Source organism: Labrus bergylta, chromosome 7, assembly GCF_963930695.1.
Source record: "Labrus bergylta chromosome 7, fLabBer1.1, whole genome shotgun sequence".
NCBI classification, from domain to species: Eukaryota; Metazoa; Chordata; class Actinopteri; order Labriformes; family Labridae; genus Labrus; species Labrus bergylta.
The window spans coordinates 21,347,048-21,587,915 of NC_089201.1; the positions used below are offsets into that span (position 1 = coordinate 21,347,048).

The 240,868-nt window shown below is 40.1% G+C and overlaps 12 protein-coding genes and 1 non-coding gene across 30 annotated transcripts; 7 read left to right on the top strand and 6 right to left on the bottom strand.

Annotated features, from left to right (window-relative positions):
- Positions 1–918: 918 nt before the first annotated feature.
- mrps35 (mitochondrial ribosomal protein S35) lies at positions 919–9,215 on the top strand. The gene is made up of 8 exons (XM_020660245.3): positions 919–1,077; positions 1,891–1,940; positions 2,648–2,815; positions 4,299–4,359; positions 4,464–4,603; positions 6,168–6,277; positions 6,365–6,434; positions 8,722–9,215. Exons 1-8 carry the CDS (start codon positions 945–947, stop codon positions 8,986–8,988), a joined length of 999 nt encoding a protein of 332 aa, XP_020515901.2. The 5' UTR covers positions 919–944; the 3' UTR covers positions 8,989–9,215.
- An 831-nt stretch (positions 9,216–10,046) lies between these two features.
- On the bottom strand, positions 10,047–14,108 carry LOC110004634 (MANSC domain-containing protein 4). The gene is made up of 3 exons (XM_020660149.3): positions 12,285–14,108; positions 12,048–12,182; positions 10,047–11,300 (listed from the first exon to the last, which is right to left on the bottom strand). The coding sequence occupies exons 1-3, from the start codon at positions 12,502–12,504 to the stop codon at positions 10,438–10,440; spliced, it is 1,218 nt and encodes a 405-aa protein (XP_020515805.2). The 5' UTR covers positions 12,505–14,108; the 3' UTR covers positions 10,047–10,437.
- A 141-nt stretch (positions 14,109–14,249) lies between these two features.
- Positions 14,250–44,064, bottom strand: LOC110005202 (transcriptional enhancer factor TEF-3). Of its 3 annotated transcripts, none has more exons than XM_029282846.2 (11): positions 43,930–44,064; positions 29,304–29,368; positions 28,279–28,341; positions 26,594–26,728; positions 26,132–26,175; positions 25,804–25,865; positions 25,493–25,623; positions 24,112–24,285; positions 19,045–19,185; positions 17,597–17,749; positions 14,250–15,172 (listed from the first exon to the last, which is right to left on the bottom strand). In XM_029282846.2, the coding sequence occupies exons 1-11, from the start codon at positions 43,934–43,936 to the stop codon at positions 15,059–15,061; spliced, it is 1,089 nt and encodes a 362-aa protein (XP_029138679.2). In that variant the 5' UTR covers positions 43,937–44,064; the 3' UTR covers positions 14,250–15,058. The 3 variants fall into 3 exon arrangements, with proteins under 3 accessions (XP_029138679.2, XP_065813077.1, XP_065813078.1); XM_065957005.1 differs by having other exon boundaries at positions 28,270–28,341; XM_065957006.1 differs by lacking the exons at positions 29,304–29,368; positions 43,930–44,064 and adding an exon at positions 28,945–28,968 and having other exon boundaries at positions 28,270–28,341.
- Positions 44,065–55,043: 10,979 nt separating this feature from the next.
- On the bottom strand, positions 55,044–90,569 carry si:dkey-82f1.1 (DENN domain-containing protein 2A). Its single transcript, XM_020660628.3, has 20 exons — positions 90,130–90,569; positions 72,999–73,085; positions 69,752–70,798; positions 66,896–67,023; positions 65,418–65,530; positions 65,131–65,328; positions 64,758–64,851; positions 64,025–64,075; positions 63,547–63,734; positions 62,808–62,917; positions 62,015–62,084; positions 61,665–61,742; positions 60,162–60,302; positions 59,882–60,030; positions 58,449–58,626; positions 58,284–58,325; positions 58,019–58,124; positions 57,036–57,344; positions 56,823–56,909; positions 55,044–55,989 (listed from the first exon to the last, which is right to left on the bottom strand). The coding sequence occupies exons 2-20, from the start codon at positions 73,082–73,084 to the stop codon at positions 55,958–55,960; spliced, it is 3,207 nt and encodes a 1,068-aa protein (XP_020516284.2). The 5' UTR covers position 73,085; positions 90,130–90,569; the 3' UTR covers positions 55,044–55,957.
- Positions 90,570–93,227: 2,658 nt separating this feature from the next.
- Positions 93,228–97,879, top strand: adck2 (aarF domain containing kinase 2). Its single transcript, XM_020660153.3, has 8 exons — positions 93,228–94,465; positions 94,566–94,712; positions 94,944–95,072; positions 95,246–95,341; positions 95,514–95,792; positions 95,887–96,015; positions 96,283–96,336; positions 96,825–97,879. Exons 1-8 carry the CDS (start codon positions 93,584–93,586, stop codon positions 96,963–96,965), a joined length of 1,857 nt encoding a protein of 618 aa, XP_020515809.2. The 5' UTR covers positions 93,228–93,583; the 3' UTR covers positions 96,966–97,879.
- Positions 97,880–98,495: 616 nt separating this feature from the next.
- On the bottom strand, positions 98,496–173,484 carry srpk2 (SRSF protein kinase 2). 9 transcript variants are annotated; one of them, XM_065957014.1, is made up of 16 exons: positions 173,384–173,484; positions 173,040–173,106; positions 124,255–124,406; positions 121,216–121,324; positions 118,724–118,811; positions 118,065–118,152; positions 117,770–117,876; positions 116,703–116,868; positions 113,993–114,018; positions 112,557–112,872; positions 109,451–110,476; positions 108,435–108,535; positions 107,136–107,243; positions 106,960–107,029; positions 104,133–104,225; positions 98,496–100,370 (listed from the first exon to the last, which is right to left on the bottom strand). In XM_065957014.1, exons 1-16 carry the CDS (start codon positions 173,397–173,399, stop codon positions 100,186–100,188), a joined length of 2,718 nt encoding a protein of 905 aa, XP_065813086.1. In that variant the 5' UTR covers positions 173,400–173,484; the 3' UTR covers positions 98,496–100,185. The 9 variants fall into 9 exon arrangements, with proteins under 9 accessions (XP_065813086.1, XP_065813084.1, XP_065813083.1 ...); XM_065957012.1 differs by lacking the exon at positions 104,133–104,225 and adding an exon at positions 104,553–104,645 and having other exon boundaries at positions 173,384–173,483; XM_065957011.1 differs by lacking the exon at positions 104,133–104,225 and adding an exon at positions 104,553–104,645 and having other exon boundaries at positions 113,978–114,018; positions 173,384–173,482.
- A 2,709-nt stretch (positions 173,485–176,193) lies between these two features.
- trnat-agu (transfer RNA threonine (anticodon AGU)) lies at positions 176,194–176,267 on the bottom strand. The gene has a single exon. It is a non-coding gene; the product is annotated as a tRNA-Thr (tRNA).
- Positions 176,268–176,600: 333 nt separating this feature from the next.
- Positions 176,601–186,104, top strand: pus7 (pseudouridine synthase 7). 2 transcript variants are annotated; one of them, XM_065957016.1, is made up of 18 exons: positions 176,601–176,722; positions 176,935–177,030; positions 178,470–178,772; positions 178,863–178,947; positions 179,780–179,896; positions 180,133–180,277; positions 180,753–180,770; positions 181,086–181,197; positions 181,288–181,365; positions 181,546–181,674; positions 182,161–182,286; positions 182,392–182,453; positions 182,556–182,716; positions 183,021–183,147; positions 183,445–183,546; positions 183,842–183,971; positions 184,189–184,280; positions 185,122–186,104. In XM_065957016.1, the coding sequence occupies exons 3-18, from the start codon at positions 178,480–178,482 to the stop codon at positions 185,256–185,258; spliced, it is 1,914 nt and encodes a 637-aa protein (XP_065813088.1). In that variant the 5' UTR covers positions 176,601–176,722; positions 176,935–177,030; positions 178,470–178,479; the 3' UTR covers positions 185,259–186,104. The 2 variants fall into 2 exon arrangements, with proteins under 2 accessions (XP_065813088.1, XP_029135546.2); XM_029279713.2 differs by lacking the exon at positions 180,753–180,770.
- LOC109993102 (endonuclease domain-containing 1 protein-like) lies at positions 186,101–189,863 on the bottom strand. Its single transcript, XM_020645899.3, has 2 exons — positions 188,825–189,863; positions 186,101–188,693 (listed from the first exon to the last, which is right to left on the bottom strand). Exons 1-2 carry the CDS (start codon positions 189,116–189,118, stop codon positions 188,112–188,114), a joined length of 876 nt encoding a protein of 291 aa, XP_020501555.1. The 5' UTR covers positions 189,119–189,863; the 3' UTR covers positions 186,101–188,111.
- Positions 189,864–191,668: 1,805 nt separating this feature from the next.
- On the top strand, positions 191,669–194,937 carry aplnr2 (apelin receptor 2). Its single transcript, XM_020645891.3, has 2 exons — positions 191,669–191,920; positions 192,917–194,937. Exon 2 carries the CDS (start codon positions 193,119–193,121, stop codon positions 194,556–194,558), a length of 1,440 nt encoding a protein of 479 aa, XP_020501547.2. The 5' UTR covers positions 191,669–191,920; positions 192,917–193,118; the 3' UTR covers positions 194,559–194,937.
- Positions 194,938–195,429: 492 nt separating this feature from the next.
- Positions 195,430–203,593, top strand: hdac10 (histone deacetylase 10). Of its 3 annotated transcripts, none has more exons than XM_020645905.3 (20): positions 195,430–195,713; positions 196,383–196,517; positions 196,631–196,727; positions 196,860–196,957; positions 197,193–197,297; positions 197,397–197,465; positions 197,557–197,683; positions 198,341–198,406; positions 198,492–198,551; positions 199,063–199,152; positions 199,289–199,395; positions 199,493–199,560; positions 200,414–200,651; positions 200,815–200,905; positions 201,040–201,125; positions 202,250–202,306; positions 202,427–202,508; positions 202,917–203,105; positions 203,199–203,358; positions 203,466–203,593. In XM_020645905.3, the coding sequence occupies exons 1-20, from the start codon at positions 195,649–195,651 to the stop codon at positions 203,498–203,500; spliced, it is 2,025 nt and encodes a 674-aa protein (XP_020501561.2). In that variant the 5' UTR covers positions 195,430–195,648; the 3' UTR covers positions 203,501–203,593. The 3 variants fall into 3 exon arrangements, with proteins under 3 accessions (XP_020501561.2, XP_065813089.1, XP_065813090.1); XM_065957017.1 differs by having other exon boundaries at positions 195,431–195,713; positions 203,469–203,593; XM_065957018.1 differs by having other exon boundaries at positions 195,704–195,816; positions 196,383–196,727.
- Positions 203,594–204,059: 466 nt separating this feature from the next.
- parvb (parvin, beta) lies at positions 204,060–222,215 on the top strand. Of its 3 annotated transcripts, none has more exons than XM_020645894.3 (13): positions 204,060–204,404; positions 211,784–211,873; positions 213,246–213,316; positions 213,423–213,525; positions 214,721–214,861; positions 216,416–216,531; positions 217,005–217,063; positions 217,219–217,238; positions 217,690–217,751; positions 217,846–217,914; positions 218,126–218,227; positions 218,316–218,388; positions 220,294–222,215. In XM_020645894.3, the coding sequence occupies exons 1-13, from the start codon at positions 204,290–204,292 to the stop codon at positions 220,368–220,370; spliced, it is 1,098 nt and encodes a 365-aa protein (XP_020501550.1). In that variant the 5' UTR covers positions 204,060–204,289; the 3' UTR covers positions 220,371–222,215. The 3 variants fall into 3 exon arrangements, with proteins under 3 accessions (XP_020501550.1, XP_020501551.1, XP_020501552.2); XM_020645895.3 differs by lacking the exon at positions 204,060–204,404 and adding an exon at positions 207,943–209,133; XM_020645896.3 differs by lacking the exon at positions 204,060–204,404 and adding an exon at positions 209,212–209,263.
- Positions 222,216–222,828: 613 nt separating this feature from the next.
- parvg (parvin, gamma) lies at positions 222,829–236,346 on the top strand. Of its 3 annotated transcripts, XM_020645879.3 has the most exons (14): positions 222,829–223,094; positions 223,238–223,268; positions 223,845–223,939; positions 224,886–224,950; positions 225,609–225,711; positions 226,650–226,793; positions 228,093–228,208; positions 228,295–228,350; positions 228,442–228,476; positions 228,588–228,649; positions 229,485–229,553; positions 229,636–229,737; positions 230,646–230,718; positions 233,638–236,346. In XM_020645879.3, exons 3-14 carry the CDS (start codon positions 223,876–223,878, stop codon positions 233,709–233,711), a joined length of 963 nt encoding a protein of 320 aa, XP_020501535.1. In that variant the 5' UTR covers positions 222,829–223,094; positions 223,238–223,268; positions 223,845–223,875; the 3' UTR covers positions 233,712–236,346. The 3 variants fall into 3 exon arrangements, with proteins under 3 accessions (XP_020501535.1, XP_020501534.1, XP_020501531.1); XM_020645878.3 differs by lacking the exon at positions 223,238–223,268 and having other exon boundaries at positions 223,827–223,939; XM_020645875.3 differs by lacking the exon at positions 223,238–223,268 and having other exon boundaries at positions 222,830–223,094.
- The last annotated feature ends 4,522 nt before the right edge of the window (positions 236,347–240,868 follow it).

A 240,868-nucleotide genomic window follows, 5' to 3' on the forward strand; every position in this document is an offset into this window, starting at 1 on the left:
TTTGTATCAGTTAGGGTTAGGGTAACTTACCCTAATTTACCCTAACCCCTAATGTGGGAACACAGGACTGTGGGACCATTGGGCTGTGGGAACATAGGGCTGTGGGAACATAGGGCTGCGGGACCATTGGGCTGTGGGAACATAGGGCTGTGGGACCATAGGGCTGTGGGACCATTGGGCTGTGGGAACATAGGGCTGTGGGACCATAGGGCTGTGGGACCATTGGGCTGTGGGCTGACCCTGTGTGGGTAGCTAGCTTTTGCACAAGCTGGCTGCTAATAAAACCACAACAAGTGAAAAAAGTATGATAAGCATACATACCCCACATGCAGGCTCTTCTCCTTTCATGCTCGGTCAGGTTAATGTCATTTTATCGCCACAGAGATTCATGTAGCCTACATTGTCCAATGTTTCTGCTACTCCTTCAGTTTACATTTGAAGTTGATATTGACATAGCCAACAACAACAACAACAACAACAACAACAACAACAACACAGAGCAAATACATTTCGGTGTAACTGTGTTGAAACTGGTTCCAAACAAAAACTAGACCTCACCTGTTTTAGCCACTGGACATGTTGGACAACTTGTAACTTAGGAATCCCGGTTTTACAGACACATTTGAACGCGACACATCTTCTTAAAAAAGAAGCAGCTGATCGAGGTGCACCTGCTAAAACACCACCAGGGTCCCTCAGTTGATGAAAATGCCCCTCGAGGGAAAAAAGATGCGTTTCCATTCATTTAACAACACATTTCTAAGGTTACTTTTTAAAGTATTACCTCGGCTTGAATCAAGCCCCACAATTTTACATCTCTCCCGAGCTGTGTCCAGAAACGTGTTCACCTATAGGGGGCACTAAACTCAGACTGTGTGCTGCAATAAACGTCTCGCGAGCCTCTTAGTTTGACCCTCCCTGTTTTCCGTAGACTCCGAGAAAACATGGCTTCACACACAAGCAAGGCATTTCTGTCTCTAGGTCGACTTAATATTGCTGGTCTTGGACTAAATAACTCAGCGAGCAGGGTCACATATGCAGCGGCATTGTCTACAAATTCGCCTAAAGGGGATAAAGGTAAGTTTCTCTATCTCATGAAAGTAGTTCAACCATTCAGAGCCACATTTGCAGGCGAAGCTACCTGCTTCAAATGCTGTAACAGAGGACAGTACACAACCTCCTGTCATTTGACAGTCATATAATTAACTAGTTAGGGTGTTTAAACAGGACAAACAAGTGAATCTATACATTGATATTACCGATTCCTAATTGCATTAATTTGTCTTTATTTATTTAAAGGCTATTTGTTTAGTTATTTATTATGACACTTTTAAGGATGGTGTTTTCTACCCCACAACCAGTCAAACAAAAAATTAAAACAGACAAACAAGCAATTAAGAATAATATCAAAGAAAGTGTGATGGTGCACTGCTGTCATAAACCATCTACTTCATGTCACGGCAGCAAAACATTTTAAGCAATAATCTGAAAACAGACGTGTAAAACAAATATTGTCAGGTCAATTTTGATTTTGTTGTTGTATGCATTCATCTTTTGGTACAATACATAAATGATTACTGTAAAAATGATGATACAAGGCAAAGGCAGGAAATACAAACACCTTCAAATACACCGGTTGTATATGAGCATCGTTTCTTTTGATTAAAAAAAAAAAAAAAGGAGACATAATGCTTTAGAAAACATATTATTTTGTTGAAGTTTAAGTGTCTTTGCAGATAACAGAAAAGCAGTACACAAACGCTGTTTCCACAAAGTGAATGCTGATGCTGCTTATTCAGGATCTTTTCACATTTAAAAAAAGGTGTGTGTGTGTGTGTGTGTGTGTGTGTGTGTGTGTGTGTGACTTAACAAATATTAACAATTTTGTAGGTTTTCCTCAGAGAAATGGAAGAGGACCCGTGAGAAAGCCTAGAAGAGAGGTGAGTGTGCAGCCTTCATATCGTTTTTTTTAATGGCAGTATAAAAATACATGTATTTAAATGAGGCCAAACATTTATCAAAACACTGGGTGAAGTCTGTATTGAACAGATTAGTGTTCAGTGCTTTCAGTTAGAGCCCGACCGATTCATCTGCCAGCCGATAATATCAGCCTATATTAGCAAGGTGTGTATGTAAGGTGACTACGACATCGACTTTTTTTTTTTTATCTCTGATATTACTAGATTTATTAACCGACCAAATAGCATTCAATTTCAGTTTCATTGTATTACACTAGCAGTTCTCTTTCACCAGCAGAGTGTGTATAGAGTACAACAAGCATTAGCACTCCAGATTGTCAAGTGATGGTGCACGTACATGTGCAGTTACTTTCCAGTTGAGTGACCATATCCATGTCAATATTTTGAATCTTTTCCACGAGTGTTTGATAACTGCATTTTAGGGATCAATGCCATAAATGTGTGTCTGTATCTATATATTTCTCTCTTTGGATTGAAGATTGATATAAGAAAAATATCAGCCAATATATCTTTATCTGATATCGATATCATCCCCAAAAATTCCATAATGGTCGGGCACTACTTTTAAACACATGAGAGTTGTCATGGTTCTACAAAAACATGGGTAGCCTCACACAGTTTCCTGAAAAAAAAAACGTGTTTTTTTGGTCTCCGGTGTTTTGTTTCAGCCAGGGGAGCCTAGGACAGAAAAGATGCCGCTGGATCAGGACTGGACTGCAGTCTATCCAGCAGCTGCACCCTTCAGGCCGAGCTCCGTCCCGCTGCCTGTGAGGATGGGCTACCCTGTGAAGGGAGGCGTCCCACCAGAGAAGAAGGGCAACTTGGAGCTGATCAAGGTCAGACCTCACTTCTTAAATGTGACCACCCCATAAGGATAGACTTTAAAAACACACGGTGGCTATAGCTTTGTTGAAAACGGGTGAGATGATGCTGCATGGCTCTGTGGAGTCTATCTCTGTTGCTGGATTACTGAGCTGCTGATTCCAGACACCAGCTGCTCCATCTGGACTTGAGCCACTTGCAGATCCACTACTTTTCACCGTCACTGCTGGAGCTCTGCTGTGCATCCCAACCACACTGATTTATTTCTCTCAGTGTGCCACGAGGAGCTAAATGTTATGCATCCTTTGCTTAAGTTTGATGCAAGATTTTATTTTTTAAGCACTGCCTTATAGATGCATCACTCTGGCGACAAGCGAATTATCTAACCTGCGACAATCAGATTTTAATGTCAATTAAACATTAATGACAGAATTATGTGTTGTAGATGAATTATTGACTTAAAGGAGAAACAGAATATATGAGGTTTTCCAATCTGTTTTTAGCCCCCTTAAAAATTAGAATATTTTTAAATTAAAAGACTTTTGAAAAGTCATAAAGTATGTGATGTGAAATCTCTTGGAGATGTCAGACAGCCCATAGAAACAATTTATTAAATAAAAAATGGAAAAAAGTGATTCACCGAGGGAATTCCCCGCTTGTACTCCCATAAATGTAAAATAATATAGCTGCATGTTAGCCTATAAGCGTTCTGTGCATCGCGTAGAAGCAGTGAGTTCTGCAGGGACATTCTGGAAATCAAATTCAAAAGTGCACATTCCAACAGTCAAATACATACAGAAACAAAACCACAATCATATTAGCCTACATACATGTGAGAGAGTAACTGCTGACAATGTTTCCAACACAAACTGACCAGAGAGACAGAGCCGAGGTCAGATAGATAGATAGATAGATAGATAGATAGATACTTTATTGATCCCGAGGGAAATTCAAAGCATCCAGTAGCAGGTTACAAAGACGTACGTGACATGAAACATTTGTTACAAATTAAACCACAAAACCGAAGATACAAACTGAAACAACGACGGCATCGGCATCATTGCTTCCAACACCACTATCTCTCTCAACCTGACATGAATTAAGGAGGGAAATGGAAACAGGGGACACTTATGTTGACATATTGTCCTCATGACAAGCAAGAAATAGAATAAAAAAGTACAATTCAGCCAAATGGTACTCTTCCTAAAGGATGTCTTAGTGTTCAGAAATCATATTTCTAAGAAGATTAGCCCAGTAAATATGACTATAAATGTAAGAGTAGTTTCTGTGACTCAACTTGCCTTAAATTTTTGGTAAATCAAGTTTTTGGTGAGCAAACCTAAACCATCATTCTCGTTTAAAAAAAAAAAAATAAAAATAAAAAACTTTTTCGACTTAGCTTGCACCGTGGTTTGGAGAGAAACCTTTTTTCAATTTTTCTAAATGTATGGAAAAAAGTGACAATAAAGATGACTTTGACTTTTTTGACTTTTTCAGATCCCAAACTTTCTGCATTTGACGCCGGCAGCCATCAAGAAACACTGTGAAGCCCTGAAACGTAATACATTTTTTGAAATTGAAAAGCTATTTCTTAATGTGTTTTGCTTACTTAAACATAAATGTGCTCATTTTGCATTTAAACACGTCTCTGTGTATTCTCAGCCTTCTGCACAGAGTGGCCCTCTGCCCTGGACTCCGATGCCAAATGTGACGAGCTCTTCCCCATCAAAGTAGAAAGCACGGACTTCGTGTCAGCCGGCCAGTCTGTTAGAAACCCTTCAGCTCGCATTGTTCATCTCAAAGTGAGTGCTCCCGCTGTCTGACCTCCGCTTATACCCGATGATCTCTAGCTTTAGCTGTGTTTCATGGATGTATATATCGGAGGGAGTGTGGAGAAACCCGACATGAAAAATGAGATTAGAGATTTACACAGATTCATAATCACCAGCTGACATCATGTTGCTGTGACTCATCCAGACAGACGATCTTCGTCCAGTGACCTCAAACCCAAGAAATGAAGCCGTCAAGTCTAAAACGAGAGAGATTACAGAGATGTGGTTTTCTCTTTAAGCATGTGCTGACACTCTGATGATGTCATGTGTTAATTTAATTCTGCAGATATTCAGGAAAAGTGTTTTGTTTTTTATCAGCTTCTTGTTTGTTCAGAAGAAAGTAAGAGAAACCCGTTTATCATCGACATATTTGTTGGTACATTTTCATATATCTCTTAATCCCTTCACCACCACAACCATCACTAATCCATCAATATACAATCCTCCTCACAGAGCAGAGCCATAATGGAAACATGAAACAACACATAACACCCACAATCCATCTGTAAGGAGATTTACACTTAAGGTTCTATCAGTGAACGAAGAGGGAAAGAAATGCAGGAGAAGTTATGACCTCAGTGTGAAGGCGTTGTTGTTGTTGTTTGACAGTTTCACTTGTGTCTGTGTGTTTACAAAGATCAGTTGCCAACCAGCTATTGTTACCCAAAAAGACAAATGATGCCTCACAACATTATAGAGACACATCAGAATTCACATATGTGTCGTCTCTGCAGGTGAAAATGTGTCTTTTTTTAGACCGTGAGCCGTGAGCCGTCAGCTCCACAGACACTTTGCCTCAGATTATATCAGCGTGGAAGGAATTATCCAGACATTAATCCAGGTGGATTAGGCAGAAAGACAGATTGGCGAGCAAATCTCACACAATTAGGTTCCAAATCCAGAGCAAGTGGAACAAGACCCCATTTTCAGCACAACAAGAATTAATTCAGCATTTAGACCGGGGTTGTATATAGTGGGCTCTCCTTTAAATTATATTTTATCTTAGTGGGGTAAAAGCAGTGAGGGAAACCTGCAAACTAAATCTGTGGTAACGAGTCCCAGAGGCAACAAATGTATCCTTCTCATTGTCTCTGCACGTCACAAAATAAAACACATCTGACCTCATGCTGTCCGTGCACGAGCTAAAGCAACCAGAAAACAAGTTTACAGGCGTTTTGTTGCTTTCTAACAATTTTCTAAAAAAAGATCCTTAACAATGTATCAAGAAATAATCTCTTATCTTCTACTTCTTTCCAATGTGAAAGAGGCTTAGAGGTCTGCTGCACTATAGCATACATGCTCTGATTTCATCTATGGAAAGTAAAGTAATCTCCACAGTCAGAGCTCTGAACAGGTTAAAAACAAACATTGTTCTCTCTTTAAGTTGAGGTTTTCAATTTAAAGAGCTTCAGACAGAAGGTGCAAAACACCATGAAAGGACATCTGTTTCTCTCTTTAAAATGCAAACTGAATGTCTCAACTGTAGCGCCTCTCTCTTGTTCCTCTAACTGTGTCACTGTCATTTCTCTTTCAGGTCAAGTTGTCCAGTTTTAACCTGGACAAACATGCACAGAGAAAAATGCTCAAACTTGTCGGGGAGAGATACAACAAAGACACGGATACCCTCACCATCAGAGCTGACAGGTAAACAACCCGTCGACAGGGTCAAACATGAATTAGAATCAGTGAGGAGATCAAACAAATGCACTTATCGCTCCCTCCCTTTACCAGCTGCCCACTGAGACAGCAGAACCAGGACTACGCCATGTACCTGCTGACTGTGCTTTACCACGAGTCCTGGGTGAGTTCCTCTACTCTGCTGAACTGAATTTAGTTTTGCTGAATATGATATCAAAGAGCGATGTATCAGTCATAGTGATCATAAGAAGAAAAAAAAACAGTTCTCCCTGTCAGTCTGTGTAAAAGTGTACTTACTTTGCAGGCTGGTTTCATGATAGAGATAAGTCAAAATCATCTGATAACAGAGGCATAGTGAGCAGAGAGATTCTTATTATATATTTGCTCTTATCTGCTTTGGCAATATCTTCTCATTCATGCCGACAAAGCTTCCTGAATTGAGTTGAAGTTGACCTGAGAGGTTTTAACATTGTTTCATTGTTTTTGATAACATTCATTTAGTCATGTCTTTATTAACGACTCCTTTTTATTTAGAGCTTATGTCTTTTTTTTAAATGTTTTGTATCAGCTGCTGTGGGAGTAAACTGCTGCAAACATTCACGTCTACCGGTTTATCAAAGTTGGTGACATTTCTGTACGCCCGGAGGAACACTCCACTACCGTTTTACTTTAAATTCTCATCCATCTCGCTCTGTGATCTGAGGGCCTGAGCCCATTAGGGAGGTATCAGACTTGAATGGGCAGAGGGACAGCAAACAGCCACATTGTCCAGTTGACATTTCCCTGCTGATGGGGGGACACAGACTCCCCTTTCAGGTGTTGACCCTGATACTCATTCACATCAAGCCAAGCATCAGAGAAGTCTGCCACCTGGTCATTACCGGAGGCGCTGTTCAAATGAGTTTACAGCCATGCACATGAAAGAACCTTTGCCATCTAAGAGTTTTTCTCGTCATGGCTGGTGCAAATAAAAATAGGAAAAAAAAAAAAAAAAATCTCTTAGTTTGGGGAAGGCGTCCAAGCCAGAGAGCAGAACAGTGTAGTGCCCTTTTGGACACACAATGAAAGGCACAGTGCTTGTCCAGCAGGCTCAGGGAAGCTGTGAGAGTGGCGTAACGTTCAGGTTGAAATGCTAGCCCACAAAGGAGCCAATTGTTATCCGCCGCTGAAAAGATTTTATCTCCCCACTCAGTGCGACAGACCCTCAATACTAATTCTAGTGTGTGCTAATCCAGGCATGGAGGGGAGTCCGCCACTAGAGGCACTGCATACACTGTGTGCGTGTGTGTGTGTGCGTGTGCGTGTGCGTGTGCGCCTTCCCGCCAAACACCTGTCCTGTCCCTGAACTGAAAACAAATGTTAATGTAGCAAGTACTCAAACTTTATCCAGATAACAGGTGGGCATTTGTCTCCTGACAAGTTATCAGATACTCTCCGAACCACTTAGTGATGGATGCACGGAGAGACACACTGCCAGACCTGTCAACACTTGAGCATGATTCATTTAGCATACTGTAGAGTAGCTGCAATAGCATCACAAAGGTTGACATTTTGCCAGGTCAAACTTTGACTGTACAGAACAAGAGCGTTACGTTTAGACTGACTTGACATGCGCTCTAAAATCCTCCAAATATGAGCCATCCAGCGATTTCTGTTTTGCATAAGCCCCCCTTGGACTCTTTTACGCTTTACAGCAGAGCAAACAGCAGACTTCTGTTGCTTGCACAAGTTCCCCTGGAGTCAGTCGGTTTGACCTGATGGTACTCAGAGGCTTCAAGGCAAAGCACCTTCAGATTTGTCCTTGTAAATACCTTTTTAAAAAACCATGTAATAGCCACCCTTCCTCCAATTTAAAGTTGACTCTTTGTGTAAATTCTTTTAATGCAAACTCAATAAAAGCCCCTTTCATTTGTGATCATAACTATAGAAAAGTTACAGAAGAGGGTTGAATAGGAACGCACCGTATCTGCAGGTCCTTTTTCTTTTTGCAGCGTCACACACCGCAGAGGACCTTCTGATCGAAAACTAAGCTATTGATCTATTCCCCCCGAGTATCTGATGCTCCTCACTAAACCTGTTCCAGATGTGATGTAATGTGGATCAGATATGTTTGGAGGTAATGATGGTTATTAACCTCAAACACCTGGAGAGTAAGAGAGCTGAGGCTCACTGCACTGCTTTAAAGCTGCTGCACAGTGGGATGTATTGTTCTCAAGAGAAGGTGATGACAGCCAGAGGATGGAGACCTACATATGGAGAAATACTATCTCTGTGAGAGGAGCATCCAAGGAAGGGGCTGAGGGGAGGAGAGGACCCCCATATTTGACACCTGTTGCCATATTGGAAATCAATCCCTCGACTGATTTGCTTTAAAAAAAAAAAAGTGTGTTGGATTAGTGTGACGCATTTGCTGATGTAAAATGGAATGTGTTCTGTTCTTTTTCTTTTAGAAAACGGAGGCGTGGGAGGATGAGAAGACGGTGGCAGACATGGAGGAGTACAGCTGGGAGGACAGTCCGTCTCAAAAGAATATGCTGAATGTTCTGGTACGCATGAAAGTGGCCGGGGAAGGCAAAGGCGAGGTGCGAGAGCAGCTGCTGGGGATAAAAGAGGTGCAGGAGTATAAGGACTCTGTCACGAGGTTGAAGAATGAGGGAGAGAGTGAGAGCACCATGCTGCAGTACAAAGAGGCTGTGAAGAAAGTACTCGACCTGTAATACAACTTCATTTACATGCTGATATCTCAAACAGTTTTCAATATTTGTACATTATTCTGGACTCCAGTTACACAATCAAGAGTCAAAAAAATCTGTTCCAACATAAACCCAGATATTCCAACTTTAAGGGTCTCAACTGATGTATTTATTTTCCAAAACAATGTCCTGCCATGTCAACTGTATGATGCTGTCTTCCACACACAAATAAAAGTCGAATGAATCCTGTTGCTAAGAGAGTTCTATCTTTGAAGTTTGCACACATGAAAGTTAAAGCCTTTACAATACAAAAAAAAAAAAGCCCACTTCAGTCAGTTCCAAGCTTCAGCTCCCGTTCCGCTCTCATCACTGTCCGGTGTCAGCGAGCGCTGGCTCCCCTTGTGAAAAGGATGCTTTCAGCAGCAGGTTGTTGAAAAGTACTTCACCCCCCTCTTAGAGATTTTTTTTTTTTTTTTTTTTTTTTTTGGTCTGTGGTTTGTGAACTCTAAGATCAAGAGGAATCGGATTCACTGAGAAGATGAGTGCTGGAGTGCACCAGGGTTCAAAGACCGAAGGCAGAAAGTGGTCCCATCATCACACGCTGCTGAAGATGTGAACAACCCCCTTTAACTGAAGTCTGGAGTCTTGAAAATGTCAAGTACCACTTAAGACCAGCAAAGACAACAACTGGCCAAGGTCCTTGAGGTTTGGCATCAACATCAGCATCAACTCATTGAAGTGCTTAAAAAAAAAAAAAAATGGATGTGTTTTAGAGGCAAAATTCTGTTAACTAATATTGGCTGTGTCTACTTCTTCTGACGACTATTCTTGCATTGTAAGTCAAACCAAAGTCATAGTAACTATAATTTATTTCTTCATGTATAAAACAACATGATCTGTAGTTATAGGACCAGACATTGGTATTAAAAGTGCTCTGTTTTTTTTTTTTTTTTTGGATTTAGTCTAAATATTATCATCCACTAGTGTTTCAGCAGCCGCTGTCTGTATGGAGTCAAACAGTCTGTGTGGAAAGCCAAAGAAGTAGAATTCAATCTGTCTGTACTCCCAGAACCAATCAGCAGTCATCTTACAACATTTAGCTTTAATCGCCTATAAAACTGATCTCAGCATACAAGTGCAGCTAATAATCCTCTCGTCGATTCTCTCCTGCAACACCTGGATGTAAACAATGTAAACAAAGTCCTTCCAAGCTAACAACAAGCTGCACTGCAAGCCCAAAATAAAAGTTAAAAGCTCCCAGAAGCGTCATCAGATGATTGCAGATGTTTTCCAAGATTGTAAAATAGCTTCATTGCTATCTGTTAGCCTAAAGCAATTTAAAGATATGTCCTTGCCATTAATTAAAAGTAGACAAAAAATTATGTGTATTAAATGCCAGCTAATCCAGGATGCATTCTTTAAAACACTGTAAACGTGAAAAATAAATCTCTGCGCCATCGTTTTGTTTCACCCTCAGGTGTTTTCTCTGACCAGCACATACTTTATCAGACGCATGGAGCCTCTTTTCCCTCTCCATGACGTCCGATATCTTCCCATCCTCTTCCTCTGACCCCTCCAGCTCACCACCAGCAGAAAGGAGCAGCAGCAGCTCAGCAGCACTGTGATGCAGACAACAACCGCAACCAGCAGGGTGTGCGTAGCTACATGCCAACCTGGTCCCAAACCCTCTAAAGTGTCTCCCCCACTAACACCCTGCCCGCCCTCACTGCCTGCAGTGTGGTTCCTCCCCAGGCTGCCCTTGGTGTCGTTGGGGTTTTGCTTGCTGCTCTCTATATTTCCCATTTGAGCTGTGGTGGGCTTCTGTGAGGCAGTGGTGCTGCGGTGAAGCGTGGGTGACACGGTGGAGGGCTGTGAAGTTGTGGTGAAAAAGGCAGGAGTGGTTTTGGGGATGTGATGGCTGTGGGTGGTTGCTGAGGTAGATGAAGGAGAAGTAGAAAAGCTGGGTACAGAGGATGAGATGGAGATGGTCGGGGTCGTTGTTTGCACATCATTTCCTGCAGGTAGCAGAGTCTCTGGAGTTGAAAAGAAAGCAGGTGTAGTTGTAGGAACTGTAGACGGCCGACTTGTTCTCTGCAGAGTGGTGGAGATAATGGATTTGGTGGATTTGGCAGTGGTAGTCGTAAACACTCTGCTTGTTGGGAGTTTAACAGTAGTAGCAGCAGTCGGGGGCACTGCAGCGGGTGGAGGTGGGTGATTGAACTGTCTTTTGTCCGAAGACAGCGGCTCTGAGGCGTTCACTCGACTGTAGTGGTGGGGTAACACTCGAACATTTGAGGTGAAGTATTTTCCAAACACCAACAGGTCAGGATCCACACCTAAGAAACAAAAACAACATCATCAAGGGGCGCTGGATAGCCTTATGTCGCACGCTCCATGTACAGAGGCTCTAGTCCTTGTCGCAGGAACTGTGGGTTCGGATCCGACCTGAGCCCTTTGCCGCATGTCATCCCCCGCTCTCTCTCCCCCCCCCCCCCCACACGTCCTGTCTCTCTAGCAAGCTGTCCTACACAAAGAAGGCCCCTATTCACTTTGTTTGTTTCTTTACTTTTTGCCAATAAAGTTAAACATACAGGTGTTTAAAAAAAAAAAAAAAAGTGTCAACAATTTTATCAAGAAGGAAACCAGTGGATTTATACTTTTTACATTTGTTCAAGAATTTAACATTTAACTTTGATTTAAGAATAAGAAGTACTAGGCCTCATTTTAATGTTGTATTTTGACAAAGTTTTTAATTGTCATCGTTGGAATAGACACAAATGTTAAACCTGCAATGTAACAGGAAACCTTTGCTTTTAAAGTGCTGTAAGTAAGAAAATGAGAATACTCAAAATCACCTTTAAACTAGTCTTTAAATATTCAAGTAAGGGCAGATCTCACTTTTGATTTCAGACTGGTATGTCTACAGTCTATGCTTGTTATGGAGCTGCAGCATTAGTATTTTTATTATAGGGATTTTTACATATATATGAATCTGAAATTCTTTGGTTTAAGTCCATCTGTAAACAAGGAGAGTTTCCAGTAAAGGAAAGTTATCAAAGATATTTTTCTTATTCCTTACTTACCGTTCGTGATGTTGTAGAGAACAACGTTTCCTCTGTGGCTGAGGATGCAGCTCTCCAGGGTTGGACAGTGCAGGTGGAAGCAGTTCACGTTTTCTTGAGAGGTTTCGAAGTGAAAAATTGCCAGATTACAGGAAACTGCGAGAGAGGAAAGGCGACAAATCAATGAGATACGTCTGTGGAAGGGCGAAACTTTTCCACTGAACGGTCGATAGCTGCTGATTCAGAAGCATTACTCACAGTTTCTCGTAAGGCAGCAGGTGCGGCTGCATTTGAGCGCGGTCTCCTCCTGGTAAGACTGTAAAAGCTGAGCTCCTCTCCTCTGAGACTCCTCGATGTTAATAAAAATCCCCGGAAAGCGTCTGATCCAGCAGTTCTTGTAGTAAGAAGTCGGTGAGCACCTCGACTCGGTGTGGCACACCAGACCCAGAACCGTCAGCAAACCCCATGTGACATTCATCGCGCGTGATGTAAATCAGACCATGTAAACTTACAATCTCCACGGAGCATCGTCATATCTGTGAGGCTGATTACTTGGACTAGACTGACATGAAGTGGAGCCAGCAGTGGTCTGTTTTTTTTGTTTTTTTTTACTGGTGCCAGTCCCTCTCCAGGTGTGCCAAAGCTGACCAACCTGCAGGAGGAGCAGACCCCGCCCTGCGTAAAATGTCCAGACTGTTCCACTGGAGAAAACTTTATGTAAGACTTCTTAAAAATGTATAAATTGATTAAATATGAATTAAAAAGATTCAAATTCTACAAAGTCACTTGAGTCATAGAGGCCACGTCAGTTTGATCCATACAGGTTAAGGTACATCATAAGAATATACAGGGCACAATAACACACCTGACTAGTCCTATACTTTAATGTAAATGCAAATGTCCCTCAACAACACCTTCTTTTACCCAACTTGATCATGTCACACAATCTTCTTCCTCTGCAGTTATGATCACCTTGTACATGTAAACTTTTCATTTTTTTTGTCAACTTTGAGAAATGTTTTTGGCCAATTTTGCTAACAACATGATTATATACACACAATACAATATTTATTTTATATTTCTGCAATATCTATTTATATTCTGTTATGCTACTACATGTAAATAACTCCTACCATACATTGCCCATCTTACCTGAATGAGAGTTCCTTTTTTTTCTCTCTCTCTTCTTTTGTTGTTTTTAGCTGTGGATGCTTGTATGTGTGTGCACTTTAAGGTGACGCCAAATAATTTCGTTGTACAATTGTATAATGACAATAAAGACATTCTATTCTATTCTATAACAACATGATTACATCAAAGAAGAAAAAAATAACATTTTCAGATTTCAGTACGAATGAAGAGTAAACTATTCTGGTTTGTAATAAAAGATAATTAGAAAAACAAACATTATTCTACAGTTCCTACAACATTATTTTTGGTTTGGAAAAGTCTCATGGATTTTATGGGATTATTTGCACTCATGTTGTCACCTCCTGTAAGATTGTAATGATGTCTCATCACCACCAGATGGCAGAGGTCGCTTTCAAACACCATACGTATGTTATGTGGTCTTTTTTTTTGTGCATTCAAGATATTAGAGTACTTTTGTACAAACATAATGTTTCAAGATGTACTCTAACTCCAAAATGTGAAACACGATGAGGAGGGAAAGTAGAATATTCTTTTAGATATTAAAATGTAAATTATTGATTGATTAACATTCTGCCAGTATTAAAAATTATTTATTTTTCATGCTAATCTTTTCTTGCTCCAGCCTATCAAATGTGTCAAAACTTTTGCTTTTGATGCAGTTATTTTTTGTATTCTATTGTATAATCTTAATTTTCTGTAATTTCCTGGTTGATTTCTTTATATTTCAATGTCTATACAAAATATCGTAATTTAAAAAAAAGTCACATTTAACCCTTGAAACATTTCTAGAGACCTTTTTGTTTTCTTTCTTTTTTATTTTATATTTAAGCACTTCTAACTGAACCCTCATCCATTTTTTTAAATTTTAAATGTACCATATTTAGTTAACATAATTCAACTTCAAGATTTCCAAAATATGTGTTTGAAATCAACAAAATGATCACTTTCCTGAGTTTAAAGAATCATAAACAGTAGATTTACCCTATAATCTGGGATTATGTATATACGACTATTATGTGCTGTTGATTTGAATGTCTTGCACTATTCATAACAAACTCAGCGACAGTGGAGCTTTGTAAGAAACACTTGTATTTTCATCTGACACTTTAGGGCAAGTTACAGTTTCAGACAACCTCTGTAATCAGTTTACAGATCTAAATGTGGTTCAAGTTAGCAGTGTTATTATGTGCCTTTCTTTGTAGTCAGATCATTTTCAATCAAAAACATTAAGACAATACAAGAAACATTTAACATTAAACATCAAACAAAGTCAATAGGATAACTTTTTCAATCATTTTAGCCTCTTTTCTTCATAACTCAGTTTAGAGGAGGAGTATCTGACTCTGTACATAATTACTCAAATTCTCAAATAACACAAGAAACAGTGATATTTTTATGGATGTGCAAAGGAGGAATTCTCTCACCTACTTGTATTATTTTTCCAGGTTGTCAGTTATATTTAAGCCACTAGGTGGCAGCCTGAGGCAGACAAACTCCTCTGTAGCAAACATCCCCTGCACATGCACGTGTATGAAAGACTCTAAATCAAAAACAAGCACAAGTAAAACGAGATGAAAAACACCAACGACTTTCAACAACCTTGTCATGCAGGTCTTGCTCGGCTCCTTTGGCATAGAGACCACAGAGTATTATGGTCCTCTTTTTTTCCCCTGCTACTTCTCACACAAAGCCAGTTTCAGCTTCCACAATCCCAAATCCTCCTCTTCCTCAGCAGTAGTGTTTCTGGGCGTGCTAACAAAGAACTCCTGACCGACTTGTGTGCTTTCAGCTTTAAGCTTATGGAGGAAGTAGTCCGTTGTTTACTGTAGTTGCTCACTGAGGTGCTACAATGGGTCTAAAGCAGGTAAGGTCCAAATGTGTCAGTCTTTGACCAGCCTGTAAATATGATGCTGTGCGCCGTGCTCGCTGGTAGACACCTCAAAGACGTATGCTATGCACAGGAGCGTCTCCAGTGTGTCCCTGTTAGTCACCACCTGTGGACAAGCAAAAGGTCATTTTCAGTCATGCTTTGAAGGGGATCAATATATACCGAACCGTAGTCACCCATGTTTTTAATGATAAAATGTAATCAATACATATTTGAAGTTATCAGATTAGTCTGCAGTCCTTTGGAGAGCCAATGAGCCTTTATAGAACATAAACAAGCCAAAGTCTCTACTGAAATCCACTGAAACTGTAGGGAGAAACATGCTGCCTTTAAGTTAAATAGTCACAGTAATACAAACAGTATAAAACTTCATTTTAACACTCAAATTGAACAATTGTCCATATAATCAACAATTATACAATATTAGAAATAAAGATAAGGGTATTTCCTTCATGAAACAGTTTATATCTTGTTAATTTCTTATTATTTCCAATGGTTGGGGTTAAGTAAGAGTCATGGTTTGGTGTGTGTCAATATATTTCTTTAAATTGTTCTCAAATGAATAAATTAAAGTGAATATAACAAAAAAAACTATTAAAAAAATCTAATGTAAGTATCATAGGGTTCAGTGTGTCTGCTCTTAATGAAGTCACCTCTCTATTGAATGTACGGAAGTTATCTAAAAGCATGATCCTTCTCTTTTTGTATGATCTTTCTCTTGAATTGACTTTAATGACAATAAGACATACAGCTAAGTAGAACTGAAAAAGTAAAAAGAAATGTCAGGTCTACTAAAACACCACTAAATATAAAACAAAAATGATGTGACTACTAAATAATAAATGTCTGCAGTTATAAGGTTCTGTTAAAGAATAAGATATAAGACCCTTATGTCTGCAAACACAGGACATAGAGTGTAGCAACAAACAAGAACACATCTTCACAAATTCATTATGCATTGAACACAGCACTTGTTACATGAGGCATATCGATCCCTTGTGCTTAGCCTTGCGATGTATAATCTGTGGGTGCGTGCATCTGTTGTCTGTGTGTGTGCCTGTGTTGTGCATGTCTGTTAATGAGCTGTTCATGGCTAATATGAGCTAAATCAGCCCATTTATAAACCTAATGACATGCTGCCATGTAGTCGTCAGTGTGGGCTCAATATGGTCATTGTCCCTTGACGAGTAGGAATGCAGCCGCTGATGGAAGGGACACCAATGTCTTTGAACCCTGGTGTTGAGGACCAATGTTGCCATGGGGATAAACTCCACTCTATTCACTTCCCTCTCTGAGGAGCACACGGGCTCATTGACAAAAGTCCAACTTGCAGTGGAGTGGACAAAATGTTTCAACTCTGCAAGAAACTGTACAAATTGCTTTTCATAGGAAAGGAAATATCGCTGCCAGCTGTTAATGGTCTGTCACCCACTGGGATATCACTGCACATCCCTATTCATTGTGACAGCAAGTACTTTTTTTTTTTTTTTTTTTACTCTTTCACACCGTTTACATTAGTTATACGCCTGCAAAAAGCACATTGAATTTTCAAAAAATATCTGCACTTATGTGGCCCTGTGTTCTTATCACCTCTCTGTGGTATGAGTGGAACTACATGAATGAAGGGTGATGAGTGTGTTTGAAATCATAATAGTGATGCAGTTAATAACACATATTTAAATAAGTTTTGAGTTAGAATAAGCTCTTTCATCTGTCTTAAACACAAGCAACATTATAATGTTAACAGGCAATGGGATACAATTATATCTAGTCCTACTTAAACCAAAACATTTGTTTGAAATCCAGAGAAAAATTGATATTATTAATAAGTTAATTAACTAATATTGAGTCTGCTTTATTTGGATTCTTACTAAGAGTAACAATGAAGACCTTTTTCATATCATGACCTTAATTTGAAGCTACCACCAACAGCAGGTTAGCTGAACTTAAACAGCTCGCCTGGTTCTTTACAAAGGTTGAGAAAAAAATACGTACAGCACTTCTAAAGTGGAATAAATGCAATTTTGGGAAAATGGGGAAAAAAAACAATTTCCAAATATTGAGTGCTGATTCCAAAGTTATTAGTTTGAAGTCGCACTAGACAAATAAGCGCCTTTATTATGTAGTGTGTATGTAGAGTTTTGTTTAAAATACCTTCAATTTTAAATGTTAGGGAGCAAGTTATAGAGGTGCTGAAAGTTAGATTTTCTTGTTCAAGGCTGGCTGTTCCCCCCGGTTTTCTAGTAATTATGCAAAGCCAAGCTAACCACCTGCTAGCTTTAGCTTGGCTTATAGTTATGAGAGTGGTAAGAGCTATGTAACTCTCAGCAACAGGGGAGAATAAGTGCACTTCTCAAACTACTGAAATATTCCTTGATTATGTAACAAATACCTACCAGTTTATATCCATGTATATGCAGGTATACAGATTTGCAGAGGAGTTTTATGCCTACAAACAGACTTAAACTGAAATCCCAGCCTCTTTACACACACACGCACCGTACAGTACATCCCTGCTCCGTGTGTGTACCTGTAGGATAGTGAAGTTCTCCAGTACGCTGTTCATCATGTACTTCTCCGGCAGGTGTTTCAGCTTGTGTATGAAGTTGATCATGTATTCACATAAAGGTGAGCGGTGAATCCGAAACACGTAGCGCCCATTCTCAAAACGTGCATACTCCGTCTAAGAAAAAAAGACAACAGACGATTAAAACATGCAGTAAAAAGAAATTATGAGAACATATACCATGTGTTAAGAGATTGTGAAACACATTACAGGACAAAATGTGAAATTTACTGTAGGAAAATTGTGATTGCATATTCCAAAGAAACTCAGAAACAACCACTGGATATTAAGATTTATAACACAGGCTGTTATGTGTGTAACATAATACACCTAATGTAGCATATGGCATGCCAAAAAGGACAATAAACATATTTCTTGTGACAACAATAATCAAATAATAAAACCATTACATATCATGTTGCTGCTGAGGCAGATGGCTCTATGTGTGGCTGTGTGTGTGTGTTTATATTGTACAATCAATCAGCAGCATTTGGGGCAGGGCTTCTATTGTGTCCAGTTAACGGGAAGCATAACAGTTAGTCATGCTGGGGAGATTTGAGTATCATGTCAGTTTTCTGACCACAGATCAGTGTTAATTGACTGGAATCCCTCCCAACCAACGGCACATATTCACTCCTCTGGGTGTTGTTTGACACGGTCATGACCTCTTTATGTTGAAATATCACACATTCATCAAGCAATCAGTGATGCAAGCATCTTTAGCTGTGAGTGTTTAAATTTCACAGATTATTATTCTCGGAAAAAACACTGGATCTTCTGAAAAACTGAAAACTAAATCTATGTTTTAATTGAATTAATAAGCATAGACGATTTCATCACCTTGAGGGAAAAAAAGGTATTAAAAAAAATTAGAATTAAGGCAAATTATAGCTTTCTTCCAACAAAGAACTAAAATGTTTCCCAATGGTGTTATACGGACAAGTACAATTTTAAATTATAAAGTTTTGTTTTGTTGTGAATGTCAGATTTTTTGGGGGAAATCATTAGAGAGCTAAGAAATGCTTGTGTCATATTTGCCACCATTTGATAAAACCACTGTGTCTGACAAGTCACATACTAATGTTTAAATTAACATGTAAAAAATGATATTTTGATTTTGATATTTTTTATTTATCCTTTATTTCAGCAGGGAGCACCCACTGAGACCGAGGTCTCTTTTCCAGGGGTGCCCTGCAGCAATACGAAAATAGAGACAGCACAAATATAAACATAATTTAACAGTCAACAATAAAGGCATAAACACAGAAATACATACTCATACATGCAAACCAGGACCATTTCAATGATTTCACATTGTGAAACAGTTGCAAATTCTTTCCTGAGGTAGTTCGGATACTAGATCTGTGTGAAACTATATATACTATATACAGTACTTAGTGTCCTCGTCTTACCTCCACTTTCTCCACCACCTGCTTGCCAAAGGAGCAGACTTTGGTGGATGAGGTGATAATCATGTTCTCAGAGCTCTCATACTGACTGGAAACTCCATAGAAGAAGCTGCTGTCATCCTGCAGGTTTATGCTGAGGTCCGCCTAGAGATTAGAAAACAGACAACATGTTCAGGTCAATTTACATCTGTCTGACCTAAAAGGAACCTTCACTGCAGCCTTGTGGTGTGAGCATGTAAGGGGAATGGCAGCCCTTCTTTATCTGGAGACATGCTAAACCCTACTCTGCTCTCCACAGACCTTCCAGAGTCTCTAGGATATACAGTACCAGCTCCATAATCTATAACAAAATATCAGGTGCTTCTCACAGATATGGATCTCAAGTAATGTGTGTGTCAGTCTGACAAAGACATCACCAAGAGTGTTACAGCTCAACAAAGCTTCAGAGTGATTCTCTGTAAAGCCAAGAGGTATCCAATGGTCGGATCCTTGTTAACCCAGCAAAGTGTGTTTGTGTTTGTGTTTGTATGCGAGACCATAATAACATAGGTGAATTATGTGTGATTTTGCAGAGCTGGAAAAAAAAATAGAATTTGTTTGCTAGCTGGCCACTTTCACAGGATCGGTACTGTCTTCTAGTTTTGAAGTAAGCCTACAATAAATTTAGCATATCTAAAATATTAAATCAATCCTCCAGTTCTTGTTAATCTGCAAATGAAACGACATTCAAGAGCGGAAATTGGGAAAGAGATCAGGCATTATCACAAGTTTTAACAACTATAGAAAAGTAGGTAGCTACAGTAAGAATATAGCCAACAGAAAGATTCAGCTAGCTGCTAGATAATACAGTCTAACGCTAGCTAAACAGTTAAGCTAATATTGCTGTTAGTGAGATCTAGAAGATAGAAGAGGAATAGCTTAAACACTAGAAAACTGCATTCTTCGCTAAGAAATAGTAATCTCCATTTACAGATCGTGTGAAAAAAAAAAAAAAAACAGAGTTGTCCAGTAGCATTTTAGCAGGCTTTGGTGGTATTCAGGAAAACAGACCATGTGGAGAGCAAAGAAGGGGCTGACCCAATCCACAGTAATGCAATCCCTAAATACAAAAACAGACACACATTTATATGTTGGACCTTTTTGGCTTTATTTGATAGGACAGCTGAAGAGGGACAGAAAATGTTGAGTGGGGGTTGACATGCAGCAAAGAGCCAAGGTTGGATTCAAACCCACAGCTGCCCCAAACAAGGACTGTAGCCTCGGTACATGCAACGGGCAACATAACCGCTAGGCTATCCAGTGCCCTATCAGCAGCCATACGTTGAGGTTTAATCCGATTTTTGATCAGGCTGAGGTACCGTCTCAACAGTCAGACAGCTCTGCTGTTTTACCTTTCCCCTATTGGGCTCTTTTCTCCTAATGGGCCATTGAGACACCGCTCAGCCCCCTCTCATCTCTTCATCACCCCGTTCATCTTCATCCCTTGCTCATGTAATTCCTCTATTTGTCTTCATCCCTGGGGCCTAGTGACCCTCACCAAACCGCCATTCCCTGCTTCCCTAACAGCCTGCGAGGGAATTCATCCAATTACAATCAGCAGCAAGCAATTGGCTGATTAGATCACGCCGGGCAGGCTGGCTGTGTAACAATTTAGCAGAGGCGGCTCAAATCGGATTCCCTCGGCACTTCAAAGGCGCGAGACAATCCGTTAGGACAGGGCCACGGGCGCAGAGGGCCGAGGAGTAAGGTGGGGAGAGGGGCAGGGCAGCCAGCGGCCAACAAGGAGGTTTGCTGGAAATTTAATCTTGAATGCCATAGCTTTGGAGGATAGCCGGCCGCCTGTCACCGTCACCATGCCAACCTGCACCTCAGCACACCCCCGAGTCATGACCTGCAACATCACCCAGGATCTTCTGGTCTTTTATGATGGTTTAAATAAAGTTATTGTATTTTTAGATGTGTTGAGGATTTCATTTAGGTTATTTTCATGGCCACAAGCGTCTTCGTTTTTTCCTTTTTTTTCCCAGCATTGGTTTGCAGTGGTTTTGTAGCATTTCTATATTTTTTCATGGATGCCTTGAGAATTGCAGGAACCCCTTGGGATATAATAAGATGAACAGGCCGATGGGGGACAGTGTTATGAGCTTGTTTTCCTCTAGCGCGGACTAGCACATGTCATAACTGTTGACTCCACTGGGCTCCGACATGAATCAAGAGAGTATAATATTTCACTGATGATTTGTTGGTTCCATGCCACCCACCATTTCTCCTGCCATCCCTATCTCTTGTTCACACCGGCAGTGTCTCTATTTCTAACTCGTGCTCTTTATTGCTGTCTTGCTCTATTTTTCTTTATGATGTACAGTGAGGCAACTCGTCCCCCTCCTTTCCCCTCACCCCATGAATCAAATGCCATGCTGACCAGCTGCTCTTTCCAAGGACCAGTGAAGACTACTTCCAAAATGGTGTCACTCACCAGTGCCTTTTATCTGTCCACAATAAATAATGTGACAGTCAAACATGTGAGAGGGGTAATGTCATACATACATACCATGGCATGAGATTTCAATGGCGGCACTTTGAACTTGACATTCACAGTCTTTGGCACTCAGACGTACAGCACTTAAAAGCTATATTATAAATCTACTTTACAAGTCCAAGTGGTCTCAGTTCAACACACTATTGACAAAGTGAATCAGAGTGTGACGGCCTTCATGTGTCAGGATGTTGAGAAAGTGGTGAAATTACCGTTTGAAATCATTATTTAGTGAGTCAGCAGCATGCATCTACATTGTCAGCTTCCAAACTCCGGATGTATTTTACCAAACTAAAGAAGTTCAAGGATTTTTAGTTGTGCGTGCGTTTGTGCCGCCTTGCAGAACATAATGACTCATGTGCTACTGAAACATCACTCTCAGTACTTGACAAGGACATTGTAGTAGACAAGGAGCATTACAGAAATTCTTAACCTCAATCAACATCTAAAAGTTCTCATGGCTCTGAGTCAGAACACACATGTTGTTTCTACATGAAAATGTGCCCAGAAGTCAAGGTTCAAGTTGTCGGGGGGGTCGGAGAAGGATCCTCAGGAGTGATGATGTCCGCCACTTGCACGTCCATTTCAACCACTTCTTGTGTTTAAATGTGCCACCTAATAAATGTGTTACCTTGTGTTTCGATGGCAAGGAATTAAACATGCAAATCCTGGAATTTTTTTTGCCTTTTATAAACTTATTGTAGGACTGTGCTCAGGTTAACTTGGAAAATGTGAGAGTTTGTTTCCACCCTTCTCTATTTTGAATATGAGAAAGATGGGTGAGAAATGGTTTTCCCCAAACTTGTGCTTTGTAGTTAGAAAGTGGATAGCTATAGTATGTGTATAATGTTCGATTAAATAAAATATTTGTTCTATGCAAAAGGTTCCATTTGTTAAAGAATACCACTTTCTTTGATTACTGTACCTTATCTTACCTGTGATGACACTTTTTCTTCGAGAATATGAGAACAGGGAGGGCAGAAAAGGGTAGTAATGTCCAAATATTGAGAAGACTTTATTAACCAGAGTTAAGGTTTATAGACAAACTGCATATTTGTTAAAGAAAGGGTAAAACAAAAAAAAACATGAGATTGCTTTTTTGTGTGTGCTCTTTTAGTCCTGTCATGATGAATGAACATACTTCCAATGTGTGCTTACTGCAAATTAAATTAAATAATATGACCACTGGAGTCAACACTGCTGTTTATGCCATGGATATGTTTTTAACTTTATTTTTGCTAATGCTAATCATGCTGATTATTAACTGTTTATAGTTGCTCCAAGCACACAGACATTATGGCAGAAGCTCGAAGTTGCAGAGCTGCATATTTAATAAGAGGAGGAATCTCAGACATTCTCTAACTGTATTAAGTCTCAGCATGAATTACAGAGTTTTTTTTAATCTCATATACTCACTAATCATGCTTAATCTCTTGTAAAGCAAAGAAAGATCAGTACAACTTTTGAATGAAATACCATGGATTATTTAAAGTCACTTGTGTACAGAGTGAATGTATTGTATGTGTAGTGGGAGGGGCCTGCGGTAAAGCAGAGGGTGGGGCGTTTAAGTGTGTACGTGTTGTACATGGTCCAAATACCAAAGGTCTTGTCAGGGGGAAAGCAAGCTCGCCAGATCCACTGCTACATAGTGGGCATGTCCAACTGCAGCCTGGAACCCCACTTTTATCAGTGTCTCCATTTTCTCCCTGTATGTCATTATCAGGTTTATAATGTCTATATTTTTAACTATTTTAAATTTACATCATAACATTCTTTACCATAAGTCATTGTTCATTGTCTTTGTCGTCAACGCTTTACCTCTGTGTGCGTGTGCGTGTGTGTGTGTGTGTTTTGGGGAGCTCATCTATAAATAAGTATATGAGGAGGGGGAATATGGGTTGGACTGAGTCTAATGGCACAGAAACAGGTGCCTGGGCTCACATTTCCCCTAGTGAAAGATCAGGCCTGCCACTCTCCCCAAGGCTTCTGTCACACAGTCACACACAAACACACACAAACACACACACACACACACACACACACACACACACACACACGATCAGACACAGACAGGCACACGTACGCCCATGCCTGATGCATGCTGTGCAGCACTGCCTTTTTTTGCTGGCACACAAATGACAAATGACCAATCAGGTCATGGGTCCGATGACTTTCCTTTCATTCAAGGTTCAACTTGCACTTAAGTTCTTTTAACTCCAAATCTAAAGCTATCATAGCACAGTTAACACCGCTAGGCCTATAACGGCCAACAGGTGCTTCAAAACATTAACATGAGTATTGACTGAACCTGCATGACTTTGGGAAGATTAGATTCTGTGATGATGGATGGTATTTACCACACACCGAGAATTTTACCTCGGATTACGTTCGTTTAAATTGAAATTAGTGATTTATCAGCTGAAATATACGATCAATAATTGAAAGTAACTAAACTAAACTAATAGAGTGGGTTTGGGCCGGTTGTAACTGGAAAGAATGTGCGAAAAAAAAAAAAACAGTTCAAACTGTGTTACCCAGAACTTGACGAGGAAGAAGGCGTTGTGCGGTCCTTTGTCAAACAACTCCTTCAGGCCTCCTTTCTTCTCGGGGAACTTGTCGTAGATCTGTCGGACGTCCACAGACTCCAGATAGGGGTCGCTGTAGCTGGGGTTGGACTGGCCGATGTGCACAAACAGGTGCTTGTTGAACTGCAGAGACAGGAGTGCTAATCAAGAAATGAACCGAGCCAAAAATGACATGTGTCTTTTTTGATGAAGTGCCAATAATGCCAGGTGCTGTAAGCATCTGTCCCGTTGAGTCTGCTGTACCATTGAACCATGCTAATTGTAATCTCCCATCACCTGTCTCCTGGTTCTCACCCTTTTTTTTTTTTACACTTTCAGCATTCGTGATAATGGGATGAACATTATTTACCTATGCAGATCATCCTTTCACATTTGTCATTTTTTTGTGTCAAACATTTACAATAAAAACTTAAAATGTGAAGTAATAAACTGCAATATCATGAGACATTCTTTTCATGAGACCTCTGCCACATCTTTCTGTTAAAGAAATGTCATAACCAGCGAAACCGGGTAGCACAAAATTATTAATAAAACTACAATTTCTTGCCTAATTTTAGAATTGTCTCTCAATAAAGGCATAGAAAAGTCCCAAAATAAACTAAAAGGTAAATTAATAAATACAACTGTTTGGTGAGTAAAAAGCCCTAATGGACTAAATATAAGTAGGGATAGGAATCTTAGGTTAGTTAACTCACAATGTGATGCGATGCGATGCAATAACAAGATAAGATATCAATCAATCAATCTTTATTTGTATAAAGCCAGTTCACAACAAAACGTTATCTCGAGACACTTTACAAAAGAGGAGTTAAAATACCTTACTCTTTGTTATCTTATCCACAAAGATGCTAATGTTAATCCATCATGAGCACAGCACTAAGCAACATTTAGCAAAGTTACAGTGGCAAGGAAAAACTTCCTCTAAGAGATATGATGCGATGCAGAGCGATAAGATCAATATGATATGTGATGTGTGGCCCTTGACAATGATAATATAACAATACAGCTCGTCTGTGATAATTCATATATTGCAAGTTCATCATATGGTATATCACAACATCTGATTAACCGAAGAAAATATTATGCCCTTAAAAAGTAAAGTGCAGGATCAGTATACCTACTCAACCCTTATCATGCTTCATGTCTTAACTACTTTTAATGCTGACATTATCTTGCTTGGTTATTCTTCTTTTATCCTGCTCTCTACTTCCCAATTTACTACTGTTTACATTACCCTCATTCATGTCAAAAATGCCACCGTGAGGAGTCATCCATATATTATGTCCCACCCACACATATAGGACTGTTATATTGTGTTTTGTCTGCTCACAGTCTCTGGGTCTTGAGGTTGCTCCAGAAATGAAGAGAACTCGAGCATCCTCAGCCTGGAGCCGGCAATACTTCTTCCTTGCCAAGGGGGGGCACCAGGAGACATCTGTAGCCCCGCTGGGCTTTCATAACCTGCGAGGAGAGAGGCCAACGAGTGTGCAAATGTGTGCGACAATGTAAAAACAACAAGAAAATGCAGCGATATTGCAGCTATTTCTCTGAGCTCTTCATCACGAGCTAGGTATTCTCAACACATCACACTGAATGACAGCCCTCTGTCAACACAGTGGGGGCGGGGGATAGGGCACCCACCTGTTATGGGGGTCGGGCCGGAGGCTTGCATGGCGTAACTCTGCTGGGAGAAGGGCTTAATGCTGCAGGAAGAGACAGACAAGAGAGGGAGAGGCATGTAATGCACCATCTAGGCCTCATGACCCCTCCTCATGTACTAATTGGACCGCCTGACCTCGAAAGATGGGGGGGGGGGGGGGGGGGTGTGTGCAGACAGCTGGAGACTTCTCTGTATAGTTGCACTGATATGTATTCATTTGTTCTGAGATTCAGTTCCTAACTGAAATGTATCTGATATTAAGCTGATCACAGAAATGACGGATGCAGAGCAGAAAGGACGGATACTCACTCTTCATGGCCTCCTGGCTGTCCTGGGAGAGCCCCGTGCCAAAACTGGGGAAAAATAAAAGAATGCAAACTATTGAATGCAGCTTCATCTTCTTCACATAGTCAAGGATGTTGTGAGAGGAAAGAAAAAAGAAAGAAAGAATGTGTCTTTGTTTAAAGATAAAACTAGATATTTGTAACTATTTTTTTGACACATGTCTTTAAAAAAAAAAGGAACAACTCTGTATCAAAACTAGTAGAAATCACTGAGAATAGAAGTCACATAAATGGTAAGCTCACAGTTTTCAAAAAGAGTGAATAGTCCCTAGAGAAATTAAACCAACATCTAGAGACTGATCGGCACACAGTGATGAAGAATGCTGCTAACGTGGCAACAATAAATTAATTTGATTAATAAATGGGCCAACTTCTCAGCTAGTTAATCTGACTTAAGTTGTGCATGGGGCACATGTCAGGAACTCACCCCACCAGACGTGGGGTAGGCCGGCCTGGACAGGCCCTGGAGAGCCATCTTGTTCTGGAAAGCGGTGGGTGAGATGATCTGTGCTGAGGACATGGAGGCCATACTCTGCAAGGCCTTGTCTTTGGCAGCCTGGTCCTGTGGAAGGGGAAGAGGGAGACAGACAGACAGACAGTCATGCAAAGGGAAAGAAATCATCACACTCCATTTAAGTCTGCGCCCTACTTCACCAGTAAGCAGAGCCCTAAAATGGGAAATAAAGAGTCGAGGCCAGCTTGCATCATGGGTGAATCCCTGCCAGGTGGAGAGCTGAAGAGAAGCTGATATTACAGTCAAGGACCTTTGGGTCAAGAGTTAAGTTTATTGCTTTGGCAGGGGCACGCCAGTGATGACATGTAGCTACTGTTGGAGGTCAAACTGGAAGTCAAGTCAGGATACAAGGGTGATATGTTAATCTGAAGACAATTGTATCAGAAATGCTTAGAGCTGTGCAGTTTTATTAATCTACTTGGCTAGACAGATATAAAACTGTATTTCCTGTGCTATACTGTAAAGTGATACACCTCTTGTTTTTTTAAATCCACTCCTTCAGCAGTTTCCAAACCACACAGGACTACAAGCACTTGCCGCCCAGCCCTAATGGGCAAGGCCACAGGGTGCATTCTTCTTCCCAGAACTGGCGAACACAAGGGCATAGCTGAAATATGGGGGGGGTACATGTGGCAGGGAGCTCAGTTACACCAAAGACGTATTTAAAAGGGTCTGTCACAGGGGCCAACCCTGTGACCGATGCCGGGCTCTGCCAGCTGAACCCTCGTGGCCGCCATCCAAGGTGAGGGAGCGCCCTGCGAGTGTGCGGGCGTATGTGGATGAGAAATGTAAACTGAGAAAGTACTGGGGGGACAGGGATGTGTTAGATCTCAGCGTAGCACACAGTAAAACTTTTATTGAAGTACTTAGCAAATATAATACCTGGAAGGAATAATGCAGGGATTAATGTGTTGCCTGAATATTGAGTTTGGTTCGTCTTATTCATAATTGTGTGTGCTACAGTAAGTCCCCCGGGGCTTCTTGAAACATGTTCACACTTCATGAAAACGTGTCGGCCTCCCATTTTAAACTAGCATCAATTAGACTGCGCAATCTAAATAGCCTATTGTTTGTGCCTTTGTGTTAATGGAATGTGAATAAAAGGCAGTGGCGGGGCCATGTATGTCAGAATAGTTTATACATTACAGAGACTTTATCAAGAGAAAGAATAATAAAAGGGAAATCATGTTTCCAGCCTCTTTTCTTTTGTTGTGGCTAAACTGGAATACAATCACGATAGTAACCCCATTCCAACGCAGGCACTAAGGTCTGATTATGATCCAAAAAACCTTCCCAACAGTACCATCTCAACTATTTAAAAAAAAAAAAAAAAAACGAAAACATTAGCGATTTCAATCATCATACCCTTGACTAAGCTTTGACATTTTTTCCTCTGGCTGTGTGCAAAGAGCAACTATGATTAGCAAACCTGTGAAATAGGGTTCAGACACATGGAGTTTCATTAGTTTAATTGAATCACCATTCACCATTCTTTTCATAAAGAACATTCATAAAGAACTTGTAAAGTCTTCATAAGGATTGAATGAATCTGAAAAAGGAAAAAAAAAAAAAGAAAAAGGTTGACTCACATAGCGTACCTTCAGCTTCACCTGGATCTCTCTGGCCTTCCGTCGGGCGAGGACCTGAATATGACTGGAAACCTGAAAGATACAGAAGAAACACAGCAGAGGTAAGCTTTGCTTCCATGTGTTTCCAGTGTTTAAATGACATGTTTCCAGTTTAAATGTTGTGTGTCATAAAAGAGAAGCGGTTAAAACTGTTGCTTCACACTGTTGCTCAATGTTCACGGCTCAAACCTGACCAGGCTGGACTGGTGACGTCGACCCATTCAACCTTTTGCGTTCACATAGATTATAAATAAAAATTAAATACATTTCAGAGAAAAGACTTTGTCCTTTGCTTTTTGGTTCCTTATTTGTCTCTGAATTGACTATTACAGTTGATTTGAGGGTTATTACTGTTTTTTTTATAATATGATGTATAATTGTATTTTCTGTCTCTGTCCGAGCAGCAATTGTAAAAGCTGAATTTAAATACAACAGTCGATCTGCTTCTTGCTCTTGGACCAGAAGATGTCCCTCTATCCCTCGTACTTGTCCCCACCATCCATCTCTGATCCCCAACAGCCCCCCCCCCCCCCCCCACCCTCCTCTCATCTCCACTCATCTCTTCTCATTCCCACTTTGACTCTGCCAGATGACTTAGCAGGGACGCTCTCTCTGCACATCCATCACTGCCCATACATCAGTCCTTCCATATCAGATGCCGTAGTGAGGATAGAGTTCCAAATCCCTCGCCCGTCCCGCCTCAGTCTCCAATCCAGATAGACATATTCCCCCGGCTTCTTTCCCCGTCTAACAAGCCCCGGATCCACGAGGTGCTGAAGAAACAACACCGACACATGATCCTATAGCATCTGTGCATTGGGCCCTGGCCCTAAATCAATCGTCATGTCCAGCCATCCACGTAAGAGGGACACAGAAGCCAGGGAAGGGGGACCCAGAGTGTCGGTGGGTGGGGGGGATCACTCAGCAGGAGAGGACTTTCTGCAGGGGTCCAAAAATAGGGGTCGCTTCAAGTGGCAGTTTTTGAGAGAACTTACCTGCTTCCTTGTCCGCGTCTTCCCTGTGCGCAGTTTGATGTACCGTGCAATCAACTCGTTCCGTCCTGTAGGGGAGCAGAAAACAGTGTTTTAGTTTAAAAAGAATAAAATAACACAACAGGCATCTTAACTTCCACTTGTTATGAACAGCTAAATAAGAATTCATAAGGAGAATAAATAAGACCAAGTTTTATATTTCTAATTTGGAGAAAATGTAGTATGCATTCAAAAACTCAAAACTCTTTTCCTACAGGTTAGCTAGCCTTGATCCTCTCATTCTTCTGTTCTTCATAAAAGTGTTTTTAATGCTTTTTTTTTTTTTTTCTTCTTCAGGGTTGGAGTTGGTCAAGCAGATGTTTTACTGATGAAAGCTGCTAATTTATTGTTTTTTAACCTTTGCTTCAACCTTTTTTTTAAGATTTATTTTTGGGCTTTTTATTTTGGAGACAAGAGAGTGGATAGTGTCAGAAAATAGGGAGGGAAAGAGAGTCGGGAATGACATGCCGGAAAGGGGTCACAGGTCGGATTTGAACCCGGGTCACATGCTTCTAGTGCTACAGCCTCTGTACAAAGGGTGTAAACCAAGTATGAGAGGCAGGCATGACAGACTGTATGCACCGTATATGTCTGTCCACATTTTCATACAGATGCCTGTGTGCTGAAGTCACTGTATAATTATCTTAATTAAGCACTGAAGTATGTTTGTATTTATCTGTGTTTGAATATTTAGAAGAGCTTGCATGCATGCAAGTGAAGATGCAAACATTGATGTCCAAAGCAAGACTCGAGGCTGTCAGGAGTGTCATCGCAAGAAAACCGCATGCGTAAGTTTACGACTAACTGTATACTTCTGTGTGTGTGAGAGCTTGCATCAGTCTCGGCCTGGTGTGTGTCTGCGCGCCGCTGACAGACGGGTCACATTGGCAGAGCAGGTGAAGGCTGCAGGCATGAGATCCTCCGACGGGACTCAGGACAGACACGGAGCACGCAGGCCAGTGACCAAAGAGGGGGACTAGTCTGGTGGGGCAGCCAAGCAGCTGGTGTGTGTGTCAATGTTTATGGAATATGCTTTTATGCCTGCAGTAAATCTTGGGCTTGTTCCCCTCCCCCCCCCCCACCATCCAGAGTCTCCGGTTACAGCAGGGGGCAATGGTCAGGTGGCCTCCTTCACCCTCATCTCCACAACTAAAGCTGTGGTTTAATGACTCAGATTGTAAAAACACACAAATAGATCCAATAAGGCCTGGAAGATATCGGATAAAGTGTGATGTGTGGTCATGCTGTTAATTTTTGCCTGGGCAAAACGAGGTACAGTACTTTATTAACAAACATTAGCATGTGTATGTTGGCTGGAACCACACAGCTTCTATGTCTTTGTCATCTTTAACTATGTAAATACAGTATGTCCAGAGTCCAAATCATTAAGACAAGTGCTGTCTTTTTAACCACAAGGGTTTTTCATCAACCACATTTTTAGCGCTCGTCCTAAGCTAGCTGGCTAACGTCACAGTAACCTCCATTAGACAGGGACTGAAGGCTTTGGGTTTATGTGATTGGCTAAATATTGTGGACGCATGACCCATGTCTGTTTGGCTTCATAACGCCAATTGGAGACGTCACTGAGACTACATCCATGTTTTGTGCATTCTATGGTATCAAGCTGCCTTTTGTCATACATCGATTGCCCATGTTCATATCATGATGACAAAATGTGTTTCATTGTGCAGCCCTCACATCCGAGTACAATTTGAAGAGTGAAACCAAGCGGGGCAACCTCCAGTGTTGAAAAATGAAGTCAATGCGGAAGTGCAGAATCCTGCAGTACGCAGAGGTTCCACCTGAGGCTGTCAGCAGAAGCACCAAATTTCACATACACATCCATTCAAAAAAGCTGTTTTTACAACAGACATTAACATGTTTACAGCCTGGTTCAAAGGCTGTAACAGTTTGTCAAGAGGCTTAAAACCAGCCTCAGCTCCAGATTTGAGCCTGTCGTTAGGTTGCATTTCCAGCAAGGTGACAGCCACCGATGGCTTGCAATAACAGATGGGTGACATCATTCCGGCTTCGTCCATTTATATTTCCAGTCTACGAGTGTAGCTGAGGAATAGGATGTTGTAGAGCAGCCTTTCCCAAACTAAAGACTGCCGCCGACCGCTTTGAAATACAAAATTACTCCGGGGCCCTTTATAAAATAAAAGTTATGACTACAGCTATCACTTTCAGTAAGGGTAAATTACTGGACATGACAACATGACATTATGGCACGATAGACACAAAGTTTACTAAACAGATAAATATTATGGAATATTATGTCCATGAATAGTCATGACAGGCCTTACTAATCACTTAAAAGGTTGACTCATGGTAAATCATCATTATTGTGATATTTCTTTTATTTCTATACTTGGTGGAGGGCTTTTCGCACACTTTAGGAAGCACTGTTGTAGAGTTTGCATTCTGACTATTGTGAATCTGAATGACTATGCACTAAAGCCACGCAAGTCCATGCTATATAAGATGGACTATAATTATGGTGCTACTTTGTATACAAGGAACTAACAATATTAATAACACAACACAAAATGTCATGTATTTTATTCATCAAAAATGTTGAACTCACACTGGTTGCAGTCTCTTGAATTGGAGCATTTACAGTTTTTAACGCTACGACCTGAATATTTATAGTCTTAGAATAGTGCTTTTGTGAAGCATTATTGGTTTTTGAACTTTGGGTCTGTTGCCGCCCCGAATGCTTGCCAAAAAATCTATAAATGACTGATGTTACTGTCAGATTAATTAAAAATTAAAATATTCTTACTATAAAGAACAGCACATTTACAAGAAGATACTTATAAGAGGGAGGATACACACATCAAGGTCAGTTACAGTTATTCACACAACGTTTGCAGTCAAAGGAAATTTCTCCCACTCCCACTCCCACACACACCAGACCAGACACACACACACACACACACAAACATAGTCATACAAGAGTTTACAGGGTTTGCGCCACCTCTTAAACACAGTCATTTTTCCCCTGGCACCACATCTTCATGTGAATTAGCACACAGATCAGTCACGACACACAACCTGGTACGAACTCGTCACATTTTCCCTTACATAGTGACGCCGGGGTCAGACCTCACAACGCTCCACCAAGCGGCCAATCAGGTGACCTCGGACGCTGAAAAGAGGAAACTTGATGCTTGGCTGAACTGCCATTAGAAATATTTGTCAGCCAATAAAAGTGATCCGATTTTTTCTCGGAATGCACAACACAGTTTCCTCGCTGTTTAGTCATCAGTTTTCACTATGTGCTTTTTCTGTTTTGTTGCTAAGTCCTTACAGCAGCAACTTAGATTTCCTCTGCTTAGTGCCCAAATTATCAACCAACCAGCCAGAAGTCTTCCTCTATAAAATGTAGGGTACAACCGTTTTAAGGCAGTGAGAAAAGTATAGACTCATTCATTTAATACATGTCATGTGATTGCATTTTTCAGGTAAAATGCAGATTTTAACTTAACTTTTACTTTCACATTTTCACAACTTTAAATTGTATTTTTAATTTTAAAAAATGTCAACATTAAACTGGACTCAGTTAGAAGGCATGTCTTGGTTTTATGATTGTGTGTATCATGTGTTTCCATCATGCTCAAGGTAATAATGACAATAATAGCCTAACTTTCAGTTAAACGCCTACAGAGCTGAGGTGAGTTTTAAGCCTGCTGACAAACTGTTACATCACGCCCACCTGTCAATCATGTCAGAAAAGTGATATTTATCACACCTATCGTTCGTAAAATCTAAACGGAGCCACTTTAAAATAATTCCCTCATACAGTGTGCGCCGATGATGACAATTACTAATCAGACCTAATCGTTTTTTGTACCAGGCTGTAAACATGTTAATTTCTACTGTAAAATGGGCTTCTTTGATTGTGGTGTGTATGTGACTTCCGGGGCTCTTGAAGCCAGCCTCAAGCGGACACTTGATGAAATGCAGGATTTTGCACCTCCGGATTGGCTTTATTTTTCAAAAGTGAGGTTGCCGCTTAAACTTAACATGTTTTATTCTTTAAGGTAAAATGTGTCATGTGCCAGCTATTAGCAACATATACAGTATGTGTTTAACATGTTTACAATACATATCAATTAATTATTTACTATGATAATACACTTATTGATTGGAGGAAATAATGAGAAAAGTAGTAAATCCAAATTCTTGTAAAGTTCTAGGCCCTTACGCACGCGCACGCACGCACGCACGCACGCACGCACGCACGCACGCACGCACGCACGCACGCACGCACGCACGCACGCACGCACGCACGCACGCACGCACGCACGCACGCACGCACGCACGCACGCACGCACGCACGCACGCACGCACGCACGCACGCACACACACACACACACACACACACACACACACACACACACACACACACACACACACACACACACACACACACAGAGAACTGCCTTTGTGTAAAGCTTTTGTGGACTAAACCCTTCTCTAAAATACTGTCTCCTCTGGTTAATACACACAGGCGCACACATGGATATAAACTAACACACAATTCAACCTCAGTCGTAGCATTCATTCTGTCACAATCTTATTTTCCTTTCAGGGCTGTAACTCCTCAACCGTTTAGTATTTATCGGGAGGTGCACTCGCCGGGCAATTGTTCAAGCCCTTAAATGCATATTCTCTTAATTCCTTGAGGATTAAGAAAGTGCTCTACGTTTCCTCGCAATCAAACTCTTAAAAGAGCGAACAGAGAGCTTTGTCAAAGTCCTCACAGCACTTGACCTCAAATGAACATAACGTTGCCCGTATCCAGTTCCTGACATTACAGCAGAAAATTCTTCCAGTTCCTGGCATTTTATCTTCTAAGGACTTCAAAGTACAGTGAGATGTACAATAGGGATTTTTCCATGAAGACACAGACGCGTGAGCATGTCTCGTCTTTTGAATTAAAGTTTTTCATGAATTCAGAAGAAGAGTTCATCTTTTCAGTCTGTTAGTCAAACACTTTTCAAAACTTTTATGGATTTGGAAGAATTGTCTCAATTAAAGCTGTTGCCAAACTTCCATCTATAACAATATCTTTACTCCTTGTCGGGTTAGGGGTTTTGGGGGAGCTGGAGCCTATCCCAGCTTACATTAGGCAAAAGGTGGGTTGCACACTGGACTGGTCGCCAGGCAATCACAGGGCTGACAAACATTCATGCTCACACTCACGGGCAATTTAGGGTGACCAATTATCCTAGCGAGCATGTTTTTGGACTGTGGGAGGAAGCTGGAGTACCCAGAGGGAACCCACGCATGCACAGGAAGAACATGCAAACCCCTCACAGAAAGGCCCTCTCCAACTGGGGATGCCAATCAGTAACCTTCTTGCTGTGAGGCGACATCCATAACACCTGCACCGTGCAGATTTTGTTGCAGAGGACGCTATCTTGTGACTCTTTGGACAATCATGGGCATTTACTGGTTATGTTGTTATGAGGATTATTTTCCAGCGAAGATGCCCCCACAATGTGTTCTTTCAAATTGTCTCTGTTTAAATGTGAAAATGAATTAAAGGTCAATAAATAAAAGGGTATTTTAAATAATTTATTATTTGTCCTTTAAAATTAAAGCTACTGTGTGGAACATTCAGTTTGTGTTGTTTTTGGCGCCCCCTGTAGACAGAGAGGTGACCACATTCACAGGCATTTAAAGTGACTTGGTAGAAATCTCATTCCTGATATTCTCATTTGCCTTTGTTGGTCATATAGAGATATCTGTATTAATTAATTAAATTAATACCAGTTATAAACTCCTCATGGTAAGCTTTAAATTCAAGGTTTTCTTGTGATTAAAGAGGCTTTTTTCTTCATGCTCTCATATCATATGCCCTGCCACTCCTTGCGTGAGGGCTTGGGGAAGGGCCCCATCAAAAATACCCTCCAACACACCCATGAGATCAGAGAGGGGACTCAGTCACACAGCGATGAGATCATGATATCCAACGGGAGCAGCACAGACTGAGAACCTGTGCCAGGCAGCCAGCCGAGGCTGCAGCAGAGTCAGAGGGAACTTTATACCATAACCCAACGGCCCACCGTTTGACGTTGTTCATCACACTGCTGCACTTACGGTTCAAATATGGAAATATGAATCTAGAAACATTTATTTAGAGCATAAAAAGTGAGTGATCCCAGCAGAAACAAAATCGGAGTAACCCGGAGTCCAGTGGTTCAATTTTTAAAACATTATGTTTGTGAGGTTATAGAGAATATTTGTTTTCAAAATAAAAAAAAGGGTTGAATCCAAACAGCAAGTAAAGTACTCTCTAAAGTACAAACCTTCAAAATAAAAGCCCAACAATTTTGTTTTTATATATAAATGGGATATAACGGAATTTCAAACATGCAATAAACTATTAGAATTTAGCGATTCATTTCATCATTTGACAGCCCTACATTAAATATTATCCAGTGGTGATACAAAAATAAGTAATATAGATTGTTTTGTAAAGATACACATAATCAGCTCTGCAGATCTATGCAGAGAGGGAAATTTGGTTACACAAATGTAATGAGTATCAGAAGCGCATATTTCCAACATGTAGCCCTGCCAATTCAAGACTTTAGGCCTGAAGACACCTCGAGAGCAATAAAGTTGAAGACAAATGAAGTTTATGCTTTTCTTCCTCTAACAACTGAATTGTCCTGCCTCTTAGTAAAAATGACAGTACACTGAATCCAACTACAAACATACAGACATTCAGATTCCTGGAGCCATTATGATCTTTAAAAGTCTTCAAAACAATTTCAGCAGTTTTCCTTCAGAGAAGCGGACACCTTGACTGACCCTGACCTAATCAGGCCTGTTGGTGGAGGACAGGGAGAGGTGGATGGGGTCAGTGCAGGAAACCTACAGAGGCCATTCCAAAGTCGACGCCGGGGCCTGGCAAGTCATAAATCTGCCCTTCCCCAGCAGAACTGCGGTCATCACTGGCCTGGTCCGATCTCTCTCTCTCTCTTCAACTCAGTGCATTCCTCACATTCCTACAAACTGACTGGTCTACACCGAGTCCTGAATATGCTACTCCCACATCACCCCATGGGCCCATGTCGTATTAGTGCAACAACACCAGTTTGGACAACAAGTTTATCCTCTTAAGTGTGTAGAAGACTGATAAACAACAATCACTTTTTTTAGGTCAAAATCAAATAACACCTTTTATTTTATGATCTTCAGAACAAAACTGGTTGTGTGTGCAGCTTTATAAAAGCTACAATGTTCATACATTATCACCTAGAATCTGTGGTTAAAGTCTTTTAGAGTATATTCTACTATCAGAGGTCATTGTGCTCATTGTGGACATTGGGGCCTGTAGTTTTAACTATATACAAGCTGCCATCCTCTCCGGAGACACAGCAGTACATATCCCTCAACAGCACATATGCCCCGATGTGTCTGCTGAGGAAAACAAAGGTCACATTTAGGCTGCAGGAATGTCTTGGCTGGGTGTTATTTCCCCTCCGATAGAGCCTGGATGAAGCCGACTGAGCTCTGAAAAGACCTCTGTCAGGCCCCGGCGTAAACATGGAGTACAGTTATACATTAGCCCCGCAGCTCCAGCATGAAGACAGCTTAAAAACATGTGAGGAGATTGATAACACGACAACTACTGACAAATGATTTGTAGGATGGAAAAAAAAAAAGATTGGCTTTGCTTGTGATCATCATGGGGTTGATAATTAGGTCACTTGATAAAGAACATCTACAGTATACACAGCGAGAATGAAGCAGATAAAGCAAGATGCTACAGTCAGGCAGGTGGATGCTGTAATGGGAAAATGATTTTTACTGTCGAGGACACGTTTTACTCACAGCTCGCGTGAGATATGCAACAACAGTTTAATAAGTAATATTCTTGTTTTGTCTATACCGCGTGCATGAAGGTTTCTCACAAATAGTGAAATATCAGAGATACTCAGACTTGAAGAAGCAACATGTTGAAATGTATGACAAAATGATTGATATTTCTGACTGTGCCTACATCGACGCTCCTTATAGGCATGAAGGTTTTTCTGTGAAGCTTGTATATAAAAACCCAAGCATATTGTGCTGACGTTGAGCTTTCCTTCAGACTGTCTTGACACTCAGAAGCTTTGTTCCTTCTACTTTCAAGAAGAATAAAACTAAACAAAGACATTGATTGACTCAATATCCTTTCTTTTGCAAACTAAGATAAGACATTAAACTCATAAACAATGTTTTTTATTTGACAAATACAGGACAACTCCCCCCCCTCTTATTTACCATAATTTCTGAACTTTCCCATGAGCTCTCTGGTATTCAGGTTGTTGTGGTCGCTCTGTAGTACCTTTTGTGTTCTGGCTGTGGTTTTTAATGTACCGGTAAGCTATTTACAGCTTTCTACCACATTGCAGATGGGATTTTGTTTTTGTGGGGCATTGCGTGTGTCTGTTTTGTATTCTGGTATGAAAAACAACATACACAATAAACAAAAACCTAAACCTAAGACCTAAAGTTCATCAGAGCAATGAAGATGAGCTAAATGTGCAATTAATAAATAGTGACTGATATTAGTTCTTTCCATGTCTGAGTAACAGAAAATTATTACCTAAATGAAATTAAGCTATGCTTCCCCTCCTTGGTTTACCATTTTAACTTCATTTCTGTGAGTTGATATCTGAGTACAAGAAAAACTTTTTTTTTTTGTTAACCATGAATGAGACCTGTGAGAGATAATCAGTCATGTACTTGTCAGCGTGTTAACCAGTTGCACTTACATCAGAACTAAATCTTCTGACAGATATAGTGTTTCTAGCACAGTAATAAATTAATCAGATGTCATGTTATATCAACACACCTGCCAATTACAGTGATGCATGTTGTTTATGCAAGCCTCAGTGTAAGTAAATCACATCAACAGATTAACAGATGTCTGGCCTGTTTGCATCCATACTGATCTGAGATGTCTTGAGAAAGTGACAGTGACATCTTAAAGGCTTAATATGCGATTTTTCACACTTAGATGTAATACAAATCAAGTATATCCTCTGAAAATAACTCTGTGAGTCATGACTGTCTACAATGGGTGTAACACCCGAGTCCCACTGTCTGTGATGCTTTCTGAGTCCTATCTTCAGACATCGCCGGGAAGGGCCGGCTGACTCCTCCCCTCGCGTATAAAAGTTGTTTTATTGAGGGACTAGAGAAAAGAAGAATAACAAACTGTACTCACTGCTTAATTGAATGTCATGTAAGCGTTTCTAGATCACGGTCATTTCGGGTAAATTTACATGCAGTGGATCTGCATGATCAAAAAAATCGCATATAAAGCCTTTAATGGTTGTATGTTAGAAGAAGAAATTAAAAGTACCCTTGTCTACTGACTGTCTTGATTGAAATAGTTCATATCCAAATATACTGTATTAGATTTGAATGCATCTGTGCCAAAACATTCAAAAAGACGGAGCTTTACCTCAGTTAAATTGAATGCAAAATGGGGCGGCAGTAGCTCAGTCTGTGGGGACTTGGCTTGGGAGCCGGAGGGTTAACTCCCGAAAAGTATGGAAGTTGGTCTGGTTGCTGGAGAGATACCGGGTCACTTTTTGAGTACTGCTGAGCTGACCTTGAGCAAGACACTGAACCTCAAACAGCTCGGGTTCGCTCGCTGTGCAGCAACCCCACTCTGACATCTCTCCGTCAATGAATACCTATAGGTCCTGTTTGTGCACGTGTCTTTCTCAGGCCTGTGTGTGTGAGTTGCATGTCTCTCAATAACAGAGTGTAAACCAGAATTTCCCCTTGAGGATTAATAAAGTATATATAAAAAAAATAAAAAATAAAATGTGGTATGAGTGGATTTTCTCCCCTTGAATCAAAGGCTTCTGGATCTCAAAAATGTCACATTTGTTCAGCACCAGTTTACATGACACAGCCTAAATTAGGAGTTTTTGTAAGCCAATGCAGAACATCAGAAGTATATACCTGTCATGCAGTTTTTTGGACACCAGGCTAACATCAACGACTGAATATCATAAATGTTAAAACCGTTTGAAGACTCACTGCATATGATCAAAACTTCATTCAAGAGCAAGTTCAACAAAACTCAACAAAGCAGCCATCAACAAAATGATTTCTTGATTTAATATTGGAATGCACTAGTTCAAGATACATTACATGTACTTAAACTGACGACTGAGTGCATTTCAATATGAGAGAAGAAACTTAATCTACCAATTTCATCCTTATTATCCAGCCTTACCATGACATAAAATCAAAAAGCACTGCTGCAGACAAAGAACTGAGTCATGGTTAGAAAGAAAAAACACTTGATCATGCAAACACACACTTCTTCAAAAGGTCAACGGGTCAAGGTCATTGGTGAATCTCTCACTTTACTGTCTGTAACCGGGTGTGGACTCTCTTCTGCTGCTCGCTGACCTTTACATCCCAATCGTAATGAGATTGACTCAAGATGAAACCATATTTGCATCGCCTCACAGAAACCACAATGTGTTTACATGTTGCACAAGCAAAGCTTAGTGACAGAATGATTCATTGTGTGGGTTTCCTTTGTTCTGAGCTGACGGAAAAAGAATATGCCACATCTGATGGAGACTGTTAATTTGATCATCGATGTGGTGTTTTTTTCACAGGAAGCGGAACCCTTCAAAATGTGAAAAAAAAGTGCTCCTCACACAGATGTTAGGAAACCAAGTGTGACAAAACCAGACAGCTGCACAAAACATGATGGGATGCATGATTTAAAGCTGCCAAATAAAAAAAATGGTCAAAAGATATTGTAAAATAAAACAATTACTATTGCAAAAGCAGCGCGTAAATAAATGATGGCAGTTTTATGGCAGTAAATAAAAAGGGGAGAACATCATACTCATCCTGTGCCACATTCTCACATGCATCTTGGGATAGCTGTCAGCACATTCACTTTCCACTGCACTTTAACTTTGGGACTGTTTTTCCATTATTCCAGCATGAGGCCTCCGGTCAGACCACGGGGCATGTCTCTTGCTGAGAGCCACACAAGGCAGGAAATGTTTTCCTTGGCAGATGCATGTCGAATTACCGCTGGAGCACATAAGCGCCACAATATCCGTGACACCGGCCCTAATAAGCGAGCTAATATGTCTGTTGAGTAATGGGCGCGAGGGCTGGCGCTATGCACAGCATTATGGGAAAAAATGTGGTGAATGTATGAGCAATATGGGGTAAAAACATTCCAGCTAATTTCGGAATTTATAGTAGATAAAGGCACACATTCCCGTTGTTTTGCTTCTCGAAGACTCAATATCAAATTGTTTTGCAAAGAATGGCATTCTTTCCTCAGAGGGGAATTCAACCTAAAATTCAGAGTATGTCGCTCTCAGCTAACAAGACACTTCTCCTGCTAGTTTGTTTTGGCTCTGTAGCCAAATTTAGCCCATACAAGAAGAATAAAGAACATCTCTTAAACTATCAAGTCATAACTCAACCATTACATGTATGCCTCTAAAGATATTCCCAGCGGATATTTGATTTGGCTACCTGATTTAAGACCACCCATCAGCGCTTTAACAGCATTAACAACACTAAAGACCTTCAAAGTGGCTTTGCATTGATTGTGGTTGCTTGAATGACTTGAGTTGTTGGCCACTTGTGACCCCAGGGATGGTGATAAAAGGGGAGGATAGGCGGCTGGAAGGGATGGGCCAGCCAGGCTCTTTAGTGGCAATGGAGGCACAGTGGGCCGAGAGCGGGCTCAGTCTTGCCTCATTTCTCAAGTCATGAATCTGGAATTTTCCGCAAGGCTGTCAGGTTGAATTCAGAGGGCAGCTGGAGGTGAACTGGAAGGTGGATACCAACAAATATGGGGTAGAGGAGTTTGTTCATAAAGGACAAAAAGAGTCAGAGTCATGTTCACACACTGAGAACAGGTGTGAAACAGTTTAAAGGCCCGAGGCCACGCAAGACACCACAGCCCACCTTGGTGTTTATTTGTCCACCAGTCCCCCTCCCCCCTAGGCGCTCAAAGGGTAAACGTCTATTCTGGTTTAGGGTAACAGCCGAGCTGCCTTGAACCCCCCAGCTCCTGAGCGCACATGCCATTCCTGGCGGGCCAACGCGCTCCCTGGCGCGCATCACCTGCCCATGACCTCGTTGGGAGGAAGGGGCACCTCAGTGCCTTCCCTGCCAAAACCTCTGCTATAACCACCTTTACCCATCGGGTCCCCCCATCTCTGTGGCACCGAATGAGCCACATGCCCCCCTCCAACTATTATTACAGGCTTTATAAGGGTTTTTAGTGCCGATCAGACGGTGGACATGACCTCGATAAGCTAGCCTCTGAAAAGCTAACAGTTAAAGGAGCTGTCTGGCTCTGTGACAAAACAGGGTGATGACAGCGGCTGTCTGTCTGCACCAAAACCTGTATCCACCCCTTTTCCACTGACCAGATCCACTATCCACTATCAAACCGCAGAAGGAGCCACGACTGCCAAGCCACCTGTTACCAAACATCTTTCAGAAAAATGTGATAGAGGAACGTCACCTCCTCTAAACCTGTTTGGCAAGACCTTATAAAATATTTTTTAAAAGGCCTGCGTTTTTTTTTTTGGGGGGGGGGGGGGGGGGGGTTTGGAGGGCGGGTGGGGAGATTTGATATTTTAGTTAAAGAAAAGAGAAAATAGGTTTTCTACGGCCAAATGGCATCAACTAAGTATCAATTCATGTTACAGCTAGCGTGAAAAGAGAGTAGACAAACAGGAGAAAACTGCAGGATACAACAGACAAAGACAGCATCCAAGCCATGTAATTAATAGTAGTGTACCAGGAAGTGAGAGCTATCCCCGCCTCTCTACACCTGTTTGGGGTGAGTGATTTGGGGCTAATTTTGGTAACAGGAACTGTATAAAGTGCTCTCCACTATCATCACCAGAATTACAATGTGACAGGTCTAGCCTAAGTAACTCACTGCTCCCCACATCAGGCAACTTTCTTAAGTAAAAACAACATAAGGCTACTTAACCCTTTTGCTTCCGTCAGAAAATAGTCTACCCCTCTCCAAGATGGTGGCCACAAATGCGCATCTCAGGAGCCTGAAAGCGGCATATGTGTTTATACTGTATATCAACAACAATCTTCCTTGCTGATCTCACGTTAGCTATGACACTGTTTTCTATATAACATTACATTATCAAGGAAAGGAACCCAAGCTAATTATACTTGATTTTAAGCTTTCCTATAATGCTACCAAATGGTAAAGTAGCTTACAGCCATCTCCCAAGGGAAATATAAAATAGCAGGTCTGAATCTATTTAGTAATCTAATTAGTTATTTAAACTTACATGACCAGATTTTACTGCTGTATACTGTCCTTTCCATTTAGAAGAGATATAGAAGTGCCCTTTTTTTTTTTTTTTACAGGCACATGACTTTATAACAGCATCAGTGCTTTCCACCCTGACCATTCTTGATGTAGAATAATGAGTGACTGGACAGTGAGCATATGTTTATGATTCATCATGCCATCATATGGGAACAAGTGTAGTCGACAGCTGTGCAGGAAACAGGAGTGATGTGAAACATGAACATGAGGAGTGGTGATGAACGGGTGTTTGTGTGTCTGTGGGAGAGAGAATGTGTAACAAATGTCCGTCCCATCAATACAGAAGACGTGTGTTATATTGTGCGTGATGTGGTGGTGATGTTCATATGACGAGTAGTTCACAGCCTTTTTCAATCAGGCGTTCAGCTTTACAGAGTTATTTTTTTATTACAAATTAAGAAGCAGAAAAACGATTTTCTGTTATTTCTAATTTCCTTTACAAACAACCTTAAACATGTGTACATTTTAGAATATCTATTCAGTATCTCCCTAATAAGCAGCAAAGCAAATAATAATTTATTTGGCTACCACAGCTTCTCTCTAATTTCTCTGACTTCTCCCTTGGATTTAGTTCAACATTACAAACTTTTTTGTTCAGTAAGAGCTCCTGATAAAAGAAAAGACATTTCTCTAATCTAACCAGTCCTCTTAACAGTCAGCAAGCTGACCCCATTTTATGTGTTTTCATGTTGTAGCCTATCATGATTTCACCTTGGATAACGGTTCCCGTTTTATGAAACAATCTTTCCTCTGTCAGATGAGGTTTGATAAGACTGAGTGTTGGAACACTGCTGACATGCTAGGGTGGCTTTAGTTTTTTTAAATGTACCCTGCTGTGAGTGACCAGACAGTCTTTTTCTGCTCACACATGCACCCCCTGGAAAATGTTGGGAAATGTTCAGGAGAGCAGTGCATGTGTGATGGGGTTAAAGGTGTGCTATGAAGAGCTGCAGGTCTTACAGGGGAGCTTTTTGAATCATTTATTCTTATTTTGGTGATAAGAATTCCTCTTTCATAACAAATTATGTGATGGAATAAAGTGACTAAGAAAAAACAGCCTACATTTTTAAAATGATTTCATCCTAATATGCAAAATTGCATTTCCATCACCCTGGCCAGCATGTCACCTGAATCTCAGGTAGACTGTGTTTAACATCCCATTCAAGAAGAAAAGGGTAGATGAAAGAATGAGGAGAAAGGTGGGCGTACCGTACATCTTGCCCTCGTCAGAGAGGATGATCTTCCTGCGGCCACAGGGCGGATAGATGGCCAGGGCTTCTTGGAAGCTCTGCTCGATGTCTGGGCTCCACACACCCTCTGCATCGTTCTCAAGGGGTTTATCGAGTGCATCCCCCAGCTCCTCACTCCCACCCCTGGGGGAGGGAGCCTGCACCCACTCCGCAGACGTGGTGGGAGGACAGGAAGGAGACCACAGGGCAGGTGGTGACGGCTCTTGGTTGTGGCGGTAGGTGAGGTGGGTAGGAGAAAGGGAGGAGGCTGCAGGGAGCAGGCCTTACTGTATGAAATCCACTGATGTGTTGATGATGATGTCACAGTGCAGTCCTAAGAAAGAAAGAAAATGGTGATCAAATTGAACAAGGTGTGATGTGAAGAATTTTAACAAGTCCACAGTTGAGTTTTTTTAATTCAGTAATTCATAAAAAAAAAATGTTTTACCTTAATACAAACACTGGAGATTGCAGACAGCGCAAACATTTTTGAGATTCTCTAATGGTGTTCGACTGGTTTTAACATTTCTTCAAGAAATTCTAAATAAAGTTTTTAATACTGTGTATTGAACAACTTAAGAAATTGACATCTTATAACTAAAAAAAAAAAAAAAAAAGATGAAAAAACATTTCTTTTGATGCAACAAACTTTATCAGGGACATTTTAACCACTGAACGTGGACATAAGAGAGACGGTTTAAAGGTAAATCAACATGCATGGACTTTGCATGTTTGAGCAACCTAGCTTCTACATCAAGGCTGTCATATCAAGCTCATGTTGTACCACAGTACAGGATCGGCCTTAAATCTGCTAATCCTCATGTTGAAAAACCTCGGCGGTCATTAATACGCAAAGTGAAATCAAATACATGGCACCTAAGTAAGTTGAGATAACATTGGGAGAAGGAAGAGGATGGTGTGTGCAGAAAGGGCCTACAGACAACAAATGAGAAGACACATTAAAGAGGGATCAGCGTCCTCAGACACACTTCGACACACATGCCAAGGAGGATCATACCAGGATATGAATGCCAGGAGGCTTTTTAGGCTGCCTGTTGCTTCATCAGCGACACAGATGACTGGTTATTAAAAGGAAGATATTGTCAGCTGAGAATCTAATCTATGTGTTTGTGCACTGTTTTGGTTTAACAAACAGACTGATCAATAAGATTCATTTGACATTCCATCTGCTTCTTAAAAGAGAAATAAAAGCAGCCTGTAAACAGTTGTGAGATCCAGGAAAGAGTGACAGCACTTTAATATCCTGTTTACACTACACATCTTATTTTGAAGGATGTTTGCGTTTACATTATGGGGGGGGGGGGGGGGGGGGGAATATGAGACATATGAAGCTCAGCCTCTTCCTGTCGACGGACATGCAGGAAAAATGAAAACAGGCACAGATGCTCGTACACAACGAAGAGAAACTCATGAGTCAGTACAGACAGAGCTCTGTGTGTTCCTGTCATCCGGAAAGTTAGAGACCTTCACATCCATTTAGGGCAGAAAAATAAAGAAAAGCAGTGACCGTTACGTCAGAAATAATCCCAAACATGAGTGTGTGTGTGTGTGTGTGTGTGTGTGTGTGTGTGTGTGTGTGTGTGTGTGTGTGTGTGTGTGTGTGTGTGTGTGTGTGTGTGTGTGTGTGTGTGTGTGTGTCATGTGGAGGAGGTACAGGAGTCCTGAATTGTAAGGCTTGATTGAAAATGGTCAGAGAGACCTGGTGAGTGAGTGAGTCAGTGTGTTGAATGGAGTGAGTAAGACTCTCTAGCCCGTTCCCCACCAGCCCCCCCTCACACTTCCTCTGAGCCCCCTGATGTCCACATCACTTCCTGTAAAAGTCTCGCTGGTCAGCCCTTCTCCAAATCTCGCTTATTGTCACACACACACACACACACACACACACACACACACACACACACACACACACACACATGAACACACACATAAACAGGTGAGGACGAACGAACAAAAGGATAATGAGATAAACTCACATAACCAAAACATTCACGCACTAACAAACAGAATTAAACAAAGTAGGCTCGTCATCTTAATATAATTATTATAAGTTTCCGGACACATAACTCAAAGTCTTTTATTGGACTATGATACTGTGCTGTATGTGTATTACATTATGGACCAGTATGTGACAGCCTAACCTGTTATTCTCAACTGTTTTGATATGTAACTTTCCGTTTTCTCTAACCCCTAATAAAAGATTTGATCATTTAAAGAAAAGGCTGCAGACTTGGAAATATTCTCCATAAATGACTTTTGAGAAAAATAACTATCGAATGTTTGAAGTCTGTGCGACACCGACACCATAAAGGAAGTCTAAGCGACACTGAGAAAAACCACATAGTGAGTGTGACATTGTTCTAAATCAACTAGTTAACAGGCCCTCTCTTGTGAGGCTGTGAAGGTTTTAGTTACTGATTGACTTTACAGATTATGACGTTAACAAATATTATTCCATTCCTCAGAAAGTCTGAAACAAAATGTGCATTCAGGAAAGTCACCTTCTAAACTCATAACTCTCAGGGCAGGGCAGATTTATTTACTAAAGATAACATGATGGAGCAGCGTTCCCGATGGCTGCATTTGAACCCAAAAAAAAATCCACATCGATGTAAAATAGTAGATTTTAAGCTACAACAGAGCTCAGCTAATCTAAAACAACTTTTCAGATTTACATCATGCATTTAAAATCCAAAAATAGAAAATAAATCTTTCTGCGGCAAAATCCTTAAACCCCTAATCTTGATCACGAGTCGACCAGCTGTGTTAGACAATGGCTGCATTTAATCACAACAAACACAACTTTCTGAAGTCAACCACAGACACAAAGTTTGACTTCTGTTGTTTTTTGTAACTGATTTCAAACTGACTGCAGCTCCAGCTCAGGGCGGCTGTTTGTCACTGTGAGATTTGTTGAGACCATAAAACCATTAGTGTGCTGCTCAGTGCGCCAGTCAAATGTCCAGGAGGTTAATTAACTTAAGCCATGCTTTAAAACACCCCCCCCCGCCCCCCCCACTCTCTCTCCTATTAGCTTCCTCTCTCCCTCCCTCACACGTCCAGTCGCCTGTCCTACCTCAACCAGCCCCAGCGAGGCCCCCCTTCCATGGATCAGCTCAACAGGATAATCCCCCAGCTGGTGCTGTGGTCAGGGGGCCATGTAACCCCCCCCCCCCCCCCCCCCCCCGACTGCCCCCATCCCTTTACACAACTGCACACACCACCCAACCAAATGAGAAAAAACAAATGGACACAATTTAAGAGGAAATAAACACTGAGCAAACATGAGCTTTGAAAACTCGAAGACAACACACACACGCACACACACACACACACACACACACACGACAACCTCTAAAAGTTTCAGGTAGCTGGGTCTTTGCCATGCATTGTTGTGTGCCAGCAAGGTGAGCAGGTTACTAGTAGGTATGGTCCATGGATACGATAATCAATGTCATTATTCGAGTAATGTTTTACTTTTTAAACACCTGCACTTTAGGCTACAATAGTTCAACTCAGTCAGCGTTACATATATATGTCAGCAAGGAAAAGTCATACAACAATAACATGTAGTGCAATATGTGTTGCAACAATCATGCATATCATATATTTCCTAGTTTGATACTTAACCAGCAGAGAGAAACCAGCAGAGACAGACATCAGGAAGTGCAGCATCACATCCTTTGCTAGCCCTATTAGCACATGCCATTATGATGATACCAGCAAACAATGCAAAAAAATTTAGCAGACTTTGAAGAAGCTTTGAAAAGTGACGTAAACTGGTTCTTACTGTCAGACAATAACAATATCCTGAAAAAATACCTATGAATTCTAGATTTCATGTCAGACTATAAATGCTTCTTTACCGTGCACACTTGTGCAGCATCTCAAAATGACTCGATTCCAGGTAGACAGCCGTCATTATCAGCAGTCAAAAGAAGCACAAAGGTCAGAGAGTGCACCAGTGTGGGTCAATATGAAGGAAGAGTCAAACAGTTAAAGTGTGAAAATTCTGTGGTGTCCAAAACTTCACTAAACTCCAGCACCTGTTTCCGGTATTGCACGTCTTGCGTCTGTCTGTGCATTTGTGTGTGTTTTTGGTTGGTATTGTGTGTTGTTTGTGAGCGTGTGTGAGTACTCAACGGGTCACAATCTCCACTAATCAGGCCCGGAATGTAAAGGCAGGAAACACAGTCTGAAAGTAAGGCAGGCTATGCGATGGAAAGTCACAGAGAGAGCCGGTGGAAACTAACAGGATTGTTTTGTTGGGCTTTTTTGATGAAGCACATGTTCTCTGGCACCGAGTCCCACTGGGCTGAAACAGCAGGAGCCTCCAAGCTCTGCATAAATGTACAGACATAACAATCACATGCATATAACACACTGTGGGTTTTTTTTTACATCTCTGACTTAACATGTTCACGTTTAAATCTGATAACTTACCCGTCATAATGTATCTGGACTTTGAAAGCTTATCAGCATAAAAAAAAAAACATTTCGTATCTGTAATATTGTTACAAAAATATTTATAGGATAAATTAATATCCTAATATTAATAGGATAAAGTAGGGTTAGGGTTAGAGTTAGGGTTAGTGTCCTGCAGTATCCGACCCAGAGGGATGAGTACAACACTGTGTTCATAATAGACCTGAATGGGGATTGACTCTCTATGAGCCAGCCTCCAGTGGTCACTCAAAGAACTGCAGAATTAGGTAGTGATTCAATTGTACTTATTTGTGAGAATGAATCGTCAAGGTTTCACAGAAATATAGTCTGTGACCATGACATGCACTGGAATTGCTTACTTATTTTTCCAATCATTATTGAAATCCTACAGCTGTAACTCCTTATCCAGAGTGGACAGAGTCTGTCAAATCAGCCCCAGATAATAACAATCCAACAGAGAGATTCATCAGACTGGATGACATCAATGGGCTAAACAGTCACACACACACACACACACACACACACACACACACACACACACACACACACACACACACACACACACACACACACACACACACACAGTGTAGACCTCTGTGTGTATAATAAGGAAGGGGGGGGGGGAAGTCTTTGTTCTTGGAGGCTCATATCTGAGGCATTATTCGTTTCGCTCTTGTGCGAGCAGAGAAGATATGATCGCTATGTGAGATGAGCAAAAAAACTCCACAGTGAAGAGGACCTGTCTCAAGGCAACTCCACAAAAACACATTCACACACGCACACACACAAACACACACACACACAGTGCACACAGTGACTCCCTGTTAGTTAGTTCAAATACACTTCTTTTTGCCTCCATTCTTATTGGCACTGCTCATTCACCCACACATACACATCCACCTCCAGGCCCAGTTACATCCACCTACACACACATCAACCCACACACACACACACATCAACCCACACACACACACACACACACACACACACACACACAACAATCTTAGAGTTCACATTACAATATAACTCATCCGTCTGGGGCAATAGTGAACCCAAGGCCTTGAAAACAAAAAAACCCAAACTCCTCTGGCTGTCAGACACTTAAGAGGAAGCTTTGACAGGTGTGTTTTTCACAACCCGCCCTCCCCCTCTACAGACTGTCAGCCTGCTCCATTCCACCTGTTGCCCCTCTGGAAAACCCAGTCCGCGCACGCACGCACGCACGCACGCACGCACGCACACGCACACACACACACACACACCTCAGCAATCTGTTTCTGTTAGCCGCATAAAATCCTGAGCAAAAACACTCTCACATACAGACTTATCCACTCTGCAGGAAGACAGACAGGATCTCTTGAAATATCTTATATCACAAATTCTGTCACACACAGACCTACACGCGTCACATAATTTCAGTCACAATGGAAGTTTCATTACTGTCGTGGTTTGTAGAAACACTTGTGGTCGGGGTGCTGGTATAGCTCAGAGCAGGCGCACCATGTACAGAGGCTGCAGTCCTTAGTCGCAGGGTCAACTCCGCGGTCCTGCCGCTGTAAGGTGCATGTCATCCCCCACTCTCTCACCCTACACCTTTCTCTCTTCAGCTGTCCAATCAGATAAAGGCCAGAAAAGCCCATAATAATAATAATAATAATAATGAAAAAATATGCACTTATGGTAAAGCTGAATATTTTGTTGAGTCTGTCACGGTATCCAAAAGTTGTCTATTAACAAACAAACATGTGTTTCAAATGCTCAAATGTTAACATATGTTGATTTTCTGGTGTGTTATGATGGTAACTTGAATACATTTAGACTTTTTGACAGTCGGTCATTTAAAATGATGCTACTCCATGTTATTCCAATGCATCACTGCAGCATTGGGTGGCTTGCAGTAGCTGTTTTCCAACACTTTTGATAAATATTTAAATATTTAACCCATTACATTAGAAAACTAGTAGCACATTTATTCAGAATGAAAGTCATCTCTGGCAGCCTCCCTGAATATTACTTCATGTTTCTTTAGACACAAAAATATCAGTCTTCCAATCAAAACTACATCACTTTAAAAATTATGAAATGCTGCACTCTATCTTCTTCTATATCTCCATCTTAAACTTTACTTGATATATTTAATGAAAACAAAACCTTTACTAAGAATGTAATACATACGTGTATCACAAGGAAAATAAACATTTAACTTTTCTCTGTTCTCTGTTGGATTTCTCTTTTTTTAATCCTCATTTTCTAGACACCTGAATAAAATGGATTAATAGACTTTTACTCACAGACACCTCTTATGATCAATAATGACTCATTTTAAGTTGTAAAAGAAGCTTTTAGACATTATTCTTAAAAAGCAGCAGTATGATAGGAAATACTCTGCTACATTTAATCTTCTGCATTTTCAGTTTTGGACCTGCTGTAAACAAAATGAAGTTAACGCATCAAAAGTAAAAGTTTCATAATGAAGATAAACAACGTTTGTAACTGTCATTATATTATATTATTATATATTACAGCATGATATGCAAAATATCTAAGAGGTAGGTTGCTCTACTGAAAACGCTTTAAGGCATTTGTTTTTTCTGTTTAACACAACCCATAATTTAAGGTGAATTCATGGATTAACTCTCTTACTCTACTTGTGCTACATTTTGCTTTTGTTTGTTGTGTTTGCTCTGACAGCAGAATATTTATGAGTTGCTTATCTGCTTGTGCCTCGGTGTTGAACAGGACTACTTGAGATAGAGATCTTGAATCTTAAAAGGTTTTTTTATGTTTAAAACAAACAAAAAAACTTGTTATCATGACTAGAAAGTAAAACATGTATCAGGGAATAAATATGTGATAAAAAGTACAGCATAATAACTTGGACTTAGTAACTTTACACTCCATTCAAAGAAGACGAAAGACACTTGTAATGCAGCAGTGACCACTTTTTAGGTGCAGACTTTTAGACCAATAATAACAGGAAAAATAATTTCTAAAGAGGCAACATTATGCTTGTCTTTATAGTATTTATAAAATATTTATATATTTATATATTTTTCACAACTTATTTATGATTTAATATTTCACAGATAAATCTAGTTTTTCACTGTGCCTTATTTATCTGTTATTCATAGTTATTCTTAGCATATACTTAAAAACACTAAAGACAGAGAGAATATTAGCATGCTTTGTGACTACTCCTGTAGCCTACTTTGCTCTGAAATTGATTCTCTTACAAATTACTTTACTGTATTTTCAGTGCACAACATTGACATTGAGCTGAACTTAATATCCTGCAGCCTACCAGTTTGTTTGACATAATGACGTGCACGTTTTAAAGAGGGTTATTATAGAGGGTTTTAAACATCATATTCTATCTTCTTTTACTTTGTTGAAAAGTTCTTTGACACTGAAACCAGGTGTCATCAAACACATTTTTTTGGAGTTATCCTTAAAGACATTAAGATGATGTCATAGGCAGAGAAATATAGAGGCAACATCGCAGCTTTCAGGCTACTTTCAGTCTTCTCACACTTGTTGATAGAGGAGAGAAAAAAAACTCTCTGAATTAAAGCTGCGAGTTAATAAATACACTATGAATGAGCTCCGTTTCAGGTGTAAAACTTTAAACAGACACGCTAATGTGATAATGTTTCACAGCTCGACTGTGACGTTATTCCTTTTCAAAAACATGGAAAAAAAAAAAAAAAGTTCCGGCTGAAGTCACAGGAAGTCAAACAATCACAAATACACACACTGCAGCTGTGGAGATACAGCAAAAAAATGTCGGAATTTGAGCGAAGAAATGTGAGATATTTGAGGAATGTAAACTTCGGACAGTGAGTGAGAATGATTCAGAGGGAGAGTGGAGTGAAATACCGACTTCACATCCACAAAATCCAACTAAGTGAAAGTTTACTCTCCGACTTAATACGCAGTTTTAAGTCTGGACATGAGAGGGGGAAACATTCAAACAGAGAAATAGTAAAACACTTGCAGGAGCTTACCTGGTGAAGCTCTGGCAGCCAGGCAGGCAGGTGGAGGAATATTTTATTATTTAAAAGAAGAAAAAAAAAAAAATCAGGAGTTATTCTGTTTCTTGTTTTTTTTTCTTTGTTTTCTGCAGCCTGGTCTCCTTCCCTGAAGCCGTTTTGTTTGAAGCGAGAGGTGGGCAGGAATTTCAGGAATTAGCCGTGGTATGACATGAAGACTGGTAAAAGCCAGAGAAAAAGAGACCAAGAGAGAGAAGGAGGAGGAGGAGAGGAGGAGGAGGAGGAGGGAGGCAGGTCTGACCGCTCAACACCACGTAATGACGAAGGGCGGGGGAGGAGAAAGGGGGGGGGATCCTAAAGGAAAGGGGGGTGTTGCAAAGGAAATATCATTAATATTAAAAAAATAGAGTTACAGTCAGGGGAAGCTGTCACTGGTTGACCGGTCACTGGCTGAAACACAAACAACTTTAAAACAAAAAGTGCCTTAATATAAGGGCACTTGTAAGGCCTACCTGGTGTAGCCTACAATTTACCATGTAGACTATAGGCTACATGACAGGAATTAACTGTATATTGAGTACAAGCCTGAATTTGTTTGACTTTAAGTCTTTTTTTTTTCCATTGGGAAGTTTATCTAGACCTAACGATACAATGGCTGAAAACAAACAACTTTACTTTTAGTGTAGCCTGTTGTGTTGTCTATTTATGTAATGTGCTGTCCCTTTGTGTTGTCTTTTATCTGGACCTTTAGTCTGTAAAAAAAACTTTTGAACTGATTATTCCAATTTTAGACCCAAAAACTGAATTATTTCCCAAATGTGCAAAACTGGGTTGCATTTTGTCTAATATTGGATTTATGTTTATTTTCTAAAAGTAGGTAGCCTAGGGTTTTTATTATATCAACTTTTCTTTGTTCATACCACGTAAGTTTTACTGTAGACTGATGTATAAGAAAAATCTATCTTGTCATTATTTTCTTTTGTCAGGTGTTCTAGTTAAAAGAAGATAGTCTAAATAAAACGTTTTTTTTGTTCCTTATTTAGGTTCCTCTGCGTATACTCTCACATAAGCAGACAAAGCAGTCATTGCTGTTAGTCTTGGTCATGTTGTGCAGGTCATTACCGGCCTGCAGGTTGATCGTCTGTGTGATCTGTTCAGATGTGATTCTGAGCTTAGGACTCTGAGTGACAAGAGAACAAAAACTTGGTAACAGATCCCTCTCGTGGATATTTTGGGTATTACATGTAGCTGATAAAATTGCAAAACCTACTTCCAAATTGATACTGGAAATAAAAGTAATATGTAATTAAAAAAATTTAATTTGTTTTTGTTAAATGACTGCAACAATGAAGTTGCTGCAGCTCCACACAAATATAAACGTTCAGACACACACAGACATCACCTGTGTGTCTGTTTATTACATTTTGTATATCCGATCAGTGCAACGGTCTACACATGGAGATTACTTGGTTACAATAAATTACTCAAATAATGTCTTTTTTGGCTCATGTATTGTTCTGAAGTCAGTTTTTGGATAGGCCCAGAAGTGTGTGTGTCCTGCTGAGCACAAGGTTACATTCTTTATCCACCTCCAGGGACAGTGGGGGGGGGGTCCCCCAATCTCTGGCATCCCGTATTTTGAGGGTCGCAGGCCAAAAAGTTTGGGAACCCTTTATAGGCTACTGAAAAGATAGAGGAGAAACACAGTAGACTCGAATTGATTTCACTTAAGATATAAAAGAATGTTAATATAAAGTGAAATAATATAAATTCATTTTTTTCAGTCAAGCAGACCCAATATCAAACATATTTTATTTAATTCCTACGGTTTACCCTGTCAGTGGAGCCTGATATCTTACACCCTACATCTTTAAATCTTTGTCATCCATCAATTCAAGTCCACAAGATGTCTGCAGGGATTCATGTTTACATGTTGTTGCTGCTGTTTTCTTTTTTTCTATTTTTCCATTTTCTTTGCTGTTGGTTTTGTTATTATATTATTTAGAATCTGTAGATCATTTATATATTTATTTATAACTTGAAATTGAAAAGATACATATATAATCTATAAAAAATACATTTTCATATTATATTATATTAAAGTCAGAATTTACAAATATAATACAAACTAGCTGAATAGATGGAGAGGGAGTGGGATTCAATAAGTGTTTACTTCTTCCCACTCCTTTGTGGACATGTAACTTAAAATAGCTCAAGTGTTTTGTTTTTCTTCTGAATTATACCTTACACTGTTTGTAATTATTCTTTTTTGTCTGTTTTTTTATGTTCACCTTTGTCTTGTGTTACATGTTCGGAATAAACAAATCAAATCAAATCAAACTGAAAACTAACCTTCACCCATATAAACCCACATAATCAATTCTAAATAATTCATTAAAGCCAGACAGTGTAACCTCAAAAACGGAATAATTTGGCATCATATGTAAACTAATGCGCTCTTGTTATATTGTGGTTGTCATCTCAAACCTTACTTGCTCTGCTCTCATAGTACAGTAATTGTAGAAGTGCTGACAAGAGTTCATATAAACAACATCTCCATGTGAGTCATTTCAAAATGGTAAAACAAGCAGTTATCACACTGCTAGAGTTCCTCGGCCTCACTTTGATAATTAAAGAGACATTTCTTATTCAAAAAATGAATCACTTTATTCATAAACTTTCATCACATTCTCAATCAAGTTTAAGGCAAACCGAGTTGCTTTTGTGAGACACAATGATACAGATTAGCCTAACATGCACATCCTCCGTCAACTTCCAAACCTTTTACTCAGACCAAAGTGTGACACACATTCACATTGTTTTTCTTCCATCTTTACATTGTCCTCATTCTTCCTTTTTTTTTTATGCTTGTTTCTTTTGTCCAATCAAAGAAGATTTACTCAAACAGTGGTACATTTACCCAACAACCCAAAGTGGTCTACAAACAGTCTGCTCTAGACTCTGTTAAATTAAGCCTATTACAAACTACAGGACATTTATTTGCACTCATTTAAAATAAAACATTTGAGATTAAGTTTATCTAAAGAAAAAAAGAATATAAATTAACTTAAAAGCCTCCTGCTGATGAAGAAGTTGTACTACTGTATTTATAAAAGCTCCTATAGAAAATACTTGGAATGTATAGGAAAGTTTTGTACACAATGAGACACTCCTCCTTACAGGTTTTCCAGGTGAAGTCGATGATGGAAAAAAAGGAGAACACTGATCCTAAAATAAACATTTACACTGACTGGTGCTGCACAGAAACACACTGCAGGGAATGATGAGAATCTGTAAAACATCAACGCTCTGTTGGATATCACTACGTTGTGTTGGAGGGGTCTTTGGTCCAAGCTGAGTTAACCCCTCCCAACATTATTGGATAATTCCCCAGAATCCTTCGAGTTCACTACCTCCAGGTCCAGTTCAAGTTTGCCTTTCTCAAACATCCACGTAGTACGTTCTCCACGTCCAGGGAGCGCATCCTCTAGTCTTTATGTTGTCTTAACAACTCTTTTTTTCATACTTTCGACCACGCCTTCCTGGATCCAGAAATCATTTCTTGGAGAGGAATTTCATCTTGTTTCCTGGAATTACAAAAAAAGTTGAATGAGATTATAAAAGGTAGTTTGGGCAGAGTACTTGATGAACACTTGTATTCGCTTATACAGCAATAAGCTTTGTAGTTATTTGAATATTGACAGCTGTGTAGTAAGGCTGAATCTTATTACTGCAGGTGTAAAGCAGGGACATTTTAAACATATCATTTATTAATGTTAGGGCATGGACAAAACTAAGGCTCCTGTTCACCTCAGCATCATTTACACTTTAGTCTGTTATAACTGCTTTTGTATTTTATCATTATATTTAATAAATATCTAATGAACTGTTTGTCGTAGTTTGTTGATTAAGTTATTTTTGTTGAGCTTGTTGACTATTTCTATGGAGTTACATTTGAGAGCAATGTAAAAACAGAGTTGAATTCCTTGGATGTGTACACATAGCTGGTCCAAACATAATTTTTAGCCATGTGCACGGCTGTGACTTGGCTTGTCAAAGTTCTCTAAAATTGGTCTTCAGAGAAATGCACAGGAGAAGATTTTAATCTATACACAAGACATAAAGCCCTTCCTCTATAGATCATTCTACTTTTTTAAACTAGATTTTTCCAAAACGTTCTCCTGCAGTATAACACAAGATCGATGTTCATGTAGCCTATGTGGAATTGAATTTGGTAATGACCACTACTCACTGCTTTTAATGATAGTTCCTTTACAAAAATGGTGGCCTTCCTGCCAAATGCAGTCTTTGAAATGGGGAAAATATTTGCCCTCAGTCTCTTATTGATCTGGCTTTGAAAGGCTGATGCGATAGTTCTGAAATGACTGACTGAAGGATAATTAAATACATTAAATCTCACCTAGACCCTTGAGGAACTTGTTGACTCCTCGTTGCTCGCTCCCAGGCAGTGAGTCCAGATACTCCTGTGCTCTCACTTCAAATAGACCTGGGAATAAAATAAGTCAAACAGATGTCATAATCATACAGCAGGTATGTGTGTTAAACCAGCTTTTTTTTTTTTTTTTAAAGATAATAAAGTTGAACACTTTTGAAGGTCATCATATCTCAGTACCTCTGAGGCCCTGACGGCGCAGATCTCTCTCCTGGATGAAGCCGGTGAACATCTGCGTCTCCATGAACACCTCCAAGAACCTCCTCAAGCTCTTGGACGTGACCGCTTTGCGAAAGGCATCACGCTGAAAGGACGAGACGGGGGAGGAGGAGGAGGATGACGAGGAAGACGAGGGGCTGGGCAACGTCGGGGAGGAGACAGACTCGTCGTCTCGCTCTGCTCCGCCCATGAAGAGAGAGTAGTGACCCACCATCTCCACAAAGAAACGCACAAAGGCCTCTGACACCACTGTGCTGAGGGAGCTGGAGTCTGGGTGGGGGTAGAGGAGGTGAGAATAAAATATGAATGATTAAATCACAGGAAAATGACTGTCCATACACCAGGATGACTAATACATGTTGTATAAGAGAAGCAAGTCCCCTTCTTTGCGTTGACATATATCACAGCGTCACTCGGCTTTCTGTTCTATAGATGCTGTAGATTTTTATTGTCCGATCATGAAGATTCACTTTGTAATGGTCACTGCCTTAGCTTTATAATCACTCTTCTACTAACTGGTTCTGTCTCCCTTATTCCTAGAGGAATCAGCTTGTCTAATTTAGAGCACCTAGGCCTGTTGCTCTCAGGGCAAGAAAAGCCCAACCCCAATGTGGCTCTCTCTATCATGGACTCATCCCAATCATCATTTGCACATTTGGATCTTTATTATATTTTGCTTCACAGTATATTATGTGTATATATACAGACAGTATCTTCCTACAATATATTCTCTGTACATGGGGGACATGTCAAAACTGTCAGTCTATCTGGTGCCCTAAAAATAATTATTTTAAAAATGTGGAAACCATGCTGTGGATCATACCTCTAAACATTTTACAACAGTGTCTTTAGAGAATTATTGGTATTTATAAAAAAAATAATAATGTTATTATTATATAAGACATCTTGACAGAGACAATATTGTAAAAAGTGTGATGAGTTACCACTGGGTAGATCTCCTTTCTCAGAGGCCAGCTCCCTCCTCTTATCGAGCACGTGCTCGAGAGCCGCCTGCAGCTTGTGAGGAAGAATGGAGTCCTCATCATCCAGCTGAGGAGGGAAATTCACAGATTTTAAAAAACAGTCCATGCGTCGTAGAGAATAAACATAAAGTACTCACATAGCATCTTCTAGAATCACTCCATGTTAAACTGAGTTTAAGGATGGCTCTATGTGTCACTGTTTTCTCTACATTTCTATGATTTCTACCTGTCGTAGGAAGCGGCTGTTGCAGAGGTCAACCACCAGGACCTGGGGGAGGAGCAGAGGGAGAGTGATGTCATTTCCTGCAGCTATTGTTCAGAGGAGGAAAGGTCCAGAGTCAAGGGCGCTAAAGTCAGTACATCGCAAACAAAGAAAAAAAGCTGATCTTACTTCTTCTATGGGCAGCTCCTTGAGTCGAGGCAGAGAGCTGGAGAGGAGGCCGACTATGAAGGGGGTGGGGGTGCACACGATATCCAACATGGAGGGTGGGAGTACGGGGATGTACGTGTGCTGCCAGGTGAAAGGGTAGAGCAGAGCCACTACTGCATGACAACACTGAGACAAGGTGCTGTGGAAAGAGAGATTTTAATCAGTGAAAACTGTAGAAAAGTTTTTTTTAAAAAGCCCACACACACTGCCTATTACAACGCCCTCAGATATCATAAATACTGGTTATCACATTATTAGTTTAATATCACGAGCAAGCCTACCACAAAGTCTATTCAGTTGTTATTCTGGAGCTATAAAGAATATAACCAAGTTGTTAAAATTAAGATAGCTAAAATATTGTGCACTTCCAATGCATATCCTTAAAATATGGTACTCATGACTGAATTTTTCTGTGGTTCAGAAATTAACAAGTCTAGTTTTGACCACAAGAGGGCACTGAACAACCCCTGAAAACAATAACCTCTCCTCCACCTTCTACCTAATTTGGAACATAATGTTAAAAGTTCACTCCTGTTGCTCTAACAAGCCCATTGTTACCATGAGAAGATTTTTTTAATGCACCTCTTGGAGGAGGGTGATGTAATGCCTATAAAAAAAACTATACAGCAGTAGCAAGCACACTTAACCCCATGCTGTTTACTTAATGTCTCCCGGGTGTGCCTATGCTCACGGTTAATTCATTAAAAAATTAATTGACGAGGCCAAGTTTCCACTCTAGGGTAGAAAATGTGCAACTACGACGTGATCTGCTCATGAGCTCTGAGCTCTGGTGAGAAACGCTTCCAAGGCTAATTTCTGCACGACAGTAGAAAGGCGGGAACATAAACGAGGAGGGAAAAAAAGCAAGATTGTATTTCAGTTAAGGCGCCAAAAGTATAAGCAAATCGAGACCAAATAAAACTGATTGTGCTAAGCCCACATGTTGACCAGGTGTATTACAACAGTAAGAAACAGTCAGGGGGGGCTTAAGTGGACTGTGTGGGTGTGATGACGTCATTGTGCACACGTGTTAGCTCTTGAGTCATCCTCTGAAAGCTCACTCCTTCTGTCTGGTGTCTATGACAGTTTTTCCAGAGGAGAAGTGATTGTTCCCCAGGCGACTGTATAACGCAACAGCATTCCTTCCTCTCATACTCTGTCAGGATCTTCTTTTTGCTCAGGCTGTTTGTCTCTCCGCCACATCCAAACTCTTTACAAGTTTGTCCTTCCAACATCAAAACCCTTCCTCAAAGAATCTGATCGCAACTGATGAAATGAAAACTCTGCAATGAACCCACCTAAACGATACTTAATGCAAGACTTAACATATGATCTTGATATCAGGGAGCAGACTAAACACACACACTCTCTAGCAGTATGTTGCTGGAGTCTACCTGAGTTTGTCAGCAGTGAAGATGACCCTGCGCTCCAGAAGCAGAGAGGCAAACACTCGCAGGAGGAGACGTAGACTCAGGGAGGAAAAGAGACATTCAAAGTCCACGTGTTCCAGACGGGAATCTGAGGGCCGACACAACTCTATCACCTGTAAGATAAAGAATGAGAAAGTGAGTGTGACAAAGACAGTTAGATTGCATTGTTTGCACTTCATGTGTACAAATGAAGACACTGATGCGGTCTCATTGTTTCTAGAAAATGTTCATGTACTAGGTTCACCTCTGTCCCAGAACCAGGTAGGAAGTTTTTGACAGTGATGGTTCTTCCTGGAGCAGGAAAAGGAGCCTCCATTATGCCTCTCATGAAAGGTTGCACAAGAGCAGGAGAGATAGCCCTCCTTTTCTCTACTTCATCCAAGATCTGAAAAAAAAACCCACAAAGAACATGGCTCTGCGCTTTAAACACCAGAAATCACGGAGTGCCATGTGCAGAGGCTATGGTCCTTGTCATAGCTTTAAACATCAATATGATATTTAATGTAAGTATTTATTTAAAATGTATTCACATATTATACTAAATCCTCTTAAATTTTAAACAAGTCGCAGAGTTCCCAAAAACATGCCTTTGAAGTTTCTTGCCGAAAATTCACTCGGATCCTGTATTTGATCATGACTATAAAGCCCTGTTTTTCAGAGCAGGCTGTTTCTGTGTCTGTAGCTTTAAATACAAATGAGCTGTGTCTGACCATGCCTCTCTCTGGAAGGGGATGTGGCTCAGGCTTTCTGGCACCATGACTAATTGTTTATGGTGAGAAGGCAGACTCAGAGGGCAGAACAAACAACTCGCTTTGGAAGTGTCACCCACATGGGGGAGGGGTTACTGCCCTTTGTGATGTCATGAAGGGAAAATCTCCAAACGGCCTGTTTGAGCACACATTTTCTGAATAGTGGAGCAGGTACGAAATGGAGAGGATGGACTTTTCACATCATTTTGGGGGTTGTCGACAGGCTAGGGACACATATTAGTGTTAGTGTTTGTGACCTTTAACCTTTATAAAGGCAGGTTAGTCCCATTGTAATGTGATAGAAGAGGGAATACGTATCCGATAACAATCAGTAATCTTAATGGGATTGATATTTAAAATGGCTATGGATTTAGTTACCATCAGAAATAAATGAATGGTGCGTGGGAAGTGGAGAAAGTCAAACATTGTCAAAAGTGGATACAACAAATAGCTAACAGCCTGAACCCATGATGTGTACCCCTCTAAACACACACTGTACACATCTGTACCACATAAAACTTTTGTGTAGTGATTGATAGTGAGTCATCAGCACTGAGTGCATGCAATGCAGATGGAACTATCTTTCTATTTACAAAGTCCTGTGAGAACAGATATACTGTTTTTTTGTGTTTTCTTGCCCATGTTTGAATCTTAACAAACCAAGTTTTAGTGAAGGCATATGTACACTGCACAGATATTTACGTAAATGGGTCGACATGCATATAAATCTCAGGCTCTGTACAGGGAACTTTTCTCAACTGCAGAAACCACATCAGCTGCAGTTCACATGTGTCTCTGAACTGGAGCCAGGACTCGAGGATTTGTGGGAAAGTAGAGCGGACAGGGGGTGGGTGTGGCTCTGTGGGCAATGAGGGTGGTACTGCTCTGTACTCTCACAGTGTGGGTGGGGTTATGTATATGAAGAACACATTTCATTCTGTGCAACCTTGTTTAAGTGTACAAAGCATTTGTGTTCAAACTTAAATGACTGTATCTACCTTGGAAAAGAGGTCGAAGCAGCCCAGGCGGCTGACGATGCAGTAAACCTCAGGGAGCCTTCTGCCTTTACCACTGGGCTGAGAAGAGATGGCAAAATAAAAAAAAAAAAAGACAGATCAAAAACACTGGAGTGTCACAAGACTGCTCACCCAAGCACAACCCCAGGATTAGACCAGTGTAGCAGAGCAAAGCCTTTGTTTCACAGACACTTTGAGGAAAAAAATCAGGTAAAAAATGTACTAGCAGAATTCAAGAGATGTGCAGGAAAAAATGTCAGACAAGATAAAAATGGTTACAGGAACAGTGGAAATTGGGTCGGCATTATCGTTAAGGTTTATAAGAAGCGTACCAGCAACCGGCGACAGTATCCAAACCGCCTGCTCCCATCCTCACCAGTCAGGACAAATGAGAATGTCTCACTTTGGATAAAAAAAGAAAAATACAACAATAATTCAAACATGCTGGTAAATATTAAATATTTAGAGCTTTTTAAACTACAACACCCCCCCCCCCCCCCTTCCCCTTCTGAACTGGACTTGTGGTTTGTGTAAACAAAGGTATGTCTTTGTACTTGAGAGGAAAAACCCTCAGGACAGGTTTACTCTGCAAATATCCACACAAAACCTCCTTAGCAGTAGCTGACAGGTATTCATTGACCTGTGAGGACCTCACTGACAGGAAAGAGTGCCAACAAGTTCAATGTAGGTGTGTGTTGGGCGGCCCCGAACCCGTCAAACATTTGACTCCAGGTAATAATTAGCCATAGCTGTCAGGACACTCATCATCACTTCCCAGTACAATGTCTGCATTGAGAGGCTAAGCTAGGAGGTATGGGGGTAATAATGCCAATTATAAACAGAAAAAAACAGAGAGGCGATTTTGTAATAACAAAACAGGTGTGTCAAGTGCTAAATCCAAAATTTCTCCCTGTAATTATTTGTCAGCGTCGGTGCTTTAAAGAAATGACCGACATATTAACAAGACACAAGGTCATTTCTATTTTGAGCCGCTTCTCTAACAAGTGGTTATTAGCCAGGGAAACAGCTGAGCTATTAGCACTCTGTGGGGAAATTCCTGTGTCCCTGTTGTGTTTCTTTTTTCAAGTCAAAGTGCTGCGGCAAGCTAATCAGACAAAGCCTGACCTGGGGAAGTTGTCGACAGGCGCCCAGTCTTTGGCGTCAGGGAAACAGAACTGAGGGATGACCTTCAGCTGGTCCTCAGTTTCCCGCATAAACTTAAAGCTCCTCTCCAGCTGAATGAAAAGAGACAGGAGATTTGTTAACAAATGTATTTAAATGCAAACAGTAAAGTCCCTAACCCAAAGTAGGAAAAGAAAACAGAGAACATCAGCCTGCTAAAAGGAATAAATAATGAAGCATGTAAAGAATCCCTGTGTGTGTGTTTATCTTCTTTTTCTCATTGCTATAACATCAGCGGGTGTCTTGATTTTAAGAAACGATTGACTATAGCCAGTAAGACAGTAAGATTATGGGAAGTCTTGACATTGTTAACATCCCTTTTGGAGTTTGGAACATACAAGGCTACATTGCTGCAGTCGTTATTGATGAACGATGAGTTCTGCTCCGTCTTTTCTTTAGTCCGTGGAAAAGCAGTAGCACTATTCAAAAACAACTTGGCTTTTTCTTTTTTTAATTGGATAACACCTGCTGTTGCAGTGCCGACAAGTGTGAAAGTTCCTGTGGTTTTCCAAGAAAAGTCCATACCAGGATGCTCATAAACTTTACGCTGAATTATCACTCTTACTCAGTCAGACAGCTACAGTTGTGGTGCATTGCAGATGTTTCTTTGTCTTCGTATAATATTCTTGGTTTGTCAGTACAAGTGCTTTGGACAGGTACTCTGCCACATCGTTTCTTTTACCTTCAGGGGGAACTGCTGTGTGACTTCTGGCAGGTATGGGACTCCAGCTTTGGTCTTGTGGAGTGCAACAACTATGAAATACTCAAATAGATTCCTCTCCTGCAACTCCATCAGATCCCTTTCCAACGTCCGGTACCGCCCTGTCTGCCTCAGCATGGATTGGACCGACACCAGGCGCTGACTGTGTGCTAAGAACAGCGGTGTAGAAAAAAAACAATTCATGTAATATTCCATGTTGTGGAAAAACATATAGATGAACAAAGGGTCGCTGTGAGGCTGTGTAAGGCTATCAGTTTCATCAGTGTTTATGTTTAAAGTGGACTATACAATCAAACAATGGACAAAAAGGAAATACTATGATATTAATCAGTTTCATAATCTAATAAAATGATTTGCTGTACATCATAAAATATGTGATCCTAATAGTGCTGGGTCTGTGTAGCTACAGAATGAATCAGCATTTATTTTCTGTTCTCACCTTTTAGTTTCTCCTCCGTGTCACTCTCTGACTCACTGTTCTCATCAGTCACTTCAAAAAAAGAGAAGAAAGAGTGAAAAAGAAAAACAGGATATGAGACGACTGAAAATAAAATATCACAGAATAACTCACAGAGCACATCTGAATCTGCTCAGAGTGATTTCAATCCTGTGTGGATCATCCTCTTATTATCTTCTTAGCCTCTGCCGATATATCTACATCGTCTTAAGTTATTAATCCAGACAATGTGCCAGGAGTTTTTGTATCGTATGGCTTTTGTTGTTGTACGTGTTGAAAGCTTCATGCTAAATAAATCTTATACCAAAAAACAACTTAGTAAAGTAACCTGATAGAAACTTTTTGGATTCAGACCAGTATTCTTATTCTTGATGGTAAACTTGAAATCATTGATGATCATAATGACCAATAAAACTGTCTAGTTGTACATTGGTTAATCTACATATTCTTTACTTATTTTTTTCTTTTCAAGTGATACTTAAGGGTTAGGGAAATGCATTTCTTGTTTTCTTCCATAGCCAAATCATAATCAGTTAATCAGTGCTAAAACACAAACAAGTCACAAACTCATTGGTGGTGGCTTTGCAGAGATGGAGAATACATATTTTTCCAGGTTTTTTTTTCCACTTTATTGACAGTGGATGAGTAGCTAAATGAAAAGTGAAAACAGATAACAGTGTGTGTTCAAGACATGCTTTCATATTTGGAGCCTCACCTCTCCCTGAGCTGTACTCTGTGGACTGAGACACCCTCTTCATGCGTTTCTTCCCTCTCCTTGCCTCAAAGATGCCATTGATTTTCAGCACCATCTGGAGGTAAGGGGAAAGAAATGTCCATCTTTAACTCCTTAAACTAATAAACAAGATCTGCCAGACTAGATTGTTTCAATACAAGCTTCTGGGAGGCCATCCACACTAAAGCACACTTCTCACAGGAAATATCCATCAGGAAATTTTTCCTCTGCCTTACTCATCCCGAGCCGGCAGCATGAGTGGACCAGCTCTGAACCTTCATGAGAAACACACTGGACCATAAATCAAAGACAGAGCAGCGCAAGCTTTGTTAGAGACGTCTCAAGACTCCCATACCTTTGGGATTTTCCTCCGCCTGCGATTGTACGGGTCTCCAGAGAGACAGGGGGTGTCGTCTGGGCTGCTGGGTGTAGAAGGGGGGCTGATACGGGAGGGAGACGAGATGCCAGTGTCCCTGCTGGCCTTGCGTAGTTCAAGAAGTTTGAAGCTTCGCCGTTCTGAATTTTGTCTGAAGAAACCGGGCTTTGAGGAGAGCTGGGGGGAAATAAGAAGCCAATTTTAGTACATCAATAAGTTGCCTTTAATCTATTATATTTTGTATTGATGTATTTGTGATCAGGTACCTTAGATGGTGTGTCAGGTATGGGAGATGGGGAGGCAGGTGAAACACATTTGCTTCCCAAACAACTTCTCTCCAGCTCTATATCTTCATAAGGGTTTTCCTTGGATGGAGGATCTGAAGGAGAAAAAACAATTACAAAACAAAAGTTACATGTAAGATGCAAACGCTTTTCCCAAGATTTTCAAAGAGAAGATAAAGTACTTTTTTTCTAGATCTGTTATGACTGTTTTTAAACAATTCTACTCCAGATGTGCAGAGAGCTACCAAAGTCAGCCATCCAGCTCATATTTCCCTGTGAGACGAAGCTTGCACAGCTAAAGCAAAATAACTTCTAGACACCAATCCTCCCCTGCAGATAAGAAATGAGGATGTTTCATTTTCAAAAAACCTGTTCCTCCTTCTCTCTCAGTCTCTTTGTATCCCCTCTGCTCTATCAATCCATCCACCAGATGTGAGCTGTATGAGTAGGAGGATAAAGACGAACGTTCCCGGTTTCTTCTCCCTCCGAGGAAAACAAGGGATCAGTGTGCTGTTTTTCACATTGCTGGCCGCTGAAAGCGTCACACGTCAGCTGTGCACATGTGAGTTTGCATCAGTCATCGAAACGTGCATCTGAATACGTGTGGTGGTGACAGTAGCTTTCTTCTCGATCTGAAAACAATATCAGTCATGTGGATGGCGTGTTTAAAGTGTGTTGATGAGAGGCAGGTTTCTGTGAGGAGGTTGTTGACAAGACTAGGAGGATATCACAACTAATCATCACTATCTATACCTGTTTTTTAGGAGATAACAAAAGTGATTCTGAGAAACATAGACGCTGACGATTACTAGGGAACAAAGTCTGAGCATTTTATAGAACAATACTACTATATAGGAATAGAAAACATATCTAAGAAAAGCTGAGGAATCACTCAGATAGATTGAGTCATTGTAGCGAGCAAGAAGCCCTGATAATACAACCAGTATCAAGGAGGAGAGCAAAAGACACACTGATGCAATTGCCAGTAATATGCCATGGCTCTATGCCATCTTCATGTCATGATATTGCACTGATTATTACAGTAGCCAGCCTCAGCTATAGTACAACCTCACACAAAGCTGCTATTGTACCTGATGAAATTAAACTGGCTCTAGGTGGGGTTGGCACAACACTGCAGATAATGAGGTAGCAACTAAGGTTAGGTTTCTATGTAGAAAAAATGTAATAAAAGTGAAGCTGCATGGCTCCTAAATTAAAATTGGAGCAGTAAAAACAAAGTAGAGGAAAGACAGCCTGGCCTCCTCATCACCTCTATTACTAACTGCAACACTATGACTGATATGTGAAATGAAACCAGCGGGTCATGCAGAGTGTGACGGGTACAGGAAAGAAGACAACATGCTACCTACATTATGGTATTAAACAATGCTATTCATCTTAGTAATACAAATCCAATTATAGCATATGTAACTAGATTTAAACTCTTTGATATGTTTTACCTATTATGTCCTCGTAGACATTCTCTTCTGATAAAGTGCGTGTAAGGCCCAGTCTGGACTGAGCATACCAGTCCACCCGGCCGCTTTCTGAAGACGACTGGAGCAGATCCTCAAATTCGTAGGACTTCCTGGTGGACAGAACATCACAAAGCTTTAGGAGAGTTGCATGACAAATACAAAGACAGGAGATGAAGGAAGGATATTTGACGGATCTCTCTAAGTCAATGCGAGCTCACATTGATGCTTTTAAACTAATGTTGCATTTTGCTGCCACATCGAAATGACCACATCTGTGTTTCATCACAGGCAATGATTAAAGCCCAGCAGAATAAAGTGCACACAAGCAAACACCGTTGCGTGCATCCCTTCATGCGTGCACATACTTCAAATACTATAAGAGTAAGTTGTCACTTTATTAGGCACAGCTTGCCACGTGGATTGGAATTCAATCCAACAGCCCTGCAAGTCTCCGTCTTATTTTATTCGGTTTTCTTGGTTGACAGGTTCACCAAGTAGTGGACTTGTAAATCGCAGGAAGCAATGCCCTGAAGCTTAGCCTCCTTCATCATCATCTTTCTCTAAATGGACAAGATTAGCATCATGCTGCTTTAACAATACTTCACTCTAGTGAATTCAACTCATTAAGAAAATGTCATAAAGTAATAGATCATAGGACCATTTTCTTACTGACTTCAATGCAATCAGAACTATTTTTTGGAACAAGTGGAGTTGCCCCCTGCTGGCCATTAGATATAAAAACAGTATTAAGGCACTTTGGCAAAATCTAGAGCATTTTTCCACTTATACACAGTCTAGAAGTTGAATTAAGGTTTTACATAAAAGAGCATTTAATACCATGCAGAAAGCTAAGTGTTCCTTCTTAACTTGCAACCCCGTGTATTTCTTCACACTCAGAAAATGCACACTGCAGAAGACACAGAGACAGCCTTGCCAAACTAAGGGCTTGAACCAGCACACATGTGCTGAGTGAGGCCTCCACATATGGTATGGAATGTAACAAATCCAAGCCAAGCTTCGAACAAGACCACCGGAGAAAGTGAACAATAGATGCACTCCAATACTGCAGAGTTCACATTTTTTTGGTTTCCCTACAGAGCTTTGTTTGTTTGATTGTAACCATCACAATGTGAGCACTACTCTAACATGTTAATTGCTCTTGACAGAAGAGAGTGACTCAGCTTCTGATTCACACTTTACTAGTAGACACATGTTACATTTAGAAATTCAAACTCTGCAAACTGATCACCTCACACACTATTTGTGATGGCAAAAAGCCTGGCACAACCCTTTTTAATGTCAATGCTAAAAATCTTGAAAAAGCAAGGGGCCTCCTTGACATTACTCACACAAATCTGCATGTTAGTCTCCCCTTTTTTGCAGTAGTTTTGGAGAGACGAATGGGTCTACTTAATCTGTTCATTCCTGAGATCCAACCAATGAGCTCATTCTTTGGGATATTTCGAAACAGAATGATGTCATCGGTGGTTGTGATTTACAGCAGATGTGGGAAATGTTTTTACCTCATTTTTAGGTTGACAGTGGTGGAGGGGAAGGGTTATAAGACACCCTGCACCATCAATGGTTAATACAGATTCCACTAGAGCATGTCAGACTTTCATTAAGTAAAATTTTTGGTTAGGACAAAACAAGACGGCTTGACCATCTGACAGTACATGTCATGTTTAAGCTCTGGGAATAGAATGATCTGATTTTTGGTTGGGTTGGTTGGTAACTTTGGTCCAGGCTGAATTATCTCCACCAAACCTATGAAATTTGTTTCAGGCTTACAAGGTCCATGGATGATTTAAACAAGTTATATTGTTTCACTACGGACTGTTCAACTGGACTGGTCTTACAAAAATATTTGAAGACCAGGCTTTCTGTATACAGATGTTTGAGCTGTTTATTTAAGGGTTTTCTTTAACTTAGCACGTAACTTTAATTGTTGGTTTGTTTTTTTCTTTGTTGGAACTAGAGATAAAACTAGTGACATCATTTCAAAGTGGGTGAAACACACATTTAAATTCAGATTAGTTAGCTAGTCCAAAGTTAAGAAAACACTCATAAAACAGTCAATATTGAGAACACCTTATTTAACACAACTGAAGACGGGATCACAACTGAAGACGGGATCACAGCGTCGGCGGGTTTAAGATGTCAAATTGGTTAGCAAAGTGTGGCTAAGGACAGCAGTGCTAACACTGCCAGCCTTTCGTCCTCCTTGGAGGTCCACATGCCTGTGCTGTTTATGCATTTCTCAATGCAGTCGAGTAGATAGATGCCAATTTTTTTTTACCTGATGAAGTCTACATACTCGTTATCTCCATTTTCTCATTTAAAATACTACAAACCGTGCTGCTCCTACAAGATGCTATCCATCTACTTTGCTTGTTTACCTCTGGGTAGTAGAGCAGTATGGCAGCATAGCAGTAACCAGTAGGAGCTACAGCCCCAGCTAGTGGTAATGCGGCTGCGCTACATCTTAGACACATCATTTGATCAGCAGCGAAGGCCTGAATTCATACAAAAGTTGATTACTAGTTTAACCAACTCTTAATTCTGGTGCGGCTAGAGAGGGTGCAGACTTGAATCATTGATCTTTGATATCAATGGGACAAATATGGCTTAAAAAGGGTTGAACAAAAATAAAGTAAAATCGTAGCTTATAAGTAAATGGTAACACCTCAAACTAAAGTGTTGGACATGCAGAACAATATACATATCAAATAATAATGTGTTAGCTTTGTTATTGTGAACATATAAGCATAATGACATAAGCACTTAATTCAAATAACAGCTGTGTGAATTTCTGCCATCAAGGTCGCATTCTCTCACCTATTATTGCTGTCCCTGGGTCTGTCTGCCCAGGGTCTTCTGCAAACTCCAGGGGGTGGGCATGTAGGTAAAGGTGGGGGAGGAATTGAGGGCAGAGGAGGCAAGTTCCTCCGTCCCTTCCCCGAGCCTGGTCCTGAAGTTGGAGTAGTGGGGGGTGTGTGGTGCTGGAAGGTTCTTTGAGGTTTAGGTAAAGGGTTTATAGAAGGTGCACCTGGTTCACTGTACACATTCTCTGGATCCCCCTCCCTCCTCCTCCGAGACCCTCCATGCCGAGCCACATCAAAAGTCCCAAAAATGGGCTCATTGGCCTTTTTTTCGGTTTCTTCCAGTTCCTCCTTTGAGGGAGGACAGAAGTAATTCCCTGGAAATGCCAGCGAAGGTCTGTCAGGAACCTCCTTTGTTGCCTTCTCCAGTTTCTTAACATGAGTTAAAACAGTTTTCTTGTCTTGGGGTTGTTCTGTTGGCTTTGAAGCCAAACATCCCCTCTCTAAGATTACTTCTCTGTCCTTGTTTGTTTGGCCCTCTGGAGACTTAGGCCTTGAATCCCCCAGCTTTCCAACGTTCTCCTTCCCTGAGTCCTGTCTGTCCCAGCTGACAAATTTCTTGCTGTCTGTCCTTTGAAACTCTGAAGCTTTGGAGTCCTTTTTCCTCACTGTCTCAACGTCCTTCTGTGTCATGCTCAGTGGACATGTCCCTGAAGAAGTAAGAGGGGGGGACTCCTTTTTGCCCTCCCATTGTGAAATCTTATCGCGGATGCTGGCAGTCTTGACTCCTGCTGGGCTCTTATTGTTGTTCAGCTTGCCACACAGGCCATTCTCCATGTTGGGAGTCCGCTGGTCACTGGTGGTGGTGGTGGTTCTCCTTTGAGCCAGCATGGTGTCAGGAGGACCCGGGCTGTCGGTCAGGCTTAGTGAGGGGGAGAGGGGACGCTTGGTGGACGCAGGGATGTCCTTCCTGTCTTTGTCCCCTGGTGACCCGCACACCTCTTGGCGCTGGGGCACCGAAAGCGACGGAGCCTCCCCGACCTTCAAGCCACAGCACTGGAGCCTGGAAAAAAAAACACAGCAGGAAGATTAACAAACACATTTAAAATACTTTTTTAAATGCAAACAAAAAAACATGAATAAACCCAAACATGAAGGGAATCATACAAAGACTCATCTCTTGATAATGGGGCTGTGCCAACCCATGGAAAAACTCTAAATTCACTCTTAATTCAACAAAAGAAATAGAGGCGTAAGTACATTACAATGTTTCAACTCTCATAATTTATTGGGCAGTTATACTATTTTAGCTTAAATGTCAACTGATGCCTAGGTGTACAAAGCCAAGCATCATGTTCCAAATCTGGCAATTCAGCGTTAGCACTTAGCTTCACTCACAATAGATCTTTGTCTTATGGGGAAAACAATAATTGTCATTAAAGATGCAGAGACATCTATTTGTTGCCTCTATTTCTGCAGTGAGTCACTCCTGGAAGATTACTGGGTCATGACCATTTGAACTTTGGGTTTGAGGGTCAAAGTTTACTAGCTTTACACACAGCTATTTCTGGAGAGGAGATGAAAGTATACACAGAAGAGGAGGGGCCACCAAATGTAGACGTGCATCTTTTCATTCCTTCTCCTGACCCCAGAAGCTGAGTTTTGGCCTATGGACCATACATCACATGACAGAAATTTCCAACAAACGGAGGAAACGCTGCCTTTCTGGGCGACATCTGATGACATCGCTGTGGATGTGAAAACCAACAGTCATGCAATTCAGAGAAAATCTCTGGGGGAGATTGCTCAAGAATCAAGTTTCCTCAGAGACCTTTAAAGAAAACAAAATAAAGTGATGTTGTAACTATGGCCAATGAGGAAACCAAATAATGATCCTCCAAATTGCTTTAAGTTTTATTAGCTTGACCCCTTTCACCCTTCCCCCCTTCTTTCTTGTTTTTCGTCCCTTGCAAGAAACAGCAGTGTCTATTAAGCATGAGGCACGAGAGAGGAAAAAAGTAGGTCACATAGAGAAGCCAAGTGAAGGAGAAAAGGCGTATGAAGGGGTGAAGGGGTGTGGGGGTGAAGGAGCAGATGGACGAGGAATCAATAATATGCTTCTCTGTTTAAAAACAAACGGTTGTTGCTGATTAAGTGTGAAGAAGAGATTGTGAGAAAGTAATTATAAAAATGGACAGTATGTAATGTCAAGCCGAGGATGGGTGGAGCATAGAGATGAAAAAAGAAAGAGAAAAAGGGGGTATGAGGGCACAACAGTATCTCTGACCAGCAGAGCTAACATAGGATGAGACAATTAAAGAAAGATCGAAATAAAGAAGAAAAAGATATACACAGCTAACTTATTTGAATAGTATTCCTTTAGATAAACATTTAACAAATCCCTAAGATACATATGTTATTGAGCGATCGTAAAATGGCAGATCATCAAAACATTCAAATCTTGCAGTCCTTCTTCTTACAGGCACCATCCAAAATCCCTTCATTATAATCTAAATAGGACTAATGAATATTGCAAGGGCGACAGAAGGGACCATGGAAAGTGGTCAAAGAGGCATCAGACAATGGCAGCAGGGGGGCAGTAACAGTATCCAGATGCCAGATGGCCAACTCTGCCCTGCTCTGCATTCTAGTCCTGCTGTTGTTTCCCTGCTGACCCAAATGGAAAGAGGTGTTTCCAGTGTGCTTAACAGCAGCACAGACCCTTTTTATAGTTATGGGAAAAAGTGCATTTGAGGTCAGAAAACATGTTTTGGAAAACTTGAAGAGGTATAGGATGGTAGAGGAAACTGAACTTCTTTACTGTCTTAAAATTGTTGTTACATTTTGCCGCAATAACAGGATCTACTTCACTGAAAGTTGAAGACGGTTTAAACCCCTTAACGTCCATAATGCAACGCAATTGAAACCTCAGACCTCAAACCTCAGGTCCATAACTATTCATTCTTCAATAATAAGCCGTTAACAGCAAAGAACAGGATAAACTGTTGATCTTCCTCAAATAAAGGAAATCTGACAGAAATATACAACGGAAAGCAGCAGCATGAGGAATCTCACAATAAAGACCAGTGGTACAAGCTGTACCAAGCAGCCAGTGTTGTGAGCTTCATGTGATATACTGTCTTCACCAGTGTGTCATTTCACAATAAGATGTCCAGAAACATGCATACAATTTAGTATGCTAGGTATTTACTACTGTGAGACAAAGAATAAGACAAAGTACTAATGGGGTTTGAGGCACCTACCCGTTAACTGATTGGTAGATACAGTTGTCAGTGTTAGTACAGAGCAGCAGGGCCCTCCCACCAGTCATGGTGCTAGCAGCTGGCATCCTGTACAGACACACAAAAAAGGACAGTGATGAGCATGATTGTACATTGAGATGTGTATCCTGTAAAAACATTGTTAAAACACATGGACCAATATTTCAACATATCGGTCATGAAGTTGCACAGAAAAGCATTTATAAGACAACTTGTTGAGCACAAATTCAGACAGCTGGAAATACTTCAGCCTGTATCTTTTCTTTTCATGTTAGTTCAACGTATACACAAAAACAGGCAGATGAACAAACACAAAGAAGAGAGCCGGGGGAAAAGAAGAGCTGCTGACCCAGGACTCCTTCAGGAAAGTTTTTTTTTCTAACTCTAGTGCGTGAATGTAAACTTCTGTATGGCTAAAACCTCTCATTTCTGTGGCAAGCCAGACTCAATTCTGAACCAAGCTGCAGAGCATCGGACCTCACAGGTTGCACAGCATCCCTCCAAACCAGAGTAATTGGAGGATACAGCTGAAAGAAAGCTTCAACATTTCCTAACACGAAACACACATTGGATTCCTTCAGCCATGTGGCATCATGGAAAACTTAAGGAGTACTTCAAACTCCAAATTGTCTTAAAGTAATTGTCTTTATTAAATCATCAATGGGGGCACTAAGACAGAGAAGAGCCCCCATTTGTACTTACTTGGTTATCAGTACGTGTCTCATTTTTACACTTTCCAAAACAGATTATTGTAGCCAAGACACTAACACTAAACACTACAAATCCCATTGTTGCATCCACCAAAGTGCTCTGTGGATGGAAAGTATAGCAGCAACTTGAGTTACGAGAACATCAAATCAACTGAAGAGACAGCACACAATGTGTAAGAGTCTGTATAGCAGTCTGAGTTTCCACTGGTCCTGGGTCAGAAAACAGTCCTAAAGCAACATTTTTTTTTCAAACAGACAAAGCAAGTTTATTTAAAACTAAAACAACAGGTACTCAACATAAGCATATCCCTACACATATTTGTCCTCACATTTTTAAATCCTCCTCGTAAACTCCTCTTTAATCCTACGTATTAACTTCCTTAATGTGTTGAGTGTCTTCCACAATGCTACATATTTCCCTCTGTTCTACAGCCAAGAAGTGCCAGGGCGAGTGAAAGAGGACATGCTCGGCGCGTTTGAAGAGTATAATGAAACCATCCATGTAACATTAAGCAAGAATCGCTGGTGCAAAGTGTTCATGACTTGGACTGGAAAATCTGGTGGAGAGCTGGCATGAGGAAGAAGGGCTAGGCCGCTACGTGGCACAGATGTGGCTAACATGAGAAAGGAGGACAGGTCAGGGCTCAATCCTATTGGCAGATATTTACATTAACATTAAGTTACATTTAATTAATGCTTATAAATGCTATACAACTCATCCGCACACTCACACAAAGCCTCATAAACAAACACAAAGACATACATAAACACATCCTGCCAGACATCCCACTCCAAACCAACGTAATGTACATGTGTGCATATGCGGCTTCAACCAGATGTGCTGGGATACTTTAGGGTATCTGTATGCCGTTAAACATTTCCTGAGCATTGTTCGGCCCAATCCCCCACTTCATTCCTCTGTCAATAAACATGCATTACTTGACCCTTTTTTTTTTTTTTTTTTTTTTGCACCTTTACTATGAAGGGAATCTGCGACTAACTCAGCCAAATTCCACAAATTGTTGTCCCAACTGGCATTGAGGCAAGTCAGAAAAAAAGCCATAATTTCTGCAGATTACGTAAACATTTGCAGCCACATAGCTGAACTCTTCCGTGAGCTAACAACATAATTGGCCCTTTGGGTCCAGTGTTTTGGAATGATTCAGGGCTTGTACTTTTTTCTTCCAGGATGAAGAACAAATTGACACGATGGAATAGTTTAATTTGACAAGAAGAAGACAAAAAGTACGATCCATTGATTTTTTTTTGCCTCTAGTTTTGCTCACAGCTTAATTTTCAACCCCCACTTTGACCAGGACCAAGCTCCCCCAGCGAGGGGAGAGTAGGGAGGAGTGTTTGCGTCAGCCGTCCACTGGCCTGTAGGCCTAAATTATTTTCAGCTGTGAGGCGAGCAGAGGTCACATGTTTGAAGGGAAACATCAACCATTTTTTCCCCTTCCTCCCCCCTGATTCTTTTCGCCTTACTAAAACCAAAAACAGAAATGAAGGCCAGAAATCCTGCATGGAAAGGAGGGAGGGGGTGGGCAAAGGGGGACCATAAAGAATGTATAGAGCCTTCTAGTTTTACAGTTACATTTTTCTTGGTTTTGAAGGGTGTTGCATATCCCAGAGGGAGAGGAATGATGGGAGATGTGAAGGAGGAGCATATTGAAGAGAAGATGGGGGGATGGGATGACAGAGGCTGTCAAAACTAAAGAGGAAAGTGGGTATTGCAAAGAATAATACAAGTATACTGTTGCACTATATAAACAGTGTGGGCTGTCCCGCTTCTCTGATTGGAGTCCTAAGGCTTAAAGTGAAAAAGTGCAGAACTTAGTGCCTTAAAAGGTCATTTGGTATTTTCACACAATTCTTGCTTAGGCTTGACCCTTTCTCAGACCTGACTCCTGCATGCAAGACAGTTCCTCCCAGCATTCCCCTTAGCCTGACTAGCACTAATGACTTTTACATCTCATAAAAGTAGTAGATTTGACAGCAGTTTGTAAGTTTTACAACCTTGGGTTACTGAGGAAACTCTCTTTGGGAGCCTTGAAGGCTTTTGTCTCCTACAGCTATTGGCAACTATTGTTAACCCTGACCCTCAGAGCAAGATGGCTACCACAACAATGCAGAGGCTGAGGGAAGCCATCTGCTGAGTCCAATAAAAACATCACGGGAAACTGCGACCTCAGAGACCTCAACTTGCCCAGCCCCCTTCAGCCTCAGCCGCGCGAGGTGTGACAGACTGAGGACACTGGGGCAAAGGAAGTGGAAGTGGTATTGATTTTGTGATCAGAAGTCTGGTGAAGATGAAGGTTAATGAAAGTGTACTGCATAGGAAAACAAATATGAACAAATCTACTGACACTTTTGATTGATATTCAATCACATATGTATACCTTTCTATAAGTCCTGTTAATTAATCCAATGGTTTAAGATTCTTTTAACATGCTGTTCACATTATCACCTGTTGAAACTCTGTAATTGTTAGCTTTAGCTTATTGACTTTCAAATAAAAGGTATTACAAAGATATAGTTCATGAGGGATAACCCTCAGTCCTTGCATCAGATGAAAAAAGATTTGTATTCAGTGAATGCACACAATCCCAAATTCCTTTGAGGCTTTACGAGATAGCTGCAGCCGGAGACAGAGCAAAGCATCAGTTGCATAACAAACTGCAGGAGATGTCTATCAGTGGATGCACACTCGGTATGTGGCCACCATTTTTCTGAGCATGTAACTCCATATATCATCGAGACAGGACAGTAGTTATTTTCTGAAACATGTTGGTGTCTTTCTGTAATATCTTGATCAAGCAGTCAGTCAGCTTTGGTCACAGCTACTTTGCCAACTTTTGACTAAGAATAATTCTAACTGTTTAATTATTAACATTATGTGTTTCTGTTAACATTGAACATATTCATGTGCACATTATACCTGATTTAAGTTCAATTCTTGAGTCTCAAAGGTGTTTTGTCATACTGAAAGAACTGTAGTGAACTGAAATGTTTGAACCAGGATTGAAGTCTGCCTATAGCAGTGAAGTAAATAGAAAATCTAATATACAGTATTTGACAACTGTTAAGATAAGAGAGGTTACAAGTTGTCATTCCAGTCAAGAGGGCCATTTGGATCAAATCTAGATGCCTGACACTCTTTTCCAGTTGGCTCACAGACCGAGGGTTCCCCAGAAGTCAGGTTGGTATTTGGACTCTCTCCACAGAAGAGGTCATTTTAATGACCAAAGATCTACACACATGTAGAACCCTGTGTAAACCAAATATGATGTTTTCATATTCTAGTCATAGAGTTGTAAATGAATACTGGATTCCCAAAGACCTGACACACTTAAGTACAGTGTGTTAGCCAGCACAGTCAGGAGTCATCCTGGCAATGGTAGCACACACTTTCCTCGACAAATGGTCCTCAAGCTGCGTCAGTTATGAGCTGGCTTTTACTAGGTCTGTTAGCAGGACTAGTCAGTGATACACTTTAGAAGTAAAAGGTCATATTTCTTTCACTCATATTTTTCACACTGGGAGGTGTGGACAATATCAACTATTGTACGTTTTTGAGCTTGTAAAACTTCCATTTGTTATCTCTTTCAGACTTGGTGATATTCAAAGCTTTGCTATTGCAGTTATCATTATATGCGGGTGGTGTTGTCATCGTTTCATAGCCAGCTTTATCAGGCCTCTGACTTGTTGTCAGTGAGCTTTTGGCAGGCTGCTGCTTTAGTGCTCTGGAAAGCTGCCTGCCTGCTTCTCCCCAACAGCTGCTTCTCATAAAGATTTCATCCCCCCCCTCTATCCCTGTGTCCCTCCATACCTTTGTCCAGCCCTGCAGAAACAACTAATGCCATGACATCATCATCCCATGCTTGTTCTTCCCAAAATCCCACAGTTTCTCACTTTAATTTCAGAATACCTAAAAAGGGGGGTGGGGGGATGGGGGGGGGGGGAGCCCACGCTGCATTTCAGTTATCAGGACACAGATTCACAAAAATGACATGGGAGAAACCAAAAAGAGGCAGCCCCTAAACCACTTGTCATCCTTATGAGTGAGGTTTTACTTAATAACTGGGGCAGTCGGGAGCATGAAAGCTCAGAATGGGAATGATATACTACCAAGTAAAAAGATTATTTATTTTCTTCCTTTTCTGCACCCACGCTGAGTTGGGGACCCATAAACCCTACATGATGTGGCTTATTATAGCATGTGCCAAAGCCTTTGCCTGCAATCAATTCTATGCACCACTGCACATTTAGCCAGCTCTTTCTGGAATGGATAAACTTGGCTGCTTTTTCCCTCCATGTCGGTCACTTTCATTTCTCCCCTTTATTCTCACTCTTATTCATTCCTGTTCAGTCTACCAAGTTGTAGGGACAAAGTATGATAGAGGAGAAGGACACGAAGGAATGAGGGAAGGACAGAGGTGACTGATTTATTTAGGCTCATTCTGATAGCCTCTTGCTCACTTTTATACTGCAATTGTTCCTCATCTTAACTTCTGCAGATCTGGAGCAGAGACTGTTCATGTGCAGCCCATTTCAGGCACTCCAGGGTTGCCATATCTTCAAGCAGTATTTGGTTTAAATAAGATATGGATTTTTTCCAATGACTGACATGCTTCCTTGACCTGGTAGGCTTTTACAGAGTTTTTGCAAAGTTCCTGAAAAAGTTGAAAGAGAGGGTTGATGATGAATGAAGGGATGTATGGAGAGGGGGAGGGAAGGAGAGGGTTGGGCAAATAAACAATGGAATTTTATCTGGGCTCGGCAGTCTCCCTCTCTCTTTTTCTCTCTCTGTTTCTATCTCTCTGTCCTGTTCAGGGCCCCTGCTGCTTTCCCAAGCTGATTTCATAGCAGCAGGGCCTTGGATATGAGCCAAACAGGCCAACTCTGACAGTGGGCCTGAGTCTCTGCATGTATCACCCAATACATGCTTTAACCAGCCAGAAAGTGTCTTACAAGCCTGTAAACCACACACTCATTAAGTTTTTAAATATTTCTCCATGTCAGTTTACCTCGATATCTTCATCTTGTTATCTCGTTATATCACACACATTATGTTCTGCTCTAAACACAAACACAGGCTAATACTTACTTAATTAAAACTAACTACTGGCCTGTTAGGGGTTGGTGACATCAGAGGTCTAAACTGCAGTCTGATCTCTATTTATCTACATGTGAAGGGCAGAGTCTGTTTGGACAGCCCTTTGAAGGAGCCTAATTTCCACTGCATTTTATTTTGGGAAAGACCCAAAAAACACCAAATAAGCTAATAATACAGTTAAACATTTCATACATACATCGATTTCATTAACATGTTATGACAAAATATAGTTGTGCTGTGTTATATTTTGGATAGGGGTATCTCAGTGGTTAATCCACTACTGTAGAAGGATCTGTACTCTATGATGAACACTTGTAAGGATGAATCAGAATCTGGCATTTCAGGAACAAAAACAAGCAAAACACAGTTAAACTGCATGAACAGTACAAGTCATTCCACTCAACAGTGTCCAGTCCGAGCCCATAGATAGTCCGCCTGCCCTGCTGTGCTGTCCTCTTGCCCCTGCACTTTCCCCCCTGCTCTCTCCATTGTTAGAAGAGGATGGATGTGAGACAGCATTGAAACTGGGTTAGCCGCAGAACCAGACAGGAACCAACGGAGGGATACCACAAACAATCGATTTCTCCCTGCATGCATTTTTGCTTATCAATCTACTCTAAATATAACACGAGTATCCATTGTTGTATTTCTAACGCTGCACATAAAGCATTTCTTGTAATTGTGGTTGCATTTATAACTGAGATTCCTGACGGCCTGGGTCTCAACAGTCTTACCTCCAGAGACATGGAAGAATGGGCCACAATAACCTTCACAAAAAGTAAACACAAACCTTAATTATAATCGTGACCACAGAGAAAGCCACTATGGACGTAATTATAGTGCACAGGCACAACCAAGGGGCAGAATGCTACACCATTCTGAAGGCTTCTTATGTATGATAAGAGTAGTAATTTTCTTGTTTTTGTCTGTGCGCAAATGCAGACAGGACGGGTGATTTGACTTGAAGGTAGAGGAAGTAGAACTGACCTCCTGACTGTGTCTCCTGAAACTAAATTAGAAGGCTTTTTGCAAAGCAAGTTCTCTTCTCAAATTTCGCAAATTCTCCTCGTATAATAGGAGCTTGAGTTTGTTGTTGATAAATGGGATAGCTGTCTAACACAAGGTCAAATTGGAAGTGAACGGAAGGAAAACTCCAGACAAACTCAGCAAAATCCAACTTAAAAGTCCTACTCACTTGTTCCACCTGTCAGAGTTTATAAATTACCATCCTGCAAGAGTTTAACCACAGGCTTTTAATGGGGAAGGTCTCCCTTTTCCTTTGGAGTTTGTGGTTTTCATTCCACATTCTGCTGACTGCAAATGGAGCGGCCTGCAGGCTAATGATGCATTAAAGTCTTCAAGTGATAAGCCCTTCTCAAAATTGACATTGGAAGCGGGAGATTTTTTACATTTTTGGCCTGATAAAATGGTGAACAAAACCTGGACTGACCTGTTGGAAATTATTAAGAAATACCTCCATCTCAACTACACTTTTTTTAACATATTGCCCAACAAATACAAAGAGGCCTTAACAATGAGAAGAGAAGTCTCTCGATGAAAAAAATAATCCCAACAAGAAGAGAGAAAGAAGTGAAGGAGTATTAATCCGCCTTGGAGGCAGAGCAAACACATCTCTCTCAATCCCCCCCATCTGGGAAAGGGTGTCATGTTACATCTCATTGCAGAGTTGGAGCATCTGTCCTTCAACTCCCTCCCACAGATTTGTCAGCCCCTCCTCCCCAAATACAGAACGCTCTCATCAGCATAGCTCCTGAGTCACCTCCAGTCTGCAACCAATTCCACCACTGGCAATACAGACCAGTGCCAATGCCAACTCATCCCATGGCCTGTTTTTAAACGTATCTCCCTTTGGACTACTCATCCCCATCCAACATGGCTTCTGTTAAATAAAATCCACATTAGGTACACCTGGAGCTGAGGCACTCCTGAGCCAATTTGTAAGATTCAATAAAGCTAAAGACCTCTGCATGCCACAAACAGAAGTGCTAGTTGAATCATCTCACAGCATCTGAATCATTTTCTATGAAGCAATACGGGTGGGTTTATAACTTACAACACAGACAATGCAGCAGTCACACCAACTTTATGGAACTTGCCATTGGTCAATGTTGAGAAAGTATGAGGTTTGAACTGTACTTCCAAAGAACTGTACTTCCAAAGCATTTGAGTTGTCCAACAACCTGACTGCTTGGAAGATGTTTCCCATCACTACAACTCTCATTACGCCATATGAAATCAAGCTTTCCATCCCATCTCTGAATGTGGCCATTCAGAACAAATATTAACAGAAATTGAAATTGAGGAAGAGATTCATGCTCTGTTTAACTGTCACATCTATGATGGCATAAGGTATGTACTTTTTAGTAAAATGTCCATTAATGCTGATTTCTTCTGATTGGACGATTACGGAAAGCTCAAGTTCTGCTGTAAAAGGAACTTGCAACCTTATATTGACTTGTAATGAATTTTCAGATCACTGCAACTATATTTCTGGTGTCTTTTAAACCCATGAGGATTGGGTGCTCTGTAGTAAGACACGTAAATAAAATAAAATCAATCAATCAATAGTAATGTATTTCGATGAGGCTGGCTGACTCAACATGCAAACTTTTCTTTGTACATTGGGATCAGCTGAATCATGATTAGATGCAAGAAGATAGGATAATTGATTTTATTTAACCCACATCCTCTACACGAGGCAGATAACTTTCTCTCCCATTTTCATATACTTAAATATCTGGTACCTCTGCTCTTGCACAGCCATATTGTTTTAGCAATGCAATAACAGACTATGGCAGTGTCTGCCTTTTGCTAGGTCAATCCATTGCATTGTTGTGGGGTGAAAATAACTTGATTACCATTGCATTGATTATTATGGACATTTCCACAGATATCCAACTATCCTACCTGAGGTATTCTAAAAACGTTGCAGATCATCTGATGCTTGCAGAGTATTGCAAAAATGTGGTTATTTCAACAGTTAATCAAATGCGCTTAACTATGATTCTTAACATTTAAAACATACTGGTTAAACATCAGCATTAGCATGCCAGCCTTAACTGCTTAAACCACTTACTTGCCAAAGCACAGATTCTCAGAGCCATTAGCAGAGTTAGAAACTCCAAGTCAAAGACAAATCTCCATCCATTCATGTTGAAAAAAAAGAGCATTTCAAAAACGTAAAAGTCTGCTATCCCTTTAAATATTGATGTTCTCCTCTGCCTTCCTTCAAAGGACAAATAAGTTCACATCATTGGCTCATTCTGCAGTAAAACATAAGACCTAGGTGTAGATGCACCTGTGGTTTGTGCACTGTGGTTGAGCAAGCGTAAATTATCACTGACAGAGTAAGTAAGGCCATTTACAGGAAAGCTCGCCAAACAAAAGAAGCTATGGAGCCCTTCCTGGCAATGAGCTTTACTGTTTGGCAAGCAGTGATGAAAGTCAAAGTATGAGGTTTATAAGGGTAGTAGACACACAAAACCTCTGTCATCCACAACCACAGCTGTACTGTGTTTCACCATGCCCTTAGACACAGGAGACAGACATGGCATGTCTTACACCTCAGACAATACCTGTCTCTGCTGTTAACAACACCCAGAGGGCCTGGGTTTTACACACACGAGGAAGTGTCATTGAATATTCACAGTGAAAAAAAAGACTGCCTACAGTGAGCAGTATTTATAGCTATCTGATATTACATTGTGCTGACACAAAATGTGAGCCTAATGGCAAAACCTTCCCTCTTTAAAACCGGCTCAGCCACAGTGAATGTGCAGCAGTGAGTGGACCTACAGATCCTTTCAACAATAACCTGGCTGCTTGAGCACACTAACATTATTCACAGGGGCCTGGATCAGATTTCTCCTCCAAGACGCAGTATTTGAGCTGAGCTGCAACGCCAAAATCCTCTACTTTCCTACTCTTTCCTGTTTTCTCCCTCTTTCACATCTTAGGGGATCCGTTTGCAAATTCCCACCAGAGCTCTCCCATCCCGTCAGCTCCTCAGCTTCTCCGCATGCCTGTACAGAAACAGATTTTTATAATTCACCCGTCAATCCCCGAGGGAGAAAAGCAAGGCGAGAGCTTGGGAAAGTGCTCTTCCGGAGTGTAAACTCCAGAGTCAGAGTCAGAGCTGACGACTTTGACCTCCACACACCCCGTGACCGACAACTGTGGGCCTGGGCCAAGACCGCCAGCGGACGAAGAAATGAGTGAGCAACCTAAACTTAACTCGAGGAAAAAATGTACCAAACACATGACCTCTATGCTTTGTTGTTGGAAATTAAAAAGTTACAGTGCTTAAGGAACAACAATTGGGGAGCCCATTTTTGCAGTGGCAAAAAGTTAAATGGTTGAACACTCAGATTTAGTCAGCCTAATCTAATGATCAGTTTTTCTCATTTAGTTTCAGTTTCTTTAAATTAAACGCCTGAGACATACAAGATATTTTTTATATTATTAAAAAACCCACAGTAATACTAAATGGCAGTAAACAAAAGCAAGTCTTACTTCTAACATATCTGAAACTGCAAAGACAACAACAACACAGTTGCTTATCAGCTAATTGCTTAATATATTTCAGTAAAATGTATGAAAACTGAAAAGTACAAGGAAAGAAATAATGTATGCAAAAAACGTATAGTTCTGTCATTGGCCTGTCCATATCCAAACAATAAAGGAATATACCAAGCTTGACTACAGAGGCAACAGGAAGCTATATAACTGTTAAAAAGGAGGATATAATTGGAACCGTCATTACACTGGAGACAGACAATGACATAACTACTGCTTTCCCTTCTCTGGAACTTAACAAGACAGTGTTTAGAAATGATTTGGCATGATCAAAGCTCCTCTGTGTCTGCAGAGTGTCTGGAGTATCCACTCATTAAGTTGTTACACTTGGATGAAGCTCTAGACATTTTTTAAATTCTCATTATAGACTGAATCCCTTAATTAACAGGTAAACAAAATTCCTCTCATTCTCAGCCATAGCTGCCAACGTAGAGAATAGAAGAGAAGAAAAGAAACGAAAAGATCGGAGAAGTAGACTGGAACACTTCCACGCAAAAATTATTAGACGATCATTGCTCTTACAGTTTTTCCATCTCGAATATTTCACACACGCTGCACATAGCTAAACTAACAAAGCATGCGGTAACCTTTCCCATTTTGCTTGGAATGCTCATTATAACATGGCAATCCAAGCCTAAATCAATGAGCTGCAAAGCCACATAAGAGTCACACTTTGAACCCAGATGGACACATTCCTTTCCCGTCGGCAGCACTCGCCACATACAAATTCTTTTTCCAAGCTGGGGATGTTAAGCAAATGGAAAATACATGTTCAATTCCACGAACAGTATGTCCCTGGATGTTGAAGTATGTTTGGGTATGTGCTTGTGCATATTCTGGTCTTCAAGTCCATGTTTGTGTTGAAGTCTGCCTGCATATGTTTGCTTCAAGGCAATGCTAGGGAAGCATATTCCCAGATTGGCTCAAGTTGCAAAAGCCAAACCGAGTTTGGGATGGTCCTCATCAGGCTCGCTTTGCAGTGAACCCTGCTCTGTTTTTTCCCCTCTCTATGTGAAACCTGCTAGGGAATCTGCACCTGTATAGCCAACACAGCAGGACAAAGATTCAGCCTGTACTGTGTCCTAATCAGAGCTGTTGAATCTTCTTTCAGCTCATATACAAAGCATAGTGAAAATGCCGGACAGAGCAACAGCTTGCAAGCGACACATTGCGAGAGTGTTTGCATGAAAATGCGTCTGGGCAGGGTTAAAGTTGCATTCAATGAAAATACTGTGGCCAGCTGCAAGATGCCTCCAACATCCAGTGTGATGGTATGCATTATCCATGCATGCATGTATATTCATGTGTTAGTTTGACTCTGACAAGGAACAGGTTAATGCACTATAAGATGGTATGCATTATCCATGGATTGGAGTGTGTGTATGTGTGAGTGAGGCGGGGGGGGGTGAGGGAGGTTTTTGATCATGACTTCAGCTCATGGCCATCCACCATCACCAGAGACAATACACCCCCCCCCCCCCCCCCCCCCCCCGCAACTTTGAAACAAGAGGAATTCTTTTACCATCGCCACAGGACACATTCCTTCTGAGCATGTCCCTGTGGCAACAGCAGAAGCTCAGGGATGGCAGGAGATTGACCCGGTGGGGTCTTTAAGTTGCAGGCCGTCCTGCAGAGTGCCTGTCAAAAGCCAGTTCCTGTAAGAGGAGGGGTATAGGGGCTGTAACGTCCTAAAGTCCTGCTGTCACTTTACTGAGCAGAAAAGAATAGAGAAGAAAAATCTCACTGGCTCCATCCATTACCAGACACACACACACACACACACACACACACACACACACACACACATACACACACACAAACTTACACTTACACACACTTAATACATCAGTGGACTATTAGTCAACAAAGTGTAGGCCTTTTTGTGTGGTAATGTGCATCAACAAACAAATTGCATTCTTACAAGTGAAGACTGAGAAGCATCTAAAAACCATGGGTGGGACAACTGAACTGGAAAATATTTTAGGATTGAACATTTTGAAAGTAAAGTTAAAGTACGCTCATATTGTCTCAAGACTAGTAAGGTTAAAAAAAAAAAGAGGGTTTCTGAAACACGCTTTTGCACAAGTATGACCTATTGGGTACCTTAAATTTGCCCCCCTCTTTGTTGGTCCCCTGTAGCTGAATGTGGAACAAAGAAGAAGTCAACTATTTTTAGGTATGCAAGCACGCCCACAAACACCCACACACCCACCCACGTACCACCACACACACAAGTCAACTAAACAGTTAAACATCTACCTTGTATGTCGGCACCAGAATAATTAGTCACTTAAACAAAGTTTTAAAATAGTTTGATGAATTCATGCCTGCAATAGCGATCAAATGTTGTGTCTAAGCTGAAGCTCTGGTTAATGGCTATTGCAGTATTGCCATAATGCTCTCCTACCCAGATATATATACCAGCGCAGTTCACAGACAGCAGCTTGTCAGAACTGCTTGGAAGTATTTTGATTCAGATAAAGTAGTATGGCGGCTTAGTCAGGTGAGTTGAGCTGGTATGTAACCACTCGACAGGAGCCATACATAACAGCCATGTGGACAACAACATACAAGGCTTGTGGTGCTAGCACTGCTAATGAAAGCCACACTTAGCAAACCAATGACAATGTTCGACAGCAGACACCTTGATCCTGTTTAGCCGTGCAATATATTCTTTGACAGCCAGTCTATTTATGGCTTTGGAAAAAAAAAACTTAACATGTCTTTAATTTTGTATTTATCACATAAAATCGAGCATTTACAATTGCATTTGAGTTTAAAATATGAATGTTGGTAGCATCAATCAATGCTGATGAAAGCTAGATATTTGTTCCTTTGATTACATAATAAGTAATCATAGTTGTCTACTTAAGAGTGTCCTACAATTTCGGCCCTCTGGCAGGGTGATTGAGGCCCTCTCTTTGACACAAAGTTGCCCATCCCTGTTTAACGTATTCATTAAAAGTCAGTGTAAGTTGTGGCTACATTTGAAACAGGCATCTAATAGTTAACTTTTTGTAAATCAAACCCATAGTGTCAGTCTGGAGCTGAGCTCTGTTTTCCTGGATGAAACATGCTCTCAAGTGACTCATACCAATCATCAAGACCGATTCCTCCACCTCAGCAAACTTCCAAGGGGAAAAGAAAATGCTGATTCAGTTGTGAGAGATGACAGGCTTGTCATGATACTCAAGATCTGGTGTTTGAGTTTTCAGGACTTGACTTTTTTCCTCCTTACAAAGCATGCTTAGAAAAGGAAAAAAAAAAAACCCACCGAGTAAAGTTTTAAGTCCCCCGTGTGTTGCATGTGTTGCATGTGTTGCGGGTGTTTATGCCAGTGAGTGTGCGAGAAGTCCTGAGTCACAGAGTGTGAAAGACATTCACTAAGAGAGAATGCCATGAGTATGAGTGTGTCAGTGATTTGGTTTGGAATGAAAGAAAAAGGAAACAGAAACATGAGGAAAACATAAAACTATTTAAGACGGTGCCTTGAGAATAAATGAGTGTATTTCTGAGGGTAAAATGAATCACAGGGGGGAGAACGATTGAGTGATGCACCCAAGGTCACAAATACCCTCTCCTCCGCCACAGTGCACATTGTCTCGCACAGCAGTCATGCAGACAGTTAGCCTCTGCCCCTGACTCAGAATGTAAACAACTGACCCAATCTGACAGAACATTATGTGTGTGATGGCAACACTGGTAACACACACCAGAGCCCCCTTTACAAGATTGCAGCCTGCTTATTACAACCGTGCTGACTTGCAGACAGCCAGTCCCTGTCTCTTTATCTCCAACTCTATAAACCTTCTCTACACAGCGCCAGAGAGTCAGCCAGGCTAAATTCAATAAACTCTCAACCTTGCCCAGTTGAGTAAATACAACCTAAGGACAGACAGACACAGGAGAGCAGAGGAATGTTGATTTGTGGTCGGTAAAACTCCTAATAACCTGCTGAAGCTGTTCATTTATACCAACATGAAAATAACACTGCATTTAAGAGGCCGTAAATAAAGCACAATTCTTCAGCGTCTATCACATTAAAAAAAAAACAACAATGCAATCAAATGTCCCAGTGTGGATGTGCATGTTCAATGGATCCCTCTTTTGGGTTTAATCATTGCCAAGCAAACTGAACTTAAAGGCCTGAGGAACTGCTGAGATGGATTACGGAGGCTGAATGATAACCATCTCTTAAGGGTCACTGCCTATAGGACACAGCAGACATTCCTGCTGGACTCTGGTATGGCAATTCAACAGAGCAGCATTCGACTCAAATGAAGAGATTCAAAACACACGGGTAAAAAAAACTAAACCGATCCATGGATTTGCTTCAAGCTCTAAGGTGTCTGGTGGTGTTTCTGACCATTGGTAGAACATCTGACATACATAATATGACATCCTTTCTTCCTTTCCGCCTGCATTTTTAACACTTATACGATGTACCTTGTTTGTATGTGGTGTAACCGCGATCATTGTTGCAATGGCCTTGCTCAACTCGCTGAAGGAGTCTTACATTTAAACAAGCTCGGCAGAAGAGGCTGAGCTCGCTCAAGCTGCAGCCTAGCTCAAGGCCTCTCCTGAAGTCCTGCATGTGAGCACATGAATAGATGATAAATGCGGAATTGTTTTCTTTTGCTTCAACTGCTTTATTTCACGTTGTTACTGCGATTAAAAAGCCTCACTTTAACCTTAAAATAGTACAGCCACTACGTTTGAGATCATTAATCAATGACTGGTTACATTTTGTCAGCTTTGACCACCTCAACACTCTACATGCTTACACTGTGCTTTTGTTGTTTGCTGTCATCGTGACAAAATAAATTATATTAGTTTCTTTGCCCATTTTAAACAGCAGCTTCTAGTGGCAGCCATAATAAATATTAAAGCTGTGTTTTTTTTTTAGATGATAGGAGATGGCTAACTAGCTAAAGCAACAATGTTGGAAACATTTCCTATAAGGTACTACAATCCTACAGCAGTTGTAAAACATCAGTTAGCACTCAGGCCGGTATATTAACTTTCCCAATGTGTTGGCAAACAAAACTGCAGTTGACCTCGTAAATAAGCCACGTCTAATAATGCTAACTGTAAAAACTGTCCCTGCAGCTCGACATGTTGTCAGAAATGTAACAATGCAGCCCTAGAGAGGAGAAGACAATGGGTTTGCAAATTTCACAATCTTTCTGGACATTATGAAAACATCAAAAATATTTTATGAGATAAGAAATGTATTCCAGATGTTTGGTTGGCTGTTAGGGTGCATTCTGCCGAAAAATCCAAACACAATTGTAATTGTTTACAATAAAAACTCCACTCACTAGTCATGCAATTGCTTGTGATTAAAGGATGTGAATCATTGTCCTTCTTTTTCTCTTGGAACATAATATTCTAACTGTAACGTACAATCAAACAGTCACTCAGGGTGTTTTTTTTTTGTTTTTTTTTTCCATTTTTAGCAATTGGTCTTTGCTTTTATTGTCGTTTACTTCAATATATTGGCCAGGCATCACAAGGCTTACCGGTAATTGTGTTTTTTTTTCATTCATTCATTAGTTTAAAAATACTTGACATGAACTCAGTGTCCATTAAGCCACTGTTTCTGTCACTATTTATGCTTTTTTATCCATTTTTTCTGCATACTACAAAAACCTCCTGCATGTCCTGCTAATTCAATGTTCAAAATGTAACCATCAGGAACTAACCAAAGACTTAAATGCAATGTTTTCAAAAAAAAAATCTTTGACACCCATTCTGTCTTTCATAACCCTTCTAGGATTTTTTTTTTTTCACTTAAGAGTTGCATGGTCAGTCATGAATCTATTAACACATGTCTACGTCTAATCTCTGAAAAGTTGACGTTTCTGTGCCACCTGAGGCTGAACTCCCATGTCCTCCCTGGGGAGGTTTCCGCCCTTGCCCTGCCTCCTCACAACAATGCAGGCCCTGGACCTCCGCATGAAGAGGTGCCTTTGTTCACGAAGAATGCTCATCTCACTTATCCTCTCTCCTTTTCTCTCGTCCCCTCAAAAAGCCGGTTTGGAATGTGATGGTTTGAGTTTGCACTGTGACTGTAATCCAAGAAGCCGCCAAACCATCTATCTACACATTTGTTTTCATTTAATAAGCAGATGAGAGCTGACAGCCATTCAGTGTGTGTGTGTGTGTGTGCGCGCGTGTGTGTGTTTGTGTGTTTGTGCTCACGTGTGCTCAGAGACTTCAGTGAGTCTCTTGTGGGCAACCGTAATGGACTTGGTGCAGACAGTTTGAGAGCGGCTCCTTGAGCAACACTTAGATATCCTTTAACTGGAGCCAAAGCAGCCAGTACTGAAATACGGCCCAAATAAACACAGAAAAAAAAACACATCCATGTCCATAGTGCTTTCAACAGGCAACAGATGTACCTTCTGTACATGGACACACACACACACACACACGCTTGCTGAACAATCAAGGTCATACACAATGATGTACATCTATGCTGCACATAAGTGGATGCACATGCCCTAAGTATTATGAAAACCTTCAGACTGAGCAGACAACTTGGGTTGATTGCTGTCTAAAGTCAGAAAGTGTATCAACTACATTTCTTTGTGCTCAACAGGCTGAACAAAAAACAAACATCTCTTTTACAACAACTTTGCTGCCTTTGTTTTTGTGGGCATTTTAAAGAGAATCAGAAACACATTACCTCTCTGAGCTGGCTGAGCCCTGATGATGTGCTCCTAGAGTAGTTTCTCATTTTGTGTAATCTGATCCTGCAGAAGACAGCATCCACTTGCATGGTTCTTTTCTTGCAGGGTAGCTCCTTTTCTCTTTCCTCTCTCTCTCTCTCTGTCACTCTCTCTCTCTCTCTCTCTCTTTCCACGGTTTGCAAACCCCTACCCCTGCCTCTGACTTCTTTTACTTTGCATAGCCCCTGCCTGTACCTCCCACACAGAAGAAGACACAGCTCCGCAAGGGCACAAAAAAAAAAGTTTGCAAAGGGCACAAAGTCAGGGAAATCCCTCCTCCTGTCCAGCCTCAGGGTTTAAAATGTTTACAGCTCTTTCTCCACTCTCAAGCACACTCACTCATTTCGGACTCCTATCTCTCACTGACGCTAGTGGCTCCTTCTCTTCCTCTCTCCCCTCCTCAAACTTTTCCCACCCCCCTCTCTCCTGCTCCCTTCTCTCTCTCTCTCTCTCTCTCTCTCTCTCCCTCTCCATTTTCCATCATCACCCCCCTTCACATCTCCTCCCACCCACCACAACCCCCCCCCCACCACTGAACTAATCTGCAGCTGGCCGGGGCGATTGGAGCCCTAGTTGCCGAGGAAACCGAGTGTCCTGCTCAACAAAAAAAAAGAAGGAAGGCACGGAGCAGGAAGGGGCAAAGCTGAGCACAACTGAACACATAAATAAAAGCCTCCTGTGGGAGCCAATTAAAAGCCCAAGGTCCCCCTCCTTCTGTCTCAATGAGGGGACAACATGTTCATCTATTTTATCTCGGTAACATTTTTGTTTATTTGTTGACATGTGCTTGTCAACAACATCTACAGAAGTGTAGAAGCACCAGTGCAGTGTGCTGAATGCTGTGTCAGAAAATGGTTTGGCAGTGTTTGGGTTGATTACCACTGACTTCTGCTCAGGGAAAACAAACTGTTGGCTCTAGCTTAGCAGCAGGCCCAGGGCTGCCGAGGCACTCAATGTTTCAGAGGAAAGAGTAAAGGGAAAAAAAGAGAGAGAGCAGGAAACTAGACTGGACATGCTTACTGATGACCAGTGGGATAATCATTAACCTGCTCAACCCCACAGGACCTCGCGGGCAAGTCTATTATTACACATCTATGCTTTTACAGACAAACTGTTTTCCAATCCTGAATTATTTATAGAGAACATGTCATTCATAAAGATGTGGCTAGTGGATTATGTTTTATGTTATGACATTAAGCCTAGAGAATGCACTTTTATGTTGAAGTGCAGCCAATAAAGTGACTTATCAGACTGAAATGTTTTCCTCAATATGATGTGATCTACAATAGTAAACTAATGTTGGGGCATGGAGGTTGAAAATAAATTGATTGGTTTATGAATTGGTTGGGTTAAAATAAAATCAGTCAGCAACTATTTCAACAATTAGGGACATTTATTTGTAAAATGCCAAACATGCTAGTACAGGTTTGTCACTTGTTAGGATAGGCTTCTTTTCTCTGTAGTCTATGACTGCCAACTGGATAACTCTGGATTTTGTCATTAAAAATGCAATATGAAGATCGTGATTATAATGTTTAGACAAAATAAGTTATCAAGTAACTAATTACTTGTAGTCCCAGAACAGCCAAGTAACTCGTGCAACAATTTGTAAGAAAATTCAGTGTGAAAAGTTTAAAAAAAAAATCTATTTGTACGTCTGGAAGTGTGTAAATACTCCAGCAGTTCTAAATTATATTCAGCTGTTAAAATATTCCTGACTGATAATGTATCCCGGTTTGGTTGCCTTGTGATTTAATAGAGCGACACATAGATGTACTTCACAGCTAAGCATCATTATGCAAAAGAATGTGGCTGCCTCTCTGTTGCATCATTTCACTGAGCAGCCTACATAAAGTTTTTTTTTTACCAGCATCACTTCAGCAGAGCAACCATCCTGCTGACCTCTGAGCCCAAACCCTGACCTCTCTTTGAAATGCAAGAGAGATCTGAAAGGCCTGGCTTGTCGATCAATGGTTGTTGGGGGGGGGGGGGCAGAGAGAGAGGTGGGGGCTAGTAACATCTGTTTGGCGTTTATCCTACCTTATTGTGTAGCTTAGTCCTCTATCAGGCCTACAGCTGGGATCCTGGGAGCGTACTGAGCCTAGTGTCCAGGGCACTCACACCGTGACTGGGAACGGGGCTGGGACACGTTCTCAGTCCTTGATGGTGCATGGCCGGCTATTTGCAACACCTACGGCTTTAGCAGAGGAAACGACAATAAAAATCAAACCCAGGCTGTCTTTTGTTTCCTGCCTCCTCCTTTCCTTTATGAGCCAGACACTGCCTTAGACATCCCTACCAAAAATAATAAAACTGCTCTGAGATCACCTGGGAAACTTTGTTCAGGAAAACACAAAGCAACCCAACCAGGAAGTACCTTTAAGTGCCACTTCCATTAATGCAAAGACCACATACTGTAAACTTCACTCTGCCTGTCAACAACAAATCAACAGCACAACTAGAATGTGTAGGTGTTTCATTTCCTGTCGTTTACAGCCGACATGCTATCGAAACCAAGAGTCCACTTTTTAATGGCTAATAGTAGGCTATTTCTTTATGTATTGTGGAAAAACTTCAATAAGTCTCGATTTAATTCCCCAAATAGGTTATTTCCCAATCCATACCTTTGGCTTTCTTTAGGAGGTGAACCTTGTCGAGCACAGCGAATACTTTGGGATATGTCTCCATCTGCAGGGCAGTTGCCGTCACTGCATGTATTTAAAAAAAAAAGTTTTATTTTTTTTTTATTTTTAGTATACTGTTTATGTGCAGTCTAGTTGTAGTAGGAGATAGTAGTTCAGCATTTAGTTAACTTAAACTACTCCAGGGACCAACTAAGTGTTCATTGCAGCTTCGCTTGGTCTCCTCTCTAAAATAAATGCTTTTCTGTAAATCTTAAACACACATTATGACACACAGCTAGTGAGCACACACGAACAAACAAACCCGTCTTGAATTGGCGGATAACCAGCTGTTTTTGTTTTCTTGTTTCCCCTCCCCACTGCTAAGTTTCTTTCTTTTCTTTAACGCTCGCCTTTAAGACGTAGTCACGTGACCTAGTCGGTACTACGTCACACCCGGAAGTGAAGCGGCTGTCATTCTAATGTTTTCATGTTCTTGTCTTCAATGCCAATGGATGGTGTTTTTACGATTATTGCGCCTGCTAAACGATGAATCATCTCAATTCTGGACTATGTGAAAAAGAGCAATGCAAGACGATTGAAGTAGCTGCATGGATTCGTAGATGAATGTTGTTTATTGATGTAGCATCAGTCGAGAATATTTCTTTCTTGTTATGGTTGGTCCTGCATGCGTGGAGAAAACATATCTTCATAAGCTTCACTGATGATTTTGCTGAAGACAGGCACATGTGGACCAATTCACCTCCTGGACTGAGCTATAACACACATCATGACTATGATGGCCTTCGGGGCAAAAGCAGTCCTCTTCAGCCTGAGGTGCACTATCCAAAGAGCTGGCTTCTTTAACAGAACCAGACTCCTCCAGAGCTCCAAGACATTGTTACAGAAACGAGGGCAGATTTTAACCCAGGTACCAAGGGTTGCATTCCTGTGCTTGGGAGCAGTCAGTGCATCATCCTGTGCAGCAAGATGCCAAGAAGCAACTCTTCCACCTCAAAGAGTGGAGAGAAAGTCTGTGGCTAGAGTCCAAGTGCACAAGTTAATTTTCTTCCTCCGCCTCAGCCTCCGTGCATTGGTGCTGCTCCTAAAATTTGGCCCTCTCCTTCTCCTTTCCCCCTTGGCTCTGGTGTCCGCTCGCTGGGCCTCACACTGGCTGGACGCTCTCCTGTGGGTGACTGAAACATCCGGTCCTACCTTCATCAAGCTGGGACAGTGGGCCAGCACCAGGCGGGACATCTTCTCCCGGGAGTTTTGCGAACGCTTCTCCAGGCTCCACGTGAAGGTGCGCCCTCACCCCTGGTCCCACACCAAGCAGTGTCTCCGCAGGGCTTTTGGAGAGGACTGGAGGAGGGCTTTAGTGTTTGAGAGCAAAGAGCCAGTGGGTTCGGGGTGCGTGGCCCAGGTGTACAGAGGCTGGGCGAACGCGCACCAAGTGGAGGACCCTGCCTTCCAGTCGCTGGTTGAGCAGATGGATAAGGAAGACTTGCTAGAAGCGTGGGAGATCCCCGGGCTGGGAGGAGTGGTGAGGTCTCTGAGGCAGCTTTTGAGCTGCGGTAAGGAGGAGGAAGGCCATGAAGAACGAGGTCATCCAGAGGGTTGGCATGAAGAGAGAATGGCAGTGAAGGAGCATCTGATACCTGTGGCTATCAAGGTGTGTGAAAAGCACATAATAGTCTCACTAATTGGTGGATCGAGTGTTCTTTTTCACGCCTTTCATTAGGTGTTTATAAACTGTTTCCGATGTTTTGCAGGTGGTGCATCCCGGTGTCAGAAGGCAGGTGGAAATTGACCTACTGCTGATGAAAACAGGCAGTTGGCTTCTGCACTGCCTGCCTGGACTCAAGTGGCTCAGTTTGTGTGAGATAGTTGAGGAATTCGAGAAGCTCATGACCAAACAGGTAGGACCATTCAGTTCTCCACGTTTAAAATGTCATTAGTTTGATCACACTTTTTCGACTTATTAATCCCTTTTCATCAGTTGAATGGGGGCCACATTTTTTTTTTTGGACTGAAGCGTTGGACTATACTGTAGTATATTTTATCAAATAAATTAAAAAAAAGCACTTGAGCGTTTAGAAGGCTTCAATAGTCGGATTATTTCAGTGATCTAACTGGACTTTTAATTACAGATTGATCTGCGTTTTGAGGCCACAAACATGGAGCGTTTTCAGGAGAATTTCCGTGACGTGAAATATGTCAAATTCCCAACTCCGTTACGACCCTTTGTCACCAGGACCATTTTAGTGGAAACTTTTGAAGTGAGTAGAGGGATCACAATGACTGAACGATTAAGGAATTATTGGTTTTTTTTTCAAACCTACTTTACAAAATTCCAGTGGCTTCTTCTGCAAAATGAAATCAAAAAGATTGGATACGTCAGAAATGTAGCCCCATTTGTTTCGTTTCTGTTGATGTGTTTTTTTCTGTTCAGGAGAGTGAGCCCATATCCAACTACCTGGGCTCTGAGGTTCCTCAGGAGGTGAAGCAGAGGATAGCCAGGATGGGCGTAGACACCATGCTGAAGATGGTAAGATACGTCACCTGTAATAAAAATCTTTGCTTTCAACTCTTTCATGTGTGTTCTGATGTACTAAAAGACATTATACTTGTTGGTCTTAATATATTTAGGCGTCAGATTGTATCCTTACTTCATCCTTTCTGTTGTGACCTTGTCTCCATCATTATGTCTTGTCTTCAAGGTTTTTATTGACAACTTTGTCCACGCTGATCTCCATCCTGGGAACATTCTTGTCCAGTGTTTGGGGCCTCTTCCCGGTTCCAGCGACAGTTCTGGTACATCAGCAGAGACCCATGGTAAGACGACCCTGACTGACTTGTGGGACACGGTGGTGGTGAGCGTCAGGCCCGAGCCATATCCTCTCCAGCTGGTTCTGCTGGACGCTGGTATCATAGCCCAGCTCAGTGACCATGATCTTGCCAACTTCAGATCGGTCTTCACTGCTGTGGTGCTACGACAGGTAATGAAGGAGGTGCAAACAGGTGTTTATCTGATGACAAAGAAAGCATCCAGCTGGGAATCACTGCTGCTGCGGTTTTGTTTTGTTTGCTCAGGGTGAACGAGTGGCAGAGTTGATCCTGAATCATGCTCGAGCTAATGATTGTCAAGACGTGCCACAGTTTAAGAAGGAGATGGCCCTGCTGGTGGATCATGCCCTTAGCAACTCCCTCTCTCTGGGAAAGGTACCAACTGAGAATTTTGCTGTGTCATTTATTTGTGTCTGGTTGGTATCTTTTAGGATGGTGACCATACTTTCATGTCTTTCGTGTTGCTAGAGTTTGCTGAAATGGACATTAATTAGGGAACTGATTTTTTTTTTTCTGTGATTATTATTGCAACAATTTACAATACATTTCCAACAATCCATCTGCAGGAGGTATCTGACCATTGGAAGTTGTCATTAACTTTGATGATGTCATTTTATGTCTGGATTTTTCCTGCCTTTTTAGATCCAAGTGGGTGACTTGCTCTCTAGAGTCTTTGGTCTACTCATCAAACACAAGGTAGAACATCTGGAGGTTACATTTCTTTTGTGCATTATTATCTTTTGTGTTGTTGAGGGGATCTAGCTTATGTAGCTGATGGACCACACTTTTTTTTTTAAATTTAAGTATTTTAAATGCCATTCTTGAGTTCTTTGTCTCGGCTTTATGTTTGAAAACAGTTTTCATTTTGTAAGTAAAACCAGCATGAACATCACCATTAAATGTGTTGTACTGTGAGACTGATATCGGAACTCACTGTACCTAATTTTACTACAATTTTCAGGGTTCAAAAAGGATTCCCCCAGTATGTATGCTAGTTTATACATAAGGATACAATCTTGGTGGTGAAAGCAGCTGAAATAATCATGATCTAACAACTAATTTAGCTTTTAACCTCACAAACAGGGCTTGTTAACCCCACAGCAGACAGTGAACTTGGACAATAAAAATGATCTCTGTACAGTATGTCTATAACTTACCTATGTTGTTACTAATTGTTTTCCTAGGTGAAGCTGGAGAGTAATTTTGCATCTATCGTGTTTGCCATCATGGTGCTGGAGGGTCTGGGCAGGTCACTCGATCCCAACTTGGACATCCTGGATTTGGCCAAACCCCTGCTGCTAAAGAACTGTGCATCACTGCTCTGACACACACACACACATATACAGCTAAAGCACAGCTAATCACACACAATACTGTAAGGCATCTATTACCACGTAGTATAGCTGAAGTATACATACACCTGTCAGGCATTCATCTTAGTGACAAGAAAAGGAGTTCACATTGTTGACTTTACCAGATCTCAGCTACATAGATGATCAGTGGGATCTACTGACACATGTTAGATCTTTGGTTGCCCCACCTGGAAATAAAAAGATCTGTTGCGAAGACTTCTTGAAGACAGATAACACAAAACACCTTCAGGGGTTGTTTTTTTTGGAGTCCCCGCTGCAAGAGGTCAGAGTTGTATTATAAGATCTCTACAAGTGTACAACTGAAGATGTGGTTTCAAGATCCCTGTCCTATCACTTCATTTTAACAGCGTAGAAGACGTAAATACCTCAGTGAGTTTTACATTTTTGCCGATTCCACTTTTATCATTTGTGGCGTTGAATTGTAATTTCTTCTTGTACGTTGTGGCAGAAACATTTGACATACAGATATAAACTTGAAGAGAGAGTGTGCATGCTTTACATGAGGCACCACTTGTTTATCGAGTTCTAATGGAGTCAGACACATTGGCAGACACACAGATGGCATCAGAGAGCATTTGTTGTGATTTAAGATCTAAAAGAGAATACAGCCAAAATCCCTAGTGGATTCTCAAAAGCATATTTACTTTTAATATTGATCTCAGGGTGTGTTTTATCACTCCTTTATTTGCATTATAGATAACGTTGTCTAATGGACCAGACTTGCTTTAGTGTGTGAGACACAATGTACTTTATGTAACATTGACAGCCTTTAGCTAATGATACTCACGACTGACCTGTGTATTTTCATTCTCGTTACACTTTTATGATTTTGACATTTCAATAAAGAAAAAATGGATCTACCATAACTAATCTTTATCTTTCCTTTGTTGGGCCTTTGTCTAAATTTGTATTTCATCATGATCAGGTTTACTGATGCAACTTTCAAAGCAGAAAACTCACTACATCAAGGGCACAGGATCCATTAATTTACAATTTTATTAAATCTGTCAATGAAAAACACAGACAAGAGACGCAATTCTGTCAATGTCATCAGGAAGAACAGTCAGCATGGCTGAAAGAGTGAGATCAGGAGGTTTTGGTGCAAAAAAAAAACTCATCACATACCCTTTATTGCAAAACTGTTGATTTCTTTTAATCACCATCTAGAGCCCAGACAGAGCAGCACTGTTCAAGTAAGGAGGGAGGGAGAGGTGACAACTGTGTAAAAAAACCTTTCAATAATATTAATTAATAATAATAATGACAAAAGAAATAAAAACATCTCTAATAGACAAACACAATCACCTCAGTATAAGACAAGTTTCTGTCACGGTCACAACAACCAGAGAAAAGTTGTTTTCTTTTTTTCCTTTTTTTTTAAATGAATTAAATAGTTTTTAAAAATATCTCACCATTTACTTATATTCATCTTTTTTCATTTATTGCGAAAAATAGGCAACTGGACTAATTGTGATGATGCGCTTTTCTTTGTGTGTGTGTGTGTGTGTGTGTGTGTGTGTGTGTGTGTGTGTGTGTGTGTGTGTGTGTGTGTGTGTGTGTGTGTGTGTGTGTGTGTGTGTGCGTGTCTGAGTGAGACAGAAATAGAGAAGTGGAGAGATCCAGTGGAGCATTGGCACTGAGAGCAGCAGCAGTGTGTGGTAATGCAGTACTCTCATTTGCCATCAGGTGGCACAGTTCAGTCTGAACATTCCTCAAGGGCCGGAGCTATGGCGGCTGTATCAAGAGGAAGTCAAGTTATGCTGACAGCAGCCTCTGATTTTTGGAATGATGCTTGTGTGTTGAAACGTTGTCCACTTATCTGCGTTGCCAGATCTCAGTTCTATGTACAAAGATTTCAAATCCCTGAAGGACATCTACAAAGACAAGTGCAACCTCCGTGCGACCATCCCCCTTCTGGAGACGCTCAGGGATCAAAAGGTTCCTCTATAGGGGAAACATGAGGGAATAGTACCAAACAGATCAGGTAAACGTGACACAGCAGGACTCAACAGAATTGCTCTTAGGAATAAAAGTCAGGAATTATGGACCAAGATTTAGGAATGTCAAAAGTTGAAGAAGAAGGGGTTGTAACTTCCTCACACGGGGCACCAAAATAACCTAATGCAATTCTTTCTAACACAAGGTCCAAGAGGGGAAAAAACAAGAAAGAAACCAGCTTAATGCACTAATAAAATGATGCATCCATCTTCCATTTGTTATATCCGCTCATGCTGATCCATCAGTCCCTCCATGCATTTAAAAAAAGTCTTAAGAGACCAAACAGTCCTCCTCTGTGTTTAACTGATTGTATTCTAGTTTTTGTTTTTCTGCTCATCCCACACTGTCAGAGTGGCAACTGTCAATGTGGTGCCCCCTGGAGGACTGGCTGACCTCCAGTTCTCTGCGGTGGCCCCCTGGTAGGAGCATGCGGTTTATTTTGGAAGGAAGGTAAAGGGGGGACCAAAATGGGAAAAGGGTTTTGATTTGTTGAAGAAATAAGGGTGTAAACTTTTAGTCCCATGTGGGTGCTTCTTCCATAGCAGAGTGAGGGGGAAGAAGGGGTACCTGGGCTGGAAATAGAGAGGAGAAGTCTCTGTAGGCAGATCTTGAGCACAGGCACATGTGCTCATTCTCTCTGCCAAAAACAAACACTCTTGTCTGTCTATAAGGCCCTGGCTATGTAAAGGTCATGGCAGATGGAGCTCTAGGCTCTTACTTTTCTTTCCCTTCAATGAAAAGATCAGCAGCTGTTAGTGGCCCATGACTGGATCCAAACAGGTTGAAAATGTGAATCACGTTGAAGGGAAAACATATGAGGGGGTTGGCTGACATCTTGACAACAGAAGAGAAGAAGAAAAGTCATCTCTCTTAGCATCCATCTATAAATTATCTTATTCTTTTTGGGAGATGTTTCGGAAGACACAGCTACCATGTCATGTTATCTCCATAAGCTTGTATTAACATTCCTTTTGGGAAAAATGTGGGGCTTTTGTTGGATTTAAGCCTACTAAGATAAGCATTGATGGATGTGTTGGACAGGGTAGAAAGGTTAAGTTTGTCTTTTATCTTCTCTCTATGCTGTTGTTCCTGGAGCTGCCACCAGGGGATGATGTTTGGGCTAACTGTTGGTGGGACATGGGGGAGGAGGAGGGCTTATGATCAGAGTTTGTGGCTACGAGTTAATCCAGGGGTGGTTGAGGCATTCGCCGGCAGAGGCCCTCTTCTCAGGCACCATCTCCAACATGGGCAGAAGGAAGTGGGTGAAGTGGCCGGCGTCTTCGTGCGCCCAGCCGTACTTTTCCACCAACACGTCAAACAGGGACCACGGCTTAAGCTTGGTGATGTGCCGCAGCTCACCTGCAGGGGGACGACAGGGAGACAAGTAAATTAAAGTACAAAAAAGTAAAGGGAACAGAGTGTGGCAAAACTGAAAGAGTTGGGTCCACCAAAAAACATGATTTTATTTCTGGGACATGACAGTAGATATTCTGTATCCTACTTTTTTAAAGAAATTCCAAGAAATTACCATTTATCATGGGTCCGACTCTCAAATATTCTGTGCTGTAGCCTGATATAGGGTTATTTTGTTGTGCTTTTTTATTAGCCAAAAATAGTCAGAAGAAGTCAGAAAAGAACAAGAGACAGATAGTTATATTGTTTTCTGGTTTTCTCTTGGAATTTGTTAAAATAAGAACAATATAGATAACAGCCTTAGTATTATACTCTCATGATATCTAGCCTTGACAATATTTTTGACCTGACTTGTCTTAAATTTTCACTCATTAAGACATTATAGGTTCTTGCATCAACCTGAACAAATTTAATTCAGGCTGCACACAATGAAATCGGCAACGTCTTTTTTTCAGAAATGGGGTCATCCTTGTTACTCAGAATACAGAATACTACACAAAACACACACTGCGCAGTGTTCACACACAGAGACTATTTCTTTTGTAGATAACAGTTTCATAAAAGAATCATAATGAAGTGTGCAGATGGTCCAGAATAGAGGTGGTAGACGCCACAAAGTTTTGTTTAAACTTTGGCGTGATATCAAATAATACCAAGGCCAGAATTACAGATGGAGAGTATTACATTACTACATGTATTAATAATGTAGTAAGTACTGTTTTAATTAGCTATTAACTACATTTTGATCACCTAGGTGCTAAATATTAGGCTTTCCTGTAGACTTTTCTTTGTAATAAATTTATTCATATTTATCACAAAAAAATGCACCTTTTAACTGTAAAAAGAACAAAAGCCTACATAAAACAGAGGCCCTTTTCTTGAATATAAAGATTAAAGCTTGTTTCAATACTACAGCCAAGATGTGGTATTATTGGCAGCCGTTTATCTAGAGTAACAGGGACATCATTTAAAAAAAAAGATGTTGCTATGCTGCTGCTTTTCCACGTTTAGAACACACACACAAAAATGCAAATCAAATATCCAAATGTTCTGTTCCAAAAACTGTGTGCATGGCTGGATTCCACCAGAGAGGAGCAAGTTATTCTTAGAGGGTCATTCAGGTGGAGTGACCTTTTAATAAGATGTCTTTGACCATATTTAAATAACAGCCATTTTCCTCTGATGTCACGCTGAGCGTTGGCAGTTGAAATGTTGTTATGCAAAACTTATAAACAGTGGGAATCTGACAAATTGTCATCATATCACTACTCCCCGATTGGTTAGAAACTGAATGGACAATGGATAGAAAAACAGTGGGCCATATTCTAATTGAAAACAAAATATTGGATAATAAGCTAACGTGACTGTTAACAGTGATAGAAGTTAGACTCTGAAAGGTGTGAACTCCTAGCTAACAGTTTTGTGCTACCTAACAATAATGTTGACGAGCTAACAAAACTGTCAGTTCGGACTAGGCTCAACGTTAATGATGGCATATGGTGATTAGCAGCTCAGCCTTCTGCAGATTAGCTCCCCCTCAAAGACTGAAATCGAACGCATTAGTGAAATGCTGTCACACTACTGTGAGTAAAAAGCTGTGGAGTTTTTGACCAAAACCAACAAGAACAGACATCAGGAGAGAAAGACAGGAAGAAAGAGGTGATTTAATGGAAACGGCCGAGCAGAGGAAGGTGTTCATTATTTAGGAGAGGAAGAAAATGATTTGCTGGGGGCACAAGACTGACAGAGAAGAAAAAAGTATGAGAGAATGATTAATGATAGTCCAGCACAGAACATGGTTGTAACAAGATGGGAGAAAGGAACCCCCTTCTTTTAAAGACTTAACAGCTGTTTCTTTAGCATTAGGTCTTGCAATAAAATGCTGTTTTTAACAATCGTTTGAAGTTAAATTTAAAACTGTTTGGATTCTAATTAGTGTATCCTCTTTTCCCCTGGATGTTTCAGGGAAAATCAGAACAAGGCTACAAGGTAACGAGGCCGCTAGATTGCAACGCGCGGCCGAAGGCAGCACGGCAGACAGGAGGAGCCCAGAGAGACGGAGCGAGAAAGTCGGAGCAGATTAACAGAGCGCCAAGAGATAAAAGGGAGAACATTGAGACATCAAGTGCAGGCTCAGACCTCGGATAGAGACAACATCAAAGGCAGAATATTCAGGTCTCATGACACATTATGAAGAATATATGAGCAGAAAAGGGAGGGAGACCAGGAGGAAGAAAAAGGGAGAACAAATGTGAGAGTGCAGGGGTTATCAGCTGTACCAATCACAGATCCATACACTTACCAGGCTCACAAAGAGCAGAGGCAGTGAGGTGCATGACACACTTAAGACCTGAGACTTGCTGTTCTGTGTTCAGGATGAACTACAACTCATCTTTCCTTTGCTTTTTCCAGCGTTATCAGAGACTATTATTGATTGCACTTTGATCCATTTAAATTGACAGTTTTCTCCCCAAAGCTTGAATTTTACAAAGAGCCTAAAACCCGACTATGATTTGTTTTGTCAACAATAAGTGGGTTTGCCAAAGTCTCTCCTAACAGAATGCATTCATATTTCTTCATTTGACTCTAGACTATTCTGAAGTATTGCTGATCGAACGACCCTTCTGCTCACTGTATGTCAGACGATTAAGACAATCACAGCAAAGTATTTGGATGTTTATAGAGTAGGGACGTGCAATAACAGAACAGAATATCATATGCAGCATATTTATCAGATACTATGGTTGTAACAATTCATTAATATCCATGGGTATAACTTTAAATTCTTGTTAATGAAGTCCTCTTTTAAATCTCCTTTTCTTTTCTGTTGGCTTTGTTGCACTTTTGTACTGGGTTTTTATTGATATATGGGTTTTTCTTGCTGTATTGGGTCTTATTTCTCTGTTTATCTGCTTTAATTTATTTGTGTTTGACTTTATTATTTTGCCTTGTTTTGACTGTAAAGTATTTTATAACTTGTTTTTGTAAAGTGATATACAAACATAATTGTTATTATGATCATTTTAATTAATATCACTTCACTGATCAACAATTCAGCATAATTACAAATACATACAAAGTGAAGACGTCGATCTACGTCGTCATCTTTAAGATATGTTGAGCGACCTACTGTTCAAGGATTTGAGTTCCCTTACAAAATTGTCAAATATTATTGTAGATGTTTGCTTTTTCATGAACGGATAGAAAACAAAAACAGTTTAAAGGACCAATGATATTTTCCCATATTAATCACAGGCCCCTGAACGAGGTACTTTTTAGTATAAAAACCTTTATTAACTCTAATACATTTATTCACTTAGTTTCCGTGAGTTAGTTCATATAATTTGGAATAAATGCATCTATACAATGATTGTTGAGCTGTATTTAATTGTAATTTGACCATGAAATTGTGATTAATGTGTTTGGTTACTTTACGTAAGGCCAGACTTCTTTAATACAAGATCTTTAGGGAGACAAACAAAATCTTAGCCTTTTATTGACATGACTTATTTCAAAAACTCTTTTATTTAATTTTCTTATATTTGTGTATGTTTACATGTTATCATTTTTTGTACATGTTTTTAAATGGACTACATTTAGATTATTGTGGCAGTACCACAAACTTTACCACACACAAGACTCCATTATGCACACCACCGCCATACGTACACCTACAAGGCCAGCTCGGCACTTGTCCTTGTCCTTTACCTTTCTTGGAGAAAAACTCTCTGCTGTACTTCCCGGCTGCGAACACTTTGCGTGGGACCTTCCCAAGGAGCTCCATGATCAGAGCGATGTGGTCTGCCCACCACCACATACATCACAAAGGGAACAGGCATTACAGCATGCACACACACGTCAACACCTTTGGCTGTATGGGACTGACACACACTGCTGATCAAGTGAACTCCATGGACACACTCGCAGATGGATGTCTACTGGAACTCCTTGAAGTTCTGCAGCTTTTACTTGACTGTTTGCATGTTTTTAGTCATTATTTAACTTGTAAGTCCAATCAAAATGAAAATGTTTAACAAATATGCCATCCTGATTGTCTGCTAGTGTCCACTCTAGCCCACCATATACATCAGTGTGTCCCATTCCCTCCAGCTCTCTGTCCATCGCTACCTCTTCTGTTGAAGAACTCCCGGGAATATTTTCCGGAGAGTGCAAAGTGCCTCGGAATACAGCCCAGCAGCTCAATGATGTGAGCTATGTGGTCTATGGAGGAGAGAGGGGGAGGGAGGGGAGGAGGAGAAAGGGAAGGAAAAAGGATAACCGAAAGAACAAGGGAGGCAAGGGAAGAGAAAATGTAAAGACAAGAAAGAAGAGAAGGAGATAATAGACAAAAAAAAATGTTGGATTTTAGGTAAGAAAGGGGAAGTGATGGGTTGAAAAAATCACAGAGAGGGGAGGGAGGAGTAAAAAGAGAGGAAAGGGAAGGAAGGAAAAAAGAGACAGTCACAGAGAGTAAAGGAGAAAAACCTGTTAGTGAGCTGTGCCTCCACAGCAGTGGTGATGAAATGAAAATGATCAGCTTTAGAATTAAAGTGACATGCATTCAGACTTCAGTGAACTAGAACACTAAACTTTATTTTAAATTTGGCCTCAGTGCTGGGAGTTCACGGGTGTCTCGAAGTTTAATTATCAAGATGTCATGATACATCTGACAGTGGCTTATTATCTGTGCAACACATGCAAGATGAGGTTAACTGTCTGTGGGTCACACAGGCAGTGAGAAAAATACCACAGTGAGTTGGTAGGATCAAAGATCAGAGGATGTAAGAAATGCTGATGAGGATGCATTGTTTGAAACAGGTTTTATTTTGTATGATATAAAGTCAGGGGATGAGTAGGGTTGATGACTGGAGTTCACATGCAAATATAGGGAATGCAGTGCTTTAGTAATTCATGGAGGCCATAAGCAGACATGCATCCATACGTTTAATGACTCAGTTTTATTTGATAAGGAGTTATTTCTGTGATTAAAGATTCATTTCAGGTGTTTCCTCGAGAGCTCGACATATTCTGCTAGTTTAAGTTCATTTCTATGTTTGTTTTGTGCTTTTGCAACTCTGAGATACAACATAAATAAGCTGAGATCTCAAGGACATTTACATATCATGGTAGAGCAGATTAAATTAAATATATGGATGCATGTCTGCGAGGGGTTTACATAGCAATAGGAGGACTGTATAAGTGATCAAATACTCAAACATTACTACTGATTAAAGTTGCCCTAAAGTTACTGTTTTAAAGGTCAGATTGTAGGAAAAATGTGATGTCAATCTAGTATTCTATACCAAGTCCAGATGTTGAGCACATGCAGGTGAAGGTGAGGATGAGTGGAGGCATAGCAGCAGAGCTAAAGGACAGGATTCACAGTCGACAGTGGACAGGGGGATTCTGGGGTGAGGGTTGGCTATCATTTGAGTGAAGTGCACTTTTTTTTCCCATCAGTTTAAAACAGTACTCGTAAAAATCTAACTGTATTTTGTCCATTGTTCAGAAGCATTTTGGAGAAAATATTCAAAACAACAACACATCCATACTTAGGATACTAACTGTGAGGTACTCTGTTTTTTATACAATCAATCGTATACAATCAGATACTAGTGCCTAAAAGAAAACAGCAAAATTACCATTATAACATAAATAACTTTTTTGTGTTTCTTATTGGGTAGTAGAGTATTATAAGCACAAGACTCCTTAAATCAATTTAATTCTGTGCAATCTGATGAAAGGATACAGGATTTTATGTTAGTAATTCTACTACTAATACTTCTAAGATACTCAATATAACATTTTACTTCATCAGGAAAATCTTTCATATACTGACAAGTGACTTGAAAAAGCTGTCTTACTTTGAAATCTGCAGAGATATATTAATTTATCTGTCTTTTTTATGCATTGATTTATAGCTAACTAATAAAAGACTGTTGTTTGTTTTCTACTAAAAAAGAAGGTTCACTCAGAGAACAAATGACAGTTTAAGTTTAGAGATTTAAGTATTTCAGTGATTGTGGGAGAAGAATTGTATCTATTTTTTGGCAGGTATAAGATAATCATGACATTTCCATCCTGTTCCAATCTCTGTGAAATCAGAATTAAATGTCAGTGTTTGAAGTAAATGCTATTCGAACCACATTTTTATGTTGTGTGGAAAACAAAGAGATCTTGATCAACAGTAAAGGGATCAAGATCAAAATACGTATCAGCCACGATGCATCTGAACAATGGAGACATTTGATAAAACACATTGAGTTTGAATTGCAAACACACATTTTCATATGAAACTAGACCAACCTAACACTTCTTAATACATTTAAAACACAGATTTTTTCTTCATTACCTTTCTTCAATACTTTTTCATCTTTGAGTCAAACACTTCAGTAAACCGTACCTCAAGCTAACTCTCATAGGATAAAATATTCAGCTGTGAAACTCTAGTGGAATACTTTGAAGTGACACATTTTCTACTTCTTTATTTTTGGAAATTAACAGTCTTGAGTGTGCGTCAGATTTAGATACTCACCCTCATCACGAGAGTAGTCTTCTCCAGAGTGAGGCTCAAACAAGTAATCTCCAGTCGCCAGTTCAAAGGCCTACAAGAGATCAAACAGAGTTTTGTACGTGAGTCTATACTGTCTGTGTATAAATAAAAGAAAGAACTGTTTATATGTGCTGTATATGTGCATGTGTTCTGCTCACCATGCAGGCAGTGCTCCAGATGTCTGCAGGAGTGCTGTAACCAGCTCCTATCAGGACTTCAATGGAACGATACTGTCTCGTCTGGATGTCCTCGGTAAAGTGCTTGTGCTGTTTAGGAGAGGAGAGGAGAGGAGAGGAGAGGAGAGGAGAGGAGAGGAGAGGAGAGGAGAGGAGAGGAGAGGATGGACATTAGTCTAACTGTAACATAAGTTCACATTACAAAAGATGTGCAGTATTTGAAAATGCCAATAAACCATCCTCTACACGTGTTTTCCTGTCTTTTTATTTACAATGATATCACTCTTTCAAAACGTACCCTTGTGCAAAATATTTTTGAGAATTACTCACTATATTTGTGGGAAGAAACATTTTAAACCAATTTAAATCCAGTGGTATATCCAAAATCACTCACTTCATGGGTTTTCCATTTTGAATAACTTTCCAAATAATTAGTGAGAAGGATTTTTATAGTATATTTATAAAGTGGAGTCACAGTATCACATACAGTATTGGTAAAAGAGCACAATTTATGTTTACTAACCCAACTATATAAAAACCACTGAAAGATGACGAGATTATTAACGGCTTGAAGAAAATAAGCCTTATGTGTCCACATTAGTATGTATATTTCCCAAATATGATTATTTTTTTCATGTAAAAAGAGATCTTGGAACATGTGTGTTTACCAAATGTTTTAGACAGAATATTAAACCAGTTTTACCACTGTGTATAAAGGCTGAATTTAAGTTATACAGTGTTTCCTGCAGCAGCTTAACAACAAGCGCCCTCTGCCGTATCTACAGTTGTAGAAAAAAACGTATTTAAATCCTCCTGCGTCTCGTGTGAGATCCAACAGCAGCTCCGGATGCTGTCGGACCGTGTCTGTGTCATACAGGTATCAGCTGGTGGTAACAGTTGACAACAAACAGCCTGCTGTAGTCTGGAGCTGCAAACTTAGACAGACAAACTCCTTTACTCTCCTCTGTGTTCAGTTACTGGATGTAACTCCGGTTCTATGAGTATGTGCACAGCCCTCTAACAGGCTATAATATTGGTTTGGTAACAAATACTGTGTATTGAAATTATGCAATTTTTCATATTACGGTCTGTTGTACTCAGATTTATTAAAACACTTTCAAATAAAAAGGGAGTTCAGATTGATCTAATTACTTGTATTATTTTGAGTATGAATTTTGTGTACATGTTATTTGTGTACATAAACATTGTATGCTTAGTTGTTTTTTGTTGTCTTTTTATTTTGCTACCACCTTCATGAATATGTGTAGAACTGCGTCTTACCACCCAACAGGCATTTCCAAGATCAGCGATTTTGACTCGAATAGATTCAGCGTTTCGTGGGTCGAGTGGGTTGATCAAGAGGTCTGCAGCTCTGGCCCGGACTGCACAGACAGAGTGGAAACACAAGAAGGGTTTACACACTTCGATGTACCACTACACATTATTACAGAACGAGGAATCTTCAGATGGGATCCAAATAATATGAACTCAGCACTAACTTTCTCCCGATGAATTATTCAGAGTGTTGCATAACTGAATAACAGATTAACGGGATGCTGTTTAAAACTGTTGTTGTGCTTTGGAGATGTGACCCTTAAAGGTGACCCTGGAGCCACTAGGTAGGAGTCCAAGTAATTGATGATAATAATAATAATACTGTGGGCGGATGAGCAACAGTGATAGTGAGTCATTAATAATTCCCACAGGAGATCTCTGGATTATCTTATTTTATATTAAAGACAACAGAGATGTTAAATCATGTTGTGCTGACGAGTTACCTCGACCAATCGTATCATCATCTTTCCTTTCCCTTCCATATCCAAGTAAAATTCTAATTTTTATGTCGATCAAAATGTCCTCTTTTTATAGATCTTGGCAAGAAGGAAGCGCATATCAGGCTGAATTCAATCATTTGTTAATTTCTTTTTAAATTAAATTAAACTAAAATTTTATTTAACAAATACCATCACACAATCTGGACATTCAAACTATTCATTTGAATGCAGGGAAAATTACAGAAACTTCCAATAATTGGAAAAGTCTGTCAAAATACACCAACATCTTTAATAGTCACGATAATAGAATAATAGAATAATAGAATAGAATAGAATAGAATTACTTTATTGATCCCAAACTGGGAAATTGTGGTTACATCCTGCATCAAAAATACAATAAGGCAGCAAACAATTTGTTGGGTTATACCCTCTGCATATGAATAATTGTAAGTTCTTTGATGAGTTTCAATATATTGTGCAAATAAATAAATTTACCATAACTGACCATAACTGAATTCTTACCTTTGGGTGTGTCCCCCGTGCTTGAGGACGACACAGTGCGACTGCGGTCAGCGGTCGGGCTGTTGGTCAACAGCCCTGCTCCAATGTCCGCCATTCCAAGAGAAATGGGGTTTCCTGGCAAAGGATCCAGGGGCAGGTCGGGGAAGATGGGCATTATGGCCCGGTGGCGATCACTGGAGCCGTTGGTCAGCCCCATCTCACTCACCTCACCGTTGTGCATCTCATAACCAGAGCTGAGAGAGTTGTCCCTGTCCGTGTAGCTGAGCTCAGACTCCACCAGGGGGCAGAGGAGAGGCTCAGGGGTTGGGGAAGGAGTAGGAGGAATGCCAGGGTTTGGTTTTAGTCCCTCAGATCCCAACAAAACGTGACCGTTGGTTTTGACCGAATTGCTTTTGACCGAATTGCTTTTGTTGTTGTCAGGTTTGATGGGGGAGGTGCTCAATGTGATGAGGTCTGCCGTTGTATCGTCATCTTCCTCGTCGTCGTCGTCCTCCTCCTCCTCTTCCTCTTCCTCCTCATCCTCCCCTTCCTTCTCCTTTGACTCCTCTTCTACCTCTGCCTTCTCCTCTGTTTGGCCTTCACTCTTTGGCTCCTCTTTCTCCTTCTCCTCTTTTTCAGTCTCTTTCTTCTTCTTCTCCTCCTCCTCCTCCTCCTCCTCCTCTTCTTCCTCCTCCTCCTCCTCCTCATCATCTTCTTCCTCCTCTTCCTCCTCCTCCTCCTGCTCTTCTTTCTCCTCTGCTACCTCTTTCTCAGTCCCATCCTCTACCCCTTTGAATTCCTCCTTCTCCCCCTCCTCGCCTTCTTCTTCTGTCTGCGTATGATCTCCATTACCTTGTTCTGTTTTAGGGGGAATTGGGGTCTCTTGTTCAGCAATAGGAGTGAGCTCCTCTTCTTCTTCCTCCTCCTCATCCTCCTCCTCATCCTCCTCCTCCTCATCCTCATCCTCCTCCTCCTCTTCCACCTCCTCATCGGGGTTGTCTTCAGGGATGTTAGGAGCCTCGCTCTGTTCCTGGGGAGGCGCTGCACCTTATATTGAAAGAAAATGAGAAAAACAGTTAAGAAAGGAAGTAGGTGGGAACGAGATACAAGCACATTCAAGGACAGCGTAGGCAGTGTAGAAAGGCGCATAAAAAAAGTGAATAAAGATTGCAGAGAGAAGAGAGAAAAGGAGAATGATAGAGACAGAAGGTGGAGAGACAGGGGTGGAGGAGGGAGACGGAGAAAGGCAGGGTTCTTTTTGTGTGAATCAGCCCAGCGTCCCATACACTGTGGGACTTGTGTGGGCAGCTGGTTGGAGCGAGTCCACCTCCTATTCATTCAGAGGCAGACTGCACAAACCTGAATACACACATTCACACACTCACTCATTCTGCAGGTCTGATATAGGCTCAGAAAATCACCCTCTAGTTTTCAATGACCGGTGTACAGTAGACGATGACCTAAGATCACCTGGCCTTCACAATGTATTCAACTTAGAGAAAGGAAGCATTGTAAAGGATTGACTATAGATGTAAAGGATCATTTTTATGTTAAAGGACACAAGAGTCAAATATAGGACTTCTAAAATACAATCTTATTAATAATCACCAATTGAAACAAATTGCACAAACCTTAAACGGAACATTTAATTATTTTATTTCTGCGAGGCTATTTTGAAAAGTCAACTGGATTTCGGTGTCATCTCACATTAAAGCACAATAGCAAATAAGTGCAGTGCAGCTGTGTTTTGCAAATCAGACATGAAGGGATGATTCAGAGGTCTGAACCAGGCTGTGACGATGTACAGTACAAAAATCACTGCAGTGAAGCAGCAGTCGAACAGATGTCAGAGATTAAAAAGCCTTGTAAGAGGACTTCCTCCTAAACGGACATTCTCCCAACTATATGGGCCAGAGAGCATTCAATAAAAAATAAAATGACTTGTTTTTGACAAAACTATATTCTATAAACTATATTCCCTGTGACAATAGACATACAGTGGTTATGAAATATGTAAATGCACACTGGAGTGGGAGGAAACACGATATATAAAAAATAATCTAATATGAATATTTAAATATGTTATCTTTACTGAAGTCATTCAGTACATGTAAAAACATTTTGTGCAGTTAAAAAGAGCATACAAATACTGTTACTAGACTTCAAATTCCAGTTCCTGAAATGTTAAATTTTGCAACATCAGCCAGATCAAATGATGAAATGAAGAGTTTAGAATTAAGACATCAACTCAAAAAAACAAGACATTTTTAAATTGGGGTTATAATAGAGCCTTTAATGCCTTTTACTGATTTTGTAATTTAGTTAAATCTCTGTTATGTTAATGAAGAAGTAAGTAAACCTTACTATACAGAAAAACTTTACATCCAAATATGAGGGGACAAGTTTCAGCATTTGTATTTTTTATAAAAAGAGGTCAAGAGCATTGCTACTCATTTATTAAGTATCTTTCTTTTATCTAAAGACTGTATCATCGATACCAACAGGAATTGGAAACGTGGTAAAGGTTTGAGATGCAACAGAGATTCAAAGCTGTATCAAAACCAGCGATGTGACAGTTGTACTGCATGAATATTAAAGATTAAAGAGTTTGTGGCCTACAATATGACTGTGTGGAGCAGATGAACACACATGAGGATGAACATGCAGGGGTGTGAATATTGTACACATTCCTGAAAATGAATAATGTACAGGAGGCAGTAATTTTTTCAAGACACGCAGAAATGTGCCAAAAAAAGACGAGGAAACAGAAACGACCAGATTTGACCAACCGACGTATCAACACACAGAAACCAGAATAATTCCACCAAAATATTTCCCCTCTTTTACAGATTCTTAATTTATCTTCAGATATCTGTCAATAGATATAACGAGGTATTAATACCCAATAACTATTGTTTGTTTACAAGAAAAAGCCACAGGAAAACTTAAAGCATAGACCACCAGGGTGTCCCTAAAAGACATCTACAGTAATAGTATATGTACGTATATGTATCATACTCCATTTTTAATAGTAAGGGTGAGTAGAATCTATTCATGAAATCTGATATCAAAGAGTAACTTTATTCTGCACTTCCCCAAAGTAAACTCCAGGGGTCGAGTTACTCACATGTATGATTTGTCAACCTGATGGGCCTCTCCTTCTCCCCTTCCTCCTCCTCCTCATCGTCCTCCTCCTCCTCATCATCATCATCGCTCTCTCCCAGGGCCATGCTGGGTCCTATCGGCGGCGGTGTCTTCTTGTGGGGCGAAGGCGGGTTGTGTTCATGGTCCCCTTTCTCTCCCCCGTCTTTGGCTCGTTCGTCCTTCTTCTCTGCCTCTCTCTCCAGGGCTTCGATCTCCAGCATACGCCTCTCCAGCAGCTCGGCCTGACGCTTCTGCTTCTTCTTCAGCTTCTTCTTCTTGTTCTTGGAGATCTTTCCCACCTAGGCGGGGGAAAAAAAAAACAGGACGGGAGAGGAGGCGAGAAGGTCACAAGGAGGCAAACACACAAATGAATAGGACGCTTAATGTTGTGTTGCTAATGTGAATGCCGGGTCATAATTATAGTATTGTTTTTGGTTTGATATTTTCAGCTCATCAAAGAAATATAATTTTATTTGTAATATAGAAAAAGTTGAAAATTCCTTAAAGTCTATACAACACTCATCTTATTCTCATAAAAAAGGGGGCACTGTCCTTTATACTACTGCACACATTTCCTCCTAAGTAAGATCAGTTTTGGTAATTTGGGAGACTTTCAGCATTTATTTTTTTATTGTTTATGGTCTAACTGCTGGTTGTAACGTGGAACACTTTAAGAAAAAGGAGATGCCTAATAAGTCCATGTACTAAAAGGCTTTAGCAGCATTTGATTAAACCTCGGGTTGGATTTGAGGCTGTTTGCTCACGCTGCCAGACGACTGTCAATCAAAACATTGCACAGTACTGATGATGCAGAGGAACTGAGGTTTTAAGTTATACAAAGGTAAACATAATAAGTGGGGATGTCTTTATTCAGGGATTATAAAAAAATGTTTTTGCAAAAATGTGTACTTGATACAAAATATTACATATGAAAAAAAAACGTCTTAAACTACAAATAAACCACTACAAAGAAAATGCGGTTACTGGGTTGAAAATAGAGATATTTTTCCTGGCTTATAAAAAGTTGGTGTTTGGGTCAAGGTAATATAGTATATCTTCATCAAATATATTTTAGAAAGGGACTTTCAAAGGAACTAGTTTCTAATTCAAAGATACCGTATCTGGGACATTATGTATTAAAATCTCTTTATTGATAGAGCAATGTTTCCTCAGGATTTTGTTGTTAAAATCATTTTCTAATTTAGAGAAGTGTGAGCTTTAAAGCAGTTTAAAAACCTGCTCATAAAAACATACTTATTTGATAACTGATAATAAAACATCCAATGCATTGAGCACCCTCCCTGCAACTCGAGCTATCATCACTGAACAATATGACATGCTGAATGTTGTGTCTATGTGTGTTTATGTTTGTGTGTGTGTGCACGGCTCTCATTTCATACTCACATCTGTTGTACTCACCGGTTTGAGCTGGGGGGCTGTGCTAACTGACAGACAGAGAGAAAACAACAACAATCAGACACTCTCAAAGTGTCACAGACATCTTTTTTTCGCCAACAAGCTAAGTTCAATCCGTGTCTCCATCATTTGCTCATCTGAAAGAGGGAGGGTTCTGAATCGATCTCTTTATTTATGTGATACTTACAGAATGTCATTTATCATTCAAAAGGTCAGACAACAATATGAAAAAGCTTCCTCCATCAAGATCAAATCTCGCTCTGACATGTTGCTGAAAACGAGGGGAGTTGTTGCACAAAAAAGAAAGTGGAAATCCAAAGACTGGTTGGAGAAAGAGGATAGAAACTCTTTCTATAATGTAGTCAATGAGTAGAATATCAGTTCAAGCCCATCAAACAAGAACTTTGAGTGGCATACGTTGGTCTTTGAAGGTTTCAGGTTAAAAGAACAGACTTTTCCAAAAGAGTAGAGTGTTACTAACCAATAGAAATAAAATAATGAATATAATTATTATTGAACATTGTAAAGAAACATGCCTCATATTAAGAACTGATACATTTCCAAACGTTTCTTTAAACAGAAAATGATCCATCTTTTGTATTTTGAAGAAAAATAGTCTCCAAATATGTGCAGGGACGGAGAGACAGACACACATGTTCAGTTATTTTTGTGTCATTAGCTGAGAGTTTCCAGCAAAATCGATCAGGAGCTACAATGATTCATCAGGAAACATTCTTTTAACCAAAATATAAACGTCATAAAAACACAAACAATCAAGAGCATGTCCTTTTTGTCGCTTCATGTTGCAGAATGAAGCAGGAAATGTTCACTTTTGTTTTTGGATGATAAGCGCTTCTCCTGTTATGTTAATGACATTAAAATGTTTTATTTACTTTGCCTCTTCGATCAAAGTCAGATTTTGTCAACAGTCAGCCCTCCTGTTTTGACAGCTGATGGGTTTGTGCCCGGCTTTAATTGCGTAGAAATGTAAGCAGTATAATTGGTTTCCCCCATGGCTCATAAGCATTTCTTCAGCTGATGCAAGCAATTGACAGCTCATTGTGTGGTTCACCGGGAGGACAGGGTTCATGTCGAGTTTGTCAAGACGGTGATTCTCTTTTTTCAACACCTTCATTTTTTCTTCCAGTGGAGGAACTTGTTGACAGGAGATGAAAAAAAAAGCAAAAAAAAAAAAAAAAAAAAAATGTCTCGTGTGAAGAAAGTGAGGAGGCACAGGAGGCTTCCCTGTGACTCCTTTCATGTACAGAGCAACCCAACCATTCAGAGAGGAAAGAGGAGTGCTTTAGTAGTCATGAGGGTGTATTCATTTGATTTTTAGTTACAAATCAAATTAACAATATGAGCTGTTAAGCTACTAGGGGCTGTGACATTCATCAGGAAAACCTTTTGGCTAGTTTCCTTTCTTGTGCTCTATTAAATGAATGCTAATATGGAAGTAAAGTTTTCAGTAAGGAACAAGTATTGACGTTCCCTGGAATACTAAAATTGGCTTTCAGATTAAGTGATTAAGACCACTCTCGTGGAAATGCTAAATATGAAGCTTCAACCAGCACACTGGAAAAAAAGGGGAAACTGCTGGCCTTGCATAAAAGTAACAAATCTGTCTAACTGTACCTTTCAAGCACAAGAATTAACTTAACTTTAGCCAGACTTGATTATTTCTGCTCATAGGGGTAATCCCTATGTTCCAAGGGTCCCAAGTAAGGTCTAACTGGGACGTCCAGCCCTCTCTGCCTGTATTTGTTGGTTTAACTTCCTGGCTCAGCAGCAAATAGGCAGAGTCATGAAGAACATCAGTTAACTTTGTGTACACCTGAGTTAATCAGGCCTCAGCTCATTTAAGTGGCTTACACTCTTTTCTCTCTCTCCTCTTTCCCTCATGGCTCAACCAGATGTTTTTGGTTTTTTTTGCACTTCCCAACACTACACTCACCCATACATTTCATTCATGACTGATTGATCAGACTCACATAATTATGATTGTTTAAACTTCGGTTTATAAGAAATGAACTTCCTCTAAAACTTGTTTCATGTGTGATACCTCTTCGTTGTCACTTACTTTCAGCGAGTTCGTTACAGATGCTGATGTGTTCTCGGAATACTAAAATAAGCTTTCTGATTAAATGATGAAGACCTCTCTCTCATGTGTGAATGCTAAATACGAAGCCTCAGCCAGCAGCTCTCGCTCAGCATATACTGTAGACTAACAAAAAGGGGAAACTGCTGGCCTTGCATAAAAGTAAAAAATCTGTCTAACAGCACCTCTAAAGCACAAGACTTACGTAACATGATTCGTCTTGTTTGATTAACCTTACAAAAACATTTGGAGGTTAATAAGGGTTTTGAATCTGACTTTCTTTTTTGTGTTCTGGGGGTCTCAGGTAAAGGCTAACTTCACAGTTCATATTGCAAAGGAACAAAGAAAGATGCGCAAGTCAAACGCTTTTTGTATGGTTAAAACTTTCTTGGTCATAAATCTGTAGGTGAAGCTTTTAAGGTGTTTTAGAACAACTGTCAGATTGCTGAGAAGGCCGCTGAGAATATGAAACTCTTATTTTGAAAGGATACTGGGATTTCTGTTTCGAGTTGGAAAATGTCAATTCTCCCATCCAACTCTCAGAGACGAAGAAAACTTTCTCAAATGTTAAACTATGTCACTTGAGGTACTCATCACGAGTGTTTTTGTGTTTACCTGCTGATCCAGAGGGAGGGGGAGCTCCAGCTTTCTGCCATTCGGTAGCCTCCATGGCCATGCGTCTAACGAAGGTGTCATCTACACACATCAGGATGTTCTCTGGCTTGATGTCTGTGTGGATGATTTTACATTTAGTGTGGAGGTAGTCCAGACCCTGCAAGACCTGCAAACACATTCAGATAAACAGACACACATTATACAACTAACAAACAAGTTTACACAAAAAAAAAAAAAAAAAAGAAGACAAAAGAAAGCCTCTCCCTGTTTAGTTCTCCTTCTCGCCCTCTTTTCATTCCTCTTTCTCATTAGCCGCTCTTCTGGTGCTTGTCTAACTCTGAGGGCAGAGCAGAGAGGCTTTTTTCTGGTTCTTTAATTTGTTTGTGTCTGTCGACTTTGAGATTGAAGAGGGGAGAACAGTCTGATTTAATATGTACTCATCTTCAGCTGAGCTTAAGAGAAGCTCACAGCGGCTCTTCACATGCGCATCAGGTGGCTGAGGGGAAGGAGCCCAACGGTCCTAAATCTGTAACGGACAGTAACTCTGAAGTGTGAAGTGAACAATACCGTTCACTGTTAAGAAGGTAAGGGATGGGTGTGAATCTTGCTGACTGATTCTTTTGCTGTTTTAATCATATTTAACTATTTTTCTTTCACCTCCTTCCCCCAAGGTCAACCAAATAATCTCAGGACTACAGCACTCATGCATGATTTATGGTACACACACCTACTTTTTGCCTAATTGGCTGGTAAAGAAATAAAGCATCAGTGCTTCACAGAATGAGAAGACTGTGACATCACGTTAGAATAAACCTCTATTCAGGACCAATTTTTCTTTAAATATGTTGTGCACTGCAGCCTTTAAGGAGATACCTGCCATTATTCAAATTCTGACAATTTATCCACATTTAGTGGAAATAGAGACGGCAACATCTCTTTTTTTTTTTTCTTTAAACGTATTGAGACATGTAAAAACTAATTTGGGTTTGGTATGTGTTAGTATGTGTGTGTGTGTGTGTGTGTGTGTGTGTGTGTGTGTGTGTGTGTGTGTGTGTGTGTGTGCTTACCTGTCTGATGATGCTCTTCACACACGGCAGCGGCAGACCTTGGTAGTTGGATTTAATAATCCACTTCAGCAGGTGGTGACCGAGTACCTCAAACACCATACACACATCTGGGACAGCGAGTCAAGGACTCACATTATTTATCCGTCTCTCACACACACACACACACACACACACACACACACACACACACACACACACACACACACACACACACACACACACACACACACACACACACACACACACACACACACACACACAAATACAAAGACACACACTATTCTGATCAGGATACGTATGCCGTTGACTCCAGAGATCTTAAAGTCATCTATCAGCTGGACCACCATGTCTTTGTTGGGGTCGTTTGGGTCGCTCTCTCTGACCTGGAGGACAAGAGGACAACGAGATGAAGCAAACATGGCAGGTAGGAGGAGCAGAGGACGAAGGAGAGACAACAATAAGAAAAGGAAACGAGAAAGTACTAAAGATAAGAGGGAGGAAAACAGAGAAGGAAAAGAAAGATAGATGGAAATAGGTGGCTGAAGGAGAATTCAAAAGGTAGAGTAAGAGATGAGAGATGAGGGGATAAGGAAAAAGAGAGAGGTGAGAAAATAAAGGGGCTGAGTTAGATGGATGTCAGGGAAAGAAGATGCTGAAAAATTCATTCAGCATGCAAGATAAATGGCCGGTGTATCTTTAGCGTTTTGGTCAACAGAGATTCAGAGTGGAGGGACTGCAAGGTGTGAAGAGGGGAAGCATGGGTGGAGAAAAGAATGAGGAAAAAAGAAGAGACGGGATATTGGGAAGATGAAAAAAGGATGGTGAATAAATAAAAGAGTGAGGAAAAAATAAGTCAGAAAGTAAGGATAGACATTAAAATGAGTCCATTAATGTAAAAAGGGAGAGTGAAAGACAGAGGTGAAGACTTAAATGTCAGACTAATCGGATTCTCACACATCGCAGCAGCTTGATCTCATCCAGGGCCGTCTCTGTGTAATGCTGGGCGCTCTTCACCACCTTCATGGCCACAAAGTTCTTCACTCTGTAAGACACACATACAGTTATTTAACTTCATACTGACTCACACAGGAATGGGCTTATAAAAGCCAATAATGACAGATTATTTGTCCTTGTTGTAGATTTGATAGAAAATGTCCTGCAGCAGCTGCTTTGATTACACATTTGCTTGGCTGTGGTTCACACTGCCCACACTGCCTCTGGAAATGCAAATTTGGCTTTGTGGCATTTTATAACATAACATTTTGTTATTACATTACCACTAAAGGAAGAAGTCAGTGAAAATCTAAACAGCCAACACAATATTTCTCAAGACCAGCATACTTGTATGCATCAAATGATTTAACTGGCAGGGTCTCGCAGGGCTGTTTCCTTACAAGCTACTGATGAGTCATTTATTGATCACCATATGCACAGAAACACACAACAGAAAATGATCATGAAATATACTACCAATGTTACATTTGTCTGCTTTTAATCTCTAGAAACTAAACATAAAATACTTGTATTATAGTACTCGAAATCGGCCTTTGAAGGTCTTGGTCTCTTCTCAGAATAAATATAATTTTGACTCGGTCTCGTTTCTGGGCAGACTCCAGATTTTAAATAAAAAATCATTACAAAAGCTAAAGAGCCAGCTCTAAAGTGAAATTTCCTTATATTCAAAACAAAGGAATCAATCCTGAACCCTCTGTTTTTGACCTTAACACATCCATCCTGTGACTACACATCTGATTGTTCTCAAAGAAGTTGTGTGTTAAGGAACATATTTTAATCAAGACTACAAAAAAAACCCGAAACATTTAATTCCCAATTAACTCCTCAGAAGTAGTGCTTCTGAAACCTTCCACCATATGAACCCAAAATGAACGGCATTCAGGCTGCAGACTCTAGTTAGATAAGATTTTTGAATACTGTAAGTATATTCCACCCACAACAAAAACAATCAGAGATAGACTCCTGTCTAGGAGCAGCTTCACTTAATCTCTGTGTCTTGTATCTTTTTCACGATCTGATTAAAGTGAGAGAAGACAATGATGCATACTAAACCCAGCGTGCTTGGCCTCAATATTTGCAGAACTGCAAAGTGATGACATTCAAACACCGTCCTTATTTTTAGCTTAGTGCATTTTTAAACTGTTGTTTTGAGTCAGCAGTGAGTCAGCAGTGATCAATGACCGAGTGAATGTAACCGATTGCAGAAAACACTAAATGATATCGCTGACTTTGTTTTGAATGCAAATCACTCACACCTGTATGACACCTCTACATCATGTGGGCGCATCTCCGGTTATGCTTTTGAGAGCGGCTAATGCTTTAGAGTTTCTTTCTTTATGAAGTTTTGTTGAACTGCAATTAAGCGGCCCAGTTGGCAAAAATATATAATAACTAGCTGTTTAAATCAAAAAAACAATCGAGTTCTAGCCTTAAAACATTGATGATGATACTAAGAGAGAAGAGAAGAGAAGAGAAGAGAAGAGAAGAGAAGAGAAGAAAGGAGAAGAGAAAAAGACAAAAGAGAAGAGAAGAGAAGAGAAGAGAAGAAAAGATAAAAAGAGAAGAGAAGAAAAGAAAAGATAAAAAGAGAAGAGAAGAGAGAAAAGATAAAAAGAGAAGAGAAGAGAGAAAAGATAAAAAGAGAAGAGAAGAGAAGAGAAGAAAAGATAAAAAGAGAAGAGAAGAGAAGAAAGGAGAAGAGAAAACAAGAAGAAAAGAAAGGAGAAGAGAAAAAGAGAAGAGAAGAAAGGAGAAGAGAAAAAGACAAGAGAAGAGAAGAGAAGAGAAGAGAAGAGAAGAAAGTGTGCGTACAGTAACTCTACTCCATCATGATCCATATGAACACCATTAGTGTAATTAACACCAGTGGCACAGGTAAACGTGTGTGTCATTCACTGAAAGGTGACACTGGGTGGACGATACTGTGACCTGTCCATCCTAGGTGCCATGTGAACGAAAAAAAACAACAAAAAAAAACATTATAGTTCAAACGGATGGCTTTCGTTCTGAAGCAGTGTGGTGTTGGTTTCAACGTTTGTCGTTGGGATGACGTGCAAGATAGTGCCAACAGGTGCATGTGAGGTGGTGTTTGTGTGGTTTGCATGATGTGTGTACTGTATGGTAGTGTGAGGAGCAAGGTTAGCTGAAGGAGAGCGCGTGTTTGAATGCGGATGTGTGTGTGCACACGTGTGTGTGTGTGTGTGTGTGTGTGTGTGTGTGTGTGAGAGATGTGCTGGTGTCTGACAGGTTGCTGAGGAGTGCTGAGGGCTTCTTCTAGGTCATGATGTGTTTGTGGTAAGTATGTCTGTGTCTCTTAAGGCATCAGATCAACTGAGAATCCTATGCTGTTTGTGCGTGTGTGTGTGTGTGTGTGTGTGTGTGTGTGTGTGTGTGTGTGTGTGTGTGTGCAGGTGTGTGTTTGTGTGACTCACTGTATGTCCCAGCACAGCCATACGGTGGAGAAGTGGCCCCACCCCAGCTTCCTGATCACATGGTACCGCCCGTTGAACAAATCCCCGATCTTCACCGGATGGTACCCTCCTGAGAGAGATAAAGAGGAGAGAGAGAAGATGAAGGTTACAGGGGACTGTTAGTGATAACCAGGCAATGACATGAAATCCATTAGTGAGGAAGAGGATGGGGAGAGGGGGGGGGGGCACAGAGAGGGAGGGATGATGAGCTGTCAGAGAACAAGACAAGTGAGTGTTAGAGATGAACTAATAAGTAGACGCAGGAGAAAAGAAAAGCACAAATACTGCAACAAGCACATAGCATCTATAAAGTAACCAAATGAAAAACTTTATTAAACTTCTGGGTGCAGTTAAAGCAAATGTAAGGACTGAAATGGTTAGTTGTTGATCATTAATAAAATAATAAGTACATTTTTCAAGTGAAAATGTTAAATGTTAGCATGTTCCTGTTTCCAAAATAAAATATATTTATTGATTTTTTTTTTAAGCTTTATTGATATTTTCACATACAGCACACACTCTGGGCTGTACATTGAGATCTAAATTGTGACTTAATATAATCAAAGATTCTTATTGATGTCATGTTTGCATGGAGACATAGAGACCAACATGTGTGAGTAGTCCACTTTGTAGCCTTGCACCAAAACTACTGAGGACATTTTGCTTATTCTTGTTTGTTTTAGCTGCATTGCAATTAGACTTAGTCTATATGTCGGCTACAGAGTTAAAAGTTAAAGCGCATGTTTAAAACATGGCTTACATCTCAGATGGTATTTAAAATGTCAACAATAATTTAACTTCATATAATTACTTCCCAGTCAAGAGGCAATTAAAATGATTCTCTGACAGGTATTCTATATATATATATATATATATATATATATATATATATATATATATATATATATATATATATATATTGTTTAGATCAATGGTTCTTAACTGGTCTAGTCTCTGGTCTAGTCTCAGGACCCACCACCAACTCCTTCAATAATAATCACAACCCAAATGTCTGATGTTTTTCAACCAATCAGATTTATTTAATGAAAAAAAAAAGGTGCAGTCTGGATCTCAGAAGGTGTTAAACATGTGACAGAAAAAAAGACATGGAACAAAACAAACATGTTTAAAAGCGGTTAATATACTTTTTGCCACTTTTTTTTCCAGGCCACCTTCATGAAGGAACACCTTCACGACCCACTGAAAACAGCTCCCAGACCCACTTTTGATACAGTTTATGGTTAGGGATTAAAGGACATTGTCACTATCATAACATGTTCGATTCCAGTTTGTTACGCCTCACTTCCCTAAGAGACTATACTACAGAGGAGGAGTTCAGGACTGGGAGAGATATACAGTCACATGAAAAAGAGGAAAATATAGTCGGTCTTAAACCAAATTTTGATTTATATTTTGTAATTACCAGCATATGATTTTGGGAGTTTGTTCTTGTTTTTGAAGTTACAGTAACCTTGATTTTGACCTTGACTTCCAGATCCAAACAGGTCATCCTTCAGTGTGTGTATACATTTGTGCCAAAGAAATTCCCTCAGGGCGCTCCTCAGATATTGTGTTAGTGACCATTTGATGGTAAGACAGAAAACCTCGATATTAAAAATGTTTGGCATCTTTGGTCACAGCTCTCACCTGTGTTGATGAAATACATTTGATAACTTCACCTTAGAAAATGAGATATTAGGATTTGAATGTTTCTCTCTTTTTCAACATGCAGGCCAAAAATTATAAATTAAAAAGTAATCAAGAGATGAATCCATCATGAAATGAATCGTTAGATACTGTTCTGATGAAAATGGTGTTTGTAAATGCACACATACATATGAACTTTGTTTGATAAAAATATGTAATGCACATGCATTTTAACACCGTTTTGCATTATTCAATTTGGTCCAATATCGCCCAAAAAAATTCTGCCTTCTAAAAAGAGGACTACAAAGTTCACATCAGGTGAAGACATCGAAGGATTCAGAGAAAAAATAACTGTGTTATTATGTGCATGTCATTTTAGGGTTGTGCTTGTTTTGGGGTTACAGAAGAAAAATATCAATGATTGTTCAGCTGAATATATTTACCTACATGAGACATTACAACCCTCTTTGTTCTTGTAATAAAGTCTCTACCAGCTGGCAGAGGCAGAAGTCAAGCCTGCCAGGGTTTTATCAGTTGTAGGTATATTTCACTGAACATCAACGTAAGTAAATGTGTGATTTTAAAGTCTGTAAAATAGCACACAAAACAAGTTTCACGTGGGGATTGAGATACTAACACTGTGATTAAATGCTGTGAATTATGATCAGATATGTGCTTCCTGACACGGTGCATTAGAGGTTTTTGTAAAGTCTTTAAAATGTACTGAAAGAAGAAGGGTGCTAAAATGTGCTTTGCGAGAAGAATCAGAACGAAAAAAGAAGCCAGAACACAATGATGTGATGTTCTCTTGTTTCGTTCAGTCTTTTTGTCTCATTGAAATGGCATCAAACAGTTTGTCTTTGTTTCTCTTTTTAAAAAAAATCTCACAGTACTTTGTGAGATTTTTCATAACAGGAGATGAAATCAACCGAAAAAGACTCGTCATGATGTATTGATTAAAATACATTTTAGTGTGTTAAAACTGAAACCAAGAAAATCATTTTGGAAACATGCTGTGCTACTTTAACCAGCAGATATTCTACAGTATTTACAGGAGTAACAAACATAAACCTCAGAGTGGAAGGACAGTCTTTCCTGTGCAGAGTCACTGCAGAAAACTAGACTGCTGCTTCTTCCTGTTCAGCAACACAACAACCTTGAAACGCTCGTGTCACAACTACCATGATGGCTTTGACAAAGCTGCTGCAAATCCCATCAGGAGGGGAGACAGAGAGAGAGAGAGAGAGAGAGAGAGGGGAGGGAAAGAATCACAGAAAGGAGCAGGCTTGAGTGTGTGTGTGTGTGTGTGTGTGTGTGTGTGTGTGTGTGTGTGTGTGTGTGTGTGGTTCTGACCTTTGCAGTAGTCTGCGGGGTCCTCCTGCTCCTCATCGTCGGAGCCCAGGATCTCCTCCTCCGGCTCCGGGGGCCCTGCCGGCTCAGGGGGAGGCGGAGGGGGTGGCGGGGGAGGAGGGGCACTCAACGGGGCTTTCTGCTGGGTCTCAGGCCTGAAAAGACGACAACAGATGGATAAAAGTTAAGTAACCAAGCAGATAACTTTTGAACTTCTAACAGGAAATCCACCTCCGAGGATAGTACAGTTTTCACTTTGACATGTTTTAGGTATTTCTAGCTGTGATTCACGGTGACTGTAGAGTGAACTTTTAAGTGCAGATGACTAACATCCAATACCAACTTCTAGCTGACTGCTTCCATTCAACAGTGATTCAACCAGTTCAAAGTTCAGGGACACTTTTACATAGTGTCAGACAGGGCTTTACAGTCGAAGGGGGAAAAAAAAAGGAAATGAAGTGATGTGCTTTTTATCTGTTTTCAAAATAAATGAAAGAGTTGGCACAAAATCAGCCGTCACAGTGTTGTTTAACAAATACAGAATGAGGTGGGGAGCATAGGGACTCATATTTAATCAACAGACAACCCAAGAAGAACGAGGACATCACAACACCAGGGACTTCTTAGGATTGCACTGCAATAACATGCTCACAAACCCTCTGCACAACAACACGATACAGTCAAGTTCTGGGCAACACTCAAAAAATGAACGACAGGTTTTTTTGCAGCCCAATAAAACAAAGCTAACTGGTATTTATTCAAGCAATATCAGCAAGCGGAATCTGATCAGCAGAAGATGCTAACCTTATTACATTATTTCAATTACTAGTTTTAAGTTGATGCAGAGATTTGTTCTTTGTTTAAGGCAAACCTCTTTGATGTTATTGACACAATAAAATCATTCATTTATGAGTGTACAGTACAGTGCATACAAAAACAAATGCCTGTTCATTCTGCACCATTTATAAACTGAAGTTTTTATTTAGAGTAAAATTTAAGCAGGAAAACAGAAAAATGTACAACTACTAGACGCAGTTGATGCAGATTGTATTAGTGTTATAATAAGCAAAGTCAATTCTCAAGAGAACCAACATGCAATCTCCACACACAAAGGTCCGACGGGGATTCGAACCAGGAACCACCTCGCTGTGCAGCCCTTAATCAATTCATTTTCTAACAGTGAAATATTCAATATCAGGTAATACAAACTACAATACAAAGAAACACTGTTGTCGTATTTATACTTATAATAATTAAATTGTGTTTAAACAGCAATTTTGCAATTGTATACAAAATAAATCATGTTCATATGAAGAACTTAATGTCTAACAGTGAGACAGATTTAATGTGGTTTTATTTGTTTCCTTTAGAGCAGGATTGTAAGCCAGATGTCTCTCTATGATTTTTTTATGATGTGATCATGTGGAGTGAACATAACTGCAATTGTTTGACGGTCTGACTTTGCCTCAAGCTCAGACATCCAGGTTGAACCAATCAACACCCACACAACACCTCAGACAGGAACGGACAGGAACATGGAAACAGTCCAAAAATAACTCGATATTTGCAACTCTGGAAATGTAATAACAGAAAATAATAACATACAAGAAAAAGTTAGCTTTCCAGGGTTCACTTCTATAGTCTACGACGGCCTTGCTCCACTTGCCCTGTCGTCTAAAATGGAACTGAGCCCATGAGAGGGGAAACATAAAAGAGGCTGCAGAGCTCAGTCTGCCTCTTTCTCCAGGCCTCAATACTTTCACAGCATTTAGCTGGCACTCTCATCCAGGGCGACTTACAATGATTGATCAGGCAGGAAATTCAGTGTTTTGCTTTAGGAGGCTGCTAAGGCACGAACGGCTATTTGGGGAGAGTTTGGGAACGTTTGTAATGTTTCTGTTATAAACCAATACCAACCAAACACCAAGAACCAAACTATTCAATCCAAAGCCTCCGGGCTGAACATGTGCCCTTTATTGCACTCAGAATAGCCCTTTGAGCTTAAGCACAAATACTTGTATTTCTAAAAAAGCTTAAAATGGTGTTTTCGACAAAGGGATTTCTGGAGAATCAATCTGAAATCATTCTTTTTTTTGTCATTTAACATCAATTGACTTCTGCAGGATAAAGTAAAAACATGTAAGATCCTGGCAAACCAGGCCAAAGATTAAAAAACAATGATGTGATCACATATATACAATGTACCGAATTTTAAACACACCCCTCTTTCCTACACACTTGACAGCTGTACACAATAGTTTGGAGGGCTCATAAAATCCCTGCATCAGAGTATGCATAATGCACAATGGAATGCAAAGAAGAAATTGCAAAGTAACCCGCTGCAGTTCTGCCTGCACATTATGGTAGGCTTTCTGTAAGCAAAATTAATTGCTTAGAAATAATTCCATCAATCGGCTCCTGCAGCCACATCCTACGCCCACCTCACGCCCCCCGTCTCTAATGAGCCAGTGGCAGCCTGCCCTAATGACACCAGCTTAGTTTGGCACCAAGAGTAAACACATGCCATGTGAGGATTTGCTAAGAACGCTGCATGTTTAAACAACCACATTGTTCTGTATATGAGTATAAAACTGAAGAATTTGGAAGGAGAAAACAGAGAGACTCGGTTTTAAGATACATTAATCTCAAGAGTGTTGGATAAAAAAGCCTCACCCCCGACCAAGATGACAACGGCACAAACTCCACCAGAGCAAACAATGAGACTTCATGGACTGGCAAGGCCTTTGCTGAGATGAAAGCTTGCCATCTACCCCCCAGAAAGGTAGGCTATAAGCTTTTGTTTGTCTATAGTCATATAAGTTTTGAATATTATGGGAATGCACAAACTTCATGTGTGTATTAGTGTGTGCATTCCCAGACAAGAAGGTGTTGTATGGGTGAGATTTGCTCTCGAATTGTTTATTTTGAGGGGGCTGAAATGTGGTTGTTGGAGAAGAAAGCTGAACATGCTGTATTGACCCAGCTGTACATACGTTTTGAGCCAGGCTTTTAAAGGTATTATGCATACCTGTTACCTCACATTTCTTATATGTATATGGAGCTGAAAAATGCCCATATGTTGACCCCTGCATGGTGTAATTTTGCTGACTATTTAAGCACAACAGAGGGGGACGAGGGATGGCAGGGAATTGCTTATCACCTTGAGTGGCACAGTGCTTGCACCAGTCCTGATACCGATGTAGCTATAAAGACTTTATATGGGCAAATGTTTCATTGACCTTTTGTATATTGTACACCCTTACTTTAGAGAACATTGCATATAATAATGTATGCAAAACCTTCAGTAATTTATCAATGCCATCCATCCAGGTCTCTTATGATTGGAGAACAGAGCTACTTTGAGGGACATTTCCCATTTCTTTATTTTCCCGCCCGACGAGTTCTCCTGCCACAACAAGCTTGTAATATATGAATTTAATCTTCAGAAAAACACAGTGTGAAGAGCTCGAGGTGAGAATATACTGCAGCTCTCAAATGAATCAGTGCAAGAAGAAATCTTCATTCAATCATACATTCCCTTATCATCGACTCGATCGAATCGTCAAAAAACGTCTCAAAACGACTCGTTGTTTCTGTGATGTCTCTTCCTGTGAGACAAGTGAGGCCGAGCCCGAGAGAACTCGCCAAACACTTTTTTTTTCTTATTCAGCGTCACATCGCAGCAAATCCAGCATCATGATCAAAAGCTAAATTAAGACGAGGAGAAATATAAACACACAAAGCCAGTGCTTGTGAGCCGTTATAAAATTGCGGTCACAGGCGCAGACACATGATGGAGCCTCTTGGTGCGTTGCCATGGCAACTGCAGAGCGAAGAGGGGAGGTAGAGGGGGTGGGGGGGTGGGGGGAGAAAATTCCAGGACACAAAGCGTTAACATGGTGGCAAGGCCAACCCACACAAACACAAACACATACCCGATGGCACGGGCTCTTCCAATACTGCAGTGAAGGACAGAAGACAACTTGGCATTGACATTTCATTGCTATTTTACAACTACACACACACACACACACACACACACACACACACACACACACACACACACACACACACACACGCAGGGGTGGGCTTTGTCCTTGCAGGAGGATGCTCCTTCTTTACCAAAGCAGTCACGTAGGGAGACATACATCACGTCTAATTGCTCAGCATTTTTTTTACGGCCCGTCTTGCCATTGGCTGCACTAACACTTAGCCTCTGGGAACTTTCTGAACCTGAGCCAAACAGCAAAAAACATTAAGATAGCAAAGACGCAACCGCCTGAGAGACAGACAGGCAGGTAGGCAGGCAGGCAGGCAGGCAAAGGAAGGACGGTGACAGCATGAAGAGGAATCAAAAACATGGAGAGGAAATCACAGTCAGAGAGGTGGAAAGGAGAAAAGGAGAGGAAAGAAGGTCAGGAGAGAAAGGAGAAACAGACGAAACCAGGAACTGAGAGAAAGAGAAAGAGACTTACAGACAGAATGATGGACACGTGCATTGAAAACAGAATACAGAAAAAACAAACATGCATGCAAAAACAGAGACATGGAAAGATACATAAGAGAGAAAGAGAAATATAGAAAGTTTAGTGGAGAGAAAGACAAATGCTGTTCACAGAATGAAAGACAGAGCACGAGATAAGTATAAGTGGAGACAGAGGCAAAAAGAGAGGAGAAATATCAGAAAGACACAAGCAGTGAAAAACAGAGGTATCATACAGAAAATGTACAAACTGAAAAATAAGAGGAATAGAGAGACTCTTTTCTGGATCCAATCATGAATACAAATTATAGTAATTATTCATAAAAGAGATGTAGCAGGATTTGCTTTGTTGCAGTCACACACGAAAACCTTTAGAGCAAGGCACACACTGAATGTGGGTGTACACAGTATGTTTCTATCAAAACAGATTGCTGCACACCGAAACACGCTGCACATCGCTCCACCTTAAACTACACCGAGAGACAGGTGGAGGTGGAGAGAGCATTACTGCTGAGCAAGTGGAAAACAACAAACCCCGAGCTGACGACAAGCTCATCTTTGAAGACCAAAACACAACAGTGAAGTGAGGTCATTACCTTCAAACACGGCGTGAAGTTAGACATTTAAAGTAGACGGGCTCCCTGGATTATCACTTTTTTTGAATCTCTACAGCTTTTACTACCTGATAAAGGCAAAGTCAGCAGAAAAATATTGTGTGGGTTGTTTTTCTTTGCTATGATTGTATTAAGGAGATATTTTACATATTTTTTAAAGATGCATATTAAATAGCTCCATTGAAAGGTATAGATCTTATTTCTTGTACCATTGTTTCTGCAAAGGCGGTAATGCCTGTTTGTCAACAGAATTATGAACAAACTGACACTATTTTCTTAAAAAGTAGTGAAAAGGTGTAAGACAGGCCAGGATAAAATGTGTATAGAATATAAGATTATATTTACAGCTATTAAAAATGTCTGCCTTGTGCACAGTTCTTCAAATAAATGTTGTTTGTACCAAGCTGCATGTTTATAATGTTATCAAAGTCAAAGCATGAGTTAGATATTATCCCATACTGTTCATAATGTTAAAGTTATTCTCTGCTTTCACCAATATATGTTGTGTAATATCTTAACATTTTAATAGTGTAGTATGCAAAGCTAAGATCATGATGCATAATTGAAACACAACCAGGATGTGTTGACCTACCTTATTACAGTTTTGGAAACAGACTAATGTTGTGGTTGCACTAAATATGTTTGTCACAGAAATCAAAACCTATGGCCCTGGTGGACGTCTGCACAGCCCATGTGCCCTTCTAGAATCATCCCTCAATGTGTCATTATGTCAATCTGACCCTAAGAGGTTGTTAGCTGCCAGATATGTTGATCTCTAAAGAGTGCTACAAAATATATTCTGTCTTAATGTGCTGTTGTTTAATATCCTCAACATAAACTAATGATTTAAACCTTTTTGAGCATTTCTAGTAAATGAGAAGAATCAGTATCATATGTAATGCGGTGTGAACTGAATCTAAAATGTGTCACCGAGGTTCAACAATTTGCAGGGGTTTCAAAAGAACCAATCAGCTGTGATTACCTCCCTCCTCTGGTTAAAAGGTGTAATAATCAATGTTCTCCACTTATTGGCACTAATTTGCACACTTGGAGATTCAATTTGCTCCTGAAGGGTCCCTGCCTGCCTCTCCTGAGCTCAGAAGCTGCTGTATTTTTAGCCCTCATCAGATCAGGGTTTATTTATGATAATTTCATTAGAAGTTTGGACTGAGTCTGATTTTTAATATTTTTGCACTTGTGAGAAATACTTGGTTAGTCGGGTAAAAATGTATTTGTAAACAAGATGCAAGACACAAAAATAAATGTTTGCTGCATGGTCTCATATATTTGGAACAACTTTGAAATAACACCTACATTAGTTGAGAAACAAGTGGATAGACAAAGCCATAATTAGAGTAAAAAAAGAAGAGGGGAACAACACAATGTCAGGAGTCTCTCTGCGGAAAAAACACAACGTTTGTACGGCCAATTAAACATTTTAAAATGGATCAAAATGACATTTTTGCATTGAGTTAATTCTTTAAAAAGGCGACCAAACAGCAATCGAACAACATTAAGAAAATTTTTGCCTATATTGAGCTGGGGGCCTTCAAACACTTCAGCAGTAAGCTTTACGTTTAGGAGTCTATGTTTTAGAGCCTTTAGGCCATGTGGTTAATGTGTTTAAAGTCCAACAAGTATTTCTATGGTATGTACGTTTAAAGGACCTGACACACCAAGGAGACCCTCAGCCGTCGGTCCTATCACTATCATTTTCCTCACTGAAAGCTTACTAGAGGCTGGTTTAGCCATTGGTCAAACAAAATGAACCCACCCTAACAGAGGGTGGGGATAATGAAGGCGATGTGCTGATCCAAAGGATGGAAGGAACACTGAAATGGTTCATCTGTTACAAGTGTGTGTCTGTACATGTATTACATGTGTGTGTGATCACCTTGCCTCGGGCCACAGTGAGCGAACCCTCAGGAATGTCCCGCGTGTTTTTAGCATTTTTATGGTCATAATATAAAAGACGCTGAGCATGCCATGTGTATATGTGTGTTAACGTTGTGTTGTCCACTCCAGCAGTGATGCATGTTTTAAATACTGCAGAGCACAGGTTGAGACAGGACTCTGTCAGCCAACAACTTTGGAAATAACTGCAGAAGTTTTCCATCCCTCAACACCTTGTTATGTGTGTGGACATGCCCTGACGGCTTTTTACACCCACCCGAGTGTGATGTACAAACATCTGCACACATACGCATGCTGCCCGCTGTCAGCGACTCAAACTCACACCCCACAATGGCATCTCAAGCACCATTGGTAAATTTCCTACAGACCAGCATGCTATTGAATCAGGCACATTACACAAAGAAAACTTGCAAGTAAGCACAAAATTGACCTGATTTGAGTTCCTTCCCACATGGTTTTTTGTTCCTTAGTTACTGGTAAGCTACCTGCCTACATCACAACCCTGTTGGAGTGGAATTTGGGATCAACATGAGTCAACTGATTTGCTGCTTCTTAAAGTGTACTGAACTTGGTAAAACTGCATCTTCCTCTGGTGCCCTGAGCCCATGGAAAACCCTCTAGATAACTAACGATTGACGTTATTCCCTCTCTTGCAGAGTTAAGGATCAAGAGTTCTAGACACCATTTCAAATTATAATTGTTTAAATGGATTTCTATTGTTGATTATAAGTTGTGTTTTCTGCTTGCACTTTGCTTTACGGGCGGCTGTGGCTCAGTTGGTAGAGTTGTTGCCTCTCAACTGGAAAGTCGAGGGTTCAATCCCCATCTGGGCAACATGTCCAATGTGTCCTTGGGCAAGACACTTAACGCCGCATTGCTCCCACTACTTCTGATGGATGATACTACATAGTGACCTCTACCATCAGTGTGTGAATGGGTGTGAATGGTGGGTGTGGCATGCAGTGTAAAAGCGCTTTGAGTAGTCAGAAGACTAGAAAAGTGCTATATAAGCTCAAGTCCATCAAGTTCATTTGATGTGCCTGTAATCTCAAAAGCATTGGAAATGAGGGAAACCTTAATGTCCTTTAGAGAAAAAAGCACTAAAACTATCAAGCGTGTGGAGGTAAAACAAGTCTGAGATTTACCCTCAAAACAAGCATCAATATATGTTATAAACAGTTCTGTAACAAAAATTTCAAGAATCAGCTGTCATGACTGCAAAGACACTACATACCAGTATGTGATGGAATGTAGAAACATGCAGCAGAATGTCCACTCTAAGGAAATTAAATTAGGTAAAAAACTAAAACTTCCCTATCTCCAAATGACCAACAGGGTACCCAGTGCACAGCCTACACATCCTCAGGTGCGCACGGTTCCCTCCCTATGGCTATCTGATTTATTTATTTTTTAAAGCCCTGAATATTCATATCATGATCTCCATCAAAACTCCAGTATCACTCAGGCTAAAATCCTCACTCAATATCTACAAAGTGTAACTGTAGAACTCCATAATGACCTTTTCCAGATTTAAAACAGATGTTTATTTTAGTTGTTAGTGTTCCTACTAAAGATGGAAATCTTCATCCTTTTTTGATACGGAACTTATCATGATGAGCTGGGCAGCTGTTGTTTGTACTACATGTTCCTCGACCAGATGTAAGACGTGCTTTTTTATTAGGAGACTATTTTCAGCCGTGATTTGGTTCTCCAGTGAGTATTTACACAGCAGGATCGTGTATGCGGAAACGACCAGAAGTAAACACACAGTGCATAAACACAGGGAGCAACTGTGTGGCTAGCTGATGGTTTTTTAATAGCTTTTGAGAACTATTGAGGTCCATGACACAGAAGAAGAAGCTGTTTCAGGCTTTGGCTACTGCCCTTTAAAGTTTCGATCGTGTCAGATGTAATATAAAGGTGTAATATGTAGAATTTTACACTGAACTATCTTAATAAAATAAGAAATTAACTAAACCATTGTTATTTATTTTTTGGCTGAGTACTTACATTAGCTCTAATATTACCAACAGTTATCAAACCAGACAAATACTTAATTTTAGCGTTCGTGGCAGCCGCCATGACAGACAAGACGTGTTTATTGTTGCCATGGAAACACCAGATGTTACGTCAAAGACTGCTGGAAGCGGGAACTTCTACTGAAAGCTGCCGTACTGTTGCTGTATGTGCTGCTGTGATTAAAACGTTTTGTAAATTATACTTGGATACATTGTCGTGAAACATATTCGCTTCTTCAGGTCGGTTTCGCCCGTTCGTCTTGACTACGGTCAACTCAGTTTGTCTTCATTGGGGGTGGGGCTGGAGTAGCAGAGTGAATCACTCCCATGATTCCCCGCCAGCCTCAATGACATCTTTTCTCATTGTTTTGATTGAGAGACCCCTGCTGGCGGAATCTACATACTGTATGTTCAAGAAACGTCTTGTGATGATCTAATGTTAAATTCAGTCATTCACTTTGACAGTATCTGGACATTCAAAGTCCAGAGTCCCGCAGCTGGAGACCACTTCAAGTGCTGAAGCTGAGACAGTGTCTGTGGGACAACGTTTCACAGACTATGATCCTTTTGAAATGATGATGTCGGGAAAGAAATAATCAGTCGCTACTGTTAGAAGAGGATGTTTGTGCCCTCTCAAATACCTGCTAAGTTTTTTTTTTTTTATTAAAGGCTGCTTTATATTTCTTTGGAGTATTTAAATCCATAAGCATGTTTTGGCTTGTTTATGGAGCTTTACCAGTCAGTCATCCATCAACTACAAATCAGGACCTGAACCACTTTGAAGAATTCCACAAATGCTTTTTTTCTCCTCTCTGTTTGCTTGTGATGAATCTGGGTCTCACTGCGTTTGTCCCATTTTATGACACACATTTAAAAAGCCTGAAGGAAAATGAAGAAGGGGATTTTGTTTCTTCATTTGTGAAAAGACATATGATTCAATTACTGCAGAATAAGAACTTGTCTTTTAAACATTTTCTTTGAACATTGTGTAAGGCTTGCTCTTCCTACCAAAGTCAGGCAGATATAGGTTCACATTGTTATCTCTTTTTTGTATTCTTTAATGTTTCTCTTCTTAGATCTTAAAGCCACTTGTTATTGTTTCTATCTCTTTTAATGGCTTATTTCTCTTCTTACATCCTATGTCGTCTTGGTCTCAACCTAAGTTGCCTGAATTCTTGTGAGTTATTTTGTTGTCTAAACTCTGAGGATGTTTGGGTTCTGATGTTGGTCGGGTTTTTGTTTGGGGGGCCAGTGGACTAGTGGTTAGTTTGCACGCCTCATGTACAGAGGCTACAGTCAACAAACTCACTGTCCTGTCTTTCAATACAAGGCCAAATATAAGTGGTTCTTTTTTTTAAACTTGAAAAACTTTGTATATGTCCTCTGCAGAAATATTAGTTTTGGTTTTTGCACCCTCCCCTGGTTTCAGACTGATATGATCTCATCATTTAATCCCTCAGAGACTCAGATCGTAGGTAACACACCTCCGACCACTGAGAAACCGAACTGAACAGTCGACTGCTGTAGCATTCAAACTTGATGACTCAACCTCATACATGTCTAGCGATCACCAAGGTAACAGGTATTCCTAAGCAACAAGAGCATCTTCCTCCTCTCCTCTCACTGTGAAGGCGTGGGTTTCAGACCGCGGGTGTCCTTCAGTTCTGCTTATCCATTCTCACGGTGGTGCCTCCACGTCTGATCGATTCATCGTTAATCTTTCACTCTCTCTGTCTCACCATCTCGGCCCCGTGTCAGCAGGACAGCTGACTCACTCTCTCCTCTCCTCCAGAGGATCCGTCTGTGTGCAGAACTGAGATCTCACAACTATTTTCAGGATGCAGCCTGCCGTCACTGCCCCCACATAACCTCTCGCTGCACATTATGGTTCTGCCGGATGTTGTTTCCCACCACCAGACATTGATTCAATACTTTAGCATAAGGTGAAATGCTAGAGCCCACATACTATTTTACACTATGAATGTCAAAGGTGGATGCTACCTTGTTCTTGAACTTCTTCTTTGTCTTTAGATGGATATATCAGGAATTTAAAAACAAGAAGTAACAATTCAAGCAAGAGAGAAAACACCATATAAGTGTTGCACTTGTTACACCTGCAATGAACGGCTCAGAAAATAATCTAAACTGATGCAGCAGTACCATAGATACTATCTGTTTTACACTGACTGTCACATTAGTCAAGGCTTAAAAAAAATAAGTAAGCAAAAAGTAGGTAACCAATCAGTGTTTGCACATTGTATGTTTAAAGTTCAGATATTTAAGGTGGTGGGGGGTAAAAGGAGATCTATTTTCAAAATAAACATGTTAAAATATGGGACATCAGGAGGGAGCAACCAGCAAGCTTTTTTTTGGTTTGGAATTCCTTCACTCTACTGGTCCAGAAAAACCTACACATCAGAGTCTCTATCAGGAAGGAAAAAGGTAAATAGAAACATTTCCAGTAAGTGGGAATTGAATTTGCATTTTCAAAGCTCCCGTCAATCCTACGAATTCCTGAGTGAATCAAATGTTTGAGGATCCCTGTAAGTCACCCAAACTAATAATAGGCTTTAGGCTATTCACTTCAGTTTGAATTTTTTGGCAAACAGCGAAGTCCCAGAGCTTCCAGTTACTCAAGAGATGTAACACTGGACTCAAAAAGCACAAAGAAACTGATTCTGCATCAGTGGTGTAAAGGACTACTTTATCTCATTCTGCATGGTGCTTACTGTGGCCTAGAGAGGCCAAAAAGCAGCAGAGGCCTTCACCGTTTGATCTCTCTAGTGCTTTGAACGCCATCCAGCCCTTCCAACTTGGCAAGAGGCTCTCGACAATTCAGGTATGCCACAAAATGAGCAGCAAAGTTGTGCAGGAATGTGTTGTGTGTTAGGAATGTGTTGTGGATGTGTTGCTGTCGCCACGTGTCCTCCTGACTCCTCTTCACCACATGCATCAATGAAAACAACGGGCTACAGGTATCTATCACTGAAGATGAACTGAACCGTGACTAAGATAAACGTGCAGGTCTAGAGATACTGAAGATAAAGAGACTTTCTAAATGAAACATTAATATGAAGAGGTGCAGACGAAAATGGTTAAATCCGTCTTGTTCCTCAGAACATTTTCCATGCAGGTATAGTAGACTTTAATTTGAATATTTTATTCCTCATGGATTGCCTGTCTGCAGCCAAGTATTGTTCCTGCAGCAACAACTGAATTTCCTTCATAGAGATCAGATCACCAGTAACCTTGTAACCACTGGTCTACATCTAGTTTGGAAATAAACAAGATACACAATTCAAAACAAGAAATCAATGCATTTCCCTGCAATAAATGTGTTGCACTATCAGCCAATTGCATCCTGTTGAAAAGTTGCTATGAACCTCTTCACTTACTAAATGTAAGTCTTGAAAAAAAGCATTCGATAAATGTTTCAAATCTGAAATAAAAGCCATAATTTGGTTATGATACAAATGGGATTGCAGCGGTTTGTGCATTTGTCAGTGTCAAAGCTGAAACATAGTTTCAATGGTAATTAATAGACACAGAAGGACATAAAAGACTGTGCTTTGTGCAGCAGGGTTCAGGCCAAACTAATCTATACAGTCTGAATCAACTGCTGCTGAAATTCCCCACAGGCAGCCGGTGGATACAGGACCACATGCTACGCAGCATTGACTGAACTCCACAGTGGATACAAGATGCAGGGCGTACACATACACACACGCTGCAGAAAACATTTGAAGATGATGGGCTACAAAAGGCTAATGAGCAGGATCCACACATACACCACAATTACAGCCACGTTGGCGCACTAAAATAAACCTGCAGCACCCATCTGTCACTGCATGGAAATCCCTTGCGATAAAACCAGTTGACTTGGAATAAAATTTGCATCGGAAAACAGGAGCTGTTCATGACTGGTGGGGCAGCATATTTGCGCATGTGTGCAAAAAAACAAACAAACACACAATGCCTTGAGGCAGTGGAAGTCAAGTGACATGGCTGCAGACCCAGTGGGATAAGCACATTTCTGTCTCCTGAGTGCAAAAATGAAAAAAAACCACATAAGCAAAAACTACAAAACATGCATGCACACTAAGAAAATCATGTTCTCATTCATGTTTTTTTTTTTTTTTGCATGCATCATGTGTGTTTTCTGTGGAAAAAAAGGCCATTAGTCTGGTGTTCTGCTCAGTATAGAAACATCTTCCAGCATTTCTCGCACACATAGCTGATGGGTATCTGCTCTATCTTTTTTATTGTGCATTGCACTTTACACTCTCTCTATATAGTGCACTCATTCTCTGCATTCTGTATTTATACATTCCAATGACGTCAGCCGGCCACAAAGCCTGTTATTGTGGAGGTTACATCCGCCCACACTTAGTTACAGCAAAGCCTCATGAGAAGCCATGTGTATGTACTGTATGACTGTATGAATTGTAAATTCAGTCATATGTGTGCACATAGAGAAGCGTCTTTTTCCTTGTTAACCATGCATAAAAAGAGGAGAGGTTTCTACTTGGACTCGAAAATATTTGCTCCAACAAAACTGCAGTTTAAAATATATTTTTTTTGTGTATATACCATAATAAAACTAACAAGAATAGACACAACAGCTTACCATGAGATCTTACCAAGAATTCCCCCAATCCAGTTCTCAGTAATTTGAGCATTTTTTTAAAAGAAGGTTTCTGCAGATTATCTGCCACTTTTCCTGGTTGAGAATAACGGAGGCTGCGTTTGACAATGTAAACTAAGGTTTTCACTGAATATTATTGCGAATTCAGCCGGCTAATCTCGCTGCGTATGAAAAAGACCCAGGGGAAGAACGAAATATAATCCATCAGAAGAACCAAATGTCGGAGAGTGATTTGATGGATGACATGCTTTGTAGCAGTATGAAACATTTTCTTTCTTTAAACAGGCTCAAATCAAATACCTTTATATTGCTAACAGTATGTGTACATTAAGGCATTGCCGCCTGCAAAGTGTGAGGTGCACTACATTGCCTATATGTATAGAATTTAAAAGAAAGAGCAAAGCGCTTTATTTATTGTTGCTAGTTAACCATTCAATCACTTTCCAAGGTGGGTGTCAGTGCCTCCTTGTTATAATCAGAAATGTCAGTAACTATGAGTACATTACAGACTTTGCTTATCCAGTGAGAATGGGCCGTACCGAACACTGACGATGGATGATGAGGGATAAATCCCAATTACCAGAGGTCCCCAGGTTATACTAATCCCGTGCAAATAGGGGTTGTTATGACCAGCTTGTGTAGGCCCTAACATTCAATGGAGGTCCACACAGTCAACTTGCTTCTAAAGTCTAGTTTATTTCAAAACAACACAAAAAATACAAAGGCAGAGGGAAATTAGTCTATGCTGTCCAGAGGAAGAGAGAGCCAGAAAGCTGTGGCAGCCTGGCTTATGCCCTCCACTTTCAAGTTTTTTATTTTTTTTTGTATGTTGTCCGTGTGGCGTAAAAGCAGTTGTCTTGGGGGTGCCATCCGTAGCATTGGCTGAAGGCAATTAGCCTTCCCCTTTGCAAGCATGCTCTAGTCGCGTAAGTACCCACCGCCAGTACACATATGAAGATTGTAGGGTTGAGTTATTAAGATTTTGGATAGGCAGTTCAGGAGGGGAAGGCTCCTTTTCTTTATCAGCCCTCTCTATGGTTGTGCACTGTGTGTTGCACCACATTTGTTTTTCTTCAAGTGGTGACAGTTTGTCATGGTAAGGTGTCTATTTTTGTTTACAGTATGTCAACCTAACATAAAAACCCTTTGGTTGCCGAGTTTTTGCAAACGTGCTTGTCGTAGAACATTGTCTCAATTTGCAAAGGCAGATTTGGTTGATTTAGGTGTGCATTTAGGTTGGAAAAAAGCAAATCCCTAAAAAGGCTGAGTTGAGGGTCATGGTTGAGGAGTTGGCAGCTTCAGTAGGCCTTTTGGAACCTGAGCAGAGTAAGGGTCCTGAGATAAAGTTTCCAGGAGTTGTCTTTTGAACAGTATATGCAGTTAGAAAGGGAAAAGGCTAACTGGGAAAGGGAAAAGTTGCAGCTTCAGTTGGAGCTTGAAAAGCTTAGAGTAGAACAGGCACAGAAAGGTAGGGAGGCAGAGGTGAAGGTGGCTTTGGAAAGTGAAAGGTTAAAACTTGAACTATTAAAGCTGGAGTTGGTAAGAGAGGGGAAAGCTAGTGAAGCTCTGCTGGGCTCTGGTTTGTCAGGGCAGACTGTTGTTGGTTGTGCTGGATTTGATGATGCAGGTAATCTGCGCCTGTTACCCAAGTTCAATGAGAAGGATCCGCTAAATGTAATATAATACATGTGCGAAATGTAATATAATACATGTGCGAAATGTAATATAATACATGTGCTAAATGTAATATAATACATGTGCTAAATGTAATATAATACATTTAGCACACAAATTAGTGAAATGCTGGAAGACGTTTTGGATACAATTTAAGATTTATCTAAATTCTTTATTTTCAAAATCATGGGGCCACATCCATTCAGAGGCCACTTCATCAGGTACAGCAGATAATGATGTTTGTGATCCAAAACTACAGCCAGGCCAAAGATAATAACTTAAAGAATTTTTTATTTTTTTTGATCGTCACAGTCTGATGGAAATTGATATGGCATCGTTATCATTAATACATGTCTACATACTTCAGGGAACAGATTATGGAAACACCACCACTCACAGGGACACTAATAATAAACATGAAGTAGAATTCTGACCTTTGAAGTTTTCACCCAAAAAGATGAAAAATTTGTAAAAAGTTTTGTAAAAGTTCAAGTTGAATTCATGGCAGAGCTTTGGCAGAAATTGTACAAGTGTACCTGATGAAGTCGAATAATATATAGATGATAATGTAATATAATAATAATGATGTTGTGTGTGTATAACTTCTCATGTAAATCAGGCTTATATATGACTGCTTTGATTAGATTATGGTAAAAAAAAAAAAAAAAAACAGCCTAAAGGAAAAAAAAACAGAAAGTAAAACAAGATTGCTTTTAAGATTTTTTCTTTGGTCTGTGGTTTGAGACTTGTGTAAATCAGTGTACTTCTTGTGATGAAAGATACAACAGAAAACTCAAAGTACTTGGTCTTTTTCGATTTTCGGAAATTTTCAAAATCCAAAACTAAACACGCCAACCACAATTTATATTTTTAAGACACTTCAAATCCATTATTACCCCTTAACCTTTTCTGAAGATTATTTCCTTTGAGATTTTTTGCTATGTTGGTGCAGCGTTCTCTAAACTCCCAAAGGGCTTCAGTGATTGAAAATCTCCCTCTCGAGCTTAACGTAACAATAATCATCCTGAAGAGTAATATAACTTCATTAGTTTTCAGAAGCAGGTTTTAAATCACATAATTACTGCCAATCAAAGTGAATGTCAATCTTAATGAGGTCATTATATGTTACATTGCCCTCAAACTACAATAAGCTATTAAATGTATATAGGCCTGACAATATGGAAAAACATTGAATCACATTTGAGGATAATACTCCAAAGTTACCGTCTGAACCATGATCTTCACCTTAACATAACCCAGCACTTTTGATGCTCAATCCAGCTAAACCCCATGAAACTACAAACATAATGCTAGGTTTGGGAAAAGATCATGGTTTGTGGGCAGATGTGGCTCAGTTAGTAGAGTTGGTCGCCTCTCAACCAGAAAGTTGGGGGTACAATCCCCATCTCATGCAGCTACACGTCCGATGTGTCCTAAGGCAAGACACTTCATCCCAGTTTTGTCAGCAGCGTATCAATGTGTGTGAATGGGATTAGATACTTCTGATGGTCACTTTACATAGCAACCACTGCCATCAGTGTGTCAATGGTTAAGTGTGATGTGCGATGTAAAAACGCTTTGAGTAGTCAAAAGGCTAGAAAAGCCCTATACAAGCTCAACTCCATTTACCATGTACCTTTTAAAAAAAAAAAAACATCAGACAACATTTACATTTTGTTTTACTTGGGACTTGGAACAGCAACTCCTGGGTGAAATCATCAGCTGCCTTGCTTGACACTATAGCTCTACTGTATATACTACGCCACCTGAGGTTTTCTTAAAGGTTTTCAAGCAGAGATGCCTGAAAACAAACGTGCGCAATACCCCCAAAAACATCCACCAATAAACAAGAGTGTTAGCCTCTTCGTAGCCTGGGAGGTGAGCCCCAGAGCAAGCAGATGAGAAACCAAAAGTGAGTGAGGCAGAATAAAATCACATTTGATGTACACATGATTGGAGTATAACCAGTAAAGCCCCTATAAGCTACCCATGCACAGCCCCACTCTATTTCTATAATGAAACAATGTTGTGCATTTTGCACTTCCATGCGAGAAAACAGAAACCATGAGCTTGGCCAGTGCATGAATAAAGGTCACTAGTTGTCTTATTAGTCCTGTCGATCCAGTCCTTCCTTTTGCCACCTTCTCTCGCTCATTCTTCACCTCTCAACATGAGAAGGAATCACATAAAAAGTAATAGGTTAAAGACACAACATAACCTTGAAACTCAGCTTTACCAATTGAAAACTATGACTCACACATTGTCTGGACCCTTCCAAAATGAATCCAATTAGTTTAGTCAATCCTGCCCCTCTTGACACTTTACTTCTCAGATCATTTTTCTCAGATTTTCACCCTCTACCTGTTTCGGAGAGCCCCATGTCGGAGGCGCAGCACACACAAAGCCAGACTCCATTTCTTCTTGGTGGTCAAACTTGAATTTAATTCCATTGGGTAAGAAAATAGGATAGAATTACGGACGGAAAGAGACCACAGCGTCTCCGGCTCTCTGCTGCAGACTCTAGGATACAGCAGTGGAGGGACCAACCCAGCCTTGAATTCCAGCAGAAGTCATGTGGGACTGTGACACCCACCTGCGAAGGATCCGTCTCAAAGCCTGATTGAGTTTTGAGCGTATAAGCATGCATGCACTAATGCAAATACATACTGTAACATAGGCCTGAATGCATATATTGTATACAGACACAAACACAATATCTCACATACAGATCAGAAATACAACACCCACAGCACATTAACACCTCTCCCTCTATATGACTATTTAAACAAACTGGTTACCTAAAATACACTGTGAACACTCTGCAAAGACATCCAATGACAGTTAAGCTTCCAGACAACGCTGCTCCCAAAAAAACTTTATAATATGATTTAAATGTCATCTCATTAGCATGCCTGTGTGTCTGCAGTCTAAGCTTCACATGCTGCTGTTGACAGTGAGTGAGTGAATCTGGAGCCTCTAGTGTGGGGACCATGCGGTAAATAAAGCCAGTTATAAAAAGGTGGATGTAATTTAATTAAATATAAATAATGGTCCAGGGGGCTGACTGACAGTATGACAGTATGATGTAGAAAACATCTTTTTTCTTTAATTTTCAATGACAAAAATTCTCAGTGAGTTAATAGTTGTCAGTTAAAAGACAACAGGATGACATTTTTTGTAAAAGAAACCTTCCTAATACACGTACAGGACAAAATCAACAGCGAAAAAACTGTTAATAAACATGAATGAAACCCCAGTGACATCACCCATTGGAGGCTATTAAAGTCCGGCGATGGCCGCTGTCATATTAATGCTGCCTCAAACAAACTTTCTGTCAACCTTACACCAACTCTGCGCCCACCTGCGTCTTATTACAAATAACTCTTATCTTTCATAAAATCCTAACTGAGAGAGTGTAAAATTTCACCCCCCTTGTACAGTTCGTACGGATAAAGACATATGCTATTCAGATCTAATTTCGTTTTTTGAACCGGACTGAAAACATATTTGTTTCTGCTGTAAAAAATAGGTATTTTGAATGGGTATGTGACGTCCAAAGCTTCTGCAGCCAGCCTCTGGTGAGTCAATGAACTGCAGGATTTTCACTTCAGAATTGGCTTCATTATTCAACACTGCAAGTTCGCCTGGAAAAGAAGAACGACTTTGTCTACAGGGGGCATAACGAACATGCCTTGCAGCTTCATACCGTACATTGTCAGCAAATTTTTACCAACTTTCTAAATTAGTAGTAACAAACGTTTTTTTGTTGTAGCCACTCAAGTGTGTGTACAACTAATATTATAAGCAAGCGCTTATGCCTCTTATGTAGACTCTTCCCAGACAGAGGAGAGTATTAATGACATAAAGAGACCATGATCGCCAAACTCAGCCTTGCTGTGTGTGCCAGCAGTAACAGGATGACACACACCACTGTGACGTTATTGGTAATACTACTACTCTTTTCATGTGAAACTAGACTCCTGGGTGTGAGCTAGGCGAGCAGAGTTGGCATTTTTACAATCTGGAAGTGTTTCAGGGGTCCAGAGCTTGAGAAGCCCCTCCCACCCATGGCTGAACAGCAGCAAAAAGCAGCCTCGACCATGCAGCAGGAAGACACTTGACTGTTGCAGTCTTCTCAGACACAACAGGCGAATATTGTTCTCAGTTATGCAGCAGACGAGTGACTCAGTCCTACAGGGCATAAGGTGCTGATGAGGGGTTACGTGTGCGAGTATGGACATGTTTATGGGTTTGTTTTTATGCGCGTGCGGAGAAAAAAGTGGTACCATTATATGCAACGTGCTATCTTTTTTCACACAGATGCATATGCGGAGCCCCACAAACAAACGCATGCCTCCCCACACACACAAACACAAACAGGCCATTATCATTCCTCTGCTTCGACGCTGCAGCATCAGTAGAGATTAGTCTCCCTGTGACCTAGCATTACCCAGCACACTGCGCAAGTCTGCAGAGAACCATCTATCTTCTCCCTCCATCTTCCCCTCCTCTCCTTTCTCCTTTTTATCTCCGTCTTTCCGAGGCTCCCAAGCTGTCTCCGTCGCCTCTCTCTCTGGAGGTTTTCTGCTGTCCTCTCCTGTTCTCCACTCTCTATGTCTCTGTCTCCGTCTCCCTCTTTCTCTCTCTGGCATTCTTCTGTCTGCTTTATCCTCTCTTTCTCAATTCCTCTGTGGATTCATCTCTCTCTCTCTCTTTCTCTCTCTCTATCTCAGGGTTGTCGCTGTACCAAATCCTCTGCTCCTTCTCCTGAAAAGAAATCTAAAATTCCTCCTCCATCCCTCGCTCTCCTTCCTCCATTTACTTGTTTCTGCTGCGTATAAATTACACAGTGAGTCGACTCCAGAAAGACTAAAACGCTGAAGGCAGAAAGCGGTAAGAATAAAAAATAAAAAAAAAGGGCACAAACTGTATGCTAACAATCCACACGGCAGCTTAAGACATCACACAGGAAGACAGGAGAGCAAAAGGGACTATTTTTCCTCCATCGTTTTCTGCAACATCTTATTGCATAATGGGAATACTGTTTATTATTAGCATTGTTACAATTGCTTATTAAAAACCAATGAGCTCCTCCTGCACAGTGGGTGGCTAACAAAATACTAACAGTGTGAGCCACTTTGTGGACCTTGAGTATGATTGTTATTGTAACCTAATAGCAGATGTTAGAAAATTAGAGCAGATTATGAATTTATTCCTAACAGCTCCAAACAAATGTTGGTTCACGAAGCAAATGAAGCATGTTGTACACATTCTTAACAAGGTGGATTTGATAACTCTACTACAGTGGCTCCAACTGAGAACAGGACCATCACTATTTATTAGATAAGTACTGCATGAGATCCAGTTCCAACAGAGGAACTAAGAACCTCGAATGGAACAAACACCAATTGATAAAAGGAGACATATGGTTAAATGGTAGAATGGCTTGGTTGTTAAGTGAGAATTAAAAAAACAGAAGGCGATAGTGAAGGGTTTAAAAGACAGAGAGAGACAAAGTGTGCAATCTGACATAACTGGAGCAGGGTTAAAAGACTGGAATGCTGTAAATGTAAACAAACTGAGTCAACAGGGACTGGGACTATTGGACACAAACACACAAAGTCCAGAAAAAGAGGATACAAAAAAAAAAGCTTTTAAAAGACCACGTTCAGTACATTATGGTAATGTTTGTCTTTGTATACCAAAAATGGCCAAGACTGGAATAGCTTTACAACTACAGTATGGATTTTCCAGAACTTTTGTTTTTTTTTAAAGATTTATTTTTGGTCTTTTTGTGCCTTTAATGGAGAGATAGGACAGTAGAAAGAGTCGGACATCAGGGAGAGAGAGAGAGTAGGGAATGACATGCAGGAAAGGAGCCACAGTTGGGATTCAAACCTGGCGCCACTTGACCACTGCGCCACCAGCGCCCCTAGAACTTCTAAAGAATGGTGTTCATGTGTAACCTTGAAGTTGGCAGGGTGGAACAGCGCTGTTTGTATGCATGTCTAAGTGTATAGGAATGTGAAGCTCCAGCTATGCGTTTACATGCCATGTCCCTCGCGCTTCTGCAACGCTGTAACACACACTGGAGCATCAATATCAGTACAAAGGCTTAATGACGGGGGAACTTTGTCACAGCACTATTGTTTTATTGCAAACTTAAAATGGGCTATAGTTTATATCTCTTTACTCTACAGTACATCCACTGATACCACAGCGTGACCTTTGCTTCTACACTTCACTGGCTGAGACCACAATCCTAACCAGGCACAAATACCAGATCGGGTACCTGGGTCTGGATCACGTGACCAGCTGCTTGGGGGTATCGATATGGCAATCGTGTTAGACACACCACTCGTGAGGTGTCTTGTTCCCAACTGCTGCAGGTTTGACTCAGTGATTCTTATTACTGATTAACCACACAGGATTTCACCGCGCAGGGTGGAAATTCACAGTGTTTTCCGTGGGGAAGTGCGAGGAAGTTGTGCTACGTAGACAGGTTAAACTTGTTTGCTGGGCTTGAAAGATTTCAGAGCAGTTTTGGCAACACTTACACCCACATCCAGTTATATTTACTATTAATACATAATGGAGGAACACGAAAAGGTATCATGCATGAGGAGATTCTTAATTCCTCGGTCTTAACGGAGAATAGTGGCTCAAAAAAGGAGAAAAAAGGAGGTAAAAGAGAAAGAACAGGCACTCATCGGTTTCTTTCCAGACATAGGAGGGGAGGGGGGGGGGGGGGCTGGTGGGGATAATGGAGGCTGAAAAGCCAGACAGGCAGGGCAAGCTGGCTAGTTAGCTAGCTAGCTCCCTGCCACGCTTCATTAGCTATTGTCATGTCGCTGCATGGCTGGGGCTGCTCGTGTCTGGGTGTGCGCTTGTGTGTGTCTGAAGCCAAGTAGGTCGGACCAGAGAAGATGGTGGAGGCCGCGTAGGCCAGTTGAAGCTGCATGAACACAATGTGTGTGTGAATGTGAAAGCTGCCATGGCCCCGTTCTTGCAAAGATGGATGTGACGTTGCGCTGCAGAATTGGTCTGGCTCACACAGGCACATGCAGCATTAACAGAGCACACAAAGACTCATCTCCTGCTCTTTCTGCACACATTTTCTCCTCCCTTTTATCTTTCGCCAACGTTTAATCTCTTTCCATTCTGTCCTGGCTCTTTTATAAGGAAAAAACACAACTGTTCCTGTTGTCACATTGTTAATGTGCATATGTGATGGTCTCCTTAAAAAAGTAGTGAGCTGAATTCAGGAAACAACTAGAAAATATTGTCATTGTCATAATATGTTCTTGATAAATAATTAAATCAAACCAAAAAGAACGAATCAAAATGTCCAACAGCCCAGAAGTACATATTCAACTACTTCATATCATTCTCAACCCCAAGAATATTTAATTTACCATCACATTTGACAAACAAATCATCAAATTTGAGAAGCTGAAACAACCTTTTGTTTGGCCTCTTTACTTGAAAATGGCTGAAATCATTCTATCACTTTTTTAAAATATCAAAAAATTGCTTTTCATTCAGTCGACCATGCAGTTAATAGATTGTTTGACGCAGCTCTAAATTGAGTATGTCATGGTTCTGGACTGCTTATCAGAGAACATGAGCAAATACAAGAAATAACTTTAGGCTCTTCAGAGCACTTAAATTATGTTTTGACACTTACAGAGCAAGCATTTTGCAAACTGATCAAGAAAAACATCGTCATAGTGAAAATATTGCTCAGCTTCATGGATATGAAGGAGAAAAGGTTAGAAAAGGCATGGAGGAAGTTGCTTTGTACTTTAAATCAATCTTGAGATTCAACATGTGTCAAGCAGATGAGAGAAGATACGATGGAAACTTTAAGAATCTTTTGGAAATATTTCCAAATGATTCTGGCTTTTTTGTGATGCTACATTTTGTATTTATCTGTCGGTCTTATTCTGCCTCCCACTTTCCCTCACACCTGTCCTATTTCCTTCCTCTCCCCCCCCCCCCCCTCACCCCTCTCTGTGAAGGTTGGCAGTGTCAGTAATCGCAGTAAAAATCATGCATCATCCAATCACACTTACAAGGTGCAGATGCACACTGCCACCCACTGAAACACAAGCGCACACACACACACACACACACACACACACTCACAGGAACGCTCAGATCATGCATATGGATCATATGCTAATTTAAGACCGTGCTTCCACCTGCCTTCTTTAATCTGCTTCATGCACACTTTGAAGTGGACATCATACCGTCAAAAGCTTGCCTAAGAACTACACTTTCTAAGAAACAGAGCCCGAAAATTGACAATCAGCTTCAAAGGCGGTGAAGTTACCCAACAATAACCTCTCAGCCGTCCTGTCTTTAACTCGCTGCAAGAAGTGCGAGAAAGCCTTTCAAACAATGCCGCTCAACTCTTGACCTTTGGGTGTTTATTTGTTCAACTTTCCTTTAATCCTTAAAGAACGTGTCTTCAAAGGACATAAGTAAGCCCTCCGCCCAACAGCGTCGGTTATGACCTAAACTGACGAGCCATCACACCGCGGAAAGAAGATTTAAGCTGCTGCTGATGTCAAAACACTAACATATCCTTACACACACACACACACACACACACTCCTTCCCCTCCATCCATCTCCATATCCACCATGCCTCCAGTGCCAAGTTACACAATTGGGTCGTCTTCCTAACTCAAGTGCTCCAAGAGGGATTTGTCACCGTGCTGCCTCTTGCTCTTTTCAGGCCCAACTCCATCCATCCTTTCGGTTTAGCACATAAATGATCCCACCTATCCTGCCTTGATGTTGACAAACATGTTACTGCACATCCCAAATGAATCACCACAGAGTGCATGTTTGTGTAGGGTGCCTGGGGCCAAGATGCTGCTGTAGACAGAAAAAACTTCCACAGAGTCCATACACAAATATAAACAACTAAAGAATATGTCCAATATCTGAATAATTTCACAAAGGCTTTTTGTGCATCAATTATTATCAAAGAAAGTTAGTAGGATAAACATTATGGTTATTAGGAAGGCAACAGACTGTTATGCATATTATCTTTATTCGGGATGTTCCTAGTGGCTATTTTCTCTGTTGATTAAACAGAAATTTTAATTCAGACCATAGTTAGATGGTCTAAAGGTAAGAAAACTGTAAAAAAAATTGGCACAATTTATTGAATGCTAACATGCTAGCACCACCTGCCTATGGTTCTAATTGCAAGTTAACATCCACATGCCTGTGCTGTTACTCCATTTGATCTTCCTCTCTTTTAGTCGCCTGCGCACATTCATTATCAATACATACAATTTCAAGTAGTAAATCAGTAAAGGTCAGGTTATCATGAGAAAAAAAAAATCTAAATAGCATACAAAAACATCTCATAGCAGCTTGTTTTTCAACAAATTCTGTGTACTACTATCTTTACCGGCAGTCCAATAAGTTTATATACGTGATGGAATAAAATACTGTACTTGCATCTTTATAGGGTTCATCATCATCCCTTGCTATATCAGTCTCTTTCTAGAGTTGCCAACTCATAAATATCTATAGAATAAGGGTGCACTTTTATTCTATGTAAGCAAGATGTTTGAACTCTGTATGTATCCAGTTTGAATGGCAACCCAGTTGTCAATGTTAGTCTCGCAGAGCTGCACATTCCCCTCTAATCCTCTGTGTCCAGTTCAGCTAGAACTCAGATCAAGCTTGAAGCACAAAGGTAATTAGCAGTTCTGATAGAGTTATTAGGTATTTGTAAAATAACGCAGAGCAATACAAATCAATTACCTCAAGACTAGTTGTACTAAATCCCCTGTTAAGATATTCTGGTTGACCTGAGATGGAGACCCAAAAGGCAGTTGCATGCTTTGTTGCCGTTGTCATTTGAGATGTTGCAGCCGTTACAGGTGGCAGCATTGTGTGCCTGAGTGTAGCTCTTTGTTGCTACCTGCCATGCAACAAGGGACCGCATTAGTCTTAATTACAGTCAGACCACTTTGACCCAAACAATAGAGAAGGGGGAAAACTAGCCAAGTGTTGAAATGAACAAACTTCGGCACACCATGCCTGCAAGATGATGCTCTTTATACGCTTGTGCACGAGGATGGCTTTTTTCATGTTCAGATGCGCCACATATAAGTGCATTTACGCCCAAAAGGCCTCTGTGCACCATGTGTACCCACTGCCACTTCCTTTTCCTCAAAATTAAACTTCACTTCATTTCCATCCAAATCCGCCACTGTTGACGCCGCTCTCCTCTGTGCCCAACTGTCCATGTAATAATGCTTGATATTGTTAGTGCCCATTTACGCCTGCCTATCTGCGTGCCCACCGCGCTGTGTTTCGAGTGTGCCAGTCTGGGGTCTGGCGCTAGCTTGTGTGGATGGCAGCAGCTCTGCCTGATCGTACTTGGCACAGCATCAGTGGCTACCTGAGTCATCCAGTCTGCCTGCTCCTCACCCTCCAGCACCCGTCAAATCGAGCTCTTTCCGCATTTGCACACTGGAAAAAGGAATGTGGGCACACTGAAAACAGATATGAATGGATATGGGTTCTTAAAGCGCGCAGGAAAGCGGTTTCGGACACACCACATCACGACTTTTGACGTCTTGATTCGCTGCTTGAAACAAAAATGGAACTACCAACAACAGAGTCCCTTGTTGATTTGTTTTTAAGAAAAATAAATCACAGCTCCCCTTTTTTAATTGACCAAGTATCAACTGAAGTCACTCTTAGACCAAAACAACAACAACAACAACAACAACAACAACAGGCATTTGCTAAATAAGGAACATCAAAGAAACGCTAAAAGAAAAAGAAGCTCACTTTGATGTTGTAAATCTAAATGGGGGTCTCTTATTAAGCATAAGCGACAAATGATAAAAGAGGTCATCTGTACTGAATAAGCAACGCTAGGATAACTCTGAACAATGGCTAGCTTAGAGACATGTGCTCTAAATGTATTGTGAAATATTCTGTAACAGTATTTCAAAATGATGTATGTATGTCTTTGTCTGCATGTTTTTTTGCTTTTTTTCAATTAGCCACAGATATCCATGTGACTGGTAATCCCTTGTGACTTTGCTTTTCATGCTTCACATCAACAAATGATGTTTCACACCATATCCAAATGACTTCTAGCTGGTGAAAACGTTATAAAGCTGCTGGGGTGTGCAGGTTGGGAGTTTTGAGGCATTCAGAGGTGCCATTGCTCAGTAATGCTATGCACTGAGGTGCGTCATGTGGCGAGCTGTTGTCTTGCATCGCTGCTGAGATGCTGCTGCTGCTGCTGCTGCTGCTGTTGGTGCTGCTAATGTTGACATGTGTTGACACTCTTGCTGTGTAAGCTGTGTGTGCTCCAACGCCATAAAGAGACAGTGTGTGAGTCTGTGTGTTGGCCTGTGTGTGTGTGTGTGTGAGTGTGTGTTTTGTTGTCATAGGGGATGTTGCAGCTTCAGAAGGCAATGGCAGCAGCAGCAGCAGCTTCAGCGTATGACGGAGATTGTTTTTGAGATGAGCTTCAAGTGAGGGTTCGGTATTTGCTGCATATGTTTAAAAGACTGTAAGGCAGGATGTTCCCTTCTTTTGCACCATGCAACAATGAACAAATGCGTTGTTTTTTTTTTTTTTTCTCTCCATGCTACAGTCAAACTGCTGTGACCCAGACAATAGAAGAAACGAGCATAGGAACCTCAGACAGAAAGAGAAACTCAAAGAGGAGAGGATACAAAACATGGAGGAGCTGAGGGGGTTGGCGGTAGGAGAGGAGGAGAGGAGGAGGAATATAAAATAAGAGATGGAAAAGATGGACATGCAGACATACGCAGACATAATGGGATGAAGAGGTAGCGAAGGAGAGAGGGAAGGAGGTGTTACCTTTCAGGGGACGAGGATTTCTCCGAGTTCACGGACATGAGCGGTGCCTGTTAGCCGCTCGCTGGCCGAGGGACCACAGGAGACGGCGAAATAGAACAGAATGCTGCTTTCTCTCTGTTTTTGATGTGCTCTCCCTATCTCTCTCTGCTGTGTGTCTTGTGTAAAGGAGAGGAGAGGGTTACTGCCTCATCCCCTCCTCCTCCTCCTCCTCCTTCTTCTTCTCCTCCTCGTCCTTTTCCCTCCTCCTCCTCTTCCTCCTCTCTGTCTCTCTTGTCCTCTTGCTCGGAGGAGAAGAAAGGATGGAGGACAAGCTTCAAAAAGGGGGAAAAAAAAAAAAAGAGCAGCAACTGTGCACTGCACAATCTGGCTGGATGTGTGATAGCAAGAGCAGCAATGTCAGTCAGACGCCCCTCCTCATGCCCCTTCCTCCTTCCTCCCTCCCTTTCCTTCCTTCCTTCCTTCCTTCTCCTCTTTCACCTTGCCACTCTTTCACTGTCCCTGCTTTCACTGAAACTCCTTTTTTTTTTTTTGTTTTCCTCTTCCTCCTCTTTGTGTCCTTCCTCTCTGGTGTCGCTGGTTGAACGGGGAGATGAAATGAATACACAAGGATCTGGATCCACAGTGTGTGTGTGTGTGTCTGTCTCTCGTCCCTCTATCCCTCCCTTCCTGCTCTCTCTGTCTAGCTGGCTCTATCAGGCCTTCTGCAGCTCTGCACAACAACAGAGCCCAGAGCGAGCTGGAACGTTCCACTTTCAGCACATGCAGAGGGGTGTCAGCCTGTCACAGCAACAGTAAAATGTATATCTTTCTCCTTGAGGTGCACTCGCCTCCCCCCCTTTCCCCTCTGAATAGGCCTGCCTCTCTCTACCTCTCTCTCTCTCTCTCTCTCTCTCTCTCTCTCTCCCAATTGCCTTATTACGACATCCTGTATCTCAGGGCAACGCCGCACAGATCTGCCTTGCACTCTCCCCCTCTTTTCTTCTCCATCTACATCCTCCCCCCTTTTCTTTCTCTCCAATCCCCCATTTCCACCTCTGTGTTTTCTGGATGCTGGGCAATGTTAATGCACAATTTGATATTGTGTCCCGCCCCGTCTCTATTTTCTCTGCATCTCTCTAGGCAGATGGGTCTGCTTCTACATGAGTGAACAGCTCACAGAGAGGTAGCCAGAGGGTGTTCCATGATGGGGGTCTGTCTCTATCGCTCAATCTGACCTCAATAATGGTGTGTGGGTATGTGGATGTATGTGTGTGCATTTATACGTATGGGTGTGTGTATGTATGAAAATGCACAGCAGGGGTTGAAAGGGGGCATCCTGAGGTTAAAGAGACTAGTCAACCATGGAGATGGCATGAGGAACAAATACTGTACAAGAGTTTACAGTATCTACAAGTCAATAATTATTTTTAGCAATTTGTCAACAATACGATGCTAAACTGTACATCGCTTTGGATAAAAGAGTCTGCTAAGTGAATTGTAGAATTGTAGAAACAGTTTTATTATAATTCAAACAGCAAAGATATTCGCATGAATCAAAGAAAGAGAGGCAGGGTAAGAGAGTTCTCTTTGTGTTTTAGGTCAATGCAATATGTTGCAAATTCTGCTTCGTGGTGGTGTTAGACTGGCCATCAGTTGGATGAAATATCCTGTTTTGTCAGGTATTTATTTTGCTGGGTAAACCAAAAAACAGGTTCTCTCATCTGGTCTTTTGCCATGCTTCTCAAATAGCACCAAGGACATCACTTTTTTTTTTTAGAAAGACGGACAGACCACCCCTCTGGTCCAGACAGAAATATTTCACCAGCTTTTTAATAGACTGATGTGACATTTTCTTTAGACATTAATAGTTGCTGAGGAAAAATCACTTGACTATTCCATCATTAGGTTGATATTTATTTAGTTATAGGTATATATGAAGAACTATTTTAAGGATTGGGATGGCATGTAGGAGACACATTGATGTCTCAGGATGATTTGTTATCACTTTGGTCATCCCTTCGTTTTCATGCAGGGCCATCATGCCTAGTCATCCAGATCTGACCAATATTTTGGTTCGTGACAAAATACCAGCAGGACTGGATTTGCTCCATTCCTGAATGTGGCTTCAAACAAAAAAGAAGTCATTTCAGCAGCAGACAATGTTGTTTCCCCTGGTACTTTGCTCAAATCTTATTTCTATTTTCTGTATTTTCTGTAGATTTATAGTCTTATTTGATATCTCTTATAATTTCTTTATACTATTGTGGTTTGCACCCTGGTTTGGAAAGAAATTATTTTTCCATATTTCTGTATGTCCAGTGTATGGCAAAATGTATTAAGTATTAAGACTTCGAAGAAAATAAAATATGAAATGTTGATTGAGAGTTGTCATGTAAGATCAGGTATCTGAAGTGAATTTTCAGATGGATTCATTAAGCTGTTCCCCAATCGGACCCGCTGCCTATGCAATCCAGCGAGTCGGTAAAAAAAACAATACAACAATACATGGTAGAATTGAAGCTAATCTGGTCTTGGATAGCGCATTAAAATAGATTATATTACCATGGATATTGTAATTTTGAAAGAATAAACATTATACATAACTGTAGTTTATCTGTATTTTGTAAGATGTGAACAAAAAAATATTATTATTATTCTGAGTGGATTCCACTATGAATCAGATCGAACAAAACTGTTCAAACACGAAAACCTTAATCTTACATTCATTTGTTTTGTATTGATTAAAATCATGAATGTGCAGAACAGAATACGAAGATTAGAGAAAACAATCAATTCTTATCCATATAGAGCAATGTTTCATCATTGTCTAGTCCCTTATGCTGCTGTTAGTTGTTTTTTTTGCACCAGCTGCTGCAGTTTGAATGTTAATAAAGAGGTACATTTTCAAAATAAACACTGTAGCCATACATCTGAATGCTATCAGAGGCAGACAGACAGACATAAGATAAACCGGCACACAACAATCCCCCTTTCTCTCCTATTTCCATACAGTTCCACTTTCCCACATAAAAGGACTACATTAGGCACACATGTCTCTGAGCCAAACTATTGTCCTCATTCTCTGTGGATGTGGGCCAATGGGGGGTAAAGTACACACCGGGTCTCTGCGCATCCAGACAGCGAGAGGAATATTGAGCTAATGTGCACTCCACTTTTTATCCATTTATTTTCCATAACCTGTTTTTTTTTTTTTCAGGGTCACAGGGAGCCAGGGTCACAGGGAGCCTGGAGTCATGTAATATAATGCAGGAATAGGACCTCACAGATCACCCGTTTAACACTCACTAATTCACATGCATGACCACTAATTTGTATGTTATTGTAGAAATAAATGATTGAGAGAAGAGCAAGAAAAAAAAGCCACATGAAACACTAAAAGAATCAGGGCAATTGTTTCAATTTGTGCTGAAATATAAGTATTTTTTTAGCTGTTGAAAATGAATCACCAACCATTTTTAATATCAATAAACCATTCCACCTTTGAGGTTGCTGCTCTATAATCAACTTGTGTTACTTGTTTCTATTTAAAGCTAAATATTTGGAGTGCTCAAAGTAACTGCGGCAGGAATTTCCCCAACTTAAGCATATATTTCGAGACCTGCAACGATAAGTTTTCCATTAGTTGTAAACTTATAATTGTGTCTGCAACTGTTCAGAATGTATTCATCTTTTCAACATTATCATTGTTTCATTCATGCTGCTTGAATTGGATATTATAGTGGCTTTAGAGGATGTAATCTTGGGCTTCTGTAAGCCCTTTTCTACATTTTATCACCTTTTATTTTTGTATCTTTTGGGCCCAACAACTTATCCTTTCAATGGAAAATAATCAACTGATTATTTAACAATTAAAAAAAAAAAAATTCACACCCTGGGTACAATACCAACGGGGAACCATGAGTGGAAGAGTCCCTGATTTTGATGGATGTTGTTGTACAATTCAGGTTTCCAATGGGGTAACTGCCAAATTAGACCCTCCCCCCCTAAAATTAAAGAGCAAATGAAAAGCTCATTCACATAAAGGACACATCCACACAAATCCATCCAAACATCCTTACCACAGAGTATTCTAAGAGGCTGTCGTTTTTACAAATTCAAAGCTGATTGTGGTTCCATTTTCAGAAGCAGAAGGAGCAAAAGAAGAATAAGAAAAGAGGGGGAGGGAGAGGAGATGATGACTCTCATGAGCAGATATATTTTGGGAGCCGGTATTGAGGCTGCCGGGAGCTATCTTTAAGCGGCCTACTTCTCCTCTCTGCCTGGTGGATGCTGGGGAGAGAGAGGGGGTTTAAACACTGCTAACATACACACACACTAACACACACACACACATGTCCCACTGCAAATTGCTCTTGGACATACAGTACACTCAAACACAAGTGAAGTAACAGAAATCACAGAGTAACACAATCCAGTAGACAGACGAGGAAGATGCTGCTTCTTCAACAGTGACTATGCTCTTTGTGTCAGCAGCCGTAGGAAACACTGCCCTCAAGTGGAGAGACACACAATAACATGCACACAGAGTAGCTTATCGTAATGTGTGTGTTCTCGTGTTAAAAGCAGTTAATGTCCAGAATGATGGACATATTTATAGCCTCAGGTCTGCCTTAGAGCAGCTTTTTCTCTTGCTGCGGACTTCCATATGGGGTACACTCGCCTAGAACATAGACCGCATAGCATTATTGGTGGATACTGTATATCTGCACACACAAGCAGGAGTTGCATGGTTCAGTACAATGCTCTTCAAATGCATAGGTCAGAGAAAGCAGAGAAACATTACAAAGAAATGTAAACATCGTAAGGTATTCCATTTCTCTTTTCTGCTTTTAACAGAAATTAAAAATTGTAGAAGTTTAAAAATGAAAAGAAAATATTTGTATTTGTAAGAGAGCAGCCTCCTGAATAACTGTGATTATAGTACACATTGGTGCATAATCCAATCATACCAGCTCAAAAACTCCAAAGATTTATAGAGTTTGACACATTTTTGAACTGATTGCAGTAATAATTGGCTATATTCATCAAAAAAATATGAGATTCAAGCACATGATTCACAAATGCAAACAGCCTAAAGCAAAACACTTGTTTATTATTATTGGAGTTAATTTTTGGAATATTACAAAGATTGAAAATCAAAAGGCTTAAAATAATGAAATCTTTAAAAAGATAACACAATCCAGCTTGAGTACAGACTGCTATTCATTCGAGGAATGTACCTGATTAGACGACTGCAGATTAAACGTCATCATTCCTGCTAGTCTGCAACAGAATTGCTAGTTGGTTAAACCTAATCACTATTTTTATTCATGTGCAGGCCCACAACGCTGCCATGGTTAAATGTTGTATCTAAGCTGTAACCACCCACCAGTAGCCTGGGCTCCAGTTAATGGGCCTTTCACTCCTCACTACTGCCAGGATGTTAACCAGCAGTTAACTTAAATGGCATATCTAACCACTCAACCAGAGCGCTGCCTAACCACTTTTAGCCATGTGGACATTAAACTGTATGGAGGAATGAAGGCTGGTGGTGCTAGCACTGCTTCTGTTAGCCTCATTGGCAAACCAATTTAATATTTGTAACAATAAATAACAATGAAATAGGCTACACGCAATATGGTTTTTAAACTGTTTACTGAGTGCTAAATAAATTGTACTACATTTTGACTGACTCAAAGTGTTTTCTTACCTTTAGACTAGTCAACTATTCTGAATGAGATCACTAGAAACATCCCCAATTCATTCAATTCAAAAATAACTAATTAGTTCAATGAAGGTACGTGTGGTCGTGTGAAATGTCTTGCATTAAGTACCGTACTTTTTAGATCATGTTCCTTGTCATAAGAAAGTGTCCCCGTAATATGATCCCAGTCTGCATAGACACAAGAAAATAGAGCTGGGTAACATTAATGCAATGCAGCCATTGTTGTTATGAGTCACATCTGTCTATGCTTTTCCTGATATGACACACTGGAACATCGACCATTAAAAAGTCCTATTGGCAGATAATTGGAGGAGTCCAGGGCTTCAGAAACAATTCGATCTGTTCCTCACGTCACATCACTCTGAATCTTCTAGTTTAGGACAAAAAGTCATAAATCTTCTTTCCAAACACACAAACACTTATTGGTCGGTCAGCGTGAGTGCTCGTAATTCATTCCGACATACACACAGGTAAGCAGCTTGCACTTTCTGCGTCTCATTACCCCGGGGAAGCGCACTGTACAGCAGTATGTTTGAAATGTGTGCACTTTGTAAGATAAAGGAAGTGTGTGCTGTGCAGTAAAAGGGTGAAGAGAGAGGAAGAGGAGGGGATTTATAGATACCTAAAGGGAAATGTAAAAAAAAATGTGAGATTATGATCCAGTATTTGTGCCAAGTGTGTGTGTTTCACCGTGTGTTTGTGTGTGAAGGTGAGTGATAGCTCATTAGCTAAGTGGTGTGTGTTTAACTGATGAATGTGTGACCTTCGCCCTCTCTTCCTGCACTATGACCTCAGCTGCTTCACCAGGCTGATGTGTTTAAATGGATTTTATCACACATGTGGTCTGGCAACACTAAGCCAACCAAGCACAAAGGCAAACGGGCCTCTTTTTCTTTTTTAACTCTCTTCCAGCACAATAATGTAGGATAGGACAAGCGAAATAATGACACATCACACATAATATAATAACCCAACTGACCCTGATATTACATTTTCTTTGGCGATTGTTTAAAAGAAATGTATTGGACTGTTTTTTTTTTTGTTTTTAATATTGTAATTGTCATGAGCTGTGATTTCTATGCTTAAACCACAGGTAATAGATTTGGCCTGAAAAAAATATAATTGATGAGTTTTCCCCCAGTTTTAGTCATTTGTTATCAATGTGTTGCTTGTGTTGTGAAACATATTTACATTTTTAGTTGGAATTTCAATTCTCGTTGATGATATATTTTTGGTGATTATCGGTTAGCTGTCTAAACTTCAGTTAATGCTTTGGACATTCAGATTCTTGTATCACAAACAGTTATTTAGCCATGTTTTTTCTGAGCAGATTCACCTAGACGCATGTAGATTAGGGATCAGATCATCAACTCTGATGTATAACATTGTAGTTGCATGATGGGAAGTGTAGGACAGGTTGGAGAATGGGCAGTTTTAAAATAGGTGATGGTCAGAGCCAATGTTATGTTTAATGTGGCTGCCTCCTGTCACATCACCAGAAGAGAGCCAACTTTTTTATAGGACTCCAGTGACTTTAAGGAAATGTAAGTCTTGTTCAGAGTAACATCAAATGCCACATCTGGCTATATTAAAAAATACATGTATATTAAACTAAATACATTGCAGTGAACATAAAAGAAGAACATTTCCTCAGGTCAAAGAACGATTTTACAACCTACGATATTGAATAGCTCTTCAATGTTACACAGCTACTTACACTCTGCAGTGTTCCTTAATGTAATGTATTTATATGGAGAAATAAAAGAAATGAAAAATAATTGGATAATTGTGTGCACCTAGTTGACCTACATGAAACAGCAAGCCTTGCAGTGATCATGGACGGGAAAGGGACTGCCTACAAATATTTATTTCAGTAAGTAAACATGCAGCACCATCCTTTCACAACAGGACCAAGAAACTGTGACTTGGCTACCCTCTATAGGACAGGAGAAGAAATACACCAAGACTAAATATCAATCTTCACTTTGATTGAAGTGTGCATGGTGGGATAGAGGGCACCAGATGAGAGCAGAATTCATTACTTTGAGAGAAGAAAAACACATGAACAGAAAAATAACAATGTATTTTTTCCCCATGTCATATTGGGCAGAGAAAACAATTTTGACCTCAAACTGAGGGGGTGTGCGTACAATGAGCGCCCTGTGTTTCTAGTGTGATTATATAAGAGAAGGCCGTCTGTGGTCACCAGTGAGCGTTACGTCAACTCACTGAATATGATAATACGCGTTGCAGATGTTCTGCTGAAATGTAACTTGCAGAGCCAAAAACTGGTGGTTAAATGTGTGACTCTTAATGTGAGATTACATCTTTCATGTTTAGGCTACAGCAAACGGTGTTAAACAGCAATCACACAAGAAAAAGGCAGTTGCAGTGTAAGGACAATGTACTGAAAAAATATGACTCACAATTGGTCCATAATGAGAAGACAACTTTGGAGAAGCCTAACTATGAAAGCGGTCCAAAGTTGTGATAAACCAGAATTATGTATCTCAACCAGGCAACCCGCAACCATGTCCTCCTAAACAATGACATCATCAGAGCTCGCTGAAAACACAGCATACAAAATTTCAACGTAATTGAACCTAAAATGAATCATAACAAGTTACCGGTATATGACGCAAGAGTTGGTTAAAAAAAATGGAGGATTGTATATTTACAAGAACATCCTTTGTTCATAAGTGATTGGTTTGGTTGGTGTATTTGACCAGCGGGGAAAAAGCAGTCCAAAAGTTAATGAGGACTGGAAGATAGACATTTTCTGCAGAATGAAGAGTAACATTATTAAGTATGGAGGAGGAGGCAACTTGTGATAACTGGAATGATACCAGATTGTTGTAAATATATATTTTTTTCATGCCAACAACTGTCATTCCCCCCCTCACAACCAGATACCACACATAGTTTTCAGGGAAGTCAACCAAGGTAGAGTTTGTTTTTCAACCTAATTCAGCCGACAAAATTCTGGATTATGTGCTATCAAACTAAGTGGGCCATAATATTGAGTATTTGTATCTTTAAGGAGTCAATAAGACCAGTTGTTCTCACAGTGTGGGCCGCTTAAAATCATTGTAAAAAAAAATACATTAACAGCTTGTATGTCCATTCTTCAATTAACTATTTCAACAGTTTTTAAAATAAAAAACACACATACATTAATCTGCGGTGGATTTCCCTAATTTTTGCATTGGACTCTCCTGTTTCTGAAATAAAAATGTTGATCATCGGTGTGTGGTTTGGTTAGGCCCTTAAATATTTCCAAATTTGAAATTTGGCCACTGGATTCCTATGTGATTGTTTGGTTCAGTAGACCAGCTGGAAGTTTACCCACCTTTTCTATTTATAACTGCATTGCTAGAATCATCTCAGTCGTTGATGTTTGTACAGCTCACAAGAATATCTCACAATGTTTGGATAAAGTGCTAAACGAGGACAGCAGACTGCGCCGCGTAGCCAATTACTCAGTGTTGACAATCGCAGCAGCAGGCCTTGATGGAACGGAGCAGATGCATGGATTATGAAGGACACACATGTACACATAGGATGTATACACACACTCTCAAGAGAGCTGGGTTGGTGTGCTTTGGAGATACTGAGACAGATAAACACCTTGTGACCACGAAGCATACAAGCATGAGAAGCAATGATTTTTGATGACACAACCGATTTAAAACCATTTGAATGAGTATTGATTCTACTCTGTTGTACCTATGTCTGCCTTCATCATATTATCTGTGATTATTGGTGGGAAAACGGTTTGATGGTTAAATGTCTTACACTCAATTAAACCACACTGATGACGTATACAGCATATTGGCACGCACATCATCTTGTTGCAGTTTCTTTATGTGTCTGCTGTGTCGTTGGGGATTCAGATTTTTGTTTTAGCTCTTCCTAATTTTAAAAGGGTCAATTACTTTAAATCAATAGTGGTTTTGTACTTAGTGCAAGAGCTATTAACTGAGCACCATCTGGGAATGTTTTTTTTAATTGGGCGTTAAAGCGATCTGTAGCATTTAGTTTTGCAGTGCTGCACAAGGTGGACCAATAGTGTGTCAACACAGACCAGGATATACAACAATGATCAGCAGCAATAAGAAGGGTGATTACTAAACACAGGTTGTTCTGTCTACATGAGAGGCAGATCATAAGGGATTAAAGAAGCCTCCCCTTGTCTGTGAGACTTTTATTTTTAGACTCAAATGTACTGTTATTAACATTTCATAGTAAACCCTTGGTATTATCAGGTATCCGGTATTTTGAAGAGCTTCAAACAATATGAAGTTTATTTGTGCTGAAACATCAACATGTGCCGGTACATACAAATATTCCACTGGTAGAATTTTATCCTGTTACATAAACTGTTATTAAAAGCCCAGATGATAAATAAAAGATTATCTCCACTTTATCAGGGCTGCATACTGCAACACTGTTTCCCTTTGTAATAAAGAACGCTGTATGACACTTTTTTCGAAGGAAATGCCCAAAGGGCTGTACTTTATGTTCAAGAAGAAGAAATGTTTCAGGCCTAAGATCAACTTAAACTGTATGACTAGCAGAAAAGAAAATGCCCTTTAGAGGGACTTTACATTTCAGTGATGCTTTTAAAGCTTTTTTTTTACATTGGTTATTTTCTTTATTTTTGCATTAAATAAATAAATAATCTAACAAATCCAAAAAAGAACATTGAAAGTTTGCTGGAAATAATGACAATATTCTAAAGGCATAGACAAGGCAGACAATATCCAGCAGAAATACAGTATACTATATCTTCATTAGCACAATGCTTTCTTCCAAACTGCCCACAAGGTGGCAGTGGTGGGGTCATGCAGTGTTCAGCCTCCCCGACTGTGAGAAGCTCCTGTCCTCACAGAATTACATGCCCTATTAATGCCTTCCCTGCCTCTTCCCATGATGACCCACTGAACTGCAACTGCAGAGCTGGACCACACTTCAGAGGGCAAGAGAAACAAATGTCTGCTTTTTGTCCCTTGTTGGAAAAATCCTATTTGGACCACACACACACACATGTGAACACTGGAATCCTACCTTTTTAATTCTCTCTTGCTCTATCTGTTCACTCACTCTTATTAATTCTGCACATTTGCTGTGATTTAGCTCTCTCCCTGGCTGATATCCTGGGAAAGCGGTAGGAAAATCCTTAAGCTCAAGCTCCCCTAATCAGACAAACACACTTTGGAAAGGTGGAGCAAAGTCAGCCAGTGTTTTAGTTAAGTCAACACACCTCAGCAACCACAACCAAGTCTCGAGTTTGAGTCGCCAAAGACAAATCTGGTCAAGTCCACATTACCGGAGTAAAAATCCGAGATCCAGTCCCCACTACCCGAGTCTGAGTGCATATCCGAGTCCTCAAGGTTTAGTATGAGCCAACTTCCAAGATCAGCGTCAGTTCTCACTACAACACATTAATGTGCTGATTCGATTTAGTTAAATGCTTCTAAGCTGAGCTTTAACTCTCTATTATCTGTGAGTTAAGCAGTGTAGGTGATGATTTTTTTTGTGTCGTATGTACAGTATGAAGGTCTTCTTCAACTGTTTACCTTTAACTGCTGTTTCACTCCACTCTTCCACTCTAAGAACGCCAACTGTCAGTGTGGCACCTTTTGGATATGTAGAAAACACATCAATCTAAGATTCTGAACGATCCTATTGGCGTGTCTGGACATTTAAATTATGCACAAAGTTACAGTGCTGCTGTGTGTATAAATTGAAACTGGGCCCCTGTTGTGGAGAGGCACTGGTCATTTCTTCTGCGGTGAAATCGGTGCAGGTGCCTAATAAACTCAAAATACCTGCAATCCAGCCTGTTATCAAGCACAATTTGAAATGTTTTGATGCCGTCGTTTGTCCAACCCATAGTAACACCGGCACCGTGACCACCATGAAGGAAATCATTACCACTCAGACATCACAGAGGAAGTACCTGATATCAAATTTCCATTCAGTACATAACAATGAATGATCTGAGAGGGGCACAGCCAATCTGTCAGACAGTCTGAATTTATGTTCATCAATCTCAATTCTGTTCCTGTTGGGGATTTTTATCATGACATTTTAGGACTATGAAAAACAAATTAAGGCAGATGACAGACTCTTCTGCATGAAATGGTTTTCCATCAGATTACACTGAACTAATCAATATTCTTACATATTGATTGATTCTTCTGGAAACCTATCAGATGGAAACTAGAGCCTATATTCTGCAAGACCACAGGTGGAAAATACTACTTGGACCACAACCAGAAACTACAACGCTTCCGACACCAATTCGTGTCACATGCCAGTGTCTGTGATCTGTGTTATAATGCAAAAGCTGTCCAGAGATTGGCAATGAAATAAATATCTGCATACAATGACAGGAGTCTTTTTAAGTGAAGAACCTAAGGAGAATATCGCATTTCTCTGCAGCTACTAATAGCTGTATGGAGCCTTTTAAGCAACTATTAACAAATTGTTTTGGTTTTACAGAAACAAGTGTTTCCCTCAGCCAATGACAGCATGCAGGTGAGTTTAGGAGTGACAGACGTGAACGTAGCGGCAAAGAAGAGAAACTCTGGCCCTTTTTCAAACCAACCCCTACACCCTACACCCTCCGTGACGGAGTGCACTCCGTTAGAAGTTACACTCGCAGCTGAATGAAGTCTCCTTCATCAAGGTGTAGGGTAGTAGGGTAGAAATACAGCTGCAGGCTTTGGGAAAAACTTCCCTCTCTCAGGTGGAAACAGGAACTGTATGTTACCATGGTTACTCAGCAGTATCTTGCGGGAACGGCTTTTTTTTTTGTAGCTAATTCTGTAAAAATATTTATGTAGCCTAGATTATTCTTATTCTTCTTCAGTTATATTAGTGAAGACTTATAACAAAACTATTTGATTGAGCCTACATTGTTTATTGTAATTTATAATTTAAGTTAATTCATCGTAATTTCATAGAACAGGGTGTCCTAAATTAAAAGACGAGGATAATATCATTGAACATCAGAGCAGCAAAACGTGTATTTTTTATTGTTGAATTGAGATTTCAGAAAGACATCAAAAGTAGAAAAATAAAGAATAAATATTAACAGCGAAAAGTTGTCTGCAACATGATTTAATATTCTTTTGATTTTGCAAAAGTCCATGTAAATATGAAACACTTTACAATAAATAAACATATATTTGATCATCAATACAATACACATTTGAAGTTGTTAATGTCTGTATGACGATATCAAATGTCTGTCTTAGTTGGAGCAGTGTTTATAGGCACTTGTACGGAACTCACAGGTTGCTTCATCCATGACGACCGGACACAATAGGCGTGTTGCACGTGATCCGAAAGTCGGCATCGGTGCAGACTCGCTGGTGGAGGGTTTTATAACCCACTACCACTCCCCGCTAATTGGTTTGGGACGGACTTAATATGGTGGACCCTCCATACCGCTTGTACTGCAGGTCAGACTTGTAATGACACATTTTAAAAGATTGTGCCTGCAAATGGATAAATAAGATACTAAAAATCAACCTCAGCTATCCTATAACATTCATCTGCTTAGCATTCAGCAACCAATGTATGTGCTTTCCCCATGTGTCCAACGCAGCAGTTTTAAGTACCAACGCTCATTTCCTGCCTTCAGCTGCCCTGTGTCATCCTCTAATTTCCTTACTCGCTCTCTCCATCCCTGGCTTTCCTGTTGCTATTTGTTGGCTCACACATACTCCTTCTCACACTCTCAGTTTACCTCCCTGCAATTCTCTATCTTTGCTCCATCTCTCTGGATTACAGCATGCCTTTCACTGTTTCTCTCTCTCCCCTCTGTGTCTCTACATGCAGCTCACATGCTCGGCTCTCAGCAACCCGCCATCAGCTCCATCCAGCAGGGCTGCAGTATTGATGAGGGAAGCGCTATTGGCTGAGCACTACAAATCTACTCACACAAGATCGAATCTCTGAGCGCTTCCTAACGTCACTGTTATATATTACATACTGGCCTTCAACCCTCCATGGTTTGCTCCTAAAACCGGGGCATGCGGCCAACTCTTAGACCACTGGTATTCCTCCTCAGCTACATTAGATGGACTGCCCAGCCCCGCAGGGAATATATTAATTCTATTAGCAGGGAACCTTTTGCTTACCACTTGCTTATCAACAGAAGATCAATGATCACAACCACAGGCTGATCTTACGCATGACAAAATACAAACATACATTCAAAGGAAGATTTAAGAGCTTTGCAATAGTCAATAATCCACTCTTACATTGTCAATGAAAAAGCAACATGTCTAACATACCTGAATTATGGTAACAGAACTTGTTGAGGTGGGTTTTTTTATTCGGTCGCATCACAACATTTACTGTTCCATAGCCGATACAATTGGATCATTAAACAGCTTTTTTAGGTCTTTCAGGTCTAATCTGGTATATCGTTGGAATGCCTAATAAGTCACCTTTACAACGAGGTATAACTTGTAAGGATCGTGCATTGGTGGAATGTGCAACACAGCTAAACGTGTGGGTGGCGTCCCAAAGAAATGTGCCAAAATCCCCTTCTGTTGGTATTCACTCCTGTTTTGAGTTGCTTGATGATTAATGCAATTCAGGAATACGTTTTTTACACTTTATTCATTTTACACTGTCAGGGACCTCAGTAGCGTGTGGAAGATCCATACACAGCCACAACAGCTTGGCACCTCCTCCTCATACTGGTCACAATTCGGAATTGGGTGGCATCCCATTCCTCAACCAGGAGTTGTTGAAGGTCAACCAGCGTGGTTGTGTTGGTCACTCTGGCATGAACAGCATGCCCAAGATGATCCCACAAGTGCTGTCAATCAGGTGCCAGTCATACACCCGTAACTGACACACACCTGACAGCACTTGAAGCTCAAAACAGGAGTGAATACCAACAGAAGAACATTGCAGGGGATTTTAGCACATTTTTTTTGGGCGCTACTCACACGTTTAGCTGTGTCGCATATTCCAGGAATGCACGATCCTTACAAGTTATACCTCGTTGTAAAGGTGACTAATCAGGCTTTCCAACGATATAAAATACAACACCAATTAGTATTTTTAAAGGGGCAACACAAGTGCCCGAAATAACGTTTCCAAACTTTTTGGGGGGGAGTTTATATGCTTTTTATGTGAGAATCAATGTATGCTTCAGAACAAGTTTGAGTCTGCAGTGTGCATTACTATCGATACACATTTCTGTTGGGATTGTTATTTTGTGTGTGCCTGTTAACTGAAAAAAATATCTTTCTATGGTCTATCTCACATCTCAGCGTCACATTTAAAAATCAATCAAGTAGAAATCTTGACGTGTTATTTTAAATCGTGACTGCCTCCAGCATCTCTTTGCTGCCTGTTGATATCAGTGAATAATCCCTGCCTCATCTCTGCGCTGTGTTCCAGCCAGCTGCCCTTTCATTCAGTCAAAGACTACTGGCTGGAAAAAAGAGCCCAACAAAAATCAATGCAGTTTACAGTGCAATGTGTGGGAACATTAGTCAGGTTAGAGTCAGCTCATTTCACGATGGGCGATGGGCACTGCAAGCTCACAGATTTACATCCCAGGAAGAGTATTAGCATATAGACGCACTGGTGCTCTGTCTGGGAAAGTTATGACTAATGGATGCTATTCTACCTCTGTCTCTCTATATCACATTCACACTCACAACCCTGGCATGTTTTAGTATGCTGACGGAGAGTCGTTTAGGCTAGAAGGAAATTCAAATCAAGGTCTCAGCTACTTAAACTTGCTCTGAATCCAATATGAGAAGAAGCACACACATTTAACAATCTGTAATATGAAAGGCAGATTCAACGGTCTAGAGTTGACTGTTAGGTCTACTTACACAATTTCAATGGATGGGTATCAAAGATCAATGAAAAGAGAGACGTAGTTAAAGTCTGTGTAAATAAAGTGATTCAATTATATGAATCTGTTAAGTTACTGGCCATCTTAAAAATAGGTACCAACTCTCCCTGCCATGCCTCCAAACTCCTGCATCATTGTTGTGCTTGTGATCATGGTGACGACTCCCTCCATTATTGTCGTCCCTGGTTTTACAGCCTTACAGCCAGTGTTTCTATGACAACATGCACAACAAAAGGGCATGCCAGTCCATTTATTTTAATAGAGAGCCCAAACTCACTAAAGGGGAGGAATAGAAGTCAAATGTCAGAAAAAGCTTTGGCTCATGACTGCACTTATCTTATCGGAGAAGAGAGTACTTTTGTTTCTGTTTCTCCTGCAGCAACCTGCAAAGCTCTCTTGATTTAGTTTGTTTAAGTTATAAAACTCTTTTAAAACAAACAACAGGGCCTGGTGGAAATCATCATCTGACTACTTACAGGACAATAATATCATTACAGGACTGTATTCATAAGAGTAAATAAAACATGTTCGTAGAAGCTATGGCTTCAGGCCTAAATACAAAAGTAACTGGTTTGGTTGAGTTCCAGGACTTGTTTTTCTTTTTTTCTTTTCCCCCCAAAGGACTTGTAGTGTGGATGTTTTTTTGTGCTGTGTGTTATAAAAAGTCATTTGAAACTAATTTGTTATTATGATCTCTGTAAATGACCTCAATTAGGCAACTAATGACTGACTGAATATTGCAAGTTTAAATGTGGTTGTCTTTGGTGTTTTTTAAAGCAAACATGTCAAATATTTCTTCATAAAAGGTTCTTATTGATATGCTGTTTTCTTACAGCAAAACATATTTGTGTTTCAAAGTGTTAGTTGGAGCAAGTTGAACATCACTTTGGGCTCTGGAAAGTGTGCTCAGCTGAAACATTACATTTAACAATTGATGAGATGATTAATCGAAAACCAATCACTTTGATCGTTCAGACAAAATTATCCTAAGTGATGGTCAACTGGATATCATGCATTCGCAAAACTCCTGAAAATGTCCTTGAATTTTCTGAGTGAGCTATGATGTGTGAACACAAAAGGCAACATTTTTTTACCCCAACTTTACACAAGTTACATTTTAGCATGGAGTTGGCGTTAGCTGATGTGTGACTAGAACAACCCCCCCCCCCCACCGGATTGTTGATGGACGGTCTGTCCCTATCCCTCTTCCTGCATCTTATCCCATCTCTCCCCCTATCCCTTTCCAACCCTGGCGCAGTCTAGGCCTGTGAAGGCTGTTTCGTCATGAGCCAGGGATCCGGCCGAAGATTTCTGCCTTTTAATCAGGCAGTTTTTTCTTACCAATGTAACTTTTGCTGCTTTGCTAAAGTGCTCATGATGGATAGGCCGGGTCTTTGTGATATAGCAATAAGTAAGGTCTTTTTACCTGCTCTTTTGTAATGTTAACAGACAAAGAGTAAGGTATTTTACCTGCTTTTTGTAAAGTGTCTTGCTATAACACTTGTTATGAGTTGACGCTATACAAAATAAATTGAATTGACTAGCAGGTAAAAGTCAGGAACACAGGTGAGCATGGTGATCACATACATATAACCAATAAGCAAACATGTGCAATTGCTAGGATCTTCTTCTCCACTGTTTTGTTGATACTGTAGATTTGTCCAATCATATCAGACCCATCCCACTCTTATTGGACCGGAAAAACTTCACGCTGCGAGGGATGTGTGACTTTAACTTTGGACAATTTCAGGGCTAGGCTGCCGTAAAATGTTATTTAGAAAAAAAACAGAAGTGCATATGAGAAAACAGCTAATGTGTTTTTTTGGAGAGTACGTTGGGAAAGAACAAGCAATCTAAAGATCATCAACCCTTAACTATTGATTAACAATGATTAACATCTATGACCATTTGGTAACATTTTAAAATAAAAAAGAGCTTTTTAAATAAGCTGAGAAGGAAATTGGCTCTATGATCAACAATGAGGATAAACTGTAGTGGCAGCAGATTCATGAAAATGTTTGAACTTGCTGATATAAGAGATGCTGCAAGAAGAATGGAAATCAAGGCTTCACCTTTGGTGTTATATCTCAACCTGCTGGACTAACAACAACTCTGTTGTTTTAGAGCTGCAGTTTACCATTGTTTGCAATTGTGGATCCATTTGTCCATCATTTCCTCAATCGTCCACAGCCAAAAGATCGTTTTTTTAACTAATCATTAAAATGTTTGGCATATAAAAGAACATTAAGCAACTAATTATTGATACAAAATCCTATTCGCAGCTTTTGTTTAATCCTGTTTGTTTAGATAACAGGCCTTGAGGTGAGACCAATATGGTGAAAACAAGTGAATACACAGCCTAAGCCTTTGACATCGAAACTTGAATATCTTTCTCTCTTTCTCTTACTAGCACACACGTACACACACGCACACCTATTGATGAAATAAAGGGATGAAAAACACGACTATAGTTCAGACTTCAAAAGACAAAACTAAAAGTTGAACAATTTAAGTGGATGGTGAGTCAAAGTGAACTTGGTATGAACTTTTCTTGAGGGCCAAACCTAAGTTCAAAGCATTTCCTGCACACAAAATACAAGTACACACACGCACACACACACACACACAAAGAGCAAATGCTGTGATCTTTTTCGTCCATAAATCCTACAAAAATATAACAAGGCACAACAGTGCTTACAAATCAAAACTGGTGTCTTTGAAATTTGCTCCAAGCCTGGTAGATGTTGTTTGGTCAGCACATCCAACAGATGTGATAAAAACTTGAAAAAGGTATTTGAAGACTTGTAGCTGCAAGGCCAATAGATTGTTTTCTTGTTTACAGACACTCGGCTGCTCAGCACTGATGTAGTTTTACTCCAACATGTTTGCTAAAGTTCTCTCCTGGGTGTAGCAGAAATATAATCATTGCATTGATTCTCAGTCTGTGAAGAAGAAAATGTAATAAATTATTCCTGAACAATGGATTCTGTCAACAAATTCTGATGTGCCATATTTGCTGCTGCGAATACACAGTGTACATGGTGATAGTATCTTAAAGTAGCCAGTTTTTTTCTTTCAAAATCTACATTTGAATCTTAAGATTTACGGCATTCAGAAAAACACAACAAATCTGGTGATTTCTGATACAGGTTCCTGTGATTAGAGATCCGTTTTGCTATTCTTTATCACCAGCTAAAAAAACAAGACTGACTTTAAGTTAATTGAGCCTCTACCCAGAGATAAATGTAACCACCAACATGCAAACAACAAAATGCTTAACTGTTTGAATTTACATAAACTAACATTTACGTGGTTCACCTTCTTTGTAATATCTTTGACAGAAAGCTTACATCCCAATAAGAGCAGGCACTTGGCAGCAATGGCAAGAAAAAAAAACCTCCCTTTTAACAGATCGAAAGCTCCAACAGAACCAGTCTCATTTGTGAGTAACCATCTTTCGCAGCCATCTTGGACCTCAGATGGTACAAAGTGTGAGAGAACAAAGAAACTGATCGTGCTAAAGAAGTGCTTTATAGACCTTTTGACACCGTTTTTCTTCAAAGCACACCTTCATGACCCACTGAAACACCTTTGGGACCCACTTTTGGGTTCTCCTGACCCACCTATTGAGTACCACTGCCCTAATGTTTCAACTTCATGGGGACTAGGGTTAGTTATTCTGTATGTGTGCACATGCATTCACTGAAAGTGTATGTGTGTACATCTGAATTATTTTATTCAGTCATGGGAAGTTGTATCAGCTTAAATCAGGCTCAAGATCAAAGTCGAGGGACAATGACTGGTCTGAATCTTTTCTCCCTGAGTACACAAAGCTCTTAATATTACAGCATATCTGTGGTGGATATGTGTGTGTATGTGTGTATGTGAGTTTGTTGTGGTTTCTGAAAACAAAGCTTGTCTCCGCTGTGGGAAGCCCTTCAGCGCAGGCCGGGCAGGACTCTGGATCAAAGCAGAACACAACCCTCAAGCATGAACTCTCTCTTTGAAAAGTGAGAACGGGTGTAAGAGAAGTCAAGAAAAAGAGTGTGTTGTTGAGAGTGTGTATGTGTGTGTGTGTGTGTGTGTGTGTGTGTGTGTGTGTGTGTGTGTGTGTGTGTGTATAAGGGGTGTGTCTGCTTGCCCTGGTGCCACTATATGACCATGACGTGGAACATGTCTCAAAACAGTTGGAAATGAATTGATGAATTTATGTCTGAGTGGATTTGTTAAATTGTCAAAGAAAGAGCCAGAGAGCCAGAGCTCAAACTAAGACGATGCAGTCATACGTGAAGCTTTTAAAATTTGACTGGATCAGTACATCTTCAAATTTAATCTCATGCACTAAGTGGTCTGCCAAGTAATACAGCGATATCTTGCCAAACCCTATCATGATGTATTTCATTTGCACGCGACATTATGTATCTGAGATTTAGATTCGACGTATGAAGTGTTGTTACATGGAAAGATCACATAAATAGAGAATAATCACATTTACATGTAAATCATTTACAGTAACCAGCCTGTATGAATCCTTGAGGTATAAATCAAGATTAAATATCTAAATGAGTGTTACCATTTAACATGGATCAGACTATTTAGAGATTCTGGTATAATTAGTATAATGATCCATAGTTCAGAATTAGACAACACTGTCTACCCTTCAGATGGTGGAAGTCTGATTTCAAAACAAATTGTCTGCTCAGAAAAGTTCAAGTACTGTACATAGAACAAATCCTTTAGTCAAACTAGATTAAATGCTTTGATGATTCTCATTTATTCCTATGAGAGTCGCCGTATATAATCTACAGATGAAGCTATAACACAAATAGCAATTTCTGCCAGCCTTAGGTCTACTGCATGTAATCTAAGATCATTCTTCTCTGATCCACTCGTTGTTTTCTGTTGTTTAATCCCTATCAGGATTAAACCCTCACTATATCCCAGCATACACTGGGCACAAGGCAGGACCACTTCCACAACATCTCCAGAAATCCCAGAACAACCACTGGATTTTTTTTTTTATTCAAGATAGCTGCTTCTGGAAAAGGTCCTGAAACAGGTGGAAATCCAGCACTTGAAGACTGACATTTTCTGATAATTTTTCAAACTGAATATTTGCTTAACTGTCTTTATGAATGGATTTTTTTTTTAACATACATCTGTATGCTGCATTTAAATGTGCAGGTTTTTTTTTTTTTTTTTTTAAATCTAGTACATTCTAGAAGCAGCCCCCCTGAGGTGGTCACACCTTTGGTATCACCTAATTGATGCCTTTTTCGACTACCAGTGACGTCGCTCCAATAGCATCATGCCATGAAGTCAAAGCCCCCCACTCACTCCACTCCAATTCGCATGCACTTCACTTGGCCACTGCGCTGCTCACGCCGCGGAGATCACGCCGAGATATTCCCGTGCATCTTCCCTTTAAGGACTGCCAGACAAACCCAGTGATACACCAGGATACAAGGCTCTCATATAGTCAAGAAATGTTACATAATCCAAAAAAAATCATGCGAGATCCTCAAATAGGCTTGGCGAATACTCCTTATCCATCTCACGGTGCCATCACTGCTGCAAAGGGTGCCAAAGAAATGATCTGTCACATCTGTCAAAGCTTACCAGTTCAATATTATATTGCAACCAGAGCCTATAGGTGTAAATCAAACTGTAGGTTACATGCAAATTGTTACTGGAAACAACCATTAGGGAGTTAAAGTGGGACCAGATACCCAGTCCACTAACGTAAAATTTCAACTTCCCATACCGCAAAAAAAAAGCAGTCTGTGGGGATGAAAATACACACCTATCTGCCATATGTGCTCACAGTCTATACCGCCAACGCACCGTGCAGCAGCACCGGCGTCATACGGTGAGCCACCCCGCTGCCCAACACATCAAACCCCGGCAAACAAACACTTCACTCTCACTACGTCGCACGGTCATGAACCGCCGCCCCACTTACCTCCGATTGTGACCTGTTCTGTCTTTCTTCCCCTTTGGCCTCCTTTTTCTGGCCTGGATGGCCATCACTGCCGGGGTGAGGGTGTGTTTGTTATCCGCGGGCATATCCACCGTCCGAGTCCAGGGATGGGTGCAAGAGGGACGGAGGATAGAGAGAGAGAGAGAGAGAGAGAGAACAAACACACATCATCTGAATGTGTTTGGCACGGGTCATATACAGTCATATAGCGTCTTTTAGCGTGCTCCGGTAGATTCTAACCAGCGTAACTTCCGCCACCTTTCATATTAAATAAAAGACTAGAACTGTGTTGGCGGAGCTCAGTCTGAAGGCAGAAGGATACACACCTTTCCTGGAGCTCATGTTTCCTCCTCTTCCCCTCAGCAGGAGCGGGCAGCTCGGTGGCAAGAGCCGGATTCTCCCTTCCTCTCTTACACACACACACACACACACTCTCTCACAAACACCAACACACACACACACACACACACACAACCTAAAGATGGCACGCGCTCCCTCTGCCGTTTGAAGTGGGAGTCGCGTGCAGAACTGCTTGGACATGCGCAGTCCAAATTGATAGACCATATTAGTAGTAGTAGCAGTAGTAGTAGTAGTAGGCCACAAACATTTCTTCCTACAAAGTTAAGGCTACCTGCTAAATGTGTTAAATTTAAGGTTCGGTGCATGTGAACTAGTAATGCTTTATGTCGGTCTGATTAACCCCTGCCTGACTGTTCAAACTGAGTGGAGCACCACAGTTGTATTGGTTTTATAACAGCCTAACTTTTTCATTTTATTTTAATTAGGCCATTTAAAATGTATAGCTCTAATAAAGAAATAGGAACCCTGTTTTAAATGACAAAAAACTGAGTTGCAGTGTCTATCTATCTGTCTATCTATCTATCTATCTATCTATCTGTCTATCTATCTATCTATCTATCTATCTATCTATCTATCTTATCTATCTATCTATCTATCTATCTATCTGTCTATCTATCTATCTATATCTATCTATCTATCTATCTATCTATCTATCTGTCTATCTATCTATCTATCTATCTATCTATCTATCTTATCTATCTATCTATCTATCTATCTATCTGTCTATCTATCTATCTATATCTATCTATCTATCTATCTATCTATCTATCTATCCATATCTATCTATCTATCTATCTATCTATCTATCTTATCTATCTATCTATCTATCTTATCTATCTATCTATCTATCTATCTATCTATCTATCTATCTATCTTATCTATCAATGGTTAACTAAATGGAATAGCTTCTAAGGGTTATGGATAACGTCAAAATACTAGTCCACATACCCTTAATAGTCTAAGTAAAATGGCACAATTCATAAAGGCCTTGTTAGGTAGCCTATAGGAATAGGAAATTGAGGGAAATTTTCACTAGGCTTATTTGACAGCCTTCTTCTTATGACACCAAATAAGAAATGTAGCCAAGACCTTACATTTTCTCAGCTATTGATCAATTATTACAAACAAATTAGGCTGATTATTTTAGCCTTAACAAGTGGACTATATCCTACGACGGAGGATTAGGGCCATGTTAAAAAAATTTTTTTTTTTTTTTAATTTCAAGATTAAACCCGTAAATTTACGAGAATAAAGTCATAAATTTATGAGAATAATAATAATTAGACTGTAAATATTACTGGACGAACCCTGAGTGACGTCACCCGTCTGTTACGGAGGCATAAAATGAGTCTAATCGATGGGCGCATCCATATTAGAATTGCAGTCTCAGTGGGGTCTCAACCATCGACTCCATGCTTGAAATGCTGTCTCACCCTTACCTTCAGTCAACCTAGCAAAAGGCTGAGAGCTGGAGCTGAGGCGAGTTTTAAGCATCCTGACAAACCGTTACACTGCGCCCGCCTGTCAAGCAGGTCAGCTACAGGCCTTGTTGTGAATAACTCTTATCCTTCATCAAATCAAAACGGATGAGTCATCAAAACATTCACTCCCTGTACAGTGTGTGTCGATCAAGACATGAGCTAATCAGACCTATTTTTTTTGTACCAAGCTGTAAACATGTTAATTTATGTTGTAAAAACGGGCTTTTTTGGCTGTGGGCTTATGGCACTTCTGGTGCTTCTGGAGCCAGCCTCAAGTGGACACTCGACGAACTGCAGTTTTTTTAACTTCATTTTTCGAGACTGGAGGTTGCTGCTTGCTTTTTCCTCATAAATTTACGACTTTATTCTCGTAAATTTACTACTTTATACTCAGAAATTTACGACTTTATTCTCGTAAATTTACTACTTTAATCTCAAAATATATATAAAAAATTTTTTTTAACGTGGCCTTAATCCTCTGTAGTACAAACTGGCTCTGCACATTAGACATTTTAACAAAGCAGACAAGTGCAACAGACAAAAATAGTTGTGTTGGGGCTTTACTTTTGCAAATATGAAACTACACATGCTTTTGGCAGATCATCTTCAGATTGTCATAAAATATCAGGAACCTGAAAAGATACTGCAATAAACTTTGGCTTTTCCGAAGAAAGAACCACACTGATTTGGAGGAAGTTGTCTGAAGAGGAAAATACTCTACTTTCCTCATTTTCTACTTTAATCATTTTGGTCACTGGTCTCGAACTCGTTAATTTACAAGATTATTCTCGCAAATTTACGACTTTATTCTCGTAAATTTACGAGTGTAATCTCGAAATTAAAAAATATATATTTTTAACATGGCCCTAATCCTCTGTCGTATTATCCTACTAAACATTAAAAAAAAAAAAAAAGGATATCCATGAAAAAAAAATGTTTTGGGAGGCTACTTGATTGTTTTCTTTTGCATGCAAAGGATAACAATCTGCATCTGGTTTACATTAAAAACTCTGCTATTAAAACGCATCGTATTGCATCCCAACAGGAAATTCAACACTACTCTATGAAGACTGAATCAGGTTTAAAACGAAGTAGGCTACTGTATAGGAATACAAACCACTGCCAGCAGTCTTATCATATGAAGGCGTTGTTTACCAGACAGTGGGGCAATTCTAATTTATTACTTTAGTCTTTCCCTTACATAGGGTCTATATGCTATGTTGACAGTATTTCTCATGTGTTGAACAGAAGTGGGACAGTGTCGATGATGTGTCGTGGGGTCGTGATTGTTGAAAAGGCACCGGTGGGATTCGAACCCAGGATCTCCTGTTTACTAGACAGGCGCTTTAACCATCTAAGCCACGGCGCCGCCATCTGCTGCCAAAAATAAAACCGACAGAGTCACATAGCAAATGATCGCACCATGATGACAAGGTGGACTACAGAAATAATAGCCTACATAAATTAGTTAAACTTTTATCAAATTATTTGGTAAAACATCGCCCCCCCCCCCTAACCTGAATCTACCTGCACTTGAGGAACATAAATTGATATACCAGTAAATCTTAAATTCAGAATTGTCTTGTTATCATATCACGCTAGTTTGTTCATTGAAACCGAAACGTCCGGTTTTGAGCCCGTCAGTGAAGGTAACGCCAACTTCGTGATTGACAGGCTCTTAACCAATCGTTCGAAGTGGGAGGGACTTCAGTACTTCGTGGCAATCTGTTTCCGGAATTCACTAAACACACACACACACACACACGTGTGAGTAAAGCTGGCGTTTCATGCTGTTGGTACTCTTCTGAATCTCACAAGACACAGGTAAGCTGTAAACAATGATGGCTTGGAGCGGCTTCGTTTTTGCACAATTTACACAAACGTCTAGATGAGCACTGTTGGTAGCAGTGGTCGCATTAGCTAGCGATGTTAGCTAGCGTGTTATCAGGTGACCGTGCGGTCGTTTTAGCGGCTCTGCTAAACTTTTATACAATGCTTTCTGAGTTGTGAGCAAGTACTTTGTTTATGTCTTTCAGAGCCACTTTCAAGCTTCGATTCCTAAGGAAGTGTCTGCAGGTGTTTGGCATCTGGGAGACAAGGAGTGTGAACCACATCCACAGCTCTCTTCATCAGTAAGTCAGAAATAATGTTGTAGGCCTTTTATGTTACAAGATGTAGTTATAGAGTAACTAGATAATATTAAGTTCACAGGGAAGTTTCCACAATTTTGCATAAAAAATAAAAATAAAATAAAGGCTTGGTATTCATTTATCTACTTTAGTTTTTTATATAATAATAAAGGAGTAATTTTAGCACAAATTTTATTTCAAGTCAAAGTTAATTTATATATTTAATTTTACCACAGTTGAGCAAAGTGCTTAAAAAAATCAGTTCAAATGAATACTAATTCTACTGCCACAATATAAACATGTAACTTGTGAGGAAAATAATATAAATCCATAATCTTACCAGCATTAAATTAATCTGCATGCACAATTTAATTTGGCTGAAACACTTCAAACATCAGGGTTTGGCCTTCTTTTCGGGAAAAGGTTTCAGATTATTTGTCTTTTTTTCCGTCTCAAATGTAACTCCAAACAAATACAAATTATCCCTGCACTCATGTTCACTTCATTTGTCTGTCTACTCGCCGTTATGTTGTATAGTTTCTTCTTATAATATGTCTGCACTCATGCTCTTTAACTTATGTCAATACTGTCCATTTACTACTCTGTTTTTGCACATTTACATTTAATCTTCCATATTTAATCTTCCTATTTAAGACTAGTAATGCTTAGTGAAATCCTGGTTGTATATATTCACATTCTTATTTTTGATATCTTTTAGTACTTATTTACTTTGTAGTTAATATTATATTATGTTTAGATTTGCTAACATTGTGTTTTTTTACTCATATTGTGTGTTTGGATAACCTGCAGCTGTAACGCCACAATTTCCCAGTTTGGGATCAATGAAGTAATTCTATTCTATTCTATTGTCATTGCTATTCCTGCAGGTACCAATGATGGTTTCCTACTAATGCAAGTCAGCAGAACTAGCTCTGATCTGGTGGACAGTAATTCCCTAAAACATTCTCTGTTGGTCTTAAGATACTTACATAATGTGTTGCATATACATATGGGCTATGGCGGGCCAAGCATCAAAACAAGAGTTGGATGATACAGTTTAGCATCAAGATCAGACTTCCCCCTTTTTAGAGTAGTGAAGAACAGTTGAACTTAACAAGCAAATACATTGTCATTGGCCGCTTTCATCGGAAAGACTGAAATGGCATGCCATCGATTAACCGTAAACATTTTAAGATAAGGTACTTGATTCAATTTTTGTGTTACACATCAACAAAGATCTCAGCTCTCCATTGTCTCCTCTCTAATGAAAACATGACATCACCAGGGTTACGTTCTTAAACTCAATACATGCCTTTCCAGAGCTGCAATTGCAATTATTCACAAATGCATCGACAGTGGGATATCTTCTTTTTGTGTGTAAAATTGGTGTCCCTTTTTAGATGTAATTTGTTTAAACAGTTTTGGTTTCCCTGTTGTCACAGGTTGGTCCTGATGGCCGACCCAGAGCCTGTGCCGGTTCCTGCTCAGGTCAGAGAAAAGAGGGGCTGTCCTGAAGATGAAGACAAAGAAATACCATCAAAGAAACTCAGAGTTGAGAAGGATAGCAAGAATGGAGGCCCTCCCCACCCAGACGAGGAGGAAGAGCCTGAGGGCGGAGCCAGTGATGGAGAAGAGCAGGGTGAGACCTTTGCTGATATGATGAAGCATGGACTCACTGAACTGGATGTAGGCATCCTGAAGTATGTCAGTGACCACGAGGGCTTCTCAGGGATCCTGAAGGAAAGGTACGTCCTCCAGAGTCAGTAAACAGTTGGCACAATTCATTCAAAGTAATTCAGATGTGGGTTTTTAACATTTATTTTTTGTGTTCTCAGATATTCTGATTTTGTGGTACATGAAATCAACAAACAAGGCAAGATAGTGCATTTAGATGACCTCTCCATCCCTGCAGAGGCTGAAGTAAGACAATTGATTTAGCATCCTTCAACCACCACTGTAACATTGTCCTGCTGTTCATGTTTCCAATTTGGCTAGATTGTTCTTTAACTTGACGTTAAGGAATTTTCAGTCAGCATTTAAAATGCAGTTATTATTTTTTGCAAAACCCTGTAACTGTGATATTAGTGTGTTTAGCCAAACAGATATTTATATAAAATAGAGGTGTAACAGTACACAGAAGTTATGCTTCAGTTTGAAACCCCGGTTGTTATGCCAGTAATGGACAGGGATGATGGACAGGCTTATGTGCACACGAGATAGGACATTGTACAAATTCTTCAGCACTTATAAATACTTGAAGCCCGGGTACTCTACCACTGCATGTGCACGCAAAGCCTTATGTTTTAGCTTCGGTAGTGCCTTTAAACCTTTCAAATGATTTAAAGATGCAGGCGGGTCTTTTAGCTTCGCTGTGTCATCCTGCTTTATAACTCATCCTCTTCTTGTGGTTTGTTGCGTCTGCTTCTTCATCTGAGGTCGGCGAACAGTTACAAGCATTACCGCCATCTAGATTGTGGTGTGGACACTGCCATGTGCGATTGCCCTTTTTCCTTAATAAGACATACGACTTGTCATAAGACTGTATGATCCAAACTGTGTCATCTCTACCGTGACGGTTCAGGACAAATACATATACTGTTGCACCCCTAATGGAGACCATTGTAGGAATTAAGTTACACATCTTCTAATGTAATCTTAGTATTTGATTGAAATCCCATCCTCTATTTAGCCGATCAGTTTGTACCCTCTAATGTTTTTGTTAATGTCTTTGAATTCACATCTTGTAAAAAAGGAAGTCCCCGAGGTTGAAGAGCAGCCAAAAGACTATGATGTGCTGACTGAAGAGCAGAAGAAGCAGCTTGGGGAGCTTCAGCTCTTCAAGAATAAAGAGACTGAAGTCTCTATCGAGGTGAGTTTACACTTCCTGTATTCATCACGTCACCTTTAGGTGGGGGTATGCATTTCTGGTGAAAGATTTTTGAGCTCAACAGCGACACAGATGCACTGCAGCTTTTTATTAGTTCAGTGAACACACTAAATGCACAGCTCATATCAGGAGAGGTTGTACCCCCAATCATTTACCAAACCTTTATTACTCTTCAGGAGTCTTACATGATGTCCTTACTCCTATCTCAAAATGTGTAGGTGGTCGACGATACAAAGGAGAAGCGTACGCTGGTCCACAAAGCCATCAAGACTCAGTTTCCTGGTCTGGAGACGAAGACAGAAGAGAAGGAAGGACGCAAGTTCATAGTGGCGTACCATGCTGCTGGGAAGAAAGCTCTGGCAGGTATGTGGACAGGAAACAGAACCAGTTGTCAACCTTAAACTATCCGGACAACATTCATGACAAGTAAATAAATCAAATTAACAGGAAAGGATTTTTTTTTGCATGTATACCTTCAGCTAATCTGCAGAAATGCATGTGGTACCACTTGAATTACAGAGTAGTAAAATATGATGCATGCACCAATGCATGCGCTTGTTCAAGGTGCCTGCATGATCTTTTAAACAAGCAGATTTTTTTTAGTTATGGACTGACATTATTAAGAGGAATGTTTCTGGTGTAGGTTTTAATATGATTATAATAAAAAAGGAAAAGAAAAAAATCAAAGTCGAGATAATCGGTCTCCAGCATCTCCACTCCATTCCACTCTCAGGCCCGTGCATGAAATCTCACCCCTAAAGACACGTCCCACAGTCCTTCTACATCTTTTTCTTAGTAACATTATTCTATCCTCCTTTTGCTTTTCTGTGGTGGATAGAGGTCAAAGCAACTACAGGTAAGAACTTTTTCTCCACACAGTTCAGAGAAGGTGGTTTAAACCCAGAGCAGTGGAGTAAGGTTAGGTTTTGTAATTACAAATGAAACTTGATTTCCTTCTTTCTTCCAGTGCAGGAATAGCATTTCTTATGTTGCAATTAGAATTGAAAAGTACATTTTGTTTTCTTCACAGGAAATCTTGAAGAAGTACAAAATCTTTTAAGCTAGAGGTTGAATCTTTAAAGTGGTTTTTATCGAGGAATATTCACATCATTGGGCTGCTTTATATTTGCTTAGTGTTTCAAAGCAACCTTTTTTTCTGTGTCCTTAAAAGCTCCAAGGAAACACTTCTGGCCTAAAAAACGTGGCAGTTTCTGCCACTTTGCCCTGTACAAAGAGAACAAGGACACCATGGACGCTATCAATGTGCTGTCAAAGTTCCTCAGGTCTGAATGTCATACTTGCTTTCATATGATAGACACATTGACAGCCTGGTTGCTTAATGAAATGTAATTGCTGTAATCATGTCTTTCTAGGCTTAGGCCCAACATGTTTTCGTACATGGGAACCAAGGACAAGAGAGCCATCACCGTGCAGGAGATAGCAGTGCTCAAGTGAGTAATTAACTACTTTAATCAGTTTACATTTATTTAATGTCTGTGGATGATCCATGAATAGGCGGTTGTGTAAATGTTGCATTGGGTCGATTGGAGGTGATTTTGGGGTTACAGATGGTCTCTGTTGGATCAGGGTGATGCAATAGATCTGTTATTAACTTTTCTCTGTCCTGTCAGGATCACAGCAGAGAGGTTGGGTCACCTCAACAAGTGCCTCATGAACCTCAAGCTGGGAAACTTTTGCTACAAAAACCACCCTCTAAAGCTGGGGGAGCTGCAGGGGAACCACTTCACCATAGTCATCAGGTCAGTGTATAGTACTGTAATGATGTTACACTTAACTTGGAGACCCTCAAAAAACTGAAACCCACCCACCATTATCTCAGAAAGCTGAGCCTAAGAGAGGGGGTCGGTAGTGTCGTGGTTAGTGCATGCGCCCCACGTATGGAGGCATTAGTCCTCCAAACGCGCTGCCCGGGTTCGAATCAGACCTGTGGCTCCTTTTCATGTCATTCCCCCGTTGTTTCTCTCTTTGATTTCCAACTCTACCCACTGTCCCAAGTCTACAATAAAAGCTCCATAAAGTTCATCAAATCAAGTGCCGCTTGTACAATAATGTATGCAGTTTATACAACATGATAAAATGTTATGTTAGACAAATCAAGTCCACCTAAACCCAACCTTTAGCCCAGATAATCCCAATTCTCTAATCGAAGGTAACCAGATCCTTCACAGTGCAATGTCTGCTCTTGTCATCAGTTTGTTAAGTATTCTGTATTCTGTGAATCTCAGGAACATCTCAGGTACAGATGAGCAGGTCCAACAGGCCCTGACATCCCTCAAGCAGACAGGATTTATTAACTACTACGGCATGCAGCGATTTGGCACCACAGCTGTTCCTACACAACAGGTTGGCAGGTAAGGTCGTGACCTGGTGGTACTGTCATTTATCATGACTTGGCAAAACCTATAAAAGGATGGGGGAAATTCACGTTTTTGCTTCATGCATATGTTCTGGGGCAGGGCGATCCTGAGGAATGACTGGAAGGAGGTGGTGGATTTAATTCTGAAGCCTCGTCCAGGAGGTAATTCTTTTTTAATACATTACGGCTTTCTTCCACCTGTTCGAGTGCTTGAAATTGTTTTGGTTTTTTTAACCTTTCTCAATTTTTCCTGTTCTAAATTAGCGGAGAAAGAATTCCTGGTGCGCTGCAGGGAGGAGTGGGCGAAGACTCAGGACCCCGAGGCAGCCCTGAAAAAGCTGCCCAACAAGCGCTGTGTGGAGGGGCAGCTGCTGAGAGGCCTGTCCATGTACGGCAAGAAGGATATCGTCACTGCTTTTGGACTGGTTGGTGTTTTGACAATGATGCTAAAACATTAATGAGATGAGACATACAAAACTTTAAGCAGTAATGCTGCTCTTAGACTCATTTCAAACTGCAGGAGGACAAAACCCAAATCTATTTGTTTTAAACCAGTATGTATAGACACAACACATTGACTCAACTTTTCAATTTGGATAAGGGCCACTTAAATGCGAGGTCAAAAATCAGATACTCTGGATAAACACCATGTTCAATAACAACTTACTATATATATATCCAAAGAGACAGGTCTGATGAGTTGTGTTTTTTTTTTTGTTTTTTTTTCAGATCCCTCGTAACAACCGTCTGATGTACATCCACAGCTACCAGAGCGTGGTGTGGAACACCATGGTGAGCCGCAGAATCGAAGCCTTCGGCCTCAAGGCTGTGGAAGGAGACCTGATGCTCAAAGGAAGTTAGTAGTTCAAGCTCATTTTCTCAGCAAACGAATGGTGAATACTACATGACTAGTTTGATGTTTTGGATGTTTTTGAACAGATATATAACATGTTAGTGACTAAATAAACACAAACATATCATCCAGTCAATCGATGACAACCAAGATTAAGTTGAAGAAGCTAAAGATGTATTTAATCCATGTACTTTTTACACAGATGGCCCCTTTAGAGTGTCCCTCAAACAATCTTTCAGCGTCAGGTTGTTAGAACATAATCGCTCTGTTCTGATGGTTGTCTCTGTTGTCTTCATGAAGCCGCAGCACACGTGCTGTCTGCAGAGGAGGCTGAGAGTCACTCCATCCATGACATTGTGATGCCACTTCCTGGGTTTGATGTCATCTACCCTACACATCATGGTAAGGAGTGACACTGTAAGGATCTGAGGTTGATTTATCTGCAGTTCACATTTAAAAAAAAAAAAAAAAAAATTGCTATGAAAAATAACACCAGTGGTTTCAACAAAAATGTTTGAGACCATTACATCACTTTTAACACATGCAAAGACACCAAGGTTCCTTTTTTTTTTTTTTTTTAGCTAAATCAGCTTTTTTGATTTGAACTAAAAGTTCAGTGAAGGAAAACTCAAGTCATGTAAAATGGTTTGTTAAGGTGACATTTTTTCCACGTAGAACTTTTCTCTTTGTCTGTCAGTGGGTAAAGGGTACAGAGAGCTGCTCACTGCAGACGGTTTGGACATCGACAACATGAGACACAAAGTGAAGGACTACTCCCTGGCCGGAGCCTACAGACGAGTCCTCATCAGACCCAGTGATGTCAGCTGGTAAGCAGCCAATTAAAACGTAGCTTAGTATTTCTTAATATGCTGTATGTATATGTATAAAGCCCTTGCTTGTGGTATCCCATTCTTATTTTCATACAAAAGCTGTTATTGTGTGCTTCAGTTATATTGACTTTTTTAATCTTAGTTCCTCTATATACCTCACGGTAGCGTCTCTAACCATCTCTGACTCTGTGGTGCGTCTGTCCGTTTTCTTCAGGGAGGTAATTCAGTACGACGACCCGAAGATCTCTCTGGTGCATAGCGATTTTGAGAAACTGGAGAATAAACCTGCCCCTGTCTTCAACACAGGTAAGTTCCCTCTAAAGTGGTCTGAAGAACAGAATCAAGCTGCATTTGGAAAGAAATCCTCCCAAAGTGAATCATACTTCACAAGACAAATCTGCTGTTGTGGGACTGGACATAACTATCAGTAAGAGGCAGTTGTAACACAAAAACATTAGAAGAAGAAGATAATATACTTTATTAATCCTGCGAGGGGAAATTCAATTTTACACTCTGGCACACAGGCTGAAATACACAAAAGTGCACAAACAGGATCCTATGGACATGCATTTATGGAGAGATGTCAGAGTGAGGGGGGGGGGCTGCCCACAGCGAGCACTCCTGAGCTGGTGGAGGTTCAGTGCCTTGCTCAAGGGTACCTTGGTAGTGAGTGAGTGAGTTCCACTGTGCTGTAGATTTGTTCAACTGAATGTAACAAACATTTGGTCTCAAAGTAGATTTTATATTCTGTTCGAATTCTAAAATATAGACTGACTGTCATGTTGCTGTTTATTTAGTTTTATTTTTAAGGTTTACTTTGGGGCTTTTTATGCCCTTTTATTTACAGACATGACAGTGGATAGAGTCAGAAATCGGGGAGAGAGAAAGTGGGGAATGACATGCAGGAAAGGAGCCACAGGTTGGAGGACTATAGCCTCTGTACATGGGGCATGTTCACTAACCACTTGGCTACAGACACTCCATGTTCACTGTTTTTAGTTTGTTTTATACAAGGGGGAAAAAAACTTCACATCAGTTTGATCTAGCATACGTAGCACAGAGTAAAGTCTCATTGGTTGTAAATTTGCCTCCTTTTGTACACACACACGCACACTAACGGTCTCTCTCTCTCTCTCTCCTCCATCAGAGGGGAAGTATCGAGCTCTGCGGATGGAGTTCTCCCTTCCTCCCTCCACCTACGCGACCATGGCAATCAGAGAGGTCCTGAAGCTGGACACGAGCATCAAGAAACAAACACAGCTCAACACAACCTGGTTCAACTGACACCTCCAACACATTCTGGTCTGTAACAGAGTGCTGCTGCAGGCTGTGTCTGCAGCCTGTGTCCACTGTGGCTACTTACTGTTGTGAGTGTTTAGTGTGTTGCTGTAAGGTGTGTGTTTGTGCGAGAGAGCAGTTTCGGTTCTGTGTGAACCAAAAATCATTTCTTTGAAGTACAAAGAGCAACGATTGACTATTACTGAACTTTTTCTTTTTATGTTTTAATGCTTTTACCTGCTCTTGTGTATTTTTATGCTGCAATGACTCACTCAGCATATTTTGTCAATGATTTTAAGTCAGTGGTTCCCAAACCTTTTCTTCCATCCCCACCTTTGACAGATGAAAATAGTTTCAAGCCGGCCCCCCACCCCCACCCCTCACCATACACATCAACATATTGACATACTCTCGAAACACTGTCAGTCAATGCTCTTTGAATAGAGAATAGAGAACAGCAACTTCAGTGTGTGACAACAGACAATAGATTCCAATAAAAGAGGAAGCAATCAAAAGTGATGCTGTAACATGAAACTTCACAATATGTGGCGTCTCGAGTAGATTCATTTTCTGCCTTGTGTTCACCTGGAAGTCCTCTCCCAAAACTTGCCATGCTTTGCTAGCTGTGAAAAACGGTGTGCATTGTTTTTGTTAAGCCTTGCCCCCCCCCCCCGACCTCCCCCGTGCCCCACTTTGGGAATCATTGATTTAAGTGAACCATGTGTCAGCACAAGATGCTGACCATGCCCTGTTTGTACAAAATTGGTTTTTCCTTTTTTTTTATCTCTGAGCTGAAGGTGTGTCATGATCAAAAAGAAAATTCAAAGAGAGAAATAAAACATGATGAGTTTAGTTTTATTGTCTGTCTTTAATCAAGTTCTGATTTTTCTGTGTGATGAGGGTTTTTATTTATCGTTGGACGGTCTGTTGAAGCCTTATCTCTTACAGTTAGTTTTTCACAACAGAAAATTTTAAGGTTACATCTGTTCAACGAGAAGGCATAAGCTACACCATATGGCATACCCTGTTTTCATGGTATCTACAAATACTTACTTATTAATATACATTGTCTCCCTCTGCTGGCCATCAGAGCTAATAGTGGATCTAATTAAGGATTTGAAGCCTGAGTCTTATACATCAAAAGACACTCTGAGCTGACCATCTGTCTATGATAAAATGTTAGCAGGCTGGCAGCATACAGTCAGCTTCTCTAACATGTGGTTACTACGGTAATGTCTTTCACCCTGGCACAATGGCAACGTTGGATCATTTCATTGTTTTTCTGCTTTCATACAGTATGTAGCATGTATGACCTGCTCTATCTGATGATTGATTGGGATCTTTATTCAAACAGGTTGATAAGATACAAGGAAAGCTGAATAAAATCTGAAAAGTCAACCTAAACAATAATATAGACTGCTATAATTGACACAAAGCAAAGAGTACATATTCAACAAGGAGGAGGATGAAGTTTACACTTAATTCCTACTGCACATCTACTTTTCAACAACTTTAACATGATTTTGTCAATAGTAGAGGAAAGAAACACATAAATATTACATAAAGTTAACAAGCCATTGTCTCTTTACTTCATCATCAATCAATCATAATGTTTCTTTTTCTGTACAATTTTTTTTTACCACATGAAGTTTTATGTACTTAGCTTGACTGATGTTTGTTACAGATCCACCTCACAGCCTTTTTATATACTTACTTACATTGTTGTGGGATCATAGGATTTATTTAGCTTCAAATATCCTCTTTAATTACAAAACAATATTTGCATGCAATTTTGAACAAATACATGTCTTGCCTTATCGAAGCACAAGCAAAAATATTCTAATTCCTGACATATAATAATGAAAATATTTGTATGGGGTTGTAATCCAATTTATTTAGCTTTTATAGTTCAGCTCTCAACAGTTTGTGGTCCAAGTCTTAACCAAACGGGGTACCATAAGGGTACCAGATTAGGGAGATTGACAAATTAATACTTTAAAATGAATAAAAACATAAATACAAAAAAACGATTCTGGTTTCTGGACACAAATTCCTGGAAATTCAATATCAAGTTGTATTATTTAGTGGTAATAAAAAGTCAGAAGGTTGAAATTGGCCCAGCTTGTCGTGCTGTGCTCTGCAGTGCTACACTTCAGAGGCTGTTCTGTATGTGTGAATGTAAAACCGCTGATTTAATCAGTGTGTGTTGAACAAAAGGCCCTCAGAGGCACGAGAAGTCCTGTCCCATGAGATAAAGCAAATGAAGAGTACAACTATGGCTTTTCATAGTATGTTAATGCTTACCAAAGCTCCTCAATGTACCTTAACAGACAACTTTATTACATGTGGGGACAATTTGACAGGTTTTACTGAAGATGCAAAGAGTTTGACTTTACTTAGTTTACAAGTCTTTGCCACCGAGCAACATAACGGAACTGAATCTAGTGGTTTAAAGGTAGTGTTCATATTGCCTTATATCTTCAGAAAAATGCAAATTTAGCATATTGTGTATATTGTGTCAGCGTTAATATGGGAAAAGATGAGTCCAAATTTAAAAATGGGACTTACCTATGTTGTCTATTCACTTAATCTAACAATTTAACATGATTTTGATGTAAAGAAAACAAGCCTTCAAACGTTGATTTTTCTTTTTGCATAAAGGAAAACACATTTTGGCATGTGGACATAAAGTTATATTCAGCAAAAGAAACTACACGTTTAAATAAATTGATACAAATGTAGACTGAATTTAATAATTAGTTCTTATTAAGCAAGTAAGAAAGAATATTAAGGATAACTGACTCTGCTGTGTGTATTAATCTAAACCAAAGGATCATCTGAGATCATCTCCCTTCTTCTTTAAGAAGGGTGCAGGGCACAGTTGTCATAAAAGACCTGGAAATTACTGTCAACATAAGTCACCTTCTTCAGGAAGTCCTCCAGCTGCTGCACCGTCATCTCTTGAACGTTATTTCTCTCCCTGTCGTTTAGACCGTAGGCTGCGAACGCTGGAAACTTGGAGCGCTCAGAGTAAGGTGCATTGCGGTCATAGTCAACGCAGCAGTAGGCCGACCAGAGATAGGTGGGGATGCCCAGGCGGTTGATGTTGTGTCGGCGGATTGTGTGCCCGGAGATGGTGACCCCCGTGACCATGTATGCGGTGCCCCGGCAGTAGTTGTTGAGGCGCCTTCGGATGGTGTGCTCGTGGTTTTTCCAGGGGCCAATGTTGAAATCTCGGACCCGAGGGACAACGTTTGTCAGAGTGTAGGTGGATGCCTTGTCATCAGGGCTGGCCTGGTGCTCATCCGGATTCAGCTGGCCGCGCTCGAAGATGACACTGTCGGAGTAGTCGTCGAGCACGGCCTGAGCATCCTCGAAACTGTGGTGAAGGTTTTCTGCGGGAAGCTGCTGCATCTCTCTGGAGCCTGATGCTGTGGAGAGCTTTCAGAAGAAACAAGGTTTGAGGAGATAATAAAGTCAACGCTGAAATCCAAAATCAAACAATAAAAAAACTTTTTTTTTCCCCAAATGATGGAGAGATAGAAACTCCAATAGCCTTCTTCGCCCCTTACCTGCGGCTCATACATCCATGGTACATCGACCTTCTTGAAGCCGTCCGAGCGCTTGAAGGTGTACGCAGAATAAACGGGGATGTGGTTCAAAGTGTCGTACAAGGTGACAAATCGTGGGTTTCCTGCATAGTACTGGCAGATCTTCTTAGAAGCCTTCTCCTCCAGCCCTCGAGGCAGTGTGCCCATGTAGAGGAACTGTTTACACTCTGGTGAGATGTTTTCCTGCACCTCTGCCGCCGCCATCACAACGATAAGAAGACAGATGAGCGTTTGATCTGTTCTGGGGACGATCATGACGAAAACCTGCAGAAATGTCTTCACCGTGCATTCAGTCCCTCTGAAATGTCATCGTCCTGTGTGGCTCCTCTGTGCTTCATACCGTGCAGCAGTCATATTATGCAAAATCTTATCTTTTTTCCCTCGCCACGTAGCCAAACTAAGTGGATCGCCAAAGTTATGAGGTCAGAAGATCAGGGAACCATGAATGTTTCGGCATGTTTTTTTTTTTTTTTCAAACAGCTTTCTGATCAATTGTTCAAGTAGCCTTTTCGTGCCTGTGACGCTCATCTACAGCTCTCTTGTCAATAAAACTATTGTATTTACTTTTCCTTTCTTTTGTAAAGCTTTACATTGTGTCTGTGTGTGTGTGCACGTGCGCGCGCGTGTGTGTGTGTGTGTGTGAGAGAGTGTGTGTGAGTGTGTATTTGTGTGTCTTCACCACCGTGTTGTCTTGAGAGAAAGGACTGTGGAATGTTCGAGGAAGATGTCGTTTCCATAACAACAGGCTGATGACAGCATGACCCTTCTACCCCTGTGGAAACAAACACTTCCTGTTTACTATTTGAACATCTTCCATGTTTACACGGGGACCTATTACTGGCATACAGTATCTTTTTATTCATCTGTCCGACTATTGAATGTGTAGGTTTACACGTAGCCCAATGGAGAGAGCACAGAAGGACTTCAAATGACAGAAAAACATAAACCAAATTGTCTCTTTAACTCCATCCGCTGAAAGGTAAAGTCGCAGAAGTGTTATCACTGTAACATCTTCTATAATACCTTTTTTTTTTTTTTTTTAAATCTCAGGCATAGGGTTGATGCACCGCCTGTGAACTGTAATGTCTACATTTCAAATCCCAATAGTCCCTTTAAAGATACATGTGCTTTGGCTTCCAGCCGATACTTCACACCCATCTGATGCTCAATTATTAATCTGTATGTCTCTGTATGTAGAAGAGACTGGGATCCTTCTTTTATGTGCACGCCAACAACAACAACGGCATAAACAAGGCCTCCTTAACATTGTAAAGAAAGATGCACAAACACAAATGAAAGTTAATGTTTTAACAAGTTGGAGGGAAACAAGTTATTCTTGACCAAGTCGACACAAAATTAAATTAAATTCTTTGGCATGATAGTTTTGAGGGTGCTTGATTTAGTTGGTTGAGTTATATTTTGCAGTGCCACAGCAGCCCCTTGATACACTATAATAGAGAGATAATGCAAATATCCTTTGAGCATGGAGGCATAGCAGGCATTAATATAAACTCAAAACAGCTCCCTCATGCAACGTTGTACGGTTCCTTCCTTATTATGGTTGGCTGTAATGTGTATGGCAGTCCTGCTAGCTGCACTATTTCTGCCTGTTAATGCATATTGAAGTGTCGCAAAGAAAATCTGTGAAAAAAAAATGGTGCAGACCATGTGCAGGTGATAGAAATAACTCTTCAAGGAGCGGCCGATATCCTCGTGGCTATGTCACACGGCTCATGTACAAAGGCTGTAGTATTCATCGCATCACCGGGGGGGGGGGGGGATCTTTGCTGCATGTAAAAAAAATCAAATAAAAAAAACTCTTATGCCTTAAAGAGTTGACTGACATGAACAAGTAACAGAAATACCATAACGGACAGGAAAATGTACTCCACTTGGATTCTCATGACAACAGAAGACAGATTGATTTGTTATTTATATTGTTGTATAATAAGTGTGCCTTTCTATGTTATGTAGTTTACTGGATTCAAACAAAAATGAGTACATTACATGTAAAGGCCCATCTAGGGACAAGAGTTGAAAATGAGCAAAATCATTAACTGTCAGTGTAACGCATATGTGTCATGCTCTTTAATGTAACAATGTCAAACTGCATTGTTCTCATCAAATTTTAAATAAAACAAAGCAGAAAATTCTTGTTTATTAGTCGGTGCAACATATGACAACATTTTATGCACTTTCCTTAAATTACAGCCTCATTGTGGTTAGGCTAACACAGCTGTGAGTTTGGATCTGATGTCATGTCAAATGTGTTGTATTGTTCCTTCATACCACATGTTCAAACAGAGTAAAGGTTTTGTGCCCTTTTTTAATCGATTCACACATAAGGTTGCCTCACATACATTCACTCTTCTGTTCTAATGGTCTCACTGTGAATGTGAGGGCTGTTGGTTGTCGTTTGCACTCCGTGTGGTTTGTTACATTTGACATCTGCGCACACTGTGTGTTTGAACACGTGAGACAAAGAGGAGAAAGAGTGTGTTTGTGTGTGCATGCATTTGTGTACTGTATGTGCATTTGGATTTGTTGTGTCTGTGAATAGAGAATATAAGGAACAGTTCGGGACAGAGGGGCGGGGGTGGGGGGGGTCTGTTTGTGTGTCTCGGGTTTGTGTGTCTCGGGTTTGTGTGTGTTTGTGCACGGGGGAAGGATGGGTGGTGTTATTGTGTCTCATGGGAGGTGTGTGTGTGTGTTTGTGCTGAAGGGGGGGGGGGGGGGGACTGTTTGCAGGTCTCGTAACTCACTGCTGGGGTGGTCCAGTTTTGAGAACAAGGGGATTGAGGGTGTGTGTATACATCAGTGTGTGCATGTGTGTGCACGCGTGAGTGAGTGAGTGCATGTGTGTGTGTGGAGGAGAGTGCTATATATTTGGATTTAAGAGAAAGACACACCTTCTTCAGCTGGGACAGTGGAGATGTAGAGATTGAGGGAGACGACTCAGAGAGAAAGTGAAATGAAGGAAGACAGAGGATTCATTTCATCACACTGTTCGTCACATCTCAGAAAAGGATTTCTTTCAAGCTGATGTAATAGCCTGAGGTAAGTAACTTTGTGAGTTTCATTAGGATTCCTCTCAGGAGTACTGAGACCCTCATTTAGGAAAGCAAGGACGCAATGCAACATATATACACATCATAAAATCTTAAAGACTGTTATACATATTAACAGTATTATTTCAAGATTTGAAGCAAATCTAAGTGCAGAAAAAACACAAACAAAAGATTCACATTCTACATTATTAGCCTTCAAAATATTTTTTTATAAATTCGTCAGTGCCCTTCAGAGGTTTACTGTTTGACAGACACATTGTAGTTCTTAGTACATTTTAAAGAGCCTTGTTTGTCTAGTTGTGTTTTCCATTCAGGACCTTTCCTCTTGTACGTTTATGTTATTCTGCACTGAGCTGCTCAGAGAGATGCTTTGCTTTATGTGGGTTTTTTTTTTGTGGGTTTTTTTGCACAATGGCAATAAAGGCTTGAATCTTGTTTCTATTTACATTTGAGAAATGACGGTCTTTAAGGACTAAAGTGTCGAAAAGACGTAAAAAACAGTAAGCCAAAGTGTTTAAAATACCCTAGAAAATGGGGCATAAAATGTATCTTCAGTCTCAGATTTGAATTTCATCTGGTTAAGAGCAAAGTCTCTTCTTTACTTTTATGCTTCAGTGTTTCATTGCTTAGCCTTGCTGTACAGTCTTTGCATTTCACTCCTCAACTGTATGAGCATGTGACAAAGATCTTCAATTTCAAATTGGAGACATATTTGTGCACAAAGTTTTAAGTATGAGCTTGTTTAAAAACCCTGAAATTCACATTGACTAACAATTTACATACACCTCAGACATTTTGAAGTTGTTTGTTGAATGTTGTCAACATTCCCAAGCAGATAAGTCAAAATTCCTGACTAAACACCTGAAATAAGATGTGTGTGGCTTAACTCTACCTTGTTATTAGAAGCTGTGCATGTACGGTAATTACTCTTTTTGTGCCTGTTGCAAAAGTTAAAGGATCTTACTATGTTGAATTACTTTTTCAGACCCTCCAATTCAAAGGACCAAGGACAAAGGGAAAGGAAACAGAGGATTTGTCCACTTCAATTCTGGCCTTAACTTCAACATATAAAACATTTCTACCACTGAGAGAGTTTTGCTTCAAGAAATCATATCTACCAAGTGTCACCAAATATTGGAACCTTGAGAGATTTAAATGCTTGGTGATTTTCTGTAGACATCAAGGAGATGGACCCCCAAATGTCAGACCTCCTCGCCTCCCCGTCTCCTTCTCCCTCTCCCTTCTTCCACTGTGACTACAGCGACTGGTCTCCTTCCTTCTCCATCATCCCCTCTGTCTACCTACTAGCCTTTCTGGTTGGTTCCCTTGGAAACGGCCTGGTGCTGTGGGCCTACTTGGACAAAGCTGAGGGGAGGGGAGCGAGATCAGGAGGACGGTTCTGTTGCACCCGTCAGTTGGACGTGAACAGCTCTGGAAGATGTGAGCACAATTCTCATCCAGAGAAAAGCAAGGAAAACTGCAGATCTTCTTCAGGAAAAAGCTGCAGAGCCTCTTCTCACTCCTCCTCCACCTCCTCCTCCTCTTATCCTCCCTCCACCCCTCGTCCCTCCCGCTCCCTGACAGACTCTCTAATAGCCAGCTTAGCCTTGGCTGACCTCTGCTTTCTCGTGACCCTCCCTCTGTGGGCCGCCTACACAGCGCTGGGCTACCACTGGCCTTTTGGGCAACCGCTCTGCCAAATAAGCAGCTTCCTCACCGCCCTCAACATGTACGCCAGCGTGTTCAGTCTGAGCATGCTCAGTGTGGAGCGCTACTGGGTTTTGACTGGACGCCGGCACTCCAGCCACCATCACCCGCGGCAGAGCTGCCCCAGCAGGGCTCTGTGGATACTTGGAGGGGTGTGGGTGCTGGCTGGGGTTTTGGCACTTCCTGGTTTGCTGCTGCGCTCTGTCAAGGAGGTGGAGCTACACTCTGAATATGAGGATGATTGGCAGCTAGAAGAGAGCCTTCCTACTGACTCTGCATCAGTCTTCCTCTCCTGTCAGATGGACTACTCCATGCTGATTGGAGCAGAGATGGAGGAGACGGACAGAGACAGGGTGGAGATGATGTGGGTGGCAGCTTTGAGTCTTAAATCCACTCTAATTGGCTTCCTGCTTCCCCTGGTCATCCTGCTGGTTTGCTACTGCTCCTTAGCCCGGCTCCTCAGCAGGCATTTTGGACGGGGTCCTCGCCCTGACCGCAGGCGTCAGCGGAGACTCCTGAGGGTCATCGTCTCTTTGGTGCTGGCTTTCTTCCTGTGCTGGCTTCCCCTGCATGTTAACAAGTCTGTCTCCATGCTGCTTGAGTTCGGCTTTGTCCCTTACTCCTGCTCTTTAGATCAGATTCTACTGGCTGCTCAACCATACGTTACCTGTTTAGCTTATCTTAACTCCTGCCTCAACCCTCTCCTGTATGCGGCCTGTGACCCGACATTCAGGAAGAGATGCAGAGGAGCTCTGCTCATGATGTGCAGGAGAGGTGGAGAGGGGAGAGAGGGAAAGAAGGAGGAAGGAGAGGAAGGGAAAGAGGAAAGGAGTTCAGCTTTTCCCACAAGAACTCAGGAGGAGACAGCAAGGACGGAGGGAGAGGAGGAGAGGGAAGGGGTGGATGGGCCGCATGAATGAGGGCTTGAACATTTGAATATAATCTTGTAAATAAAGCATTATTCAATGGGATATTTCAGTGTTGCTGAAACAATAAACAAAAACTGTATTCCAAAGAGGCCTAACATTTTTGCACAATATTTTTGGGGGGTCTGCAACTTTGAAAAATGAAGATTCATGAGGTCAATGTCATGGACATCATTTCCGACTTCTACATTTTTTTCCCACAGGAAAGAGATGCCACCACTGACTTAAAGATATTTGAGCCCAGACATGGTCACTGGGCCAGACCAAATGTTGTCCTGTCATCTGATCTGTTTGTTTTGTTTATGAAAGTTTACACTGAGCTGTTAAAGATTTAGCTGCACTGTTTTCTATTAAAGTAAAGATGATAAAAGCTTGTGTTTGTCTTGTAATCGTTTAAAAATATAGTTCATCTATAAACTTGACCACGTTTAAATAGCTCTTTATTTTGTTCATCAAGTTCACATTTTATCTTTTAATCTGAAGACTAAGGGGTTAGGCAGGAGTTCAAAGAAAGTACATGATTTGTCAACATTCTTATTGTATGTATTGAATAAGAATATAAAGATGCAAGATGAAAAGTGTCTTTGTGCATCTATATGTAACGTTAAGTGCTAGATTAGTCACGTAAAAACATTTGATTTATAGCCTATTATTTAAATAAAAAATAGCAAATCAGTTTGTACTTTTAGCAAAACAAATGTTTTCCAGAGCGATGATTTAAACATTTTTTTTTTTGCATTTTTTTTCTTTAAGAAACACAAGTGTGCAGAACTTAAATTCCTTCAGGTGTCTTTAGTAGACGCGAGCGCCTGACTCCGTCCAGCAGGTGGCGCGCCGGCACCATTGAACAGTTTAACAACCTTCATAACACTCGCAGAAGAGTCCTTTGATTTTTACCCTCCGTGTTTACCTTTACAGTTTAGCATGCTTTTTGTGTAGCATATGAAGTGCGCTCTTTGTACGCTTTTTGTACCCGTCTGTCAAAGTCCACGTTTTATTACAGTAGGCTAATTAACTTTTAGATTGCCCTTCGATATACTTTGCACAGAAAAGTTCACCAACACGCTGCAGCTTGACTGAAATAATGAAGATGGGGACAGCACTAATTCACGATGAGGAGATGACCAAGTATAAACTGCTCTGGGTTGAGTAAGTCTGGCGCGTCTCAAGAATTATTATTATAATTATAATTATTTCAACTCACTCTGCTTTTGGTGTTGCTCGCACGCTGACGTAATCAGGCCATTACAAGGTAACATCCTGTAATGTAACTTTATTAAAGCTTGAATGTAATAATTCAACTTAAGTTGTGGTACAACAATTTTAACAGATATGCATGAGTAAATAGTTCATTTGGACTGCATAGAAACGTATTCACCGAGCTGTCTGGAAGTTAACACGGTTCAGTAATATATTTACAGTCTGTGGTAGGAACTGAAGTTACTGTCTCGTGTAGCTAGTCGGGACAGTGAGCTGGGAGCACTAACAGTGTTGGCCTAATATTTACATGGAAAAGCTGTGTACCCCCATTCTCTCACAGCTGAATTTGTTTCCTTTTTATTATGAAAACGCACTTGTCACAGTCAATTTTAGTTTCATTTATTCTCCATTTAAAGTTTGTTGTTTGCTGAATGGCTTCTAATACATCTACTGTGCATAAAGATCAGAACAATATCAGTTTTCATTCATTAAGATACAGATTTGGAGCACTGCTCAAATCATTTGACACACATTTTTGAAATTTAAACCAAACACACCCGTGCCATCCTCCTGAACAAATCATCATTTTTAACGTTTTCTTTTATTTTTAATCCTCAGCCCGGCTTGTAAGATTGAAGTGCCTGAGCGTCTGACAGTGACTTATGAAGCTTTGATCCAGAACGGTCTGACTGATCGCTGCGTCTCTGTACCCGTCCGAGAGGCGACTGATGCAGACATCCTGCTGGTTCACAGGTCAGGCATGACGCCAACAAAGGGCCCTCGTCTGGTTTACTCACTTTCTACCTCTAGATTAGCCTGATGGAGATAAAGCCACTCAGCTACGTGTACTTTGCTGCGCCCAACAGCGAGGAGTACTTAGAGGCAGTGAAGAAGACCCCCTACATGACCTTGGAGGATCTGAAAGAGTTCACCCTGCAGTATGGTGACGTCTACTTCCACCCAGTTAGTCCAACATATAAAATAAGTACTGGCTAGATTGTCAGCTGTTATTATTATCTTGTATTTGTTCTTTCAGAGGTGGTAAGAGTACTCTGCTTGTGGCTAACCATTTCTCTGTCTCGTGTCTTGTCCTAGAACATCTATCACTGTGCCAAGCTGGCTGCAGGGGCTGCACTGCAGCTTGTGGACAGTGTAATGACAGGAAAGGTGAGGAATGGCATGGCTCTGGTCAGGTGAGGTTCGCCAGTGAGACACAGCTCTCCTCATACCTTTCTCCGATCCTACAATGAGTGTGCACGAGTCTCTCTTTGTTGTGAAGAAGATTCATTTGATCATATTGTTAAATTCCAGTTCTGGACGTCCATGAATTGGTTTCTAATTTGATCATATTGCTGACGTTCTGGTTTGTGTCAAGTGTAAAGACGACATGATTAATGGATCGGTCTAACGCTGTATTGTTGTTAACAGACCACCGGGACATCACAGTATGCGAAGCGCTGCCAACGGATTCTGTGTGTTCAATAATGTGGCCATAGCAGCTCGATATGCCAAGCAAAAATATGGGTTGAAAAGGTAACATGACATATATTGTATTTGTTTGTTTGTTTTCAGAACTCACTCTATCGGTTTTACCACAAAACGTGCTTCTATTGATGTGTTTATATATTCCAGGGTTTTAATAGTTGACTGGGATGTACATCATGGTCAAGGGGTGCAGTACTGTTTTGAAGACGATCCCAGGTGAGTCCAAATGGAAGCATCCTGAGTGTGACATGTGGGCTTTTCTTCAGCCGTCTGAAATCTGAAGACTATGTCCGTGTATCCTCGTCAGTGTGCTCTACTTCTCCTGGCACCGCTATGAGCATCAGAAATTCTGGCCTCAGCTGAGAGAATCGGACTACGACAGTGTTGGGAAAGACAAAGGGGCTGGATTCAATATCAATGTGCCCTGGAATCAGGTACGTGTCCACAGACAAAACTTGAAATGATTGAGGATCGCTTTTTATTTTTTTTATTTGCTAGGCTGACTATGAGGAAAAAAATGAAAATAAGGGGGAAATAAATGGCTTTAATATAATTGTTATTACATTAAAATGACTACACTGTATTTGAAATAGTCAAATTATCTATTGACTTATTAAAGAACGTTATGAATATTATTATTAAATTATTATTTTCATGATTTAACAGAAAAATCTTTTACTCTTTGGCTTTCATGCCTTCATTTTAGATAGGACAGAAGACATCATAGGATACAAGGGAGAGAGAAAAGTGCATTGAGAGCAGGAGAGGAGCCGAGGGGTCTCAGTCGAACCGGGGATGCCCGTTTCGAAGGGCTCTGCTAGTCCCAACAAAGACCCCCTTAAGATCTTTTTAAAGAGATTTTAAAGTCACATCCACTGGTAAAAAGCAACTTCTCCTGGTTGCAATGGGACAAACCAGATAGCATCCTTATGCTTCACGTCTGTGATGTTAAACGATATAATCAATTATCATTTTTGGGGCTGAGTCAGCGTCGATCAACTTATCTTTCCAGCACTGATCTCACATTTAACTTGTGAGTTTTTGTTTTCGTTGAAGTTTCTTAATGATAAGAACTCATTGTCATATTTCAGGTGGGAATGAAAAACAGCGACTATCTTTCTCTCTTCTGTCACGTTCTTCTGCCGGTCGCGTACGAGGTGAGCCGTTTGGAAAACCTCACATTTCGCTAAACAGATGAGGATGTGCAGGAGATCATTTATTGTGAGTATTTCTTTGTCACAGTTTTGCCCAGACCTGGTCCTGGTGTGTGCAGGCTTTGACTCAGCCATTGGTGACCCAGAGGTATGAAACATAAATAACCATGTTTTCAGTCTTTATTTTCATCTTAACGCTCAGTGGCTGCTTGAACAGGTACATCTCTAGAATCAGTAACAATTAAACCCAACAGCTCTGCCATAATTCTGAACTCTTACCAAGTCTTTTAGGGATCCATACAAGTATTACTTGCATTGTGACGTCTGTATATTTAGCAGCTCTGTTTGTCTCTGTTATTGTCTAACATTGTCTATTCATTACGTATATCAGGGAGGCAACACCCTCCAGTGCAATACAGTTTAGCACAACATCAACACTAAAACATAAGCTTTAATAAACAGTGGAATCAAAAGTTGACTTTATGTCAGAGCAGTTTATATGATTGGAATAATGTATGCAGGGTTTTTTACATACCGTGTAGTGGATACCGAGTGTATGTAGCAACATATGCATGTGCACATAGTATTTTTGCCATTATTGGGATATTATGAGACAAACTGGCTTTATTGGTGGATCAAATTGACATTTTTATTTCCAGGGTAAAATGTGTGCTACCCCAGACGTCTTTGCCCACCTCACTCACCTGCTGATGAACCTGGCAGGAGGGAAACTGTGCGCTGTTCTGGAGGTAAAGCGACGCAATACGTAATGTACTACATCATCAGCACAAACATATGACACCACCTCATCCACTCTTCTTTGAATTTCAACAGGAGGAAACAATCATGTGTTTATCAAGGTTTTATTGTGTGAATGTGTTCCAGGGAGGATACAACTTGACGTCCCTCCCTCAGTCTGTGTGTCAGACAGTTCAGACTTTGCTTGGAGATCCTGCGCCTCGACCTGCAAATCTCGACGGTCCCTGTGAAAGGTGTGTCCTCCCATCAGTCAAATGTCCTGACTTGTATCTGACGTTATCCAGTACATGTGCATGTGTTGATAACTGTACTTCATTGTTCTCTCCTCAGTGCGCTCGAGTCCCTTCACTGTGTCCGATCAGCTCACAGGCAGTACTGGTCCTCCCTCAAACATGCAGGTAATGATGATGAAATCTGAGCCACTTATTAAAGGTACTAAGTAAATCAACGAACCACAACACAGAGTTCAACAAAAAGCACTGAACTGGAATCAACATCTAATTCTAAGAGGGAAATTTGCTTTGTTTTTTTTGTTTTTTTTTAGCAAGAGTTAACTCGCTTGCCAACGTAGACAAATCACAAGCTACAGTAGCCACAAACTGTCATCAGTGGAAAATGTCAGATGTCCTCAAAGCTCCACAGTAATGATCTAGCTGGTAAAATTGCGAGCATGATGCCTGCAAATAATAATGCCACAAAGCAGCCGTTAGCGTGACACTTTTCTGAACCGGCTACAAGTTCTGTGCTCTGTGTAAACGATGTTACTTTAGGACAACAATAAATGTGTCAATAGTATACAGCACAGGTTTATAAAATGTGTGTAAACAAAACCATGCCTGTAAAACTCATTAAGTCTTGTGTCGTGTCTCGTAACTGTTTAAGCAGACACAGGAGGATGCTGGCTCAAGCCTCAGAGTTGTATGCGCAGGCAAGAGGATGTTGACTCATAGTTAGCTCTAAAGACCCCTGTTTCATTTCTAACAACAGTTTTCTCCAAAGTACACCTTTTCTTTTAGAATAGTTGTATTAAAACTCTTTTACACTGTTGGAGCTGCAACAGATAGTAAAAATCAAACTTAAAAGTTATTGAATTGTCTTTCTACACATTCTTCTTTGTCAAAAAAAAAAAAGACACCTATATTACCCATGATGCAACACTTTAGGTCTCAGATTTCAATATGTTTTTTCCAGAGAGACGGCGATTACCTTTACTTGCACTGCCTTTAAAACATGTGTTACCCTTTTCTCCAGCCGATCTACCCACCTCTGATATCAGCACAAAGCGCAAAAAATTAGCAGAAGAAGAAGAAGAAAAGTCGGAGAATGGAGAAGAGGAGACAAGTGAAGAGGTGTGGCCTGAGCCTCTGAAACGTGTCCCTCCTCCGATCCGCACAGCTGTAGTCCTACCTGATGGTGTAACCTGCCCAGACGGATGTAAGCACTTCAGCTCTTTAGAGGATCCCAACCAAGAACGTGTCAACAAACTCAGGTGTGGAGCTGAGGCTAGATTGTTGTGGCATTGTTATAGACTTTATTACTTGTTATTGACACAGGAAGAGTTTATTTTTTTGGAGGGTTAGGGTTTGATTTATTCAAATAATACTCAAAGTTATCAAATCTTTTCACATGAATGTGTTTTTCCATTTAATTAGAGAGACTTTGCTCAAAGCAGAAGCTGACAGCGTTGCTCTAGCAACCCTCTCCAGTCTTATTGCCCTCGTAGAGAAGATGGAGAAGAATGAGGTACAGTCTGGATATCATGCCTGCTGTGTTTTTCCCGATTAGATGTGATTGTAGATACAGGTTCTTTTTTCCTTTGCTGACCTGCCTGCATGAGCTGCAAGCTGATGTCATTATGTTTAATGACTTCTCCTCAGATCTGCAATGGCTTGGCTCTGGTCGCCGATGTGTCCATGGCGATGATGTGTCTTGTCCAGCATGCTGCAACTGCCCCACACAGCCGGTATAACAATATGGATCTAGTTCATATGGTCATTACTGAGGTACAAGAGTTACCTTGTATGAAGACAGCCTGTATTACTTTCAATGGAGGAAAACATTCACACTTAAAGAATTAAATTAAAACTGTTGTGTGTGATAAATATAAAGCTCAATGTAATGCCAGGAGATTGTTAGCTTAGCCTAGCATGAAGACTTGGAAAAGGTAGCCTCAGTCCTACCAGAGGCAAATAAAGTACGTCTATAGGCACGTTTTAGGGTCAGTTAATTATCATACTATACGTGCTGGCGTGTGAAAAATGACAGATTAGTGTTTGGCATGGGTGAGTGTGCAGGACAATTTGTTTCAGCAGAGAGCAGTTACTTCATAATTGCAAAACTGCCCTTAAACACAACCCTCCCTGTAAAACTTCATATTTACATTAACTAATTACATTTAGTCAACTTTTGACCGAGGTCTTTAAGCTAAGCTAATTAGCTACTGGCTGTAGCTTCATGTTGATATGAAAAACCTGAGTGTGGTACTGCGCTTTTTAAGTATTCCTTAGAAATAAAGCCAATAACCCTCAATTTAGAACAATTTCTTTACACAGCTAAACATGTATAAGCTGTGTGTGTGTGTGTGTGTGTGTGTGTGTGTGTGTGTGTGTGTGTGTGTGTGTGTGTGTGTGTGTGTGTGTGTGTGTGTGTGTGTGTGTGTGTGTGTGTGTGTGTGTGTGTGTGTGTGTGTGTGTGTGTGTGTGTGTGTGTGTGTGTGTGTGTGTGTGTGTGTGTGTGTGTGTGTGTGTGTGTGTGTGCTTTAGTTTTTCTGTTTATTCAAGTTTAATTTGTGGTTTTGTTGTTGGATTTTCTTGTTAGTGCAGTAAACTAATGAATGTTTTTCCGAAAGGTTAAGATTCTTTTTTTTTTGGGGCTAACATCTTGATTTGGTCAGGGCAGCTGAAGAGAGACAGGAAATGTGGGGAGTGAGAATGGGGGATGCTGGTTCCAAATAGTGTCAGGATAAGGAGTTGAACCTGAGACCAGTGCGAGACCAGGCCTGCTTTACCAAAACTTCACATGTTTTATAAATGATTATTTAATTGTCAAGAGTTCAGTCTGATTTGAAACCCCTCTCTCCTCATGCAGGGTTCTTGTTGTGTGTGTTGGGGATGAAGTCGTCCCGAGTCTCGACACAGACGACGGGTGATCAGAACTATTTGTTTTCCCCGAATTACACTTTCTGATCAAAACTTGTCACCTTTTGTGCTAATAAGCAAAGACGTGTGTCTGCAACATTTTTGACAGAAATCTTTCCATCTTTAGGAAAACACTCCTGGTTCAGTTTAGCAACAAAGAATCGGACAAACAGAAAAGCAAATATCACATCAATGTGTGCCTAAAGAAGGTAGTGTATGTGTTACTGTATTATAAGTGACAGAGGACTTGTCTGCATGTGGTGCTGCACATCATCACACTGTTTTATTGTCTTTCTCTGTTATAGTATAATGACAAAGTCCACATATCAAGATCTGCTCATAAGATTGTGTAGTTTTACTGTCACTTATTTATTATATATATATTATATGAATACATTTTAGTGATAATATTTTCAGTGAGATGATTTTAAGTTTGGCCTCTATAGCCTTGTGGTCCATTTAATTGAAGGTAATAAACACAGACCTGAGTGTTAATAATATACTTTGTAATATTTCATTAAATACATAATATAGTTTTTTTTAATCATAGTGTTATGGTTTGTTAAAGGTGATGTGTTTTTGTTTCGGGAATGTGTTGAACTGTTGTCCTTCTGCAGGGTTGCAGCGACGCGTTGGGGTTCACACAGGCTGTGCTGAGCCTCCTTCTGCCTCTGGGATACGAGTACGACCCTAGTCTGGTTCTGTTGGTGCGGATGTCAGATAGCGGTGTGTGTGACAATATGTGGCAGCAGCTAACAGGCCTGCTGCTGGGCCTGGCACAAGGACGGACACTCGTACTCATGCAGGTAAACGCCATCCCAATCCTTGATATACTGCATGTATTCATCTCTGCATATGTTTTTTCTTTGAGGTTTAAATGGCATTCTTTGTCTCTTTAGGAAGCTGAAAAGGCTTGGGTTGGACTCACAGCTTCCTCTCTCCTTGGGGATGCTGCACCCTCTCTACGGCAGCTTGATGCTCCTTTGCCTGAGGATGTGGAGGCATTGGAGAGGCTGAGACACCGACTGCATGCAGATTGGAAGCTTCTGCAGACTACAGGTGAACACGCAGACGCAATACTAATTAACACGGCACATCATCAGACATACTCACAGTTCCCCCCGATAACTGCATCATGCTAACTGTCATTTTTTGTCTCCCAAAAGCAGCACCAGATACAGGACGAGGTGACGCACCCTGAAAGTGATCGTGCTCCATTCAAATTCTGTAGATTTTGACGGATTTAATTGTCTAAAGAGACGTTTTATTAAACAAATTGAGCCATGAAATCACATGTTGTGTGTCTTTGTGTTTTTCAGTTACAAAATTGGTTACTGATTCATTTTCTTTTCGTTTGTTTTCGCTCCACTTGTGTTTACAGTTGTTTAGTTTAATTATTGACACATCATATTGTTTAAACTCTCTTTTTTTTTTTAAAACTCCTCCTAAAATTGCGTGACAATAAACGACTAAAAGTACCTCAAATTTGCACCAAGGTACAGTAGGTCTACTTTATTAAATGTTCCCACTACTGCATTCAATGAGATTATAATGTTTTTTAATCCATAATTATAATGTTATAATTTAAATATACTTTCATTGACTATGCCGTGGGTTTCAGGTTTAGTCCTAAATGTAAATACATCATGAAGTTGGCTTCTAGGTCAGTACCTTATAAAAATCAGTTCCTCATCGTGCCGTTAGGTGGCGCTGTGGACATGAACCGTCTGTGAACAGTGAGTCAGATGAAGCTTTAACACATGTGAGTCAATCTGTCCGTGTTGATGCTGCGACCAGCCCTCTTTCTTCCAGACAGTGTGTGTGTGTGTGTGTGTCTGTCAGCGTGTGAATGTGTGGGTTTGTTGTCCTTTCGCTGTGATTGGATCGTGCAACTGCGCTTGAATGCATGACAAGGGAGGAGGGATATTATTATTATTATTAGCCGACACATCGAGACAGCGCACAGGCAACACGGATCCTGAACTGGAAGATGTCTGGGACTACGAACACATCTGCGTCCTCTCAGTCGGCAAAAATGAAAAAGGACGAGTCCTTCCTCGGGAAATTGGGAGGAACACTGGTGCGGAAGAAAAAAGCCAAAGAAGGTTAAGAAATGTCATTTCTTTTTCTTGATTTTCTAACATTGTTCAAAGCCTCCTGTTTGTTCCCCTTGTTGTGTTTCTGTCCATGGTGCTGCAATCACATGATGCCCTGCTAAAATGTTCTCCTCTGGGACATCACTGGCACTGTAATCACGGGCTGTGCACATGATTTACAGCATAAAGACTTGTATAGTGTTTCCCTGGTACACTATTTTCTCTGTCTATGGTTCTGTCTTTTTTTTTTTTTTTGGCCTAATATTATAATCTTGCAATCTTTTATTCAAATCCAACTTTATATAGGCTATGCTTACTCATTAACATATGTTCAGCTTTGGTACAGTTTTGGCATAGTTTTGATTCTTCCGAATGGGTATGAAGTGAATAAGAGGCGAGACAAAGCATCTGAGTGCCTCCACAGGCATTTGACATGAGGTAATAACCATAAATAGATCATACAGTCAGTGACCGGTGACAGGAATGCAAGGTTATGAAGATAAAAGGTGTAAGAGGATTTACTTTTCATCGTCATTTGGACACAAAGACACTCTTTTGAACTTATTGTCTCATTTTGCAGTTGTTGTCCAAACTATTTTCTGCCCTCCCTCGGGACAGTCAGTGTGTGGTCAAAGGGACAGCTGCAGGGTTTAACAACCCAGTGTGTAGGCTATAGTGTGTGTGTGTGTGTGTGTGTGTGTGTGTGTGTTTGTGTGTCTACTGTGTGTGTGTTCACAGCAATGTGTTTGTATTCTCCATTAAAGGAGATCCGCCTGCAGGAGGACAGAAACCCGGCAATTGTTTAAAGAGCCTCATTAAATTCCACATCTAAAAATAAGACCTGGTTTCAACCCTTTAAGTGATTTTACAACAGTCTGAGATTTTCTAAATGAAACTTAAATCTGATTCCCTAAACCAGAACTGATACTATGTGTTGAATAGATTACTGTAGCCTACATGTGACATTTTAAGAAAGAAAAGCAAGAAGATTGCTGAACAAAATAGAAAACACTCCTGAATCAGAAAACTGACTGCAGCTTATTTAAAACCATTTAATCTACAAATGAAATAATATGTTGAGCATTTGATGGATGGTTTATTTTTTAGTTATTTCAACAACAAAAAAAGGCAAATATTTATTATACAAGTGTCTCATATGATGATTTACTGTAGGCTATTCATTATCGAATGTTATTTTTGTTGATGACATCCTTCCTATAGGCCTGACCGCTGCAGTTTCCATGGGGTAAATTGAATTTGGCCTATTTTACAGCAGTTAAATTGCAAGCTTGCTAACTAACTATAGCCTAGTTACTACTTACTATTCAGCCAACGAGTTAGTAGTGAAGTCAAATATGATATGCTGTCATGGTTGATAAGATCAGAGTAAACTACTGTAATGAATATACACAATAGTTAGCTGGAGTTCAAAAGAGTTGATACTGATAGCTAAAAGTAGCCTAATGGATAAATGGCTGAACTAGTTAGTCCCGCCTTTTTATATCGCCTAAGTGTAAGTATCTGGTGGACTGTTGGAAGAGTTAGCTAACACGGATAAATGTTTGTTATATAGGTTCAATCGTATTAATAATTTGAGGAAAAAAGCTAAAAATTATGAATAAACAGTAGCCTAAAATGTGTTAAAAGTAGGCTATACATTTTTATAGTTACATATATTGTAACTAGTGGATGTTATCTTAAAATATAATTGTGTTTTAAAAAGTTTGCTTAAAGTGACAGATGATTTAAATATGTTCAAGTATAGATGGTTTAGATATAGGCTAGCGGAAGATCGTTGATGATCAAATAGAAAGCTCATTTGGTAAAAAGGTTAAAAAATGTGTGTTTGATTTATTTGATGAAAGGAAGATGTTACACTAAAAGACTTGAACTTAAGAACTTATTGAACATTTTTTATTTTTTTTTATTTTGATAGGACATCTGCAAACTGACCTCAGCATTAAATTTCAGGATACACATTTTAAAAATATATTATTGCTTTATGTAGCACTAGTGTTTGATAATTGATTAAATCAGTTGACTCATGTTGTGGGGTCAAGTGAACAGAGAGCTTGTATAGGAGCAGTGCCCCTGTGTGGTCAGAGCGGGTTAAAGCTGTGACGATACAGTTTGCATGTTACTCTGAAGGAAAAAGGTCTCAGTGACGTTTGAATAATAAATCTGTTTAACATAAGAAAATACAGATGTGTAGATAATGGAGCACATCTTTTTGCCCCACACGTCGCATGTGCTGGACTGTGGTTCCTCTTTTCCACATTTGGGTGTGGTACTCTCAAACCTTTTAAAGGGAACACCCAAGGGGGACGAGTCACCACTGGAAAAGTTGCCTAACACTTGACGCTGAGTAATCATTAAGGGCTTACTTAGGAACCTTAGAAACAACACTTAGAACACGATGCAGTGCGGTAATAAGAAGCTGTTACTGTTGTATATTAGATGTGATGTACAGTGTTGCTTCATGTAATTGAACAAGAAAACTACTTTTTTCCCCCAAAGCTACTTTTTCAAGAACCCATCATGTTTCTCTCTGTTTACCCTGATAAAGAGAAAGGAAGTCTGCATTTCTCTGACAAAGCACAACCCCTCCTGTCAGCAGCAGGACTGCTGTGATAGTGAGTTTAGTGAAGGAAAAAACCACAAGTTTTTCTTTATAAGGGACTGAAAGAAGCGTCACATCACATCCTCCCTGCATTAACTTAAAGTTGAGAGTATGCACAAACTGATCATGTTTAGTGAACATTAGTAACTACGTACTAAAGTGTTGAGATGGATGCAGACAATAGTAAGTGAACTGTTTGTTGCTTTTTAACTTGTTTCCACTAACTACACTATTTTACATATCTAATATCAACAGAGAGCACATTGTGTATTTTTTTTATCTACAGTGAAATTCTGGTGATTTCTCGGTGCAAATACTGTAAAGATAACTAAACATCCAAAAACACAAACTGTATTTGGTATTAAGTGTTATGGCATTTTATGTAGCGAGAAGCCAGGAGAATGAAAGATATATTACAAAATGTAAAAAGCACGGTTACTTCCTAGACAAAAACAGATATATTGGTTGTGACAAGAAATGTTGTAGATTATTTAAAGACTGATGTTAGCCCATTCATTTGGGTTGAGGGAAAATGGCGATAAAATTAGATATTCCCTTAAAGAAATGCAAGAACTATATTTGAGTTATTATAATTTTCTAACATTAATGCAATTAAAGAGTCTTCGCAGGAAAGCTCTTGAATTGAAGTTTTCTAACATTAAAAAGTCAAATCACAAACATTTCTCAGGTCACTTAAACGTTATAGGTGTGCAACGTACAAGACCCTCACCAAAAAACATTTGCTGAAGCTGTAAGTTCAGACTGAAATACCACGTTATTAAAGTTTAAAACTTCCATATCCTTCTAAAACTTGTCTCAGAGGCCTTAACTGTCTGAACAATGTTTGAGTCCCGCTGATATTTGACCCTTGACTTCAATAAGAAAAACAAAAAAAGGAAAGCATTTTAAAAAGGAAGGGAAAGAAGAGGGCGGTGAATTTTCCAGGACAAACAGAGTGTCATGGAGTAAGTGTTCACTTTGCAGAATAGAGATATGTGGCAGAAGAATTAAAACCTTACATTGTTGTTTAATTGAAATTTGAATCAATATACATTGAGTCAAAGAGTTAAAGAGCTGTCATGGTTAATATCTGCTGAATGCCCCATGTGTCACACACTCACTGTCATCTCCTGACTGCTGTTACTCACTGCTGCTGGTTGGTGTAAATAACCAGAGCTATATTTAAGGTCCGGTCTGTCTTCTCCATGCTGCTGCATTATTTATATCCCCCCCCTGGTGCCACAGTGAAACACTTCCCTCCATCCCTTGGGAGCAGTGGGACCAAAAACATTAGCCTTACATCAACACTGTATACGATTATTTTGTGTCTTATAAACTTATGAGAAACCACGGCCATACTGTGCCACTGCACACTTTCCTGTTATGGTGTGTAATGCTCCTTTTTTTTTTTTTGCATTGTATTATGCAAGGTGGATAAATGTTCACGACTGCGGACTTAGCTTCGTATTCAATTAGTGTAATTGTGTTAACAGGGATACAGCCGGTGCCTGATTGATTATCTGCTGCCGTAAAACATATTAAAGGCTCCATTCACATGCTCCTTGGTTAATTCACTGGACGTCTGTTACGCTGTTCTCTGATACTGCTTTGAAATAACTAGAGGGTCAGTTTTAACTAAAAGAAGATAGACTGTGAACGAGGGATTATTTCTAAGTGATATAGATAACAAATGAAAGGAGTTGAAACTATACCTGTAGGTCAGTGAAGTCTGTCCTGTGTCCACTGGTTAACAGCCCAGAGATGACTGGTGTTGTCCTTTTACGTTGGTGCATCCAGTGTGTTGTCTCCTTCCTGTCCCATGCACACACACACACACACACACACACACACACACACACACACACACACCGCTCAGGGTCTCTTGTAACTGGACCGTAGAGGTGGGTCGGAGGGTTGTGACAGAAATAAACACGTGATGACGCCCCCGTCCACTGCTCAGCCCCACAGACTCCGATTCACACACACAAATACCGTTTACGTATGCTCATACTGCTCCTACATTTTCTACCTTCCCTTGCTGCCATCCGAGGGAGAATACATAGGTTCATAGCGGGGACATGGCAGGGCTGCTGTGTGGGACCAAGAGAAAAAAACAAGGTAATTTAATGTTGTTTTTTTAGAGGAACCTGGAAGTAGAAATGGGGAAGCTTTAGTTGTTACCTTAGTTCACTGCAACTTTCATATCCAGAAATGTGTTCTGCAGGCTGCTGTAAGGGGTCATCAATATGTGAGTGACACTATTAAATGTTTACCTAAAATGTAATCGATTGTGCGAATGTTGCGGTTTTATTTCAGGACTTGGAGTGTGAAATCCTAGTAAATCGTTCTGTATGAATCTGCTCTATTAAGTTCACTATAGCCAGTTATTTTTCAATTTTAACGGCATTTTACTTGACTTTGTTAGCGCCAATGCAGCAGCTATGCAGTCAGTTCCATATAGAGGGAGGAGGCAGCACAATTATGATGAAATGCTGCAAGCTGGCTCAGTAATTACAAAGCCAAATGCTGATCTGTGCTGAGATTCAGAGCTTGGCGCTCTTTATGTGAAAGGCTGAATCAGATATGAAACCTGTAGGGACTCCTCTTCCCTGGGAACATTTTCTGTGTCCTGTCTTTGTGCACTTTGAAGTTAAGATGATTATCAAGACTGTACCATAAATACGCTGATTCACCATTGATTTCACCATATTTCTAAAAGAAACAGACATGCTTTCTTTTTCTAAACAAAACTAAAAGTGCGTCTTCCTCTCCTGTCAGTTTTTATAAATAGTCGAGTCAATTAAATTATAGATATTTCAGACATTGATTGTGGTCCAGCCTGTTGCAGGTCTTACTAATTGACGTACAGGATGATAAAAGCTGCACAGCCATTAGAGGAAGAAAGCTTTTATATCCCCGGAGTGTCTCTGAAGTCTAAACTGAAAGCATCCCTACAAAAATAGATTTTATTCAAAGCATGACTCAAGAGTGTGTGTTAGTGTTTTGCTCTCTTTATGTTATCATCTTTAATGGACTTAAATGTTTCACACTAGATTTCCAACCGCATAAATATAAAGAACAACAATAAAAGCATGTATACCATTAAGTGCCGGTTACTTTTTCACAATAAGATGTTGATGGACAGTTCTTCCCCATCATGTTGTCTGTAGTGAAAATGACAGGAGTCTCAAATGACATGAGAAGTTTGATGAAGTGTCAGTTGTCTGGCAGCAGCCTAACATCCACATAGAAACATAAATAAGATGTTTTTAACAATGTTTGCGACTCCCCAGCATGACAACATAGTCTGGCATGACACACTCCCTAAAGTTCCATTAGCACAGTACTTTACTTTGTAAAGTTTATATGGTTTATCTTTATTAATAGGAACTGAGTTTCCAAATATTTGACCGAATTTATTGTGTAGGATTGTGTAATACCTGACTTTTTAAAGTAAACAGGGTCACGACCCGACTCTTACGGCCTGACAAAAGCATGGTGAACGTACGGTTTTAACTAAACGGTTTAAAAGTTTATTACAAAAAAATTAAAAACAATAACTTTTCACAACGAGGGTGAGGTGTGTGTGGCATGTTGTATGGTACAACAGAACATGGTGCAATGAGGAGCTGTGGTGATGGTGTAACGTTGGGAGTGGATGAGAGAGATTGAGAGGATGGCTGCCCGATCTTAAATAGACTTCATCTCGAAGACTGGCCAGGTCTGCTCAGGTGTGGTGGAATACCGCCTAACAGCGACCTGCGGGGACAAAAACACACAGACAGACGGAAATAAACACAATAGCTGACGGGAGGGACGTCTCAACAGTTCTAAATCAATCATTTTTGAGTTGTCATTTGGTTACAGAATATGAGACCGAGTGACTGAAGTGATATTTTTAAAACATGAAAGCCCTTTGTAACCTCTTTAAGAAAGTGTTCATCAGCATGACGGAACAAGGCACAAAACTTCATCTTCCTCCTCTAGGCCAACAAAAGATGTTGATACAAATGTAGTATATAATGTTGTTCTCCCCAAAACCTGTCACAGATTCTGATGAGTTCCTCAGATTAAATGTCCCATGAAACCTCTTTGAAATTATCATTGAGTTGAGCTTCAGCTGTTACTGACACCAAATAGAGAAAAAAGTGGAGGTTCAATGACTGTTTACAGAGGAGGTGAGGTCTCAGAATTAGTGACAGACTGACACCACTGTTGGTGGTTGTTATCTATGACCACACTGACAAAGTGTTTTCTTCTTATATATCATTGATAGTCTTAGCCTGTTTAAGATGTTCTCTATCTATATCATTTCATAATAATAATGATAAAACACACGTTGGTTGTCTGGCTAGCGCACTAAAGTTTTTATGATCAGCAGTGAAATGTTTCATAGAAACAGGCCGAGTTTGCTTAAGCTTGTTTCTGCATATTTATGACAGATTTGATCAGAGTTTAGTACCAGCCCCAGCACGCATCAGTAACTTCCTGACACCTGTAGCAAATGAGAAACACACTCATTTCTAAGTTTTCAGAAATGAACCTATGATGTTGGGAAAAGGCCTCTTTTTTTGTAAAATAATTATCCTACTATCTTGAGAAATCAAGACTCAAGATAACGAACTAATTAACCTGAGATCTTTCGTAAACCGAACTACAAAAACAATATCAAGCAGGTCTTTTTCTTTATCTTGATTGTATATTTAGATTGTTTTATTGTGCCTATTTTTTTTTTCTGAGTAGTTTTTCTGTTTGATTGTTTGACTAGTGAGTGATCTCCAAGAGGAGGGGAAGAATGCCATCAATGCTCCCATGCTTCCCCCCGGGACGGACATCCATCCAGAGGACACACTGCTGGGTATGTAAACACACACTTATAAACACACTAGCGATGTCAAACGATTAATCACATTTTAATCGCGTGTTTGAAATTCCCTAATTTGGCATTTAAAAATAGAACATTGTTAAGATTTTATTTTGAAGCCCTAAGCTGAGGGTTCTTGCTCTTTAAATTGAACCCCGCTTTAATTTTGAAATAAAGTAAGGACCTCCTGTTAGATCAAAGTTTATGACACTAACTTAACCACGGAAAAGGGAACACGTTTCAGATCAAAAACTTTATGTCAACAGCTCAAGTGAACTGCAAAAAAAGTGAAATATTTGATGTCATAAGGTGGATATTACTTTTGACTCGTCAAGTGAAATGAGACATTCAAAGATGCAGCACTGTTGTTCTTTTCCATCACTGTGACTATAGGGACACTTGGGAGGTTTAAAAGGGACAAAATACCATGAAAAAAAATCATTAATTTCAATACTTAATTCTCCAAGATTAACTAGTTAATGCTGACAGCCCTAATATTATTCAATGCTTTCAGTGCTACAAATCAAATGAGTTACCTTACTGTCTCTGTTGGAACGCTGAAATACAAATTGCGCAGCGTGTCCTGATTGGTTGCTACGCCTTGGCTTGCTAACGAAAGCTAATGGCCATCAAATCTGCTGCTGAGTCAGTGGGTTGGGAGATAGATACATTAAAGGAGCATGCATGTTTTCACATTACAAACCAAACACTCACCGTCAACTCTTATTGACCATGATGACATGGAAGCCAATTTCCTGTTACGTCACACTGTGTGAGATTTAGTGTTTATAATGCTCTCTCACTTTGGTCAACGTTGCATCTAGTAGCCTATACGTTTAGAGAGTCTAAACAAATAGATAAAAAGAATGCATTCATTTCAGACCTTAATTAATTGTGATTAACTAGTAAATGCGGACAACCCCAGTAAAAACACATTTTATCTAAAATACAAACTATGAAATTATTATATATTCTATACAGAAAAAAAAACATGTTTATTGTTGTAAAAAGCAAAATATTTGGGCTCATTTGTCCCCATATGTAGCTGTTGTCAACACTGCAGTTGAAATTCCAATATTTTAAATTTTTTAATGCTCAGTGTCGGAGGTGACTGAGGTAACACTTCGAAACAGGGTGACACATGAGGACGTTGAGGAGCAGGAAATGAAAGTGGGTGGAGGGCAGACGCCTTTGTCTTCAGTCTCACATGTGGGGGGGAGGAACATCGTGTGAAACAATGCATGTGTGTGTTTGTTTTTAGTGGCTGATGTGTTAATTATTGTGAGACAAAATGTGATTGTATTCAAAGGCGGTTTGAGTGTCTATAAACATGCTCACTTATTCTCCCTTATATCATCTTCATTAGAGGAAAATGCTGAGAGGATCATGTTAGACCCAACGTCACGGGAAAATCTTAAATTTAAAGATCTTCTGAAGGTACTGAGGTTTCACATTTTGTGCACAAACATTTAATTACAATCAGAGCATTAACAAACGAAGTGAATGAAACGGCACACTCTTGCTTTCTGATTTGTGTATCCAGGTCCTGATCGACTGGATCAACAGTGAGTTGGAGGAAGACAGGATCATAGTCAAAGACCTGGAAGAGGACTGTTATGATGGACAAGTGCTCCAGAAGTTATTTGGTGAGAAATCAAAACAGCTTCATCTCTAACTTGTTGTGCTCATACATGAGCAGAAAACAAAACAAAAAAAGTACTTGATTGCATCTCTGCATCTCTGAGCCCTGAGGGGTGAAGTATCAACCTATCGTGGACTTTTATCCAACATCATCAAACATGTCGAAATAACAGCCACAGACTGCATTTTTAAATGGCAATGGCTGCTATGTCTTTAGACTGTTAGAGGGGTCCCCCTTGTGTCTGTTTTTTGTTACAACAGGCTGAAAACATCACATTCACCTACGTGGGCGATGTTGTTATTCCACAAACACACAAACCACACTGAAAAACAGAAAATAAAGCCCTTTAAAAGTTTTTTGTTGACACCTGTGTCTTGTTTATTTGGACAGAAAGGATTTAAACTCTCTCTTCAGCTCCTCTCACTTTTCTTTGTGCACTCTAACCGGTTTCTTCTTCTTCTCTCTCATTTTTTGGTCTTCTGTAAAACAGGATTGTAGCCTGACAAATTGTTTGATAAGCATAAAACGTTTAGAAAAAACATCAACATCTTAATTTTCCAAAAGCCAGCTTATACAACACTTTACGTTTCATATGTTGCAGATGTGTCATAAAAACAAGCAGCAGGAAACATGTGCTGTGATGTGGAATTGCTTTATTACTGTTTGAGCTTCTTGAAAGAAAATTCACACTTTTTTGTATCACTTTTGCAACTTTTATTTCCTTTTTAAAAGCTGTTTCTATTGTTTTGTTTTTTTAGATATTTCAACCCGCCTATACAAAAGAAAAGCTTCCTAAATCCTCTTCCATAAGATCCCTCAGAGCAGAGACGTCTCTCTTTCAAAGTCATCTTTGTTCTCAAACTTTCAAATTTTTTCGAGATCATCATGTCCTTGTGTCCAGCAAGCACAACCCAAACTGATACAGACATGAAAGAACTTTTTTTTGTGCACTTTTTTTTACAACAGTCTTTTTTCTAGCCTAAGGTTTTTTTTCCACCGGTTGACCTAGTTTGGATTTTTTCCATTTTTAAATCTGTGTATGAGTTTCTTTTTTTTCCCCTCTGAGCCCATTGTTTGTTATAGTTCACCCTTTCAATACAACATAAAACAGCTTCATGATGCTGAATACAATTATTCATAATTCTCTTCTGTGTATGGAAAGTCTGATCTTTTGTTTTTGTCTCTCCTGTTGTTGACAGAGAAATTGTCCGGCAGGAAGCTGAATGTGGCTGAGGTGACACAGTCGGAGATCGGACAGAAACAGAAGCTTCAGACGGTTCTGGAGGCGGTCAATGAACTTCTGAGACCTCACGGCTGGACCATTGAGTGGAGTGTTGACTGTGAGTTTTACGTGAACGTCAGTGAACTGTCACCCTAAATAGAAAGTCTACAGATAAAAAAAAACAAAAAAACAGTCTGATTCTATTAAGATAGGGAATTTACAAGTTATGGATTAAATAAGTATTGTCATAATTGAAGCAACATAAGAAAATCTGTTTACATGTTTAGAATGGTTTAAAAATGTCTGTAGCCTACATTTCCCATAATGCAACATAATTATGTGTTTCATTCTGTTATTTTGTAAAATGTCCTCAATAGACAGTAAACATCTATCTAACCAGAGCACAACGAGGTGATGATGTCTTTTACATGCATGTTTACTATTATGCACCGGAAATAAAACTCCTTTATTGACATGTGATGCAGAAATCAATGACAGGGGTTGTCATGTTGTCATTAAGTGGGCTGCTGAAGCTCAGCCTAGATATTGAACTTTCTGCAGCCACGTGTAGCAGAAAGTTAAACAGATGGTGATGAGCACTAGAATTTGTTGATAGTTTGAAATACATTTAACATTCTTCTTAAATTTTTTCTATAGGAAAACAGCCCTCTGGGTACCTTTTTTTAATTCACAGGTGTTCATCATAGACTATAAATATTAATGGACAAAGCCTGAGTGACGTCACCCATCTGTTACAGCAGGGGGCTCCAGAGGCAGTAGCTGCCAAGATGGAAATCCTTTCCCAGTCCAACTTTCAGTCAACCTAACAACAGGATAAGAGCTGGAGCTGAGGAGGGTTTTAATCCTCCTGACAGACCGTTACATCCCGCCCACCTGTCAATCAATCAGCTACATGACTAACTATGGATAAAACGTATCGTTTATAAAATCAAAACTGATGAGTTATAAAAAATTGCCCCCTGTACAGTGTGTGCCCATGAGGACAATAACCAATTAGACCTATTTTTTTTTTGTACCAGGCTTTAAAACATGTTCATTTCTGCTGTGAAAATGGGCTTTTTGAATGTGGCTTCTGGGGCTCTCTCGACAAACTGCAGGATTTTGTACTTCTGCTTTGGCTTCGTCTTTCAACACCGGAGGTTGCTGCTTGGTGTACATTCATCATGCACACCCCTCTTAAAAAAGGATTTCTCATTGCTGATAATAAATTCACTTTATCAGCTTCATTTTAAATTTAACTGTTGGTTTTGCTGACTCTGGCGGTTTTCAGTCTTAAAAATCCAATTTGGATTGGGCTCTAGTTTTTATAGACTGTATACTCGTCCCTGTGACAAACAAACTGAACGTCATGTATAGGGTTAATGAACTGCTCCTTTAATCACATAATTAACTCTCCCAATTTGCATTACAAATATAGAGTATTTAATCCTGTACAGACTTTTAAAGACTTTCAAACATTCATTTCCCAGAGGAGCTAACCTCAGAGTTAATTTAATTCATGCTCCATTAACTTCTCCTTTTTAATTTGTCTTTTGTCTTGACAAAAAAAAAAATGCACCAACTGTTACCTTTCATCTTTGGGAAAGTGCTCCAATAATTATTTTAGCTTGCAGCTGAAAGTCTGTCTTTGATTTTTTAAATTTTGTTACAGCCATCCATTCAAAGAACCTGGTGGCCATCGTCTACCTGCTGGTGGCTCTCGCAATGCACTTCCAGGCCCCCATCAGACTGCCGGAGCATGTTTCTGTGCAGGTGGTGGTAGTCAAGGTAGGTCAGGTGTCTAACCAGGCGTTATTAAAAAAGCTATGATGTAGGGGTGAATAAAGAGGTGTGAAGTTTATTTATTTATTTGTTTTTTTTGTATTTATAACTTACATTATTGAGAGGTCTTTAATAAAGTCTGACAGAACCAACAGCGGCTTACATACAAATAACACAGCACAATTATACAAAAACCTGTTTAAAAAATCACACATTACATCTTTAATACAAGTAATGTATTTTAGAAACAACCTGGGTATTTTAGAAACAACCTGGGTGTTCCCAAATGGAACCTCTTAAGGCAACCAAACAGCTGTGTACAACTGTAAAAATATGAATAATAGTTGAGGGCAGTATAGTGACATCTTTCATTGTTTGTTAATGTTTCCTCCATACCTGTAACTTTTATAATGTACATTAACATTAGTAGTTGTTCTGTAATATAGTCATTTAAGTATTCTTTATTTCATTTTGAGCAGAAGCGCGAGGGCATCCTGCAGACTGCTTTAGTGACCAAGGAGCTGACGAGCACCACAGAGTAAGAGCTCATACAGTTTTATGAACATTCACATTTTCCCTCGTCTTCTATCTTTGTTGTACTGTTGAGTTAAACTGATTTTTATTGTTTCATTTAAGTCCTGTGTAAAGAATGAAAGGACCTGAAAAGTTGTGTTTGTTTGTTTTGTTTTTCAGAATGATGATGGGAAGGTTTGGTGAGTTTGTACCTCATGTCACAATTTTTAATGTCTCTCTTTTAATTTGCTCAAACCACTCTTTGAGGTTTCAATGCAACAATTCCGACTATTCTCATAGCTGTTTGATAAACGTCACACATTTAAGAATAGTGTAAAGACTGGAGACGAGGGGAAACGGCGAGCATGGCTTTGTCCACAGAAAACAGAATCCACCTCAATACTGTCCTAAAACTCCTGTATGAAGAACTTATGTCGGATTTGTCCAAATGTATTTAATGCTCAGCTAACCTGCTGTTAGCTACAATGTTGGCTTACTATTTAACATACAACATCCTTTCATGACACATTAGTTATTTAAGTTTATTGAAAGAGGTTTGAATTCCACATTTTGAAAAGAAAATTGATCTACCTTTTCATACTTTCTGGAATATTCCTTGAAGTGCTCTTAACCTTTTTCTTTCTACAACAGAGAGAGACGCATTCGACACTTTGTTGGATCACGCGCCTGACAAGCTCAACGTAGTGAAATCGGTGTGTAAGACCTTTCTTTCCCTAAAAATGGACAGTGAAATAGTAAATGTTTTATTTGTATAACTGATTGAAAGTTTGTCGATCCTTTCACCAGTCTCTCATCACCTTCGTAAACAAACACCTGAACAAGCTGAACCTGGAGGTTACTGAGCTGGAATCTCAGGTAAGAGATGTGATGGTTTATTCACAAACAATCAATTAGTCTGGTTTTTATGTACAATGTAACAGAGCCATCATCTCATCGTCCCCATATTTGCATGCACAAGTTTAATTTCTAAATACTCCTCATCCAATTTCAACTTTTATGCCGCTTTAATATTTGATGTGACATAAATATTCATGAAGTGTGTGTGTGTGTGTGTGTGTGTGTCCAGTTTGCTGATGGAGTGTACCTGGTTTTGCTGATGGGGCTGCTAGAAGACTACTTTGTCCCTCTCTACAACTTCTTCCTCACCCCCGAGAGCTTCGAACAGAAGGTCATTTTTTTACTCATGAAGTGAAGTTTCTTGCTCAAATAAGCAGGTTTTGACATCTTGCAACTTCACTGAGTTTCCTTTTTCTTAGGTCCACAATGTGGCGTTTGCCTTTGAGCTGATGCAGGATGGAGGCCTGAAGAAACCCAAAGCCAGACCAGAAGGTATTTTTATAGATAGTCAGTCAGTAGAGAATGTATACTAGTTATTAGAGAAGACATATACTGTTAAGTTTCTGGGGAAGATAAGATGACTTATTAACTTTTTTGGAGGGAGTGAAGTTGTTGGTGTCCTACTGTAGCAGCCATATTTTTTTCCAGTAGATGGCAACCTTGCATCACCCCTCACACTCTCACATAGAGGAAGAAGTTCATGCAGCCTGAAGCTTCACTCTGTTGACCAGTTTGAATAAAGTAGCCTGTTCATATCAAAGAGAATATCAGAGCTTTTACTTTGATTATCAAAATGTGACTTTCGACGTTTTACTCTTATTACAGATTATGTTTTCTCAAATGTGCTTTTTATCAACATTTAATATGCTTCACACCCCCCTGTGGAGTCATAAATGATTTCAGAGAAAATTTTAAAATACGATTGTATACAGATGACTGGCAGCCAGTGGTGGAAAGTAATTTTCTACATTTACTTGGGTAAATTCAGGAATTCTATTTTATGGTACTATATACCTCTACTCCACTATATTCAAGATTTGATCATTAAACTTGTTATTCCACTTTGTGTGTCTGAAAGATTTAGTCCCTTATGTCCAAATTTGTTGATTTTCAATTGGTATATTTTGAATCCAGTCATACATAAGGTACTTCAATTAGCATTTCTGTTTCGCATTAGTTTTTGTCCAAACTGCTCATTGAGTGTTACTACTTTTGTCTATATTCATTTTATTATCCTCAGCCCAGCATTCTGCTGCCCAGTCTGTGCCCAGTGTGTACAAGCCAGTATAATGCCAAAGCATTCAATAGACTCGCTGGTTGGTGTGTGGTTGTTCAATATTTGAATTTTGAACCAGTTTGAGCTACTGTAGACTTTCCAAATGTGTAAATATTGTTTCTCTCCACACTTATGCACATGGATTTCCCTTCTTCAAACATTTTCTGGACTAAGCTGAAGAGGAAACATGTCCCGAGCAGAAAAAGCAATCACTTCTCAGATTTCTGCAGTAATTAGATATAATAGCTACTATCTTCATAGCTCCACAACTGTGCTCCTTCTACAATATGTGTCCTGATTTGCATATGACTCGCTAAGGTTTGCGCACAAATGCAGGTTCATTATAAATGAAAGCGCAGATCCTGGAGCTCTTAATGATATCAACAGTGTCACCCATGCTAACAGGGAAATGCAGGTGATGAAAGCTTCAGAATTACATTAAAACTAAAAAGTAGAACACCATCTTAAAGACGAAGAGAAACATTTATTTTGTGCCCTAAAAGGAACACATGAAAAACATTTGTAAGTAATTATGTTATTTTAAGCTAAATCGCCTTCACAAATTTAAGAATGACCTTTTAAAGGAAAGTAGTACAACATCAATCACAGAAAAGTTTGTTGGGAACCGAGGCAAAAATTAATTGGGGGGCCCCTCCAACCACCATTATGTCTGCCATTGTCCTGACACTCTTACTCTTCCTATTTCTTTCCACTCCCAGACAGATAATTCAATTTTCCTTCAGTGACTTTCATTGATTTACTTTGGTTTTCATAGGAATAATGAGATGCTAAGCTGGGAATTGTGAGTGAGTGCTGTAGATGGGGCCACCTTAGGGAGGTTTTTTTTACTGTCATTGGGAAATGCAGTTGCTCCATTTTGAGCAACTGCTGCAGTTTAAGGTTTGTCAGCCCACAGGGGCCTATTACTGCATTGGCCCAAGCAGTTGCTTGACTTGCCTGTTGACAAGGAGTGCCTCTGGCTTCAGCATTGCAAAGGTTAAATCTTTCTGTAATCATTTTTGATTTTGCATCGGCCAAATACCTTAATTCTTTGCCAGAAGCTTCCTCAAACAGTTTTAGCACACCATAATGATCTCTACTGTCTTATTTTTGTTTTCCAGATGTTGTCAACCTGAACCTCAAATCCACCCTCAGAGTCCTCTACAACCTGTTCACCAACTACAAAAACTCTGATTGAATGTCCCCCCCCCCCCCCCCCCCCCCCCCCGGTATCACTCTGAACACTGCCCTAGTGCCTGTGTGGATATTTTACATTATAGTCTGGACACTGGAGGAGACCAACTGGGACTGAAAGTCATCATTTTTTCAGACTTAAAAACACCCATGGGGAGTAGCCAGGAAAAGGCTCAGAATCTACTCTTTCCCTAATGTCACAATTTATTTATTCCTTACCCGCATGTTAACTGTAGCCCAGAAAACCCCACAACCTTTAGCCTGAATTTGAATATTTCGCTGTCGCTGCAGGAAAAATGTACGAGGGCAGAATGTTAACATTGGAAACTTTACTGCGTGTTCAACTCGACTCTTCATGAGGGAATATTTAAGAAAGTTGAAAATGCTGTTATATTTTATATATAATCTTAAAGTGCTTTATGTAAATATTTAAAGAACAGAAATGGAAATAAAGTAATAGAAATAAATGTATTCACCTTATCAAATATACAAAAATACAGTTTCATTGAAATATCAACAGCTCTCGGCTGTTTGTATGCTAACCTTTTGCTAACATTTAACATTTAGCTCTTTAAGTTGATTACTGTAATCCATAACCATTGGTCATGATACTGAAAATTGTACGTTAAGTAATATGTCACACATTTGCCAAAAATATTCAAGAAATACATTTTTGAACATTACCTACAAACATGCTCTTGCGGCTTTCTTTGTTGCTTTAACTACATAGTTCATAAAATAAACCTACTTACATCTTTGCTGCTAAAAGAAGATTACAATTCACATATGTATTTGAATTAAACGTAATAAACTGAAAGAATATCTCCAGATTAAAAAAATATGGTATTTAACTGCTACTCTGCTAGCTAGTATTGCTAGCAAGACTCTGCTGGGTCAATCATCTCCAACATTACTGGATTTTGCTTCTGCTTTATTTAGGTATATGTATGTTAAATTGGAAAGATCAAAGATCAAAAACGTTTTTTAACATATGCAGACAGCAGCTAAGGAAAGCTGACCCTGGTAAATGACTTAGTTGGATCTTGGCTGTGGCTAGCTGTGGCTCTTTAAATAGCTAGCTTTTATTCGACAACTTTCTGTCTTAAGCCATCTACTGTGACAGTTAATTAAGATAAAAAAGCTGTAAATAGCTTATTATTTTATATTGAAAAACATGAACCTACAGTATATCAAAAAGTCAGAGCTGGTCTAAATTCAGTTTTGACCAAAGCATAGTTTCAGAGCTATTTCCTCCCAATTCCACCTTTATACTAACCCTTGTGCTACCTTGAATGATATCAATTTAAGGGTGTAATTGAACTGCTCAACCAAATTTCAGAAAAAACTTCCTTTAAGAAACTCTAAAATATTACTTCTTATATAATGTCTCAAAATGCTTTTAATAGCCTGCAGTTATTCTTTAAAAGCTTTTACTTGACATCTGACAAAACTGTGAACTCTTCTTATCTAGCTCCTTTGGACTGTGCACTTCAAGTGTCAGGCCATATTTAAAAGCTGTTGCCTCCTGCCGTAAGTGCTACAGTCGCTCTCTGTCCCAGGAGAGCCTGAGTCAGAGAGTGTCTTTGTATTGATCGGCCCTGCAGATAAGCCTCTGAGGATGTTTGGGACCTTTCAGTGCTCTTCTTTAGCAGAGCTGGACACCGAAGGGGACACCTTTAGACCTGTAAAGACGTATAGTACAGTTCAATGCTACTACATCCATTTGAGAGCTGAATTACTGAGAGGGTGAGAAGTGGGTCTAAACTGTGCTCGATGGCTCACCACTGTGCAGGTCTTTTCTTATTTTTATCTTACCTATCAAGAAATAAATGCCTTGAATCAAACAGAATGAGAATTTCATTATCTTGAATTTGTGTGATAGGTTAGATTTGCTTTGGCTCTTGAAGGAGATTGGCTTTGGAACAGCCAATTCCTGCAATTTCAGTTCAGCTAAAGGAATTATGGGTTTATTTTAGGCCTTTATTTTTCTTGTCTCATTCCTTTGTTGCTATGGTAACCTTCCACATCCCCCAAATTGCCCCTTCGTCTGGCTGATGGGTGGTCTTTTTTCTTTTCTTCTACAACACCGGTGCACATCGAAGCTTTTTGTTCTATTGTCTCCATCGTTTCCTATCAGTCTTTCTTTTTACTTATAGTTTGTTTTATTTGTTGGAGAATAGTGAAGGCTGGGCACCAGATGACAACAAATCGATCCAGCCGGTGGCAGATGGGGATGTGTGAGTCGAGTTTGAGTGGTTCAGGCCTCTGAGTGTCACGTTTCTCTCAGCCCTCCTGAAGCGTGGCTTTTCCCAAACAATACATCGATGCACCATAGAGACTTCTATCTTCCCTTTCTCTCGGCACAAACGTATTAGTAGAGCCTCAAATGTGATTTCTGACACAGGACACAAACGCCCTCATAAGAAAACACTGTGCAAAGCCAGTATCAAAAAGAGGAAATGCTGCCTTCTACTTTTTAGCCACATCCTCTCGTTTGTGCTCATCTTCCCTTTCGACCTGGTGACATGTTATTTTCTTTCAAAGCCACAGTTTGAAATTGAGTGCAGTCAGACCTTTTGTGCCGATAGAATTTACATGAGGCTGTATTCAGATTGAGTCTGCTTCTTTCATCGCTGTTGTGACAGTTGGCGGACTTGACATCAGTTCAGGAACTCAATTCAAGCTCACGTCAACCCCGTTCTGTCGAGTTGCTCTCAGAGTGCTAAAGGTAAGCTTATTCCAGAAACACTTTTATTGTTTATGACCTTGTTTGAAAGTTACTGTCAACTTCAGGAAAAGGAAGCCGCACACACACATTAAACACACAGGAAAAGAGAAGCTGCTAAGCAAGGCTTTTCTCTCCCCCCCCAGATCCAGGAAACAACAGCTCAACACGCTCCAGGTCACGTCGGCTTTGTCAAACTGTGTTACTTTGTGTGTTTGCGGTGCTTTGTCTCAAACCTTGTGATTGAAAATGTTCAGAGGCAGAGGTTCAGCTCCTGGCAGTTCAGTGGGGATCAACAGTACTTGATGTCATCAGTGTTTAGGTGTGCATCTGAAAGCGAGAAAAAGGAAGTGAGGAAACACCTTTTTCCAGTTTGACGAGTTTTCGACCAGTTCAGTTAGACTTGTGTGAAACTTCTGAACACCCACAGACATTAAAAACCCTTTTCGAATCCAAATCCAAAGTCTAAAGAGAGCTTTGTTGAGCACAAGTTTTCCTTTGTACCTGAAAAGCAAAAATTGGAAGATTTCCACAAAGCAGTTTAAGCCTCCAGGCAGTGCAATCATCATTTTCTCTGCCGGTCAGAGAGTCGAGCAACGAGGTCAAAGAGCCCCTGTTGAGAGAAAGAGACTTCCTGCTCGGGTTGTTGATGGGGAAAAGAGTTTCCGTATTCTTCTTTGGTTTATATTTAAAGCACATCTTTTCAGCTGGTAGAGCCAAGCTGATCCTCTGCAGGTTTGTTTCTTTTGACAGGTGGTTAAAAAATTCACCTCGAGGAGAAGTGATGGAGGCTGATATCTTTGACTATCACAAAGAAGAAGAGCCTGTGGACATTGATACTTTTCAAGGTATATCTGCAGTTAATTGTTAAAAATCATGTAATCATTTCCAGATACCCTGAAATTATTTTCAGTTAGTTGATCAAGATTTGGATAGAGTTACAGATTACATTAGTAGGCTTATGATAGGGTGACTGGAGGCTGTCATTTCTCTTACCTTACTGCATAAATGTATTTAATTTATACTTCTTAATCAGCACCTAGGCTTTTCTTTAAAGGAAAATCAAACAATTTGCATGTTTTAGGGTATTCATTAAACTGAAAGATGCTAAAGCTAGCCTAACATTTTTCTATTTAACCGATTTGAACACCTTTCGATATATTTTCCTGTTTTTTAGCAGCCATCTTTTTCCATTAATTTTCATTCATTGGTGAGTGAACTGTCTTGCGTTGTGTATCCCTCACTATGAACATCAAATTTCTAAAACCTTATTTTGAGGTACAGGGTTGATTGTTTAAAATCTGTCTGTACTTAAACTTGTAATAACTCCTTTATTGGATAGCATTGACTTACCGTATAAACTAGCCTATATAAGCAACATCATTATCAGGGTCATTATAAAACTTAATTCGATCAACCAGATCAATGTTGGGTCCATATTTCCATCTTAATGGTTTGGTCTCCATCAGTCCCTGGTGTTTAATATCTGGCTCTGAAGCTGGGACTCCTTGTTTACCTAATGGTCGATAATCACTTCCTGTGATTTAGCAGAACAGGAAAGATGATGGTTCTAAAACCAAAATAATAATAATGAGTGATCAAAACAACAGTAAATAGATTACATCATGTTGTGCCTCTCAATCCCTCCAATCACTATATATTATCTAGAATATACATTCACCAATGCTTAAGGTGGCATCGGTTTACCAACGTTTAGTAGCAAATGCATTTGAGCATATTCAAAATATGTAAAAAAATAAAAAAGGCTCTCTCATCAATGTTTTTATTGCACAGGGGGAAAGCAAAAGCTGATTCAGCCAACATCTTTAAATGACCCCAAACTGGTAAAACTAAAGGAGGTAAGACACAAACATCTGAATCTACATTTAAACCTTCTTTGTCTGAACTTGTGCTGCAACATAATAATCATCCTCCTGGATCTGAGTATCACAGATGCCGGACTCACTGTGAGTCCTTAATGGCTTTGAGATCAATGCTACACAGGAAGTACATTAAAAAGGGTGCATGTATGTATATGTGAAGTGAAAAGCATGAATAATAACTGACACAGAAATAGAAGTGGAAGGATCAGTGAAACTTTAATGAGCATGCTTGTCAGAGGTGATGGTAAACATATCAAAGAGCCAGGACAAGGAGTCAGCAGGGTTTGCTGGATGTAACTTTAAAACACATTGATGACATGAAGCACATGATTGGCAGAGCAGGTTCTTCGTGCAATTGTTGCAAGTGGCAATAAATTAATATTTAACGAAGTAAGCCTGTGGCTCAAGAGGCTGGAGCTATAAAACAAATTAAATATTGCTTATTTTGGGGAAGTGCTTTGTATCTGTCATCATTCCCATCCGCTTATGGGGCATATCGTTCTTCATAATTGACAAAGATAATCAAAACAAACAAGGTTTCCTGCTGTTTTTCATTCGGTGCACAAAATAAAAGTAGACAGGCAGATGAAAGGGTTTGATGCATCTGACTGTGTGATGAATTGTGTGTTGGTAGGAATTGGTTTATTGGATCAATAGCACTTTGAAACCAGAGCACATAGTGGTTCAGAGTCTGGAGGAGGATATGTACGATGGACTGGTACTTCATCACCTTCTGTGTAAGTTAATACACAATTATATGATTACACTATTATCCCTGATATATAAATCATCATTGCTTTCCACTTTATTGGTATATAAATTTAAAGAGGACAACTATGAAATGACTTCCCTTGCAGTTCTTTACAGTGGATAGTGGTATAAATGTAAACCCCTTCATTATTTACTGTAAACACTTTACACTTCAAACAGAAAAAACAATGGCGAGCAAAACTTTGGAATGACATCAGACCATGTTTTATGTCAAAACAGCATGTAAAAAAGGATTTGCTACCTATAGACAAACGGTATTGTACCACTTCCTGCATAAACTTACCAACATTACCATTTTATATTGTTAAATAAAACAAATACAAACAGGTGAGTACGCTTAGGCAGATTTAATTTTAACAGGTTTATGGTAATGTTTGATAGGAAACGGCTGAATGCAAACATATAAGCTATTAAGTTATCAAATATGTTATTTTACCTCATACTTGTCCCTTAGGGTTTTCAATATCAGTTGTCTTTTCAGCCGCTGATCAATACAGAAGCAGTGTCAGATTCCTATAATAATGCTAAAAATGATAACAATAATGAAACAATTATTATTATAAAGCCCTTTTCGGGTACTCAAAGACACTGTACATAGTTGAAAGTTGCGGAGGCTGTAGTCCTCCACGCTGGCGGCCTGGATTTGAACCCGACCTGTGGCTCCTTTCTCGCATGTCATTCCCCACTCTCTCTCTGCACTATTTCTGATTCTATCCACTGCCCTGTTTCTTAATAAAGGCATGAAAAGCCCCACAATTAACCTTTAAAAAAAGTTAATAGATCAAAACTTTTAGTAAACATACAGCTATACAACATAGGATCCTCCATTTGCAGTTTTCCCAAAAGATGTCCTTTCTAATGTCTAAAACACATTCCATAATAATAATAATTTCCTGATTTCCAGCCAGATTGGCTGGTGTAAAATTGTCTCTGGAGGAAATGGCCCTGACCAGCAAGGCTCAGATTCATAAACTGGAGATGATCCTGGAGGAGTTGGACAAGAGACTGGGCCTGCAGGACAGCAGCCAGATCAAGTGGAACGTCACACGTGAGTCATGCAGCTGAAATGGTTTCAAAAACAAAGCAACAAGTGGACAAATGTTCTGTTCTGGCAGTGACTTCAAATAACAGCAGATGGGGAGATTATGGTGGAGATAAAATTCACTGACTTATGGACTTGTGTTTTGATCAAAATAACTTTTTATTTATATTGGCCTACTAATAGGTTGTTATAGGATGATGTTCTGAAAGGACAGAAGTCCTATGGGTTCAATATCCCACTACTCAGGGGCTACTGCTCTCATTTTCTCAACCTCAAACTCTAAGTCGAAATGAAGAGTGATACTGTATTTGGAGGTATATTTCAAGAATATCAAGTTAAAACATTAAAAAACACACACAACTGACTGCCTGACTTAAGCTAACAACCCTCCCTCTTCCTAGCTGGCATTAATATTAGCCTATGTAGCATATCAGGATACATTCAATAGGAAAGATCAATTACTCGTCTTTGTAATGTAAGCTCGTCAACAGTAATATTAGCTAGGAATTGGTTGAATGCAACCGTGACCATGCAGATATTGGGTCAAACTTCTGGATAAAACAATATTTCAACATTTTTTTTATTAGGCTACTGCTAGACTTCAGTACTTCCTAGCTTAGACTACAGTAGGCCTAGTGTTACAGATACAAAAGGAAAGGTGTAAATACTTGGCTCGCAGTAATTAGCCAACAAGTGCATAGTGACAATTTGTAGGGATATTAGGCCGACATTAAAAACACAAATTTGTAATTGTATGCATCCCTCCAGTTCTTAACCATTATATTGTTACATGCTAGGTACTGTAGCAGTAATGTAAGTTAGCCAACAATTATATTAGTGAGGAATTGGTTCACTGCTAATGTGCTATCTGGTAGGCTAAGACTACTGTAGGTTATACAACAGCATATACAGTCTGGTTTGGACCAACTAAGGAATTAGAAATATCAGTTTTATTACATGGCTGTGTTAAATACTTTATTCTGAGATTGGCCGATTAAACATAGCAACAGCCTTCTATCCCTCAAAAGCAGCCTGTTACTAAGAAAAGCAGATATTGCTCCGCTGTTGGGGTCCTGCCCCCCCTGTTGGGGTTCAATTCCATGTTAACAACCAAACCCCCCCACCACACCCCAACTATACATTATCCCTTATTAAAAATTAAAAGTTAGATGTTACTTTCTTTATATGACTCAGATTCTTTTGACCTTGCATTGCTCTCATCTGTGAGGTTTCGAGCCTGTCATAACAGTGCTAGTTGTGTGGTTTTCTTTCAGTGTATTTTGTTCTCCTCTGTTTGCCTGTCAGTCATTCACAACAAAGACCTTCTGGCCACTATTCATCTGCTTGTTGCCATGGTGAGATGTTTTCAGCCTGAGCTGGATTTACCACCAAATGTAAAGGTTGAAGTTATAGTTGTGGAGGTAAGTTCTTGTTATTACTACTATGCCTATCACTGTGAAATTAAACACAACTGTTGTGGAGTTTCTTCATTTGGTTTTTCTTCCAGGTAACTAAAAGTGGAATAAAATCAGATGTTCAGACGGAGGTCCTAACAGTACCGAGGTGAGATGAATTCTGTCCTATGATTGGGTTGATGTTGAAAAAGAAAATCACCTCAAATTTTGTATTTTTCAACATTTTTATGTTTCGACAGAGGTGCTGGCTCAAACTCCCAGGGGGATACCGAGAGTGAGTACAGAGTGGTAGCTTGAGCTGATGTGACATTTTGGATGTCATCCAAGCTACTCTATAGCCTATACAACGGTTTTAACGCACTTTTGTGTCTGTCTGGTCACCCAGGGGAAGATCCTATCGAGGAACTGCTAAAGCTCGAGCCTCACAAGGTCAACACTGTGAAGAAGGTATAATGAGGAGGAGATGGAAACTGAGGTAGTTTACAGAGTTAAGTTTCTCGTCTCCAAGGGAGGAGGAATATAAAATGATTTTGACAGATTTTGTCCAAAATCTGATTTTGTCTTGTTGATTCCTTATTACAGGGGTTTTAAAACGTTTTTTTCATTAAATGCAACCCATTTTTTTCCTCTTTATTATTATTGCACACTTTTTTTGTGTGGAAGAAATAAGCCTGTAAAGAAACATAATGCAGTCCTGCACCATCCGTTTTTGATTGAGTCAACGGCAACCTTTTATCTGAAAACTACTTTATTGTGTGTGTAAGCTTCCTGCAGCTGAAAAAATAGTAAAAGCAAGCAAAGCCTGTGTAAGGTCGACAAACAACATTTAATGTACTTGTTCTGATACTGATCCTAAGTTCATTCGCTTTTATTTTTGCTTTGCTTCTCACTTCCCTCTGAGTTTTTAACAGTATTGCTACAACATTTTATCTATCAAACCATTTTCTTGATTTCATCTGTAATTTTGCATCAAAATCAGCATTTTACAAACACACAATGTAACAAATAAACAAAAATAATTAAAGAGTTTGTTGCATATATAAGATTAAAATAGTTCATGATTAGATTCAAATAGGAATATCAATTGTAAAATGTGCTCATAAAATAACATTTAAATCTTTGATTCAAAGACTGATATTACTTTTTACATAAATTGAATTAAAATCACCAGTTATTAGTCTTATCTAGCAGCCTTATTTTAAGAATACTACTTTAATATATTAGCTTACTAAAACCAATTTGTATTTCAAACTGCCTAACTCTAGTTTTTTTTCATTTTCAGGCCATCTTACACTTTGTAAACCAGAATATGTTGAGTCTGGGTCTGCAGGTGGCTGATATGGAAAAGCAGGTAAAAAAAAAACACTCAAAGAAAAAAAAGAATATTCTTCCCGAGATGATATCACCTTGTTTTTCCCGTGTTTCTCCTTTAGTTTGCTGATGGGGTGATTTTGCTGCTGCTCATTGGACAGCTGGAGGGCTTCTTCATCCCTCTCCATGACTTCAACCTGACCCCCGTCAATCCCTCTGAGATGGTACAGTATGGATTCAATATGGATTCCTCACGCATTAGTGAGTGAAGTGCATAACAGGACAGAGAAGCACACACCTGAGTTAAACTTTATTTGGTATAGCTTTACCATCGCCACTCTGCAGATGACTGTCATGTCATTTGCGATGTATTTATTCATAAAAAATGGAAAGAATAATCTAAATTTATAGTGCAACCTGATCCAAAACTGTGCTTATTACAATGTATTTTATGGTAAAATTAATATTTTACAGTTCCCATTCAAAAGTAGATGAATAATTACTGCTGTGCCATGGCTCACTTATAATATCTTTGATCTTACTTTCTTACTTTACTTGAAGCAACGAGATGAGTCTATGAAAAAGTTATGACTCTTTTATCACTGATATAGTGAGTTTATGAATTACTAAGACCCTAAAGACACTGTGAAAGTCCATATTAGACTATTTAACGGCTTAAAAATGAATAATATTCTAGGGGAAGTAATGTCATATAATGAATGATAATATTGCATTATGTTTGACTATGTGTTACACTATTGTTAAGTGAATACAATGTGTTTTAAAATTTATTTTTCATTGTTTATGATGCCAGATTTCAAGTTTAACACAATCCTTCACCTTCTTTAAGCTAATATGTTAGATTAGATTATTTTGCCAACTACAGCCTGCATACTGTAGAACTTGGTGGGAAACATTTAAAACATCTTCAAAGTTACTCTTTAAACTGAAAACAACTTATGTCTCTGTATTACAGTTAAATATTGATGTTTAAGGTAAGAAAAAAGAAAAGAAAAGCATAGCACCTCCCTATAGATGAAACTTTCGGATGAAATATCCTAATTTGGGTGGATTTTTAAAATGTTTTAAATTTTTAATGCTTGATATTTTCATCTCTATCTTTTACCTCTAGCTTCACAATGTGACCTTGGCTCTAGACCTCCTCAATGACATCGGCATCCAGAGGTCCAGTGTTGACCCACAAGGTGAGGAAATACACACTGTGCACAAAATACACACTCACACCTTGTCTTCAACAGATTTTCTCCACTGGAATTAAAATGCCAGGCAGAGGATGAAAAAAAATATCCAGAAGGCTTGTGAGTAAAATAATTGCAGCAGGGGAAAAAACACTTCAGTTCAGACACAGTGATTTCAAAGTAATTCATCTGATATCCTCTAATCAAGAGAATTTATCGGTGTGACAGGGAAACACCAAAAACTGTTAGTTTGTCAGGCGGGGAGGTGGAGGGTCGCCCCTGTAGTATGAGTTCATTTTTAGGTGGAGTGTGGGTTTCACTGTGTTTTGGAGGGAAAGATGGAATTGCACACCGAATGTGAATAAGTGTGACCCATGTCTCAGTATCTCTGCGAATGATTGGCTCAGTCCGAGGGCATCATCATTCATTTAGAGAGGAGCAACGAGGGAGACAGTCTCAAGGGGACAATGTTACTCTGGTGCCGGCTGATAGACACAGGGATTCAACCCCACCGCCATAGCTTTATCTACTCAGTGTGTGTGTGTGTGTGTGTGTGTGTGTGTGTGTGTGTGTGTGTGTGTGTGTGTGTGTGTGTGTGTGTGTGTGTGTGTGCGCACGTGTGTGCACGTGTGTGTTTGAATGGAGGAAGATATCTTATCTGTATTCATGAGCACTGCCACTGTATACCACCCACTTATCAGACAGATCCCAGGAATATCCTCACTATATCTCTGCTGAAATTGTCAGTTTCAACCTGCGACTGCCGGTTATAGACATCTAACAGTTCATGATTTATGATATAAATGTTTGAATGAGAGCAGTATGACATCACTAGCAGATTTAAGTACAAGGTTTTTGTGTTGACCCCCTTGCGGGATTAGGGCATTAGGGTTCTGTTTTTTAGCATTTTTTCTTAAAGGGCCCAACAGGAAAATACAAACAAAAAGGAACAAATTATCAGCAAAGTCTACAATACCAAGCTTTAGATCTATGTTAGATAGGACCCTTTTTTTTTCTTTGTTTTATGAATACCAAAAAACCTTTTATCATTGGAAACAAAAGTGACATATGTGAGTTAAAGTCATAAGTAGCTTTCTGTCAGGTTCAATCTATGTGAACGAGTGAGGCATTAGCACATCAGCTTGTCAATTGGTACATATGCCAGCTAGCATGCATGGCAGAAATCATTGCAGAATGAAAGATGACCCGCATTAAAGGGTCAAAAGTGAGGCTTCACGGCAAAAACTAAAAAGCATGTGGGTGGCTCATTAGCTGCAGGTCAGAAGTAAATCTGAGGCTTCACATCAGATCTGACCAAAGATTAAAGCTTACATCACATTGTTCCGAGCTCCAGTGTTTCAACAACCAGCCATAGTACAGTAGCACCTGATCCCCAGGCAAAGCTACATTGCGACCCACCGTTTACGTTTGTAGGAAAGAGAAAAATGGCCAAAGAGAAAACCTTGATTACCTGCCCTGCCCTAATGTGTTTCACTTATGTCTCATTGTCTCTATTCCTTTCTGTGCCAGTTCATCTTGGGCTCTTGTGACAGTATTCCCTCATCATTATGTAAGCTCTTGATCCAACCTTTTCCTGTTTTTGGACTTATTTGACCAGTTTTTACTGACCTGCTGTGTAATGAACACCACCTTTCATTTGACTTCCTGTCTCTGAGTCTTACACTCGACAACTGCGCCTTGTTCAGTATTGACAGAATGAACTTTAATTTAAACATTTTGTCCCTTTTGCAGCTCAGTTGTACTTTTCTTTTCTTTAATTTTGTGGCAAACAAATGAGAAGCCATTTGAACCAAAATGCAATTACATAGCCATACTGAAGTATTAGTAACTGATAAAATTGTTACAGGGGTTTGAATATAGAAGAGGGACCAGGGGGTCAGAGCTTTTGCTATTCCATGCAGTGCTCAAAACAAACACATATCTAAATTTGAGGTAGAACAGATTGACCAGCCTGCAGAGAGCTCTGACGTCAACCTCATCAGACACCTTTAGGATGAACCGCATTGCTGACAGTGAGCCAGAACTTATCACCTACAGTCACCTCACAGCCTCAGTAATGCTCATGAAGATGAACTGGAGCCAAACTCTGCAGCCGGTTTGGAGGAATAGTGGCTGGTTATATAAGTTTCAGCAGAACATTAAGGCCCATTTTAAGGTTTTTGGAATGAGATGTCCAACAATCCCATGTGGGTGTAATGTTTGGGTGCCCATGTGGAGTAAATAAATAAAAAAAAAGAGATAGAGAGTAAGATAGAGTGACTGACTCAGTGTGATTTGGCAACTGGTTCAAGTGTGTGAATCAATCAATAGCAAATGGATCTTCTTCTCCTGCCTGCAGATCCATTATCGACAAGATGTTCTGTTTTCTCTCTGAGCTTTCACCATCACCAAAACTTCCCCAGCATATTGCCTGCCAGCCGTGACGCCCGTAATCGTGAAGTAAATCCCCAACATGATAACTGTTAATGTAGGGACCTGCACAATTAATCTAAGCCAGGAGCAAGTGGCTAATTCAATTCATTTTTAGTGCCTTTTTAATTACCCACATAATTGCTGTGATGGAATGAGGGATCCGGGTCTAAAACGGGAGCGTGCTTGCATGCATAAATTAGGTTAGGTGGCGCTGAAGTTGATCTTTATGTCACATTCATTCAATTAGTGCATCTCACAACTGAGAGCAATTTTGTTGTCTCACCAAGGACATATTGATTCAATTCAATTTCCATTCAGTGTTTTTATTTAATTTTGTCATCCTGATCTATGACTTGTTCGGATGGATTGTGAGAATAGTTATTCGCTAATGTTGCTAAAAGCGTCCTTGTGTATCTCACTGCTTCACTGGCTTTGCTGGATGCTGATGATGCATTATAAATACTCACTCCATGTCCTTGTTTTATGTGACAGATATTGTTTCTCAGGACGTCACTGCCACCTTGAAGATCCTGTACGCCCTGTTCAAGAAGCACAAAGGGAAGTGAAGAGGACGGATGTGTGAAGAGGAACTCAGCAACGAGAAATACAGACAGAGAAGAAGTGTGGAGTGTTTAGTCTGCTTTTTTTTCTTCATGTTTCTTAACTGTTGCAAATTATGTCATACTAAACAAATGAATATTTAAAGGGTTAAATTTACTGTTTTTTTAAACTATTTGGGGCTACACTATAGAAAAAAATAATAACATAAATGCCAGGACTCTAAGTAATTATAAGAAGTTTTAGCGTAATCAATAGTTGTCTAAGAGCCCAGGCAGCCAAATCAATTCATTTCTAATTAATTGCTGCAATTAGTGGATCTGCTCGTTAATTCTGAAGAAATCTGCCATGTTTTTTTTTGTTGCTGCTGTTGACCTTCAACAAACCATCTTATTACAGGTGACCTTCAAGGATACAGAGGGCCAAAAAGTATTACATGAGACATTTTAAACCAAGAGGCATGGTTTTGTACTGTCTCTATTTTAAGACATACATCATTACGATGTTGGATATTCATACTGAAAGTTGGCAAAGTTTTTTCTTTTTTTCCTACCATGATGATTTTGTGACACTCCTTATATGGTCACATGACCCAGGAAAAGCTGGCAAATCTGGCGAAGAAAGTGTGCTTGTGGTTTAAAACAACAAACTTAAACAACTTATTCCGTACCTTTAAGTAAACTATATAAAGTTGTGTTCTTACTAATTGCTTTACCTTGGCTGTTTTTTATACAAACTGTTTCGGGTATTTTGAGAGGGATTTTATTTTTAGTTGAGCTGTTTTTAGCGGAGTTTTTTTTAGATATGTGTATCTTATTTTATTTACTGTTACCCTGCTGTGGACTGGAAGAAAAACAGTTTGTATTTTATTCTGTAAGTCTCAATCTCAAAATCTCAATCAGTTTGTTGTGAATGTGACTAAATAAGAAATCAATGGCAGTGGCTCAGGTGATGGAGCAGCTCGATCCCCCAGCTCCTCTTCTCCACATGTGTGTATCCCTCTGGATACGTATAAGAACTGGTTAACTCTCTGACATCAATATGTTTGTGTTAATGGCTGAATGAGGTGCAAATTGGTTTACAAATGCAGCTAATTGCAATCAAACTAAGGCAGGTTCTCCATCATTACCAGATCTTGAGGCTGTGGCTTGTACAGAGGCTCTTCATCAAAATTGTATTTCCAGGCTGCATTTTCCAAAATATTTGTACCACTCTCTGGTCTTGCTCTGCCTTCATGGTCTGTTAAAATACCGTCTACATTGCAAAGACAACTGACGGCTGGACTGTGCAGCATCATAGTGAGGGGCTCAATGTGTTTTGAAATCAAAATCCTAAAACTTTCTTAACATTCATACCTGAAAGAGGAAGAAGGTTCCTGTCATAAGGAGGATGGAGATATTGTTCAAACCTTTGGCAGAACAGCAGACAGTTTTCAGACAGTCTCTCCTGGAAAACGTTCATGGTGTTGTACTCGATTGTTCGCTCCAAAGGTGAAAGAAATGGTTGTGTGAAGAATGAAAAAAAGAAATGGTGCCAGTGAGAAAAGTTCAAACCTTTCACACCTACACACAGCTGGCCAATTGCAGCGTGAAGTGGTTGTGAAAGTTAAAGTTTTAGTTTTCGAAAAGATGTAAAAAAAAAACACACAAAAAACAAATTCGTCTATGTTTTCTCTTTACTTTTAACCGTCCTTTGCTGCCACTTCTCAGCAAACAATGTGTTTTGTTTTTTTTTGTCTTTTCTGCTTCTTTCGCGTTCGTGCAGAGAGTCTGTGAACTGTTCTCTTTAGAGAATTTAAATGCAATTGTCATTTTTTGGAGCAATTGTTTGTTTTGCCATTGATTTGTTAGACACTCAATGTCCCGAGCATGCAGAGTGCAGCGGAGATTAACGAGGGGATGAAACAATGAATGTGATTGAATTCAAGCATATTTTGCAAATGCACTGTCGTGATAAATAGTGGCCCAAAGCTGGGTAGATACACTTAATTATCTTTACAAATTTATGGACACCATTAGTGATAACTAAGTAGAAACTTTAAAGTGCCTGAGTGTAAACTAATGGTATCTATCTTCCACTGCCTCGCTGTCTGGTTCTGTTTGTGCAGAGTGAAGTTCTTTGTTTGTGTCCTGGGGTTATTTGTATACAAATTTGGGGAATGCTAAACAGGAACAACACACACTTTCACCCTTTTTGATTCCCTGCAGTTTTCTTGCAAATGTGTTTGTTGACATTCAGAGAAGCCAATTTATGCATATTTTTTTTACTAGGGTGATGGAAAATACTATTTTTCCTTCCCCTGACATTTCAAAAAATTTGCATAAAAATTTGCTCTGCAGTCAGGTGAAATCATAGCTGCTGCAGAGAGGGGGACAGACGGAGGTTGGGATTTAAAGAGACACTGAGGTGTGTGTTGCTCTTGTTCATCATGTGCATTGACCATTTCAGCTGACAGTAAAGTCACATGATATCAAAGTGAGGTCTTCTCTTTTCCAATTTACAAACCCTGTGAGCTCCTTATCCAGAGCGACTGTAAACTGGATTTGATTGTTGAAAATGAAATCCACTGTAGTGCTTGGTCAAACCATGAAAAAAGCAATAAAGTAGTAAAGTGCTCATTTTATGCATTTTAAGGCAACATTACGCAAGAATTGATGTGTTTTTTCTTGTTGCATTTTGGCGCTTACGTCGGTCTGGCTTCTTGCGTCTCTCTCTTTTTCTCTCTTAGCTCCCTCCAGCAGCATCCTTTTCAGTCTCCAAACCTCTGCCATGGTGTTTGTAATGAGAATACTGAGCCAGGATCAGTAACGGGAGAAGTTTTCCTTCATGGCTTTCTACCAGAAAGCGGTGCCGTAAAGCACTGTACACTTCTCACGGGAGATTCACTCAACCAAAGTTAGAAAGTACGAGAATAAGTTTGAGCCGAGGTGGGAATGAAAGGGGAAAAAAATTCTACCACAAGTCAGTGCGCCATGAGAGGAATTTGAACCTGTTCAAAGTTGAAATAGTAGAAAAGAATAGAGTAGGTTTATAGTAACTGTAAGTTGAAAGTAAGTCAGGAAAGTTATTTATATTTCACCTTGCAAGAACAGACGTCAGAAAGTGCTTCACACTAAAAGATTAAAAGGCAAACCAGAGAGATTGCAACAGAAAATAAAATACAATCACATAATGGAAAGAAACAGACAGTTGAAACAAATGGTTGTTTTTTTTTCCTTCTCAGTTCCAGTGGAAAACACCTCCAAAGTTTAGGAGCTCCGACCTTTAGAGCACGATGTCCTTTAGTTTTGAGTCTGGTAGGCGGAGCAAACCCTGCAAACCAGCAAACCCTGATCAGAAAAATCAGAGTCCTGCTGGTGTTGTAAGGCTTCAGCAGTTCTTTAACGTATGCAGACGCTTGACACAAACACAAGAGTGTAGACATGGATTCTGACTTGGATCTGAAGTCAGCACAAAGCACTAGGACAAGTGTTACGTGAGACCTTAAAGACGATTTTATCAGAAACATCCCAGCATTTGTAAAAAGTTTATAGAATGAAAATCTGTCGCACTGCCAAAGTAGAGCTCAAAGAGAACAAGATCTTATGTTGCACTTGTATAAATACTAACAATATAAAATATAGAATATTGTACTTGTGCAATAAATCATGAACGTTTCACATGTATAATGCATTTATTAATAGGAATACTGAACTTTTGGGATGATACAATTCACAGTATATTCACAATATTTGTCCATGATGCTTTTAGTGCAGTGTTCAGGATGGTGTTTGATCACTTAATAATGATATTACTTCTCTATCCATTTTACATGTTGCCTCGCTGTTTCTTACATACCTCGGTCCATACAAACACTCTTCAACCAATCACCACCAACCACCTTCACCTCCTCAGTCTCCCCACATTGAGTTATACGTGGATGTCTGATTAAATATTTGTTCATATTCATCAAATGATGTGTTTTGAGGTCAGGGACTTCCTGTATCAAGCTTGCTTGGTCATTATGCAGAGTCTACACATGTTGCAATAAAAGAAAATAAGCCTTGTGCATGCGCCCTGTCTGGAAGGACGTGAACCGTTAAGCGGCGATAATGAGGCAGAGTGGAGCGAGTCATTTAAAAAGCCTTGCCTATTCATTTTTTAAATTTGTTGATGAAGATTGGAAGTCTTAACATAACTCAGCTTTGCCGTTTACCTGCTTTCCTGTTAATCTAAATGTGTTCTAATTTACTATGAATGGGATCCACACTGTTACACATACCTTGTTCTGAGTCAATCCTGTGAATATTTTCATTCATTCATTCAAGTACCCAAATTATAAAGATAAGGGTGTGTGATTATTCAGAAAATCGAACCACTATCGATAAACATGACATTATTATTTTTCATCCTTTGTCACGATGACTAGTGTACTCCACCTGAGTGACAGTCAGTGCAGATTCATTTATTCAAGCCACTGTATGCATTTCAGCACAAAGGTCAGAGCTTAGTTTGTCACCAGTTTCTAATCTATCTGAACCAACAAGGATTCATTTAAGGAAAAATGTTTGAGGGATTCAATCTGATCTGCTCCAAAGAAAACACATTCTTCTCATTTATAGACACCTCATTTAGAGTGACTTTTCAAAATTACAAGACAGTTAATCTTTAAATAAAAATAACTCACGGGCAGATGATATTTTAGAATTATTTTAATGCAGGCTGCTGTGGGAGTATTGTATTGCCTGGGGTGAGCACACTTCAGGATTTCTCATTAAACTGAGAAAGAGAAAACAATTCTCTCTCTCTCTCTCTCGCTCTCTCTATCTCTCTCTCTCTCTCTCTCTCTGTCTGCAGAGAAACTCACCGAGATCCGTCTAAAATGTTGACAGGAAACATGAGTAAAAATGTGCCTTCCTCAACTCAGCAAACAGATGCCTATCTGTGCAGGAACAGGCGAGCAGAGCTAACAAAGCAGCGTATCGTTGAGTATTGAGCTAACGGCTGAGCTGCATGATCTGAGATATCCATGAATTGATTATAATAGACACCTCAAAGTGCAGTATCCTACTACGACCATTTGCTCTTGATTAAGAATACAAAAAATATGTCATGCTCGAGGAGTTCACTAAAGGGTCAAAAGATCACCCTTGCTGTGGGTGAACCAGTAAGACTTTACAAACTATAACCCAGAAACAGGACTTTCTATAGCAACAGTGACTAATGTCTTTAATGTTTGACAGTTTCTCTCGTCATAATGAGTCTCACGTCAGCATTTACACTCTCTTCTACACTCAAATATTATTATGAAGGTTATGGTTATGGTTACATTTCATCATTCAGTGTGGAGAAGGATTCAGGGGAGGGAGTGAAAACCACAGGAGGGATATCGGCATTCTGTCATTTTTAAGAAGTACAAGATCCCCTGTGGTTTTCTGAGTGAAGTTACACATAAATTACACTCTTGTTGCCAGAACGGAGGTTATTTATGATCAGATTTGGTGTATTTTCTTTTCAAAGCACGTAAAGATCAAACTTGAATCTGAAGTCCTCATGTGAAATAAAAGTAAACACAATACCCTCATCATTTCTAATCATTTCTGGTGAAGATCACGAGTGATATGAAAAACGTCTGACTCACGTCATTTATAACATTTTGCAAATTGTCTCTGGACACAAAAGTTTCGATTGTTAAAAAATTAGCACATTGTTTGCATTTAAATTCTGCAAAAGGAAAAACAAATCCATTATTTTTCTCCCCAGAGTGGGCTTGTTATTTTACTGAAAATAAATCACGCTGCATCTCCTCACTCGGGGCTGTGACCTAGGAGGATACAACGAAGAGTGATTTAAACTTGCTTCTGTTTACCCTTGTTTCTTTAATGCTAAAACTACTTATCCTCCTGGGGGAAACTTGTCCTCCGTTTTTGACCCATCCTGAGTATTTTTAGAACGAGGGGCTCTAGCAGCTCATACCAAATACAGCCTTCTTTTTTTAAGACACACAGATACCGAGCAGATCACACAAAATCCACATACAAAGTAGAGCCCATAGACCAACTCTAGGTTTTTTTTTTTACTGTTCAACCTCTGAAACCTCATTAGACTTTCTTTAATTTATAATTGCAGCTGAATTAATAATTGATGGACTGTGACCTGCAGCCAGTATTAGTTATGTAACTGTATAATAAGATGTTACAGAGGAAACACTGTGAATGAATGACAAAGATAAAGTCATTTGCTCTAATTTAATTTCTCTATCCATTGGGGTTACATAATTATTATTATTTTAAATAGTTTTTGGTTTGTCCTTATCACAACCCTGACATGCTGTACTGGAGCCAGAAGAAAATGACAACTGGAAAAATATTAAACCCAACCTGCAGGATGCCATGTCGGGCTTATGATCACAATGTAGGAGAGCCAAGCTGAAAACTGATATTGATCCAAACGAGATACTGATGTAACACAGGAGCTGTTGCAGCAATCATCACCTTCATCATTGTTGAATTTACAGATTAAGTCATTTTTTTAAACAAGTTTTAGGTTGCTGTTGAGGATACCCAGTGTTTAATATTTAATAAATATGGAAATAGATTTTTTTAAAGGTGAATAAAACACATGTACGGAGCCCCTTAAGTCCCATAGAGTAAAACAAATATACTTGCTGGCTGCATACATCCTTTAAGCATGTAATGTGAAATAATCCAATAAGTTACATTTTTAGCACTCAGCTTTTTATTAATAGACCTCTTGTTATTTCTTCTCACTTTGTTTCATAGAATGAGAGTTTCAGTTCAAGTAATTTTCCCAGTAATTTTCATTCTGGAAAAAAAAAAAAACAGACCATGAGTAAATTATGTGAAAGGCTATTGTTTTAAATAAAGGAATCAGCTCTATACTTTTTGTTTATTGTGAAGCACTTATTATGTCTGATGTAAAACAATGTGCCATAAATAGCCTACACCGAACACAACTGGCTCTGCCCTCTTTGTCTTCATTCGTGGAATTGTTGAAAAAAATTAAGTGATTGGGAAACGATGTTAAATTAAAATTGCTATCGATGAATTTGGAAAAGAAAATAGATACGTTTTTGTCAAAATGTGTTGTTTATATAACCTTATGGCATTGATTCAATAATTGTGTATTTCACAAGTTAGCCTATATTTAAATAATGACCACTTGT

Coding starts and splice junctions, on each gene's coding strand:
- parvg (XM_020645879.3), top strand. CDS start 223,876: ATGGAGGCTGATATCTTTGACTATCACAAAGAAGAAGAGCCTGTGGAC. Junction 229,554..229,635: donor TGGCTGATATGGAAAAGCAG/GTAAAAAAAAAA, acceptor TTTCTCCTTTAG/TTTGCTGATGGGGTGATTTT. Junction 229,738..230,645: donor CCGTCAATCCCTCTGAGATG/GTACAGTATGGA, acceptor TTTTACCTCTAG/CTTCACAATGTGACCTTGGC.
- adck2 (XM_020660153.3), top strand. CDS start 93,584: ATGACTATGATGGCCTTCGGGGCAAAAGCAGTCCTCTTCAGCCTGAGG. Junction 95,793..95,886: donor CTGCTGTGGTGCTACGACAG/GTAATGAAGGAG, acceptor TTGTTTGCTCAG/GGTGAACGAGTGGCAGAGTT. Junction 96,016..96,282: donor ACTCCCTCTCTCTGGGAAAG/GTACCAACTGAG, acceptor CTGCCTTTTTAG/ATCCAAGTGGGTGACTTGCT.
- parvb (XM_020645894.3), top strand. CDS start 204,290: ATGTCTGGGACTACGAACACATCTGCGTCCTCTCAGTCGGCAAAAATG. Junction 214,862..216,415: donor CATTGAGTGGAGTGTTGACT/GTGAGTTTTACG, acceptor ATTTTGTTACAG/CCATCCATTCAAAGAACCTG. Junction 217,239..217,689: donor AATGATGATGGGAAGGTTTG/GTGAGTTTGTAC, acceptor TTTCTACAACAG/AGAGAGACGCATTCGACACT.
- pus7 (XM_065957016.1), top strand. CDS start 178,480: ATGGCCGACCCAGAGCCTGTGCCGGTTCCTGCTCAGGTCAGAGAAAAG. Junction 182,454..182,555: donor TCTGAAGCCTCGTCCAGGAG/GTAATTCTTTTT, acceptor GTTCTAAATTAG/CGGAGAAAGAATTCCTGGTG. Junction 182,717..183,020: donor TCGTCACTGCTTTTGGACTG/GTTGGTGTTTTG, acceptor TTTTTTTTTCAG/ATCCCTCGTAACAACCGTCT.
- aplnr2 (XM_020645891.3), top strand. CDS start 193,119: ATGGACCCCCAAATGTCAGACCTCCTCGCCTCCCCGTCTCCTTCTCCC.
- hdac10 (XM_020645905.3), top strand. CDS start 195,649: ATGAAGATGGGGACAGCACTAATTCACGATGAGGAGATGACCAAGTAT. Junction 202,307..202,426: donor AGTCTCGACACAGACGACGG/GTGATCAGAACT, acceptor TTCCATCTTTAG/GAAAACACTCCTGGTTCAGT. Junction 202,509..202,916: donor TCAATGTGTGCCTAAAGAAG/GTAGTGTATGTG, acceptor GTCCTTCTGCAG/GGTTGCAGCGACGCGTTGGG.
- si:dkey-82f1.1 (XM_020660628.3), bottom strand. CDS start 73,084: ATGCCAGCTGCTAGCACCATGACTGGTGGGAGGGCCCTGCTGCTCTGT. Junction 60,303..61,664: donor GCTTCGACCTCTTTTCCAAG/GTAGATACAGTC, acceptor TTTTTTTTTCAG/ATCTTGGATGAAGTAGAGAA. Junction 58,125..58,283: donor ACAGCCGCTTCCTACGACAG/GTAGAAATCATA, acceptor TTCCCTCCTCAG/CTGGATGATGAGGACTCCAT.
- mrps35 (XM_020660245.3), top strand. CDS start 945: ATGGCTTCACACACAAGCAAGGCATTTCTGTCTCTAGGTCGACTTAAT. Junction 4,360..4,463: donor ACACTGTGAAGCCCTGAAAC/GTAATACATTTT, acceptor GTGTATTCTCAG/CCTTCTGCACAGAGTGGCCC. Junction 6,278..6,364: donor CTCACCATCAGAGCTGACAG/GTAAACAACCCG, acceptor TCCCTTTACCAG/CTGCCCACTGAGACAGCAGA.
- LOC110004634 (XM_020660149.3), bottom strand. CDS start 12,504: ATGAATGTCACATGGGGTTTGCTGACGGTTCTGGGTCTGGTGTGCCAC. Junction 12,183..12,284: donor CTGCTGCCTTACGAGAAACT/GTGAGTAATGCT, acceptor CCTCTCTCGCAG/TTTCCTGTAATCTGGCAATT. Junction 11,301..12,047: donor TCTCTACAACATCACGAACG/GTAAGTAAGGAA, acceptor TTTGTTTCTTAG/GTGTGGATCCTGACCTGTTG.
- srpk2 (XM_065957008.1), bottom strand. CDS start 173,143: ATGCCCGCGGATAACAAACACACCCTCACCCCGGCAGTGATGGCCATC. Junction 117,877..118,064: donor CTCTGGAGTCAACGGCATAC/GTATCCTGATCA, acceptor TCGCTGTCCCAG/ATGTGTGTATGGTGTTTGAG. Junction 110,477..112,556: donor CAGGTTGACAAATCATACAT/GTGAGTAACTCG, acceptor TTTCAATATAAG/GTGCAGCGCCTCCCCAGGAA.
- LOC110005202 (XM_065957005.1), bottom strand. Junction 28,342..29,303: donor AGACGCGGACAAGGAAGCAG/GTAAGTTCTCTC, acceptor TGTATCTTTCAG/GTTTCCAGTCATATTCAGGT. Junction 15,173..17,596: donor AGAACTTCACTATCCTACAG/GTACACACACGG, acceptor GCTTGTCCACAG/GTGGTGACTAACAGGGACAC.
- LOC109993102 (XM_020645899.3), bottom strand. CDS start 189,118: ATGATCGTCCCCAGAACAGATCAAACGCTCATCTGTCTTCTTATCGTT. Junction 188,694..188,824: donor CATGGATGTATGAGCCGCAG/GTAAGGGGCGAA, acceptor TTCTTCTGAAAG/CTCTCCACAGCATCAGGCTC.